This window comes from Saccostrea echinata, unplaced genomic scaffold (assembly GCF_033153115.1).
Source record: "Saccostrea echinata isolate AGI-Se365-2 ecotype Australia unplaced genomic scaffold, CSIRO_AGI_Sech_v1 ptg000010l, whole genome shotgun sequence".
NCBI classification, from domain to species: Eukaryota; Metazoa; Mollusca; class Bivalvia; order Ostreida; family Ostreidae; genus Saccostrea; species Saccostrea echinata.
In genome coordinates, this window is record NW_026889759.1 from 1,736,366 (window position 1) to 2,024,723 (window position 288,358).

At 34.1% G+C, this 288,358-nt stretch overlaps 11 protein-coding genes, 1 long non-coding RNA gene and 1 other non-coding gene across 18 annotated transcripts; 4 read left to right on the forward strand and 9 right to left on the reverse strand.

The window, feature by feature from the left end:
* Positions 1-1,560: 1,560 nt before the first annotated feature.
* LOC133184119 (uncharacterized) lies at positions 1,561-11,677 on the reverse strand. The gene is made up of 11 exons (XM_061318982.1): positions 9,981-11,677; positions 9,409-9,582; positions 5,536-5,657; positions 5,012-5,189; positions 4,610-4,717; positions 4,346-4,510; positions 4,141-4,260; positions 3,593-3,874; positions 2,645-2,698; positions 2,312-2,399; positions 1,561-2,198 (listed from the first exon to the last, which is right to left on the reverse strand). Exons 1-11 carry the CDS (start codon positions 10,054-10,056, stop codon positions 1,715-1,717), a joined length of 1,851 nt encoding a protein of 616 aa, XP_061174966.1. The 5' UTR covers positions 10,057-11,677; the 3' UTR covers positions 1,561-1,714.
* An 88-nt stretch (positions 11,678-11,765) lies between these two features.
* Positions 11,766-29,310, reverse strand: LOC133184120 (uncharacterized). Its single transcript, XM_061318983.1, has 10 exons — positions 29,112-29,310; positions 26,026-26,193; positions 25,631-25,755; positions 25,364-25,472; positions 23,790-23,885; positions 20,775-20,936; positions 20,572-20,682; positions 15,014-15,055; positions 13,143-13,230; positions 11,766-12,338 (listed from the first exon to the last, which is right to left on the reverse strand). Exons 1-10 carry the CDS (start codon positions 29,194-29,196, stop codon positions 12,050-12,052), a joined length of 1,275 nt encoding a protein of 424 aa, XP_061174967.1. The 5' UTR covers positions 29,197-29,310; the 3' UTR covers positions 11,766-12,049.
* Positions 29,311-55,670: 26,360 nt separating this feature from the next.
* Positions 55,671-136,629, reverse strand: LOC133184122 (uncharacterized). 2 transcript variants are annotated; one of them, XM_061318986.1, is made up of 10 exons: positions 136,490-136,629; positions 115,530-115,691; positions 113,159-113,259; positions 86,860-87,013; positions 72,173-72,268; positions 64,950-65,138; positions 63,669-63,788; positions 59,141-59,245; positions 58,615-58,699; positions 55,671-56,843 (listed from the first exon to the last, which is right to left on the reverse strand). In XM_061318986.1, the coding sequence occupies exons 1-10, from the start codon at positions 136,551-136,553 to the stop codon at positions 56,435-56,437; spliced, it is 1,485 nt and encodes a 494-aa protein (XP_061174970.1). In that variant the 5' UTR covers positions 136,554-136,629; the 3' UTR covers positions 55,671-56,434. The 2 variants fall into 2 exon arrangements, with proteins under 2 accessions (XP_061174970.1, XP_061174969.1); XM_061318985.1 differs by having other exon boundaries at positions 59,141-59,323.
* Positions 81,760-81,832, reverse strand: Trnas-gga (transfer RNA serine (anticodon GGA)). Its single transcript has one exon. It is a non-coding gene; the product is annotated as a tRNA-Ser (tRNA).
* Positions 136,630-147,653: 11,024 nt separating the features above from the next.
* On the reverse strand, positions 147,654-166,668 carry LOC133184583 (uncharacterized). 4 transcript variants are annotated; one of them, XM_061319667.1, is made up of 8 exons: positions 166,584-166,668; positions 163,380-163,490; positions 158,631-158,738; positions 157,492-157,678; positions 154,484-154,545; positions 150,815-150,917; positions 149,996-150,059; positions 147,654-149,545 (listed from the first exon to the last, which is right to left on the reverse strand). In XM_061319667.1, the coding sequence occupies exons 3-8, from the start codon at positions 158,686-158,688 to the stop codon at positions 149,474-149,476; spliced, it is 546 nt and encodes a 181-aa protein (XP_061175651.1). In that variant the 5' UTR covers positions 158,689-158,738; positions 163,380-163,490; positions 166,584-166,668; the 3' UTR covers positions 147,654-149,473. The 4 variants fall into 4 exon arrangements, with proteins under 4 accessions (XP_061175651.1, XP_061175649.1, XP_061175652.1 ...); XM_061319665.1 differs by lacking the exon at positions 166,584-166,668 and adding an exon at positions 166,315-166,545; XM_061319668.1 differs by lacking the exon at positions 166,584-166,668 and adding an exon at positions 166,315-166,545 and having other exon boundaries at positions 149,983-150,059.
* A 6,952-nt stretch (positions 166,669-173,620) lies between these two features.
* LOC133184584 (uncharacterized) lies at positions 173,621-181,181 on the reverse strand. The gene is made up of 4 exons (XM_061319669.1): positions 181,041-181,181; positions 180,568-180,639; positions 175,295-175,375; positions 173,621-173,742 (listed from the first exon to the last, which is right to left on the reverse strand). Exons 1-4 carry the CDS (start codon positions 181,138-181,140, stop codon positions 173,687-173,689), a joined length of 309 nt encoding a protein of 102 aa, XP_061175653.1. The 5' UTR covers positions 181,141-181,181; the 3' UTR covers positions 173,621-173,686.
* Positions 181,182-181,379: 198 nt separating this feature from the next.
* Positions 181,380-186,792, forward strand: LOC133184585 (FAD-linked sulfhydryl oxidase ALR-like). Its single transcript, XM_061319670.1, has 3 exons — positions 181,380-181,507; positions 186,074-186,282; positions 186,469-186,792. Exons 1-3 carry the CDS (start codon positions 181,388-181,390, stop codon positions 186,629-186,631), a joined length of 492 nt encoding a protein of 163 aa, XP_061175654.1. The 5' UTR covers positions 181,380-181,387; the 3' UTR covers positions 186,632-186,792.
* On the reverse strand, positions 183,376-184,447 carry LOC133184467 (uncharacterized). Its single transcript, XM_061319559.1, has 4 exons — positions 184,388-184,447; positions 184,235-184,280; positions 184,071-184,130; positions 183,376-183,941 (listed from the first exon to the last, which is right to left on the reverse strand). Exons 1-4 carry the CDS (start codon positions 184,445-184,447, stop codon positions 183,556-183,558), a joined length of 552 nt encoding a protein of 183 aa, XP_061175543.1. The 3' UTR covers positions 183,376-183,555.
* A 1,718-nt stretch (positions 186,793-188,510) lies between the features above and the next one.
* LOC133184586 (uncharacterized) lies at positions 188,511-191,496 on the reverse strand. Its single transcript, XM_061319671.1, has 5 exons — positions 191,409-191,496; positions 190,781-190,962; positions 190,407-190,527; positions 189,268-189,314; positions 188,511-189,058 (listed from the first exon to the last, which is right to left on the reverse strand). The coding sequence occupies exons 2-5, from the start codon at positions 190,901-190,903 to the stop codon at positions 188,972-188,974; spliced, it is 378 nt and encodes a 125-aa protein (XP_061175655.1). The 5' UTR covers positions 190,904-190,962; positions 191,409-191,496; the 3' UTR covers positions 188,511-188,971.
* Positions 191,497-198,754: 7,258 nt separating this feature from the next.
* On the forward strand, positions 198,755-210,179 carry LOC133184121 (uncharacterized). The gene is made up of 3 exons (XM_061318984.1): positions 198,755-198,803; positions 202,791-202,870; positions 208,277-210,179. The coding sequence occupies exons 2-3, from the start codon at positions 202,847-202,849 to the stop codon at positions 210,056-210,058; spliced, it is 1,806 nt and encodes a 601-aa protein (XP_061174968.1). The 5' UTR covers positions 198,755-198,803; positions 202,791-202,846; the 3' UTR covers positions 210,059-210,179.
* An 11,632-nt stretch (positions 210,180-221,811) lies between these two features.
* LOC133184587 (uncharacterized) lies at positions 221,812-244,165 on the forward strand. The gene is made up of 5 exons (XR_009720823.1): positions 221,812-221,869; positions 229,393-229,548; positions 242,213-242,340; positions 242,446-242,549; positions 243,230-244,165. It is a non-coding gene; the product is annotated as an uncharacterized LOC133184587 (long non-coding RNA).
* A 7,474-nt stretch (positions 244,166-251,639) lies between these two features.
* On the forward strand, positions 251,640-268,961 carry LOC133184123 (MICAL-like protein 2). 2 transcript variants are annotated; one of them, XM_061318988.1, is made up of 13 exons: positions 251,640-251,785; positions 252,012-252,223; positions 253,556-253,604; positions 253,719-253,860; positions 254,768-254,871; positions 255,367-257,316; positions 258,012-258,126; positions 262,608-262,707; positions 262,959-263,032; positions 263,465-263,579; positions 264,330-264,376; positions 264,622-264,643; positions 267,190-267,212. In XM_061318988.1, coding segments are annotated over exons 2-13 (2,865 nt in total). In that variant the 5' UTR covers positions 251,640-251,785; positions 252,012-252,077; the 3' UTR covers positions 267,191-267,212. The 2 variants fall into 2 exon arrangements, with proteins under 2 accessions (XP_061174972.1, XP_061174971.1); XM_061318987.1 differs by lacking the exon at positions 264,622-264,643 and having other exon boundaries at positions 267,190-268,961.
* A 1,872-nt stretch (positions 268,962-270,833) lies between these two features.
* LOC133184588 (uncharacterized) lies at positions 270,834-274,057 on the reverse strand. The gene is made up of 5 exons (XM_061319673.1): positions 273,932-274,057; positions 273,306-273,341; positions 272,969-273,115; positions 272,181-272,335; positions 270,834-271,302 (listed from the first exon to the last, which is right to left on the reverse strand). The coding sequence occupies exons 1-5, from the start codon at positions 274,020-274,022 to the stop codon at positions 271,195-271,197; spliced, it is 537 nt and encodes a 178-aa protein (XP_061175657.1). The 5' UTR covers positions 274,023-274,057; the 3' UTR covers positions 270,834-271,194.
* Positions 274,058-288,358: the final 14,301 nt, after the last annotated feature.

The following is a 288,358-nucleotide window of genomic DNA, read 5'->3' on the forward strand; positions in this document are numbered from 1 at the left end:
AAGAGGCATCCTTGATTATCATAACTATGTATTTAATGTGTTTCAATAATACCCAGGAGTAGAGAAGAAGATTTTCAAAAAATTAATGCATTTTCACTATATAATCAATAGAGCCCCACCCTAACACCAGAACCCCTGCCCCTGGGGCCATGAAATTCACAATTTTGGAAGAGGCACTCTTGCTCATCATAACTATGTACTTAGTTAGTTTATTTAATACCCAGGAGCAGAGGAGAAGATTTTCAATGAATTAATGCATTTTCACTATATAATCAATAGAGCCCCACCCTAACACCAGAACCCCTGCCCCTGGGGCCATGAAATTCACAGTTTTGAAAGAGGCACTCTTGCTCATCATAACTATCTTCTTAGTTACTGAATTTAATACCCAGGAGCAGAGAAGAAGATTTTCAAAGAATTAATGCATTTTCACTATATACATGTAATCAATAGAGCCCCGCCCTAACACTAGAACCCCTGACCCAGGGGCCATGAAATTCACAATTTTGGAAGAGGCACTCTTGTTCATCCTAACTATGTACTTAGTTACTGAATTTAATACCCAGGAGCAGAGAAGAAGATTCTCAATGAATTAATGCATTTTCACTATATAATCAATAGAGCCCCGCCCTAACACCAGAACCCCTGCCCCTGGGGCCATGAATTTCACAATTTTGGAAGAGGCACTCTTACTCATCATAACTATATACTTAGTTAGTTTATTTAATACCCAGGAGCAGAGAAGAAGATTTTCAAAGAATTAATGCATTTTTACTATATAATCAATAGAGCCCCGCCCTAACACCAGAATCCCAGACCCTGGGCCATGAATTTCACAATTTTGGAAGAGGCACTCTTACTCATTATAACTATATACTTAGTTAGTTTATTTAATACCCAGGAGCAGATAAGAAGATTTTCAAAGAAATAATGCACTTTCACTTTATGATCTATATAGCCCCGCCCTAGCACCAGAACCCCTGACCCTGGGGCCATGAATTTCACAATTTTGGTAGAGGACTCAATGCTCATTTCAATGATGCCAACAGTTTGACTGCTTGATGTCCAGGAGTAAAGAAGAAGATTTTTAAAGATTGCATTAATTTTGGTGGTTTTAGCCCCACCCCTAAGGCCCCAGGGGGGCAGGGACCATGAAATTAACAATTTTTGTTCTCCTTCACCCATAGATGCTATATGCCAAATTTGGTTGAAATTGGTTGAGCGGTTTCAGAGAAGAAGCTAAAAATGTTCAAATGTTAACGCACATCGCACGACGACGGACAAAAACGGATAGCAATAGGTCACCTGAGGGACTCAGGTGACCTAAAAAGTTGACAGACAGACAGACGCACGGACTACAGACAAAATGTGATCAGAAAAGCTCACTTGAGCCTTCGGCTCAGGTGAGCTAAAAAGCATGCATAAAGTTGTCATCAGAACACTTGCATCACTAATCGTTCAATTTATTTATGATATAATCTCAAGGTTAAGGCATTTCACGTTTTCTATTGCTTGAATGGTAATAAAAAGAGAAACAAAAGAATTTTGATGAAGGGTTTATTAAATATAAATATATAGAGTTAAAGCATTTATTTTTAATGCTGTACATTTCAATCGACTTCCTATATACATAAAATGCAAAATGGTAAAATAAAAGCATAGGAATTAAAATGGAATGAGAATGGTGTGTGCATCGCTATCGTCTGTTATGTAGCTAGGGTCTCCATGATTTGAGGTCCTCCAATGATGAGTAACCTCCATCAGAGGTGGCGTGTCTTTGAGTGTTGCCGAAGTCGCCTCCCAGAGGATCAAAATCTCCGTCGTGTACATTTCTGATGATGTGATTGTAGAGGTCATCTCCCGTCTCTAGGCCCGTAGACGGTTCCAAGTCAGTGATGGCCAGTGAGTGTGTCTGTCCGTCTGGGACCACTTGTATCAACAGACTAGAGCGGTACCAGTGAGAGGGGTCATCGGGCATTTCCTCATCAGATGGACTGTAACAGTTGTTTACAAAGAAATCTGACGGAAGTTTCTCCGTCATTTGCATTTCGTACCTGGGGTCGTCAGACTTTTCTGAAAAGGAGTCCAAAATGTCGCGTAGTTCTTTCGTATGGCACTTCTTTCTCTTGACGACACTGTAGATAAGGTCTGCATTTTGTTTCTTTTCGGCAGGCGTAAACAAATGCCTTGTCCTTTCTCTAAAAGAACAAAAACAGTTTTATGGCAGAAATGCAAAGGCAGAAGTGTACAGAAAAAAATGAATTAGCGTTTTCCGTTCCCATTTTAAAGAGACAACATAAAGATACTTTACCTTTTGTAGATCAGACATAGAACAACTATAACTACCATAAGTACTATCCCTGCTAAAATGGCAGCCAACATTAGCAGGTATCCACTATCTAAAAGTTACAAATAGTTCCTTAAAGTTTATATGAATATAAAGAGTTAAAAATATTTTGTACTTCTCACAAAAAGTTCTTTGAATTCAAGTAACCTTTTAAGAGAAATAGATCCGTGTGGCATTTTTGGATTAATCCTCTAATACTTTACGCAGTTCAGCAATGGTTCCGTAAATTTTTGTATGTCCAAATAAATAAGCAGTAATATATTCTGCAAAGTTATGTTTTACAACAATGATACTAACCACTTTGATAAGGCAAGTCTTCTGTGGTAGAATTTGTAGTGTTGTAAGTCGTATCTGCAAGATTAGAAAAACAAAATTCGATTTAAGGATAAGACTATCAGAAGGTAAAAGAATCCCACTGATTGCAATGAAAAACAACCTGTTATGCATTGTAAACCTATGATTGTGGTGTATATTTTCACTTTCAAATAAGAAAGTCAATGAGCCACTTTTCATGCTAGAGGCCTCGGAGTATTTCGCGAAAAATCACCATTGATATGCTTAAAAATTTTCACCCTAGTAAAGAGTTTCATTCTCAGCAATATATATATCAAGTAATGGAACGCGTTGGATAATGAAATATAATGAAGTAAAGGGTAGTGCTACTAAATAAAATAAAAATGCTAGTAAATAAATAAAATAAGCAATTAGAGTTTGGAAATGTACTTGTTAAAATATTCTAAATTATACCCATTTTTAATGTAATATTACAAAAAACTGAATGATGAGAACTAAACGGTAAACACTATTTATAGCCTCAGTTCTATGTTCTATTCTGAATTATGAATTTTTTATCATATTTCAGATTTTCTCCTCTGCAAGCTTTCCAATTATTTATAATAATGCATGAGCTTTAACAAACATAATATATGCAAAACGATACAGAAACACCCCCCCCCCCCCCCCAGAAAATTGATTTTTAGGATAACATTCTTAGAAAAAAAAATATCTAAAAAAATTAAAATTAATACAAATTTAGTCCGAATTTCCCCTGCATTACCAAAAAATCTACATTTATGGTTGCATATTGTTGTCAAATTTTAAACTATCAATTTGATATTGACATTCATTTATCACTTGGTTTCTTTGTTTACAACAATTTTTGATTTTTAAAATTTTGTAATTTATATCAATTCGTTTTTATCAACTAAAATCACTACATAAATACATCACTATGTAAATTGATACCCATGGTTGTTATTTGCCAGTCGCTGGTGCTATGATCTGATGTTTGTGACGTAAATATTGACGAGTATTGATCTGTAGTTGATTCAGATGTAGTGTCAGGTTGTGGGGAAATCGTCGTCTTCGAAGTTAATTTTTCAGTTTGTGTTGTCAATGATACGGTTGTCCTTGTTTCATCAGCAGTGGTTGTCTGCACAGTTGTAGAAGTTGCAGAATCGGTTCTAATTACCATAGAAGTTGTCTCCCCTAGAGTTGTTGATTTCAAAGTTGTTGTTTTTAATGTGCCTGTTATGAGATGAATATTGTCCTCGATGGATACGCATAAAAACTTCTAAACCATGTCCATGTTCAAAACATGATAAAACATTGATCCCAATTAAACAAGAAAATTAAACAAAAGTTCATTTTTGACATTATACTCAAACATGGACTTTTCGGTCCTCAGAACAAACTACCTCACCCGTACATTGTATATATATGCTGATATTTAATATATTTTCAACGATAAATCAACAAAAAATATACAACATGGATTTAACTGTTTCCATTACCTTTTTTGCAGAGAAATGGTAACTCTTCTTTGCAGTCTTTCTTGGAGATGGTCGCTTCACCGTTTGCACTCATGCTTATAGCCAAACAGTTGAAAAGAGAATTTTCATTTAACGTAACATCTACAAAATGAAATGTGCATATCATTTTTCTATGAATAAAATGAAATTTTGATTTCTTATATGACAGTTTTAAGAGTGTCCTAACCACTCGTCCAGTGGAGGTCACTGCGGCGTGAAATCCCGGTCCATGCTACAGTTGTTCTCTGCACCTCCATGGAGTAGAGTCCTTGGTGGACAGAACTCAGTACAACGTCACACTGAAGGACTGCGTCAGCCCAGTCAACAGGTCCAGGCATAAGCTGGCCATTACCTGTTAATTAGTTCATTATACACATATTATAAAAACATGTATCTGAGTAGATTTTAAAATATTATTATGTATATCAAACAATTCAATAAAAAGGCTTACAAATGTATGGTAGCTGTGTATCACAAGGCAGTAGTTTGTGGGAAGATCTAGAATATAAAGATTCTCCCGGAACAAGAATGGCTGCTACACAATCCCCAGTCCCTGTGCCTAAAAATCACAAAATTTTAGAGGCGTTTCATTTAATACACTCGATAGCATGTTAATATAACCTTACTGAAATACACGAAATTTAGCCCTCTACAATACTTTGATTAATGCTAGTCAAGCTTTGTGTTGTCAATATACATCTTGGTGAAAATGTTGACCTGAATCTGAACTTTTTACAGAGAGACATGATTGCTAATACATGTTTATTCTCAACATCTGAGTCTTTTTTCAGATAAATATTGAGCCTTATTATTTATCTTTTTAAAGTTTATCCCTGTCTGAAAAAGAGCATACCATTATACGGAATGGGTCTCGGGTTCAGCGAGTTTGTGTCATACTGTAATACGGCAGCCTGGTCAATCCCCGTACTGGCGGACTCTCCATAAATATCGAAAGAGGAGGTTGACACTCTTACGTTTTGGCAAAGGTCCCCAGAGATTTGTAGATTGTTGAAACAATAGCATGTACTTTTCTACAAGATCAATGCTGAGCTTAACCATATCGAATTTGACAGAAAGTAGTAAAATTTCTATCTTTAAATTTTTATCAATTCTGTTGAATATGCTTTATAATTTGTGCACATGTTGAAGTCATTTGCAAAAGCTTTAGTTAATCTTGACAATAGAAACTGAAAATAATTCAAGTTAAATATTGAATAAATTCCAATTTTCTTTTATTTTCGAATTCTTCATCTGCCTGTCATTATGTGATGTTTGTTCTACATGTAGTCTAAGAATTGGTTTGGGTTTTTTTCTTTGACTTTTAAAATGTTAAGTGTTAAATGTTAAGTTCACTTAAAATTTCATTAAAGAACTCACAGACAAACCAAAGACTCTGTACTGTTCACATTCTTTAAAGCAATGGTGGACAGGTCGGTTGTTGTCATTCACTTGAACGCTAACTTTTTTGATGAAATCCTTCTCAGTTACTACCTTACATGCTGTAAAAATATAAATGAACAATTTTAAAATGTACTTCATTTATATCTAGGTACATACCTAAGCGATGCAAATACCATGCAGAATAATGACACTTTTTAAAAATATTCTTCACAAACATCTCAACTTATCATCATTCTGTTAAAAAAAAATATAAATAATTGTATGCTATCCCTTTATAATAAAATTGTTATAAACCACCACCTTAATTTCGCTAAGATAAATTAAAAAAGTCAACCAGTCGGTAGAGCGTTCGCTCTGTGATCGGAAGGTCGTGTGTTCGAATCACGGCCGCGAGTGACCTACGTCGATAAAAAATAGGAAGCAACTGTTTCTTCCCCAAGCGCTCGGCACTTTGGAGTGAAAGTAGCGGATCTTTTGGATGAGACCTTAAAACCGAGGCCCCGTTTCACGGTAGGTTTTGGCACGATAAAGAACCTCACTGCTCAATGGCCCCGAGTGCCGAGTAAAGGTCAAAACTTGAAGTCCTTCACCGGTGTATGGTGACGTCTCTATATGAGTGAAAAATTCTGTAACGGGACGTAAAACAACACAAATCAATCAATCAATCAAAACGTTTCATACAGGCCTAAAGGTGTGATTAGATGAAACAAAGAAGATGGCGAACAAGGCGAGCGAAGCGCACCTTCCGAGAAATACTTGAAGTCCGTTTAGTCAAAGGTCACATCACAAACATGATTTGAATGTCACTTTGGTTTTTTTATTGTAGGGTTTGAACCCCACGAACATCACATTATTTTTTGATAACAGAATAATATTTGCCGGGAAAATTTTCTTCAGAAAGGTTTTGTTTATCACAATTTCATAAATTTCAATAAATTACATATCTGAAGCTATAGGCATTCTGCACGCCTTCTTCACCCATCTTTCAAATACACCTATTAATAACTGAATATCGTATTTTTAAAGGAATTGTTTAGAATTAAATTTAACAATATTATAACTGTATTATAGGATTATGATATGATTACTGGCGGATCACACAATTCAAACTTCACAGTGTAGAGAACTGCAAATCTTCAATCAGTCAAAGGATATGTATCAAACAGTTATTCATAAAAATCGATCCTTACTCACACCACCTAGTTTTAACAGATAGCCGACGCTGCTACATACATTTAGTATCTTGTGGACCAGAAAAATCAGAACTACCTAATGAAATGAACAAAGGTTTGATTGATGTGTACGACCACAATTAAAGTTTGACTTCTTGACCTTAAGTTAGATCACTATGCGGTTAAAATGTTTACTTATTTGTTCGTCGATTTTCATAGTATGTTTTCCGGACATTTCTAATGTCAATCCTCGGATATCGTAAAATCTTAATGCTGTTTTACTTCGGGCTTATAACACACCTATTACACATGCGTATACGTCATACAGGGTGTTTCAGAAAACATGCAACCGTTTGGATTGACTATATTTTATTCGTGTTTCATCCAATACCATTCACCAACATATGAAATCAAAAGGCACAATTTCAAAATTTATTCTTGTAAGAATGAAATTATTCCGGCAAATAGATAATGAGGTACGAAAGAATAAAGGAAAGCTTTAAAATTTCACCTATTTACAAATTTGTTCTAAATGACGTCATTTTTGCCGAATGAATAAATGTAATCGCGATGCAAGAAATTTTTCATAATCATAACTAGTACACAAAATTTCTTTGTTATGAATCTTAACTCATTTTTTTTCTCTCACTATTTTGAGTTCATGTGTTGTGATAGGGTGCATTTTATAAACTGTGACCTTTAAATGCCCCAAAAGATAAAAGTCTTGGCGGGTTAAGTAAGGTGAATTTGGAGGCCAAATAATTTTGGGATTTGGAAGAGAAGAATAGTTCTCCAAATATTTGTTTCAACCAGTCTAATGTGTAAGATTCAAATCATATTTCAGCATCCGATAAACACTTGACTTCTCATTTTTGAGTCGCATTCGTTTACAAGGTCAGTTATTTTACTTAAGGATTTCATGCGAATCCCTGAATCAACGTCTCTAACATTCTCAATGTTTTCATGTCTTTTATTGTCTTCGTTCTTTCAATTTTTCCTTTTCTTTTATCATTTACGTTCCATTATATTCAATTTTTTTAACAATTTTGTACAACTTCAACTTTTTATTAAGTTCTTTGCATTCTGAATACCTATCTACTTGTATATTGCCCTAAAGTAATCACAGGAATTAGCAACATGCTTTGATAAAACAGGGTCAAAACTTCTGATGATTGCTCTTTATAATTAGTAAATTCCACATTCAAAATGAAATGACCTGTTTTTCAATGATGTCAAATATGACGTCATAATTCATTTAAATGATAATTATTTCCCAAATTTTTGTTAACAATAAAATCTTGAGCCTATTTACTATAATATTAAATAAAACTTTTATATATTTCTGTTTGCATATCAATAAAGTGAGGAATGCAAATGGTTGCATGTTTTCTGAAACACCCTGTATGTAGGAATAATGTAATCCTCTTTTCTGAAAAGTTTAATTTTCGTTTTAAAGCATGTTTATTGCAATTTTAAAATTAAGCCTATTGTTGATATCATTCAATGTGGTCTATTATTGACCAATATGCACAATTGTATTTGTTTACAATTAAATTTGATATTGATTTTGTATCAACTTTTAAAATTTTGATACATGAATTAAAATGTACTCCTGAAATACCAGTAATATTGTTAACTCAAAATAAATTTGTTAGAATTGATAACAAAAAATAAAGTTATAGATAAATTGTGTTTAGACTATACTGATATTTAGTTGGTTCAAAATTGTCGTATTTACAAGTTTTAAAATTTACCAGACTTTAAAATATTAGAAGTCACTGTGTCATATTTACAAGTTTTGCAATTCACCAGAATCTAAAACACTAGAAGTCACTATAATGAAGACATTTGTTATTTATCTTGTTTTGTTTTCGTTAATGCTATGGTGCTCAGATAACAAGGATAATTACCAGGTATATTCGAAGTTTATTACAAATTTAAGTTTTTTTTTTAAATTTTAAGAAATTTTAATCTAATTTAATTTTTTAAATATTATTCTAAACAAATTTTACTCCCATACAAACTCAAAAAAATATCTTTACTCTACCTTAGTGTATACCTTCCCTTATTTATAAATTCTTTCTTAGCCAATGATTTTCTAACTAACTGCATAATATGAATTCATATACATAACCTCTTTGATTCTTTAAGTCTCTCTACGGTTTCAAAAGAAAGAAATTAAAGTGAAACTTGATGGCAAGAATCTATACGTTCGATCATGCAAAGGTATGATTTTAAGGTTATACATGTGTACACAGGTACTTTACAAAGTACCTATCCCACTGATAATTTTCCAAGATATTCTTAATTTAAAAGCATAGTATTAGCAGATGTTCTTAGACATAAAATCAGCATACATTACAAGGAGTTTCAAACAGACAAATCCTGTTGTTGTTTTTTTTAAGAAAAAAAAGAACAGAAATATAGTTTTAGCTGTTATTTCCTCAAAATTTTTATTCTGAGGAGGTGTACAGCATTACCAAACATTAAATCGCACAAAGGTCTTTCAATTATTGAAAATCTTATATTGTATAGGGAATAAGGGAAAAAAGTTCAAAACTACGTTGTGTATGCCCATGATAAAAAATATGCTATTGTATCACTAGTAATAGTTCTACCCTTTATAATCAGTTTATTTTTTAAAATAATATATAAGATGAAGTTTATTATTTCTTACTGAAAACATCAAACCAAGGAGTATGCTGTGACACAGCTCCAATCCAGCATGCCTGTCCTTCCGTTGTGATGTCAGTGATGTCTATTTTATTTGCTGTTACTTCTCCTGTCAGTCGGGAACCTGCCAACTCACAAAGGGAATTAGCGACAGTCCACGAAGAGTTCCAATTCACCACTAATGATTAAAGCAAAGTGCTTGTAAGTGACCTTTGATTACAATTTTGAGGATGTACTGATTATAAATTCATTTGATATTAGATATATAAAATATTAATATTTTGCACAGGAGTTTTTGGAATCAATGTCTGCATTTCACAATGAATTAATAATGTATTACAGGAGAAATCAAATATCTTTTATTAAATAAGGCATAAAATTTTTTGAACGCCAAACCAGAATATAATTTCAGGAATTTCACGTGAAAAAAGCTTTCTCAAAATTTACAGAACATTAATAATGCTCTTAAAAATATTAAAAATGTAAAGATTTCAATAATCAAGAGGTAATAATAATTTTGTAAAATTCAAATATTTAAATCTCATGCTATTAACTTCAATACACACAAAGCCTTACCTTCATTCTGCGAAAAAACTAGGAATACCCGTATAAAGATAACGGCACAGGACAATGCTTTTCTCTTAGCGACCATCTTCAATCCACCATGAGCAGTTTGAGGTCAACGGCTCGTTAAAAACTAATATAAACTAAGGATGGACCAATCTTTTAAGAGGATATTTTATTACTTTTTCTATTTGCATTTTAATGTTTTTAAATTCTTAAAAGACAAATGACATTTATAAATGAAGTCAAGCAAATCCAAACCATTTTAGGAAAAGTACACTCATGAATTGTAAATTTGTCTTTCTATTTAAGACATAAAAAACAAAAGGATACAATTTAGGTAAGCTACATATATGATTAAGGCTTTTAACATGCAATTTTATCGGAACATCTACATAGGAACATCTGGTTTCTTCGCACACATTTACATATGATAAGAAAAATAGGAAATCCCACCCAAAAATGCCAGAACAATTTTGGTCCTTATTACTGATGTTTTAATTTACAGAGTTTTTTTTAAATTATTTTTGTTTAGGTACGATAAAAAAGGTGAAAACAACGAACAGGAATCGATCTAAAAAAATCTTTAAATAATACAAATCTGTGAAAAGGATATAAAACACGGACCCCTGGAAATTCCAGAGGTGGGATCAGGTGCCCAGTAGGAGTAAGCATTCCCTGATGACCGGTCACAACCACCGTGGGTCCAATGTATTGATCAATTAGACGAAACATTTCGTAGTCAAATTTAGTATAAAAACAAAGGCCTAACAATTAGTATGAAACATGTCAGTCAAAATACGACCCAATGGTAGGTTATATTTGCTAAAAAGGTCATTATAACGACCATAGAATTTGCAAAATGCTGACTTTAAACTAGGTTTTTGAAATCCCTGTAACATCAACTTATCTGTCAGTAGTCCTCTTCGGTTTAAAAACTGATCGTACTTGGAGCTTGGTGTTGAGTATCGAATAAGTTGGGAAACATAAATCCCTTATGCAGGTGATAGCGGAATGTTACTACATAAATAAGGAAAGTTGACGATGGAAAAGCTTGTCATACAATTTTACCTTTTAGTTGGCTTTTATGGTCTAAAGTCAGCAAAACATCCTTTCTTTAATATATTTCTAAACCACTTAATCCATTCTGGCAAAGTGTTTAATTATTCCTTTTCATATTTAGCCAAACGTCTGGCAAAATCTTTCACAGAATTCAAAGTAGAAAAGAAGTTCTGTCGCCAATTGAAAGATCGGGGCTCCCTGTATTTAGGACCTTTTAATATGATTGCTTTTAGGTCTTGGTTTTCAATTACATTGACATCAACAGTAATGACGTGTACAGCTGGACTGTAGTTGAAAAAAAAAAACAAGAGCAAGAACACGTAGGAGGATTTTGTTTTAGATGGTCAAATATATGCGCCCTGTAAGGTTCGTTTATAATTGAAAAGTTTGGATGCAACTTTTTGGGAATACACATGTATCTGTAGGAAAAGCAGGGTGCACACTTCAACTGAAATATGGTGGATTGAAAGACTTAACTTTTTATGATCAAGAATGTTAATGTTCACAGCATCTATTCCTTTGTTGGCAAGTTTAAGTTTAAGGACCCGGTGGGTTGAGTCAGAATTATTTTCCCACACACCTGGTGACTTAAATAGCCTGTACTGGGCAACATCCACAATCATAAACTCTAGTTTGTATTCTGTAGTTGAAAAGTCTAAGAATGAACTTGCTTAAGCTTCATCAAATAGTCCATTCAAATATTTCAAGGGAACCGAGTAGAGTTCAGTGCGAAAGTAATGAAGGCCTAATTGTTTATTGACGTAGACCAAAATTGAATTAAAAAAGACATCAATGTATATTTTTTATATTGTATACTCAATGTCCTACGTCTAGGTGTATTGTTAAAAAGTTCCACCACATTCACATTCGCACACTGTCAGGGCTTGAGAGATTCCCTACATTATTACAAATATACCATTACTGTAAAACAAACTGTAAAATTAAATTAAACATTGGTGTAAAACACGTGTATTACTTTATGAACTTTCTTTCTGTTTGTAGAATCAGTATTGAGTCTACTATGTAGTATGTAAATAATCATAATCTTTGTCACTAGTAACATTGTTGACTGAATCGTAGAGATCAGCAGGAACAACTAGAGTGCGGCCCATACTCTGGATTTTGCAGTGGTCGTAAGTGTCGTCTGCCGAGTTGTTCTGATTACTAGACGATACCCCACTGTAAATATTATTCCTCTCAACCTCAGCATACAGGTGTGGGATAATAGCACCTTCCATTTCACCTTCATAATTCTGGTTATGTACCGAAGGCATGCGGGCAATTTTGGAATTTGTTTTGTTATGTTTTCTACAAAAAAATAAATAAATAAATAAATAAATAAATAAAACGCATGACATATTTTACTTTTGATAAACTATAATCGTAAATTTAGTAAATTTCATTAAGATATGTCACTCGTGACATGAGTTACATGAAGAATTTGAGAAGTATATTTTAGATAACTACTCATATAGCATGACTTAAATGAAAATTGGGGTTAGTGTATATCTTACTGAGCTACTGTTCAAATAACTTGATCTTTTGCACTTAAATTGTAACTTTTAGGTTTACCAAATGTAATCACGACAATAAATATAATCTTATTTCATGTAAAATAATTTGAATAATATTTTTTTATTGAAAAAATCCTGCAAATTAACGCGCGTAAAATATTGTGTGAAATATTTGCACTAAAAATATCATATGGGGGTATTAAAAAGCTGAATATGCAAAAAATGCTTTCTTCTATAAAGCTTTTTATGACTTAAGTGCTGATCGGTTGAAAGTATTGTGTAATTTAAAATAATGAAAGAAAAAGTTTTGGCCTTTGATGTACATTTTGAGATATTGGTCAAATATGCGATTTTCAGGCGAAAAACAATGTAATTTTTATCTTGACTTCTTGGTTATATCTTCATTTTTTGGCAAAAAACGAAAGAAAAGGGTTAGGATTTAATTAATCGGAAAATAAAAAAAGGGAAAGTCCCAACAAAATTATCTTCCAAAGTTTTTTTTTATCGTGTGCCTGATGTATACTTAAATATTATTTATTCCGAAACTCTGAATGGATTGGACCGCAGGCAATGTCTCTGAAATTTCTTGAAAACTTACATTTTCCAAAAAGCGACACCGACGAATATTAAAAGCACAAGAAATACGCATGTAGCAGTCACACTAATTGCTATAGTCATGGTCATCTCTGCGAAAAAATGATAATAATAACGATTATATATATATATATATATATATATATATATATATATATATATATATATATATATATATATATATATATATATATATATATATATATAAAGATACTCTGAAAGGAAAAAGAAACACATTTTTTTTATCGATATACTAAAATTTCGTCTAATCAAAGTTAAAATAATTTTGAATTTATTTCGGCTTTAAATAATGTCCACATTCGGGGGGAAAGCCATGTAGCTGGAATTTTGATTTAAGTTGAACCTTTTTTTTCAATCTCCAGTGATTTTTCCAGTGTGTGTTTTTTTTTTTTTTTTTTTTTTTTTTTTATATCTGGTGATAATTTTGAACAGATTTTAGCCCTAAAAGATGCCACGCCTTAATTTTTGTTTATTGCCTTCCTAATGAAAAAAAAAAAAAAACACCATCAGAATTGAAATTGCTGAGAAATTTAATGTGTTCCAGTTCTCTACATAACGGCTAGAGCGAAGACTCATGTTAGCAGGAAACGTCAAATATCACCCAAGAAGCGGACGTCTTCAGGGAGCTACAGCACTTCCGGTCAGAGAGATCCGTTTAATCCACCGACGGACCAGATTTTCAAACGAAGTGAAATTGCTAGTACCATTCATAGACGCCACAATGCCAGAATTAAAGAGAAAACAGTACGCAATAGTCTCATGGAGGCATTCCTCTAAGCACGCAGGCCTTCCCTTTACAACCACATGAATAGGACGCAAGCTGTTAGGTTATCCCGAGATTTCCATGTGACCAACAACTTAGGGACACAGATTGGTCACTATTAAAGCCCGAATTGTCTCCAGTTGAGCAATTACTGGACAAAATGTTTTGTGCTCAAAATACCAGCTGCTGTTTATCTGAGATTAGGATACAAGGGATATTGTCTTATGAAATTTTTTATTTCAAAATATTAACCCTTACTCCCTATTAATAAAAGTCATTTAATGTGATGTTAAAATGTCCTTTGATTCGATATTATGCCTTGAGCAATGACAATTATGAATGAAATATTACATACAATTGTATTTGGCTATCATTGTGTCACATACGTGTAATAATAAATGCTAACCTTCCTATATCTGGGCATGCGTTTCTTTTTCCTTTCAGCACATATACATTCAGTGTAATTTTCTTTATAAAATCCATTAGAAATCTACAACATTCAACTCTCTATTAACACATACGAAACCTTGTCTCGGAGCGGTAGAATATATATAAATACTACAATACACTTAAAAAACCAAAATATTTATTGTTTCAGCTCAATTTAATAAAAACAATGACCCTCAAAAGTTATTGTAAAACTATAACATTTGTTCGTTTAAAATTAAGTTGACATTATTTCTTTCCCTCGCAATATTCATTTGCGTTATTTTTAAACTTTCAACACCAAAACGGCTCTTACGTATATAAACCACAGTGGTTCTGAAAATTTAATAATTTTAAATTCATATAGGCCTAAAAAAGAAAGACGCAGCACCTGTCCGTGCCAAGTTATCAATTTGAATTCAATTTGTCGGCACGGGCTTTTCCATGTAATAAAACCGACGACATCCAAAAATAAGAATTCAATTGCTTATTCTATATAATAATTGTATCACTTTTAAAATTCATATTTCAATGTATTATTTTGTACTTAATATTGTAATATTTAAGAAGAACCAGTAAGTGCTGAGAACTTTTTCCCAATCTCTTTGATTTATGAAATAAAATATGTTCAAAACAGAAACTTTTCCCCCTTTTTATTACATTACCATCATTTGAATCTTTTGTTTCTGATTTTCCCTCAACTGTTCCTGAAAACAAGAAAAACAAGACGTGTTTGTGAAACACTGATGCCCCCGTATGGTAACTCATATCAAAGGTTCAACTTTCTAAAATGCAAATCAAATATGTTGGTACCCAAAGTAAGGTCTTGTCTCGAGGACAATACCTGTGAAATATGAAAGCCCTAGCAGCATCCATCTATACTTATAAATTAATAAATTTTGCAAATAAACTCCGAAACGGGTGCACCATAGTTCTTACTAACTCCTCTTTGAATACACTAGATACAAGATGATGTCCGTAAACTATATTCAGATTTCACTCGCGTAGTAAGCATCGCACAATAAATTAAAGTCTACTTTCATTTTCTATATTTCGCCGAAATATGGCTGAAATATTGCCGACTCGGCGTTAAACAATAACAAGCTTATCTTTTAAAAAGATTGGTGAGCTAGCGCTGTAGCATAATAAAATACAGAAGAAGATATCTGAACCATTTGTTAAATTTGCTGAATCGATTAATTATTAATAGGAAGGCAGATTGGTGCACTGGGGGTTGAGTTTGGGGGGGGGGGGATGTCACAATTCAGAATGGTGAATCTAAGAGTATGCTTCACGTCGGCAATGGCATAACTCCTTACTGTGCTTTAAGCATTCTGTATTTTACTGTAATTTCAATTTCGAGGTGAAAAATAAAAGGTCAGTAGAACCAATGAGCACCTTCGGGCTTTTCCGGCAAGCTCGGAAAACATATCCGAGGTTGCCGCGGTTTTCCGAGCTTGTCGGAAAAATCCATGAAGGTAGATTAGAAAAGCTATGTATTCATTATAACTTTAGAAATTACAGTCTTGGTTTTATAAGACCTGAGTTACTGTTACTTTTTGTTCATTTACGTGCAGGTTAGACAACAAAACACGAAACTTCAGATCATACATGTATGTATTTTCAGATGATAAACACTAAATTGACATGTCTTTCCGACATACTCTGAAAAAGATTTTTGTTGTTGTTGTTGTTTTTTCCGAGCTTGCTGGAATTATCCACTAAGGTGGTAAAACTGTAAGGAAAGCTAGATGTCTAGAATCTTGGCATTATATGGCCAAATTTTTTCTTGTACTTTTATCTGTAGGTAAGACAATAAATTTAAAAAAAAATCAGAATCCGGATCTAGACTGGTATTGACTGTCTCTAACCTACGAAATGTATATCGTGCATATCAGACAGGGAAGGTCAGTGTAAATTCGGATCATTTCTATTTTTGTATGACAAAACGAAATTGTTATCGTACAGTCTATCTACAGTAGTTTTCCCAGAATCCCCGACCGTGAAGTCGAGCATGCGTATTTCAGAAATATAGACTAAGGTAGTTGCTAGCGCTCGAGAGCGCTAGCAATAATTAATCATTCATTTTCTATAAACAGCCATGAAATAGCAAAAAACGTGAGTACGGTGGCGGTTCCGGTTGGCGGATCTAAGTTACTGGTAATTTTTAATGAAACTGACAACAAGCAATCGTTTATTTATTTCATAAAATGTCATCACTGAATTATTCAATCAAAACTTTAAATTTAAATGATATAAAAGAAATAAGATGTGATAACCGATTAAAAAGGGAAATGTGCAAATTATTTTCGTAATTTACCGATCTTAACATTCACGGAAACTTCTAGAACATCATATAGCATCGAGCCCGGTGTTAATATAGGATTGACTATATAAATGATTTTGTTCATCGAGAAATGAATCTAAAAAACGAATCGCACACTTTATGAAAGCCGAAGGCTTTCATAAAAAAGTGTGCGATTCGTTTTTTAGATTCATTTCTCGATGAACAAAATAATTTATATAGTCAATGCTTATAATTCAATGTCAGCGAAAAAGTCTTACTTTTCATGTACATACTCATTATTAGCTAACTCAAAAAAATTGTGCACGAAATTTACATGCCGACAGATGCGTAGAAATATATCGATTGGAAAATTACACGATTCGATTTTGGGGGCGGATCCAAAAGCCTCTAATACACAAGGCGGGCACAATTTTCTTTTATATGTTATAAAAATAAAGAATTCCCCGTTATGTTTTATTGTCTTTATAATGATTTACTTACTTATTGATTACGTAAGTTATGAAAATCTGCACGTGCAATTTTTAAAAGCGACTACACATAAAGCAGGCAGAAACTTGCTTTGTTGTCAGTAAGCAAACGGTCAACGGTAGCACGTCGAGTGGAGTGCAATGGAATATTAGACATCTTCAGGTTAAAAAAAATCTAGAGATAAACTTGCTTGTCGATACACCTTAATACACGTACAACTTGATTGACAATAATGAATTAACATGGTTAATTGCCTGTATAAAGTTGACGTGCAGACGAAATTCATGAGAATGTGATAATAAAACTCACATCAGGAAAACTTAGTCTAAGGTCCTTCTATCATTTAATTTTTATAACCTACATAATATTTTTTTTCTAGTTTGGTTTTCATTTGTACTTATTAAAAGAGGCAAAACACGTGCTTCTTTACAGAGTTATATCCCTTGCCATCCCCGGCATTACCCATTGACAACAATTACCTCGCTTAATAATTTATTTGAATATTTTTCTTCTTTCTACTCAACAAGAATTTTTATTGTTTAATTTAAAAATAAAAACATATGATTAAAATGTTTCCTTTAAAGCACACGGAGAGAAACAGAAGATTGACAGAAGCTGAATTTAAATCATGAAAAGAACATTGTCATACGTTTTAGAGAGTATTAGTTCATAACACAGTCGCGATCCCCTACGTGTATATATTGGATTGACAAACACTAACAATAATTGTATCAAAAGGAATGAGGAAAAGTAGTTCGGTTACGAAAATTAGACATTACATTCATCGGAAAATGAACTGAAAAAATTCTCCGTAGAAATACATTAGTTCAAAGTGATGAGAGTAAGGAAAATTGAATTATAGAGAAAAACGAGGCGATTATAGCTGCATGAACATAAAAAAAAACTTTTGTGTGAATGGTTATTGAAATAATGGTATAACTATGGTGTCCGGATAGGGCCATTTGCAAAAGCTCAACAGCGCGTTCAGAAAAACACGCCGTCGCGCTAACACGCAACACGCTACCGCACTAACACACCATTGAACAACACGCCGTCACGCTAACACAAGTTCGCACAACACGCCGTCGCGCTAACACACAACACGCCGTCGCACTAACACACAACTCGCCGTCGCGCTATCAAAAAGTTGTGTTAGTGAGTTGTGTGACAGCGCGACGGCGTGTTGTGTAAAGTTATGTTAGCGCAACAGCGTGTTGTTTGAAAGCGTGTTAGCGCGACGGCGTGTTGTGTATAAGCGCAATGACGTGTTTTGTATAATTGTGTTAGCGTGATGGCGTGTTGTGTGTTAGCGCGATGGCGTGATTTTTTCTGAATGCGTTGTTGAGCTTTTGCAAATGGCCCTATCCGGACACCATAGATAACGCTATAAGTTGTGAATATATTTATATATCGAAAGACCATTAGTAGGTTTTCCTAATAAATTTATCCGTAAAATTTGTGTATTCCTCACTGAGAGCATAGTGACAACGAACCCGAAGTACAATTTGTACTTCGTAATAAATTTACTTACATGAAAAGAGAAAATAAATGAATAAGGTATTGTTCAAATACAATTAAAGCTGTTAAAATTTTGTACTTTAATCAATACATTTCAGTTTTTTTCAAAATACATTCTTTGGTATCAAATACTCGGCCTATTCATAGGGCGTTAAAAGCTAATGTTTAAAAAAAAAAATTATCATTCAAATGTGCATATTCGCTGCTTTTATCCTTGACAGAAATAAAATAATAGCACCTGAAGTACAATATCCATAACATAGTATAACAGGTTTCACAATAAACGTCAATAAATAAAATTGTTATTTTTCAAGTTTTTACAAAGGGGGTGGGGGGGGGGTGTGTGACGTACATCTACTTCTGCTCCAAAGCTAAATGCGGGATTTTGAACAAAGTATTTCTTCCTGCTATAAGCCTGTAGGCTGTCGGTAGAAACTACAATATATATTGCTGGAATTTTTCTGTCGGTAGTGGTATAAATTCAATTCCTCGCGCTTGCATGGGATTTCATCTAGTTGAATAGAAATGGAAAAGGTTAAAGTTTTTCAAAAGTAAGTCAAACATAAAGGTCAAGTTCAAATGATCAAAATTAATGGTGTCCAAGGAAAGGCCTTCTCACAAGAAATACACATGTGAAATATGAAAGCCCTAGCACCAACCGTTCAAAAGTCATGGCCAAGGTTAAAGTCTCTCAAAAGAAGGTCAAATTCCAAGGTCAAAGGGTCAAAGTTTTTGGTATCCAAAGGAAGGTCTTGTCACGAGAATTACATATGTGAAGTATGAAAGCTCTAGCACCAAACGTTCAAAAGTTATGGCCAAGGTTAAAGTTTTACAAAAGCAGGTAAAACTCCTAGGTCAAGGTCAAAGTTGTTGAAATCAAAAGGAAGGTCTTGTCACAAGGATAACATATGTTAAATATGAAAGCCCTAGCACCAACTGTTCAAAAGTTATGGCCAAGGTAAAAGTTGGGTAAAATTTTGCAAAACTGGGTCAAAGTCCAAGGTCCAAGTCAAAAGGTCAAATATGATGGTACCCAAAGAAAGGTCTTGTCACAAGGGATACACATGTGAAATATGAAAGCCATAGCTCCAACCAATTAAAAGTTATGAGCAATGTTAAAGTTTTTGCGGAAAAACAGACAGACAGACAGCTAGACAGACGGAAGGACAAGGAAATATCTATATACCCCCGAATCTTTGATACGGGGGCATAAAAAATTTCAAGAAATGGGAGATTTCCTTCTATCTAATTTTTAGCATTTTTATTCAAATGAAGGGCAACTCCTTCTTCCAAGGGAAAATAATTACGAATAAGGGGAAAAAAATTCATGGCACCTTGTAAAAATCTTCTCAAGAACCATTTGGTCAGAAAATATGTAACTTAAGTGGAAGCATCCTCAATTAGTGTAGATTCAAATTTGTTCAAATCATGACTCCCAGGGGTAGTGTGGGGCCACAATGGGCGATCAAAGTTTTGCATTTGAATACATGTACACAGGAAAAAACTTTAACAATATTGGAATACATAGGAAAAATCTTTAACAACATTGGAATACATAGGAAAAATCTTTAACAATCTTCTTTTCAAGAACAGCAAAGCCATAATTGGTCATATTTATATGGAAGCATCCTCAGGTAGTGGAGATTCAAGTTGGTTCAAATCATGTCCACGGGGGTAGAGCAAGGCCACAATAGAAGATCAAACGTTTAAAAAAAATCTCGAAAAATCTACTAAAACCATAACAAGTCAAAGAAATATGGAAGAATCCTCAGGTTGTATAGATTCTTCAAGTCTGTTCATATTATGTCCCCCCTCTTCCCGACCACTTTTAAACTTTTCAATGCTGATTTTTTTTTCCTAGTCTAAGTGTTCAGGTGAGCGATGTGACCCTTGGACCTCTTGTTTCCTTTTATTTTTAAAATTTTTTACCTTTTATGCAGAGCGATGGCAGTTTATTATCACAAAGGACCTCCTGCAAGGGAATCTCACTTGCTGGTATTTTTACAGCAAGACATCCAAACAAAGACGTGTCTTTTGAACCTAGTATAAGAAATAAACATATTTATTGCACAAATCCGTCGTTTTATACAGCTTCAACATGAGAGCAGCTTTCATGTAGACTTTATAGTTACCATCATCCCATTCCTTGATGCTTCTTCGTGTAATTCCGGTCCACCAAGGTCCTCCTACAGCAACATTCAGATATTGCACAGAAAAGCTTGACTGAACCACGCCAGAGCAATTATTTACGGCTGACAACCAGGGAGAATTAGACTTACCAATCTCAGACTGACCTAAAGATGTTTTTAAATGTTTTCAATTAATGAAATGTGCTACATATTCACATGGAATTTTACTGTTTATGGTAATGTTTGATGTCGGGGATCGTTTTCATTCTTAATTAGTAATATATTCTCCTTATTCTAAAACAAATTAATAGCTTTGACACGTAAATTCTTTTATATTTTTCAAAACAAAACGCAATGGACCTAAAAAAAAACTTTCCGATTTCTTTTCTTAATGAAACGCACCTTGAATATTCATACAAGAGGCCCATGGGCCACTTCGCTCACCTGAGCACTTTGGCTAGGAAAAAGGAAAAATAATTTCAGTATTATAAAGTATTATAAAGTTTAAATATAAAAGTGGTCGGGGGGGGGGGGGTAATATGAACACACTTGATTCACTATCTGAGGATGTTTCCATATAAACATGATTAATCATGGCTTTGCTGTTCTTGAGAAGAAGAATTTTAAAGATTTTCCTATGTATTTATATGTAAAACTTAGATCGCCCATTGTCACCCCACCCTACCCCCGGGAGTAATGATTTGAGTAAAACTTGAATATAAACTGCCTGATGATATTTCTACTTAAGTTTCATAAATTCTGACCCAGTAGTTCATGAGAAGAAGATTTTTAAAAGGTGCCATTAATTTTTCAATAATTTGTAATTATCTCCCCTTAGAAGAAGGTGTGGCCTTTATTTGAACAAACTTAAATCCCCTTTACCAAGAATACTTTGTGGCAAGTTTGGTTGAATTGGCCCATGATTCTTGAGAAGAAATCGAAAATGTGAAAAGTTCACAGACAGACAGACGTACGCCGGAAAAAAATGATCAGAAAAGTTCACTTAAGCCTTCGGCTCAGGTGAGCTTAAAAGTGTATTTTGTTGTAAGAACTGTAAATCTTTGAACATAACTGCATTAATTTTAGACATTATCCTCGCATCTTGTAAACCATGTAAGATGATATCAGCATGATTTTAAAGATTTTAAAAATATCAAAAAGAACAATTTACAAGATTAAAAGTTTATGAATCCTGGCAAGGAAGCAGATAAAATCATTTTCAGCATGTACTTTTTTAGGTCACCTTAGTTACTCAGGTGACCTATTGCTATCGTTTTTGTTCGTTCGTTCGTCGTCCGTTAACATTTAAACATTTGGAACCACAGAATCAATTTCATCCAATTTGACATATAGCATCTATAAGTGAAGTTGAACTAAATTGTGACTTTCATGGTTCTTGCCCCCCCCCCCCCCCTCCACCGGGGCCTGAGGGGTGGGGCTAAAACTATCAAAATTAATGCAATCTTTTAAAATCTTCATCTTTACTCCTGGACATCAAACAGTTGAACTGTCGTCATGGTTGTAATAGCATTGAACCCTCTTTCAAAATTATGATATTCATGGTCCCTTGATCGGGGGATTTTTGGGACGGGGGGGGGGGGCTCTACTGATCATATAACAATCTTCGCTTCTAAACCTATAAAGTAAGCATATAAACTAAGTGCATAATAATGATGAGCAAGTGTGCCTCTTCTAAAATTGTGGCCCCAGGGTCAGGTGTTCTTGGGGGGGGGGGGGGGTCTATTGATATTTTTGAAAAAAGGCATTATTTCTTTTAAAATCTCCTTCTCTGCTCCTGGATGGTAAGGAAACAATTTAAGTATATAATAATGATGAGCAAAGGTGTTTCATCCAAAATTGTGAATTTTATGGCCCCTCGGTAAGGGGTTCTGGTGTTAGGGTGGGCTGTGTTGAATCTATGGTGAAATGCATTGTTCTCTTGAAAATCTTCTTCTCTGCTCCTGAGTATATAGCAGATACACTAAGCACTTGGTTTTGATAAGCAAGTGTGCCTTTTCTAAGATTTGTGGCCCTAGGGTCAGGAGTTTATATGTTGGGGTTGGGATATTGATTATATAGTGCAAATGTATTATTTCTGTGAAGATCTTCTCTGCTCCTGGGTATTATGCAAACAAACTAAGTGTAAGGTTATGTTGAGAAAGGGTGCCTTTTCCAAAAGTGTGAGTTTCATGGCCCCTGGTTTAGGGGTTCTGGTGTTAGGATGGGACTCTATTGATATTCGATTATACAGTGGAAATGCATTATTTCAATGAAAAGCTTCTCTACTCCTGGGTATTTTAGCAGATAAACTAAGTTCATGGTTATGATGGTCAAGCGTGCCTCTTCCAAATTGTGAATTTCATGGCCCCTTGGTCAGGGGTTCTGGTGTTAGGGCAGTGCTCTATATATCAGATGGTGAAAATGCATTATTTCATTGAAAATATTCTTCTCTGCGCCTGGGTATTAATCAGACAAACTAATTGCATGCCTATTTTGAACAAGGATGCCTCTTCCAAAATTATTAAATTCATAGCCCCTGGGTTCTGTTGAATATATAGTGAAAATGCATTATTTCTTTGAAAATCTTCTTCACTGCCGCTGAGTATTTAGCATATGTACTAATCATAACGATAAGCAATGGCGTTTCTTCCAAAATTGTGAATTTCAATGCCCCTGAGTCAGGAATTCTGGTGTTATGGTGAAGCTTTGTTGAATCTATAGTGAAAGCGTAATATTTCCTTGAAATTCTTCTGCTCTGATCTTGGGCATCTAAGAGGCATATAGAGTACAAAACTTTAATAAGCAAGAGTTCTGGTGCTAGGTAGGTCTGTATTAATTTGTAAGTTATTCCCCTCTGCTATTCACCTATCAACATAGGTCCATGTTTTAGTTTATCTCATTTTATTATCTATACTTATATGGATGTTTACAATGTTTTATAATACCCAGGTGACCGTTTAGGTCCTTGGACCTCTTGTTTAACTTTATATAACAAAACGATTCTGAAGTATTACTTACAAAGTGGGGGGAGGCGTGTTTCACAATCTAATACTTCATGAAATCCTTCTGTTCCGTTTGGTTTAGAGAAGGCCACACAATCACCTCTTAAACTTCCTTGAAAAAAATTACAATATTCCCAATACCACAATCCAAGTACATGTTGCTAATCTTTTCCCAAGCACCACGAGATTTGGTGCCAAGCGAAGCGAGGGACCAAATCGAATGGCGAGGGAAAAGTTTAATAACATACATAGTACATGTTGTACACGAGAAATTAAACCCTCTCTGACTCTACCTATTTAGTGTGTTTCTTGTTATTTAATCAAGATGATGATGATTTAATCCTTACAGGTACCATTTTGTACAGGCCCAGATGTGATAATTATATCCTCATGAGTATATTTACCTGTCTGCAACAGGTCAGGTGACAGTCCACAATAAGTAGTTTTCAAACATAATAAGATTCATTTCTGCATATTCAAAATCTCTGTATGAAGATACATGTAGTCTTGTTTTCAATGCAATCAAGTCCGTTTTTTACATTAGTTATAGTAAAGATGTTAAATGGTCATATTGCTCCGAAAAAGCAAAGTATTCCACAGAAAACGTGACCAAAAAATCTGTACATTTGGAATGTCTCAGTTTACTATACAGACAGGAAAGTTTACACATTTCTTGAGCAATATAGGGCTGCATGTCCCTGTGTATTTGAAATTTGTAACAAGTCATATTTTGACTTCTTGCTTGTACTTTTGGAATCGAAAACAAGATGGTGGTGAGTAAACTTTTATTCGATGAGAGATATAAATTCTGACTGAAGTATCAGTGACACAGCGTAAATTCCAAATATTCAATTAATTGAACCTTGCTTAAATTTCTGTTTTTATTTTGGCTAAAGTTGATTATTAAGTCAGAATGAAAGAGAGAGGGTAATAGAAAAAGATTTTTTTTTCTTTACCAATTCTGCAGAATTTATTGACTATTTAGCACTTCATACCCGACATTCATTGTTAAGTAACCTTCCGCTGTGTCCATGATTATAATCTAAATTTGATAATGATAGGTTTTAGTATTCAGTATTTTTCTCCTACAGATAAAAACCTTTGACAGCTTCCCTTTATATTTTAGTGAAATGATTTCAGACTTATTCATTTTGATAAGATTTGTTTCTTCACTCCGAATTCATGACAATTTAAATCGATTTAATCAATTTGATTTGAGAGGCATTTTGTTTTCTTATAAGAATCTTTAATTCATTAACTGACTATTTTATTAAGGACTGAACGTTTTTCATTGGACTGTTAACATACTTGTAACAAGATTTCGTGTCAGATGATTGTTACACTATGAAGTTGACACTCGGAATTCAAATAATTAGAATTTTAAACTTCTTTTCAAATGTTTGTATGATCCGTACAGGTAACAGGTCATACTACTTACTACTTTCGATTCTCAGTTTGATGGAAAATACATTTTACATATGTAGTAATTAGAAGAGAGAGAGAGAGAGAGAGAGAGAGAGAGAAGAAAATCGCCAATGAGTAGTTTTTGACACAACTGTAGCACTAACCCTTCTCGGCGATAATGCCTACCCATTATTTTTGATGGATTTCTGTTATTCACAAGGTAATGGTAAACCTTTGGTAAATTACTTCTCTGGGAATCACTGGGAAGTGAGGAAAAGCAATAGCACTTCTTTTTCTGAAAATTTTGATGTATACAGAATAGATAATATTCTGTACTAAAATTTAACAAATTACATAATTATATATATATATATATATATATATATATATATATATATATATATATATATATATATATATATATATATATATATAACCATATACATTACTCACCATTAGCGCAAAAAATAAGTTTTCAGATTCTCTGCATTTAAAGTAACAATCGTAGATAGGATCATTAAAATTATTCATCGAGGTTCCATCGACTCCGACTCTCCCAACGTCCGGAGAATAGTTACCTGTGAAATAATATGTAGATAAATTGGTAATTTTAAAATCATTTAACAAAAGTGTAGCAAAAACCTTTTTCCATTTTAACAGATAAAGTAAAAGATATCAATTTAAGTTTTAAGATGAAATCAAAGACTATTGCTCATACTTCTATCTAATGATCAGAAATTTAATTGTAACAGAATTGTCAACAGCTGAAGACTTTAAAACCTTTAATTTTTTTTTAAAGTTTATAAAACACTATAAGAAATTTGTCTGGATATGCAAATAAACAATACCCAAAAATTCAAACCAGGCTGATTTGACTGTTGCTCCTATCCAATACAAACCGTCTGACAATGTACTGGGAATATTGATCTTATTTATCTGAACATCTCCTGTGTTGTTTGATCCAAAGAGAAGACAACGACGTGAAGCTTCAGACCATGTCCTGTTGACCGAGGACACTGCAGCACAAATTTAAAAGATAAACATTGATACTGTAACGTGATTAAAAAAAGTAAACAAACAAACAATCAATCAACACGCACACACACACAAAAACAAAAAAAAAATCAAACAAAAATACCAAATTTCTCAAATACAAACAAGATACAGATTTTAACATATATCAATGCGTCTGCATTTGATAATGACATTATCCCTCATTTACTGCCACTAGTATCTTTATACTTAATTTTAACTGATTATAACGAGATAAATAACTCGTTATGACAAAATAACTAACTAGATAACTATTTTAAACCAGATAATTTTTCGTTGAAACGAGATAACTTTAACGAGATAACAATTTAAAACGAGATAACTAATTTGTTGTATTACGAGTTACTAACTCGTTATAACGAGATAACAATATAATTTTAACTATTTAAAACGAGATCAATTATCTCGTGATGAAACGAGATAGCTAAGTCGTTATAACGATTCTAATTTGAACTCAATATAACGAGATACCAACTAGTTGTTACGACTGTCGAGATACTAACTTGTTATAACGACTTACTTTTTTATTGTCTCAAAAAATGAATCTATTCACTTTTCGTAATTGAATAAAATTTTAAGTACCGTATAACAGGCTACAATTCAAGAAAGATGATTTTTCAAAGACAATTACAATGAGATAATTACGAAATAGCAAAAAATTAATGGCATTATTGAAAAATCTTCTTCTCAAGAACCAATGGACCAGGAAAGATGAAACTCATGTGGAATTATTGTCAGGTAGTGTAGATTCAAATTTGTTCAAATCATGGCCCCCGGGGGTAGGGTGGGGCCACAATCGATGATCAAAGTTTTACATATGTGTATATAGGAAAAATCTTCTTCTCAAGAACAGCAAAGCAGTGATTGGTAATATTTATGTGGAAGCATCCTCAGGTGGTGTGGGTTCAACTTTGTTCAGATCATGACCCCCGGGGGTAGGGTGGGGCCACAATGGAAAATGAAAGTTTAACATAGGACTATATATGGAAAAATCTTCAAAAATCTTCTTCTCAAGAACAGCAAAATCATGATTGGTCATATTTATGTGGAAGCATCCTCAGATAATGTAGATTAAAGTTTGTTCAAATCATAACCCCCGGTGGTAGGGTGGGGCCACAATGGACGATCAAAGTTTTACATAGGAATATATAGGAAAAATCTTCAAAAATCTTCTTCTCAAGAACAGCAGAGTCATGATTGGTCATATTTATGTGGAAGCATCCTCAGATAGTGTAGATTCAAGCTTGTTCAAATCATGACCCCCGGGGGTAGGGTGGGGCCACAATGGACAATGAAAGTTTAACATAGGACTATTTAGGAAAAATCTTCAAAAATCTTCTTCTCAAGAACAGTAAAGCCATGATTGGTCATATTTATTTGGAAGCATCCTCAGGTGGTGTAGATTCAGTTTGTTCAAATCATAACCCCCGGTGGTAGGGTGGGGCCACAATGGACGATCAAAGTTTTACATAGGAATATATGGGAAAAATCTTCAAAAATCTTCTCAAGAACAGCAAAGCAATGATTGGTCATATTTATATGGAAGCATCCTAAGGTGGTGTAGATTCAAGTTTGTTCAAATCAAGACCCCCGGGGCAGAGTGTGGCCAAAATGGACGATCAAAGTGTAACATAGGTGTACATAGGAAAAATCTTCAAAAATCTTCTCACGAACAGCAAAGCTATGATTGGTCATATTTATGTGGAAGTATCCTCTGGTGGTGTAGATTCAAGTTTGTTCAAATCATGACCCCCAGGGGTAGTGTGGGGGCCACAATGAACGATCAAAATTTTACATAGGTGTACATAGGAAATATCTTCAAAAATTTTCTTCTCACGAACAGCAAAGCTATGATTGGTCATATTTATGTGGAAGTATCCTCTGGTGGTGTAGATTCAAGTTTGTTCAAATCATGACCCCCAGGGGTAGTGTGGGGGCCACAATGAACGATCAAAATTTTACATAGGTGTACATAGGAAATATCTTCAAAAATTTTCTTCTCACGAACAGCAAAGCTATGATTGGTCATATTTATGTGGAAGCATCCTCAGGTGGTGTAGATTCAAGTTTGTTCAAATCATGTCCCCCGGGGGTAGGGTGGGGCCACATTGAACGATCAAAGTTTTACATGGGAATATATAGGAAAAATCTTTAAAAATCTTCTCAAGAACAGCAAAGCTATGATTGGTCATATTTATACGGAAGCATCCTCGGATAGTGTAGATTCAAGTTTGTTCAAATCATGACCTCCAGGGGTAGGGTGGGGCCACAATGAAAGTTCAAACTTGTAGAGAAAAAAGTCACAGTTAGTCAAAAAATTATGTAAGCATCCTTAGTGTAGATTCAAGTTTGTTCAAATCATGACCCCCCCCCCCCTCACTTTTAGGGGTAGGTAAGGACCACTTATGCATTTAAGCTTTTCAATACTAAACTGAATTTTCCTTTTTTCCTAGCCATAGTGCTCAGGTGAGCGATGTGGCCCCTGGGCTTCTTGTTTTTAAATCTTCCGATCCTGATATCTTATAATCAATCCCTTTATACATGTTTGGATGTATTGTCGTTGTCATACTTCCTGTTTTAGACACTTATCATCATCCGATCGTGTCTCACTTAGTGTTACTAATAAATTTTAAGTACAAAGAGAATGCTAGTACTTTGTTGCATAAAAGAAAAAGCTAAGTCTAATCATTTAAATTACTACGCGATTTTTTTTCAATGCTATCACCCAGAAACCCCCCCCCCCCCCCAAAAAAATTGTTTTCATAACAGGACCTACTGAACCAAATTATTCTCATTAAACCTTTTTTTTAAAAATCAAATTGATGTAGCATTGTTTAAGTAGTAAAAGGTAAATTTGTGAAAAGAAATATAAAAAGCATACCTTCTATTGTAGCTTGTGTTAATTCATATAAATTCCCCAGAAGAAGAATTATTATTTTGATGCAACCGGAAGAACGGCAAAACATATTTCCTCTAGGAATACTGAGCTTGCAAAGGAGATAAACGGTTCCCTAGGGAATTTTTTGTCAAAGGTTTCATCATAAAAATCTCATCACTTTTTTTTACTTTGACGAAGCGCATTTATGCTACAGAGATGTGATTTTGATAAAGGTTTTGTCAGTAGCTTCCGCATAGGAAAACCCCCACTTTAAAAGATACATCGTGATGCATGGAAGTAGACAAAGAATGACTGTTGACGTCTCAAATCTTCTAGGTTAGTAACCCCCCCCCCCCTCCCCACCGAAAACTAAAAAAACTGCTTCATATTTCTTTTTCAAACAGCCTTTGGGAATCTAGAGCCTGCAAATTTGATTGAAAGTTTTAATCATAAGACCTACAAAGGGTATAAAAACTGGCGCTGCTAATTTGTTGACTGAGGTGTTCACTTGTCTTAAAAAGAAAAAAAAGACAAAGGAGAAAAAGAAGGAAATATCAAGCATGGGTTAATTGGGTGGATGACTTAGCATTGAGGCTTACCATACTTATTCTAGCAATACTAGGTGGTTTGTTTGACGCTCTAGGCTTGCCACACTAAGTAAGTAGTGTTGTGTTAGGTGGCAGTGACCCAACCGATTGTCAATTACCCAAACCCCACATTCTTTGTTTTACTTCAAAAAGGACCCATTCATACAATCGAAAAGAGACTTTTTCGCATCAATACAGTGCTTAATGACGACAAAGATCAATTTTTAATGCAGTAACATATAAAAAGGTTGAATAAGAATTACATATCTAGATGAATTGTACTGACACGTAACACATACTCCCCTAGTTTTCATGTTTTGAGAAATCCCATTTTACCTCTTCATTGCTTGAATTTATACATTTATTGTGGAATGCAAAAAAAAAAAAAACAAACAAAGCAAAAAAAAAAAAAACAAACAAACAAAAAAAAACCTTCTGCATCACATGTTGAAGAAGAAGTGCCCTGGAAATCAGAGTTATCCACCTTACCCTTCGAGCTATTACACCATTCTAATGAAAATTTATTGTGAAAATCTGATTTCTTGAATGTCCATTTTCTGAGTGTTATTGTGAAAATCTGATTTCTTGAATGTCCATTTTCTGAGTGTCATTTGATTCCCTTGAATATCAAAATGGTCATTCTGTCCTTCCGAGGCATCTGTGGACAGTGTACAAATTCAAAGCAGCATTCAATTATTACATAAACAAGATGTGTTTGTGAAACACTGATGCCTCCGTATGGCAGCATCTGGCGAAGGTTAAAGTTTCTCAAATGCAAGTCAAACTCCAGGTCAAGAGAACAAAAATGTAGGTACCCAAAGAAAGGTCTTACCTGTGAAATATGAAAGCATTAGCACCAACCGTGGAAAAAGTTATGGCGAAGGTTAAAGCATTTTCAAAGTAAAATGGCAAGGTCAAGGGAAAGTGGTGCCCACAAGTAGGTCAAACTCCAAGGTCTAGGTCACACTGTCAAAATTGTTGGTATCTAAAGTAAGGTCTTGTCACAAGGAATGCATATGTGAAGTATGAAAGCCCAAACACCAACTGTTCAAAAGTTATGGCCAAAGTTAAAGTTTTTTCAAAAGTAGGTCAAACTCCAAGGTCAAAGGGTCAAAGTTGTTGGTATCTTATGGAAGGTCTTGTCACAAATAATGCATATGTGAAGTATGAAAACCCTAGCACCAACTGTTTAAAAGTTATGGCCAAGGTTGAAGTTTTTTGAACAGTAGGTCAAACTCCAAGGTCAAAGGGTCAAAGTTTCTAGTGTTCAAAGGAGGGTCTTGTCACAGGAAATACACATGTGAAGTATGAAAATCCTGGCACTAACTGTTCAAAAGTTATGGCCAAGGTTAAAGTTTTTCAAAAGTAAAGTAGGTCAATCTCCAAGGTCAAGGTCAAAGGGTCAAAGTTGTTGGTATCGTAAGAAAGGGCTTGTCACAAGGAATAGACATGTGCAATATAAAAGCAGTAGCACAAGCTGTTAAAAAGTTATGGCCAAGGTTAAAGTTTTTTCAACAGCAGGTGAAACCCCAAGGTCAAGGTCAAAGGGTCAAAGTTGTTGGTGTCCAAAGGAAGATCTTGTCACGAGAAATACACATGTGAAGTTTGAAAGCCCAAGTACTAACGGTTCAAAAGTTATGGCCAAGGTTAAAGTCTCCTAAAATTTTGCGAAAGTGGAGCAAACTTCAAGTTCAAGGTCAAATATGATGGTACCCAAAGAAAGGTCTTGTCACAAGGAATAGTCATGTGAAATATGAAAGTCATAGCTTTAACCAATCAAAAGTTATGGGCAAGGTTAAAATTTTTGCGGACAGACAGACAGACAGACAGACGGACATGGCAAAAACTGTATGCCCCCGAATCTTTGATTATATATATGTACATATTATAAATATTTTTTTTATCCCCTGACACTAATATTAGTGACTTTCAAGTGTGATTTTCCCCTACGTAGGGAAAGGACATTTATGTATATATTTGCAGGACAATCATTTCGTACAATCATATTAAGAGGAAAATTTTTATGCCCCCGTAACGAAGATTCGGGGTATATAGTTTTTGCCCTGTCCGTCCGTCTGTCTGTCTGTCTGTTTGTCCGCAAAAAATTTAACCTTGCCAAGAATTTTTGGAGCTATGGCTTTCATATTTCACATGTGTATTCCTTGTGACAAGACCTTTCTTTGGGCACCACATTTGACCCTTTGACATTGACATTGGAGTTTGACCCAGTTTTGCAAAATTTTACCAAACTTTAACCTTGGCTATAACTTTTGAACAATTGGTGCTAGGGCTTTCATACTTCACATGTGCAATCCTTATGACAAGACCAACAACTTTGACCTTTTGACCTAGGAGTTTGACCTAATTTTGAAAAACTTAAACCTTGGCCATAACTTTTGAACAGTTGGTGCTAGGGCTTTCATACTTAAGATATTTAATCTTTGTGACAAGACCTTCCTAAATATACCAAAAACTTTGACCTTTTGACCTTGGAGTTTGACCTACTTTTAAACAAACTTTAAAACCTTGGCCATAACTTTTGAACGGTTAGGGTTTGGGCTTTCATACTTCAGATATTTAATCCTTGTGACAAGACCTTCCTTTAGATACCAACGACTTTGACCCTTTGAGCTTGACCTTGGAGTTTGACCTTCTTTTAAAAAACTTTAACCATGGCTATAACTTTTGAACGGTTAGGACTTGGGCTTTCATACTTCACATATTTAATTCTTGTGAGAAGACCTTCCTTTAGATACCAACAAGTTTGACCATTTGACCTTGGAGTTTGGCCTACTTTTAAAAAACTTTTACATTGGCCATAACTTTTGAACGGTTAGGGCTTGGGCTTTCATACTTCATATATTTAATCCTTGTGACAAGGCCTTCCTTTAGATACCAACGACTTTGACCCTTTGACCTTGGAGTTTGACCTACTTTAAAAAACATTAACTTTGGTCATAACATTCAAACGGTTAGGGCTTGGGCTTTCAAACTTCACATATGTAATCCTTGTAACAAAACCTTTCATTAGATATCAACGACTTTGACCTTGACCTTGGAGTTTGACCTACTTTAAAAAACATTAACTTTGGTCATAACATTCAAACGGTTAGGGTTTGGGCTTTCATACTTTACATACTTAATCCTTGTGACAAGACCTTTCTTTAGATACCAACGACTTTGACCTTTTTACCTTGGAGATTGACCTACTTTTAAAAACTTTAGCATTGGCTTTAACTTTTGAACGGTTAGGGCTTGGGCTTTCATACTTCACATACCCGGTATTTAATCCTTGTGACAAGACCTTTCTTTAGATACCAACGACTTTGACCCTTTGACCTTGACTTTGGAGTTTGACCTACTTTTAAAAAACTTTTACCTTGGCTTTGACTTTTGTATGGTTAGGGCTTGGGCTTTCAATCTTCACATATTTAATCCTTGTGACAAGCCCTTCCTTTAGATACTGTAGCGTGAAACCTTATAATGTAATTATAACTAGTATTAATTGTAACGGGGACCGTTACAGATGTTCCCCAAACGCTCCCCAACTTCCTTTTGGTGTCTTATTCCCTGTAAGCTTCATTAAATAAGGCAATCAAGTATATTGGTTTTTTCACGCATAACACGCGCGCGCACGGGCACGGGTATGCATGTACAAAATGACCATGTCAACTTGTCTACACTTTTAATACACCTTTATATTCAAATTTCATCAAAAGATAAAAAAAATCGGCTATATTAAGTATATCTGTCATTTTACGCATTGCAAGCGCTCGCACGTGCATGCATGTCCATGATGACCATGTCATCTTGTCAACACTTTTAATATATCTACATATTTTGAGTATCAAAGCATTTCATAAAAAGTATAAAAGTTACAGCTATATCAAATATATTGGTCATTTTAGCATTGCATGCGCGCGCATGTGCATGCATGTGCATGTTGACAATGTCGTCTTGTCTACATTTATAATATATATTTATATTCTGAGTTTCAATGCAATTCAACAAAAAATGTGCAAGTTAAATCTATATCAATTGTATTAGTTATTTCAATCATTGCACACACGCGCACGTGCATGCATGTGCATGCTGACCATGTCATCTTGTCTACACTATTAATATATCCTTTTATTCTGAGTATTAAAGTATTTCATCAAAAGATATGAAAGATTTGGCTATATTAAGTATATTGGTCATTCTACTCATTGCACGCGCACGCACGTGCTTGCAAGTGCATGCATGTGTGCGCTGATCATGTCATCTTGTGTACACTTCAAATATGTATTTATATTCTGAGTTTCAAAGCAATTCATAAAAAATGTACAAGTTAATTCTATATCATTTGTATTGGTTATTTCAATCATTGCGCATGCGCACACGTGCATACATGTGCATTCTGACCATGTCATCTTGTCTATACTTTTAATATATTCTGATATCCTGAGTATCAACGCATTTCATCAAAAGATACGAAAGTTATAGCTATATCAAGTATATCTGTCATTTTACTCATTGCACGCGCGCGCACGTGCACGCACGTGCATGCATGTATGCGCTGATCAAGTCTTTTTGTGTACACTTCTAATATATAATTATATTCTGAGCTTCAATGCAATTCATCAAAAAATGTACAAGTTAAGTCTATATCAATTGTATTGTTATTTCAATCAATGCGCATGCGCGCACGGGCATGCATGCGCATTCTGACCATGACATCTTGTCTACACTATTAATATATCCTTATATTCTGAGTTTCAAAGCATTTCATCAAAAAATATAAAAGCTACAGCTATATCAAGTATATTGGTCATTTTACACATTGCACGCGCACGCACGTGCATGCGCGTGCGCGCAAAATGACCTTCGTTCCGCAAATCTACATAACATTCCTATTAACCCTAAAAAGGTTTCACCTCAATCTGATGTGTATTTTCGGAGATCAGTCACGGACAAAAAAGTACCCAGGAAGAAAAATAATAATAATAATAATAACTAGAAACTCATTGCGAGCAATGAGAGGTCTTCCGTCCGATTTTGAAAATAAAAACTTAAATTCAAGCTGAAAAGGTGATAAAAGAAATTCAGACACTCTGGAGATTTAACCCTGGTTGCATCACTTCCTGTCACGACCGTAAGTAACGGCGATATAAGATTTCCTCGTGATTCAAATAAACTGATGACTGACTATCAGTTCTGAAAGTTTTAGACTTCAGTCGTTTACTGTTGCAGAGCAATATTGTGAGAACAAATTATAATTCTGAGGACAGGTAAAAACACGACCGGAAGTGAATTTTATAAAAATGCATAAAAACTTATCAAGTACTTCATCGATAAGCAATATTTATGAGAAGGTTAAATATCGAAGTAACGTAGTTTATCACCTAAAACCGGAAGTTGGCGTTTTTGTTTCCGGTGGAATCTAACATGTTTCAAAACAGCGAATGAGATGCAATAAAGTGATGCAAACTTTGATTTAAAAAATAAAAATTAAATTTTTTTGATTTCTTTGATCACTTCCTGTGACGACCGGATGTTACGACGGACGCGTTTAACCAAAATGGTTTTGCCTTTCGTCAATGTCTGCTACTCATAAGAATTTGGTGTTTTAATCTTTTACCTGTTTTTGAGATCTCGCTCAGACATTTTTCATTTTGAGGACAGAAAAACACGCGACCGGAAGTGAATTTTTGAAAGATATTTAAGATTACTCTAGACATTTGCAGTCTGAATAACATATTTAAAATTCATTTCAAATACGTTATCTATAAAGAATATTTATAGGAAAGTAAAATACTCAAATTATGTAGTTTTTCTCTTATAACCGGAAGTTGTCGTTTTTCTTTCCGGTGGGACCAACATCTTTCGAATCTGCGAAAAAGATGCAATAAAGTGATGCAATTTTTAAATAAAAAAAGAAAAGAAATTTTCGATTTCTTTGATCAGTTCCTGTGACGACCGAAAGTGCCGGCTGACGCTCTGAACCCAAGTGGTTTTGGCTACATCTTAAGGTCTGTTGCTCATATAAGTCTGGTGTCTTAATCTCTTACCGTTTCCGAGATCTTGCTCAGACAACTTCTCATTTTTAGGACAGAAAAACACGCGACCGAAAGTGAATTTTTGAAAGATATTTGAGGTTACTCTAGACATTTGCTGTCTAAATAACATATTTTAAAATCATTTCAAATACTTTATCTACAAAAGATATTAATGGGAAAGAAAAATACTCAAATTATGTAGTTTTTCTCTTATAACCGGAAGTTGACGTTTCTGTTTCCGGTGGGACCAACATATTTCAAAACTACAAAAGAGATGCAATAATGTGATGTAAGAATTGATTTAAAAAAGGAAAGTTGAAATTTAACGATTTCTTTGATCACTTCCGTAAGCGACCGGAAGTGCCGACAACGAACGAAAAGGCGCCCTCTCCAATCTAGAAATCATGTTCTATCATCTCTAACAAGTCTCCAGTTAATATGTTAAGCCATTCTTGAGAACACTCGCGGACAAAATTTCATTTTAAAATCAGAAAATTGTCCATAACTTGGCACTGGAACCGAATTTACCAAAAAACGGAATTTTATATAAAATTCATATAAAGACCTTTTATCCCTGAAAATTTCAAGGAAATTCATTGAATAGTTTTCGAGAAATCGCGTGTACAAAATTTTGTCTAAAAAAAAAAAGAATAATAATAATAATAACTAGAAACTCATTGCGAGCAATGAGAGGTCTTCCGTCCGATTCTGAAAATAAAAGCAAAAATTCACTCTGAAAAAGTGATAAAAGAAATTCAGCGTGAAAATCCAAGAAAGCTAACCATTAACCATTCAATTTTTTGCATCACTTCCTGTCACGACCGGAAGTAACGGCGATACAAGATTTTCTCACGATTCAAATAAAATGATGACTGACTATCAGACCTGAAAGTTTTAGACTTCAGTCGTTTACTGTTGCCAAGCAATATTGTGAGAATAAATTCTAATTTTGAGGACAGGTAATCACTCGACCGGAAGTGAATTTTATAAAAAATCTCTGCAAACTTTTTCAATCAAAAAGATGAAAACATACATAAAACTCCTAAAAGACTCTCTATTAACCCTGTAAATCCCAAAGAAAAATATTGAAAAACAAAAAAGTTGCAAATTTAACATTTTTTAATTCACTTTCGTTCGCGACCGGAAGTTAGAACGACGAAAATTAATTGTCGATCAATATATCTACATTTGATGCTCTATCACCTCAGCAAGTTTCATATTCATATCTTTAGCCATTCTCTGTTGATACTGTTTACTTTCTTTTATTCTTTATGTATTCAACTTTTTATTTCATGTAATTCCATATACAGGCATGTCCATGTAATCTTTTTCTGCACTTCTATATACTTCTGCATCAGACCATTTGTCTACTACGAAAGGTTGATCACGATACATTATTTCGCGCGAATTGTCACGGGTAAATATTCGCGCATATCCTTCGGAATGTATTTTCTATTGAATGGTGATGGTTTCAATGAAATTTCAAAATGTATGTTCTTATAACCTGAATATCGAGCTTGAGAAAGTATATTTATCATATTGTACTTATTATATATCGTATGGATAAGTAACACTGAAGCAGTGATTTAGGTAAGATTTTCTACAAGTTTTATTTTTCTGTTTACCCCCAAAGTGGACTATCCCGATTAGTTACACATTCATGGGAAGACTAGAATGTTTCGCCCAAAAACACGTCTCATCCTGCGACGGTCAAGGAATCTGATACCATTTATGTTCAATAACAACATCTTTTAGAAAAAAATATTTAAATCATTTTCATTAAACAATCTTTAAAAAAATGATTTTCTTATTTCTGTCTTTTCTGTTCATTTAATATGACACAAGCCTGCATGGGGAAAAAACAATGGCCACGTAATAATTACTATATATTGATTGCTTTAGTCAGGCAAGTTTCTTGAAAAGCTTTTACTTATAACCATGGTTTAGGATCAGTTTTTCCGTGGTGTAAAACAAAAGGTTGTATTTATCGTATTTCCACTTGTAGTCATGTCGTTTTTCTACTTTGAGATACAGACAAGAAAAATTGTAGTAGACGTTTGAGGAAACCCCGGATTAAAACTCTATTGCGAAACAGAATTGCAACGTAATTGTGATGTTACAATCCAACATTTCCTTCACATTTCTTTGATCCTTATGGTACTTTCATTCAAACAAACGCTTGGCTGACTCCGTAAATTCTGTCCTACTTATCGGAGTTTACAGAGACAGCCGCCATTTTGGACCCGCTTCAAATTTAGAAATGCGAATATCTAGAGTTTGGATTGATCAATTCTAAAATAAATTATATATAAAGCATTTTCAGAAGAGTCTCTATTAACCTTATCAAAATAAAAGAAAAATATAGAAAAACAAAAAAGTTTAAAAATACGACTTTTTAAAATTCGCATCCGGTAACGACCGGAAGTATTGACGATGCACAAAAAGGTGATTCCCCTCATCTAGAAGACATAACCTATCATCTCTAACAAGTCTCCAGTTCATATCTTAAACCATTTTTGAAAAAAAGGGGGGACAAAATTTCATTTTAAAATCAGAAAACTGTCAATAACTTGGCACCAGAAGCGAGTTTTCCAAATTTTCCTTCTGATGAACAAAGTTCATTTGACGACGCATAATTCCTGAAAGTTTCATTTAAAACCACTGAATAATTTTTGAGAAATCGCTTGCACAAAATTTTGGGGAAAATAATAATAATAATAATAATAATAATAATAAGAAACAGTAGAGTCACTATAAGGTCTTCCGTGAAGACGGAAGACCTTAACTAGAAACTCATTGCGAGCAATGAGAGGTCTTCCGTCCGATTCTGAAAAAAAAGAAAACTCAAGCTGAAAAAGTGATAAAAGAAATTCAGACACTCTCGAGATTTAACCCTGGTTGTCAGCCTGAAAATCCAACGTGCTAACCATTAACCATTCCCTTTTTTGCATCTCTTCCTGTCACGATCGGAAGTAACGGCGATACAAGATTTTGTCACGATTCATATAAACTGATGACTGACTATCAGTCATGAAAGTTTTAGACTTCAGTCGTTTACTGTTGTCTAGCAATAGACCGGAAGTTGACGATTATTTCCGGTGGAATCTAACATATTTTAAAACAGCGAAAGAGATGCAATAAAGTGATGCAAGTTTTAGTTTAAAAAAGAAAGAAGAGAAATAACATGAGCGCATCCTCTGATCTAAAACGATAAAACAGGTTTTGTAATCCTCAGAAATAGTTCTATCATTTGATAGTTGCATATTTAAGATCAGAGGTTACGTCCTATATTGGGGAAAATATATTGTTAAATATCGATATCGAAAAATAGCTTTAAAAATTGCTGTTTTGTAGAAATTTTCAGGATACGAGGAAAATGACGCATTTCATGACGTCTTAATGCATAGGCTAGCCAGAAAATTACGTCATTTTTGATAGATACGCAGTCATCAAAGGTCTAAATGATATTTAATGCATTGTCAACTAAAGCCAAGCAGTTTCAGTTTTTCTGAAATTCACAGGGCCAAAAAAGGCCCTAAGTGAACCTTGTTCTTTAATATTGAAACCACTACACTAGCACAATGTACCAGCCATCACCGATGTTTACCTTGCACTCATTCCCTGAAGTAACGAGTGTCAGACAGGTTATAGTGCGGAATTATAGGATGAAAACTAGCCAGCTAAATTTTGTGCAAGTGCTAGTAGATTTACATCGGATTTGTTACTTGAGTTTTAACAATAACTGATAGCAGAGAAAATAATCTGTTTCTGATAAAAACTATAAAAAAAAAAACTATTGTGTTTACTTCCTTTATTCTTTATGCATTCAGCTTTCTATTCTATGCAATTCCAAATACAGACATGTCCGTGTAATCTTTTTCTGTACTCCTACACTACTGCATCAGACCATTTGTGAAAGGCGGGTCAAGATACATTATTTCGCGCCAAACGTCACGAGTAAATCTTCGCACCTTTTCTTTGAAATGTGTCTTCAATTGAATGAGTGTACGTGATAGCTTCAATGAAATTTAAAAAAAAAATATGTTGCTATAGCCTGATTTTGGAGCCTAAGAATGTTTATTTATCACACTGTACATATAACATATCGTATACGGTTAAGTAACATAAAGGCAGCGCTAAGTTTTCTGACAAATTTTATATTCCTCTTAACCCCCAAAGTGGACTATTCCAATCAGTAACACATTAATGAAAAGTCTTGAATGTTTTGCAACAAAACACGTCTCGCCATATGACACTCAAGGATTCGGATACCTATTATGTTCCGTAACTTGCATCTACAAAGGAATATAACCCTACTAAAATCAAAGAAAAATATTGAAAAACGTAAAACGTAAAAGTTGAAAAAATGGACTTTTTTAATTCGCTTCCGGTAGCGACCGGAAGTACTCACGACGCACGAAAAGGCAAACCCGCACATCTAGAAGTCATGTTCCATGCTCTCCAACATTTCTCCAATTCATAGCCGTTCTTCAGATCTCGCGCGGATAAAATTTCATTTCAAAATCAGAAAATGTCCATAACTTGGAACCGGAAACGAATTTTTCCAAAATTCTTTCAAATGTAACAATGGCATTTTATAGCGCATTATCCCTGAAAGTTTGATGGAAAACCATTGAAGAGTTCTCGAGATATTGCGTGCACAAGATTTGTCTAAAAAAATCTATTTTTAAAATGTATTCTAGTAGACAATTTTAAGAACAAATTATATATTAAGCATTACAATAAGTCTCTATTAACCCTATTAAAATCAAAGAAAAATATTGAAAAACGTAAAAGTTGAAAAAATTGACTTTTTAAATTCGCTTCCGGTAGCGACCGGAAGTACTCACGACGCACGAAAAGGCAAACCCGCATATCTAGAAGTCATGTTCTATGCTCTCCAACAAGTCTCCAGTTCATATCTTTAGCCGTTCTTTAGATCTCGCGCGGATAAAATGTCATTTCAAAATCAGAAAAGTGTCCATAACTTGGAACCGGAAGCGAATTTCTCCAAAGGTCTTTCAAATGTAACAATGGCATTTTTAAGCGCATTATCCCTGAAAGATTGATGAAAAACCATTGAATAGTTCTCGAGATATTGCGTGCACAAAATTTGTCTAAAAAATGATAATAATAATAATAATAATAACTAGATGCGTTTCTTGTTGCTAGGGCAACAAGTGGTCTTCCGACCGAACTTTTCTCCAAAACGCTATGCTATCTCACTTCATTTAATACTTTATTGAAGGTATTTTTCGTTTGCGTTCATGTAACACAGTTTTTCAACATAGATCATAATTATTAAAGGATTTCTGTGGAATCTCTGTTAACAAAGCTTTAAAAAATAAGCCAAAACTATCATACATGTCTTCACGGAAAAAAATGTTATTTACAACTGAAAAAAAGAGAGAAACAATCTCCCGCCCCAGCAGGATTTGAACCCACAATATACGAGAAAGTTAGGTTCGGTCATATCTTTGCAATAAATGCATCAATCAAAATGAAGAAAACATACATAGAATTCTTAGAAGACTCTCTATAAACCCTGTAAATTTGAAAGAAAAGTATTGAAAAACAAAAAAGTTAAAAATTTAACATTTTTGAATTCACTTCCGTTCGCGACCGGAAGTACGAACGACGAAAAATAAAGGTCGATCAGCATATCTACATGTGATGTTTTATCATGTCCATGAGTTTCACTTTCATATCTTTAACCGTTCTTTAGAAAATTATGGGACAAAACGCCATTTAAAAAATACAAATTTCCCCAAAAAATGCGAACGGAAGTGAATTTCGAAAAAATGAAAAACACGTCTGGAGATATTCTCATGATGCATCTTCCCTGAAAAAATCTTTGAAATCCGTCTACTCACAGCTGAGATATCGGCCGTTCTATGAAAAAAGAATAATAATAATAATAATAATAGAAAACAGACGGAAAACAATAAGGTCTGCCGAAGGAAGTCGGCAGACCTTAATAACTAGAAACTCATTGCGAGCAATGAGAGGTCTTCTGTCCGATTCTGAAAAAAAAGAAGAAAACTCAAGCTGAAAAAGTGATAAAAGAAATTCAGACACTCTCGAGATTTAACCCTGGTCGTCAGCCTGAAAATCCAACGTGCTATTTATTAACTATTCCCTTTTTTGCATCACTTCCTGTCACGATCAGAAGTAACGGCGATACAAGATTTTGTCACGATTCAAATAAACTGATGACTGACTATCAGTCCTGAAAGTTTTAGACTTCAGTCGTATACTGTTGTCGAGCAATAGACCGGAAGTTGACGATTATTTCCGGTGGAATCTAACATATTTTAAAACAGCGAAAGAGATGCAATAAAGTGATGCAAGTTTTAGTTTAAAAAAGAAAGAAGAGAAATAACATGAGCGCATCCTCTGATCTAAAACAATAAAACAGGTTTTGTAATCCTCAGAAATAGTTCTATCATTTAATAGTTGCATATTTAAGATCAGAGGTTACGTCCTATATTAAATATCGATATCGAAAAATAGCTTTAAAAATTGCTGTTTTGTAGAAATTTTCAGGATACGAGGAAAATGACGCATTTCATGACGTCTTAATGCATAGGCTAGCCAGAAAATTACGTCATTTTTGATAGATACGCAGTCATCAAAGGTCTAAATGATATTTAATGCATTGTCAACTAAAGCCAAGCACTTTCAGATTTTCTGAAATTCACAGGGCCAAAAAAGGCCCTAAGTGAACCTTGTTCTTTAATATTGAAACCACTACACAAGCGCAGTGTACCAGCCATTATCGATGTTTACCTTGCACTCATTCTCTGAAGTAACGAGTGTCAGGCAGGTTAATTTTTTTTTCTTATAGTGCGGAATTATAGGATGAAAACTAGCCAGCTAAATTTTGTGCAAGTGCTAGTAGATTTACATCGGATTTGTTACTTGAGTTTTAACAATAACTGATAGCAGAGAAAATAATCTGTTACTGATGAAAAAAAAACTATTGTGTTTACTTCCTTTATTCTTTATGCATTCAGCTTTCTATTCTATGCAATTCCAAATACAGACATGTCCGTGTAATCTTTTTCTGTACTCCTACACTACTGCATCAGACCATTTGTGAAAGGCGGGTCAAGATACATTATTTCGCGCCAAACGTCACGAGTAAATCTTCGCACCTTTTCTTTGAAATATGTCTTCAATTGAGTGAGTGTACGTGATAGCTTCAATGAAATTTAAAAAAAAAAATATGTTGCTATAGCCTGATTTTGGAGCCTAAGAATGTTTATTTATCACACTGTACATATAAAATATCGTATACGGTCAAGTAACATAAAGGCAGCGCTAAGTTTTCTGACACATTTTATATTCCTCTTTACCCCCAAAGTGGACTATTCCAATCAGTAACACATTAATGAAAAATCTTGAATGTTTTGCAACAAAACACGTCTCGCCATATGACGCTCAAGGAATCTGATACCTATTATGTTCCGTAACTTGCATCTATAAAGGGATATAACCATACTAAAATCAAAGAAAAATATTGAAAAACGTAAAAGTTGAAAAAATGGACTTTTTTAATTCGCTTCCGGTAGCGACCGGAAATACTCACGACGCACGAAAAGGCAAACCCGCACATCTAGAAGTCATGTTCTATGGTCTCCAACAATTCTCCAAATCATATCTTTAGCCGTTCTTTAGATCTCGCGAGGATAAAATTACATTTCAAAATCAGAAAATGTCCATAACTTGGAACCGGAAACGAATTTCTTCGAAATTCTTTCAAACGTAACAATGGAGATTTATAGCGCATTATCCCTGAAAGTTTGATGAAAAACCATTGAATAGTTATCTAAAAAATCTATTTTTAAAATGTATTCTAGTAGACAATTTTAAAAACAAATTATATATTAAGCATTACAATAAGAGTCTCTATTAACCCTATTAAAATCAAAGAAAAATATTGAAAAACGTAAAAGTTGAAAAAATTGACTTTTTAAATTCGCTTCCGGTAGCGACCGGAGGATAAAATGTCATTTCAAAATCAGAAAAGTGTCCATAACTTGGAACCAGAAGCGAATTTCTCCAAAATTCTTTCAAATGTAACAATGGCATTTTAAAGCGCATTATCCCTGAAAGTTTGATGGAAAACCATTGAATATCTCGAGATATTGCGTGCACAAAATTTGTCTAAAAAATAATAATAATTATAATAATAATAATAATAAGAAGAAACAGTAGAATCACTATTAGGTCTTCCGTGAAGACGGAAGACCTTAATAATAATAAGAAACAGTAGAATCACTATAAGGTCTTCCGTGAAGACGGAAGACTTTAATAATAAGAAACAATAGAATCACTATAAGGTCTTCCGTGGAGACGGAAGACCTTAATAAGAAACAGAGTAAAAACAATATGTTCCCAAACTTTGTTTGGGGAACATAAATAGCAGAGGCGGCTGAATTCCCCCAGTTAACTTTATGAGGACCTGGCAGGTTCAAAATATACAAATATATGATCAAGCAATATATACAGATAAATGTTGAGACTACCTGTCTTTAATCAATTATATACAATAAATTAAAGTTATGCTGGCTCTTGAGCGATCGGCTCTTACAGCCCGGCTCTTATGGTTACCGGCTCTTACAGCTCGGCTCTTTGAATACCGGCTCCTACAGCTCTTTTCTTTAATACTGGCTCTTACAGCGCAGTTCGGCTCTTTACAGCTCTTGCTGGCTCCCACAGTCACTTTCTTAATAACAAACAATATCTAAAGCCGGGAAAAACTTGTTCAGTCACCTCTAAAGCTTTAAATATTTATTTATTATCATTAACTAAAAGTTACCTCTGGTCATTAATGGCCCGCTTGTCTTGCCGCTTCAGCATCAACTTCGCAATTACTCAACTCTGCCGCTTCACTTGTATTTATACCCTATATGACCAACAACGCCATCTAGCGGAAACATGACTTAAATACCGCTTGTACCGGAATAACTTTCCCCGGATTGTCTCATTACCCACGCCTCAAAATCCATGCGACCTCGAATGCTCTTTTTTTTCATTTGTAAATATTTAAATATTTTATAATACAATTCAGCTATCTGCTCTATTGATCGTTTCAAAGTAATGATTAATCAGGTATAGATACATTCATTTTTATGGAAATACACGCATAATGTGTATACATAGATGTCAAAAGATAATAGTAGTAATAAACTAAAATATACAAAATAACTCTTTCTAACAAACGCATATAAAAGGAGTTATATATCAACAACATAATCAGAGAGATATTTTGGTCTTCGTCTCTCTCTGCGGTTTTCGGGTTCAATGCTTCTATTGCTCTCTAACAACAAAGTTTCCTCCTCCTGAATATCATCAGTGCCTAAATCTTGAGTATCAGAAGAAGCTACTTCTCCTCTCAACACTTGGGGATTCTTTGGCCTCATACGATTGACATGTATGACCTGAGATTTTCCGTTTGCACCACAATTAACTTTGTATGTGACATCAGAAAATCTTCCCTCTACTATGAATGGACCTCGCCAAAACTGTGTAAGCTTAGGAGATTTCCCAACAGCATATCGTGGAAAATACACGTAAACCTCAGCTCCTTTCTCAAATGTCTGCCAACTTAACTGTGTCATGTAGACTCTTTTGTCTGAGCATGGAGCCTATTGAATTGTTCCTCACAAATGAATGTGCTAACTCCATTTTTTCTTGAAGCTCCCAAACCCACTTCTGAGCAGGGATCTCCTTCATATTAAATGGCATCTCAAAAAGAATATCAAGAGGTGTACCAACCTCTCTTCCCAATATCAAATAATTGGGGCTAAATCCAGTGGTCTCATTTTCCACTGATCTATAAGCCATCAACACATAAGGTAACAGATCATCCCAGTTTGACTGATTCTCATCTACAAGAGTCCTTAACATCGTGAGTAAAGTTTTGTTAATCCTTTCGACAAGTCCATCACATTCTGGGTGATAAGGACTTGTACGTGTTTTCTTGATATTCAATATTTTACACATTTCAGTGAAAATTTTCCTTTCAAACTTCTTGCCTTGGTCTGAATGCACAGATCCCGGCACCCCAAATCGTGATATCACCTGTTCAACCAACAGTTTGGCAAAAGTGACTGATTCCGTGTTTGGCATCGCGAATGCCTCAACCCACTTCGTGAAATAGTCCCAGATAACAACTATGTACCGACTGCCTACCTCTGTTCGAGGCAATTCTCCCACAATATCAATACCAATCCTTTCCATTGGCATACCAGCTCCCAATGTTTTCATTGGAGCTCTTTTTGTTTTCGTCAGACCTATAGATCTGGTGCATACTTCACATCCTTTTACATAATGTCTCGCGTCTCTTTGCAAACCAGGCCAATAAAATATTTGTCTAACCTTACTTAATTTCTTTCTGACTCCTAAGTGTCCTGCTGTTTTGTGATTATGACAGTATGCCAGAACTTTGCGTCTGTCTTGGAATGGAATGATCGCTTGGAGAGTAGTTCCTTTGTCATCTTTCCATTTCCTATAAAGCAAGTCACCTTTTATCTCCAGCATATTTCTTTGTGCCCAAAGAGACTTTGACATGACTCCACTATAACTAAGATCAGTTTGCGTTGGTTTGTCGTCATTGCTCACGAGCCAATGTTTCACTAGACTAATCTCCTTGTCTTTACTCTGCAGATCAGCAAGAGAAAATTTTTCATCTTCATTGTTATTACTTGAACCATCTTCGCTTCCACTGCAAACACCAAGGACTTTATTGGGCTCCTTTTCTATTTTTTCCTGAAGATGAGCCTCCCAGTCTGGATCGTATTTACATCTGCCACATGGACGTCGACTGAGGGCATCAGCATTCCTGTGTTGAGTGCCTGGGCGATGTTCGACAGTCATCTCATACATGCCCAAAATCTCGATCCAACGCGCTAGTTGGCCTTCTGGTTGTTTGAAATTGAGGAGCCATCGTAGCGAGCCATAGTCGGTACGAACCACAAATCTCCGTCCATACAGATAGTGTCTAAAATATTGTACAAAATAGACGACAGCTAATAGCTCTTTCTTGGTGACACAGTCTTTTCGCTCTGCCTTGCTGAGTGTTCGACTAGCATACGCCATGGCTCTCTCTGATCCGTTCTGGCTCTGTGACAAGACGGCTCCTATGGCCATGTCGCTCGCATCTGTGTCAAGAACGAAAGGTTTACTGAAGTCAGGGAAAGCTAGTATAGGTGCATTGACTAAGAAACCTTTCAATTGATCAAATGCGGACTGACATTCCTCAGTCCATTTAAATATGGCATCTTTGTTTGGTAACTTATGCAAAGGTTTTGCAATCTTACCAAAATCTTTAACAAACCGCCGATAGTAGCTGCATAAACCAATGAATGATCTTACTTCTTTAACAGATGTCGGCTCCGTCCAGTGTTTGATAGCTTCTACCTTTTTAGGCTCTGTTGCTACTCCGGCCTTGGAGATACCGTATGTCCAAGGTATTCAACTTGCTGTCCAAAAAGAGTTCATTTCTTTACATTTCTTTGCTTTCAATTTGAGCCCGGCTGACTGTAATCTATCAAAGACCCTCTGCAGATTCTCTGTCATTTCCTCAAAGGTTTTGCTAAACACAATAATATCATCGAGAGATATAAGACATATATTCCATTGGAGACCAAACAGGACTGTCTCCATGAGCCGTTCGAAGATCGCCGGAGCATTGCACAGTCCGAAAGTCATCACCTTGAACTGATATAAACCCTTTTTGTAATAAACGCTGTCTTTGGTCTATCAACGGGATCTACTTCAACTTGTCAATATCTCGATGATAGATCAAGGGTTGAGAATCAGCAGGATCCTGCAAGATGATCCAAGGACTCATCTATCCTCGGAAGAAGATAGGCGTCTTTGATAGTAGCATCGTTCAATTTTCTATAATCTACGCAAAATCGAAGGCTCCCATCTTTCTTCCGAACAAGAACTACTCCGGGCGCCCAAGGACTTGTTGATTTTTCTATGACATCTGACTTGAGCATCTCTTCAATCTGTTTGTCTATATTGTCCTTCCAGTAAACAGGAGTTCTTCTAAGAGGCTGTCTTATCGGTACTTTTGACCCTGTATTTATAGAATGTTTTACAATATCTGTCCTTCCAAAATCCCTGTCATCCTTAGAAAACAAATTCACATTCCGCAAGAGTAATGATTTCAGTTCTTTGGTCTGTTGCAGACTCAGTCCCTTGCTTGATCTATCAAGTAATTCTCTGAGAGCTTTTGGTAATTCCTTCAACTGTTTTGTTGGCGCTTGATGTGATTCTTCTACTATGCCATCAACTGGTGTCAAAATGGCAACAACAGGTCCACTATGAATGACTTGTACATCTGGACTAGGATTCATCAGTCGACAAGGAACGGAGTTTTGGTTCGTGACAAGCACCTTGCCAATTATCCCTCTTTCAGATTTCAGAGTCTTTATCGCCTTCTAGTATCCCTAAACCTCTTGGCAATGGCTCCTTATCAGGTATACACACGTTGCAATTCGTGACAATTTCAGACCTAGGTGGTATATGAATGGTTTCTGCCGCAGCAACACGGTAACATCCAATATGACCCGCTTTATTCAAAGATGAGGGTTTCCCATTTACTTCCAAAATCTGCGTTGTTAAATCGACAACACATTTGTTTCCGATCAAAAAGTCTAACCCCAAAATTGCATCGACAGTCAACTCTGTAACAACAACTCCGGTGCTATACAAACTGTTATTTATAAGGATTGGGACATTGAGTTTCCCATAAATCGTAAGAGGGTCATTCTTTGCTGATAGCACTGGCTGGCTGACTTTCTTTAAAGTTTCAAGTGAGCTGTTGCTTTCGAGATGTTTATCATATACATGTTTGGCCAAAAGAGACAGTGTAGCTCCTGTGTCAACCAATATGTTTAAATCAAAACCATCAATAGATGCTTTAACAAAAATACCAGCATCCCCACTTTTTCAGAAGACCCCGTTTTGCATGACTCTTTTGTTTGTTTTGTTCCTCTCTGCATTGCATGGTTTGCATTGTCATTCTGGGGATTCTGTTTTGAGCGACATTCCTTTTTGAGATGTCCCTCTTGCCACAGTTATAACAAGTAGCGTTTTTCTTCCATTCAGGTTTCTTTGTCCATTTGTCTTTTTGTAGATCACCATGTTTTTGTTTAAGCTCTTTGAGCTCCTCAACAATGGACGTCATCGACTTCTGAAGATTCAATATGGTATTCTTCACCTCTTTCAACTCTAATGTTAATTCATTCCTAGATGTGTCCTGCCCAACAGCTCTCAAAGATGAATTCACGCCTCCTAATCTTTGTTCAGTTTTCAGGAAAGCCTCTAGTTCGATTGCATTTCTTACAGCCTCATTAAAATTCTTTGGTCTGGCTTGTTTGATTCTCAGCCGAATATCAGATATAGCTAAAGCATCAATGAAATGGTTTTTCGCTAGAATTTCCTTTACATCTGCAGGTACTGTAGGATATGCCAAGTTCACAAGACGCCTGATTTGTTGACCAAGCTCTGGCAACGATTCTGACGCTCTCTCAGTTGAACTCTATAAAAATCTACTTGATCTGGTGGAGCAAATCTATCACTTAATGCAGATGTCAGCTCTTTGTAGCTCATTTCTTAACCATCCGATAAATTTCCAAGAACACCTTGGGCACTGCCTCTTAGAGAAACGGACAAGTACAACCCCTTCTCTGTTTCGTCCCAATTACCTAACTTTGCACATGCTTCAAAATGTGATTTATAATCAAGCCATGACGTGGAACCATCGTACGTTGCCGGCTTTATGTTTTGAGAATGTTGACGGCTCCTAGATTGTAGAATTGGACTTGTATCACGCGTACTGGTAGCGTACTGGACTCCTGTGCTGGGAGACGAGGCTCTTGGCTTCCTCCTAACGGTTACATTTGACACTGGATCTTCACGTCTTCTTCCGGGCGTCTCCTGCTTATTCTTTTTCAAATAAGGGCTAAGGTCGAATTCATCTTCCAGTGATTCCTTTGCAGTACCGACACGATCCCCGAATCTTACAGATTTTCTCCTGGCTCCAGTTTGTTCTTCTAATTCAATATCATCCACAGCATGTGAGGTTGCAAACCCTGAGTCTGTAACCTGACTATTTTTATCTAGCGTTCTTACAGGTGTGGAGTGGCTCCTTTGTGAAAGCTCCAGCTCATATGAGGCAATCTGACTCTCGAGCTCTCGTATTGTACAAAGAAAATAAATTCAATAAAAATACTACCGGGTAGTATCCCACCGCTGCCACCAAAAACTTGTAGCGTGAAACCTTATAATGTAATTATAAATAGCAGAGGCGGCTGAATTCCCCCAGTTAACTTTATGAGGACCTGGCAGGTTCAAAATATACAAATATATGATCAAGCAATATATACAGATAAATGTTGAGACTACCTGTCTTTAATCAATTATATACAATAAATTAAAGTTATGCTGGCTCTTGAGCGATCGGCTCTTACAGCCCGGCTCTTATGGTTACCGGCTCTTACAGCTCGGCTCTTTGAATACCGGCTCCTACAGCTCTTTTCTTTAATACTGGCTCTTACAGCGCAGTTCGGCTCTTTACAGCTCTTGCTGGCTCCCACAGTCACTTTCTTAATAACAAACAATATCTAAAGCCGGGAAAAACTTGTTCAGTCACCTCTAAAGCTTTAAATATTTATTATTATCATTAACTAAAAGTTACCTCTGGTCATTAATGGCCCGCTTTTGTCTTGCCGCTTCAGCATCAACTTCGCAATTACTCAACTCTGCCGCTTCACTTGTATTTATACCCTACATGACCAACAACGCCATCTAGCGGAAACATGACTAAAATACCGCTTGTACCGAAATAACTTTTCCCGGATTGTTTCAATACAAACGACTTTGACCCTTTGACCTTGGAGTTTGACCTACTTTTAAAAAACATTAACTTTGGTCATAACATTCAAACGGTTAGGGCTTGGGCTTTCATACTTCACATATATAATCCTTGTAACAAGACCATCCATTAGATACCAACACTTTCACCCTTTGACCTTGACCTTGGAGTTTGATTTACTTTTAAAGAACTTTTAACTTTGGCCATAACTTTTGAACAGGTGGTGCTAGGGCTTTCATATTTCACAAGTGTATTTCTTGTGAGAAGACCTTACTTTGGATATACCAACATATTTGATTTGCATTTGAGAAAGTTTAACATTTGCTATAAGTTGCCATACGGGGGAATTGGTGTTTCACAAACACATCTTGTTTATAATTTACTTTCTTCAAAGTCCCCAGATTTTGCCTCTCAAAACGTTACAAAATGTATATTACTCTCTCTCTCTCTCTCTCTGTTTTTTTTAATGCATTAATATGGTATCAAGTCGACATCCACATGAACTCATTAATATTACCTTGCTTCAAAATCCAAAAAAATGCACATTTAGAAAACTTGTTCTATACACCAAGCAGCGTACCATAAGGTAAATGTACTGAAAATAATTCCATGTGTTAAGTAGTGAAATAACCAAAAAAAAAAAAAAAAACAAAACAAAAAAAACAAAACAAAAAAACAAAAGCAAAACAGAAAGCTGCATAACATTTCATTCAGATGTATTTGCATAATGATTGTGGAATCAACAGTTTTGATGAGACAGCAGCCTATTACATTGAAAGCAACAATACCAAAACAAAACACAGGGTGGGGCACAATGAATCCTACTTATCTGTCGGTGTTCTTCCAAGGTCGTTTATCATACTGTAACGTATTTTGTGGTTTGACCACGAATGAAGTACATGTAGATATACCTGTATATGATTTTCCTTCATTACTTGACGTATTCGAGTGATTGATATTAAATAAAATAACAGAACGCAATCAAAAATAATTAACAACTCAATGATTCACACTGATCTGCTATATTTATGTATTTTTCTTATTTTTTAATCTCCCTGTGTTTCGATTCTGGTCTGAAACTATGTTTGAGCCTTAGCTCCCAGACCTGCTTCTAAACACTGGGTTTCAAACAACCTTTTGTAATACCGGTATATTCCTTTATAAACAGAGGAATTTATTACACCTAAATGGTCTCTGCAGTTATTTGAGACACTGCAAACGAATAATGACAAATACCTTACTGTGAGACACCTCTTCCCTCTAGGACTGCCTCTCATCAACAGAATTCAGGGCCTTGAATGAGATTGCTTTACATGTATATTTGTTTTCCTAAATCTGCTAAGTCAAATTTAGATCTTATTAGCGTTTGGAACATTGTCCGAACACAGAAGATAACATATGATTGACAAGACTAGTTTAAGCTTGAATATATAATTAACTTTAACTTTCACTACAACTACCCATGCCTAAAACATGCATCCCTCATATAGATAAGTTAAATTTATGATCATGTAATTGCTTGCTTATACAATCATGTAATTCATTAATTCAACACAAAAGAATAGGTTTCAGACACATTATCTACCTTTTTTTTCTTGTGTTATTATTTTTTTAAAGTGTTATCGGCCACTCTTCTTTTAAGCATCTTTATCAGTGATTTATTCTTCTTCGACGACCTCCTCAATCTTATTGTCACCCCTGCGAAATTTCTTTTTCTTGACAGGGTTTCGCAAACTGCTGCCTGCTACTTCAAATTCGAGTGCTATTGGACGAATATGTCTGAAGCTAAAATCGGTTCACTGACATATCCTTCTCAGGCATGGTGACAGATGTCTTTCTCTGTGGAGGGAATACAGGGATCGCTGCTGTGGGTATCTTCACTATTCTACCTCCCTCCAAAATACTGTTATGTTTTCCTCCTCCTTTTTTCTTTCATTTACTCAATTTTAGTCAATTTATGATGCTGGAGGTCGTCCACTTTCTCCAGATGGGCTTCCTTGACCCAATACTTCATCCTCCCCACTGTTACTAGTACTTTCAACCAGTCTAAGTGTCACATAGTAAATTTTACAAAATTAATTTACAATGTTACACAATTTGATTTTATAAAAAGAATCATTTTAATTACTTACTTTTTCACATATGCTTAAAATTATCTATCTAACAATTAATGTTTAGACAGTAAAAAGGAAATTGTCACTCAATATCTATTTAAGGAACTAGTGTCAATCCTTTGCCTCAGAGTGTCCGACTCGTATGTGTGATAATTGCGTAAATGTGTTAATTGAAGTTTGAGTGAATGCCGTATGTTGTGTGAGAGGGCCAGTTTTTAGAACCGCCGTGGACTATCCCGGACGTGAATATTAGATGTACTGGACATTCCGTCATCAAGAAAATACAATTTTACTCTGGACTATTCCGAGTTACCAAAAACGTTTGTGTGTGTGTCCGTGTGTGAGCATTTCAAATCGTCTTTGTTTTATGTAACTTTACTTGATTTATTTTCGGATATACAAACTTCTACATTTATATTTCGTAAATTATCTTTTAAATAAATTTTCATCACAAGTTCACTTGTGTTAATAGACTGTTATACATAAGTTTAACTTGATAAAGTCTAAACTTTTAATGTAACATAAACATTGATCCCTCTACCAAAATCGTACTTAATGCATGGTTATGATGAGCAAAGGTGCTTCTTCTAAAATTGTGAAATTAATGGTCCCAGGGTCAGTGGTTTTGTTGGGCTCTATTCATTATTGTATAGTGAAAATGCATTAATTCTATAAAATCTTTAACTATGTGCATAATTATGATGAGCAATTGTACCTCTTACCAAATTTTGATTTTCATGGCCCCTCGCTCATGGGGTCTAGTGTTAGGGTGGGACTGCATTGAATCTATAGTAAAAATGCATTATTTCTTTGCAAACCTTCTTCTCTGCTCCAGGGTATCTAGGAGAAAACATAGTTCAAAGCTGTAATAATCAAGGGTATTTTTGCAGGTTTTTGAAACTCTGGACCACTTGCTCAAGTGTTCTGGTGCTGGACAGGGCTCTATTAATTTGTATTCTACTGAGAGATGTTATTCCCCTTTTCTATGCACCTTTGATAGTTAATCACTGTAACTGAAGATCAATTGAATAAGAGAGTTATACAAGATTTGTTATGATATATGATGCTAATAATATATCTATGGATCCTTTAACAGTGTTGTGTTATACTCCGGTGACCATTTAGGCCCTTGGTCGCTTTTCTTTAATACCCTGTGTGTTCCGAGTCCTGATCTGAAACTTTGTTTGAGCCTTCGCGCCCAGACCCGATTCTAAACACTGGATTTCAGACACCCGTTTATAATTTGCTCCTTTATCAATAATAGGAATGACACCCAAATGGTAATCACTGCAAATGAGTAATCACAAATACCTTATCTCGAGACGTGTCTTCCATCTTGGACTCTCGTCGACAGTATCCCCTTTAAAACCTTTTAATAAGCTTCTCGGGATCAGCTGAACCAATTTCAACCAATTTTGGTATAAAACATCTGTTATTTATAGGGAACGAAAATTGTGAATTTCAGTGGGTCTGAGGTGTAAGGCAACACTATAAAATCCAAGGCATCCTTCTAAAATATTCTATATTCTCTACATTTAGCTGAAAAATTGTTAGCCTGATTATAATAAGCCAGGAGTCAAGTACTAAATTTGTGAAATTCGTGAGTCCTAGGTTTAGGCTCCAGTGTGGGGATACATTGCATACGTAATGTTAAAGGCAATATATCTTCTCTTTACTTTTAGACATCTAGCAAGCAATCTGTTTACCATAAGTTTTACCAAAGTTATGAAATTTATGGCCCTGGTTTCTGACTTCAGAGTGGAGCTAATTTGGTCATACATCTTTATTGGGAAAAAAACATTACATTTTATTAAATCGTCTTTACTCATGGACATCTAGCATGAAAACTGAACATGATAGTAATGAATACTTAATCATTTACTTAAATTGTGAAATTCATAGCCCCTGGGTCCATGGATGGCCTAAGGACGGGGCTTACATGTAGTTTAAAATATTTCACATCTTTGAAAGTTTTCTTGGGCATTTAGCAAGCAGTATATTTTAGGATATTAAATACTTAGCCTTATATCAAATCGTGAAATTTATGTCCCCTCCATGGGTTCAGGTGTAAGGGGTGGACAAAAATGGTCATATATTGATACATATTAATACATCTTTGAAAAATCTTCTTCCTTATTACTGGACAAATACATGTAGTAAGCCAAAAGTCCAAATGATTATAGTGAGCAATAATTCTTTTATAAAAATTTCTGTGTTCCCAGAATCCAATGTTCAGGCCCTAAAGCGGGATTTAGTTGTCATGCATTGAAAATACATTTCATGTACATCCTCGAGAATCTTTTCTTCTTCTTCTTCTTTTTTTTTTTTTGAGAGAGAATAAAAAGTAGGCAAACCGCTTATATAATTACAATGAATACAAATTCATGACCACACAGTGGGAATAAATCGGTCATATACTAGTAAGATATTTTAGAAAATCTATTTTTTTTTTCTCATGGACATCTAGCAGACAAGTTTTTTGAATGAATATGAATGAACAGCTAGCCCTATTAAAAATTATAGAATTGTCATATTGTAAATTTTGTAAATTTACCGGGTAGCAGTAAATACAAAATTTACAACATGACAAGTTCGTCATGTTTTAAATTTTGTATTTAATGCCACCCGGTAAATTCAAAATTTACAACATGACAGAATTCAAGTCCCCATAGGTCCTTATTGTACTAAGTATCTTACCATTTTTACACCAGACCATCTAGAGACAAAGTGCATGAATATGGTAATGATTAAATAGTTCTCACTAAACTTTTAAATTTTTGGTACATGAGGCTAGAGTTTAAATGATACTCAGGTGACCATTAAGACTCATTATTTCTTGTTCATGATATGAGAAAGTTCGACATTCCTTTGGTGCAGACAATAAGAAAAATCAGACAAGAAATTAATTTATTTTTATTTAGCTGGTATCTGAAACTTAAGATCTTTGGAAGCATATTTGTAAAACGTATTAAAAAAATATCATTTGAAATACAGTAAAACAATGAAATGACATTCTTTTTCATGAGAACATATCCAAATATTTGCTTTTTAAACTGTATAATGTGTCATTCCACAACTTAAACTTGCAACACGACAAAATTGACGACAAATAATTTTCTACATGTCTAAGGAAGAAATAATTTTCCATATAAGTTGAAAATGTACGGTAGCTATAAACATCCTATAATATTCTTAAAATGTCTCCACAACATTCACAGTCTGTTCCTACTCAGATCTATCCCAAACTCTATTAACTCAAGCAAGTATGAATTATTAAAAAAAAAGTCTCATGAAAAAGCAAGCACTATTTGAAGATCAATACATGAACAGTACAACATAGATGTAGAATTAAATATCACATTCTGTTAGACACTTAAAATATCTATGTACATAAGGTCCCAAATTGTGAAACGTGGGCGAAAAAAATCTAACCCGTCCCCATTGTGGCTATAGTTCTCGCCAAGAAAACTAGAGAATTTTCATAAGCCAATCGTTGTGGCTGTAGTGCATTTATTTAATCTTTGTCATCCCAATTTTCTACAGAATTTTACCCTTAATGCATTTGAATATGGAGAAATTTTGAAATAACCTAAATTTCTGTGATTTGAACGGTTATCGTGCATTTGAGATAGCTGTTTTCGCTTTAAGTAAACATCTTTCTAGAAAATATTTCAGTATATTTTTATTTGCTTTATTTGAGATTTTTCATGCTATCATAATTTTCAACGTCTGTATCACCAGAACTGAAGACTTGATTAGTGTGGCTGTACACGTCATTTCCTGTTGCTGGATTCACAGAGCCATATTCATTGTCGTTAATAATCGTTTCTTTTTGAGAATTTCTATATGTTGAATCGTAGAAATTATCCTCCGATTTTTCTTTCTGAGGAGCAGTTGTGTGATCGTACATATTTTCCTGTTCGTTGTGTACACTCTGACGTGACGTACTGTTTACTGTATGGTCGTAGGTGTCGTCAGTACCGGTTTGAACTAGTGCTCCGTTCAGACCAGTAGCACTTTCTTGGCGGGACTTGTCGACAATACTATACGCAACACCGGAACTATGACGGTTTACTTTATTGATATTTTTTTGTTGAAATCTGTCAAATATAAGCAAGTAGATATATATATAGCTATAGTAAAATACTTGCCAAACTAATAGAGTCAAAATACTTTATAATAACGATAAAATACATTACCAGTAAAAAGAACATGTGAACAAATCATCTTTAGATGTAAACATTATAACATTGGTGAACATTCAACGCATGAGCATATTGCTTTCTCTCTACATATGAAATATTTAACAATGATTGATAGATAGATAGATTAATAGATGATAGATAGATATGGAACAAGAAGCCCCCCGTGTATTCAATATTATATAAATATTGCATGTAGCTGAGTGTAACAGAAATTTTTCACCCCAAGAAAACCATTGTCAACCGAGGCGCAACCGAGGTTAACACTGGTTTTCGAGGGGTGAAAATTTTCAATGTCACACTCAACTACATGCAATATTTATTATATTATACTGAATGTTTTATACAAATACATATTAAATTGAACCTTGCGCACATAAATTCTGTCAGTATTTTTTGGAATAACACCTGTCGTCAAGCAATGTTGACTGTTGCTGCGCTGGAGGGCGTTGCTTCATTATTCAGCGGATAGTAGTGTTTTTATGCCCCCGGATCGAAAGATCCCGGGGGTATATTGTTTTTGTCCTGTCTGTCTGTTTGTCTGTTTGTTTATCTGTTGTCTGTCTGTCTGTTGTCAACTTTAACCTTGCCCATAACTTTTGATTGGTTGGAGCTATGACTTTCATATTTCACATGTGTATTCCTTGTGACAAGACCTTTCTTTGGGTACCATCATATTTGACCTTTTGACCTTGACCTTGGAGTTTGACCCACTTTTGCAAAATTTTATGAGACTTTAACCTTGGCCATAACTTTTGAACAGTTGGTGCTTAGGGTTTCAAACTTCACATGTATGTCCTTGTGACAAGACCTTCCTCTGGATATCAACCACTTTGACCCTTTGACCTTGACCTAGGAGTTTGACCTACTTTTGAAAAACTTTAACCTTGGCCATAACTTTTGAATGGTTGATCTAGGGCTTTCATACTTTACATATGTAATCCTTGTGACAAGACCTTCCTCTGGATATCAACCACTTTGACCCTTTGACCTTGACCTAGGAGTTTGACCTACTTTTGAAAAACTTTAACCTTGGTCATAACTTTTGAATGGTTGATCTAGGGCTTTCATACTTTACATATGTAATCCTTGTGACAAGACCTTCCTTTGGATACTAACCACTTTGACCCTTTGACCTTGACTTAGGAGTTTGACCTACTTTTGAAAAACTTTAACCTTGGCCATAACTTTTGAATGGTTGGTGCTAGGGCTTTCATACTTCACACATGTAATCCTTGTGACAAGATCTTCCTTTGGATACCAACCACTTTGACCTTGACCTTGACTTTTATTTAAAAAACTTTAACCTTCGCCATAACTTTTGAACAGTTGTATCTAGGTCTTTCAAATTTCACAGGTGTATTCCTCGAGACAAGACCTTTCTTTGGGTATCAACATTTTTTATCTTTTGGCCTGGATTTTGACTTGCATTTGAAGAAACTTTAACCTTCGCCATAAGCTGCCATACGGGGGCATCAGTGTTTCACAAACACATCTTGTTTAACAAATGTTTCTCGAAGAATCAGATTCAACTTATTTACATGAAAGTATAATATAAATGCTTATTATTTTTGGCAGTAGTTGGAGAAATGATATCCCCGTAGCTGGTATTCCATAGGACAGAACATTTTATGCAAATTAAACACGGAAGAACAAATACTGTACCAACCTTCTATAAACTACAATTAAGACTATCAATAAAATGATAATTACTCCAGCCGCTGCACCCCCTACAATAGGCGGTATGAGATTATCTGAAAAATAATTACAAATCATGATTGTATTGTAACTGCCATAGTTGTATATTTCAAGTGAAAATCAATAATTATCTCCACCTTTAAACTGGAAAGGGCTAAGACACATATGCCCCTCAAAGTAAATAAACACTTATATTGTGTTTTATTACAAGAAAATAAAAGAAAAATGTCATAAATAAAAGCAATCAAAATCCTTTTTTTTTCTAAATCAGTCTATTGTATATAGAAATTCACTGGATTGGATTCGCATTTAAAGAAGATTCGTGATTAAATTCTTTCTCTGATAGATTACTCTTCGCTATATTTGGTGTTCAAGATACTAGTTTAAAAATATAGAATTAAGACTCATTAATTCAGATTCTTAAAATCATCGGAATTTTAAGATTCATGCCAATTTTGAATTATGGTATTTTTTTCTATTGAATCAACTGTACCCACCATTAGGCGTGGTATCCTGTTCAGCAGGCAATACAGGGGATGTCTGAGGATAAGGGACGGGGGTACTCTGGGGTATTAGTTTCGTAGTAACTATGGTAGTAAAATCTGAAAAATTTGTGACTTCAATTGAGGTTGTCTCACCTTCAGTTGTAGTGAGTGGAGTAGAAGACACGTGAGTAGGATCTAGAAAGAGCACAAAGAAATTCTGTGTCTGTTTCTAGACAATCTAATGCGTAGAGTCTAGAAAAGACACCAATAAAACAGAGATTTATGGGGAAAAAAAGCAGTTCATAGTATGAGATATTTTTGAAAAGATAATAAATATCATAATTAAAAAATCGAATCTGTTCAAATTCAATTGCATGCATTGGGAAATGTTTTAAGTGTAGAATCTTTGCAAGCAATGTAGGAAAACGTGAATGAAAACTTGTGGTACATGTATTGTTTTGACATTCTAGGTACATGAAAGAAATAGAATAATTTTAAACAGAAACATACTAAATAAATGATTAATTTTATTCAACAATAACACTCAAATGTCCTAAATGAATTTTGTAATTGTTATGACATTCTAGGAAGTAAAAGTGATTAAATTAAATTATAGAGAGAACTAGATGCTGTCATAAGACAGTCATACCCGCACATAAATTGCTCCCTTGTACCTGAGTAGCGAAGAAGCTACAGATTATTCTATAATTTATACTAGAGTGTTCCAAGAACGCATGTGTCGCCTGCTTTATAGCTTCATTAAAGATATAAATATATCTAAGTGGTCAGCTATTTATTTACTATTAACACAATAGGTCATATATTTGTCTGCAAAGAAAAAAAGTATGACTGCGATAAAATCTAACAATCAAAGAAATTATGGGTCCCAAACCCTTAAATAGATAATTGAAATAATTAAAAATAATTATTTATCATTTTATTAAGGACCCTCTATACACTGATGAAAAATGTGTTTTAGACTTTGAAAATTTTATATAGCATAAAGGAGGATGTTTTAAAATTAACTTATTCATTCTTAATAGGGAGCGTGCATTTTTTATCCAGAAAAATCTTCAACGACAATAAAATAACAAAAAAGTAAAATGCTTTTGCTTACTCAGATGGAGAAAATACATGCAAATGAAGATTTCAAATACTCTGTCTTGGTCTAATATAATGTTTAGAATACTTGGATTTATTTTAAGTTATGTCATACAGTGCAGATTAGAATTTATGTCAAATGGTGGTTCAGTCTAACTACACAAAAGTACCCTGAAATTAGAATAAAGTATAGAGAGGGTCCTAAATACGTGTTACCAACAATCCTCCAAAAGAGATTTACTGCATTTGTCAGTTTACACAATCCATTGTGGGATACCGATCACGATGTATTTTCATAGTATTTTAAAAATGTAAGTTTTGTGGTAACTGAATATTAAACATTTTCAAAGTACAGTATAATGAGCTCATAACATGTGTAAATGCTATCAAGACACTGCCTTTCAAAATTCAAAAGTCATAAGTTAGATTAAACTGCCCAGGGTATTTTTTGCAAAGTAGGTCAAAGGTCAAGGTCAAGTGGATTGTAACGCTGGTATTTTTCTTATTTTACGACCAACAGTGCACATGCTAAACAGCATTAACTTACCCCTTAAATGTCAAAAATATGCTGTATATCGACAGTGTGAACGATTTTTAAAAGTAGGTCAAAGGTCAAGGGTCAGGAGGTTGATAACTTTGGTAACCCATAGTATCAAGCAATGAATGTGCAAAATATCAAATCCAAATATCCTACAGTTCTCGAGATAAAAGGTGTGACAGACAGACAGACGCCGGATAAGTGATCCCTAATATAAGTGTCACTCTGCTCTGCAAGCGACACAATAAAATATGTAAACATTAATTAAATTGAGCATAAAATGCACAGGTGAGTATATGATTATGGGCCTTATGTTAGTTTTTCAAATAAATATTTATTACCGGTCTGAAATTAAAGATTTTCTTGAAAACATCATTTTTGACCCCCATTTGACCCCTAGGGTGAAAATGAAAATTGAGATGGCTCCTGCGTAAAATCTAAGAGGAATACTGGAAATCAGATTTTTGTAAAATGAACAAGAGGCTTATGGGCCAAAATGCTCAACTGAGTCAATATGGACTTACTGTTCTTCATCAGTAGATTTTTTCCAAATAATTCCTATATAAAACTTTGATTGCCTATTTTGGCCCTACCATACCCCCGGGAGTCATAATTTAAACAAATGAATGAACACTACATGAAGATGCTTCTATATTAATATGAGTAATCATGCTTTTGCCATCTTCATTAGAAGATTTTTAAAGATTTTTTCCTTTGTTAAATTTTTTTCACCTAATGTGGCCCGACCGTACTCCCGGGGATCATGTTTTAAAAAGAAACTTCAATCTACATTACCTGAGAATGCTTCCAGATATCAATATGACTACAATTGTTTTCATGCCTCTGCTTTATATTCTTATGTTAAACTCTGATTCCCACTTTGACCCAAATCTCCATCGGGGGCAATATTCGAACAAACTCGAAACTACACTATGTAATAAAGCTTTTATATAGGATTCAACTCTTCTGTCTCAGTGTTTCTTAGGGAGATGGTTTTTAAAGATTTTTAGGTTACCAGAGTCACTCAGGTGACCTATTGCTATCTGTTTTTATCTGTCGTCGTGCGTTAACATTTAAACATTTTCAACTTCTTCTCTGGAACCGCTAAACCAATTTCAACCAATTTTAACTTTAGATCTCCATATGAGTGAAAAATTCTCGAGAGGGACGTTAAACAACATACAAACAAAAATTTTAGAATCAAAGGGGGGAAGGGGAACAAAAATTTTGAATTTCATGGTCCCTGTCCCCCAGGGTCCTGAGGGGTTGGGCCAAAACCACCAAAATTAATGCAACATTCTTATTTACCCCTGGACATCAAGTAGTTAAACTGTTGTCATAATTGTAATAAGCATTGAGCCCTCTACCAAAATTGTGAAATTCATGGCCCCTGGGTCAGGGGTTCTGGTGTTAGGGCGAGGTTCTATTGATTATGTAGTAGAAATGCATTAATTCTTTGAAAATTTTCTTCTCTGCTCCTGGGTGTTAAACAAACTAACTAAGTACATATGATGAGCAAGGGTGCATCTTCAAAATTTGTGAATTTCATGGCCCATGGATCAGGGGTTCTAGTGTTAGGGCGGGGCTCTATTGATTGCATTCTTTGAATGTCTTCTTTTCTGCTCCTGGCTATTAAACTAACTAAGCCCCACCTTAAAATATTTTTGTTTGCAGTTGCCAACCTATAACTTTTTAGAAGCAAAGAAGAAAATTGTCAAAGAATAAATGAATTTTCACTATATAATCAATAGAGCCCCGTCCTAACACCAGAACCCCTGACCCAGGGACCATGAAATTCACAATTTTAGAAGAGGCACCCTTGCTCATCATAACTACGTCTATATACTTAGTTCATGTGGCAAGTTTGGTTGAAATTGACCCAGTGCTTCATGAGAAGAAGTCGAAAATGTAAAAAGTTTACAGACTGACAGACAAACGGACGCCAGACAAAATGTGATCAGGAAAGTTCAATTGCGCCTTCGGCTCAAGTACCGTTCACGGTAGCTCAGTCGGTAGTGCGCTCGCTCTGTGATCGGGAGGTCGTGAGTTCGAATCTCGGCCGCGACAGACCTAAGTCGATAAAAAATGGGTAGCAACTGTTCCTACGCCATGCGCTCGGCACTTTGAAGTGAACGTTGCGGGTCCTTCGGATAAGACCTTAAAAACCGAGGCCCCGTGTCACGGCAGGCGTTGGCACGATAAAGATCCCTCACTGCTCAATGGCCCTGAGTGCCGAGTAAAGGTCAAAATTTGAAGCCCTTCACCGGTATATGGTGACGTCTATATATGAGTGAAAAATTCTCGAGTGGGACGTAATAACAACATACAATCAATCGGCTCAGGTGAGCTAAAACGTCATTTTTGGACACCCATTTGGCCCCGAGGGTTAGAATGAAACCTTATTGCACATATACAGTACACCCATCGTCGCAAACCACGGTTTTGAGTCCATGTGGTGATAGAGAGAATCTATGTGAAGCACCCGTGGGTTGCCGACGATGCAGTACACCCCAAATCATCTTGCAAAAGATGAAGTGATTACTGGGTAAAATGTATGAGTTCTGGGAACCAGATTCATGTTAAAAGATTTTTTTTCGACTCTTATTTGACCCCCAGAGTGAAAAACAAAATTCCGAAACCTTATTGCACATCTACAGGACACCATCATTCATCTTTCAAAAGATGAATCGGTTACTTCGTATACCGTAAGATGAATTACAGGAAGAAGACAGACGGACTGACCAGGATAACAACAATATACCCGAACTATCTTTAGAAAATGCGGATATAATAAACATTTAACAGAACGATACTAATGTCTGCTTTTATTAAACAATAACACTCAAATGTCCTAAATGAATTTGAACATCTCTAAAAACTTAAAACCAGTTAATTTCATACCTGATCCTTCACACAGAGAAGGGAGTGAATCATTGCAGTTTTTGACATGGATTTGTACACCGCTCTTTGCCAAGTTGTTTTTGCTAATAGCTAAACACTCATACGGATCTGTGATAAAATCTGTAAAATTGTATAGATTATTATATATTTCAAATATCTATTTCATACAAATTAAATGGCTATAATACATTTTTGTTGACAATACCAAGGTGTTAATTTAAAAAATAAATACATATATGTTTTTTTTTAAATGTACTCGTATATAGTCCAGCAGGTGTGTAGTATGAACAAAGTACTTTTCTTATTTGGTTCCGACAAGTGCAAAGTTCGTGTTGTTGTGATGGGTTACCTGTTCAAAATCTAATAGAAGGCGAGCATAATTAAGGTACTTTATTCGCAATTGGATTCATTATGGCAATAGGGTGTATCTAACTCTACTAAGTCTCTATAAACTCCAGTGAATATTAATGACTTTTTTCATTCATAAACAAAGAAGAAAACAGGAATAATCGTTCTAAGGTGCGAGTATATAAAATCTATATCGAAGTTTGGGTGTTTTTAAAGCAACTAGGTTTTTAAATTCATATCCCTGATACCGGTGTAAAACTTTTAGACCATTAAATCCACCCCATCAACGTTTCAGGAATCGTAACTTGAACATACGTGTACTTAATAAACACTGCATGAAGCTTCTTCTGGCAAATTGCAGTCTTGCTGTTCTTTGAAAGCTTTTAAGATAAACTTTAGCATTTTTTCAAGGATATTTTTTTTTGGCAAGTGTGATTGAAATTATTTCAGTGGCTCCTGATTTTAAGTTCCAAAAATGCGAATACCAGTCTAGTAGTTTAAGACAATAGACGAACGATGAACAATATTTGGTAAGAAAAGCAAACTCTAAGATTTCTAATCAGTATGCTAAATCTGATATGCTTAAAAATACAATATTATCATGTCTTCAAAGTACCTAAAGGAAATTCTTATTCAAATTTTATTTCAATACGTACAGCGTTTATCAGTCTTTTTTTTTTTTTGGGGGGGGGGGGGCATTTGGATCATTGGATTTTGCCAAAGCTCACTGTTAATTACGTTTTTATTTATCTTTGCTAATATAGTACTATCGAAGGCAATGTCATTGTCTATTTTATTACAGGCCAATTAGAAATTAAAATTGTATGGATTTAAAATAATATCTATGTAGATACAATAGATCTGCAAGACTCAACAACTCCACTTATAGATGACTATAAAAGTTGTAGTAAAAACTAGTGAATGTCGATATACCAATTATACCATTGCTCCATTGTTTTATACTTCGCCTTGATATTCCTGTCCATGCCTTTGTATTATTTGACGGAGGATTTGACAGAGGGTAAAAGCCATCAAAGGATCCTTTCAAAATACCTTTACAGTTTAACACAGCGTCGGTCCAGTTTTTACTTTCTGTCTTTAAGGTGTCTTGTTGCCCAGTACCTACAAAACTCAGTGGGTTTTTATTCTAAACAGTAACTTTTTAACCCAAAATGCCTCCCCTTATCATCTTTATCATCTACATGTTTAATTATTTTTTGTCAAATGATATACAAGTTGTCAAAAAGTCGTGTAGACATTTGCACTCTGCCATTTAGATTGATTGATTGATTGTATGTTGTTTTACGTCCCATTCGAGAATTTTTCACTCATATAGAGAGGTCACCATATACCGGTGAAGGGCTTCAAATGATGACCTTTACTCGGCACTCAGGGCCATTGAGCAGTGAGGGATCTTTATCGTGCCAACGCCTGCCGTGACACGGGGCCTCGGTTTTTAAGGTCTCATCCGAAGGATCCGCAACTTTCACTTCAAAGTGCCGAGCGCATGGCAAAGGAACAGTTGCTACCCATTTTTTATCGACTTAGGTCTGTCGCGGCCGAGATTCGAACTCACGACCTCCCGATCACGGAGCGAGCGCTCCACCGACTGAGCTACCGTGAACGGTCTGCCATTTAGAAGATCAGACTCTTAGAAAACTTGCCCTGGGTAAAAATTTAAATAATTTGCATAGGTCTGGACGATTTCTATGGAAGTCAAGAGCGGTATCTGAAAGGTGTTATAGATATACTTTATATTTTTCTGCCCAATCAGAAAACAGCATCTTCAACATAGGCGCTTGGTTTCAGGATGGTGTATTGTGTGTTTTTCTATGTCTGTATAAATACACTCATTAAATTACAGATTAAAATCGCTGAAATTAGCATTTTTATAAAATATATATATTTCTGTATATAAAGCATGTAAAGGGCACAAAGTTCGCAACTCGCCGTGGCGATGCCTTGGTTCACACTTGATTTTATCTATCGTCTGCCGATTTGCACTTGCCGTATAAAACATGCAGTAAACCAAACGTCCTCGATTACTAGCACTGATACTGAAAGCAACGGAAGTGATGATTTCTAACTAGGCCTACTGGTATGTAAAGTCTAACTACTGGTATGTAAGTGTAGAGACGTCCCGGAATTTCAGGGAAAGTCCAAATGGAATAAGTTAGGCGAGGTTTCTTTCCTTGAAATTCCGGGACGCCTCTACTATTTTTTTTTATTTTACACAAGATTTTTAGAAGTAAGATGAAAAGTTTGAAAGAATAACGAATGGCCCACATATTTTCCGAGAACAAAATGAGCCTTTAAAACCATTTCCAAAACAAATTTATTTTTTGAATTTTGTTGAAAAATAAAAAGTTATGATTATTATTTTTGTTTTCATTTTTTCACATCTTGAAACAAAAAGCGTTGCCATTTATTAAAAAATCAAAGAGACAAATCTACTGAGCTGCGATGCTTTATTTAATGCAAAGTACTTTAAGACATTTATATAAACAAAAAATATGTACTTAAATTGTTTTTTAGTGTAAAATCACTTGAAAAGGGTGAATCCAAAATAATAATGATGATGACTAGACACATAATTTTAACCTGCACTAAAAATTCAGACTGCGTGAATAAATTACTATACATGTAGCTCAGCATGTATCGTTTGATACCTGGTAAATGCCTGTCAAATATTTCATTTACGATACTGATAATTTTAGAAAAAACACACTTGCTCATCATAATCCTGCGCTAAGTTTATCTGCTAAATACATGTACCCGGGAGCAGAAAAGATTTCCAAAGAATAAATGCATTTTTACTATATAATCAAAAGAACCCAACCCTAACACAGAAGATCTGACCCTGGGACCATGAAATTCACATTTTAGAAGAGGCGTCCTTGATCATCATAACCATATATCTAATTTATCTGCTACATGTAAATCCCCAGAAGCAGAGAAGTAGTAATGCATTTTTACTATATAATCAATAGAGCCCGGCCCTAACATCGAACCCCTGACCCAGGGGCCATGGAATTCAAAAGTTTGGATGAGGCATCCTTGATCATCATAACCATGTATTTAGTTTATCTGATAAATACCCATAGGAGCAGAGAAGAAGATTTTCAAAGAATAAATGCATTTTTCACTATATAATAGGGATGGCAACGAATATTCGAACATTCGAATATTCATTCGATGAGTTGATATTCGAATATGAATTTAAGATTCGAATATTCGGTGTTTTTCAGATTTCATAAAAAGAAGTACTGTGATTTATAAATTTTGATTAGAACATTGATGGAATCATCCGCGTTTAATTTACTAGCGATCAATTTCGATCGCCTGATTTCCTTCACTACTTTCTGATCTTATAGATCGAATAAATTATTTTGTTCTGAGTAAGGTGTTAAAGAATTATAAATTAATGCTTTATATATAATACAAAACGTACTTTCATATTTTTTATTAGTTAAATACCATCGGATCTAAAATCGAGGACAACAAAATGAAAACCTTCTTAGAATGTCTAAAAGACGTGAAGAGTATATTTATCAAAATAAATTTAATTGATCATTGAATGAATGACCGATAGAATTAGTCTGTAATTACATGTAATATTATAAAGGGCTCAATTTCAGAATAAATGTGTAAATTACTTGATTATCTTGGGTTGTACATAATCTTCAATTTTATATTCATTATCGAGAAATTAGTTAACCTGTTAATTACCTAGGAATATTGTCGATGGAAATGTTTGTTTATACTTTAAAAACATTGTATCACAGATTATAAACATATCTCTTATTAGGCTGATAATTGTAATTAATTATACCTATTGAAATCTGAAAAGTATACGACTATCCTGCCTCTGATAAGACGACTGGTTCCTAAGTTGGGGCTACTATTTAAAAACAAGTGTACCATTTGTTACAATTATACTTTTCTACATTTAAATCAAATATTTATTTCAAACATTGACAAATATCAAATGGAATTCCTTATTGTACATCTACAAAAATCTTTATACAATTTTACTTCCAATATAGTATACCTACGCTAAACCTTTCATGAAAGTAGGATGATGCATAGTTAAAATAAACCAGATATTATTCATTTTATCGAATATATTAGAATACTTTTATTGAATATTCGAATATTAATTATTGACAAAATTGACATCAATACTATATAATCAATAAAGCCCGCCCTACCTCCAGAACCCCTGACCCAGGGGCCATGAAATTAACAATTCTGGAAGAGTCATCCGCCGTTTGCTCTATAGAGTCGCGGTGTAAGGAGTAGATCCTTACGTCGCAGGTTCGGATCCACTGCGGGACGTGGAGACCGGTCCTTCGGATGAGACCGCATAAACCGAGGTCCCGTGTCGCAGTAAGTGTTGGCACGAAAAAGATCCCTCCATGCTCAATAGACCTGAGTCCCGAGTATAGGTCAAAATTTGCAGACCTCCACCGGCAAGTGGTGGCGTCTGCATATGAGTGAAAAATTCTCGAGAGGGACGTTAAACATCAAATAAATAAACAAACAAAAATAACTGTGCAGTAGTTTGTTTCCTAATACGCGGGAGCGGAGAAATGATTTTCAAAGAAATAATGCATTTCCACTATATATTCAATTCCCCCACACCACCAACGCCAGAACCCCTGACCCTGGGGCCATAAATTCACAATATTGAAAGAGGCACCCTTGCTCATCATAACAATGAACCTAGTTTATCTGTTACATATAGGAAGAGAAGATTTTATAACCATTTATGCATTTTCATTATATGATCATTAGGGCCCAACCCTAACTTCAGAACCCCTGAATTTGGGGCCAAGATTTTCACAATCTTTGGTAGAGGGCTCAATGCTCATTATAATCATGGCAACAGTTCAATTTTTTATTTCCAAGAGCAAAGAAGAAGATTTTTAAAGATCGTAATAATTTTGATGGTTTAAGTCCCACCCTTCAGGCGTCAGGAGAGCGGAGACCATGAAAGAACTGCGAACGATAGTATTGTTCTCCCGCATACCTCCAAGTCAATTTTCAAAATGTAACACATTTGAACTATTTTTTATATTTATAATAGACATTTTTATGAATTTTCATAAAACATTACTTATTTGGGAAAACAAAGAAAGATAACTCTATAATTTTGGTAAAACTTGTGTTTTTCACTATAGAAATCAACTGAAAACGGAAAATATTTTTAAAACATCCCCCCCCCCCCCGTGAAACAAAAATTTTTTTTTTCAGATAATATGGAGGGGGGGGCATATGTTTACAGATAAAAAAAAACAGTAAAAATGGTCATTTTACAACCAATTCTGAACGAGATAGCAAGTTAAAAAATGAACTTTATCAATCTTATACTTTGAATTTTACATAATTTTAACAAACGGAAAGATTTAAGGGTCATTTATCCATTTCCGTGCATATTTGAAACTTTGGTGATGTTTTATAGCCTGATTTCAATGCATAAAATTTTCTAACCCCCTTATGAAAACAGTTGTAAAAAAAAAAAAGGATTTAACTTTTTGACGCTGGTTTTAAAGTTATTAATCAGTTACTAATGAACTATTCTTTGCATTCAAACAAAAAAGTTTTAATGGCCAAAATGCCATTTATACTGATTTAGATGGGTATAAAATGTAGGCGGGAATCGATTTAGCGTGCGTAGTTCTTCATAAAATTTGTTCCCCTTTACTCATAGATGCTATATGCCAAAATTGGTTGAAATTTGTTCAGCGGTTCCAGAGAAGAAGCTAAAAATGTTCAAATGTTAACGGACGACGCCAGACTAAAACAGATACATGTAGCAACAGGTCAACTGTGTGACTCAGGTGACCTACATACATGTATTATTTTTATCTTAAGGAATAAAGATGTGATAAATCTTTAAAAATGCCGTTACAAGATGAAGGATAAAATGTACAGTTAGTAAGGAAACGTCTTTGATTAAACTTGATCAGTTGATATATGTTACTTTGATTGTCCCCCGCTTTCACTGAAAGTGGGGGATATTAATTTGGGTCTGTCTGTCCGTCCGTCCGTCTGTCCGTCCGCCTGTATTTCTGACTGTCTGTAACACTTTCGTTTCCGCGCGATATCTCGAGAAGCCTTTGGGCTTTTGAATTGTTGCTTAGCAACTCCCTATGGCCTAAGGAAGAACCCTATTTATTTTGAGGTCAAAAGGTTAAAGGTCAAGGTCATAAATTAAAAAAATTCTGTCTGTTTTAACACTTTCGTTTCCGCGCGAAATCTCGCAAATTCTTTGAGCTTTTGCAATGAAATTTTACGTAGCAACTCCCTGTGGCCTAAGTAAGACTCCTATTGATTTTGAGGTCAAAAGGTCAAAGTTCAAAGTCGTAAATTCATAAATTCCGTCTGTGTGTAACACTTTCGTTTCCGGGCGATATCTCAAGAAGCTTTTGAGCCTTTGCAATAAAAGTTTATACCATAACTCCCTATGGCCCCTCTTGCCCCTCTGAAAGTGTCATGCCCCGTTTTTTTTTAATTTATTAATTTATTTATTGTATTAAAAGTCGCTTGGCACTATTTTTAGCACAGGGACATGTGGAGAGTTATTACGTACATGTATAATACAGGTTGTCGGCGTACTTTATACTCTAATTACATCTATTAGATCTGTTTAGTAAAGGCTAAATTAGACAACATTTATTGTGTAAAATTTTGACAATATCAAACGTGAATATAAACATTATATGTGACTTTATCAAGTGCCTCCGTGGTCTAGTGGTATGTTGCTCGATTAGCAAGCGAGAGGCCCGGGTTCAATCCCCGAACGATTCTCTCTTTTTTGTCCCCCGCTTTCACTGTATTTCTGTCTGTCTGTAACGCTTTCGTTTCCGCGCGATACCTCGAGAACCCTTTGAGCTTTCGCAATAAATTTTGCATAGCAACTTTCTATGGCCCAAAGAAGAACCCTATTGATTTTGAGGTCAAAAGGTCAAAAGTCAAGGTCATAAATTCATAAATTCTGTCTGTTTTAACACTTTGGGGGATATTAATTTGGGTCTGTCTGTCCGTCCGTCCGTCCGCCTGTATTTCTGACTGTCTGTAACACTTTCGTTTCCGCGCGATATCTCGAGAAGCCTTTGGGCTTTTGAATTTTTGCTTAGCAACTCCCTATGGCCTAAGGAAGAACCCTATTTATTTTGAGGTCAAAAGGTTAAAGGTCAAGGTCATAAATTAAAAAATTCTGTCTGTTTTAACACTTTCGTTTCCGCGCGATATCTCGAGAATCCTTTGAGCTTTTGCAATGAAATTTTACAAAACAACTCCCTGTGGCTTAAGGAAGACCCCTATTGATTTTGAGGTCAAAAGGTCAAAGTTCAAGGTCGTAAATTCAATTCCGTCTGTGTGTGTAACACTTTCGTTTCCATGCGGTATCTCAGGAAGCTTTTGCAATGAAATGTTATACCATAATCCCTAGAGCCTCTCTCGCCCCTTCTCAAAGTGTCCGTTCTTTTTTAATTATTTATTGTATTAAAAGTCGCTTGGCACTATTTTTAGCACAGGGGCATGTCGAGAGTTATTACGTATAATACAGGTTGTCAGCGGATTTTATATTCTAATTACATCTATTAGAACTGTTTAGTAAAAACTAAATTAGACAACATTTATTGTGTAAAATTTTGACAATATCAAACGTGAATATAAACATTATGTCTTAATGTTTGCATTTAATTTGCTCTATACTCAAGTGCCTCCGTGGTCTAGTGGAATGTTGCTCGCTTAGCAAGCGAGAGACCCGGGTTCAATCACCAGACGATTCTCTTTTTTTTAATGGATTTACTAAATGATATTCAACATGTGAAATGAAAAAGATATGATGTCTAGCGTGTACAAATTCATAAAATCATTATTACAGTGTGATAAATATTCTGTATATAGTATATTAAAAAGAATCTTCTATACACATATTAAAGAATAAGCAATCAAATCTTTATATCCATATTGGCTTTTTTTTTAAATTTTCCTTCAATATAACAAATACAGGGGACAGTATGACCCCCCCCCCCCCCGAACTGCGCATGCTCTTCTTCTTTCCCTAAGCGGGGGACACAAATTCTCTGAATAAGCTTGTTAAATTTGATTTGCTGTACGTTGTCTTTTTTTCTTATTTTACTCACATATAGAAGGAAGCTCTGTATTGCAGGGAAGAAATTCGTGCGTCAGCCCTGGACCTCCTCCATTTTTCAAGATTACGGCCGCGCAGTCACCTTCCCCTGTTCCATTAATCAAAAGGATTTTTTTTTACATTAATATTCTTAATTATATCTTAAGTTTGTTTATGCAGTATCTGTCAATAATAGTGCCTTTAATTGAAGGGGCCTGGACACAGTTGCATTGTTTACAATTTTAAATGTCTATTTTTTAATCAAAAAATAACTTTTTTTTTAATGATTTGAACTTACATGAATATTCTAAAAATTCAGTGATAACGAAATTCTCCTTAACATCATGTCAAACTCCTGTGTTTGTAAACGGCACGAGTTCTGTTATTGTTAGTGTTCATGTTTTACCAGGTGTGTTCAATTTGTTTAGTCTGCACACATCACTGAGCACGGACTGACAATACTGGTGAGTTGGTTTTGCTTTCTTGCATTTCTACTCTGAACTTTCTGGATTATAGTTTTCATATTTTTCATTAATACATAACAAAATTTCTACTTTTCTCAGGTATTATGGATAAAGTTTACTTTGTGAAAGGGCAAGTATATGTGTCAATCAAATGCGTCCCGAAAATCGTAGTTTTTATCATTTCCAGATAAAAAAATTTTCTTAACACTCTTTTAATACATTTCGGTTTGAAATGCTCTAGCAACATGTACAAAAAGAAGAACATAAGAAGAATGTCCTTATTGTATTCTTAGAATATTCATGTTCAAATCATTAAACTGAAGTTATATTTTGAATAAAAAGACATTTAAAATTGTAAACAATGCAAATTTATGGAACGCCATAGCTGTCTTAAGGTATGGTACATAATATTACATGGTGTGTTCTGTATAATAAAGGGTTGATTCAATATATTAAATGGTCACCACTCCTTGTTAAAGGGTGAAGAGCACATAATACATGGTGCGTTCAATATAATAAACGGTCGATTCATTATGTTAAATGGTCACCACTACTTGTTATAGGGTGAAACGTACATAATAAATGGTGTGTTCAATATAATAAAGGGTCGGTTTATTATGTTAAATGGTTACTGCTACTCATTATAGGGTGAAACGTACATAATACATGGTGCATTCAATATAATAAAGGGTTGGTTCATTGTGTTAAATGGTCACCACTACTTATTTTAGGGTGAAATGTACATAATACATGGTGCATTCAATATAATAAAGGGTTGGTTCATTGTGTTAAATGGTCACCACTACTTATTTTAGGGTGAAATGTACATAATACATGGTGCATTCAATATAATAAAGGGTTGGTTCATTGTGTTAAATGGTCACCACTACTTATTTTAGGGTGAAACGTACATAATAAATGGTGCGTTCAATATAATAAAGGGTCGGTTCATTGTGTTAAATGGTCACCACTACTTATTATAGGGTGAAACGTACATAATAAATGGTGCATTCAATATAATAAAGGGTCGGCTCATTGTGTTAAATGGTCATCACTACTTATTATAGGGTGAAACGTACATAATAAATGGTGTGTTCAATATAATAAAGGGTCGGTTTATTCTGTTAAATGGTTACTGCTACTCGTTATAGGGTGAAAAATACAACATAAATGCTGCGTTCAATATAATAAAGGGTCGGTTTATTCTGTTAAATGGTCACCGCTACTTGTTATAGGGTGAAAAATACAACATAAATGCTGCGTTTAATATAATAAAGGGTCGGTTTACTATGTTAAATGGTCACCGCTACTTGTTATAGAGTGGAACATACAAAATAAATGGTAAGTATTGCATTACAAAAGATACGTCAAGTACATTACTTTGTGTGCAGCTAATTTCACATCGTTTCAAAAAAAAATATGATGACTTAAATGGTGTCTTTGGAAGGTTTAAAATGCCACACTCTTCTTTTGATATTCTTATTTTAATTTTGTGTGTCTGTATGTGTGTGTGTGTGGAGGGGGGGTACCCAAACTTAAAGAATAAGGGGGGATACGCAAACTCGGAAAATCTAGTTTAGTAAGGGTGTTAGGTATGGTCTAGGTCAGATTATTTATTTTCTCCCAAGTGGGAGACAGGTTATTTATTTTCAACATTTTCATGGACAGATTATTTATTTCCAAAATCTTCCAGGCCTCCCCTACCTCAGAATCAGTCATGTTGATCTGACACAATAAAATAAAACATCAATTAAGTATCGATGTAGGCCTGTGGTTCGAGGGGGAAGGGTGCACCGATTTGATTTAATATAAAAATTTTCATTCAAAGGCTGCTTGCTCCCCCCCCCCAATATTTTTGTAGCAGCATGGTTGAAATGTGTCCCACTTTAATGCATTGATTTAAGAAAATGTCGAAAAGTTATAGAAAGATACTACCCCCCCCCCCCCCCCAATAGGTTTTCGACTACCCTATAATTTTTTTAATGCTTGTCAATTTTTTTATCCCCCCTTTAAAAATGTTGCTATGGGCCTATGTGGCAAATTAAAAGCGTTGTATCCTGTATAGACACGACCCCTCCTCCAATTTCCACACATAATGCAAATGACAAAAAGGGGGAGGATAATTTTTATACGAAAGGTTGGAGAGGTGTGGTCTTTCCATAAACAATTTTTTTAACATAGAAAAATGATATTTTTACAGAGGAGGAAATATATTGTAATAAGTGACTGTGATGTTCCTTAGAAGACTACACATTACGTACGGCAAAAAGAAGATAACACTAAACTCTCCCTCCCCTTCCATCAGCCGTTCTTTTTTTTTCAATTGTACTTGATAACGATATACATTTAAAGATACGTGACATTTGTGTACTATGGACAAGTACTACAAAGAGTACTGATTCACATCACATTTCTTATAGAATTAAACGAAAACACAGAAGAATATTATGGAAAGTAAGGGGACGTCCATTTGATTTTGTGTTGTTAGGGCTGGGAGATTCTAGATATAAATTATACTAGTATTCCCCCACTGCGAAGAAAATAAATAAATGGACCTTGTTGGGTGGTACCACCCTGAAAATATAGAGTTTGGGTACCTCCCCGCAATGAAATATTTTTTGGCTTGTCAATCTTAATGAACATGAAGAGGAAAATTAAATCTGACCCAGATCACCTTTGAAATAAATTATCCGTCCTATACCAACATAAAAATAAATAATCTGACACTGAAAAATTTGCCAACGTCCCCCTTTCAGAATGAAATGGCCAACTCCTAAAATGTTCCGGGAAATATAGTTTTACGGTACGTTTCATTGATAGTTCGCACAAGACCTCAATGTATATTCAACATTTGCATAAGAGGTCGCAGCGCCCTCTTTCGTCCTAATTTCCTTAGAAAATTTCACCCGGATTACTCATTCTAACTTTCTTATTTTAACATTTTTACTATTACTTACTCTTACTTTCTAACTCCGCCTTACACGTTTTTTTACTGAAATAAAGGAAGGTGTATAAAATAAAATTTTGAAAGTTTCTTAAAGAATCAAGTGTCTTTGGAATATAATCTTTCAATTTCAGCCTCATAAAGTAAAAAAGAAGCTGTACGGTTTTTCCGGTGACCAAGTAAATATTGAAATGTAGAAAGTCTGTACAAAAGGTCAAAATGAAATGAAAAATTGAATTGGAAAAACAAGATGTTAGAACTAAGATAATAAATAAATGAAATATTAAAATAAAATTGGAAAATCAATAAATTAAAGTAAGAATACTAAAAGAGAACTGTGCCACGGAAATCCCTCCATAAACACCAGTTAATTGAATCATCATAGCTAACTTTTAATGTGTGTTTTTTGAAACCATGTGAAATTAGCTGCACACTGATTATATGTACTTAACGCATTTTTTTAAACGTGTTAATTTCTATTTATTACATGCATGTGCCTTTCACCCTATAATAAGTAGAGGTGACCTTTTAATACAGTAAACCTACCCTTTATTATATTGAACACATCATGTATGTACCTTTCACTCTATAACAAGGAGTGGTGACAATTTAACATACTAAACCGACCCTTTATTATATAGAACACACTATTTCTTATACTCCCTTAACCGTATGACAAGGGGCTGTGATCATTTAACATAATGAACCAACCCTTTATTAAATTGAACGCGCCATGTATTATGTACGTTTCACCCTATAACAGGTAGCGGTGACCATTTAACATAGTAAACCGACCCTTTATTATATTGAACGCACCATTTATTTGGTACATTTCACCCTTTAACAAGTAGCGCTGACCATTTAACATAATGAACCGACCCTTTATTATATTGAACGCACCATTTATTATGTACGTTTCACTCTTTAACAAGTAGCGGTGAACATTTAACATAATGAACCGACCCTTTATTATATTGAACGCACCATGTGTTAAGTACATTTCACCCTATAACAAGTGGCGGTGACCATTTAACATGGTTAAATGATCCTTTATTATATTGAACGCACCATTTATACACCCTTCACCCTATAACAAAGAGTGATGACCATTTAACATACTAAACTGACCCTTTATTATATTGAACACACCATGTATAATGTATTTTTCACCGAATAACAAGTAGTGGTGACCATTTAACATAATGAATCGACCGTTTATTATAGGAGTGGTGACCATTTAATATATTGAATCAACCCTTTATTATACAGAACACACCATGTAATATCATGTACCATACCTTAAGACAGCTATGGCGTTCCATACAAATTTGTCCAGGCCCCTTAAGGACATTGGCAAGGTCCCTGGTTATTGTATAGTATTTTTCAAGAACTTTTGAGTAGGTTTAAATGTACTAAACAGGTTATATTCTGGATCGTTTTACCTACCAATCCAACATTCTTTTTTAGATTTTGTCAAATTAGTGTTTTTACAATTCTTAATGCATTTCCTATATAAAATGTTGATTAAAGGGATTTACATAATTTTTTTTACCATAATATTTCTTCAAAAGCCATTTATTTCGTACAGTTTTTGTATTATATACATTATTGTATCTTCATTTCCTATGACTTCTAGATATTTCGGCTGAAAATGTATATACAGAGACAAGACATGGATATATTGGCACCGACAATCATTTTTGAGTTGCGTCCCTTAACAGCTAAAATTGGTCTCGAGACTGGTTGATTGTTATACCCCCGTATCGAAGATTCGGGGGTATATAGTTTTTGCCCTGTCCGTCCGACTGTCTATCTATCTGTCTGTCTGTTTGTCTGTTTGTCCGCAAAAACTTTAACATTGCCCATAACTTTTGATTAGTTGGAGCTATGGCTTTCATATTTCACATGTGTATTCCTTGTGACAAGACCTTTCTTTGGGTACCACCATATTTGACCTTTTAACCTTGACCTTTGAGTTTGACCCAGTTTTGCAAAATTTTACCCAACTTTAACCTTGGCCATAACTTTTGAACAATTGGTGCTAGGGCTTTCATACTTCAGATGTGTAATCCTTGTGACAAGACCTTCCTTTGGATACCAACAACTTTGACCATTTGACCTTGACCTTGGAGTTTGACCTACTTTTGAAAAACTTTAACCTTGGTCATAACTATTGAACCGTTGGTGCTAGGGCTTTCATACTTCACATATGTAATCCTTGTGACCAGACCTTCTTTTGGATACCAACAATTGTAATCCATTGACCTTGACCGTGGAGTTTGATCTACTTTTGAAAAACTTAAACCTTGGTCATAACTTTTGAACGATTGGTGCTTCGGCTTTCATATTTCACCAGTATTTTTCTTGTGAGAAGGCCTTTCCTTAGACACCATTAATTTTGACCATTTGACCTTGATGTTTGACTTACTTTTGAAAAATTTAAACCTTTTCCATATCTATTCATTGGTTGCTGCTAGGGCTTTCATATTTCACAGGTATATTCCTCTAGACAAGACCTTACTTTGGGTACCAACATATTAGATTTGCATTTCAGAAAGTTTAACCTTTGCTATAAGTTCCCATACGGGGGCATCAGTGTTTCACAAACACATCTTGTTTTTATCATGTAATTGACTGAATTGATTGAAACACATTGTCATAAAAATATTGGCATGGATTTATTTTTAACTTTTATTCATAGGTAATAAATGCTGATTCCTTCACACAACCTAAGAACTGTTCTCAGTCAGCATGGTCTTTCAGCATATGTCACATCTTTTACCTTCCCAGCATACTGAGCATAATTATGGTAAATGACGACCTGTTGGCTGTTTGTCCCTGAATACAATGTACAACAAAGCCATTACTAGTTTTCTTTCTTGCTGTATAGATGATTCTACCCGTTGAAAGAAGTACACGTGCTTTTGTTTACCTCTGTAACATACATGTGTAAGGGAAATGAGCTACATCACCCAATATGAACTCTACTAATCAACACTCTAGAGTTGAACTTAAAATAATAATGCTAAATCTGGACTCTAAAAATATCTACCCAGAAAATAAACAACACCAAAAATAAATAAATAGTAAATAGTGGTTCTAGGAATTATACCTGTTATCTACAAATCCCTAGACCAGGCTGGACTTGGAAAGGGGAAACTAAGTAAACTCTATAAATCCTACATCCTAACTGTTTCCTAACAAAAACCTAGAACTTGTGAAAAACGTGAAACTAAAGCTAGCTAAGACCTAGAGTACTGTTAAACCATGAGGTTTTTCTTAGCACTCTAAGGTACTTATCAAATAGTGCTCATAAACCATTAGGTTTTCTTAGCACAGTAAAGAGGAACTATACATGAGGTTGTGTTCCCCAACCCAAGTGAAGAAAACTACACGAACACGGCTTTAAACACCCTAGCTATAGGCTCAAAAAATAAAAGCCAATAAACATCAAAGATCCTACAACTTACTTAACCAATCAGAACACAGCTACCAAAAGTACTATGGAAAGACTCCCAACATGGATGACACTTCCTGTTTAAAAAGTAAAACATGTGGAATGTCAACACATGTCCTAACTTGTAAAAGACAAATAATAAAGGGGTTTTACCTAAGTAACAACTGAAAACATAAGGTAAATAGAATTATCAGACTGAAATACCAGCAAATACTTGCAAAATATAATTTAGTCATGTTTGGCCATGAAATTATGAGCCCAGTTGATCTTATGTTAGGGAATCCTCCTTCTTCACCTATTCCTACTTGCCCTGTAGAATATGTAGAGTGGTTAAGAATAGTTTTATCTGATTCCTACAATTTTGTGTCTGAAAATCTTAGACAGGCAGCATCAAAACAGAAGAAATACTATGATAGGGGATTAAAACCTAGAGAGTTTTCAGAAAATGACTTTGTCTGGAGGTGGTACCCACCCTCAGCTGGTGTTAAGTTAGGATAAGGATGGACAGGGCCATATAAAGTTATTAAGAAGATCACTGATGTGACTTATCAAATTCAAAAAGACCCTAAGAGCCCTCTCATTGTGGTACATGTAGATCAGTTAAAACCCTATGAAGGCATTTTACCTCTCAGAAACTGGACACCAGTAGTTAATTCCCTTGACGAGTCATTAGAACCCCCTGTAGATAATACTCCTGTAGATTTTAATGATCAAGAGGAAGTTGAGGAGACTGTTCCTCCGGTTTTTAATTTACCTAGTCCTGAACCCCTTAGACAGTCAAGGTGGGGTAGAACAATCAAACCCCCTGTTATCTACTCTCCTTGAGACCAGGCATCTAGGCATTTTATTTTATTTTTTTTAAATGCCTATGTAAATAGTTATTTTTATTTTTGAATTCTATATAATATGATATATAAAAGGTTTGGGTTGACCTTTTGTATTGATGACAAGTGATATTTAATTTTTGAAATATCTCAGTCTAGTTAAAGTAAATCTTGATTACTTATTGATGATTTAGTTTTTGGTAGTCATTTATTTTCTTGAGAATAATAATCAAGTTAGCACTGTGTTTGACTTTAGTAGATACAAGGTCAATGATAGATGTTTTATTTATTTAATAAGACAAGGTAGTTGGCAATAATTTATAGTTATCTAGAAGTCAAAACAGTATATTTCACATCTTTTGGTGTATTCAGTTACAGTAATAATAGATATGAATCATTGAGACCTTGGTATTCTTAGTTTAATACTGACCGTAGATGGAAATCAACACATAAGTTTTTCATATAGTTAATCTATGGAAGGTGATGCATAGTCATCCCTTGTTTAGCGTATGTTATAAGTATGTGTACTACTTGATAACATTTTAGTTTTAATTCAGTGGATTCTGAATTTGTTAGATAACTATATTGATTAACTTTCCATATATTCAGATATTATTTAAAGTCTTATAATTTAAGATTTTAATTTTGAAAAGTTATTTTCTTAGAGATATGACTCCAGAACTTGCATTGATGGTGATTAATTTGATTTGATGCTTTTCTAATCCTTGTTACACAATTTCTCGCACAAGTTGACAGCTGATGTTCTTGAGGAGTAGACGATCCAGAAGAGACTGTGCAGATGAGCCGCAGTACTATTTACACGCCAGGACCATGTGTTATGCCTGAGCCATCCATATATTGCGAGACAAAGACTAGACCACAGCAGTTGTGTGATTGTTAGATTTCTCACTGTGAGACCATTCCTGGAACCTCCAAAGGACTTTGATTAATGACAATGACATTAACATTTGTCTATTGTTTTGAAAACAAAATTTTATTGTAAATTTTTGTGTTTTTTTTTTAAGGGGGGAGGAATATAGTGGTTTAGAATTCTATTTCATAGCCCTCATTTCGTAAATTATATTTTGCAAGTATTTGCTGGTATTTCAGTCTGATAATTATATTAACCTTATGTTTTCAGTTGTTACTTAGCTAAAACCCCTTTATTATTTGTCTTTTACAAGTTAGGACATGTGTTGACATTCCACATGTTTTTACTTTTTAAACAGGAAGTGTCATCCATGTTGGGAGTCTTTCCATAGTACTTTTGGTAGCTGTGTTCTGATTGGTTAAGTAAGTTGTAGGATCTTTGATGTTTATTGGCTTTTATTTTTGGGCCTATAGCTAGGGTATTTAAAGCCGTGTTCGTTTAGTTTTCTTCACTTGGATTGGGGAACACAACCTCATGGGTAGTTCCTCTTTACTGTGCTAAGAAAATCTAATGGTTTATGAGCACTATTTGATAAGTACCTTAGAGTGCTAAGAAAAACCTCATGGTTTAACAGTACTCTAGGTCTTAGCTAGCTTTAGTTTCACGTTTTTCACAAGTTCTAGGTTTTTGTTAGGAAACAGGATGTAGGATTTATAGAGTTTACTTAGTTTCCCCTTTCCAAGTCCAGCCTGGTCTAGGGATTTGTAGATAACAGGTATAATTCCTAGAACCACTATTTACTATTTATTTATTTTTGGTGTTGTTTATTTTCTGGGTAGATATTTTTAGAGTCCAGATTTAGCATTATTATTTTAAGTTCAACTCTAGAGTGTTGATTAGTAGAGTTCATATTGGGTGATGTAGCTCATTTCCCTTACATAATTTTTGGTGCCGCGTGACCAGGATATCTGAATAGAAACCATGACTTCGCTAAATTCAGGTTCTGATCAAATGTAACGGGGGAGGAGAAAAAATGCAGCGGACCAGACCGGGATTCGAACCCGGGCCACCTGAATCTCCAGTCAGGTGCTCTACCAACTGAGCTATCTGGCCACCGGCGATCGATACCGTCCGACCGCCACACAGGTATGCTTTATTGGTTTTCACCGCTTAGAGAATTCTACACGGGAGATCACTCTCAATCACTATTTTATAAGTAAAAAACTTGAAACTTGAAACATGTATTAAACCTTTTTGTCTCCGGAAAACCCTGACTTGCCAATGTCCTTAAAAGCTGTATTAAATTAATATTACAGAGACTTTTGAATAATTTTCTTTCTGAAAGAAATTTCTGTCACCAAGACGCATGAATATTACAGTTAATGGGATGGAACAATGATTTTTCATTAAGCCTTTTCTTTAAAGCATATTCCAATAATAATATCGACCAGCCAATTTGATTTATTGCATCAGCAACAGAAGAGGGCGCTTGATTCGATACTGAACTAGGAAAATATGGGGTGTTGTAATTGACATCTCTGTGCCAGTACCATTCATATTTTAGGAATTTTGGTCTGTAGAAATTCAGATTAAACAATAACCAAGAATGTTTGGAACTCTGACCTTGTAGTTGATTGGACTTCCCAACAACAGTTGTCAACAAACCAGTTCGCTACTGCATAAACTTGTGTATCGCTACGCATAACATACAAAATACGGCATAATATTCAATTTGACCCACAGGCCCTTAGATCGCTTTAACCCAACTTACAATTTGAGGTTTTAAAAAAGGTTAAGGTAAGGAACTCCTTACATAGGGTACCCACGTTCGCCAATGAAATACGTTTAAATCAAATGATCTAAAAGTTTACTTTCTGTTTATATCTATTCACATATAAACAATCTACAGTACTACCGAAGTTCATTCCGAAATTTCGTATTCTTCCCAAGATATGCTGAAATCAATTCCAAAATTGACCTTTTTTCTTTTACTCGAAATTATCTTGAGCCTTTGATCATTTACGCTAATTATAAAGCGGGAACAACGGGACAAATTTTTCCCGGAATTTATTCTATACTCGCTTATTAGCACTCAGCTGTCGCTACAAAATTTTATGTGATTTGATCATATGGTCTTACTTATATAATTACCAACAACACAGGTACTTGAGTCTTGGTTTATAAATATGTATGATACCTGTTGATATTTTAAAAAAGTAAAGGTATGCAGGATTCGTAATGGCGTCTGCTCAACTCGCTTGTTTACATGGCTTGTTCTTTGAAAATAACACTGCACCTACCGATCTTTGTGCACCGGACTTCTCGGAACATTGATTACTTATTGTAAAACCCTCACATCTTGCAAATAATTCCTAAAACATGATTTTTAACACTTTTACAGATTTTTCGTAAACTGCAATTATCTCAGAACATTTTCTCGGAATGCCTCTAGAATTTACAACTGTCTGAATGGATAGAATGTGTCATTTTCAATCGGGTTTTAGTATTTGCATTTAATTCCGGGTATATTAACGAACAGTTTGAAAAAGTGCCCCCTCCCCCAATAATTTTGCCGATATACAGAAAACTACAGAAAACATAGCTACTATATGCTTGTGCTCCCTCAATAATAACGTCTGATGACCTTTTTTTTGCTTGTCAAGGAATTTTATTTGATAGTGCCCCCCTCAAATGAAAATGTATGGTTGTGCCCCCCCCCCCCAAAAAAAAAGTGAAATGGCTTCCTACGGGCCTGAATATAAGGCATAGACATACTTGGAAAGGGTTACATTGCATTTCCGGAATTTTAAAAAAATTGCAACTTTTCATTTCTGACATTTTATAGTTTTCATTTCCGACATTTTATAGTTTTTCCGACATTTATCATAAATAACTTTTCCGGCAATGAAAACAGAATTCAAGCTTTTCTTGTAAAAAAAATTTAAAAGAATAAGATATTGATTTCGAACATAAATTCGGTGCAGTCAGCGACATAAAATTCAGTGGACATTATATCTGGTGAACAAAAATTGCATGCTCTTTCAACTCATGCAAAACTTTTAACTAGACGCTACATTTATATACATGTACAGTGTATTTTAATATTTACATTCGGAAAATGTGGTTTGAAATAAATGTAATATTTATATCCTGTTTAAATTTTATTTCCACCAACTTGGTTAACATTATATTGCTGGAAATGTACCCTCAAAAAATTCCGGAAATGTAAAAAAAAAAAAATGTCGAAAATGAAAATAAAAACTGTCGGAAATGAAAAAACCTGTCGGAAATGCAATGCAAAATTCCGGAAATGAAATGCAGCGCTTGGAAAGAACTTACCTGGGACGCCGATGCCGACACCGACGTTATTACATAAGATCCCAACCGTTGAGGTGAGCTAAATCTGGTCGTTAACATTGTATGCCGACACTGGATTTAGTATCCAAATGAAGGTAGGATACGTTATAGCTTTTATTGCTAACGTTTTCGAAAATCTTTTAATTGAAAAAAAAATGCTTTTTTTGGCTAACTGATTTGAACATTGAGTCAGATCAAGTCTCCAGGTGCTTCTAATTTTAGATATGCAAATTTTGTGCATTTTTGTTGTGAAGTTCACACGCGACACTCATGATATTTTAAAGTATTAGTATACAATGTATATAGTAACTGTAAAATTTGATAAATGTCCCTCATGCACTTCATATTCAAATTTGTCGATTTCTGAATGCCACCTTAGACAAAGGAATTGGATAAAAAGATGTGTTTGAAACACTGATGCCCCCGTATGGCAACTTATAGCAAAGGTTAAACTTTCTCAAATGCAAATAAAATAGTTGGTACCCAAAGTAAGGTCTTGTGTCGAGGAATATACCTGTGAAATATGAGAGCCCTAGCAGCAACCATTGAATAGATATGGAAAAGGTTTAAGTTTTTTCAAAAGTAAGTCAAACATCCAGGTCAAGGTCAAATGGTCAAAATTAATGGAGCCTAAGGAAAGGCCTTCTCACAAGAAATATACTGGTGAAATATGAAAGCTGAAGCACCAATCGTTCAAAGGTTATGACCAAGGTTTAAGGTTTTTCAAAAGAAGGTCTTGTCACAAGGATTATATATGTGAAGTATGAAAGCCCTAGCGCGAACGGTTCAATAGATATGGCCAAGGATAAAGTTTTCCAAAAGTAGGTCAAACTACAAGGTAAAGGTAAGGGTCAAAGTTGTTGGTATCCAAAGGAAGGTCTTGTAACAAGGATTACATATGTGAAGTATGAAAGCCCTACCATCAACCGTTCTCAAGTTATGGCCAAGGTCAGAGTTTTTCAAAAGTAGATCAAACTCCAAGGTCAAGGTCAAAGGGTCAAAGTTGTTGATATCCAAAGAAAGGTCTTGTCACAAGGATAACATATGTGAAGTATGAAAGTCCTAGCTGCAACGGTTCAAAAGTTATGGCCAAGGTCAAAGTTTTACAAAAAAGGTCAATCTCTAAGGTCAATGTCAAAGGGTCAAAGTTGTTGGTATCCGAAGGAAGGTCTTGTCTCAAGGATTACATCTGTGAAGTATGAAAGCCGTAGCACCAAAAGTTCAAAAGTTATGGTCAATGTTAAAGTTTTTCAAAAGTAGGTCAAACTCCAAGGTAAAGGTCAAAGGGTCAAAGTTGTTGGTATCTTAAGAAAGGTCTTGTCACAAGGATTATATCTGTGAAGTATGAAAGCCCTAGCTGCAAGGGTTCAAAAGTTATGGCCAAGGTCAAAGTTTTTCAAAGGTAGGTCAATCTCAAAGGTCAAGGTCAAAGGGTGAAAGTTATTAGTATCCAAAGGAAGGTCTTGTCACAAGCATTACATATGTGAAGTATGAAAGCCTTAGCCCTAAACGTTCAAAAGTTATGGCCAATGTTAAAGTCTTTTCAAAAGTAGGTCAAACTCCAAGGTCAAGGTCAAATGGTCAAAGTTGTTGGTATCCAAAGGAAGGTCTTGTCACAAGAATTACACATCTGAAGTATGAAAGCCCTAGCACCAATTGTTCAAAAGTTATGACCAAGGTTAAAGTTGGGTAAAATTTTGCAAAACTGGGTCAAACTCAAAGGTCAAGGTTAAAAGGTCAAATATGGTGTTACCCAAAGAAAGGTCTTGTCACAAGAAATACACATGTGAAATATGAAAGCCATAGCTCCAACCAATCAAAAGTTATGGGCAATGTTAAAGTTTTTGCGGACAAACAGACAAACAGACAGACAGATAGACAGACAGTCGGACGGACAGGGCAAAAACTATATACCCCCGAATCTTCGATAGGGGGGCATAAAAAAATTAGAAGTGTTTGTGTGTTGTGAGGGTGTGTGAGAGGGTGTGTTTGAATGTGTGTCGAGGGGTGGGAGTTAACTTTAATGAATGAACATTTGGCGATAAAAAGTGGGAAAGGGGCTAAGTAAGTTTTCGGAATAAAGAGGGGGATGGACTAGGCCCCATTCCATCCCTCTACCCGTTCCGATACCTATTTAAATTGGTCGTAGTACGTGTTTAAAATATACTTTTATTGATAATATTACTTATTAAGTTTGTTACCGACTGTCTACAGTAATTTATGGAGTTGATCAACCGATATATTTCTGAGAAAGTCGGTAACAAACCATAATAAGTGATTTATTTTCTCAAGAATCATAGTGTGAGAGACATGAACACAAGACATGCCCTTAGCAACGTCAAATGAAGAGGGGGGGGGGGGGTAAAAAGACAAGCAAGAAAAAAAAATGCTAAAATTCGGAAAGGGTTAGAATCTTTCTCTAAATTTTTGGCAATTTCGTAATGCGAAAAATGGCTTATTTCAACCCTACTGCCTCAAATAATTAGCAGACATCTTTTTTTCGTTTTATTCCGTTTGTTCTTTTCTTTGTTTTCTTTTCTTTCGTTTCTTTATTAATTTTGTTTTGTTTTCGTTTCCTTTTGGGCTCTTTCCCGTAGTTTACAAGTACCCCCAGCACCCCCTTTTCCTCAGCAGGCATCACTTTTAAAGTATCAACACGTTATGTTTATGTTTAGATCATATTATCCTGGTAACAAAAATGGTTTCTATGTTTGCTCTGAAATAAAGGATGAAGTGGGTAATTATCCACATATAGATGCATTCTGTACATGTGTATTTCCTACCTTGTATACTGTCTGTATCTATTTTACTGTATTCCAAAAAACCTCTGTCGATGTATAAGTCCATTTGTGTTTCTTTTTTCCTTAATATTTGGTCAGTACATCCTAAAGGATTTCGTGCGTTACTTTCAGAAGTTGTACAAACGCATTGACTTGACTGAAATCGTAAAATTATAATTATACCATATTTGACGCTAATGAATTTTTTAAAATTGGATTTGAAAGCAGTAAAAAAGGATTCTAGACTGTATTTAATTTAAGCAAGATGTGGAATTTTCTCACATTTAGAACTAAACTGATTCAATAGCAGTAAACCAATCCATTTTTGGTATTAAAAAAAAAGAAAAAAAAAGGTTTCTGCAAATTTCAACCAAAACGATACCGTTTTAAACTTTATCATTTCCTCAAGTAACTGTTGGCTGCATAAAATTTTAATTAGAATCAGACACATGTATCACATTTCATCAAAATATATTTTGACTTAATGAATATAAAACACAAACTGTGTGACGTATGTTTTTATGCGATAAGTAAAATTTAATGTTCTAAAAAAGGGGACCTGTCGTTTTGTCAATAGTAAATGATAAGCAACATTTAACATATGAAAAAAAAATATTTTTAAAGATGTACTTGATGGAAGTAAATTTATTATGTATCTCGTAATTTATAAAGGGAAAGAACATTCTGATGTATAATCTTTTTAATGTATAGTTATTAACCTTTAATTCTGAATTAACTTCTCCCACCTCAATCCTATACACCAAAACTTAAAGTTATATGTATAGACCAGCCCGGTCCGCTGCAATAATAATATGATTCATTACCAGAAACAACGATTTATAAGAAAGGTCAAGGAATGAAGCTGAAGATCCTAACGTCACATTTAATCAGCCTATTCGTGTACGCATCAATGAATTTCAATGTATTTCCGTTTATTTGAGTTTTGATGTCGAAATAGAAAGAGCAAATTAGACAAGTTCAAGTTCAATTATTACACTCACGGAAACTTCTTTTAAAATTTACTTAAGCACAATGAGTAATTATAAAAGGTACTCATATTTTGCTATTGGATGACTAAACATTATCCACTGAAATTAATCTTTACTTTTTCTCAAATATGCAAAGATTACACATCTTCATGAATCAGAGGGATTTTGAAAATGTCTTAAGTTGTTGTACAATATTGATGAATACGTATTGCATGCATTTTGTAGCATTATAACATTTTATATCTATATGGCAACTATACAATATACTTGAATTATCAGGGACGTATTATACGTCCCTGATAATACGAAAAATATATCATATACATCTATTCAAACCAAACCATCTTTGATGTATAAATTTGAATTTTATACTTTCAACTTGAACTTGAACATTTTAATGTTTTTAAATTTATACATGTAGTCTAGTAGTCTAGAAGTTTGGTTTTCTTAGAAAACTGGGGGTAAAGAGTTCTACTTTTGATTCAGTTATTAATTATTCATATTGCTTAAGATTGTGAGATATTTTAAAATAGTTTTTTTTTTTAATTTTGAGTTTTTTCTTTACCTTTTTATTTTTTTATTTATTTTCTATTATTAGGGTCTTCCGTCTCCAACGGAAGACCCTTCTATTATTGTATTGTTTCTTTTTCACTTTTATAATGTCGCCCCGAACGAAGTCGGGCGACATATTGCTATTGTACGCCTAAAAACCTTGTCCGGGAATTTTCTCGCAGATGGCTGGGACAATCTTCCTGAAACTTTCCACAAAAGACGATCACTAGTTGTACTTGTGCAGTGCAGACTTTCAGTTTCAAAATGGCTACCGATGCCATGGAAACGTGCGAAAAGTGACGAATTTTGTCTGGGGGTGTTCTCTCTGGTCCCTTGAACATTCATCATGAAACTTTATAGAAATGATGATCAGTAATTGTAGTTGTGCGATTCGCATTTAAAATTTTCAGATTGTCAATTGTTGCCATGGAAACAGACGGAAAGTGAAAATTCTTTATCTTTGATTTTCTCATTAACTGCTTAAGCAGTCATTTTGAAACTTTAATGGATGGTTCCTTGCATTGTTTCAAAGTGATTTCTATTTTTGAAAAAACCTGGAATTGGCCGCACACAGTTACCATAGAAACAGAACGAAAAAAAAGGTATTATGCCCACATATGTTCTCAGAGGTGGCTTGGGCAATCTTGATGAAACTTTACATAAATTATAATTAGAAACTCAGCAAATTGAATGTTGCAGTCAACATTCAATTTTTTCTAAATTCCTAACGTTGCCATGGAAACGGACGAAAAGTGAAAATTCTTTAATTTCTATTTTTCTCAGCAAGTACGCAAGCAATCTTTTGGAAACTTTTATTCCTTCTACTGGATCAAATTGTTTTCCACAAAAAAATTGGAGCAGGCCCATCGCTTCAGCCACCGGAACGAAGTCGTATTTTGGTTCACCTTAGTTTTGTACTCGAGCGTTCTCGTAGATTGCTTCCAAAATATTCATAAAACTTTACAGAAATAATAATCACCAACCCTAGTTGTGCATGGGATATTTTATTTTTTCCAAGTTTGTCGCTGACGCCAGGTGAAAAACAAATGATTAAGTCGCGGTCACATGACCATTGTATGCTATCAGAAGTTTCTTTTAATCAAAGTACTGAAAGGACTGATACCAGTTGATGGTTGTCAAAGCTCAGCTAATGGGTATTGCTTTAGTGATGAAAAAAAGAAATGTCTATTTAGAGACAGAAATTTAAATTTCCATTTGATTTCTGATGTCAATTTCATGACATGATGTAATGTATTTTAAAATCCAATTAACAGATAATACTTTATGAAATTATAAGAAAAGGATATTTCTTTCTTTTTACAGTATAAATATACAAGTTATACATTTATTGAGCATTGCTACCTTATTTTAAGGAATTGAAATGAACTTGCACAACTATCATAAAATATATTAAAACCACAATTTTTCACATTCCTTATAGTGTATGCAGCAAGTATGTTTTTGAAAAGTGTCGTTTTTCTCTGATAATTTTTTTCTTGAGTAATGCTTTATTTTCACATGCAGTTTTCAAATAAAATCCTGTTAACTATTAAATGTAAAGTCAAAAAAGTTATTGTACATTTTTACTACCCTCCACCTTACACACACACCCTCACACACACACACACACACACACACACACACACACACACACACACACACACACACACTCACACACACACACACCCTCACACACACACGCACGCACGCACGCACGCACGCACGCACGTCTCACCCAGAATAACAACAACATAAAATATTTCTCTTAACCCGAAATCAAACTCTGATCGACTTTAATTCTACTAAAGACCTAAAATAAATTTCCATGAAAACGTGCTTGCTTTTGACTCAACTAGTTAATCGCCGAATTTCTGTACTGATGAACAGAGATGTAAAATTTACTTTTTGTAAATCAAGTTTCCCTAATATACGAGTTTATATTCCGCTGCCGTGATGCTTTTTCTGTTGCGTGTGTGTAAATCATCTTATTTACGATTACTTCATCTTAATATAAACCACTTGTTTTAGTTAAATTATTTCTGGTATCAGTTGTGACTAAAAACTAGCGATATTATTCCTTCAATACAATTTAATTCTCCGTATATACTAGTGTTAGTTACATGTATAAACATCTGTGTTCTGATGCATTTCATGTTCATCAATCAGAAAAAGAAGTTTTTGAGGAAATCAAAATTATTATGAATAGAACAGAATAATACACTTTTAGACCATTTCTAATAAAGCCAGATCGGAGTGACATATGCTATTGCTTGCAATAGCAGACTTTCTAGTTATTATTCCACTTTTTACTTACAATTTTTGTGCAGAAGATATCTCCCAAACGGTTCAATCGATTTTCATGAAATTTTCAGGGGTAATGCTTTCTGATCTGAAGATGATCCATTTTTGTTCAAATCTTCTAAATTCACTTCCGGTCGGAAGTTATCGCCCTTTAATCGATTTTCAGATGGCCATTTTGTCGGCACAAAAACGTAAAAACGGCAAAAGCTAGAGCGTTGAAATTTTTGGCGATTATAGAAAACATGTTGAAGATTTGCACCTGGGTTTTCAATTTTTCCGAAAGTGCCTAGTATGGAAGCTCGGTAGGGGGTCGAAATTTAGGACATGAATCAGAAGTGAATTTTTGAGACATTTTTTAAATTATCTCAAAAACTATGAATATTTTCTTAAAACATATTGAATAGAAATTGTGTAGAATTACAAGATCTTTTATATGATACCAAGGAAAAAGCGCTGACTCATCACATTAGGGGCCAAGAGGGGCCAAAAGTCTTTAATAAATAACTCTTTAACGATTAATATTTTGTAAAACATTACTGATGCAAAAATGTTTATCATAACAATCTACAGTTATACATTATGATACTTACATCATATTTTACATAATTAGGGCCATAAAGGGCCAGAATACTAAATCTTTGACGCTTTATATCTCAAAGGTGGGAAATATTTTGATAAGCAATATTGAACAAAAGATGTCCAAAATCATGTTCTAAACAATATGCAACCTTCTGATTTTTGATAAAAGTCCCCATTAAGGAGTTTAAGGGCTGGCCCCTAAATATATCTTTCGCATATATCTCGAACACGAAATAGAATTTTTGAGTAGTTGTTGAACAAAAAGTGTTCAAAATCATGAAAGCTTTAAGGTGATATCAAGGAAAAGGGTCTGACCCCTTAAAATAGGGGCCGAGAGGGGCCAAAAGTATACAATCAATAAATGATCAATATTTTGTAATATATTACTGAAGCGAAATAGTTCATCTTCACACTCTTTATCTAAGTAACATGATGTTGACATCATACGTTACGCAATAAGGGGTCATTAGGGGCCAGATTGCATAATCTTTGGCGCAATATATCTCGAAAAGGAAGAATATTTTGATAAACAGTATTGAACAAAAGACGTTCAAAATAATATTCTGAACAATATGCAATCTTTCAATTTTTGCTAGACGTCCCCATTTAGGACTTGAAGGGCCGGCTCTTAATATTTCTTTTGCATATATTCCGAAAACAAAAAAGAATTTCTGAATAGTTGTTGAACAAAAAGTGTTCAAAATCATAAGAGCTTTAAGATGATATCAAGAACAAGAGGCCCAAGGGCCTTAACGGTCACCTGAGTACAATACAACAAATTAGAGGATCCATAAACTGATAAATGAAGCTTTGTTGCCCAAAAGCAAGAAAAACAGTATGATTAGCACCAACAAAATAATTGGTCTAGTATCTATCTGTCCCCCATTTATCACTACATGTATTACCATGCAGTCTCTTAACAAAATGTCTATTTTTTAACCCCATATTATTACTTCTCACATTGGCCTCTCTTGGCCTTTGAAGAACATTTAAAAAGATGTTATTTTTGTCTTGTTTTATTCATCTATTATTTCCAAGTCTACCTGATCATTAAAACTATGAAAGTACTTTTTGTATTATACAATAAATATTCTTGCATAGTTCTCTTACTCTATTAACCTTTCAAATACATTGTTTACAGTGATTAATTATCAAAGGTGAATGGCAAAGGGGAATAACTTTGCTCAGCAGAATAAAAGTTAATTAAGCCCTGGCCAGGACCAGAACACTTGACTAAATGGTACAGGCCCCAGGATCATGAAACAAACTTAGACTTAAGTCAAATTTTCAATCGCCTGTAAAATGTTTCATAATTGTCGACTTAATTTCTAAATTTGCAGATAACAACACTTTTGTAAAGCAAAATTGAAAATTATTTAATTTTGGTCTGCTTGACTTCCGTAACATTTTAGAACAACATGAAGATTTTGACTTAAGCCTAAGATGTTTCATGATCCCAGGGCCAGGTGTTCAAAATTCTCGTAAAAATACATGTACCTTTGCATATAAAATCTTTTACTCTGTTTGCCTTGAATATGCCCAGAAGCATAGAAGATTTTCAAAGAAATGCATTTTCACTATATTATTAAATAAATAAAGCCCCACCCGTACACCAGAACATCTGACCCAGGGGCCATAAACTCACAATTCTGGAAGAAGCACCCTTGCTCATCATAACTATACACTTGTTTCTTTGCTTTATAACCGTGGCAGAAAAAAATATTTTGAAAGAAATTATGCATTCTCACTATATAATCAATAGAGTCACCCCTCTTCACCAGAACCCCTGACCCAGTGGCCATGAATGTCACAATTTTGGAAATGGCATTCTTCCTTATCATAGCCATGCACTTCCTTTGTTTGAATAATACCCAGGAGCAGAGAAGAAGATTTTTAAAGAATTTATGCATTTTCACTATATAATCAATAGAGCCCCGCCCTAAAACCAGAACCCTTGACCCAGGGGCCATGAAATTCACAATTTTGGAAGAGGCAACCATGCTCATCATAACTATGAACTTAGTTTATTTAATATCCAGGAGCAGAAAAGAAGATTTTCAAAGAATTAATGCAATTTTACTATATAATCAATAGAGCCCCGCCCTAACACCTGAACCCGTGACCCTTGCGCCTTAAAATTCACAAATTCTGAAAGGCAGTCATGCTCATCATAACTATGTTCTTAGTTAGTTTATTTAATACCCAGGAGCAGAGAAGAACATTTTCAAAGAATTAATGCATTTTCACTATATAATCAATAGAGCCCCGCCCTAACACCGGAACCCCTGACCCTGGGGCCATGAAATTCACAATTTTGGAAGAGGCACTCTTGCTCATCATAACTATGTACAGGGTGTTTCATAATATATGTTACATTTTGAATCTATAATTAGACAAAGACAGAAAATAAATAAAGGAAAAAGTTTTTAACATTTTAATATCCGTAACTATCCATAAGATTTAATGTTAATAATGATGAACATGAGTGTTAAATCTTAAAGGACATATGAATCATAAATGCAGATTTATCAAATTTCTAAATTGCGTCATTTTTTAGAGTAAAATTTCACAACGTCAAATTTTACATTAAATGTTCTAAATGACCACCGTCCCTTTCAACAACAAGGGAAAGTCGCTTTCTGAAATTTTTTACACAATTGCAACACATGTCTACTGATACGTTCCTCATGTGAAGTTTAATACTCCTTTTGAGTTCATCAAGTGTCTGTGGTTTTGGGCTGTATACCCTGTCTTTCAGAAATCCCCACAGGAAAAAGTCCAAAGGGTTCAGATCTGGTGAATGCGGAGGCCATACTCTTTCTGTTCTGTAGGATATCAGCCTGTCACCAAATGTTTCCTCCAACCAGTTTAAAACAGCAGATGAAGTGTGAGGTGTTGCTCCATCCTGTTGAAACCAAACAGTTTGTAGGTTGTCATATTTCCTACACAAGGAAGGTAGAAATTTGGTTCTTAATAAGAGGAGGTAAGTAAACTGTACTCGTTTCACCATTTTCTTCAAAAAAGAAGGGTCCAATAACTCCTTTACTACTTAATGCAGCCCATACTGTCACCTTTTGTGGATGAAGAGGTCTTTCTTGGTGAAAATCTGGCTTTTCTGTTGACCAATATCGCACATTTTGCTTATTTACTTCACACTCTAAGTAAAAATGTGCCTCATCCGAGAACCAAATGTTCTGGAAAACGTCATTTCCATGCTGAAGCATCCATCTTGCGAATTCAAGTCGGTGTTGGATGTCTGATTCCTTAAGGTGTTGCATTATTGAAAGCTTGTAAGGTGTCAACTTCATGTCATATTTCAATGTCCTGTACACACTGGAAATACTGGTGTTTTCAGCATTAATGTCCGTAAACATCCATCTAACACTTTTCTGAGGAGTTTCTGTAACTAAAGTTTCCACTTTACTGATGAAATCATCAGTTCTTGAAGTCCTTGGTCTTCCCGGATTGTTGTGTCTTTTATCACATACTGTCCATGTCTTCTCAAACTTTGTTATTAACCTCCTGATAAACATTCTAGAGAGCTTCTTTTCCTTTGGTATATTTTCTTTCATTATTTTTTGAATGATTTTTGGTGATTTATATTGGTAATAGAGTTTTACAATTTCAGCTTTTTGTCGATCAGTTAAATCCATTTTTAAAGGTAATGAAGTTTATGTCACAATTAACCATGATGACGCTATGATTTCCCGAACTTTTTCACAAGTATAAAAATTTAAGAATTGACGTTTAAATTCATATATGATTTGTGTAAAAAGAATGATAAGTAACAAAGATATTTAGATTTAAAAATGTAACATATATTATGAAACACCCTGTACTTAGTTACTTTATTTAATACCCAGGAGCAGAGAAGAACATTTTCAAAGAATTAATGCATTTTCACTACAAGATCTATATAGCCCCACCCTAACACCAGAACCCCTGACCCAGGGGCCATGAAATTCACAATTTTGGAAGAGGCACTCTTGCTTTTTATAACTATGTACTTAGTTACTTTATTTAGTACCCAGAAGCAGAGAAGAAGATTTTCAATGAATTAATGCATTTTCACTATAAGATCTATATAGCCCCACCCTAGCATCAAGAACCCCTGACCCAGGGGCATGAAATTCACAATTTTGGAAGAGGCACTCTTGCTCATCATAACTATGTACTTAGTTACTTTATTTAATACCCAGGAGCAGAGAAGAACATTTTCAAAGAATTAATGCATTTTCACTATATAATCAATAGAGCCCCGCCCACCAGAACCCCTGACCCAGGGGCCATGAAATTCATAATTTTGGAAGAGGCACTCTTGCTCATCATAACTATGTACTTAATTACTTTATTTAATACCCAGGAGCAGAGAAGAACATTTTCAAAGAATTAATGCATTTTCACTATAAGACCTATATAGCCCCACCCTAGCACCAGAACCCCTGACCCAGGGGCCATGAATTTCACAATTTTGGTAGAGGGCTCAATGCAATCATGCCAACAGTTTGACTGCTTGATGTCCAGGAGTAATGAAAAAGATTTTAAAAATGGCATTAATTTTGGTGGTATTAGCCCCACCCCTCAGGCCCCAGGGGGGCAGGGACCATGAAATTCATAATTTTTGTTCCCCTTCACGCATAAATGCTATATGCCAAATTTGGTTGAAATTGGTTGAGCGGTTTCAGAGAAGAAGCTGAAAATGTTCAAATGCTAACGCACATCGCACAACACACGTCGCACGACGACGGACAAAAACGGATAGCAATAGGTCACCAAGAAGGGCCAAAAGTCTTTAATCTATAACCCTTTAATGATCAATATTTTGTTAAACATTACTGAAGCAAAATTGTTCGTCTTAACAATTTATTTATATCATTATATTTGAACGAAAATCTCAGTCAAATTCTTATCTCATCTTATCAAAAATCAGACGGAAGACCCACTCGTTGCTCGCAACAAGATTGGATCTAGTTATTATTATTATTATTTGTTTTTTTTTTTTTTTTTTGTTTTTTTTTTTTTTTTTGTTTTTTTTTTTTTGAGATGTATGCTAGCAACTAAACAAAAAATACATAATGTAAGAGATCATAAAGCGTGATAGATATATGTGCATCATCATTTTTTGCGTTGTCAGTACTTCCGGTCGCCACCAGAAATGAAAATGCATTATCGCATTTTTTGTCTATCAAAGGAAATAACAACTTGATAAGTTTTTTGAACATGTATTTACGACTTAAATTGATGTCTTGGTGTTAATAAGAGGGGATTTTATTATACCCGCACTATCTAAAGAAAGTTCGGGTATATTGTTGTTACTCATGTCTGTCTGTCCGTCCATCTGTCCGTCCGTCTGTCACACTCTTCTTTCTCAAACTCCTCTTACATTTTACACAGTAGCCTAATCATCTTTTTGGAGATGATTGGTGGTGTCCTGTAGATGTGCAGTAAGGTTTCGGAATTTTCATTTTCTCCCTGGGGGTCAAATGAGGGTCGAAAAATGACGATTTTTATGCAAAAAGCCCCTGGTTCCCTGAACTACTCTTACATTTTACACAGTAGCCTAATCATCTTTTGGTAGATGGTTGGTGGTGTCCTGTAGATGTGCAGTAAGGTTTCGGAATTTTCATTTTCTCCCTGGGGGTCAAATGGGGGTTGAAAAATGACGTTTTTTATGCAAAAAGCCCCTGGTTCCCTGAACTACTCTTACATTTTACACAGTAGCCTAATCATCTTTTGGGAGATGGTTGGTGGTGTTCTATAGATGTGCAGTAAGGTTTCGGAATTTTTATTTTCACCCTGGGGGTCAAATGGGGGTCGAAAAATGACGTTTTTTATGCAAAAAGCCCTGGTTCCCTGAACTACTCTTACATTTTACACAGTAGCCTAATCATCTTTTGGGAGATGATTGGTGGTGTTCTATAGATGTGCAGTAAGGTTTCGGATTTTCATTTTCACCCTGGGGGTCAAAAAATGACGTTTTTTATGCAAAAAGTCCCTGGTTCCCTGAACTACTCTTACATTTTACACAGTAGCCTAATCATCTTACAGCCTAATCATCTTTTAGACTGATTATGATTGATTTTTATTGTTTAACGCTGAGTCGGCAATATTTCAGCCATATTTCAGCGATCAAATAAAGTGTATATTCCCATTTATGAATTTTGACACAAATTTTAAGAAAAGTGAGGTCAAGTTTGATTTAAATATCTTGAATGATTTCATTAAAACTGAGCTAAACACTAATTTAAGAAAATTGAGGTCAAGGTCAAAGGAAAGGTTAAGGTCAAAAAATGTTGATTCAGTTGAATAGCTAACATCAGTATGTATCAACATATGAAGTTTGATTACACTTTCTTGAATGGTATCTATAAAACTGAGCTAAACACTAATTTAAGAAAAGTGAGGTCAAGGTCAAAGGAAATGTCAATGTCAAAAAATATTTATGCAGCTGAATAGCTCTCATTAGTATGTATCAGCATATGAAGTTTGATAAAAATATCTTGAATGATTTCATTAAAACTGAGCTAAAAACTAATTTAAGAAAAGTGAGGTCAAGGTCAAAGGAAAGGTCAAGGTCAAAAAATGTTGATGCAGTTACATAGCTCTCATCAATATCTATCAGCATATGAAGTTTGATGAAAATATCTTCGATAGTTTCTTTGAAACTGAGCTTTGAACAGAGCTAAACGCAAAGCGTGACGGAAAGACAGAAGGAAGGATGAAAGGACGGAAGACGGACATGAAAAACACTATATGCACCGGTCATATTCATGGCGGGGCATAAAAACAAGGTAAAAAATTTTGTTTGCATGCACCCTTTCTCCACACCACCTCTCCATGTTCTAAGATTGAAGTTTTAATGTGAAAATGTTCTTAAGTTATGGTTTGGAGGTGTTTTTCTCAATTTGACCTTGAATGAAAATAGGAGTCAAGGTCAAAATTTTAGTGCAGTGCATCTTTTGTAAATGTCTTTTTTCTATTTTACAAATTTGAAATCCTAATGTGAAAGGGTTCTCAGGTTATAGCCTGGACTATATTTTTATGTAAAGATTGACCTTGACCTTATCGAAAGGTCAAGGTAAAAAAAGTTTGGTGGCCTCAACCCCAATTCCATACCACCTCTCCATGTTTCAAGTTTGAAGTCTTAATGTCAAAGGGTTGTCAAGTTAAGGCTCGGACAAAATTTGATTGAAGAAGAAAACTGACAAAAACAATATGTAGACTAGTATAGTCTACTTGTTGCATCAAACCTGTAGGAGGAGTAGATTTGAAAGAACAAATTTGTTTCTACATTATGTAATGAAACTTTCACATAAGATTCAACTTTTCTTGCCAGTGGTTCTTGAGAAGGAATTTTTTTCTTATACAGTAAAGCATGCTTATAGCGAAACAAGCCTATAATGAATTGACACTTACAGCAAAGCGATTTTCATTCCCCGTGACTTTAAAATATATTGTAAACTTAATGGATATAAGCAATTGCTTATAACAAAGCAAAATCGTCCGTCCCAGGCACTTTGTTATAAGCGTGTTTTACTGTACATTCCCATGTTTACATAACTTTGATCCCGTTGTGGCCGCACCCTACCCCTGAAGTTCATGATTTGGACAAAGTTGAATCTACACTAAGTAATGAAGTTTCACATAATTTTAAACTTTTCTGGCCCAGTGGTTCTTCATCAGAAGATTTTTGAAATAACATTAAATTATCACTCATTCTTATCTCCCCTTAAAAGAAGGTTTGGCCCTTCATTTGAACAATTGTTTTACACAAGAAAGAATATTTTGTATGAGAAATAAAACTCTTTGTGTTTCTAAATATTTCATCACACCTCTAGTGTGTTTCTTCTTATTTTAACTAAGATAATGATGATTTAATCCTGACTGTTCAATTTTGTACAGCCTATATATGATAATTATACCCTGAGGGGTATGTTTACCTGTCTTCAACAAGTCAGGTGATTGTTCACAGTGAGTACTTTTCAAGCATAATTGATCAAGTTCATTTCTGCCTACTGAAAATACTGATCTTGAGCAAATTAATAGGAGTTCCAAGTGAAATTTGTAACAAACCACGTTAAAAGACTTCTGGCTGTGTCCTTTTGTAATTATAGATATAGATCAAAGACAAGATAGTGAGTAAACTTATTTTTTTTTCTGGGAGGGATATCATTCTTGCTGCAGTATGAATTAGTGTAAAGTCCTAAAAAGTCATCAATTAAAAAAATAATTGTCTTATAATTCCACATTAATTTTGACTCAAGTAGATGTTAGAGAGAGAGATATTACTCCAGGTATATAGCCCCATGCAAAATATATATATCTGTGATAGCAAATTCTACAGGAGACAATTTTTGAAAAGCAATTTTCCTTCATGCATTGTTTTCAGAAAACTCAAAGCTGAAAATAATTAAAATTTATACCCATGTCAACATAGTGCAACTTTTATCTATATTGATAAAAATATACATTAAAAAAAGTATGATTAAATAGCTAAGTCAAAGTGTTTTGAATAGCAAAACCAAGCTATACCAGTGTAGCTTATTCAACTACAGAGCTTAATCAATTTTAAGAGATTGTGCAAGACCTGTTTTAATTCTTAAATCATTCTTAAAATATTTATATCACCATCCTGATTCAAGGGAGAGCTAGGCATATGACCAAAAAAGTCCATGATCTATTGATTTAATAAAGACACATGTATGTTTTGAGAAGATTAGTAAATAATGATGACAAATGGGAAACGGCCAGGTCAATAATCAAAAATTTTAGGAGATTTCAACATTTAAGACCATGCAGACATAACTCCTTCCCCTTTTCCCCCTTCCCAGCCCCAGGCTCGTTTATTTATACTAGGGATGTCAAATCGGTCAATTTTTGATAATCGGTTACTCGGACGTTTTTCCGATCGAGTAACCGGGTACTCGGTAAAAAATGTAAATACAAGTGTGTTAATTTTGTTTGAGCCCCGTTAAGCTCTGTTAAACCCCAAAGCTGTTTTTATCACGTTTATAAATGTATATACACATCGATTCCAACGGAAATGATCTTTTGGTACTAAATTTATTTATCAAGCACAAAAAACACAATTAATACATCAAAAATTACAAATGGTTTTCACTTCTTGTTTAGGATCTATTTCATCAAAAGGAGGACAATCTGTTACGCATGTTTATGATGATTAGATTAGCGAAAAAGAAGGAATGCTCGATGTTGGGATCGCTAGTCTAATATTATTTCATATGTTGACTGTTTCCCCCGTATACACTAAACTTACTACGCAGATTGATTTTCAACATTTGTTGGAATCTTTAGTTAGTTCTAAACATTTCTTCACTTTTGAAGTGGGTAGCGGCATTTCTATGCATGTCCGATTTCACTGCATGTAAATAATTTTAAAATGATTTGAAGATAATAGACCATCGACGTTCACTGACAAACAATCATTGAAGCCATCCAAAAATTAGGGACCACAATAGCTGAGAACAGCGGGGTGATTGGTCACTAATTACTGTATATATACAGCCACAGACGATAACGGGTGTTTTACAGGTGTAGATGACGACACGCAAATTATCGTATGCATATTTATGTTATTTTTTGATAAGTTTTTGATAAAAATATGTACTTTGAAATAAGAAAAAATATACATCCGAGTAACCGAGTACCATTTTTAGTATTCGATACTCGGACGTTCAATCGAGTACCCGGTTAACCGGGTACTCGTTGACATCCCTAATTTATACAAATTATTTATAACTTGTTCTGGTATAAAATACTAAGTAAATCGTGAATAATACAAAAATGTACAGGTACACAAAGTATAATGGCGGGTCTCTGAATGATTTTCATTTTCTAATTCTAGGAGGGTGGACTGACCCTAAGGGGTCCTGAATAAAATGTCAAGCAGATTATCACTAACACACTTGACGCAGGTCATATTGTGATCATTTCCAGTTTCAGGGTGAGGATGACTTCAAGGGTCATAAACTATATACCATTTAATGCATAATGACTCGAGGGACAATAAGTGGAGAGTTTTCAACCATTTTCAAGCTACAATGTATATGATCATTTGAAGTTTTAGGGGTTGGGAATGACCTCTGGGGGGTCATGACCCCATATATCCTATTTAGTGTGTTATAATACAAAGATGACTTAGGGGCTTCTGCTCTAATGAAAGCTATTTTATTGTTTCCGGTTCCAAAGATCGAGTGGAATGACCCCAGGGACTTGCCTCATTGTATAATTTGTTTAATTGTGGCATTCCAATGATCTTTGACCCTTTTCCACCTAAAGGCCCCTAACCATTTTCATTTCCGATTATTTTAACCCGTTCTAGTCGCCCGTGTGGCGCAGTAGTTAGAACGTCTGCTCTAGAGTCGTGGAGTAAGGAGTTGATCTTTAAGTCGCGGGTTCGAATCCACTGCGGGACGTGGAGACCAGTTCTTCGGATGAGACTGTATAAACCGAGGTCCCGTGTTGCAGAAGTTGTTGGCACAAAAAAAAGATCCCTCACTGCTCAATGGCCCTAAGTGTCGACCATAGGTTAAAATTTGCAGCCCTCCACCCAACAGTGGCTGTCAGCTATCATCCGCAACTGTACTCAGCAATGCTGGTACCGGACATCCATGCATGGCTGTACCTGCTCACTAATATCAAAAACGCATACTTGCCAACCTCCAACATGTAAAAATCTGGTCATGACCAGATTTGGAAAGTAAAAAATCTGGTCATAATGCGTAACGACATTCACGACACATTTACCATGATTAAATTAAATATATATATAAGCATTTGTGTATTGAGAATTATTTTATTAAAATGAGGCTTTAATGACAATGACAAAAAATTAATATATATTGATTAAATTTAACTGCTAAAAGAGCATTGAAGGTTTCATTTTTCAGTATTGACCTGAATTAAGAGTGCATTTTTTTTTAAAGGAAAGTTCTTTTAGAATCTGCATTGCTGATTTGAAGCACATGGGAAGTTTGTGTTAAATTTGAAAGTATTCCAATCTTGGTTTTGAAGTTATTTTTCATCTCCCGAATTCATTTAATTAACAAGTGCTATTAAATTTACAGTAATGCCTACACTATCTTCAAACACTTTATTTTATGTAATGAAAGTTGTTTTCCAAGATTCCTTGATATGTACATAAATATCGTTTCTCTTTTTCTTGGTTCAATTTGTTCCTGTTGGCCCTGATAACGATCTCGTTCTATCGGAAGCCATTTTAAATTGACTTCAAACTCTGATTTGTCAAAACAACTCTCAGGTAATTGTTTACACCAGTGCACTGATAAATTATTGGTACACGGCCTACTGAACATAGCCATCGGCATTGTTTACGTATATCCAAGCTTGGGTTGTAACTGGAAGTTAAAAGTGCAACCTAATTTACGAACCAAATCCGAAAAATCGGGAGATTTTCGGGTTGTTTGGCAAAAATCGGGTGAAAAGCATGACCCGCCGTGTCATAAAAAATAATCGGGTGAACACTGGCGGATTTAAGGGGGGGCGTGGGGGGCGCACGCCCCCCCCTAAAATTTTCAAACTATGATATGACTAATATTAATAATGCCATACTTTAGTATATAACTAACCAATACCACTATTTTTGTGCCTGGTTTTACTCTTAAAATACACGAAAACCCAGGAGCTTCCGGGGGCTTCGCCCCCTGGGCCCCCTCTATTCAAAGTATGATATGATTAGTATTAATAATGCCAAACTTTGGTACACATAAACTAACCAATACCACTATTATTGTGCCTGGTTTTACTCTTAAAATACACGAAAACCCAGGAGCTTTCGGGGGCTTCGCCCCCTGGGCCCCCACCAGGGCTTCGCCCTGGACCCACTTGGGGCCTTAAGGCGGCCCCCAGACCCCCTGCATGAACGAAGTTATCCACGCCCCCCCCCCCAATAACAAATCCTGTATCCGCCCATGGTGAAGGGTCGAAAAATCGGGTGTAACCCGACGAAATCGGGTGAGTTGGCAACTATGAAAACGGAATGTCAGAGCAAGATTTTCTGGATTGTTCAACGTATTAAACTATATGTTGACAACTTGTTAATTAAGTATGGATTGTTTTTTAATGAAAAATACGAAATGTGTTAATATGGAGGAAAGAAAATATCTGATTTTAAATAAATCTACTTTATGGAAGGCTGTAATCGCCAAAACGGTAACGATAACTAGCATAGTGAATATATCGCGGAAAATACATGTATATGTAAGCTTGACTATGCCTAAATCCATTGCATAGATCGCTATAATCTCTAAAAAGTAACATTTACTACAGCGTACCTTTTGTATATCTATGACTGTATACCTGTGCCTGATATACAACATCTGCGACTGTACCTGTGCCGTACAGACTCAACCCGCGCTTGATTAATAACATCCACAACAAAAAATTCTGTGGATTTTCTCCGATTTAGATTTAGACTTAATTCAATCAAAGCGTAATTAACGCTAATCTTTATATTACCCATGACAGTGATACCGAGACAAACGATGTCAGCAGTGATTAGGGAAGGATCCAAAACTTTTACAGATTTAAATTTAAAGCTTTATGTTCAGAGTACAATATGATCCAGGTCTTTAATTTTTTTTGGGGGGGGGGGATGATTTCAATATCCTACGTGCTCAATAATAATGTTGAATTTAAAATGAAACATTGCTAGTATAATTATAGAAAAAATACGAGTAAACAATAAGCAAAGTAAAATAAAAAAGGAAATAAAAATAAATATTGGAATTAATTTGTAACCCTAAATTTTATGTTAGAAAGTATAAGTACGTCACAATTTTATTAATCTCACCCATTTCATTGATCACGCAAGAGGTGTCAATGAAAAACACAGGTTTTTTCCCATAAATATATGTCTTATGATATATACGGGTTAAATGGGCTGATTCACGCGTTTTCAATGTGTTATATATAAACATCTCAAGTGCACCCCAGGAAGTAGCCTCCTATGCCCTGAAAAAGAAAAGTTCCTAACAAAAAAACCTTGATTTATTTACAAAGTACATAAAATTTACTAGACACAGGTATCAAAGTTGTAAAAATAGGCTGGAAGAACCCCCCCCCCCCCAAAAAAAAAATCTCCAAAAAAAAAAAAAAAATAGAAATTAATTTTATATGCATGAAACAATTAACATCTTGACTGGTCGATAACCTTGGTGTGATACCTGAAATATGTAGGGTATGGTATTAAAATAATTGATTTATTGTAATTCCTAGCGGCAGCGACTGGAATCAAGGGCAGAGAACCAGTGCTATGGATGTCCGGTACCAGCACTGCCGATTACAGTTGCGGATGTTAGCTGACAGACCCCACTCCCTCCACCGGCAAGTGGTGGCGTCTCCATATGAGTGAAAAGGACGTTAAACAACAAACAAACCCCATTCTATACTAAACGTTTAAAATAATATATTCATAATGTACTTACCGCCTGTTATAGGTACTGTTAACTTGATATAATAATTAATCTATTTAAAACACAAACTAAATATTAATAATCCCAGTGGTAATAATGATGTACATACACCATGTGCAAAACAATAATGATAACGTTAAAAGTAGTGCTCGCAGTGTGACGTAATTCCATGCACGAGTCTACAAATTTTCCAAAAAGGTGTACATTTGTAAAATTTATATTATAATTACGTACAATTTTTTTTTCATAAGTTTGTGTTATCTATTCTAAATATGACAGGAAAACGGGTGAATCGTGGGTGGGGGTTGATTTTTTACAAAGTTGATTGGGTCAAGATTTGGAAAGGGGTTCTCCGAGTCCTACCCAAATACCGATAAAAATTGCACAAGCTGTCATTTTGGCATCTAATTTTTTTTTAAGTTCATCAAAAAAGCTATGCACTAAAATAATAATATTTGTTGTTTTGACAATAAATTCAAGAAGTTCCAGTTATGGGTAGAAAATTAACCACCCCCTTTATTTTTTTACACAAATCTTTAGAATTTACATTATTAGGTAATATCACACTGGTAATGAAATATTTACATGCGCGGATCTGGGGGGGGGGGGGAGGGGGGTCCGGAACCTAAATACGAAATCTGTATACGAAAGCACCTAAAATTGACCTTGGAACCCCCCCCCCCCCCCGAAAACACAGACTCCTGTTAAGTTAGTATGGAAAGTTACACATATGAAGCTTAAAAAGTGAACGGCCAAACCCCCCCTCTACCCTCCCCCCCCCACCACCACCACCACCACGAAATAGTGAAATAGGTTTTCACAGTTTGGGAGAGGATTTTTTTTTTGCCAGTCAAGAAATTTCTGGGTTGGATCCCCCTGGAAAAAATTCCTGGATCCGCACCCGATTTACATAAGAGGCCCATATGGGCTGCATGTTCACCTGAGCATTTTATGCTTGATTTAAATGTGTGCTTCTTCCCTGGTTACCAGGATTTGAAGGAGAGCAGTCAGAGCACATTTCAGGGACGTAGCAACGTTTTTGAAAGGGGGGGGGGGAGGGGAGGGGAGGAGGCAGCCATGCAGAGAAAAAAAAAATTCAACTTTCCTGAAAAAACTTGACAAGCCAAAAAAAATTTTTTTTTTTTCAAAACTCAAAAATCCTATTTCGTGGGGTGGGGTGGGGGTGGGTTCCAACTTTTTTCAGTACCCCAATTTTATATATACACTACTACATTATCTTTATTTGACTATAATGCAACAAAAAGTGGGGGGAGGGGGCAATCACCCTTTCATGAACATATTCAATAGTAAAAAGTTATGTTTCGAAAAAAAGTGGGGGGGGGCATGCCCTCTGCCCCCCCCCCCCCCGATGCTACGTGCCTGTATTTAGAGGCAAACACATTAGTGCGGGTATTACTGTCTTATGACAGCATCTAGTTGGCTTTGTTATTTATTAAAATACTGTAAAGTTCAGTATTTCTATACAGTACCTTGATATCATTATTTCATCCGAAGAATTTTGTTGTGAATACAGATGAATGCATGCTCACAGCTTTTCAGTACTTTTTAAAAGAACTTTGATTTATTCATTTGAAGAACGTAGCTAACATTTACTTTTTATCATGAAGTACATGGAATACTGGTGCATTTTCTAACATTGTTTCTTAAAGTTTACTTTTTTAAATTTAAAATTTAATATTATAAATATTAATAACCCGTTAAGGTTTCATAAAATACATTCTCATAGCGTCAGGGGTCCTGAGTCAACGTGCCGTTGGGACCCCTAACTTCATTCAATATTTTACGGGCTGACTGCTGCGACGTTTTCCGAGAAAATTACAAATCTTGATTGTTTTTCTCATCTCTCAACCAATCACATTCAGCCTTTGGATGATAACAAATTGTAGCAAGTGCATTTTTCTGTTTACATTATCTGTCTACTTATGAAAGTTTTTGATTCGATTGGTGTTTCTCATTAAGAGAATCAAGCCCAAAAAATGAATGGAGTTGGGTCAGGATTCCCACGGCAACGTGTTGATAAGGACCCCTGACGTTGTGAGGATGATCATAATGTTAATCTAAAGACAGCAAAGTGAAGTTTTGGAAAATCAAACAACCTTATGAGAAAGGGATAGATTACCCTGTAAATATTTTTTCCGTTGTTCGTCGGTCCTACAAGTACTCTGAAGTTGATATGGAAAGGATATGGAGTTCCTCATTGAAAACATTTATGTATAGTTTTTGGAGACCAGGTCTTCCAACAAACAGTTGGAATTTCTAATGGGCACTAATTGCGCTCCTTTATTAGCCTACTAGTTGTTATATTCCTATGAAGCAGAATTTATTAATAAATATCTAAATGAGAACAAGGAAACACTTGCTGTGGCCTTCAGATATACTGAAAGCGTTTTATCAATTAACAATAGTTATTTCCATTCATATGTCGACGCCATACATCCAAAACTCGAAATAAAAGACACCGCAGAGTCTGCCAGATCTGTTTCATATTTGGATGTTTTACTGACTATAAACGATAAGGGCTAACTAACAATTAAATTGTTTGAGAAACGTGATGACTTCATCTTTTCCATCATCAATTTTCCTTACTTATGTAGCAATATACCCTTATCACCTGCATATAGGGTTTATATCTCCCAGTTGATTCGATACGCAAGAGCATGCTCCACGTACGAGCAATTTCTAAAGCTATTGACAAAGAAGTTGATGAAACAAGGACAGTCCCGTTTAAAGTCATCATAACTTTCCTTATTTATGTAGTAATATTCCGCTATCACCAGCCAATGGGGTTTACGTCCCCCAACTTATTCGATACTCAAGAGCATGCTCTGAGTACGATCAATTTTTAAAGCGAGGCAGGCTACTGACAGATAAGTTGATGTTACAGGGATTTCAACAACCTCATTCGTAAATTCTGTGGTCGTTATAATGACCTTGTTAGCAAATATAAACTATCATTGGGTCGTATTTTGGCTGACCTTTTGTTTTTTTTTTTTGTTTCATACCAATTGTTAGGTCTTTGATTTTATACTGAATTTGACTACGTCATATTCTGTCTACCTGATCAGTACTTGGCACTCACAGCGGGTGTTACCGGTCGACAGGGGATTAGATGCTTACTGTATCCGAGCAGAACAACTTTAGGTTCTGTATTTTCAATATTCAATATTGTGACTTATCTGGTTGCTTGATTTCAATTTTATTTAAATTAGAAATACTTGATAGTTATTATTTATTACAAGATTTTCACTGTTATTTAAGGAATTTGTTCATTGAATAATAAGTGTGCAAAATACATTAAATTGAAAATCTGCGCCAGAAGCATTTTGATAGGAATTAGCATATAGAGCATATTGCGTCAAATTAAATTTGGGACAAGATTATAAATTGTAATTATTTGATAGAAACAATGCCGAAAGTGAGATTTACTTGAAACGATTTTGTGTAAAGAACTCCGAATTTCCAGGTGAAGTACTAAAAACTGCACAGAAACATGAACATACAGTAAATGGAGAAGGAATCAGGAAGACAGTGTTCTGGCAATGAAATAAGATTGTCCAAAACTATTTTTTAAAAATCTTACTTTAAAATTACATCGTTTCATTTCAGCTCAGATTTCTGCTTATTCTTTTTTAATATAAAAAAATAAAAGTTAAAATTGTTGTTATATATGATCTTGCAATTATTTTGTCAATGTAAGTAAAAACAAGGGAAAAGGATATTATAAGAACCTTCATCATTAAATGATTTCAGGATGTCTGCATTAAAAACAAGGTCTGACAAGGAAGATATATACTTTTGAAAGGAACGGATTACTTGGAAGAGTCTCCCTATGCCTACATTGGACTTTGAGGGAGTCGTACAATGCCTGCATTGGCTCTTCTGTGAGTCGCCCAGTGCCTGCATTGGACTTTGAGAGAGTCGTACAATGCCTGCATTGGCTCTCCTGAGAGTCGAAAAATGCCTGCATTGGACTTTGAGAGAGTCGTACAATGCCAGCATTGGCTCTTATGAGAGTCGCCAAATGCCTGCATTGAACCTGCCTAATGCCTGCATTGGCTCTTATGAGAGAGTCTCCCAATGCCTGCGTTGGACCTTGAGAGACTCTTCCAGTGCCTGGATTGGACCTTGAGGGACTCTTCCAATGCCTGCATTTGACCTTGAGAAGTCACCTAATGCCTGCATTGGCTCTTATGAGAGAGTCGCCCAATGCCTGCATTGGACTTTGAGAGAGTCTCTCAATGCCTGCATTGGCTCTCATAAGAGTCGCCCAAAGCCTACATTGGATTTTGAGATAGTCGAACAATGCCCGCGTGGACCCTTTAGAGGGTCAGGCAATGCCTGCATTGCTCATTGAGTGAAAGAGAGTCTCAATGCCTGCATTGTATTCGTGCAATGTCTGCATAGGCCAACCACGAACACATTCCCTTGACAGATTGTCATGAAATTCTTGCATTGGCTTTACTATAAAAAGATTTTCAAAATATTTTAGACATTGGTGATTCTTAGCGGTAATTTACAAATAATATTTCATTTTCGTAATTATCGTCACTGCATTGCAGGTTTATTTATTTTCCAAGTGTTCAAACAGATTTTGTATTCCTTTAACGCTAAATTGCATTAGTCTATTACATTTAGAACAACTTCAACTGCATATGTGATTAAGATAAAATTCAAATCAGAATGAGAAGAAAATTGTAAAAAAATTAAATGAACACATAGTCAATATTTCCGTAAAGACTTTATCACATGAATTTGGAAATGGGCAATTTAAACCATAAAATGTATTTCGGGATACTTTTGTAATCATAAACAACTTCCTTCATAAATTCGTTAAGTTACATTCACTCTGGTAGTAGAAGCCCAGATTTCTTTCCACATTACCTAAAAAATTGATCTTAAATTTAAAAAAAATAATTAAGAGAAATAGAATTTAGTTGAGACACCATTGCATCTAGGTTTACGTTGATTTCTTTATTTGAAACTGCAAACGAATAACGACAATGACATGTTTGTGTCTAGAAAGAACAAAATAATACATATTATTCTACCTAAAGTATTTTTTAAAAAATACCTAAATGGATAGCACGACCACGAGGTGCTGTGACCTTGAATTTGGCTGGCGGGGCCAGTGGTTCTGATCAAACCTGTATATTTATTTATACCCAGATTTACTGCGCAAGTGGACTGGGTTGATTTAAAGAATACATAATAAGATTACAAAAAGAGTGTTCGACAAAATCCTTTACAATGTGTTAGAATTACTGACTTGATTCAAATAATCGAATAAGAAATAAGTTTACAAAAGTGTGTTCGATACACGCCTAAATAGAATATATGAAATTACTTTGCCACACACTCCCCCGCCAAAGAAATTGGGTTGCCCTTGATGAGATATATGGAGAAAATGTTACACGCCGGCGCCAAAGGAAGACTGAACACGAGACCGTCCGCTCTGGAGTAAAAACAAAGATGATGGCAGTAAATCTTCGAAAGATTTTAAATCTCATTTTGAAATACATGTATGTGCTACCCTGAATAAATGATCAGTAGCCGAAATGGTTATGCATCTGGTGGTATCACTGAAAGGACAAGCCAAGCCTGTTCTAGGTAATTTACCTGGGGAAGAAAAGTGTAACTACAGACTGTTGTGTAAGGTACTGGAGGAGAGGGTTTTTTTATACTTTTTTCAGACCGAACTCCACAGAGCGCAGCTCAGAGAGACACGACAGAAAGCCACAGAGACTTCACCGGAACTGGGACAAGAAATTCGGCGGTTAACGAATCTGGCTTACCCCACAGCTTTAGTAGATGTATGGGAAACCAATGCAAAGGAACAGTTTATAGATACTATAAACATCCGTCTGAGAGTGAAACAAGTGAGACCAGCCGACTTGAATGACGCTGTCAGACACGCAGTTGAGTTGGATGCATTCAAGGCAGCTTACCAGCGTATACATGAAAACCCAATCTATGCTAGATCCACATATAATGAAGAAGAAAAATTGGAGTCCATCTCCATATTGATCAGAGCAGTGATTGATCTCCAGAAGGAAAGGAAATTAAGGTCCTTATAAATGAGAAAAGATATATTGGAAGCCATCAGGCTGTACAGAGGAGTGGCCAAAAACCTTAAGTTGTATGTCACTTTTGTAAGAAAAAAGGCATGTTAAGCAAACTTTTTAAAGTACTTAACTTAGACAAAGCTGCAAACGAATACGATCTTCCAAGCAAAGAGGGTTATCCTGCTCTCACGTGATAAAACAAATACAGACAATAAGGAAGCAGGTAAATCAGGGGTTACCAATAAGGTCGGTGAGGCTGAAATGTTTATACATGTTTATCCTGAGATAAAGCGTAAAGTCGTTAAGTTTTTGATAGATTTGGGTCCACCATTGTTTGATAAGGTCCCGTAAGTTGGTCTTATAGAGCCTTCTTGTCGATTTGTCGAGTCTGAACGTGCTTTAGTGACTAGAACCGTGGTATGTTGAGGCAAAGTAGCACCAGTTAGAATGATGAACATGTCAGGTGAAGCTCATATGATCAATAAGTGGAAGTGGCTAACTTGTTACCAGCTGACAGTGTCTGTGCTGGGGTACAAGAGAATAAGAATTTTGTCCAACAAAGGTTGCCCGATCATATTAAATATATGTATGAAAGAACTGCAGAAGGAATGGACTCCAAGAATGCCAAAATGGTTTACAAATTGTTATTGCAGTATTCAAATTTGTTCGCCGAAACTGATGCAGACCTAGGCCAGACAATTGTTACTGAGCACAAAATAGGTACTGGAACTGCATCTCCCATCAAGCAGCACGCAAGATATCTTCTTGTCCATATGCAAACAGAAGTTGATCAGCATGTGGATGACATGCTTAAAAGAAATTTCATAAAAGAATCAACAAGTTCGTGTTCTTCGCCGTCGTTCTCGCTAAAAAGGAAGATGACACAACTAGATTTTGCGTTGACTTTCGTAAGTTAATGAGGTGATTTTTAACACTTTAAACAACCATTCCACATGATAAAATAAAGTCTAGATTTTTGACATCACAGACAGCTTTTTCAATAAAATAGGAAGTCGTATATATAACATGCCGTGTCATTGGTCATCTGCAAAACTTTTTTTGTTAAAAAACATTCTGATTGTACACACCAGTACTCCAAAGATGATATTAAAAAGATGCCTGAGTTTCTGATTGATAATATTCATGTAGTTTTTGGAGATCAAATCTTCCAACAATCTGTAGGAATTTCAAAGTGTACTTATTTCGCCCTGTTATTAGCAGATTTATTTTTGTATGGTACTTATTGCGCCCCGTTTTTAGCAGATCTATTTTCATATGAAGTAGAATTTATTAAAAATTTCTACATGAAAAAAAGAAGTCTCTTACTGAGGCCCTCAATTCGACATTTAGAGATATTGGCGACGTCTTATCATTTAACAATTTTCATTTCATTCTTATTTTGATTCGATATATGCCTTTGAACTCGAAATAAAAGACACATCTGATCATATTTGGATATTGTACTAGAAAAAGACATTATTGGCAACTTAACATCAAAACTTTATGATAAATGCGATGACTTCAGTTTTTCTATTGTCAACTTCTCTTATTTATGTAGCAATATACCATTATCACCTGCATAGAGAGTTTATGTCTCCAAGTTCATTTAATATGCAAGGACATGCTCTACGTACGAACAATCTCTAAAACGAGATATGCTATTGACAAATAATTGATGAACCAAGGATATCAACAATTTTGTTTAAAGTAGATATTCCGCAAATTGTATGGTAGATACATTGACCTTGTTAGCAAAAACAAATAAACAATCTATCGTTAAATTGGATGTTGATTTTGTTCATATATAAAACGATATCTGTGTTTAGGTGTCACCTAATCAACATTCATGAAATAAGAAAATAACCAACAGTATCAAATCTCGAAAGTCCAATGAAACGATACAGATTTGGAGCAGAGCAAACACGGACCTCAAAATTTAGAGATGGGCTCAGTGAGCATCCTCTGCCGACCGGTCACACCCGCAATCATACTGTGTAGAGAAATTCAATGAGAAATCTCCCGCCTACATACAAAGTTTTTCATACAAATTGTTAGGCCATTATTTCAAAAATATTTATTTTTTATTTAAAAAAATGGTTGAAGAGGAAGATGTGTGAGGGACAGACGAATCAGGATAACAATATACACAAACTTTCATTACAGCGGGTATAATAAATTTTTTTAGATTTATTTACTACTGAGTTTACAGATATGCTGTGCTTCAATAATAATATAACAAAATATATCACAAAAGATTTTTTTTAAATACCTCTTATCAGCTAACTTAAATCAGTTCTGGAGGAAAGCGAGTTTCCATCATCGTTAGAGTACTTAAAGTACTTACCGATATTGCAAAAAGAAGCCCGGTACAAAACTCATAGCAGCCATATGTATCTTGAAGTGGTTTTCGATTGAAGTCATCAAAGTTGTCAATAGATACACATTCTGCAATAACGATTAAAGATATGACTGTTGAAAATGCATCAACAGATGTTGATCGAGGAATTGAATTGAGAGGGGGGGGGGGGCGCAAAAAGTAGGCAGGGGGTCTGGGGGCCGCCTTGAGGCCCCCAGTGGGTCTTCGACCTGTTGGGGGCCCAGGGTGCAAACCCCCTGGAAGCTCCTGGATTTTAGAGAGATTTTAGAGTAATGCGAGAAAATAAGTCGTAATAACGAGATAGTAAGTCGTTATATTACGACATATTATCTCGTAATTACGACTTATTATCTCGTTCGTACAAACAGTATCTCTTCGTACGACTTGGTATCTTGTACGTCCAGCATAGCAAAAATATTTTCAACTGGCAGAAATACGCTCCCGTAATACTACTTTGTCATAACAAAAAACGTCAGAACTATTTTCAGATCATTTATTGACTTGAATTCTATGTTCTGTAAAGCATCGGCATCCTTACGTTCAAATATGTCTTAAATATATAATAACTCTACTTTTACTAGAGTATCTGGACAATAGCCTGCATATTATACAACTTATTCAGTCTTTCCATGGTATAAAAACACATATTTTAAAATTCATTATATTTATATTACTACATCGTTCAAGTACAAACCATTGAAGTACAAGATGTATTTGCATCTGTGTCTTCCAAATTTTAGACACGTGCTGCATGTTTAGATTAGGAAGTCATCTTAATATCTATGAACAATTTTCTGTATTGCGCTCTAAAAACAATATAGCCCTCTTAACAAAAATTTACAATTACAATAGTCAAATATAGTTCGCTATAGTTAACAATATAGTAAATACTTTGATTTACTATGAAACTATACTTTAAGGCAGAGATTTTTTTTACCAGGTGGTAAATTCCAGGTGAGGGAGGGGCTTATTTTGTACAGGTGTGAATGCCTTGAGGGTTAGCAGTCTACCTGTGGTCGTTTGTCTCCAAATCCCTATACACAGGAAGTGATTTAATACACAGTAGAGTACCCAAGAAGTGAAACTTTACCTGTGTTGGGATTCTGAGATGATTTTAAATTAGAAATAAAAAGTTGTAAATAAAGTTTAATCTCAATAACTTTTATTAATTTATAGTTGAATGTGTGTCAAAGCATCCCCATCCATTAAAAAATATAATTATTTAAAGTGTTAGTTGAGTTTTGAAAAAAAAAGGTTATAACTTTGATATATATTATCATAAAAATTTAACTAGGTATTTCAATGTTATGTAACATTTTTCTATATGCACTTTCGTAAAGACTGTCCAGTTGGTGTCAGCCAAACTGGCATTTAAACATAGGCAGGCCCGTAGGAAGCAATTTCAGTTGGGGGGGGGGGGGGCACAGCCATACATTTTCAGTTGAGGGGGCATTGTTAACTATCAAAAATTTCTTGACAAGCAAAAAAAAAAAAAAGGTCATGAGACGTATTATTGAGGGGGCACAGGCATATAGTAGCTATTTTTTTTTTATAGTAATCTATATATCGGCAAAATTATTTGGGGGCACGCCCCCCCCCCCGGTTCCTACGGCCATGATAGGCACTTGTTTCTAAAATAATTTTTTTAAGCCACGGTATAATAACACAAGATATCTAAAACCGTACTACATGGAGTACCTCCATCCCAAGAATCGCAGTCATTACACTTTCAAAGAATTTATCTACAAGACCATGTCATCTAGCGTCAAAACTCTTCTCGTCGACTAGGAAATTTGTCTCACACCATGATGTAGTTTACTAATCTTGGGCAGAGAGCAAAATTTTTTTTAAAAATGTGGGTTTAAAAATTTAATTCAAACGATTAAATATTGCAGTAAATAAATCAATCTTTTCCCATAAATTTTCCGATGTAATTTTAGAAACAGATTTCTAACAGATTTCAAAATCCAAGAACATATTCCGCCAGTGATTAGTACAAGTGCCTGAGCATTTAAACCTCAAATAATCACATTCACCACCTGCAGATTACTTGCCACATAAGCCCATTTATAAAAATGCAAATTAACATTGATGCGAGTTTTTGAAATCGTATCAAATTGATTTTTTTATTTAAATGAAAAAGGCAACAGTCTATTCATTGTAGTAGCTACATGTAATTTGCAAAATGTTCATTTATTTGATGTGTCTAAACTATTTCCAATTTAATTTCAACAGTTGATGTGATAATTTTTTAAGTGAAATCATCAAAATTGTATTTAATATTAATAACTAGTCAGAGATACAACACTTCAGAATACATTATTTTCTCCATACTCACGGTCAAATTTAAAAGGTTTTGTTGTCTTTTTAATTGCAGCTATCCAATACATGTTTCCATCTGAGGGTACTAGAGCTGCATATTCATCTGATAATTCAAACAACCCACTTTCGTTTGATCCGAGAAGTCTGCAGCTCAAGTTGGCATCACTCCAGGTTCCTTCTTCATTATTTAAAAGAAAGAAAAAAAGTAACAACAAAACATTACGTAGCCTTAAGATTTCATCATCGTTCTATCAGAATTTTAAAGATTTTCTGAAAACTCTGGATACATGCACTGTAATGAATTTATTTATTTGGAAGCCATCTAATAAACTTTTTTTACTTGTATGGTTACTTCTAATATTGTATACAGGTCGTAGTTGGTACTATACATGAGAAGAATAAAACATTTGCTGTGGCCTTCAACTCAACATTTAGATATATCGATTATTATCAATTATCGTATTATCAATTAACGATACGTGTACTTTCTTCTATTCATATGTCGACTCGATATATCTCAGGGAGCTTGAAATATAAGATAAAACAGAGTCTGACACATCTGTTTCATCTTTGGATATTTTACTAGGAAAAGATGTTAATGGTAACCTAATAACAAAGCTTTATGATAAACGTGATGACTTCAACTTTTCAATGGTCAAGTCCCATACTTATGTAGCCGTTTACCCTTATCACCTGCATATGGGATTTATGTCTCTCAGTTGATTCGATGCGTAAGAGCATGTTCTACCTACGAACAATTTCTTAAATGAGGCAAGCAATTGACAAACAGGTTGGTGAAACAAGAATAACAACAGTCTTGTTTAAAGTCATCATTTCGCAAGTTCTATGGTCGATACAATGACCTTGTCAGCAATCTATCATTAAGTCAAATACTGACTGAAGTTTTTTCATACTAACTGTTAGGCCGTTATTTTCACACTAATTGTCTACGGATTATTCAGTTTTTCGGGACAAGGAGCACACGGCGGGTGTCCCGTCGGTAGGAAATGCTCACTCCTCCGTGGCACCTGATCCCACCTCTGATGTTTAAGAGGTCCATGTTTGCTCTGCTCCTAATATGTATTGCTTGAATAGACTATTGAGCTTAAATACTGTTCGTTATCTCCCTATTTCATTGATGCAGTTATTGCAGTAGTGACACATAAGAAAGCACAAGATTACTTGATCAAGGTCAATGTTTGAATCTTGCCAAAACTCTTGATATAGGGCGTCAGTATGAATTGGCTCAGTCACAATTGAAATTAAAATCTGAGGAAATATCAATTTCCAAACTTGGCGTGAAACAGCAGAAGTCTTAAACAAGAAAACGGGACAGTAAGATAAAGCTGAAGACAAACAAGCTAATTCAGAGAATTTGTGTCCCCCGCTTAGGGAAAAAAGAAGAGCATGCGCAGTTCGGGGGGGGGGGGGGGCACACTGCTCCCCTGTATTTGTAGAATTATTAAATGTATACATGTATATTGAAGCAAATTTAAAAAAAGCCAATATGGTTATAAGATTTGATTGCTTATTCTTTAATATGTGTACACCATGTACATAGAAGATTCTTTTTAATATATACAGAATATTTATCACACTGTAATAATGATTTTATGAGTTTGTACACGCCAGACATCATAACTTTTTCATTTCACATGTTGAATAGTATCATTTAGTAAATCCAAAAAAAGAAAAAAAACATTTTAAAAAAAAAAGAGAATCGTCCGGAGATTGAACCCGGGCCTCTCGCTTGCTAAGCGAGCATCAGACCACTAGACCACAGGGGCACTTGAATATACTCCACATTAAATGCAAACATTAAGTCACATATAATGTTTTTTTTCACGTTCGATATTGTCAAAATTTTAATCAATACATGGTGTCTAATTTAGCCTTTACTAAACAGTTCTAATATATGTAATTAGAATATAAAGTCCGCCGACAACCTGTATTATACGTAATAACACTCCACATGCCCCTGTGCTAAAAATAGTGCCAAGCGACTTTTAATACAATAAATAAATAAAATAAAAAACGGGGTGCATAGTTAGAATAATCTAACTGTGTCTCGGGATGACCCTCACCACAGTTAGAATGCCCCCCATATACCCGTAATGTAGCAGAAAATTGCAGAATCGCTCCGAAACGATTTTGGAGAAAATTAATAAAGTTGCATTGAAAATAACAGTCAAATTAATCATAACAAACCTTTTTGAGACTGTAAATACCTTTCATCTAAAAATTTAATCCATATTATGGAAGAATTCAACACTTTTTCACCAACGTTTTTTACTCGTTTCAAATTTACACACCATGTTGACATTCGGAACTCTCGGGATTTTTCATAGTAAATGAACTGAGTTAGAGTTATCTCCCGTATTTTCTTCTGCTACATTGACAATACACGAAACGCATTCTATCGTTAAACCGGGTCCGTAGGACATTTATCATTTTCTGTCTAGGGGTGGGACACTTCGAGAGGGGCGAGAGAGGCTATAGGGAGTTATGGTATAAAATTTCATTGCAAAAGCTCAAAAGCTTCTTGAGATATTGCCCGGAAACAAAAGTGTTACACACAGACGGAATTTTTGAATTTATGACCTTGAACTTTGACGTTTTGACCTCAAAATCTATAGAGGTCTTCCTTAGGCCACAGGGAGTTGTCATGTAAAATTTCATGACAAAAGCTCAAAGAATTCGCGAGATATCGTGCGGAAACGAAAGTGTTAAAACAGACAGAATTTATGAAGTTATGACCTCAAAATCAATACAGTTCTTCTTTAGGCGATAGGGAGTTGCTATGCAAAATTTCATTGCGAAAGCTCAAAGGGTTCTCGAGATATCGCGCGGAAACGAAAGTGTTACAGACAGACAGAAATACAGACGGACGGACGGACGGACAGACAGACCCAAATTAATATCCCCCACTTTTAGTGAAAGCGGGGGACAAAAAAGAAACATCTGTACACGTTGTGGATTGGATGCTAACCACAACAAATGTTCAGCAGTTGGTACTTCTTGCAAATATTGTAAGAAAGCAGACCATTGGCGATCAAACTGTAGGAAGCGCAACCGAGCTGAGATGTACTTATTAGCGCCATAGGCTCATCTGATTCGGATGGTTATATTGTTCCAGTTGAAGAATCCAGCGAACGGATAAGCTCGATATGAACCCCTGGAACAATAAAGTCAGAATCTGTATTGGCCCTAAAGATGTTAAGATCAGTAAGAGAACATCACCCCATGAAGAGGAAGTGTAATCCTCCATTCATGGTGCTAAATTTTCAGTTCTTGACGCCAAATCTGGTTACTTACAGATTAAACTTGACAATGACTCATCATACTTAAGCACTTTCAACACCCCTATTGGTCGTTTCCCCTGATTTAAACTCCCCTTAGGGGAGTCTAAGTCAGCAGAAACGACCAATCGGCCTTTGGCATAAAGTCAGCCCCAGAGATTTATCAACGCATTATAGATCAAATTCTAAAAGGAATTAAGGGAGCATTCGCAATCATGGATGACATTTTGATCGCAAGTCTTGACTGTGAGCACCATGACCGTATCCTTCAAGCTGTTATGAGGAGAGCAACTTAGTACAATTTGCGCCTTAACGGTGATAAGTGTAGAGTTCGCAAGTCATCACTACCATACGTAGGACACATTATTAGTGCTGAAGGCATCAGACCTGATCCGGAAAAGAGTCTTGCTGTGTGCAACATGCCAGCACCAACTAATAAGTAAGCTGTGCGGAGATTCTTAGGATTAGTGCAGTACCTTTGTAATTTTATTCCGAACATGAACCAAATGGATGCACCTCTCAGACAACTTCTCAAAGCTAATGGGATAAAACACACCAGGAGTTTTGACAAACTCAAACTCAAAACTACTTATACAACCACTAAAGTCCTTGGGCTCTTTGATGTAAGCAAGCATACAGAAATACAGTGTGATGCCTGAAAAGATGGAATGGGGATAATCTTCATGCAGGAAGGCAGTGCCATTGCGGTCTCATCTCGAGCTCTTACAGATATAGAAAAACGATTCGCCCAAATTGAAAAAGAGATGCCTTCAGTTGTACATGGAGCGTCTAAACTTCATTGTTACATCGATAAGCTATACACTGTCAACAATGACCACAAACCGCTGGAGCAGATTTTCAAAAAGCACATATTGTCCGTGTTTATGAGACTTCAGAAAATGCTACTTAAGCTACAGTTGTATGATCTTACTTTTAGATATCGGAAAGGCAAGGATCTGGTAACAGCCTACGCATTATCCCGAACTTACTTACCCCAACAATCAACTGGACCTTGATGTGGCTGACATGAGAGCTTTTGACTTATTATCTGTCAGCAGGGAGAGGCAAGAAGACATCAGAAAGCACACCCTTACTGAGCTACAAGGACTAAACAGTTATAAATGGTGGGCCTGACAAAAAGAATGAAACTCCATTCATAATACATGATTACTGGACATCCCGAAATGAACTATCTGTAATAGATGGTGTTATATTTAATGGCATGCGTATTGTGATTCCACCTACTCTTCGGTCACACATGCTCTGTCTTTTACTTCAGTCTCACCTTGGAATTGTAAAATGTAAGCAGCTTGTCCATAAGGTGATATACTGGCCTGATATGAACTCCTAGATCGAGCAGCCTGTGAAAGACTGCGAGAAGTGTGCCACATTCCAAAACAAACAACCACTTTAAAACTAACACAAGTTCCAGACTTACTGTATGCTGTGATGGGGTGTGCGTAAAACAGAATAACTATCATCTTACGAAAAAAAAATGGTGAAAAATAGAATATTCACGGTCATGAGGAATAGTGCTTTCAATGAATAATTACTCAGATGAATAATTTTCACCTTTGTAAACCTGGAATTACTTTCTCAGACACCAACGAGGGACTAATGTCAGGGTTATTGACGTTACGGGGGAAAATATTATTCCAAGGATCCTTTAAGGTTTTGACAAAGGTCAAAAACTATGTGAGGTATAAAGTTAAAACTTTTACAGTTTATAAATATATCATTGATTAACAGATAGAAAGTATCACTTGAAAACAAATATTTCAAAAAAATATTTTTTGAGAAAAAAAATTTCAAAATATTTGCATATTTAAAAAAAATGCACCTGCTTAATTCTGTACTTTTAGTGAAAACCATCATATGTTTATCAATTAAGGGCAAGTTGGACGTGAATGGTCTTTGAAAGGCTGTTATTGAAAGCATGACAGGTAAGACAAGACCCCTATAAAAGCCGCCATTTGCAATGTTCTTTCGGTTTAAAATCTTAACATTTGAACAATATAAACAGGGAAAACAACTTTCCAGAGACTATCGAAGTCCAATTTGCCCTTCATTGATAAACATATATTGTTTCTGCAATGATGGCTTTCACTAAAAGTACGAAATTAATTAGGTGTATTTTTAAAAATGTATGCATTTTTTAAACAAATTTTCTCAATAAATATATTTTTTTAAGTATTTGTTATCGAGTGATACTTTCTATCTGTTAACCAATGATATATTTATAAACCGTAAAAGTTTTAACTTTATAAACCACATATTGTAAAAATAAATTTTTGGACATGTTGACCTTTGGCAAAACCTTAAATTTAAGTTATAGTTCTAGATATACTCGCCAATTACTGAATAATCTAGAACTATTACTATAATTTTAACGAATCCTTGGAATTCTTTTGTGAAATTATTTCTAGAAACATGGAATTAGTAAAGTTTATTCATGGTACTCCATTTCACATGTAACAAAAGCAAAATGTAACAAAAGCACTGTTGCTGTGTCTAAATAATTGTTATCACATTCACCAACTAACAATTTTAATTTGAAATACAAATTATACCCTGTCCAGCTCTTTTGAGAAGAAATAATGTTTGAAGCACCGGGTCTTGTAGAGTAGCTTTTCCCACTCTAAAATCTTTCTCCCCGGAAAACTGGCTCTACAGAAGGATCCCCTCCCAGAAATGAAGCTTTAGAGTAAGATTTTCCCCCATGGAAAAATGACTCTAGAGTAAGATTTCCCCTACAGAATCAATTTTTCGGGGGAGGGATGTTCTACTATGTGTAATATTTATAGAGTGTAATTTCCTCCAGAACCGATTTTCCTCCCAATAAAATATGCCTGTACGTATGTATAAGGGAGAGGAGGCGGCAAATTGTTACAATTCATCCTTCTAAAAAATTTCCCACATGTGCTCTCGCAAAAAGTATAGTTGTGCATTCATTCAACATTTCAAAATTAAAAAAAAAAATAAATAAATAAAAGGAAACTAGTTCCATTGAAACATACAAAGAAAGAAAATTGAAAATTTTAAGTCTATTTTTTTTCCAGTAACTGCCCAACTGATTATTTTGAAGCATTTAAGTCTTATTCTTTTCATCTGGTCAAAGTGGCTTCTGTAAGAAAAAATGGAACAATGTAATCAGTTGGACAACTGTTGCCATGGAAACAAAAAGGAAGAATTTTATTTTAAATGATTTTTTTCTCCAATTGCATTTCAAACTACATGTACATAATAATGGTGTGCAAGTGTCTCTCCAAGGTTCTGGGGTTTAAATTTTTAAAATAGATGCCGTTGACATGGGTATAAAAATGAGTCAATTTCTAAAAAATTGAAATTTTTCAAAACTTTAAGAGAGTATTTGCGCTCTGCTTCAAAATCCAATAATAAACCGTTGGGGTCGAGAGAAATTACTTGGTACTTACGCTACGGCTTGCAAGAACAGTGTTTCTTTTTTCTCAGAGCCACGAATCATTGAAAAGTTGAGAAAATTTGAATCATTGAAAAGCGTGAGAATTGGAATCGGATGGTTATATTGTTCACGTTGAGGAACCCACTGACTGGATAAGCTCGATGTAAGCTCCTGGAACAATAAAGTTAGAATCTGTATTGACCCTAAAGATGTTTAGGAGATCATTAAGAGAACATCACCCCCATGAAGACTGTAGAGAAAGTGTCATCCTCTTTTCCTGGTGCACCTTTTGTTGCCGGCGACAATATGTACTTTCCCTAGCTCTTTATATTGTCGTCCATTGGTACATGTCGCATGACAATTCCTGATGATGCTTCCATATAAATTTGAAAAATCATGGATTTGCTGTTCTAAAGAAGAAGATTTTTAAAGAATTTTCGTATATATTTCTATGTATAAATTTGATCGCTCATTGTGGCCCATCCTATCCCCGGGAGTCATGATTTGAACAAATTTGGATCTACTTTACTTGAACATGAATCCATATAGATATGACAAATCATTGGCTTGCCGTTCTTGAGATTTTTAAAGGTCATTCCTAGATATTTCTATATAAAACTTTGATCGCCCACTGTGGCCCTACCCTACCCCCTGAGAGTCATGATTTGAAGAAACCTAAATGTACAATATGTAAAGAAGCTTTCCCATAAGTATTTTAAACTCTTCTGGTCCAGTTATTCTTGAGAAGAAGATTTTAAAGGATTTTCAATCCTATATTTTCCTATGTAAAACTTTGATCATCTTTTTACCCACATCCTACCCCCGGGGGTCATGATTTTCAACAAAATTGAATTTACACCTAATAATGAAACTTTCACATAAGTTCCAAGTTTTCTGGCACAGTGGTTCTTGTGAAGAAGATTTTTGATATATATATATACCGCTATGTCACTAAATTTTACTTATTCCTAATTATCTCCTTGAAAGAGAGCGTGGCCCTACATTGAACAAACCTGAATCCCCTTTAAACTAGGATGCTTTGTGGCAAGTTTGGTTGAAATTAACTCAGTAGATTTTGAGAAGTGGAAAATGTGAAAAGATTAAAGACGGACGATAGACAAAATGTGATCAGAAAAGCTTTAAGTTCAGATGAGCTAAAAATTAACATTCAATCTCCAAGTGTGTATTACGGGATATATAAGATAAATCAAGAAACCCGAAATCAAAGGCTTCTTTTTTGCTTGCATGGCTACAGTTCAAAATTTGCTCAACCGATTATTTTGTACCATATATATATATATATATATATATATATATATATATATAGATAGATAGATAGATAGATAGATAGATAGATAGATAGATAGATATAGATATAGATATATATATTGACAGAAACCATTTTGAACAGTCGAAAAGAACAAGACTTTATTGCTGAAAAAGAATTGACTAGGCAGTTACTTCGAAACATTTTCAAATTCCATACTTCATATGTTTCTATGGAAATTTTAAATGTTTAATGCACAACTAGACTTTCTAATTAATTGGGTTTTTTTTTAAATTTCAATAAGCTTGTCTATTGCGAAAGCACCCATTTGAAAATTATAGAAGAGACACTTGTAACACTGTGCCCCCCCCCCCATTCAACACACACACAAGTTATGCATATTTTATTGTGGGATTGTCTATGGAGGAAATGGCACTCTATAACTATTACACAGAGTAGATCCCCCCGGGAAAATTGAATCTGGTGTTGGGATTTCTTGAGGGGAAATCCTACTCTAAAGTCTTTTTTTTGGTGGGGGGAATCCTATTCTAGAGCCCATTTTCTTGTGGGGGTCCTACTCTAGAGCTAATTTTCCGAGGGAAAAGATTTTAGAGGGAAAATCCTCCTCTACAAGACCGGTATCTTGGCATATCATAGTGGTGTACACCAATCCTGGACACAATATTATAACCAAAACCTTTCCTCCCTTCAGTATTGCGAGTAATGCTAAATAAATAAATACAACTTGTTTACTTATCTATCTGCATGGACTATGGACTTCTTCTATCCTTCTGTCTGGCTCTCTCTCTCTCTCCAACTGTGTATGTGTGTGCGTGATAGTGTGTGAGATAGGGGTGACAATCTCTCTCTCTCTCTCTCTTCACAACCTTTGTAAAATACCGACCGACCGACAGGTATACCAAATACTGATTCAGTCTCAATGGGTGGGTGTTTCCAATGTCACTAGGTCTTACCTTATAAATGCATGAGTATTCGCCCGCGTGGCGCAGTGGTTAGAGCGTCTGCTCTAGAGTCGCGAGGTAAGGAGTTGATCCTTGCGTCGCGGGTTCGAATCCCACTGTGGGTCCTGGAGACCGGTCCTTCGGATGAGACCGTATAAACCGAGGTCCCGTGTCGCAGTAGGTATTGGCACGAAAAAGACCCCTCACTGCTCAATGGCCGTAAGTGCCGAGCATAGGACAAAATTTGCAGCTCTCCACCGGCAAGTGGTGGCGTCTCCATATGAGTGAAAAATTCTCGAGAGGGACGTTAAACAACAAACAAACAAAGCAAACAAATAAATGCATGAGTAATGCCAACCGTTTAAAACAGGTTCTGCCAGCAAATCATATGTGATACTTCCACGTTTGGTATCCGGAGCCTTTAAAATACCTAGAATACGAGGCTAAGGGAAGGAACTCAGCAACAAAAACACTGGCCCTCTGAGTCCAGGAGGTTTCTGCTAGGCTAATCACCAGGCAGAGTAAAAAAATAAATATTACGAAAATTTAAGATACACTAACACACTGTGAGAAGCCAGTCCTCTAACTGTGCAAAATATTGAAGCTGAGGACATGACACAGGTGGATGAAAGCCAATTGGAAGTCCAAAGAACGAAGTCCCTATCCACACCAATAAACAACATGTAAATAAAAGTTGGAATGTAAGATCTATTTTTACATTTCGGTGAGTCGCCTGCGCAGGGGTTAGAGCGTTTGCTCTAGAGTCGCGGAATAGGGAGTTGATCCTTACGTCGCGGTTTCGAATCCCACTGCGGGACGTGGAGACCGATCATTCGGATGATACCGTATAAACCGAGGTCCCGTGTCGCAGTATGTGCTGCCACTAAAAGATCCCTCACTGCTCAATGTCCCTGAGTGCCGAGTAAAGGTCTAAATTTGCAGCCCTCCACCGGCAAGTGGTGGCGTCTCCATATAAGTGAAAAATTCTCGAGAGGAACGTTAAACAACAAAAAGGTTTCGGTGAAAACAGCCCACATATAATGAGAAATCGATAGATTTACTGGACATAATCAGAATACGTGAAGTTAGACGGCCCATGAATGGAATAACTACAATTCATAACTACAATTCAAAGTAGGAAGCTAGTGCTTTACTCAAGAAGAGAGGGTGGCTTACATGTCAAAAAGAGCTAAGAAGTCCCTGATGGACTAGAAACCAATAAATGAGAAATTGATGTATGCAAGATTCTATACAATTACTCTAAAAACAAGTTAACTTGATGCAAAGCATCAATTCGGCAGCAAACAAAATTGAGCATTTTATAAAAGAACCTTCACAAGTAAGCATTCAAGGAAAGTGCAAGATTAAAACTAAGAGAGTGAACAATTTTATTTCAGACTGTCAGACTGTTCAAAGAAAAAAGAGCACAAATTACAAGAAAGCTGCATTTCTTCATCAAATTGATTCATCGAGATGAAAACCAGTGATAAATGATAAAAATGTTTTGTCATCACAATGAAGATGTCGGCCTCTCTAAGAAGGACGTTCCAAAAATAATGATACCTGGCTGTTTTCGCCCACAGTTATTAATCTTTGATCCTTAGTAGCTAAGTTCTTCGGTACTAGTTTGAAAATACGGATATATATTTAATTGCTGTTGTAAAATTTAGAAATTTATTTCAAAATTAAGGATTATCTCCCTCATGCATAGCCCTGATCCTTCGACGTATTTGGCTACAGTCTTTGGCACTTTTTTCAGCTCTTCAAAGTCTTTTTTATTTAAATATTTTGGATTTCTAACCTTTTGGCATGAGCATCACTGGAGAGACGTAATTTGTTGAAATGCGCATATCTGGTGCTTCAAAATTGGTACCGTATGATTTACATTATGACCCCTGGGTCGAGGCCTCTGTTTGTGGACTGTTAGTCCCCGAGGGTCTCTACAGCTCAGTAGCTAAATGCTTTGGTATTAGTTTAAAAATACGGATATCTATTTAATTGCTGTGGTAAAATTTAGAAATTTATTTCAAAATTAAGGATTATCTCCCTCATGTCTAGCTCTGATCCTTCGACGTTTTTGGCTCCAGTTTTTAATACTTTTTTTTCTTTTTTATTTAAATATTTTGGATTTCCAACCTTTCGGCATGAGCATCACTGAAGAGACATAATTTTTCGAAATGCGCATCAGGTGCTTCAAAATTGGTACCGTATATGTTTTACATTTATTCGTCTCTGCCCTTCAAAGTACTCACTCTTGGCCTGGATACTCTTTTTTTAGACGATCAATCCACTTATGGCGAAATTTTTCATACTCCTCAATACTGATAAATTGCAGACCCAAGGGCATTTGTATCTTTTTCCAGATAGGTGGAATTTAAGTTTGGGGAATAGAAAGGGGTCTCACGAGGCTAAATCTGGAGTAAACGGGGGGGGGGAGGGGGAGGGGGGAGGACAGTAACCTTTGCCGCCTCTAAATACCAGGTCACAATGCGTCCTTTGTGTGAAGGCGCATTGTCATGCAAAAGTCGGAGACACTTCGTACCCCTTTTGAGGGGACGATTTTCGTAATATTTCTTCAGTTTTTTAATAACAACATTTTTATAGAAGTTACTTGTGGCTTTTTGCCCTTTGGTACAGGAATTTGCATGACAGGGCATTTATTATCAAAGAAAATAACATATAAAACCTTCTTCACGGTTCGTAATCTCTTAACAATACTAAGACGTTTTGCATTTTTCGATGCCCAGATTTTGTTAGAACTCTTACGTTTTGGCTCAAAATAGTATACCCAGGTCTCATCACCAGTAACTAAATTATCAAAAGTCTTTTGGGTATATTTCATGGCCGTAGGAACCGGGGGGGGGGGGGGTGCCCCCCCCCCCAATAATTTTGCCGATATATAGATTACTATAAAAAAAAAATAGCTACTATATGCCTGTGCCCCCTCAATAATACGTCTGATGACCTTTTTTTTTTTTTTTTTTTTTTTGCTTGTCAAGAAATTTTTGATAGTTAACAATGCCCCCTCAACTGAAAATGTATGGCTGTGCCCCCCCCCCCCCCCCAACTGAAATTGCTTCCTACGGGCCTGTATTTGGGATACAATTTTAATAATTTCTTTGCATTTGCAACACGGACTCTCTTTGTTCCTCGCTTAACAAATGAGGTATCACCTAGCGTTCACCTTTCTAAGTTTTAGATTTTTTTTTTCAAAGTACCATGAACACGTGCTAATGACAAGTTTGTTATCCGAACCAATTGCCTCACGGTATATATTGCGTCTTTCTGTAAGATTTGGTAGATTTTTACGATGTTATTATTGGTTGTAACTGTTGCAAGGCGACCTTGGCGAGCAGCATCTTTGAGGTGTTAGTGAGCAACCCGCCTACAAACAGACCTATGAGACATTTGACCATTCTCATTTATATCACAGACCTCACGATAAATATCTAGGGGTATACTGCCAACTAAGGACCTACCTTTTATAAAGGCCCTAACTTCACTTACATTGTTTGCTCTTTTTCAGTCATTTTGGGTATAGTGTAATAAATACGCTATAAAGCAATGTACACTGTAGCTAAGTCAGTGAAATTATGAACATGAAATTTTCTTTTGCTACTGTTCAGTGATCAATCTAACGTGTCAATGTGGTTTTTAGTAATATATTCACACGATTTTCACGCGAAGGTGAAATGACATTATTTTTGGAACACACTCCTTATATTCAGATCTCCAGATCAACCACTGCTGATGCCGATGGTTTCTGCAGACTATGCTGCACAGAACGGTGATTAACAACATAATAAATGCAAAATGTAGAAAAATTATCCTTGTATCATTCGCAGCTGTAGTATATTCAAAACAATTTTTACTACTTTTACCATCTTTTCAAATTTTATTACCACTTTAACCACTGTAATAATTATGCGGTAAATCATAACGATTAGTGTTCATTTCCTACATACTCCCAGTTTGGTAAGTGTCTATTGTTAACCCTTTTTATGTAGTCATAAATTAACAATTAACTGATGAGAAATAAAAATTAAATTGAAACTTTATAATAACCATTAAAACTTAGTTGAAAGCAAGTTTTTGAAATTTCTTACTCATATAATTTTTATGCATGTTATCATTAACGAATTATTTCACTGAACCAATAAAGATTTCCCCATGTGCACTTTCTAACACAACCACAAATAGATCGACCGCTCCTGCGGCCGATAATAAGCCTGATCAAAGTGTATTCTCCTACAAATGAAAGTCCTGAAGAGACAAAGGTGGCATTTTTGAGCAATTACATGAAGTCAATTACAGCATTCCAATACACGATATTTCACTGGCCATAATTGGAGATTGGCAGCAACAACAAAGATCATAAAAGTCATGCTATGGGGAAACATGGGGTAGGTGAACAAATTGAAGGGAAATTAATGGATATATTTGAGATCAACTATTTAATGATCACAGGAATAATATTCCCTCATAAACCAAGACACAAGATCTCTTGGATTTCACCTGATGGAAAGACTGAAAACCAAATTGATCATGTACTTCTATCAAAACAACCGATAACATCAGCTTTGGACACTAGAGCAGTGAGAGGAGCTGATGCAGGCAAAGATCATGAATTGATAAAGGAAGTAAGAAATAATAAAAGTGAGGAAACAAAGAGAAAAGACTGATAAAATTGGAAAGAAATATGATGTCGCAAAACTCCAGCAGCCAGAGAACAGAAGAGCATTTACATTGGAAATTAAAAAATAGATTCCAAGCACTAGATGTATTTGAAAGTATGGGGGACATCTGTGAAATCAAGGAAAAAGCGATACTGACACATCATACTTGGAGTGAACAAGATTCGTGGATGCTAGTAAAGGGAATAGCGATGAAGACAGAAACGTAAAATGAAGCATAAAGAATGACAGGAGAAAGTGGACACTAGACATGATAACAGAAGCAGAAAGAGTAACCAGCAGGGACCATGTGATAACAACGTATGAGATAACCAGAGTGCTAAGTAATGGGAAGAAAGAAACAACAACAACAATAAAGAAAAAGAGGTAAGAATCCTGAGCAGCCAAGTGAAAGTCAGAAAAGGTGGAAAGAACACTTTTAAGAAATATTAAACTGTCCACAACCCGATCACCCTCAAGAATTTGAAAGCAAAAAAAGGTTCAGGGTCCCATACGCAAGGAAAAATCATTAGGGCTTTAAAGTATTAAAAAAAAATTAAGAATGAAAAATTTGGCGGAGTTGATGGGATAACAGGTAAGATATTTTAAAAAAGCAAATACAAAAACATCAGCACCATATTTGGAAAAGCTTTTTACATCTACAGTGTTTACCGCCAACATTTGTACCTCGGCAATTTGGTGTTATAACGGGGGGAATACATTTAGGCACTTGAAAGCAGAAGAAAATCTTCAAATAGCCCTCAGTTATTATTAAATCTTTAATATTTTTTTAAATCAAGAAGCTGTACCATTTGTGTGGAATAAAGGCCTGACTGTGAGGATTCTAAAGAAAGGTGGTAAATATGTATGTGACAATAACAAAGGCATCACACTTTTATATGCACCAAGCAAAGTGTTTTCTAGAAGATGATACAAATGATTCAAGATGGGGTGGAAAGACTAGTGCGTTAAGAACAAGAACATTTACATACTTTGGAGGAGTGGTAACAAACAAAGAAAGGATCTGACGAGGACATTACCAACAGACTGGGAAAAGCAAAAGCTCAATCCAAAAGGCTCAGAAAAATCTGGATCTCATCAAAATATACCCTCCAAACTAAAGTGAAATTATTTAAGAGCTTGGTTGTATACGGAAGTGAGAGATGGAAAACAACAAAACATGATAAAAAGAAGTTTGACACCTTCCAAAAAAGAAGTCTGGGACAACTTTTCAGAGTTAGAGGGTAGGACAAAAGATACAAGATTTTATTAGTCTAGTTTGGGCCCCCATAGGAGCAAAAAGATTTACAAACAAACAAAAACAAAAGAAGGAGGAGGATCCAAATGATAGAACAAATATGATCTTATATGATAATCAGAGCAATGCTTCATTATACTATCACTGATAAATGCATATTGTTATAATAATATATAGTGAAGTAACTGGAGTATTACATATAAGTATGTCAAGGAACAAAATATATTATATTGGCAAACATATATATATACATCCCCAAATATATTTAATTTCTTCAATTAAGGAAGGTTATCAAAGAATCTAGCAAGGGATATTTGGATGACAGGGTCTTCATAATTATGTCATGAGCCAAAGAAATTGATTATCATTAGATAAAAACTTTCAATTTTGACTGGTACGAAGGTTGATCCTAAAGTAATGTCACAACTGCTATAAAATTTTAATAAACAATTTTTTTATTAATAAAATTAGACATACTAATACCCCTATTTATTTTGATTTTTGCCCTAAAAATTCATATGATTTTATAAAGTACTTTGTGAAATATCAAGATAAACACAATGTTAGGTTTTGTCTATGGCCGCTCGGTAAAAATGTTACCGACGTCGTTATGACGTTACCATTCGGCACTCACTTTCAGTTCAACCGCATATATTTTAAACCTCTCAAATGCTTCTTTTTAATAATCGTTACTGCAATTTTTATTTATTTTTATAGTTTTGATTTTAAAAGCCTTGTTTCGAGTTCTAGTATTAAATTATTTGAACTATTTCCAAAGAGTTACCTCAGATCTTACAGAAAGTTGCTGCTTAACCGTGAACCAACAGCAAATGCTTGTAAATTTTAGATGCAGAATTTTGGCATATTTTGTCTAATGTCATATTGGGATTTTTCTTAAATTTGTATTGATGTTGTAAATTGATGGATAAAAAACCCATAGCTCTGAATCATACAGAATAATGGTTTAAGAGTGTGGTCAAATACATTTAAAACATTTTTAACCGAAGAATTAAATGTGAGAAAGTATTTTTGATGTTTGAAATCAGCTTTTTTGGCTTTGTGAAAACAATCAATTTTAGCGCTAGTTAGTGTTCCAAATGCATTAATTGTCGGACCCAAATACTTGTACAGTTTAAGACATTCGATATTGTTATTATCTAGATGGAAGGGGATTTTGAGGTGTTTACCAGATACATTGAATCTATAAGCATTAACTTTGAGGCAGCACAGTATGTATTTAGTATATTGCGTTTTTCTTATAGACTTTGGGCAGTGGGGGAGAGAAGTACCATGTCATCAAAATACAAGAAAAGACGTAGATGAATCACTGTTTAATTTTACAAAACTTTCAGTTTTTGAGAGATAATCTGATAGATCGTTAAGGTAAATCTTGAATATATTTGGACTCATGTTATCTCCTTGTCTAACCCCACTGCAATTGTGAAAGTGACCAATAAATTTGTTACCCAGTTTAGTAGATTGATTGATTGATTGATTGATAACATGTTGTTTTGCGTCCCTGAATTTTTCAATTATATAAAGACGTCACCATATACGCGGTGAAGGGTTTCAAATTTAGACCTTTACTCGGCACTCAGTGCCATTAGGGTCACCCCATTGGGCAGTGAGAGATGTGACGCTACATATTGTCGTTAGAGATACATATTGTCGCCGGCGAAAATATGTACCTATCCTCACTGTACATATTGTCTATAAAAAAAATCCTCTAACAACCCTAAATGTGGGGCGACAATACGTTCAGTGAGATTAGGCATATTCGCCAGCGACAATATGTACATGTATCATTTTTCAGCCGGCGACAATATATGCTGATGGACAATAATATGTGCAGTGAAATAGGTGCATATTGTCGCCGACAATATGTACAAAACCACAAAATGTACCGTCACAAGGGACTTTATCCTGCCAACGCCTGCCGTAACATCGGGCCACGGTTTTTAAGAACTCATCCGAAAGTCCTGTGACTTTCACTTCAAAGTGCCGAATGCTTAGCGAAGGAAGTTGCTACCTATTTTTTTATCGACTTAGATTAGTCGCGGCCGAAGTTCGAACCCACAACCTTCCGATCACAATTTAATATATGACTACCTTTTAGAATACATTTCTTTAACAATTGAATAAAATTATTACCAACGCCTGCTTTTAAAAGTTAAAGTTATAAACCAGCATGGTTTATAGTAATCAAAGGCCTTATGAAAGTCAACAAAGTGTATATATAGTTTCCCTTAACCTGATTTGCAATATTTATCAATAAGTATTTTCGAGACAAAAACATGACCTAAGATTCTAGGTTGTTTTGTAAATCCTATTTGACATGGATTGATTTTATTTTTGCATTGTAAATATTGATCGAGGTTTGGGTTAAGAATATAATTGAAAAGTCTTCCATTTGAGCTGGTAATTGTGATTCCTCTATAATTGTTTGGACCATTAGTATTGTAAGCTTTAATACCAGTGATGTTAACCTTCACACCATGAAGAAGGATAATAACCATGAGGTAGGCAAACATTAAATATTTTCAATAAAACTGGTATCAGAAACATTTGACCATGTGTAAGCATTTCATTACAGATTCTGTCAGGACCGGCCGCCTTGCCATTTTTAGACGGGGTAACGTGACCCCCTTTATTAGTTTACTGTCAGTTGAGGCTCAAAACGGAAGCCGTGCGGAGAACACATGAATTAAATCTACGCTAAATGAAAGAGTGCAGAAATTGTTTTGATGAAAATATAAACACGCTGGATCAAACTAAAGAGTGTGATATGCATATTTTCTTGCTCAAATCAAAGAAGCATTTTTGAAAATGTTACACTTGAAAAACATAATACAGAACCACTCTAGTATACAACTTATTCGGCTGCGTAATACAAGACTGCGTACGCGTCATCTATTGTTTACTTCCGGAAATGTCATATTAATTCGGACACGGTGAAATTCGGAAAATTCAGAAAAAGTTTCTTGACTAGTTACTGATAAATCTATTACAGTGTAAATGAAAAACGTAAAGATATATATTTCACAGTGTTTTTTTAAATATTATGTCAATAGTAAGTTATAAAAAAAAATTTAGTTGGTATCAAAGCCCTACCAAAAAAAATTTCAATATGCAGTCATGAAATTTGTAAAATAATGAAATTTCTTAATTGACCCTGTCTTTCAGTACTGTATCAGTACTTTGATTAGTTTGCTGATTGCTTTACTTATTTCATCCTTTTAAATATCATATTTCAATATATCCAATGAAGAATTACATCAAAGAACAAAAACACCAACAGTAAGTGAAACAGTACTACTCAGGAAATAGACTGACCATGGAAAACACTAGGATATGCACCACTGCACTGAATTGGCGTCCAAAGGGAAAGAGGAAATTGGGCTGGCCAAAAACAACATGAAGGAGGGCAACATAACAGGAACGATCACAGCTGGGGTGGTATAGCTGGGCGACGGCAAGGGCAGCAACCAGAGACAGGGCAAGGTAGAGGCAGTATATTGAGGCCTTATGTGTGAAAGCCGAAAGGGTACGAGATAGAAAGGTATTATATTATTAAAAAAATATTTTTTAAAATGTACAATGTGTGAAATAAATTCCATGTCCAACTACACAATATTGAATAACATCTTTTAATCAAAATTATGAGCTATCTGTTTAGGTAACTGACATCACTATTCTTACACCTACATTCGTACTACTCAAGGATTACAAGATTTTAAAGTACAACCCGGATACACTTCCGACATCCTGCTACCTGGTGGTTAATTATAAGTGCGTATATTTTACGCCAGACAATCAAGATTTCCAAATATGTGTCCCAAACACTCAGACAAATATGGCCAAAAATAGATGTGTGTCCACCCGTTTGGAGATACTAAATACACAATCTCCTTCATTTTGTTAGTTCTACTGGTCAGAGACCAGAAGAGCTTATGCGATAGTAAGTTGTCCGTCGTCCGTCTGTCTTTCTGTAAACAACTTTTCAAAATGCTACTCCTCCTACAGTTTTGGTCTGATTTCAATATAACTTGGCACACAAGTACACTACACTAAGATACATAATTCTGTGTATCGGTTTTTGATTTTGGTGAACGATGTTGCCATGGTTACTAAAAATATAAATTTCTGTGAAATACTTTTCAAAATGCTACTCCTCCTACAGTTTTGGTCTGATTTCAATATAACTAGGCACACAAGTACACTACACTAAGATACATAATTCTTTGTATCGGTTTTTTGATTTCGATTCATGGTGTTGCCATGGTTACTAAAAATAGAATTTCTGTGAAATACTTTCAAAACTCTACTCCTCCTACAGTTTTGGTCTGATTTCAATATAACTTGGCACACAGGTAGATTACACTGAGATACATAATTCTGTATATCCATTTTTTGATTTTGGTGAAGTGTTGCCGTGGTTACAAAAAGCTGAAATTTCTTTGAAATACTTTAAAAACATTACTTGTCACCCGCATGGCGCAGTGGTAGAACGTTTGCTCTAGAGTCGCAGAGTAAGGAGTTGATCCTTACGTCGCAGGTTCAAATCCCACTGTGGGACATAGAGACTGGTCCTTCGGATGAGACCGTAAAAACCAAGGTCCCATGTCGCAGTAGGTGCTGGCACGAAAAAGATCTTTTACTGCTCAATGGCACTGAGTGCCGAGCATAGGTCAAAATTTGCAGCTCTCCACCGGCAAGTGGTGGCGTCTCCATATGAGTGAAAAATTCTAGAGAGGGACATTAAACAACAAACAAACAAAATAGTACTCCGTCTACAGTTTGGTCTGATTTTAATATAACATGGCATGCAAGTAGACTACACTGAGATACATAATAGTCTCTTTTTTTATTTTGATGAATGATGTTGCCATGGTAACTAGAATAAAAAATTCTCTAAAATTCTTTTAAAAGGCTACTCTTTCTACAGTTTTAGTCTGATTGCAATTCATCTTGCGACAAAAAGAGAGTAAAACAAGGATTATTATTTATTTATTTCTATTGCAAGTGCTACTTTCCTCTTCCTTTGTTATAAGTACAAACCAGTAGAGCTACAGTCTCGACAGAGACTTCTGGTTTGTTGTTTGACGTCTCTCTCGAGAATTTTTCACTCATATGGAGACGCCACCACTTGCCGGTGGAGAGCTGCAAATTTTGACCTATACTTGGCACTTAGGGCCATTGAGCAGTGAGGGATCTTTTTCATGCCAGCACCTACTGCGACACGGGTCCTCGATTTATACGGTCTCATCCGAAGGACCGGTCTCCACGTCCCATAGTGGGATTCGAACCCGCGACGTAAGGATCAATTCCTTACTCTGCGCTCTACCACTGCGCCACGCGGTCGACCAATCTCCTTCATGAACATAAACATATTCACTTTAATAAATGGGGGTGGTGTGGGGCAAAATGGCTTGTATCTGTTGGTCGGTCGGTAGACCAAGTGTTGTCCGATCAATACATGTATCTTATAAACCTTTTGCTTGACAAACGTCAAACTTGGTACACTGGTTCCTCTAAGGAGTGGCTTACTTTTATTGATTTGAGGTCACAAGGTCAATGGTCAAACTATTCTGGATATAGGAAGACATTGTCCGTGCAATATATTGAGAACCCTGTCACTGACAGACATCAAATTTGATACACTGGAACAATAAGGGGTAGATGACCCCTACTGATATTGAAGTCAGAGATATTCTGAATTTAAGATTTTTCGATATAGCCACCTGGGGAGGGGGCGTATGTTTTTAAAGTATTTCTTGTTTTTATTATCACACTCTTTGGTATTTTCTTATTTTTATTTCTTACTAAAAATCAATTGTACAGCAAAAATTGTAAGTAAAAGGGTAAAAACTATCAATGCAATTAAATTCAATTAGGTGACGGAGTTCTATCTCTCCAAAATGCAATTCATACAGTTTTCTACAACTTTCTAACATGAGTGAGAATATTATGAACATGAATGGAAAATCAAGAGTAAAGCACTGCCACAATGAAGGAGATCAAATTAATGTGAGCAAATCAGCATAAAACAATAAAATTTTCTCTCTACATTAAGCACGATCCCCGTTGTACACTTACCTGTATTTATTGATATTTGTGCCCATGTTTCTGTAAATAATAGAAATAATCCAATTGTTATCATCTCAGAACTCTAAAACTTCCTGGTCAACAGTGTTGTATACTCTATTTCGTCGAAAAACCGTAACTTCCGAATGTTTACTGAAAAATTTATAGACACATATAGCTTCATATCTTTCAATTTCCTTTTATGTAAATCTTCATCGGGCGTAAAACAGCCTAAACGGAAAAAAATGTGTCACACATCACTTCATATACTTTAAAATTTGAGTGTTTTCAGAATGCGTTTACAAACAGTATGATAATCATAATTGCTTTATAATCCCTCTATTGACAATATCTTAAATTAAAATTTCCTTAAACAGATGCTCTAGCAAACAATTATGCCGATTTGTGTATATATGCACTCTGAATATTTTACTGTACAGCTCATGAAATACAGAGCTGGCATTACATGTATAAGTATCCTACCATTAGTCATAAAAGAAAATATTCAATTTTGAACAAAAACTCGTCACCTGAGATAAGTACGAATATTTTAAAGTCAAATGAACCATCTTATAAAACATTGAAAATCTTTATTAATAGAGAAATAGATTAGATTTCTTTGACCCATGTGCTAAAGACAAAAAATCAAATATATTTGTTCTTTATGATTGATCAGGTAACTCCTAGCTCTCTGATTGGTTCAGATCCCGCAACATTTAAAAATCATACCGAGTTACGAAACTTTCTAGGTGAGCATATATATATATATATATATATATTTATTACATTTTCAACAGTGAAATACTGTGATTTATTTATTGAATAAAAGTGATATTCTCTCACAGTGTGAAAGGATACCAAAATGATATTCTCTCACAGTGTGAAAGGATATCAAAGTAAGTAAAAAATAATTTCTGGCCTGTCATAAGATAGAGATAGTAACTAAACATATTGATAGAGCTAAAACTGCAAATTTCTTCCCAAGTATGTTGCTAAAATCTATGCTATGTAATGTTTCAATCTCACAACTGCTAAGCTATGACGTCTCAACCGCTCAACTATGACGTCAAGCCTATGACACTGTGTTAAGAAAAGACAGAGGCAAAGGGAAAATCAAAGAAAATGTAATAAACAGAAAATTCAATGTTTTGTAGATGAATATGTAATTTATTTCACTCATGAGACAAGAATTTTTTATATTTTCACTCGTGCTTCGCACTCGTGAAAATATCAAAAAATCCTGTCCCACTCGTGAAATAAATTCCATATTCATCTACAAAACATTGAATATCCTCTATATATATATATATATATATATATATATATATATATATATATATATATATATATATATATATATATATATATATATATATATATATATATTCAAATAAAAATAGATAGATAACTTCCAAATTGATCGAGATATTGCAACCGACCTTCTATAAGTGAACATAACATTTTTTTTCTACTGTCATGTTGTAAATTTTGAATTTACAGCAGTAAAAAATCCCAATCTCAGACATGCCCGAGTAAAGCTGATACCCTTGGTCGCGATCGAAATTGTATACCACAACGGTCAACAGTCGTTAACTGAATTGACGCTAGATGGCTCGAGAGTAAGCCAAAAGGTTCAATTAAGTAACTTCTTCAACACATGTAAAGCTTAATTGGGATGTTATAAACTTTTAAATTCACAATTCTATAAACAACGACCAATGAGGTGTAACGTTAAAATAGATGTCATTTCTTTTGGGCAAAATGGGAAAATAGACTTCTTTGTTACATTTTCAACAGTGAAAGACTGTGATTTATTTATTGAATAAAAGTGATATTCTCTAACAGTGTGAAAGGATACCAAAGTAATATTCTGTCACAGTGTGAAAGGATATCAAAATAAGTAAAAATTATTTCTGGCCTGTCATAAGATACAGTAACTAAACCATCTTCATAGACACTTAAACTGTCAATTCCTTCCCAAATATGTTGCTAAAATCCATGTTACAATGTTTTCAATCTCACAACTGCTAAGCTATGACGTCTCAACCACTCAGTTATGACGTCACAGGCTATGACACTGTGTTAAGAAAAGACAGAGGCAAAGAGAAACCAAAGAAAATGCAATGAAAAGAAAATTCAATGTTTTGTATTTGGATATGGAATTTATTTCACTCGTGAGACAGGCTTTTTTTTTTATATTTTCACTCGTGCTTCGCACTCGTGAAAAATCAAAAAATCCTGTCCCATTCGTGAAATAAATTCCATATCCACATACAATACATTGAATATCCTGTGTATCAATTTCTAAGTATTTGAATAAAATTTATTAGAGCGTGCATGAGTAAAGTCATTTAATTTTTAAAAGCATTTAAGGATATGATCTCATACTTTTCTCACTAAATGTGTAGTTATACCTTTATGAACTTGCAAAATTAAAAATAAAAACAAGATGTGTTTGTGAAACACTGATGCCCCCGTATGGCAACTTATAGCAAAGGTTAAACTTTCTCAAATGCAAATCAAATATGTTGGTACCCAAAGTAAGGTCTTGTCTTGAGGAATAAACCTGTGAAATATGAAAGCACTAGCAGCAACCATTGAATAGATATGGAAAAGGTTAAAGTTTTTTCAAAAGTATGTCAAACATCAAGGTCAAGGTCAAATGGTCAAAATTAATGGTGCCCAAGGAAAGGCCTTCTCCCAAGAAATACACAGATGAAATATGAAAGCCGAAGCACCAATCATTCAAAAGTTATGACCAAGGTTAAAGTTTTCCAAAAGTAGGTCAAACTCCAAGGTCAAGGTCAAAGGGTCAAAGTTGTTGGTATCCAAAGAAAGGTCTTGTCACAATGATTACATGTGTGAAGTATGAAAGCCCTAGCACCAACCATTCAAAAGTTATGGCCAAGGTTAAAGTTTTGAAAAAGTAGGTCAAACTTCAAGGTCAAGGTCAAAGGGTCAAAGTTGTTGGTATCCAAAGGAAGGTCTTGTCACAAGAATAACACATGTGAAATATAAAAGCTCTAGCACCAATTGTTCAAAAGTTATGGTCAAGGTTAAAGTTTTCCAAAAGTAGGTCAAACTTCAAGGTCAAAGGGTCAAAGTTGTTGGTCTTGTCACAAGAATAACACATGTGAAATATAAAAGCTCTAGCACCAATTGTTCAAAAGTTATGGTCAAGGTTGATGTTTTCCGAAAGAAGGTCAAACTCCAAGGTCAAGGTCAAATGGTCAAAATTGTTGGTATCCAAAGGAAGGTCTTATCACAAGAATTACACATTTGAAGTATGAAAGCCCTAGCACCAACCGTTCAAAAGTTATGGCCAAGGTTAAAGTTTTTCAAAAGTAGGCCAAACTCCTAGGTCAAGGTCAAAAGGTCAAAGTTGTTGGTATCTAAAGGAAGGTCTTGTCACAAGAATTACACATGTGAAGTATGAAAGCCCTAGCACCAGTTGTTCAAAAGTTATGTCCAAGGTTAAAGTTTGGTAAAAACTTTGCAAAATTGGGTCAAATTCCAAGGTCAATAGTCAAATATGGTGGTCTTGTCACAAGGAATACACATGTGAAATATGAAAGCCGTAGCTCCAACCAATCAAAAGTTGTGGGCAAGGTTAAAGTTTTTGTGGACAAACAGACAGACAGACGGACGGACAGGGCAAAAATTATATACCCCCGAATCTTCGATACGGGGGCATAAAAAAGACTTGTATGTTTTATTACACATATATAGAATTATGATAAATGGAAATTATTTAATTAATAAAAAAATACATTAGAATTAAAACTTTTAAAATACCTGAAATTTAGATGAAATATCTGGATGCAAAGATCTACAATTTACCAAGGAAGCGCTTTAAACCAAGATTTTAACACTGGCTAAATGGGAGAGGCTAATAAGGAGAAAAGTTTAAACAATATAAAAACTTTTAAGTGTCTGTGACATTCTACTTCCGATCAAACTATTTTGACTATGTGTTTTCTTCCTTTAAATTATCTAGAAGTTACAATTTTAGAATAACCTGGGATGAACTTGAGTACTTGTTACAGAACAACCAGCCTCGAGGTCAGGCTTCCTGTTGGTGACAATGTTGTGTACACTTATCATGTTATCCAGATATTGTGTGAGAGGATATATTCAATCTCAAACACGCCAGTTGGGATTATCTTTTTTTTAATTCATACTTTCATATCTGTTCTGTATTCTTCATACTAGGGTAAATTCTATAAACCATTTAATGAAATCGTTTCACATCTCTTTAGAATATTGAGAGGATAAGCTGAATGTTTTAACCTCAAAAAGTTTCTTGTCAGCCCTTGTAATGATATTTTGGCATCATAAATCGTCTCATAAGTTAGCTAATAATGTTGGAGAAGACATTTTTAGTTATTAAAATTTCATACGCATTTATATATACTTTTACAATTTCTTTGAATGATTTTTTTATATTTGAAGTAGCAATAGTATGAGTACTCTTTTTAGCACTGGAGACGGTATATTAAACATAAACTTTGGATACTTTTGCAGAAACGCTCATAATCCCTCTGTTCTTCCAAGTATATTTTCACTTAATGATTATGATTTTCCAAAAGAAATTTAAATCATAATTGGAAGAGGAATAATTTCAACATACCCGAGGGGGGGGGCGTAAAATTTGGCAGAAAACGCCTTTTAACGTGACTTTTTGAAGAAAAAAAGTCATTAATTTCAATGAGAGTTATCTCTCTAATCAGAGGGTCATTGATTCTTAAAAGTTAAAATGGCATTATTCAATGGACTAATTATTAAGCTCTTAATTTTAACTATTTTCATCGGCTAGCTGCCATGTCATGCTCTACATTTTGTATTTACTACCATCCAGTAAATTTTAAACTTAAACATGACATTACATTTAATTTAATAAACAGTCATTCTTTAAAACGCATTTAGTGCTTTCTTCTACGCTGTGTATTTAAATAGTTTTACAGTTGTGGTTAATTATCCTTCTACTGAAGCAGTGGTGTGATAAAAAGCAGCTGTCAATGATGTCAAAAAGCCTGGACTTTATTTATTGTGGGGAATGGTTGAATTTTATCATGGGGAATGGTTGTATACAGAGTTAAAAAGTTTTATTATTGATTTTGGTAAAATTTTGTGATTTCAAATTTTCCAAAAGTTCCTTGGAATTTTTTAGTATCCACATCTGATTTACACCGCTTCTCGAACATATTGTTGCACAGAACTCCTGAAGTTTCTCCTTCACTGCTGTTAATATTTTAGTGAGGAGTGAAGAAAGAGGCTTGGTAGAACATTTACTGGAACCCGCTATGTATCTTTGTGTGTATGGATTTTTATGAAGCTTCGGAATCCAATATAAATATGGTAATTCAAATTTATTTTGGTAGTTGGGAAAATTAAAAAAAAAAATTCAGAACTGACCGATGATTTTGAAGAATTTCCTACTTAGAAAGGGAGCAATGGGTACAAGTTGGATTGCCACTTGTCAAATTAAATCCCAGTTCTTCTAAAATATAATAAAGAGCCATACAAACAAAGACAATGTTGTTACCTGCTTTGTAAGCTGGTACCAGTACATACTGATCGTGTAGTCTAATTCTTTTTTCACTTCTGAATTATTGAGAAGGATAGATGGTTTTCATATTGCTCCTCAATTGTTAATGCGATATTCTAACATACATCTGATACATTTAATCCATTCTGAAAATGTGTAAAGGTCTTCTTTTTCATGTCTGGCCTATCGCCTGGCGTAATCTTCCACAGAACTCATATTTATGACATTATGATTCCAGTTAAAAGATCGGGTTTTGGCCCTTTTAAAATAAGCGATTTAAGGTCCTCATTACAAACTATATTTACGTCACCAGTAATAACGTATCCAGCAGGACTATAGTTGTAGGGTGAAGAAGAACATGAACACGATGGAGGATTATGTTTCTGATGCTCAATATCCAGGCTCTGTAAAGTTTTCTTGTGATTAAAAAGTTTGGAAGCAATAGTCCATGTATATTTATAGGAAATACAATGTACAGGGTGTAGTCTTCAATTGAAAATACAATGTAGTCCTCAATTGAAAAATGGTGGAATACGAGACTGGATCCTTTTCTGATTAAGAATATAACTTATATTAACCGCGTCAATTCCTTTGTTGGCATATTGAAGTTTAAGGAAAAAACGGGTAGATTTAGCTGTATTTTCTTCCGTTAAACATGATTTGCAATATCCATTACCACAGATCCGAGCCTGTATTCTGGTATCGAGGAATCCAAATATGGACTTTCCTTGACTTTTACAAAAAGACTATTCAAAACTTTCAAAGGGACAGAGTAAAGTTTAATGTGATGAAGGTCTAATTGTTTATTTACATAAGGTAGTAGTGAATCAAAGGAGACATCGATGTCCATGACTACGCTTACGTCTCTTTGTCCTGTTAAAAAGTCCCATCACATTCACATTGCTACACTGTGGGCTTGAAAGATTTCCAACACCATCGACATTGCCACTGCTACCATATGGAAAGGCCGTGCCTAGTTTTCTAATCCAGTATTCTTCTCGTTGTCTACGGAAAGGTGTACTCAGTGATGGGCTATTAGTATGATGGTAAATCTTTTCTGTATTTCTAACTTTCATTGATAAAATAGCATGATCTGGTAAATTAAAATGCTTGTATAGAAGCTGCTGGCCCCCGTTGTTATTCTGAAATCTATGCCCCGATATTCTTTTATTAAGTTAACCCTTGGTTTCACCAACATAAATTAGCCCACAAAGGGTACATCCTATTCTGTAGACAACATTAGAAGATTTGCAATTCAGATTTATACATTAATTAACTGTCTTGTGGAGTTGTTAAACGATCAACGTTTTAAACCAGTAGAATCACAATGTAACGATCCTATTAAGCATCTTAGGGTTGTTCTAAAGACAAGTCTAAGTACATATCGATGCTTTAGTGGTATGTGTATGTCCACTGATATCTAATTGTGACTCTGTCCCAAGTAACATTCCACTCTCGGAAGAACTACAAAATGTTTACAGTTAATCAGATAGATTTGTGAAGTTGATTCGTTACTCAAGAGCATGTTCTACGTACCAACGATTTCTAAAACAATGAAGGCTATTGACAAATAAGTTGAAGATACAAAGATATCAACATTTCGCAAAGCATATGGTTGATACAATGACATAATCTGTCATTAGGTCGAATTATTGACTGAGTCTTTCATATAAATTGTTAGGCCATTATTTTTAATCTGAATCGTCTACGGGTTTTTCCGTTTACTCGATCATCTCAAGGGGTAAAGGACAGCAGATGTGACTGGTCGATAAAAGATGATTGCTCATCCATGGCACTTGATCTCATCTCTGTTTTCAGGGGTCCGTGTTGAACCAACTCAGAATTTGTTTAAATGGACTTCACATTTCATTCTTCTTTATGCTTAACCTGGATGAAAAAATAACCGTGGGTCTTAAATTGTTACCTTTCTAAATCTTTGATGCCTAAAAGCAGTAAATGAAGTGGTTATTTCATGATTTTTTAAAGGACTACATAAGAATATTCTAAGGTTAATTTCATCGCTTAAAATCTCCATAATTGTATATATCTTCATCAATTTCGGTATTTTCTTGTGAGTATTAAACCCAAATTAACCACCCAAAGAATTCCATAACAATATAAAACAATAGGCCCATAAGCCACATTGCTCAGTTCACCTGAGCACGTTGGCTAAGAAGAAGCAGAAATCAGTTCAGTATTGAACAGGGGGGAGGGGGGCTTTAATTTACACTACCTAAGGATGATTCCATATCAATATTACTAATCATGGGTTTGCTATTTTAAAACAGAAGAATTTCAAAGATTTTCCCCCTATGTTTTCCTATGTAAAACTCTGATCTCTCTTTGTGGCCCCACCCTACCCACTCTAAAGAGGGTGTTGCAGTTCTTTTGTAATTTTCCCTAAGTTGTATAGCAGTTGAAAAGAAAAAATTTAAGTAACAGAAAACCGTCTTAAATTTTTTCAGATACAACGGTATATACAGCACAATGTAGAACTATATTTAGAAACTGCATATCGGCTTCCAATTTGCCATTAAATGAAGTGTAAATTAGTTAAATAGCAAAATTAGTCAAGTTTTCTGTTTTTTCAAATAGGGAATCCCCATATTTCTGAAAAATTGTCTCCTTGAAACAGAATGAATTTGATATAATCATAAAGAGAGAGGATTTTTCTTCAAAGCTGCCATTTTCGATTTTTGTTTCAAAAGAGGCATATTTTTGAAAATCACAAAAATCGAATAAAAATTATTATCCATCCGAAATGCAAAATGTGCACATAAAATAGCACATGATGCTTCAGTGTCGGAGCTGGTCTAGTGGTAAAGTGTGTGGACTCTGTGCAAAGATTCTTTTACCAGAGAATGGGGGTTCGAATCTTGGAATGGCTGGTACATATATATATATATATATATATATATATATATATATATATACACATATTTTTTCTTTTATAATGGAAGTACAATGTAACATCTCTCTTGAGAGAGAAAGAGAGAGGGAGAGAATGTCAGAAAGTTAATGGATAATATTTTAAATGCATGCAGAATTAAATTGCTTTCCTTGATATTGTGATCTAAAACTAATAAGACATACATTTAATGTTATTATTTAGTGGCGATGTCTTAAAAAATAAAGTAATATCATTTTAAATAATTTAATTTTTTCATACGCATTTCTTTTCATTATTGTTCTGTTAAATAGTGGCTCAGCTTTGACTTGAAGCAACAAAATTGAAATGACTCAATGGGATTTCTTGGATATTGCATCAACAGCGTGATTATTGGACACATTTATATATATTGAAAAATATTAACGCACGCTGTCTACAGCATATCTTTCAAAATGATGTGCGAGGTGCACTTGCCATTGATTGTGCTTTTTATCGTTCTAACTTTTCTCTTGCAATATGGCGACAGTGACCATAGATGTGAAAAAAAAAGTTTAATTACAGGTCGCCAGTCTATGTTAGCAAAAAAACTACTCATGAAATAAACGTAAAATGTGAAATGTTTTGTTATAACATTATAAACATGGCACTGAAGGAGTTGCCTATCCCGTTAGTATATAGGTCCCTGGCTGGACATACCCGCCGTATAAATAAAGTCATCAGCATTACATGTATCTATATGTAGAGATAACTCTTCATGCGTCGTGTCCTTCTCGATTTAGGAAATAATCGCGAGTTTCTGCAACACCCTCTTTGAACAAATTTGGATCTCCTACCTGAGGATGCTTCTATATTAATATGACTAATCATGCCTTTGTTGTTCTTGAGCAGAAGATTTTTTCAAGATGATTCTTATATAATCTTATGCAAAACTTTGACCCTCTGTTGTGCCCCCAACCCCTGGGGGTCATAATCTGAACAAACTTGATTCTACAATACCTAAGGTTGCTTCTGTATAAATATGACTAATAATGACTTGGTTGTTCTTGAGAACAAGATTTTAAAGATATTTCCTATGTAACGTGTATGATCAGGTTCTTACAATGGATATATAGGTTTTCCTTTTACTCTGTCTGAGTTAATGATTGGAATGATTATTAAGACATCTCTGTCTGAGCTAGGGTATATCACACAGTACTGAAATTTTCTCTTATCTAGAGATGGGGACTGGGTAAGGTACTACTCGTACCATGTTTCTCCCCTAAGTTGACATTGATAGATAAGAACCGGGTGTCTCAATCTTCTTCAGATTTACTACACCCAGAACTTAACATCAATTCCTTAGGATACTTGCCACTGGTGTTTATAACTTTTATTTTGCTCATACCATTAAGGTTTTCCATCCTATATAAGACCAAATTCTCTATCCTTAAATGTCCATCAAGTACACAATACTCTGATATTAATTTAAAGCATTTTACAGTAGAAAAGGATTTACCAAGAGAAAGTTTAAAAAAAAATGTAAGTAACTAAGTAGTGGTCTACTGTTTTGGCCCCGCCCTACCCCAGGGGTCATGATTTGTACAAACTTGAATCTAAACTACCTGAGGATAATTCCATATTAATACGACTAATAATGGCTAAGCTGTTCTTGAGAAGAAGATTTTTTAAGATATTTCCTATATATTCCTATGGTAAATTTTGACCCCCTGTTGTGGTCCTGCCCTACCCCCAGGGGCCATGATTTAATGGAACAAACTTGAATCTACACTACCTGAAGATACTTCTCTCATAATATGACTAATCATGGCTTTTTCTGTTCTCAAGAAGATTTTTAAAGACATTTCCTAAATATTCCTATATAAAACTTCGACCCCTCTTGTGGTCCCGTCCTAACCCCAGGGTTTATAATATGAACAAACTTGAATCTAGAGTATGTAATGAAGCTTTCACATAAGTTTCATCTTTTCTTGTCCAGTGCTTCTTGAGAAGATTTTTAAAAGATGCCACCAAATTTTCATGAATTTTTGATTAATTATCTCCCCTTATCTCCACTTCCTGTGAATAAACATAAACCCTCTTTACCCAAGGATGTTTTGTGGCAAGTTTAATTGAAATTGGCCCAGGGTTCTAGAGAAAAAGTCGAGAATGTGAAAAGTTTACATACTACAGACGAACATTGGACACTCTTTGATCAGAAAAGCTCACTTGAGCCTTCGGCTTAGGTTAGCTAATAAAACTGGTGACTTAAAAAAGACCCCTATTTATTTTAGATCAAAAGGTTAAAGGTGAAGGACAGAAATTCATACAATGCAAAAAAAAAATGGTTTCCAGGTGATAACTTTAGTTTTCCTTGAGCTTTTTCTATGAAATTTTATATCATAAATCCTAATGACTTAAAGAAAACCCCTTTTGATTTTCTAAGTCAAAAGGTCAAGGTCAAAAATTCACATCTTGCATATAAAGGTTTCCTGGTAACTCTAGGTCTCTGAGGTATTATATCTTTAGTAAATATGACATAAGAGAGACTGTTTTCTTATCTGTTTTCATTCTCAGTTATTGAACTTGTGGCCTGACAATTACCCTTCAAAGAAACCTTAAAAATTATACTCTTTACCTTTGTGGGTGTAACACTATTGAGCTGAATTAAAATAGAGACTATGAAATTACTGATTTACAATATAGTTCTTTAATTATCCTCTCTCTCTCTCTCTCTCTCTCTCAAAAACAAAGATAACTGGTTATAAGTAAATATTTATTTCCTTGTGAAACAAACAGACAGGAAATGAAATGCCTGCAAAGGATAAAGTACATGTATTGATAAAGTTACTACTGATTATGAAAACTTTTTCTACAATTTTTTTTGAGAATTCAAGTCAAGGCTTTTGAGATTTTGGATGTTTTTTTCTCCCTTCTGACACAACCTTTGTGTTTCAATGGTATACATAATGTTGAATGAGAATATAGACTCTGCATTTATCAGAGCTATAATGTGACATACAGTGCAGATTCTAAAATCAATTATATTTGACAAATAATTTAATGTTATAACCAATGGTAAACTGTTGTAAACAGGCAATTATGGTAATTAGACAAGTATGCTTATAATTTATATCAAAACCTCACATATGTCAACATATTGCACAATAAAAGATGTATAAATGCAATTTCAATACAACATAGACCTCAATTCATTGTGCAGTATAATGAGCTGAGTGCAATTTGTTAAGAGATCTATCTATATGCTGTGATCAAATTGATACAAAATAATAAGATTTCCGGCTTGATGATATGCAACAATAATAACGAATCCTTCATAAGTTCAATTGATAATTAAATAAATAAAACAATATGTACAAAATATTTGTTCAAACACACAATACAAAACATGTATGAAAAAAGGTAATGTCTTCAAAATAATAAAGCCCTCTAGTTAAAAGCAGATTCTTAGTTGCTAGAATGAATATTCTTCAACATATAGACATTGCAAAATAAGTACATTGTATATAATTTTGATTGTCTACAATTTAAGCTAAAGTATTGATATGCACTAAAATACCAAACCTGAAGATCTACATGCATTAGTATTGCATTTAAAAATTTCATTTCAAAAAATCAAAATTTCTTTATTAAACATCATACTTTACCTATAAATATTCACTGTGTATATATTCCGTAAATATTATAGATTGTGGTGACAATTATTAAATTCACTAGATGGTCATTCAAATTTTGACCAGTGACATGTTTTTTTTTTCAAGTTTAATTTGAATAAAATTATCTTATTTGCGAATCAATTGTTATCAAGCATTATTATTATGCATGTGAGAGCATTGCTGCTTCTTACCTATGCCAATAAATCATGTGTCACAAAAAAAAACAATATATCAGAAAAATAGTTTCAAAAAGTGAACAACCATCAAAAAAGCACAATCAATTTAAAAATATAAAGAAAAAACATATCATATGCCCTAGCAAAAGGAGTTGTGGAAACACCTTAATTTAAAAAAAAAAAGTGAATACCTGATTCATTAACCATTTTCAATCATATTTAAAAATTAATTTTAGCCATTGTTAAATATTTTGAAGTCATTTTTAATCTATTGATGCTTTCACTTAATGTTCACTCAGACCTTTGTGAATTCATGCATAACAGGCTTTGATTTTTTGATGAAGGAATGTGTGATCTTTTGGCTACTCTGTCTGCTGGATTTCATTAAAATGAGAATATAAATAAACTCTGCCATACACAATAATGTAGAGAAATAGCAGTGATGCTCTCACTGTATCACTGGGTTCACAAAAGTTTTGTAATCTTTCACAATCATGGCACACTGTCTTGCTTCCATTTTTTTTCAGTTTGTTTTTCACAACATTTTGCGTCTGAGTTAAATGCAAAAATAGGAAAGACACTTTCTAAAGTCACAAAATCTCATACTGCAGGGGTTTTCATGTGTCACTTTCACAATAAAATGCAGTTGCTTTCTTTATTTCACTGAGAAGTTAAATTTTCCATGCATTAGAGGTCCTTTTGAGTGATATATGTCAGTCAGTTCTCATGCTATACAGAACTGACTTGATGGCCACCATTCACCAGAGTTGATTCCTCACTGTTTCCCCCAGTCACTGTTTCCTGCAACCAAAGTTTAAAATAATATCTTTTAACTGTGACAATTTACATTCTTGAATTACACACATATATACTGTAAATCACTCTCTGTTCACAACAACTTTACCTTTTCTTAATTATGCAAGACTGCTACCTAATGAAAATTTCATTCTTATATTCATGTTCATAATCATTATATTCATTTCATGCTTATATTTGTATTATTAAAGTTAATTAATATACAGCAAAATTTGTGAAAATTTTATTTTGCTCATGAAAATCAGATAACTTACTTGTCAAAATAAGGTGTCACAAAAATTTAATGATCTATAGTTAATTCACATGACCACTGCATCTCAGATGCATTCAATGAGAGTGTCTAAGGCGGCAGCAAATTTGGATCAAACCATCTGGTTATAACCTTACATACTAAGCAGGTAAATAATAATGATTTTACTTGCCTTTGTAGCATACCTGATCATGTAAAGGCTGTTTCTCCTTCTCCTCTCTCTTCTCCATTTCCTTCCTCCTGAGGTATCTATAATTAAAATTTATATAAATGTTAATTATCTTGTTCAATGTTCATGACTTCTTTCATTGAGTTTTGTTCTAAATAAAACTGACTGTGAAATAATCATGAAAAGTTGTGTTTTTCTATTCTTTTATGAAGTCACAATCAAAAGCTATCACTCTCGCTAATGGTCGTTTAACTCCTAAAACATCAGTACATTAGCCAATCAAAATGCAAATTATAAAACAGTTGCATTTGAATTTCATTTCATTTCCCTGAATTCTATGTAAAACTGTCACTCATGACTATATTTTTCTGTATAAATAATAAAGCACCTTATTTAAACTTTGATTCAGTTCTTGTCGCAAAAGCTCATTGTAAGAATTTAATGTGATGTAAGCCATGTACATTTTATTACACATGTAATAAAATATCCTACCTCTTGGTAGCAACATTTGTTTCTAAGACTAAAAAAAGTCTCTGATATATATATATATATATAAACAGATTTGTTTCGTAGATACAAGATAAAGTGGTTAAAGCAGACTTAATTGAGATAATCTCTCATAATTACATGAAAGTACAGTTCTTGCAAATAAAAAGTGCTTATTACAATTACACTACTGTATATTTTCAATTTCAAGACTGTGTATTCTTCAATTTATTTTATAAAAATCAGAGACTTTCAAAGCTGTGCAGTACTCTGTAAGCACAAATTTCGCCTGGAAGCTAGTGAACAATTTTATAGTAAAATACTGAAAAAAAAAACATACGAGACCTACCTTTTACGTAGAACTAAGACACACACAATGGCAGTAACAAAGAGAACAATGCCCACAACACTGGCTGCTATGGCTGCTGCCTTAACTCTGTCATCTCTCTCCCCTGTAAAGTAAGAACACTGAGTGAGTGAACTAAAACACCAGTAACTCAAACATGTCAAAATATCCATTAAGTATGCAAACAAGGCAGCACTTTTAATGAGTACAAAGTGCTTTGTAAAAGATGAATAAGTAGAAAAGCTAGGCTAGTATAACTGGTGTGATATATTTTCACAACTCAGTATCTAAGAAAGTTTAGTATTCATATGACAAAACTATGTTTTGAATGGAAATTTTGAATTCATGACTTGGACACAGACAATGTATATGGTAAGACTATCGAGCAAGACAGGAGAAGTGTAACAACAGTGCCTTGTGAATTAAACAGGTTATGATAAATTACATTCAGTGTTTAAACATATTTTACCCAGATAAATTACAATTTGCATTTAAAAAAAAAATGCCTTTTAATTTGCAAATTTTCTAAATACTGTAGGGAAATTTTTGTCCCTATCAGCTAAGTGCATTGGCAAATTCAAAAAAGAATTATCTCTCTTTTAACACAGTTTTAACTGTGTCTGCATGGGTGAATTTAAAGTTTGCAAATGTGAAAGGGCAAAAATAGAATGATCATGACAAAAACAACGCTGTATACAGTAAATTTAAGATATATTAGCTAACTTTGCATTCCAAGCTTGCATTTGTATATGTCACAATGAAACTTAATGTCCCCAAATTCCAGTGGTTGTGTTTAGTACACCAATCACCATAACACATAATAGTTAAATTCAAGAGTAACCCAGTTGATGTGTTAATAAACTCAATAATTGCCCTCTGGACTGGGATCATAGGCCAAAGGTGAGAGTTTGTCCTGATAGTCCAAAAAATAAAGATATTTCTCCATTTAACCTACATATTATACATAATTGTAACAAAATAAATGAATTACAATATCATTTTCATCAATTTCTTGATTTAATTCAGATTTAAAAAAATGTAAGAAAGTATTAACAATTATTTCTTTAAATCTCAGCTTTATAAAATATTTAAAGTCAGTTTTTGGCTCAAGTTAACATGTACATAGCACACTAATCAATACAATTCATGCATAGAGAAACATGTATAAATGACTATTAATTGATTTAAAAGTGAAACTTTTAGATACATGTATACCTATATGAAAGAAATATTATGCATTTAGAAAAATATTCAATGATGCTAGATGACATCTTCTAGGTATATTAGAAAGACAATTTGTTGTAATAATGCACGCATAGATGCATGGTGAACAGGAGTTTTTTGTGACAAAATCTGAATATTTTGCAGCTTCATAATAATTAAGTGTACAATAAAACTTGTCTAAAGTGATTGATCTCATAAACATTTGGTGATTAATTTTTTTTCTTAGTTTTACACAGAACTTTTAACATTTATATAATTTAATTCTGGTTGTAACAAGCTATTTGATTGGTAAAAAAAATAGTTTTTATAATCATATAACCTGAATAGCTATGTTGCTTATGTCACAATTTGACTTGTGTTAAAAACGTATCAATCCAAATGACATTATATTTAAATTTTGTACAATGTAATGTAATTTTTGAGGATAGATCTTTTTATTTTCTTCACTTAATGGAAGAAAATGATATTATAAGATATGAATTTCAAAGTTACCCAATTATTCTCATATAGCCTGGATTGGAATAGTTTATGCTTTTTAAACAAACCACTTCATGGTTTATAAATCATAAACTGCCTACCCTGGAGATGATACTCATATAACTTTGGTAACAGAATTTTTATCTTTAAATATTAACCTAGAATATACAATATTTTATTTAATCAGGCAAGTTAAAGTGTGTTAATCAACAATATTATAATAGTTAATGAGTAAAGCAATTACATATTTCATGTACAATTTTCACTTCTCATGCTTACTCTCTCTTTTATATTTTCTTAAGGGAGAAAATAATAGACAGTAAAAATTATTAACTACTACACTGTAGTATGCATGAAAAGTGATTTTTTTTTTTTAGTTAAAGCATCAGATAAATAAGATTGAGAAGAATTAAAGGCATGTATTTGTGAACTTACACAGTGAGCCTAGAATTCAATAAATTACAAAAATGTAAGATCATTTGAAGTAATTGAATTGTTTCAAGAAAATTACTGATTCATTCATCTTTTACATTGCAAAAGTTCTTTACATAATTAACAATGTAACTTTTATAAATAAAATGGTCCTTTATACCTAATTTATATACATCTGATAAAAAATATTTATTTACTTGCAGAATATTGTTTAATATTATAGATTAAGAAGAAAATATGTTTAACTCTTTTTAATTTGCAGTGCCAATTTTTTTCTGTCTCTTAATTTCATATTTTAAAGTGCAATAAATATTTTATGAAAAGGCATACATGCAAAACATTTATTATCAATTTTATCAAAGATTTCCCAAAAAAACTAGCCATGCAGTCATCTGTGTGACTAGATTGATTGAGTGCTCAAGGCACCTGGAAATATGTTGATCACATCAAGAAACTATCTTCTAATTTTCATTTCAAAACTTAGAAACATCTAGACTCTCATAGGCTATTGTGACTTTCTAAACTTCTTGTCAAAGGATTTCAAATACGGTACAAATATCCATCCTAATAAGCAGCAAATACATGTAGAAATCGGAAGAGACCCCTTATTACATCTACAATACCTTTAAGTAACTTTGATGCATCTAAATGGTTGGTTTACATTCCAATATAGCTTTATAATCAGAAAGTGTATTAAATTTCTTAGTTATATGCATATAATTTACCTAGCTGCAAGCTTATAAATTTGAAAGTCACTTTGTTCTGATTTTTTTCAATCTTAGAAGAGGGTGCCTTTTCTTTTTTCTTTTGTATGCATATTTTTCAGCTTTTTCAATTTCACTGTGTGTGTGTGTGTTGGGGGGGGGGGGGGGGATACAGAGGCATGGCATCTTAATGGAGCAATGAAGATATAATGTATTGTTTACACAGTATAATTTAAACAGAGAAAAAAATAAAATAATGAGTCTAGAGTCACTTGAGATTTATAAATTATTGAAACCCTAATCTATAGGCTGTCAAAGCAGTGACCAACAATACTGCAGTGCAGACTACAAAATAATTTTCTTTCAAAATGCACCTGGTGTTAGTGTTGAAAATGAAAATTTAAAAGGCCATTTACAACAGATGACAGTGGCAAACAGATTAAATTCCCCTATCCTATAAATAATTAACAGAAAAATCTTAGGCAAAGTTTTTCATGTGGTTGAATTGAATAAAAGTTCTATCAAAGCTAGTGTTACAGTGTTGATGGCTACTGAACATTTCTAGGACAAAAATACATCTTTTGTTAATTGAGTCAATGCTATGTTGAATAATGCATAATGGGATATGCAATAAGTCATTTTACGTATGACAAAATGTCCCAGAGTAAAAGTTATTTAAATTTCTAGGTTGATATCAACACAAAGGAATTCTATATTAAGCAGCAAATTATTATGCACGTAGTAGAAGAGTAAACTTTGTATTGTGTAAGTTAATTAAGCAACATTAATATTTCTATAAATATTTCAAATTCAATTTGCAAAAAATTGGACTTACGTTGAAATATCAATGTTGGATCAATGTAGAAACAGGTTTTTCCAATATAATTTTCTTGGCATCTACAAAAGAGTTTTTATCTTGATTAAAAGTCAAGTTGTCAACCAAGGAGAGTTTTTAATCTGATTATCATTATTTATAAATTTATACTGATCTATACCAATACATCCAACATTCAAACACAAGTCTGATAATATCGCTAATAGGTTTGTTACAGACTGCATGTTTATAAAAAATATATCAGGTTGAATAATCTCATAGATGACTAGTAGAAGCCAGGCCATCTTTGAGACAAGATTAACCAGATATATTTTCATAGATGGTCAGTAAAAAACCTAACAAGTGGTTTATTTCCTTGAGGACTCTATAGTGTGAGAGACATTTACACTGGAGCATTAAGCATTGGAGTTATTCTGCTTCACTATTGAAACATAGTAGTTCTCCCTATCACAATATTTACTGACAATGGGTAGTTCTCCCTACCACAACATTTACTGACAATGGGTAGTTCTCCCTACCACAATATTTACTGATAATGGGTAGTTCTCCCTACCACAACATTTACTGACAATGTGCAGTTCTCCCTACCACAACATTTACTGACAATGGGTAGTTCTCCCTACCACAATATTTACTGATAATGGGTAGTTCTCCCTACCACAACATTTACTGACAATGTGCAGTTCTCCCTACCACAATATTTACTGATAATGGGTAGTTCTCCCTACCACAATATTTACTGATAATGGGTAGTTCTCCCTACCACAACATTTACTGACAATGGGTAGTTCTCCCAACCACAATATGTACTGACAATAGTTAGTTCTTCCTACCACAATATTTACTGACAATAGTTAGTTCTCCCTACCACAATATTTACTGACAGAGGATAGTTCTCCCTACCACAATATTTACTGATAATGGGTAGTTCTCCCTACCACAATATTTACTGACAATGGATAGTTCTCCCTACCACAATATTTAAGGACAATGGTTAGTTCTCCCTACCACAATACTTAAGGACAATGGTTAGTTCTCCCTACCACAATACTTAAGGACAATGGTAAGTTCTCCCTACCACAACATTTACTGACAATGGGTAGTTCTCCCTACTACAACATTTACTAACAATGGGTAGTTCTCCCTACCACAACATTTACTGGCAATGTGCAGTTCTCCCTACCACAATATTTACTGACAATGGTTAGTTCTCCCTACCACAATATTTACTGACAATGGTTAGTTCTCCCTACCACAACACTTACTGTCAATGTGCAGTTCTCCCTACCACAATATTTACTGACAATGGGTAGTTCTCCCTACCACAATTTTTACTGACAATGGGTAATTCTTCCTACCACAACACTTACTGTCAATGTGCAGTTCTCACTATCACAATATTAACTGACAATGGTTAGTTCTCCCAACCACAACATTTACTGACAATAGTTAGTTCTCCCTACCACAATATTTAAGGACAATGGTTAGTTCTCCCTACCACAATATTTACTGACAATGGGAAGTTCTCCCTACCACAACATTTACTGACAATGGTTAGTTCTCACTATTACAATATTTATTGACAATGGGTAATTCTTCCTACCACAACACTTACTGTCAATGTACAGTTCTCACTATCACAATATTTACTGACAATGGGTAGTTCTCCCTACCACAATATTTATTGATAATGTGCAGTTCTCCCTACCACAATATTTACTGATAATGGGTAGTTCTCCCTACCACAACATTTACTGACAATGTGCAGTTCTCCCTACCACAATATTTACTGACAATGGGTAGTTCTCCCTACCACAACATTTACTGACAATGTGCAGTTCTCCCTACCACAACACTTACTGTCAATGTGCAGTTCTCCCTACCACAACATTTACTGACAATGGGTAGTTCTCCCTACCACAACACTTACTGTCAATGTACAGTTCTCACTATCACAATATTTATTGACAATGTGCAGTTCTCCCTACCACAATATTTACTGACAATGGGTAGTTCTCCCTACCACAACATTTACTGACAATGTGCAGTTCTCCCTACCACAATATTTACTGACAATAGTTAGTTCTCCCTACCACAATATTTAAGGACAATGGTTAGTTCTTCCTACCACAATACTTAAGGACAATGGTTCTCCCTACCACAACATTTACTGACAATGGGAAGTTCCCCTTACCACAATATTTACTGAAAATGGGTAGTTCTCCCTACCACAATATTTACTAACAATGCGCATTTCTCACTATCACAATATTTACTAATAATGGGTAGTTCTTCCTACTGCAGTATTTACTGACAATGGGTATTTCTTCCTACCACAACACTTACTGACAGGAAGATTGATTGGTTGATATTGTTTAATGCCGAGTCAGCAATATTTCAGCCATATTTCATCAGTGAAAAGTTTTGTTCAGATTTAAAAGATATTTTGGGTTTCTCTGGCAGCCCCCAGTGAGGCTACTCTTTTTCAAAAACCAGAAAAATGATCTTTTACATGCCGAGGGGGTCTGACAGGTAGAAGTTCCCCTTACCACAATATTTACTGACAATGGGTAGTTCTCCCTACCACAATATTTACTGACAATGGATAGTTCTCCCTACCACAATATTTACTGACATGTAGTAGTTCCCCTTACTACAATATTTACTGACAATGGATAGTTCTCCCTACCACAATATTTACTGACAATGGGTAGTTCTCCCCTATCACAATATTTACTGACAATGGGTACTTCTCCCCTATCACAATATTTACTGACAATGGGTAGTTCTCCCTTCTCCCTACCACCACATTTACTGACACAAAGTAGTTCTCCCTACTACAACATTTATTGACAATGGATAGTTCTCCCTACCACAACATTTACTGACAATCGGTAGTTCTCCAAACCACAACACTTACCGATAGTTGGTAGTTCTCCCAACAACAACACTTACTGACAATGGGTAACACTTACTGGCAATGGATTATTATCTCACACTACACTTACTGACAATGTGTAGTTCTCTCTTCCCCTTCTTCAATCTCCAACACAAAGCAGGTCCCTCCATTCAGACAACCCTGTGCCTGTGTTTCATTAGCTGTGCATGGTTTGCGGTGACTTACAAATGTTGTGGTTACTGTCACTGGTGCCACAGTGGTGGGACGGGGGGTAGCTGGTGTTCTTCCACAACCATCTACAACAGGCCAATCAAATAAAAAATTGTTTGTTAAGTTAAGAATATCTATTTCAATAAATTTGTGAAAGCTTTAAACTTTTCCATGTCATATCAATTTTTATTTTGTTCTAGAGCACAATAGAATTCCAGAAAAAAGAGTAATGGGGATATTGTAGGCAATCTCCTGATTCCACCCTCTTCCACAAAGTTTTCTTAAAAAAAAACCCTTTTTATTACCAAAATATCTCTAATTGCAAATTAACATATAAAACTTCTAACTAGCACAGTACCTTGATTATTACATAGTTCCTCTAAACCTACTGATGATGAACATAGTAAAATAACAAGTAACAGCAAATATTCAAAGCACATGTTGGACATACTAAGAAAAGATGATGTAGTCAATTTGCAATGGATTTCTTTACACCTACTCAATGGAAAACTAGAACATTTTATTTTTTTCTAATTGCAATAAGTTAACTCTGTTGCCTTTGATCTGTGATCCAGGTGATTGACTGCGTAGGTATCTGTTTGTTAATAAATTTATAAGGTATGCAAACAGGTTAAAGAATTTTAATCCCCACTTTGAATGAATGGTTGCATACTTATTGCACACTTAAAATATACTTTCTGTTTATATATTGGGACAAAATTGGATATATACTTAGCAGTCAGGAAGTATTTTTGAAACATGCTTTTAATTCCTTGAATGGAATTTGTAGTGAAATATTACACAATTATGACTCTGTATATTCAAAAGGGATATCACTGAATTACACTATTTAGTTTTTCTACTTGTAAGTATGATTTAGTTTAAACCATTACTGCAAACAGGTCCATTTTATTACTTAAGTCATGCACAAATAAGAGCACTTCTATTTTTATCCTTTTTTTTATTTGCCCTTTAAAAGATCTTTTGATAAATAATGTTGTAGAGGTGCTGGCTTTTCTTGTTAATACATGTACTTACGTGTAGTGGTTAAGAGTGAGGATAATAGAACCAGTATCAGGTGTAACAACTGATGCATTTCTTTACCTCTCTCTGTTCAGATGTACAGTCATCTGGAAATGCTGGGCTCTGAAAGACAAAAGATGATATATTATAACATATATTCACCTTCATACATGTTTAAAGAATACCTGCACTACATGTTTAAAGAATACCTGCACTGGTGCACAAACAAATAAGTAAAGCATGGAGAGAGAATTTCTTTCTTACAACTTTTTCATGTCTGAGTCATATTTAACGATTTACCATTCTCTCTGCAAACATTCAAATATTGAAAATGCCAAACTGTAAGGGTTCCAAATGGCTGACTGGTGTATGAGACGAAATGCATGTTATATACATGCAGTATTCATATTCAAAAGAATTCAAAGGGAATATCCACACAGTTTTTTGTTGAACATATGACACAAGACATGCACACTTGACCTCGCATTAATTCTTCAGTTTAGCAAAATCGAACATCAATATTTCACAGAAATAAAATATTATGCTGTTTACCGTTTGAATTATTGATAATATTTAATAATTCAAAGGTAAACAGCATGATTGAATACTTCAGGTGTGATATTTAACCTTTCATTTAGCCAATATACCATATGGTAAATGATCAAAATTTCTTGAACAAAAGTTTTACCAAAATATATACACGTTATATCCCCTATTCGGTAAATACCTGGTAATTATAATGAGCCAGTGCAGAAGCACTTTAAGTTCATCTTTATCAGAAGTATAGATTCCTATATTGATGATTGTTAAGTATTTAGACCTTAGGTTTTAAGTCAATACAATCAGTGAATGACTATAACAAGTGCTGTACTTATCAAAGATTTGGTCAGGATAATGCTATTATTGACATCAATTGTTGCCAATTAAGTGTCTACTGATTTTTTTCTGTTTAATTTTAGCTTCTACACTTTCCAAGAATGACAAGTTCATTTTTAAGTTACACAGTCTCATTTATTTTAAATACTAGTGAGAGTGGTATATCCATTTGGATACAATATTTTGCAAAAAATTAATATACAAAATAATTTTGATATCAAACTGCAATTCATGTATTTTTTCAGAATCAATATAAATCAGACTTATAGTATTGCAAATATTACACTTTTTTTCTTGAGTTAATAAATTGCATTTGTACATGTAACAAAAACAGTAAGATCAAGGTGTTCGTGTTACAATCAGCAAATGGTTAGTTTTTCTCCTCCCTGCCCCTGGGACTACTATGGCTGAATCACACATAGAATTATCACCTAACACACTCCATAATATAAATTATTCTGCCTACACAAAATCATTCTTTATGATTCACAAGCTAAAGAGGAATCCTGATTTAGAGTTGAAAGGCACATAACTTGAATTCTATCAGATTTCAATTCAATTACACAAATATCTTTAAATTCCCAATGACTGATCCACTTGAATTCCCAGCATACATGTCTACCTACTAAAATCTCAGATTTGCTTATTCATATTTTTTGTTTACACTGAGTTGCAAAGAATCCAGAAATTTTATAGATCCAATGAAAAATCCACAGCTCACAAGTGCCAAAAATAGGCACAGTTTACCTTATATATCTCAAACAAGTAAATGTTAGGCCATAGCAAAATAACTTGATGGGCTTGATCTTAACATTATAATTTTGCATTTGAATCTCAAACAATATATGACTACTTTTTTTGTGTTGGACTGTACAACCAAAGTAATTAATATTCCAACATTTTAAAATATCAATATATAATGGTGGTGTTTTCATATGAGTGAAAAATTCTCGAGAGGGACGTTAAACAACATACAAACAAACAAATCAATATATAATACACTGAGTAAATATTCAGTGTTAAATCCAAATAAGCACCTATTTAAATTACAGTCAAACCTCATTATCCCGAACTCGATGGGACTGAGAAAAAAATTCGAGATATCCGAGGATTTGAGATATAGAATGTAAAATACTTAAAAAATAAATGGTTGGGACTTCCAAATCACTTTGACATATTCATGGTATTTGAGATATCAGTGTTTGAGATGCCAAAGTTCAACTGTATATCAAATGTAAGCTAATTCAAAGTACCGGTATACTCTATAAAAAATTATATCAGGAAAAAACTTCTGTGAGTGTCAACAATTTAATTCTATCAAATAAAACCAGCATCTGCAGAGCTAATGTATCAATATTCATGAAGTACCAATTAAAGGAAGATTGCTTCAGAATTATGGCAAGTCCTAACAAGTGAACAATAGTCCTCAACATCCTACGCCCTCTGCATTGTCTGGACCTTTGATTCTAAACTCACTACAAACGGAGTAGGAACCGAGAAATAGAGAAATTGATTTGATCCATCAATACTTAATGAACTAAGGGTAACAGAACAAAACTTCCTTATTCGAGAAATATGAAGAAAAAAACAGTATAACCTTAAAAGAGAGAAAAGGAAACAGAATTCCATCCTAAAGATTTGATATGCAAATTAAAAAGTTATTGTCTGAATCTAATTACTAAATAAATTTTCCTTATTCTCTGGTTTTCCATTCAAATGCAAGTGTTTAAACTGATCAACTGCAAGAAATTATATACTTGCATAAACTTTATCCACCATTGCTTAAGCCTTTACAGTTTGAATCATTCTATAATTTCTACACACTCCATATAAAATAGCATAAAGCAACCTGATAGTTTTTAGTATCTTTTGGAACAAATATATCTAATCCATGCTAAAACAATTTGATATACATGTACTTTTACTGGCAATCTGATTCAAATTATGATCAACTTGAGGATAACATAATAAATTAAGTTTACTGCACAAAGTAAGGCTCTCTAAGTCTCCGTAAAGTCTATCTTACCTGAGGCTAATCCATCCGCGACTTTTCTACTGTACTAATGTACTATGGGTTTACGATCACCCTGCCTTTCTGATTCACAATGACCCAATCAATATATGGATGATATGATCTACTATAGACTCCCTGTCAGCAGAATTCACACAAATCCATAGTTACTCAACTATTTCCTATCCATTGCCAACTAATAAATATTTTGCTTTCTGTCTAAATAGTGCTCTAATTAACAAAAGGTTGCTTACTGTTTCACAAAGGCTCTGCTTGTATCAATTAGTATGCTATGTATGTCCGACATGATAAAGATGCACCTTAATTCTTCTTCAAATAACATTTACAGGTGCCAGTGAGTATATAGGAAATGTTTCTGTATTGCTTGATCATAATCAAAGCTGTTAACTTTCCATTTACACTAGCTTGCAGTTATTGGTAAATGGTATAAAAGAAAAGTACCATATCAGAATATTTCTTTTGTTCTTCTCTATTTAATAATTCTAACAATTGTGTTTGTCTGCTATACAAGAATAAAATGTGTTGCCATGAAAATTGTGACCACTTATCACATATATACTTATATGTATATTTGTATTTTAAAATATACATGAATCAAATGAAATTCTAAATTCTTGTTGCAATAACTTGTAGTATAGAAGGGGGGAAGTAAAAAAAATCTTGCTGTTAAAATTTGTAAGGTGTAGCTTAAATTAATTAAACTGACAACTCAAGTGCACTAACTTTCAGTTACGGTATATGGCATAAATGCACACTAGTGCTAAAATAAGCCAGTAATTTTACCCATACAGACAATTAATTCATGACCTCACTCTCTCTGAAATAATTAAGTTCTATGAAAGTTTGTTTTATGTGAAACATGTACTTTTATACTGTGCCACAATTGGTGGTCTAGCCCTCATATATGTTTCATGTGGATTATTCATGTAGACTATAAGTTCAAATCACTATCTTCAATAACTCATATATTGTAAAAAAAAAAAAATAAATAAATAAAAATAAAAAAATTTAAAAAAAATTCCAATCACATGCTTAGGGGGTAGGATCTAAAATTTCTAATGCACATTCTTCAAATTCACCAAAAATTAACTATATGAGTGAATGATGAATCTCCATCAAACAAAGTATTGTAAATCAGAATAACTTAGATCTGATGATGAGATTATGCATGGAAATTAATGGCTGAGTGACATAATGTCATAGAACTTGAAATAAATCTAAATAAAATTCATTGATACATTAAGACTGAACACACATTGTTGACATATATTTTATAAGATTAAATAAATCAACAACTAACTGATCCCCAAGATTTATCATAAAAATAGATCTTTAGTTTCATGACAATTACAAATGCTCCACTGAATTGTTGAAATTTTGTTTGAATAGAATAGACGGTCATTATAGCTTAAGGTTAAAAAGAAATCACGCAATTAGAGAAATTTATGGACATTTTCTTATAGACATGAGATCAACCCATGATCTTTAAGATTCTAAGTTGATATTCTGCATGATTGAACCTTGTATGTTTAAAATTTTCTTGTATAGTTTAGTTTTTTGCACTGTGTAGTTAAATTTCATGTAATACATGTATTTGATGCAAAAAATAAAATCTATTCCTTTAATCTGGATGAAGGTTATCACACAAATTTTTGATACTTTATTGATTTCTGTTATTTCTGTTCATTTACTTGTATACATATAATCATTTTAGAACTTCTTTGGGTTTTTTTTTTAGAACTTCTCTTTCTCTCTCTCTCTCTCTCTGTGCTTTTATGCCTGTTGGTCTCAAAATTGGAATAAAACTTATTTATAACTCAGACATTGTCTTTGAGCTTATAAATCCTAAATCTTACCTTGAACTATTTGCAAAAAATCCTGGAATTCTGCTATTGTTTGCCAGAAAAAAAATCAATATACATCAAAGGAATTCTTCAACTACTCCAATTAGTCAATGTCAGCAAATCCTAAAAAAATAAAACAGTATAACATGTAACACAGTAGAAACTCCAGCTACTAAAGCACAGAAGTATATAAAGCACAGTGGGTCAATTATAGACAATTGATCTGGCAGTTCAACAGATATAGCTGTCATATATCACTCAGTCTTAATCACTTACAGCAATTAGGCTTAATTACTGGACCCAAAGAGGTCAACTTAATAAGGCAATGTGCATCCTTACATTAAATTGCTTTATAAAATACACTGAGATAAAAAAAAAATATGCAACAAAATTTAATGATATAAAACTGTAATATAATACAGACATTCTCTGATTACATAATGTTATCATAAAGTATGTACAGTTGACTTAAATAAGACAAAAGTATGAAAGGAATTCCAAGAAAAAATAGGAATGGCACTTTGATTAAACACATTGCAGAATTCATTTTAAAAGATATTGGATACTGCCCAAAGGCATTAAAAGAGATAGAAATGCAAGATTGTAGAAGTGACTCAATGCCCTCTGTTTTCATTAAAATTTTAAATTGAAAATTCAGAATCAAATAATTACTATAAATCTAAAATAAGCAAATCAATATGAGAGACTTCTACACAGGTAATTGGAAAATCCTTTTCAATTGATAGACATACCCAAGTTATATTGTGTCAATTTTACACTCTTCACTTCGGAATCACAATCATAATCCAGGAAAAATATACAAACTTGTAAATTAAGGCAAAATCTGCCTGTTAGCAAAACTATCAACTGTCAAGAAATTTGTAGTAAAGAACATAAAGTGAAGATGCTCCATTAATCCCATCAATTATTAACCCCCACACATTAACTCGAGAATAACATGTGCTTGGCATCACTCCATCACAAAGTGAGTTGCAGCTAGCTACCTGTTCCTTGCCATGTGCAGATCATGCTGTTTTTATTTACACTCTTTAGTTATGTTAACTGGCAGGTGAAAAATGAGGGAAGAAGAAAAACTTACATACATACAGCAAATTAACAGTGTCATTAAAATGGTAGTCTTTGTCTAAAGACATATATCTTATACTAATTGAGTCACATAATAACTTAATTAGCAGATGTATATTTTATCCAGCAAGTTTATTTAAGGAAGCACTTTTAATTTTGATTTTAAAGAAAATCTTAGCTGCATATGTCAAAACGCATTTTAAAGCTTTGGTACTGTCAGTAATGCATTTTGAACTTTGGTTTCATGCAGGGGAAAAAAAAGAATGGAAGATTCTAATCATACTTGTGAGTGACAAAATCAGAGTTTTTTGACTCTATCATGAACCCATAGAAGAATAAAGTCATAATACATGCATGCTACCCCTAGACTATTTTATCATACTTTACAGCCTATAGATATAATCTCCTCATCTTCATGCAGAATAGTCTCTGTTTAACGATACTAATAAGGAAGTAGACAACATACAGAAAAATACCCGATGTAGTCCAAAAATCACAGGCATGCAAGTGTTTCCTTAAATGCTCTGATAAATGGATAGCTTCAACATCAATAACTCAGGTGTGTTGTTATTTCACAGTACAGTGGAACTTGTCTAATCTGGATGTTGTGTAATCCAAAATCTTGTCAGAGTATTACAATGAAAACATCATGTCTCTTTGAGTAAATTCGATCATTTAAAATGTTGTCTAGTCCAGAATATTGTCTAATCCAGCCAATTTCTATGGAACCTGAGTGAGGTCTGGATTAGACAAGTTTTACTGTATCTGTGTACAAACAATAATTTCACAGGTTACTATCTTTGATTTCTTCAGAATTCTTGCTTTGGTCTTTCAATATATTGTACAAATTTATACATTTTTTTAAATTGCAGATCAATGCTGTCCAGAGTCTGGCCCAACACAAGGAAAGTTAAAAGGTCTGAATGAATATGGTTATTCTGAAGAATTTGTAAAACAAAAAACAGTGTCAGTAAAAATACCTATTCTGATATCAAATGAATATTTTATTATCTAAGTCTGAAAATAATTACACTTGAAAAAGAATGTTTGTCAGATGTTATTGTTTGCTGTGTTACATACTTAAAAATAGAATGTTCCTACACAGAATTTCATTGATAACCGTCATAGAAAAACATTTTTTTTTATAAAATGACCTATTCATTTTTTATCTATCATAGATTTGGCCATTTTACTTTACAAACATTCTGAAATATGTTCTGCTTTGAGGGGTTTTGACCATGTTGCCCCCCTCCCCCCTTCCCCTTTTGAGGGCTCCCAGAACCCATGACAAAAATTGCCTTACAATCATTGGAAAAACTAATTGCTACTTTAGCTCTAACAGCTTGCATTCAGGTGCAATTCACTTTCTCTTTTGTCCATTCATTCTTCAATCCTTCAATATTATGTCATTGAATATGTACAAAACTAAATAATACTATTGATGTAAACAAATAGAACTGTATAAATATACATGTATGTACTATGTACAAGCCAGTAAAGCTTTAAAGATTAGTTTGTGTTTATTTAGCTTTGTAATAATATGTTAAGGGCTTTATTATAATCATCCAGAGGTAAGATCTGTGGAACTTGTTTTAACTACTATATCTCAAATAATAGGATGGACGAAATATCAAACAAATGTACACTTTGTGTAAAAATTTAATGAACAATCAGTCCTTATTTATAACGGTTACCCTACTATACGGCCATTATATCAGACCACATTCTTCACATAGTTGAGATAGAATTTCATAATGCGAACACGAACATAAACAATGTTAATTTTACAGTTTTCAGAAAGGTCGGGGTTTTCATTTCTCATGTGAAGTATGATTTGTTCCATCTGAATAAGGTGAATTACCTGAGAGGCCAGAAATTAGTCCACATGGTTCGACTATTAACGTAAATTTCACCTCGTTATCTAGGTCAGAACTAAAACATTAATGTTATCCACTGAATACACACAGACAGACAGATAATCCTAGAGAAAGGTCACAAGAAGAATAAGGTCACAGTTTTCAGTTGGCCAGATATACTCCTTACTTATATTTCATCTGGTGGACAAAGGCAGCCATGCATGGTGTACTACACCATAGACCTTATCTTGTAATCCTGTGGGCCAAACCTTACCTTTAACCGATTGTCTTGTTTGTATTTCCACTGCTCAATGAATCTACAGTGTCCTTGTCACCTGTGATATTTGGAGATTTAAAGTTGTTGGCTGAAATACATGAATGATAAACGTGTTAAAAATTTTAGTTCAATCAGACTTATTTCACATACCATAAGAAACTTTAAAAAATGTAAGATTTTGTGTTTAACAGTCATTCTAACACCATTTTTCTTTCAATCATAATACATAAAGATTTATTTAGTAATTAGAAGAATTTTTGTGAATATAAAAAAGTTAAATCTCAACTGTTTACTCCACTTTTGATATATTGTTTTACTTCTTGTTTTAACCTAATCAAGTAAAATTATCAAACTCAATACATAACACCATTGATAAAATTTTCATAATTCAATATTTTTCCAAGCTTTTTAAATAAAGTGTAAAACAAATTATTTCTCTTTCACACACAAAAAAAAAATACTTCTGCATTGAAGGATATTCAGTAAATGTGTAAAAATTAAATGAAATTAATGCACTATTTTTACCTTATATTACAAAAAAACTATAATCTAGGCAGTGGTCAATTAAAATTAACCTTAGCAAAGGAGAAATGGTTCGGATAATAGTATGTATAGCCAATGACAAACAGGAAAAAATAAAGCTGGAGAAGTGCTCAGGATTAGTGGACCCAGCTCGAATGACCGCAGTCATCTTAAGAGACACACGTACAACATCATCTCGAGACCACACCATTAAATTCCTCAGTGATGAGTCCTTACATGTAACTTAAAACCTTTGATGAGACTTCAAATTCAGTAAGATGGCTCCTGAACAGTTCAAACCACAAATATTTCATGATCTTATTTAACCAATGATCATCAAAGGATTAGTGTTTTTTTTTTTTTAATACCAGGTGTGTGTGCATGCTTGTGTGGTTTTTTTCTTTCTTTGGCTGAAGATGGCATCAAATCTTGTTCCCAACACTTCTTGTTACAATAATGCTATTATATCCACTCTCAGACCTTGTATTCATAAAAATACTTACACAAAGAGTTCATAGATTTAAAGGTCAAAAACACTTTAACATCCAATGATTTTCATATTTGTCATTTCCAGCATATACATGTATATGATTCAGTTGACCAAATGGCTAAACATGCAAAAGACATCTGTTACGAAACCCAAAATATCAAGCCTACAGAGTTAAAGAATACTTGTGAGATACTATTTCTTCTAATCAAAGGAAATTAGAAAATTATGAAACCTTTTTTTTTTTTACAATGTCTGAAAGAACAATGCAAACCTGCTCAAATGAATATATATTTTGGTCCAAAAGATGTTTCATAATTATATCCATGCATGTACATTACAAGTATAAAGAAAGAATTTCAAAGTTCAGGACAGAATTATATTACAACTTTTGTGATATTTTCTTCATGTTACATAAAGAGTAAAAAACTACATTTTTTGTTCCGGTAATTTTGGGATTTTTTGTCTTGCATTCTTTTACTGTATCTCATTTTTGTTTCTTTTCACTAAGACACAAAAATAAATGTTAGATTTTCTTGTGAATTATTAGCTGCCTACCTGGAAATTTGCCTATACCTTAAACTGGTGCAGCAAAATTGTAGTATTTTTTATTTTGTACATCATTTTCATTTTTCAATTTTTGAAGAAATGGATAGAGTATTACCTTTTAGAAAATGTCGTTTGAAGTGCGATCACATTCGTTGATTGAGGTGAGCTTTGTAATTTTTATGAACTGTGTTCTTTTATTATGAAGTTCTATATTTATATAGACGTAGCTCCACCTATGACTGCATGACTTCATGCCTCGAGACGTATATTTCTGGGCTTTTTGTGCTCTGACATCATATAAGAGGTTTCCTCCTTATATAACCAAACAAATTTGATCCAAACAAAAACGGGTCGTTTTCAAGAGTCTGGTACCATTCACTTCCTACTTCAGGAAGCGTACTACAACCCTGAGTAATTGAACTTCAGTTTCATCAACAATTGCCAATTTGGGAACATGGTCCAAATAATTAAAATAATTGGGAATTAACATGATATGATTATCAATCATTGAAAAGTGTAAATTCTTTTTGTAAACATAAATGTATTACAACATTCTATAATTATAATGATCATTTGAATTACCACGCAATTTTCACAGGAACAAACTTGGAACTTGGAAATCTTCACTTCTGTCTATGTTAAATGTTCAATTTATATTGGCTGTTTTTATTTTTTTACTGAACACCCTAACTAAATCATTTCCTTTGAAAACTTGCAAGATAATTCATGAGCTGTTAAAAATCACAAAATTGTTTACCAAACATGTCAATTAATCTATAACACAAGCTTTTCTAAACTGAGAAAGTATATGTTAAAAATATACACAGCAATGTCCCATAGGGTGTAGAATTTCTTAATAAACTAGGTCTGTATTGAAATTGATGCACTATTCACACGAATGCTCATTAATTTTAACTTTGCAATATATTGATGCAAAGTTATAAATAATGATATTAATTAAATTAATATGAATGAGTGTTCACACGACAGTTAATGTGAAGTAAAGTAATGCAGATGAAAATATGATAATATTTATTAAGCCTATTTTGAGTATATTTGCAAATTTTTTGGCCCCTAGCTTATGCAGAGCAGATACTTGTAAACTGCTTTTTATTTGAGAGACTTTCTGCTCTTGAAAATTAATTTTTTTTCTCACTCAAATTTGTTTTATAATTGATGATATATAACAGAAGTCAACATTTGTAAATACCAATTAACTGTCCTGTGAAAATAAGATGTCACAAAAATTTGGTGATCTGTATAATAGTATACATCTGTCAAAATGTCATAGTACTGGTGTCTGTAAACATAATTTTTCTTTGTTTTTCACTCAAAAAAAGCATGAGTACATATATATGACCACCAATATTATGTTATTTTGCATGCATCAAAATTGATGTAAATTGAAGATCCTAGTATTTTCAAAGGTTCTATGTTAAGGTCAAGATCTAGTAAATGAAAAGAGCCTACAGATTTCTCAAACTTCAGAAATAAATTCCTTTTATGATGCTTTATAACTATAGCTCGGTCAAATAAGGTGTATCGGGGCATAATTTGCAAGAAAACAAGACGAAAAACCATCTTGTAAACTGTCATTTTCAATGAAAAATTAAGAAAGCCAGTCACGAATATGGGAGTTTTTTCCATATCAGACGAAGGAAATGTATTCAGATTGCCTACAGTCTCTCAGAAAACGGTAATTTGTATGTTCTTAGCCTCTTCTTTAAAATAATGTAAAATTGAATATAGGTATCGGGATTACTTTTCACATGATTTCAAATTGAATGCCATGAAAGCACTTTATTTTCTACATAATTCTATTGGAGCTGTAAAGTACGGGAAAAGGAAAGTTTAAATTGATTATGACGTCATAATGAATCTAGCACCAAAAAGACGGTCTAAAGTCATTTACTAGATCTTGACCTTAATTCTATTTAGCTTCACTTAGCATTCACACTGAGTTAATGCAAATTTATTGGCATTTTTTTTTTTCTTCATTAACTGAAAGACTTGATTGAGTGATGGAAGTGCCCATATGAATTAAGCTGTAACAAAAGACTAGATTGGGTGAATGGCAGTGCCCATATCAATAAAGCTGTAATAAAACACTTGATTGGGTGAATTGCAGTGCCCATATCAATTAAGCTGTAACAAAAGACTTAATTCAGTGAATGACAGTGCCCATATGAATTAAGTTATAACAAAAGACTTGATTGAGTGAATGGCAGTGTCCATACCACTTAAGCTGTAACAAAAGACTTAATTCAGTGAATGACAGTGCCCATATGAACTAAGTTATAACAAAAGACTTGATTGAGAGAATGGCAGTGCCCATATCAATAAAGCTGTAATAAAACACTTGATTGGGTGAATTGCAGTGCCCATATCAATTAAGCTGTAACAAAAGATTTAATTCAGTGAATGACAGTGCCCATATGAATTAAGTTACAACAAAAGACTTAATTCAGTGAATGACATTGCCCATATGAATTAAGTTATAACAAAAAGACTTGACTGAGTGAATGGCAGTGCCCATATGACTTAATTAAGCTGTAACAAAAGACTTAATTCAGTGAATGACAGCACCCATATGAATTAAGTTATAACAAAAGACTTAATTTAGTGAATGACAGTGCCCATATGAAGCTGCAACACAATGTTCAATACAAAGTATCTAATATCCTCAAACCCCTCTGTTTTCTTTTGATTTCCAATATTTGCTGCACATCAAGGCTGTTTGAAGGGAATCAAACAGATGAACAAATTATCCTTCAAGATTATATCTTTACTCTGCATCCAGTTATTTCTTTCAGACCAAATTATCATACTTATACTGGTATTCCAAATTAAATCTACTGATTTCCATAAAATAAATTACATCTATCAAAAATATTGAGAATGACATGCTTGTCTGATGTTCATAATTGCACATTCATTTATCAAATAAAAAAAAAATATACAATATGGCTATAACATAAAATGATTAGAATGTTTTCCCAAAATAAATATTGATCTCCGTGAATTTTATAGCATTTTCCCAAAGTCTCCTACCTCCATAAACAGAAGATTGCACTTTCATCACTGAATGGTCGTAATGTAGCTGGGTCATCAAAGTCCCTAGGTGTACCATCTGTATCTAGTCATGAATTAATCACCATCTTCACTTCATTTCATTCCATGCAGAAAGTCCTGAATTATTGCTGACCAACAGATTTAAATCATATAGAATACTCAGTTTATAAATTGTAAAATTGCCTCATAATTCGGATCTCTTTTTTTCCACACTACTATTTATATTTCAGCTTGCTTGAGGTATGTCTGGGTAGATCTTTTACTGTTATACCCCCAGAAAGAGTTACATACATTTAATCAACAACAAAAGTATTTCATGTCAAAATACAATTACTGACTTTTAAAACCTTGATTTTAACCTTGGGAAAGGTTACTGTAAACCACTTTTTATATGCAATATATTTTTCATTCACAAATCACCAATTGAAAACCGGTCCAAGACAAATTATATTCGCAATTATATTAGCAATTATAGAAGGTTTGCTGTTTCATTAACCTTTAAAAGTCTTTAACTGTTATGAGACCATAAATATCCACAACCAAAGCTACAGTAGCTCACCAATCTAGCAGCTATTTCTCAGACAAATGCCTAATAAGTTAGTTTACAGTATCAATCCCATATTGTCATGCTGTTCTGATGCAAAACCATGCCCATCACAATGACTTTTTAACAAGCTTAACTTAAAATTCTTCATTGTGCTCTTCAAAAATAAAATAAGTCCTTCATAGAATAAGTTTGAGAAGTAACATCCAAGCCCTTTAGTTTGACCTTTGACCATATAGGATCAAGATTAGTATATAATATATGGAAAGGAAAAAGAAAAAAAGGGTGAACAATTGAGGTGATTTACCCGGTAATGTTATTTATTTGAATGTTTTTTTTTTTTAAATATTGTTTTACAGCACTTTAATACATTTTTTATCAACAAGTTACCAAGATCTAATTAGATTTTGACAGGTAATTCCTGAGTAATTGAAGTTTATTTGACAGTAACCCGCCTGCCCCCAAATGTGAAATAGACCGATTCATCAGTATCTGATACGCCTCCTTCATGCACCATCACTAATTCTAATGTGTAGTGAGTTCATCATTTCATTTATCCTTCTCATGGGTGTATTATTCCATTCATCGAACAAGGCAGCCTTTAGTTTGTTGACAGTAGGCTAGCAGAGGCATAACACCCTCTTATGTCAGATTGGGAACAAATGTGGACCAGACGGAGGCCAATCAAGTGGGTAAATGTAATTGTTTGCAAGAAAATCTTTACAAATTTTGGCTTCATGGGGAGGAGGGTTATCTAATCTCAGCGAGATCATGTAAAGCCAACAAGCTCGCAGAACAAACTGGGCAATCTGTTTCTTACATTTTTTGGGTGAAAGTGATGCATATGATTGCCTCTTGTAATAATTGGAGTGGGAATTACCAAAGTGGCAAGATGAATATCCCCCTCTTGAGGTCGCTTTGTTATGTGCGGATATCCCCATTGTGATCAGTTGGCAACCCTTCCAGCTCCTCTCAGACAATGGACAAGACGTTCTATGGTAGAAATGTTCACAATGAACTGAACTGCAAAACTGTTGTTGCCTTTGACCTTCCATTAGCAATGCAACAGCCTGACACCTCTGAACTTCATCAGTGATACTCTGATTGCAAGAAATCCAAACTGACTGTAAATAGCTCAAAACAATGTGTATACCTCTGGAGTATCAAGTGGTATGATTTGATGTTGACAAACTAGAACTGCTTCACAATTCTATTTATAACTTTTTACCACTTAACGTCATCAATTTCACCATTTAGTAATTCTGAGCAGATTTTGTTCCTCAGTGACTAGTAATCCTACATTTTTTTCCATAATTTTGGGCTTAAATGATTAGCGCATATCATGTTACCCCGTGTTTCTTTTTCTTTCAGTGTATATGTACGATCATTTCACAATTTATCAAGATCCCGATTCCCCCATCTTTTCTAGCCAAGGGAATTCATCATTGCATTTATTCTTCTCTTGAAAAGAGAACAGGTGCAGATCATCACCCTTGGCTAGCAAAGATGTAATTCCCAAGAATCTAATCTATTTATGAAAGTGTTTCTAACAATTTATACCAGCAATAAAGGTCTTTGAAATAAAATTCTGTTTTTCCCTTCATAGCAATAATGTATGTTAGAACACACTAAATGAAAAAACAAATTACCGTATGCTTGAAACTAGCCAAACAGAGTTGCCTCTCTTCATAAGTTAACAAATACAGGTAATACCTGGTTAAACAAATTCGAAGTTAGTAGAATTTTCTTAAGCAAATTAATTTTGTATCTCTCTAATGTGTGTTGATTGACTCAACACATTGGTTAATCTTATATAGTTCTGTAACATTAAAAGAGTTGATTTCAAACAAAGATGTATCATAATGTTGTGACTATATTTATTTAAAAGTTTTAACACTATACACAAAGTTTTTGTTTAATTTAAGATTAGTTATAATATCCAAGTTCTTTCAGTTTTGGATCTGCGTCTTCTCTCCTTAACACTGTAATTAAAAAAAAAGTTCATTTTATGACTATATCTTTTTTACTTACTATGGATAATTATACATTACATGTAGCAATTTATACCCAATATTGTTTATTTTTGTTTTATTTTGATATATGGCTTTAGAACCACTTAGAGATGAGCTCTTTTTTTTTTATCTATAAGTCTCACTTTTCCTGTCATAAAAAAAGACTGAGATCAAAAGGTGAGCTTGTCTTAGTATTATGGCTCCCAAACCTGATGCCATGGTTCTCATGTGACTCAAGAATCTGCACAATGGATGCATCAAAATTATTTGGGATGCAACATTGTTAACAAGAGGTCCATGGGCCACAGTATTCACCTAAGTCACTATGGCCTATCTGTTCATTCCTATGTAAAATTTTGATCACATACTGTGATCCCACCCTACCACCAGGGGCCATGATTTGAAAAAAATTGAATCTAACTGATTATATTAACTACATTTGAATCAGATATATATAAATATGATTAATTGTGGCCTTGCTGTTCTTGAAAAGATTTTTTAAAGATTTTTCCTGTATATTTCAATCTCAAGGTAAAACTTTGATCCTTTATTGTGGCCTCACCCTAATCTGGGGGATCATGATTTGAAAAACTTAGAATTTTCACTTCCTCAGGAAACTTCCATATAAGTTTCACTTTTTGTGACCCAGTGGTTCTTGAAAAGAAGACGTTTTTAAGACCCCACCCTATTTTTGTCTTTTCTTGATTATCTCCCCTTGAAAGTGGGCTTGACCCTTCATCTGGCCAATTTAGAATCACCTTTACCCAAGAATGTTTTGTGCCAACTTTGGTTAAATTTGGCCCGGTGGTTCTTAAGAAGAAATTGAAAATTTGAAAAGTTTACAGACGGACGGAAAGTCTAACAGATGGATGCAGGACAAGGGAGTGATCAGAATAGCTCACTTGAGCTTTCAGCTCAGGTGAGCTAAAAAAACTATTCCTTTTAAAGATGTAGACAGGCACAGTTTACATTTACTTGATTTATCTGAAAACTCGGTATTCAGCTCCTTAAATTTAACTGGGACTCAAGCTTTTTGAAAACCATGCATCCAGAGATTCAAAAAAATCCAAAATGAAATGAGAAATCTAGATGCTCCTGATAGAAATTGATTTGAAATTACAGAAGTTCAATCAAACTTGCTTTTTTCACTGAGTTACTGGATATGCACAAAGAATGAGTTATTGCCCTTTTACACACTCTTTCTATCAATTTCTTGTTACAACAATATTTTACCAAGATGAATAAACTTCCAACAAAAACAGCATGCACATTTGCTTTTGAAGAAGAAAATTATGTCATTTTAATTATATATGCAGTCACCAAGGGTCAAAGTGAAATTTGATGTATTTTCAACAAAAACTGAGCAGTTTTGATTTTCAGAAATTCACAGGGCCAAAAAAGGTCCTAAGTGAACCTTGTTCTCTGTTTTATTTAATGAATGAATACAATTAAATTTGGTATGCGAATTTCAATGCAATTCTACAAAAGCAAATACCTTTGTTATTCTAAATAAATTTCTTACCTCTGTAATGACAGTGATAGGCCTTTGAGGTGAAATCAATTCTCCTTTGCTGAGCCATCAATGGAAAAAAGCTAATTACCACTGTAAATAAAATGACAAAAAAATCATGACCTAAATAAACTAAAAAGACTGATATTCATACAAAGCCAACAGTATTCTCACATCATATTAAAGAATGTGTTTGCTGACAGAGACAGATGGACCAGGCTATAATTACATGTATATAAGGTACATGCAACCTGTTGTGTATACAGACAGAGAGACAAACAGACTAGGTGATTACCAAAAGTATAAGGTACATATAATCTGTTGTGTTCACAGACAGAGAGACAGATGGACCAGCGATAACTACATATATATAAGGTACATGCAACCTGTTGTGTATACAGACAGAGAGACAGACAGACTAGGTGATTACCACAGGTATAAGGTACATACTCGTATAATCTGTTGTGTTCACAGACAGAGACAGATGGACCAGGAGATTACTACATGTATAAGGTACATGTATGCAACCTGTTGTGTATACAGACAGAGAGACAGACAGACTAGGTGATTACCACAGGTATAAGGTACATATAATCTGTTGTGTTCACAGACAGAGAGACAGGTGATTACTACACCCGTATAAGGTACATAATTCCTATTGTGCCACCCTAATACTTGTAATTACATACAGTGAACATTAATAACTCTAATCATGTTTATTATACATATAACTTAATATAAGATTATAATAAGATTAAGAAAATAAGTTAAAAAATGTCAACAATTGCTATATTTGAATTTGTTTTAAAAAATTATATTAACCAAAAAATGCTGGGATTCATTCTTCTGAGATAATCTTCATATCAATCCTTACAACATCAGACCCTCCTTAAACTCACCTTAAAACTAATCTATTCATATGCTATGCTCATGATATACATATTGTGTGTATAATCATGATAATATCTGATTTTGCTAATATATATGGAACGCCATAGCTGCCTGAAGGTCATTTTCATTTTATATGAGGTGGTATAACCTTTATGTGAAGTGGTGAAGTCATTATATATAGTGGTAAAATCATTATATTCAATGAAAACTTTATTATATGCAGTGGTTTTATCTTTATATACAGTGATAAAATCATTATATACAGTGATAAAATCATTATATTCATTGATAACTTTATTATATGCAGTGGTTTTATCATTATATTCAGTGGCAATGTCATTATATGTAGTGGTTAAATAATGTAATGAATTGATAGTACCGTTACATTATGCTGTAAAATCCTTATATCCAGTGGTTTTTCCATTATATACATTACTGATATCTTTCTGTGATGTGATGAATTGAATATATACAGTACAAACATAATTTGTGTGATAAAGCAATCATTACATTGTATGAAACCCGCTGCATGTGGAGTGCCAAGTTAATTTCATTCAGTGCGACACCTTTACATGAAGTGAAAAATCTATTATGTGCAGTACTAAGATCATTATATTATATTGTAAAATTATTATATATATTCCTAAAATCATGCTTTGCAGTGGTAACATCTTTATATGAGGTGGTTAATTAATTATATGATGTTGTTAATTTGTTATATGATGTGGTCAATTCTTTTTATGCATTAGTCGTTTCATGTTATGCAGTGGTAACTTCTTTATCATCATCTAAACTGGTCCTCTTGCAAAAACATTTTTAAAAAATGCGCGGAGTTCCAGTTTAAAGAGTGTTTGAAAATAGGAAACCCGGGCCGTGGCAAATTAAAAGTCGGGACTATTCGAGATTTTTCAAATTTCTGATTTAAAATTTTCAGACTCTTTTTTTAGGCTAATGTGTTTTCGCTGTAAAAATTGTATTTAAATACTTGGTATTTTAGATTTTCTTTACGATTTTTGGTTTCAAGTAAAATTGGTAGGCAGTTTCAATTTTCTGATTTAATATTTTATCCATTGTGCTATAAGTACTTAGTATTTTAGATTTTTTTTTTTGGCGATTGTTGATTTCCATGTTGGTAAAATGTGTAGACTGGGTTGGCGATATTTTATGTGTGTGTTTTTGTTGTTGACATATTTGATAAAAATCTAATAAACTTAAAAATTATTCCGATGTTAAACACTGTATTTTAACTAAAAAAACTTTTTCTTTTTGATAGTTATTTCTTTATTTGAAAATGCTATTTTTATGCAAAATACACATTTTCATTAAAAAAAAAAAAGGATTATTTAACCAGATCCGATCATCCGGGAAGAACCTGGTGCAAAACACCATAATTCATTTCTAATTTCATAATATGCAAATGTGCACTTGTATCTATTTGTTAGTAGATGGAAGGAAACTGGATTACGTTAAATATGTAATTTGTTTAATAATTTTTTCGGGGGGGGGGGGGGGGGGGGGATGTTAAATTACTAATATCAACTATTTATAAGACTGTTTCTAAGACTTCAGAAAACCTTAAATCACATTGAAATGCTTAAAATAAAAATTGCTGCATGAAAACATTTCATTTTCAAGTTTCATCTTTGCCGTCGCCAACGTGGCACGGTGATTAGAGTGTCTGCTCTAAGAGACGCGGAATAAGGAGTCAATCCTTACGTCACGGGTTCGAATCCGACAGTGGGACGTTGAGACCGGTCCTTCGTAAGAGACCGCATAAAGCCATAAACCGAGGTCCCGTTCCACAGTAGGTGTTGGCACGAAAAAAATCCCTCACTGCTCAATGGCCGTAAGTGTCGAGTATAGGACAAAATTTGCAGCTCTCCACTGGCAAATTGTGGCGTCTCCATATGAGTGAAAAATTCTCGAGAGGAACGTTAAACAGCAAACAAACAACCAAATTAAAATCATTTTAGCCTTTTTGAATAAAATGATAAAATTAAGAGTTATCCTTCAAGGCTGAGGATCGGATATCCTTAAACCAAGCAACTTACGCGTGATTAAAGTTTGACACAAGGCTTTGCATTAATAGTCCTATAATTACATGTATATGTGATAATTCTTTAATTAATTTATATTTTATCAAATGGCATGTAGATAATGAATAAGTATTTCGGATTTTTTATGTTTAACTTCCGGGAGATCAAATCCAATTTTAATGAACCATTGGCATCGGAAGGAAATTGATAGTGGGTGGCTAATTGAAATAGAAAAAAAATCAAACCTGAAAAAAAACTTGACAAGCAAAAAAAAAAAAAAAGGAAAATTGTTCTTTCTCCAAACCCGAAAATCCTATTTCGGGGGTGTGGGTGGGTGGGTGGGTGGGTGGGGGGGGTTGGTCGAACATCTCTCAGTACCAAATTCTTTTAAACACTACCAATTACCCTTCTTTCACTACAATGAATCGTGCCTGTAGAAAGTGGGGAGGGGGGGGGGCTAGACCTACGCCCGAATTTTCAATGCCTACATTACGTCTACCTTTGTAAAAAAAAAAAAGGGGGGGAAATAGCCCCCCCGGTTCCGACGCCTATGTGAACCAGTTTTTCTTAAACGTGTCATTTCACTCAAAAAATGCCTTTCAAAGAATGAATAATTTTTAACATCAGAATAATTTAAAAGTTTATTAGCTTTCTGTCAAATATGGCAAAAAAACAAACAAACAAACGAACAAAAAACAACAAACAAAACACGTAAAATGTCTACTTGATTGCCTACCCGATTTACCAACCTCACGGGCGGATTCAGAAAGGGCCTATGGCCCCCCCCCCCCCTTGTGTCCAAAATATACATAAGATTTAATAAATCAATTGTTTTTTGGTTTGGCTGTGGGCTACCTACCCCGACCAAAAACTTGTCGGGCCCCCCTTTTCAAGATTCCTGGATCCACCACTGAACTTGGAAATCAACAATCGCCAAGAAAATCTAAATTACTAAGTATTTTAAAATTAAATGCAATTTTTACAGCGAATACACATTAACCTATAAAAATGAGTCTTAAAATTTCAGCACAGTTGATAAAATCAGGAAGCTGTATAATAGAATCAGAAATTAGAAAAATCTCGAATAGTCCCGGCTTTTATTTGCCACGGCCCGGGTTTCCTATTTTCAAACACTCTTTAAACTGGAACTCCGCGCATTTTTTTAAATAAAAGGACCAGTTTAGATGATGATAAAGAAGTTACCACTGCATAACATGAAACGTCTAATGCATATAAAGATTTGAGCACATCATATAACAAATTAACATCATCATATAATTAATTAACCACCTCATATAAAGATGTTACTACTGCAAAGCATGATTTAAGGAATATCTATAATAATTTTACTATATAATATAATGATCTTAGTACTGCACATAATAGATTTTTCACTTCATGTAAAGGTGTCGCACTGAATAAAATTAACTTGGCACTCCACATGCAGCGGGTTTCATACAATGTAATGATTGCTTTATCACACAAATTATGTTCGTACTGTATATATTGAATTCATCACATCACAGAAAGATATCAGTAATGTATAAAATGGAAAAACCACTGCATATAATGATTTTACAACATAATGTATCGATATTATCAATTCATTACATTATTTAACCACTACATATAATGACATTGCCACTGAATATAATGATAAAACCACTGCATATAATAAAGTTATCAATGAATATAATGATTTTATCACTGTATATAATGATAAAACCACTGCATATAATAAAGTTTTCATTGAATATAATGATTTTACCACTATATATAATGACTTCACCACTTCACATAAAGGTTATTCCACCTCATATAATATGAAATGACCTTCAGGCAGCTATGGCGTTCCATAAATATACATTGATTTTATTTACATATTAGCAATAAAAAAAATAACTATAATGCTTCTATACCCATTTGTAGGTCAGAAACTATTTAATAAAATGTATAATCATGATAATATCTGAGTTTGCTAAAATACATTGATATAATTATTATACATATCAATGGCAATAAAAAAATTACTATAATGCTTTTATACCCACTTGAAGGTCAGAAACTTTTTAATAAAATTCATGCATCCAAATTATTGAATTCACAAATATTTTTTTACCAAAGGATTTTTTTTTCAATAGGAGTTTATACTTATGGAGAAAAGAAAATCATCTTAATGCACAATTACAAGACAACTGCAAGATACTGTGAGGGGCTTCCTAAGTCTTTACGAAATGGACAGATCAAATTGTGCAAAGGTCAACATGGTAAATACAGACGGCAGCATACAGATAACTTCACATACTTTTTTATGGTCACCACTGGGTGACACATAATACTTTTGACAGTAAAACTTACACAATGTACTGGTTATCATCATGAAAGTCGGCCCAGGGTTGTTACTGATATGAAATTTCAATTCCACTCTTCCTGTAAATCAATGGGAAAAAAGTGTATTAGGAAAGGAGAAATGAATAAAGAAAATATATGGCTGGACCTGAGCTACCTGTAGGCTGATATCCACAGTTTGTGTAACCAAAACTACCACAAAAAGTAACATTTTAATTAAGACTTAATCATTTAATTAACTTCTAACCCTCAAAATGAAATTTTGAGACATTTTATGAAGACTGTATAAATTACATTCAAAACCATTCATTACTTCTTGTCACACAAGAAACACTCCTCTACATGACATCGCCTCTTAAGGGCTCCATATCACTTATCGTTTCTACAATATCTTTGGCATACATTGGACTTGTATGGAGGAAACTCGAACTACAATAATAATTGAACTTATTTTCATTCTTAGATACAGAAGCAGATCTTACTTTCAGGTTTGAGATATGCAAGTATATTCCGCATAGTGCGGTAATACGGATTGTTAACGGGACCATAGCGTTTCCCGGTGGCTCCTTTTCCTTCTGACATTTTATTTGGCCTAAAGTCCTCAAAATGTCGGAACCGTGTAAAAGTAGAGCCTATGCAAATATAAAATATTGTTTGCATTGCTACGAGATGAGAAAATATAAATAAAACAAAGTAGAAACATTGTCTAAAATGTGTCGTGCAACAGCTTTAAAATTTTTGTGAAGCTAGATAATGGAAAAAAAAAGAATTTCTTAAATCCGGATTAGTAATGTCTGCTGTTCCTGTTTTAGAAATTTCAATTTCTAAAATGGCTGCGCCTAGAGAAGACACGGAGCAGACCGACTATGGGTCTGCAACTAAGCCGTGTACGGCCAGGACGTGTTTTGATTTCGCCACTTTCATGAAAATGCAAGGAAAGACCATTGAAGTAAGTGCAGCTATAATTATTTCCTTGTTGTGATTGACTGACCATGAGAATATATCTGTGTAACATATTATATTACAGTGATCATGTGTGTGCAATACACTGATTGACCAGGTTCTTTTCACAAAATTTTCTTTTGAAACATTTTGTCAACTATATTTTGGACAATAAAATTGTGTTCTGGTCTTAATCTCTCTCTCTCTCTCTCTTTGGAGGGGGGTTAAACTTCTCAGTACAAATCCTTGTGAATGAACTTGCATGCAGTAACTAAAATACGACCGAATGTATTTGTTTAATTACGTTTATACGATATCTAACTTTTGGGTAAAAAATAATTGTGAATTATGTATTTTACATTCAACATTCAAATTAAATCTCTATACTAGCAATGTTAAATAAAATGACGCAATAATTTATCAAAATTTCAAAGAACATTATATGTCATTGTATTTATGTATTCTATGATTCTGCTGCAATCCTATTATTTCATATTGATATTTATGATAATTAAACCTTCGGGCAAGCAGATTTTTTCTTTGTTATTTTTATGTTAATTAATAAAATTTTACTCTTCTCCAATGGTAGACCTGCTAGGATAATGATGCCACAATTTTAATTCAACATTTGTAGCCTGTTGTTATTGCATCTCATAACATCATTTTTTTTTTTTACAATATTTTTATATTAACCAAGAGATATTTGAAAGTTATGCTTTCTTAACTTGATTTGGAATACCAGAAATGTTTTATTACAGGGATTTTCCACTACATTTTGGGAAAGGGGCCTGGGCCCTTGGAATTGGAAATTTAAAAACATTTGGGAAATTATATTATCAAGACAATTTAAAAAAAAATGCACATTGATGATGAATAAATTTGAGCTTTTATTTAATTATTCAGAACTTTCAGTCAGAAAAAGTTAAATAAACATGTTGTCAGTCATCAACAGAATAAGGCTTCCCTTAACTTTTGTCATTCTATTGATTTTCAGCTCTGACCATTATTAACACACAATTCATTTTTTGGGGGGAAAAGGGGGGGGGGGGGGTTTGCAATTAGAAATGAGGCTGAAATGGGGCAGTGGAAAATCGTCATATTAATGTACTACAAAATGATGATATGAAGTACAAAGATATATTTAATGAGATTGAATATGCCAGTTTTGTGGCAAAGAGATTCCAAAACACTTATTTTGTATATATTTTCAGGTAAATGGTTGCTATGCTTTAGCCTTCTTGTTGTTAAGCATGGAAAGAGGATTATTTTTTTTATTTAATGGACTTGTTAAAAAAAGATATTCCTTGAACTTTGTTTATCTATCAGTATGAATTTCCTCCATTGGTACATATTGTCATGGAAGCTTGCTACATGAATGGTGCTTCACATGCTGCTTGGAAGGGGGGGGGGGGGCAAAGATCTTTAAGGAGGGAGGAATGTGGCAGTCAGATGGGTTCAATTGCAGGTGGCCAGATAGTTCAGTTGGTAGAGTACCTGACTGGAGATTCTGCAGGCATGGGTTCGAATCCCAGTCTGGTTTGTCACATTTTCTCCTCCCTTTACAGATAAAAATAACTCTGACTATACACCTTCTTCAATCTGAAATGTCCATCACCTTTAGTTGCTGATAGAAAAAAAATCAATGCTTAAAAAATAACATTTATTATCACATTGAATATGATCAAACATTAAAAGAAAATATGCTGCCTCATACCACTATGAAAGACATAATTCATTTTTTATACTGCAGCATGAATGCAGTCTATTAAACACAAAATTAGACATTTCCATTTTGAATGAAAATAACAAAAAACAACATTCATTCTCTCCCTCCCATTCATAAATTACGATTGTACAAATTTGTCAACTAATAATAAATATAACCGTAATAATTTTGTATGAGATTCGAAAAATGTACAAATAATAATTGCATATTGTTGCAAAAGTAAAACAAAAAAATATCTTAAAATAAGGTTTGGACAATTTACTCCATGCAGTGAGTTTTACGTAGATTCAAAACTTAACTAATTAACATGAATGTAACTTCTCAAGTTCTCAGTCTGACCATTTCCTGATACCAAACATGTTGTGTTTACTAGGATTAATATACCTATGATTATTCATAACGACGTATACCACACTGCCTTTTGACAAGAAGAACATGGCTGGACCTAGCTGTTTTCCAAACATCTGTTTGTACCCAAGAATAAACTTTTCCTCCATCAATGTTCTAACATTGCCATTTGGATCCATTACGTTAATAGCTAGTCGTATTAGCATCTCTTTTGATGATGGCATGTCTACGGTGTAGGTATCCATTTGAATTCTCGTCTGCACATCATAATAACCGCTAGAGGGCAGCACAAGGTATTTATCCTCGGAAAAGTCCATCCCGCCATGCACATACGAATTCTTGTCTGTTTGCGACCATTTTATAATTCCTTTGAAAGAAAAAGTATTTAAATGTCATTAGTAAATGGATATATAAAACCAATAATATATACAGCCTACGGTACTAGCAAGCCTTGTAGATAATGTTATACGGAAATAATATTATGGTGAATAATTACCATGTTTGGCATTTGTATGTCTGTACTGCAAAAGGGCTATTGGATCTTCTTTCAGTCGTTCTATGAAAAATTAGATGATAATTAGTGAAAGTGATTTTGAAAATTTGATAATGTAAAAAAAAAAAAATTGTAATAGATATGACAGGTAAATTATGCATTCTTACTTGTATCATTGTTTTCTACACTGGATCGAGTTGGAGAAGCTGAAATCTGGAGATTAAAAAGAATAATTATATGTAGAGAAAAAATTGTGTTATTTATACAGCCCATTTCTAGTTGTGTAGTTGATAGAGCAAGATAAAAAAATCTGAACAAACCTTGGATACTGTGAGGAGGCTCACAACCAAACATATAAAGACTGATTGAAAGTAAAGCATTGTGAAGATTAATTAGTTACTTCTTTAAAGACGAGCGTAGATGTCATTTATATATATATAGTCCGGTAGGCATTTCTGAAATTCCGTTACTAGTATCTCTATATTTGTATTGCAATCCATTTATATTTTTAGTCCTTACCTTTAAGAACGTTGACTAATGCTAGTAGTTGGGGAATTCAGAATTCCGATTTCTTAATACATTTTACACCAGTCTAAGCATGCATCCTTAGTTTAAAAATAAAATAAGAAAGGATTGTAGCTTCCGCAGCAATTAGACAAAGATTCACTGTATATGTTCATCCAGGCACAGGATTGGTGTGTGGGCCACGTCAAAACTCCCCAGGCCGAGTAAAATCAGAGGACTATAACGTGTGACACAATATCAGTTCCGTATTTGAATCGTTTCACTTAAAAAAAGTAATTCTCAATGATCAAAAGAAACTAAGTGATCCTAGAGGTGTTTGATGAAAAATATTGCCTTAAAAAGTGGGGGGGGGGGACGCTTTTATTGACTTATTTCATTTATTTTCAACATGAAAACGACAAAATCATCGACACGGATTTGACACAAAGTCGTAAAAAAACAGAGGAAAATAATTACATAAAAAATTTGGGTAAGTAATAGTATAAGAGGGACAGACCAACGATAACGACGCACGACTTGTTTTATTTATTGCAGACGTTTAGTTTGATCAATGTGCAGTAAGACATGCAAGCAATATTTTTTGCTAACAACAGAAAAGAATTGTGTGGGAGTTCTGTAATTTCCAGAAGTTAATATTTAAAGAATTTAATAAACGTACACACAAGGCCAATGACCGTCACAGGGCTAAGCAATTCTGACACTGCAGAGAATATTTATAGGGATTATTGGAGGCAAATAATTGTCCAGATTTATAGATTTGATATAGATACATATATGACGAATTCAAATTTAGACTTTGCTAGTTCGGATACACTAAATAAAAATATGAATATTTGAAATATGTCAGTAATAATCTTTTTATGTCCGCTCAATTATTTCTAAATAAATGAGAACTTTAAAGAGGTACTTATATACGCTTTGAAAAAATCATTTTGTTTTCAGTTTGCAATTGTTGAATATATCTTTCTCGCTTCTAGAAATATTTAGCGTAAAAGTGCTGAATTGAATCAATAATGTCCTTTCTTTAACCCACATGCAGGATATGCCCTGCAATAGAAATGTGTGTTATCACCTTCAGACTTTGAAATGCTAATCAGCCTTGTTTTGTGGTTTTCGTTGATGTTTTTTCTTTACGTTAGAAATTATTACAAAATTCAAATGCGTAAACCAATCTTCCGCCCGTCAGTTAAATGTGTCTCACCCATCCCTACCCCTCCCCATTCATTTTGCAATATTTTCAGAACTAGACTTTTACTTTTTAGATGAGATATATTGTAAATTTTGTATTTACTGCCACCTGGTTAATTAAAGATTTACAATGTGTCATGTTCAGCGACATATTTAAAATCCTTCTTCATGTTATATATATATATATATATATATATATATATATATATATATATATATATATATATATATATATATATATATATATATATATATATATATGACATGATGCATCACTGTTAATTTACTTACAGAAGAAAATGGAAAAGAACAAGACTAAGCAGAAAGAATGTCCACTAGATAAAGACAGTTTGGGGCGAAACACGTGGTCATTCCTTCACACAATGGCCGCTTACTATCCGGAAAAACCCACTGAAACACAACAGAAAGATATGTCCAATTTCATCCATCTTTTCTCCAAGTTTTTTCCATGCGACTACTGTGCAGAAGACCTTCGCAAGGAGTAAGATTTTTTAACGCTATAAAATGATATATATATATATATATATATATATATATATATATATATATATATATATATATATATATATATATATATATATATATATAAGGTATCTGAGTCATATGACTTGTTGAAGCTGTTACGCACTACTTATGTTACATGAGGATGTACGTCTATCTTTTTAAGACTGAAGACAAACAAACCAGAAACAGCATCACGTGAAGAGCTCTCGCAGTGGATGTGTAGATTACATAACAAAGTGAACAAAAGAATCGGGAAGCCTGAGTTTGACTGTAGTCTCGTGGACGAGAGGTGGCGAGATGGATGGAAAGACGGAAGTTGCGGATAACTACCTCAGTATTTAGGGATCTTCTAACTGTGATATTTGAACGGCATTTTTGCTTTATTTTACTTAAACTGGGCTCAAAATGCAGAGAGAGAGAGAAACTGTATGTATCTGTTTATTATACACATTTGTTGCATCATGAATAAATCAACATTAATGTACAAGATTATCATTTTCTGAATTGTCACTGTTTGGTGGCCTTTGTGAAACACAACTGTAAAATACAAACTTTTGCACAAAAAAGTCCCAAAAATTTGACATGTTAATTAAGATACACAATATATTTTATGAAAATTTTCAGCAGGAATGGGCGCTTAAAAAATATCGATGTCTGCTCCTAGTTTTTCATATTCCGATGATAGGCAGGATTCTTATTTTAAATATGCATGTACGCTAATTCAATGAAATATGAAGATAATGGACAATAATTAAGCTCAAAGAGCAAACACGGACCTCTAAAATATCAGAGGTCGGATCAGGTGCCATGGAGGAGTAAGCGTCCTCTGTCGACCGGTCACACCCGCCGTGTGCTCCTTGTCATGATCGGGCAAACGGAAAAATTAGATAATTTAGTTTGAAAAAATGGCCTAACAATTTATATGAAAAACGATAGTCAACATTGGACAAAATGATAGATAGTATTTGCTGACTAGGTCATTGTAAACTGTCAATTGCTTGCCTCGTTTTAGAAATTGACCGTACGTAGAGTGTGCTCTGACGTATCGAATCAACTGGAAGACATAAACTCTTCATGCAGGTGATATGGGTTTTTTGCTGTAAAAATGAGGAAAATTGACGATAGAAAAGTTGAAGTCATCACCTTTATCATAAAGTTTTGTGTTAGGTTACCATTCACGTCTTTTTCTAGTAAAATATCCAAACATGAAACAGATGTGTCTGTGGTATTTTTATTTCGAGTTCAAAGGGATATATCAAATCAACATAGGAATGAAAATAAATATCTGGTATTGTTGATTGATAAAACGTCGTTGATATATATCTAAATGTTGAATTGAAGGCCATAACAAGGGACTTCTTTTCATGTAGAAAGTTTTGAATAAAATCTGCTGCATGTGAATACAAAGATAGGTATGCTAATAACGGGGCGCAATTAGTACCCATGAGAATTCCGACAGATTGTTGGAAGAGTTGATCTCCAAACACTACACATATATTGTCAATCAGAAATTCAAGTACTAGTGTACTAGTACTGGTGTGCATAATCAGATTTTTATCAGTTTGTATGTACGCTTGTGTGTACAATCTGTTTTTTTTTTCTTCTTCTTTTTTTTAAACATAATTTCGAAGAATAGGGTATTTTTTAAAATAATTTTGTCCAATCACAAAAGCTACCATCAATTCAATTATTTGAAGCTATCATTAATTTACAAAAATTTCTAATAATAAATTTTGATATCAATTAATTCATTTGAAGAGAGCAACAATTCAACTATTGAATGCACTCATTCAGAAAATTATGTTATCAACAATTGAATTGATGCGCGCAATAGTTCAGAAATGAAAACATCATTAATTATTTGAAGAGATCATCAATTTATTTGTTGCGTACATCAGATGAATTGATGATTTCTTCCAATAAATAAAGATATCTTCAATTATTTAAATTCATTTTAATTTGGTGTCCCATACTATAAACGATGATCTTTTTAATGTAAAGTTGTGAACATGATCAATATGGATCTTTATATAATAAACAGATTAAAGACAACAAAAAAGATACCTTAGCTGAGCATTTTTTTTCTTAAATGCCCTCTTTCTCTCACCATATCACTAAGTAAAAATATTTATGATCCATATTTTTTAGGTGCTTTGAAGAATTTAAAGCAATACTTAATGATTCTTGTTTTATTGGATTGCATGAAATGGACATTTTTGAAGTTAAATCTTTGCGACACATTTATATATTGTATCGGTGAATTTACAAAGCTTGTAAATATTTGTTTTCCTTTCAGAGCGTTTAATTCAATGGCATCGCAAAAAAAAAAAACAAACAAACAAACAAACAATTAAAAACATGGGACTGCTACCTTTGAAATTTCAAATCACAGGAATTATTTGTTTAATATGTGGTACATTCATCAGGAAAATTTGTGGACACAAGATGATGCAATGGAATTAACTCACTTCTTATAACGTGTAGAATCAGACTTGAATCCTGCATGGGTCGCAAACAAATACCCTGGCTTTTAGAAGTTATACAATAACTTAATTCTCAAAGATTTCAGGAGAAACACGTGTCTTTTTTTTTCGCATTGTGCACGCCAATGTATTTGAAAAAATGTAGAAATGAGACTAGCTTAACATTTTCTAAAAACATCGTCATTAAATCCGGATAGGGACGTAGGTTACGTGCGCAGAGGAAAACTGTGCTTTGTTTAAAAATCTTTGGCGTGGACCATGGCGAGACACCTGTAATATCAACGAAAATTCTTGTGAAAAATCGAGACTCCGGCAAATGTGTAATAATTCAATAAATCACACCTAAATATTCAAAATGACTATGTATATTTTATCGGAATAAAATTTAATTAAAAAAGGGGTTATGTAAGAAAGATGCTACATAGTTTCGTAAATTATGCTACTAAAGAGAGTTATTGCTGAATAATGAACCATTTTACCAGTGTCATCTGTCTCAGCGCCTGGTTGTTACATGCCCAAGGGTTTCCTGAAATATTAATTGTCAGTTAATTTTGTTTTCTCTCTCTCTCTCTCTCTCTCTCTCTCTGGTCATGAAAACTTTAAATGGTTTCATCCTGGATATAGACCGTACTTAAAAGAATGTTACCAGAAAAATAGCATATGTCGCTTATACTTCCTGAGATATCAATGACTGGTAATCTTACAGCTGATGCCCATAAATAAATGATATAAATGTATATCTTATCATAAATAGAGGTGTCACGGGTAAGTTTCACAAAATTGTATTTATTTCATTGATAACCAGTATCAACACAGTTTCTCCAGCTTTCAATAAATGCTTTGTTATGTAAATTGTTATGTTGTTTATGCCCACAATTAAGGGATTTCAATGTTCAAAAAATTACTGCTGGTCTTTACTGAAATGGACATTCAATCACACCACCACACCCCCATTCCTGCCTTCAATTTTTTGTAGAATTTCTTTCATTCTTTTTCTTTCTTACAACTGAAAAACCTGACACTATCAAACAATGAATATTTTACGTGGCCTAACTCTATACTTGTACACCAATAAAAACGTTTTTTGAACTTCAAGAAAAATATCATTTAAAGGTTGAAATATTGAGTTAATATATTTTATTTTCAGCATAAGGATACCTGCAATTTTGCCACAGCAAAAATGTTTCAACACAACGAAGTATTGATGAACAGAATTCACTGTTGCTTATACTTAAATGGGAAAAAATCTTACAAATGAAGAATTTAATTTCTTCATCTTGGTCTACTAGTAATATAATGTTAAGAATACTTGATTCAATTACAAACTGTTTATAGTTTATTCAATTTTTAAATTAAAGGGGAGATTAATCCAACTGCATAATATTACCATGAAATTAGAACTCTTCAGTGTGCAGGGTCCTTAAAATTATTAGCTATATTGATATACCGTATACTGTTCAATTGATATTTCAACAGCTTGTTCCGTATAATACATATTGAGGTACTTGTAGGTTAAACTTTACACTTGAAATAGGATGAAGAGAAAAAATAAATTTTAAACATCTTTTGAAATCCCCCCCCCCCCCCATTTCAAGTCTCATAGTAGTTCCAAACTTACTGTTTTGAATGGTACCTGCAGTTTTCGGTCTACCTAATTTGAGATCTAGGGGATAATCCAGACTTATACTGGACCTGGGGCGTTCCGGTCTTCTATATAGGATATCTGGGTGCCAGTCAAACTGAAACGAAAGGTTGCAACATCCGAAAATATAAATATGGTCAGTATTCACGAAGATCCGCATGTATATACTTGAATTGTTACCAAAATATAACATTTTACATTTCAATCTCACAAAAAAGAGTAACTATAAATGCGGGGGAAACAAAAGAAAAGAGCGAAACATTTCAAAACACTGCAGGACTGAACATAGATAAAAATGTCTGCATTTCTTATAGGTATCATTGATACAAATAGAAAATAAACCTCGCTACCTCCTCCTCCTTTGCTCCTATTTTGATAAGAAATTCGTTTTCTGCTTTCTGTTTTAAATCCTCAGATTCAAACTCCATATTCCGCGGCGGTTGCATCCGGCAATTACCTGCCATTATGTCCATAGAATCTCATCACAAACAAATATAAGTTCTTAAATCTTATATCTCTCTGATCAACTGGTCTGTAGAAAAAAAAAACAACTTCTAGATTTAATTCGTTCACTTCAGAACTGATCAGCAAACATGATAGGAATCTCTATAAGAGGCATATTACTATCGATATGGTAATCCCAGGATATCTTTTATCTCTTCACTTATATTTGTATTTTCTTTGAACTTGAGTCAATGCTAATTCGAATATACCTCTGTTCTTAAAGAAACACGGGCACTCGAAACTAGATTTGGTGTCAGTTAAAGCTGCTTTTGGGTCACACGATATTAGCCATATAATTTCATTACATCATTTAAATACTTGAATTATGCAATACATAAAGACATCAAAAAACTATATCTGGATTATTGAGCCCTGGTCAAACGTCCAGTTTAGAATTAAACACTTAAAAGGTCTCTCAGGTTTATTAACTTAATATACTTATTTTTAACACCTTAAAAAGAATTTGGTGTTTACCTTTTTAACAAGAAACTCTAATGTACCAAAATCACTAAAGGTTCAAAATGATATCGCTTCACATGTTCCCTGTTTTTGTTTATTCTAACGATTAGCCGAAAGGGAATCATAAAGCATTGCCAAATAAATTGCAAACAAACTGTACATGTTATTTGCATAAAGATTTGAGAAGCAGATACCGATTCTACCTGTAACTTGCATTGCGAACATTGGTCGCATTGAGCTGTGGTGCTCGCCATATGTGACAAATTGTCTTGAAATTAAACCTTGTGGTGAAAATTAAAATTGACTTATTAATTAATTAACTCAAAATTAAAACATTGAAGTGAAATATTTATTTATTTATTTATTTATTTATTTATTTCCATTTAACCCTCCTCCTCCCCCCTTATTTATTTATCTTGTCGGGGGAGGGGGGAGGAGGAGGGTTAAATGGTACTGAAAACTAATTGCAGGAGTAAGGGTGTTAAAGTTTTTATCTTTTTGTTCCCCGCTTTCGCGAAAGCGATAAGACATTAAATCTCATTTATCTGTCAGTATGTCCGTCTGTCAGTCTATCTGTCACAGAAACTTTTAACCTTGATTATAACTTTTGAATAAGAAGAGGTAGAGCTTTCATATTTCGCATGTACATTACCTGAGACAAGAACTTTCCAGATACATGTATATTATGATTTTTTACTCAGTGACCTTGACCTTGAAGTTTGACCTACTTTTCAAAAAATGTAACAAACTTTAACCTTGGTCATAATATTTGAATGAGAAAAGATAGGGCTGTCATTTTTCACATGTACATTACCTGTGACAAGACCTTTCCAAACATACTATGATTTTTGACCCCGTGACCTTGAGTTTGACTCACTTTTCAAAAATTTTAACAAACTATAATCTTGGTCATAATTTTTGAATGAGAAACGATTGGGCTTTCATATTTCACATATACATTATTTTGTGACATGACCTTTCCAAATATACTATGATTTTTGACCCCGTGGTCTTGACTTTGAAATCTGGCCTACTTTTCAAAAACTTTAACGTTGGTTATAACTTTTGAATGAGAAAAAGATAGAGCTTTCATTTTTCACATGTGCAATTACCTGTGACAAGACATTTCTAAATATGCTATGATTTTTGACACCGTGACCTTGATTTTCAAGTTTGACCTAATTTTCAAAAGTTTTAACATTGGTGATAACTCTTGACTGATATTCAAAAATTCAAAAAAAAATTCACATTGATAATTTATAGCTTTTGATCGAGAGAAGATAGGACATATACAATTGACATGTGCATTACTGATTCAAGATCTTTCCGCATGCACTCTGGTTTTTGACCTTGTGACCTTGACCTTGATATTAAACTTACAGTCTTTTTTCAAAGTTAATTTTACATTGGTAATAATTTTTGAATGAAAGAAAATAGGGCATCAAGATGTATATTAACTATGAAAACACCTTTCAGAAAGATATATCATTTTTGACTTCATGACCTTGACCTAGAATTTTGACCTACTTATCAAAAAATTATAACTTTGGTCATAACTTTTGCTCCAGAGGAGAAAAGGCTTTCATATTTTTTTCACAGATGCATTACTTGTGACAAGATCTTTTGGATTGTATTCTGATATTTTCCTTCATGACCTTGATCTTGAAGTTTGACGCAGTTTTGAGAACCTTTTATCTTTGCCATTACTGTTATTAATTCAAAAATATATGTCTTTTTCGTATGATGCACAGACAAGACGGGATACACAAACAAGACAGCTATAATATGCCATAAATAAATGCATCCTAACCATTAAGACACCGAAAGCGGGTGACCACAATTGTTCGTTTACTGGCTAGTGTCTGCGCGCATTAGCATATTTAGATATGACGCAATAAATCGGATAGTTGTTACAAAAAATACACATTTCATTTGTTCTTCCCTCCGAATAAGGGTCATGAGAATTCACTCGAGCACTTTGCAGAAAGATTAAATATTTTTTAGGATTTATTCTAAGACAACTTTTAATCACTTCAGAAAATTACGACAATCTACCAGATTGCCACAATTTGTTGTAACTGAAAATGTTGCTTCCACGATTTTAACAGATAGGTTGTTCTGTCTTCACATTTCATAAGAAAGTGAACGATTTTTAGCAGCTACTTTTAATGTCATCGACTAAAAACTTATGGTGCTTTGAAAACCAATTTTGCTTAGCCTACAATAATTCAAAGGTGACTGCCTTGTCGAGAAAACCACACCCAGGAGTATATCTGATAACTATATTATATGATACCACAACATTACTCCAGATAACAAGGATGTATGGTGATACATATATATAGGATATCGCAACATTCCCTTGTTTCCATACTAACAAATCTCAGAGTTTCTTGGAACATTTTCGCTTCCTGATATTCTAATCATGTAAATTAAACACACAAACAACACAAAAATTGTCTGTATATTATCGATGGGCATAGTTAGGACTTTTTAAAAATCAGATTAGAATACTACCTTACCTTTATATATCAGGTACCAACAACGTGCGACTAATGCCATGAATATGTCGACGTTGTACTTATGTAAAACATTTATTTGTCCTAGACTTTTATCAATGCATAGCCCTACAACCACAACAAGCCAAGACCATTTCAATTTGCATACAATCGTTGATAAAATGGATCTATGCGGGGTACAGGCAACTTTAAATGGACTTTCAAAGGAAAATCAATTTAAAGAAAACGTACCCATGGTACATATATACATCTTTTATTCCTTTAAAATAACTCTCTTCTCCTATCTATCGATATCTAGAATCGTCTCTTTGATAAACATTATATTGTCCAATAGAAAGCAAATTCTCCTAAAAAAAACAACAACAACATAGATTTAATTTAAATATCTATTTCAGACAATGGTGTTTTGAAAGTATATTTTGTCGCAATTTTCGCATGTCCTTAAGTACAGTCATCCTTTATAAATAATGAAATGATATTTTCATTTCAACGAAAGCTCGAATCGCCTCATTTCGTTGCAATATTCGATCTTTTCCATTTGTGTTGTATAATTTTGCATTTGTATTTTATAATTTTTATTTGTATTCTTTAATTTTCCATTTGAATTAATTGTATAATTTTTCATTTGTATTGTATAGTTTTTCATTTGTATTATATAATTTTTATTTGGATTGTATAAGTTCCATTTGGGTTGTATAACATTTATTTGTATTCAATATTTTCCATTTTTTATTGTCAAAAACTTCATTTGTATTGTAGTTTTTTTTTTATTTATATTCGTTATTTTCCATTTGCATTGCATAATTTCTTATTTGTAATGTAAAATTTCTTATTTGTATGCGTGTATGCGATAATTTTTCATTTGTATTTTTATCCGAGGGATTGTTTATTTTTTTTTCGTTTCGAAGGAATTCATTGGTCAAGATTTAGTCTGTATCGTGTTGATGTTCCAGGTGCAATACAAATGAAAAATTATACAATACAAATGAAAAATTATACAATACAAATGGAAAATTATAGAATACAAATAAAAAATATACAATACAAATAGAAAATTATACAATACAAATGGAAAAAATCGAATATTGCAACGTTTGACTTGCCATAATACTGCATTCCATTGCAATCGATACACAAAAAAAAAAAAACAACAAATTGACCCTCTGGTGTTAAATGGAACAGCCTAATCGCGAAATGGTGACTAGTAAAAGACGTTAATGGTAATCTAACAAACAAGCATTATGATGAACGTGATGACCTTAACTTTTCAATCGTAAACTTCCCTTACTTATGCATCAATATATCACATGCATATGGGTGTATATTTCTCTCGGTTGATTCGATACGCAAGAGCATGCTCTACGTATGAACAATTTCTAGAACGAGGTAAGTTATTGACAAACAAGTTGATGAAACAAGGACATCAACAGTCTCGTTTAAAATCATCATTTCGTATGTTCTATGGTCGATACAATGACCTTGTCAGCAAATACAATCTATCATTAAGTCATATGCATACTGACTGACGTTTTTCATACTAATTGTTCGTAGGCCATTATTTACACACTGAATTGTCAACGGATATTTCCGTTATTTACCGATCATGACAAGGAGCACACGGCGGGTGTGACTGGTCGGCAGGGGATGCTTACTCCTCCATGACAGCTGGTCCCTCCTCTGATGTTTTTTGAGGTCCGTGTTTGCTCTGCTCCCGATTTGTATTCTTTTATTGGACTTTGAGCTTGAATACTGTTCGTTATCTCCATATTTCATGGTGACCTAATTCGTTTCTCTATAGATGAAATGATCAAGGTATTTTAGAGCTGTTAGTAGAATAGAAATAAAGTTCGCGCTTTAGTGAGTGTTGCAGAATAGCTTCCGAGGTCAAGAAATGTTGTTTGAAATAGAAAAGCCTCTGCTAACGCCTCGGCTTTTCTATTTCAAACAACATTTCTTGACCTCGGAAGCTATTCTGCAACACTCACTAAAACGCGAACTTTTTTCTTAACCTAACAACAAAACTTTATGATAAGAGTGATGACTTCACCTTTTCTATCGTCAACTTTCTTTACTTATGTAGCAATGTACTAGTGCCCTTATAACCTGCATATGGGGTATATATCTCCCAGTTGATTCGACACGCAAGAGCATGCTCCACGTACGAACCATTTCTAAAAGGATTAAATCGAATGCTGAATGACGTTTTTATACTAATAACTAACTGTTAGGCTATATTTTTTACACACTGAATTGTCTACTTTTTTCCCGTTTGTCCGATCATCACAATGAGCACACGGTGGGTGTGACCGGTCGACAGGGGATGCTAATAATTCATCAATGGCACCTGATCCCATCTCTGATGCTTTTTTAGAGGTCCGTGTTTACTCTGCTCCCGATCTGTATTGTTTCAATGAACTTTTGAGCTTGAATACCATTCGATATCTCCATATTCCATGCAGAGAAACTCTGTCACCAACAGCGCAAAACACCCCGCGTTACTCTCCGAATTATTGCTTCGTTTGTTTTTTGTTTGCTACACTTAGTATAATGCACTTAAACATTGTTTTAGTACTAGTAACAAAAAAGTGCAGTTGTTAGGCTTATATAACACCACTAAATAGAACGGGTATCACATTCACACATTACGTCTTGTACATGACTGAAATGTGAAAACGAGCACGTTGACACACATGTCAGAAATATCGATGGGACAGCGCATGTTCAGGAAAAGGTGCTTATACTGATTTCACATCAAACATGATAGACACAATAGATTACAGTGGCGGATTTAAGTTTTTTTTGGGGGGGGGGGGGGCCTCCCCCCTTAAAATTGTCAAAGTTAGCGTAAATCATAGTTTCGTCGAGAAAATGTAAAAATGTCTACTCTTTAGACCTCATTTTTACCCTACAAAATCTGTAGAATCCAGGACCCCCTGCTTACTTTTTGCGCCCCCCCCATCTTCAATTCCTGGATTCGCGCCTGGATTAAGTGTAATTTGACACATTCTTGAACTTGGCTGTTATAATATCACAGCATTTGATAATAAATTTTCAACATGGAAAAATAAATGACGCCACATTCTCATTCGTTTAAAATCAGCGCGGATTTTCCCGAAAGTGACGGAGTTAGGGGGTTTGGCAATTTAATATATTAGTATTCAGTAACTCTGTGAGTAAATCCATGTATACATGTCGAAAAAAAAATGTGGTAAATTATTTTTTGTTTTTATGCCCGTGTAATAGAAGATTCGGGGGGCACATAGTTTTTCCTGTGTCTGTCTGGGTTAACGAGAGCTGCATTAATTGTTGGTATAAATACATGTACAAGTTTACATGCTCTGTGGGGAAAATAAGAATTGTGGGGATATCCCCACATGGCTGAGTGTCTGTAAATGAATTGTGTGGATGTTCCCAAAGACATCCTTCGGAGTGACCATATTCTATTTAATTAAGAAAAGTGTTTGCAAGGGTAACTTCCCCCTTGAACATAAATTTTGTTGTTTTTTTGGATGTTTAATATGTTGAATTAGCATTGTCACCTGCCCAAAAGCGGTCTAGTACTGTGTTTTAAATGTAGAAACCGAAAACGGACATCGATACGAAGAACTGAGATTTTTGTCATGATTTTTATAAGTCCTAAGATAAAGTTCAACAAATTCAAATTTAAAATATAATGAAATAAATATGAAAAATTATAAGATTACCAATAAATATGCATGCATAAAAAATATTTCGTCGTAGAACTCGTAGCCACATCAAGTGTGTGTTACAGTTACGTGGATGGTTCTACTTCTTTTTACAATAAAAGTGAATTACTTGTTAGGATTTGATCTACACGGATTACGTTTTTAATTTTATAAAAGAAAGAAATATGTTAATTATTTGTATAATTGAATATAGCAGGATATAACGTACGTACTTTACACCGGAAGACATATTAATTTACATGTTATCTAGCATGTCTAGAGCCTGTTGATTCAAGATATATTGCTATTAATCATAATATCACAATAAAAAAAAAACGAATGTTTTTGATTTTAGTAACTTTGCTTTGTAATTGCGCTCAGTTTGCTCTTTGATTTACTTTTGAAGATTTAACATTATATGTTTAATACATGCCGTTTCCCTGACAAAGCCGTCTAGTGGAGGGAGGGGGGGGGATAAACAGTGATGAAGCGGGATTTGCTGCATCTAAATAAAAAAAGAATATGACATAACCAAATATATAATCTAATAACTACTATATAAAAGCACTTCATCTATGCACAAATGCATTGCAATCTTGATTAAAGACATCATAAATATCTGTTCACACATTCCCAAACGACAATCTATGAAAACATTCCGACAGATGTTTAATACATGTACATCTATTTTATTTATCATAAGTACAATTGATTAACATTAATCTATTTTATTGAGAAGAATAAGTTTTCCTTTCCTTATTTCATTATTTTTCTTGTCTATTTCTTTAAATAATACAATTACATGCTTATTTAATGTAGTTCTTTGCTTTGTATGGATGTCCGTTTTGGTTTTTGTTTTTATAACACAGTACTAGATTTACCGCTTTTGGGCAGGTGACAATGCTAATTCAACATATTAAACGTAATATTGTCGAAACTTTTATGTATTTGGGAATTAATATTAACCTAGAAAATGAGCCTGAAAAATTTGAAGAAATTCTGTTCATCGATAATAAAGATACCAATAAAAACCCGAAATCCGGGACAGTCGGGAGTCGGGAAGACTAGATTTACCGCTTACCCAAATGGCGGCAAAATTTTACGAAAGATGAGTGTTAAAGTGAAAAAAAGAGCAAATTTTAAGGCCGTTCATTTGAATAACATTAGTGAAACTTTTTGTTACATTGTTTTATGGATAAAACCCGGTAAGTTACGAGTGTGATTATAAGGTAATAGAGTTGAATGACTATATTCAGAGAAAATTGTAATTTTACGACTGACATTTATCAGTCAGGTTGGGCACACACCACCAAATGCAAATGGTCATTTAACCCCCGTTTGGTGGTGAATCGCCCATATCGGAGTCGGTTTTACTGACCAAATGATGGTTTTTTTTTTAATTCAAATCCAATTTTTATTATAATAACACAAAGGCGCACTGGCATAGGCATCGGGGAAATTGAGAAGGGGGGGGGGGGGCTCAAATCCAAGAAAGATCTAAAACGTGTAATATAAAAATATTAACAGGCCTGTAGGAAGCAATTTCACTTTGAGTGGGGGCACAACCATATATTTTCAGTTGGGGGCACTATCAATTACCAAACTTCCTTGACAAGCAAAAAAAAAAAAAAAAAAATCAGACATTTTTTTTGAGGGGGCACAATGATAAAGTAGCTATGAAGTTTACTATAATTTCAACATACAGTAGCTGTGATTTTGTTCTACATTAAGTGGGGGGGGGGCACAGACATACTCTTGCCCCCCCATATCTGAAAGTGGGGGGGCTAGTGCCCCCGCTACCCCCCTGTGACTATGCCTATGGGGGTCGATTTTCCATGTGTACTTTCTGTGGAACTTCGTAAAAAAAAATATGTATTGCTGTCTGCCGAACTTCTTGCTTAATCAATCCAAAAAAATATTTTTGTGTCTATTGGATAAAATTTCTATTTAGACCGGTTGTTTAACTCTTTAAAAGTTAACTTTCAATCGATCTTTGGATCTTCGTCTAGATAAATCTCTATAAAATCCCGTTAAACATGAGTTCTTCATATATTATTGGTATGGTGGGCACTTCCTGCTATAATATATATTCATTTTTACTACATTTGAATTTAACATTTATTCTTTAATTTCTTTTAGGATGAAATTGGGATTTCTATGCGACCTATTGTGGTTTAGTATGCATATTTATGATAAAAAAAAAAACTCCGCGTTGAATTTCCGATTTTTTTCGTTTATAACACCGATAAATGTCTATATTTTATTCCCCACGAGTTAAAATTATGCACCATTTCATGCCATTCCACGGAATTGAACAAAACGATTTTTCTCTCCCAAATGGTATGTAAATACTGCCTCTAATGTGGGCGATTGATCACCAAACCGGGGTTAAATGACCATTTGGTGGTGTGTGCCCAACCTGTTAGTAGTATTCCTAGCAGTAAAATGAGTGAATGCACAGTATAGACAACAAATCAGGAAAATCTGCCTCCCCCCTCACCTAAGCAGAAGAGGCAACCCAAGCCCCTTGGAAAATTGTAGGCCTAGAGAGTCCGAGCTAGTCTTTTTTTTTCATTTTTTTTAAAAATAGGTTTCATTTTATTTCTCAAACTTAATTGGACTAGTATTTACTGTAAGCATTTTTGGGGGGTAGCATGTTCATTGTGAATATATATATTCTTATTGAATACAGTTTGATGAGATAACGGGTTCAACTGTAACTGTAACACACGCAAAAAAGTAGGACTAATGGAGAAATACTCTAGACAGAGGAATACTATTGTATCAGTATGCTTTGAGAAAATATGAAGTAGGTAGGTTATTTGTTCACAAAAACTTCATGACGTACCTGACTCAAGAAAGTAGAATTTTTGATGATGCATCTTGAGGCCCCAGAATTTGTTAATTTAAAAGTAGGTCAAAGTGATATACAGTTGAACTTAGATATCTTGACAAGAATATCTCGAATATCATGGATATGTCACAATGATTTTGATTTTGGAAGTCCCAGCCACTTTTACCCTGGATATCTCGATTTCTCAGATATCTTGAAGTTTTTTCACAGGCCCCACTGAGTTCGAGATAACAAGATTTGACTGTAGCTTTTAAATTTTGTCATTATTTATTGTAAAATCTTTTCAGTTTTATTACAAGAGGTTTAGGACCATGTCAATAGTAGCATCTTAGGGTCTTTGAATATATTTATGAAAAAGTATACACCTGAAAGTATATATCAAATTGCTGCAGAACACCTAATTGGACTTTGAGAGCTCAAATTCTCTGTGTAAATGTTTCTATGGATCATTACATTACAATATTGATTGTGAGACATCACAATAGATCAGAGTACATGTACAATAAGCTCTAGATGGAAATTAGAAAGCATACCTTTTGAGATTACAATGAAAAGACAAAACTTTACAGGTACAACGAAAAACTCTTGATTGTTGAGGCACAGATAATTATCACTCACTTGGACAGATTATATTAAACCTAATTGTATTAGATGTTTAGATTTTCTATCAGTTTTGTCGGTAGGACCGATGATTTTCAGAAACTCTGTTAAAATGCATATTTTGGACACTGTGTAGCCTATAATCATCAAAGCTTTGTTCATTTAGTGTATCTTAAGGCATTGGAGTATGTCAGTCAAGAAATACTAAGGCGACTACTTTTGGAATTTTATGACTACCAGCATATACAAATACTTCTGATGCTAAGAGGCTTAAAATCATCACACTTTGTCAAATGATAAATCTTGGGTTCTGTGGAGTATATCAATTAAAAAGGAGGTCACTGTGAGTTACTTTTCAAATTTCATGGCTACATCTAAATATTTCGGATAATAAGAGGCTTAGAATCTTCAAACTGTCAGTTGATGCATGTTGGGTTCTTATAGAGTTCTTAAAGTGTGTTAATAAAAAGTAGGTCTCAGTGACCTACTAGTACATTTGGAATTTTATGGTTATATGTTATAATTCCAAACTTCCAATAATAATTAAAAAGCTTAGAATCATCAAACTTTGTCATTGATAAATTGGTTCTTTGGAGCTTTTCAACTAAAATGTAGGTCATGCTGACCTTCTTTTGGAATTTCATGGCTATAAATAATTCTTATAATAAAAGGCCTACGATCATCCCACTTAGTTGATGAATTGGGTCCTCGGAGTTTGTCCAGTATAAAGTGGGTCACAATGACCTATTTTTGGAATTTCACAGTTTTGTCTCAATATATAGGATATTAAGAGGCTTAAAATCATCAAACTTTTGTCAGTTGATGCATCTTGGGTTCTTTAGGTGTGTCAAGTGAAAAAGAAAAGGTCACGGTTAGCTACTTTCTGAATTTGATAGCTTATCACTATAAAATATTGTAACCTAAATAATATGACCACTATGACATATTAGGTCACCAACGTTAAATAATGGATGTAATCTGTTCCTGGGATGTTTCAATTCAAAAGTAGGTCACAGTGACCTAATTTTTTAATTTTATCATTTCATTTTCAAATCTTATTAACATCATTACATGGATACTAAGATGCCTAGGATTATCAAACCTTTTATTTGTCTTGGGATACATTGACCCAAAAGTAGGTCACAGTGTCAGTGTTTTACAATTCACCGTATAGTGAGAAATTATAGTGGGGTGCTAACTTTGGCTTATTTTAGCAGTTTTGTAGAAGGTCAATAATATTTTAATCGCCAAATTTGCAACCTTGTGTATAAGTAGAATTAAGTACTGTATACAAGAAAAATAACTTTGATCAGTCTGTTGTTAAACAATATACCTTTCATCTGGTATTGGTTTTTACTCAAACTCTTGCCTAAATCTGTATTTAAACATATATATTAAATGTACTGGAAACTCATTAAGAAGATAAAGTTCCTCTCTTTTGCAACATCATGGTACTCTGTGTCCGCCAAAAAGAGTTCCACCAAAATTACTGGCATACCTTTGAACAAGCAAAATGCCAAATTTTACACCCACTAAAAAAAACCCTATTCTGTATTAAAAGAATGATTCTAGATGAAAATTTTGGCTTATGGGCCATCAAATATTCTTTTTTTTTAATTATGGACCCAGGGGTTAGGGTGGTGTTAAAATAGGGGATCAAAGTTCACATAATGTTTAGTTGATTACACACTAAATAACATTTTTAATGCAAATTAGATACTTTTTTTTTTTATTACAGAATGTTCATTTTCTATTGATTTACATTGATGTTTTACCATTGGTTCATCACACAAAATGGCAGAACCTGCAAGCCAAAGTGTAAGTTTATATTTGGGTCATCCTTAAAAAATTGTTTGTTTGGAATTGCCGCCTTGGAGGTTTCAGACCCAGAAGGGAGGGAGGGAAATTATTTTTTTTTTTTTTTTCAAAATTAAATTAAAAATTTTGATAAAAATCTCAATAAGGAATGAACACATTATTTTCTGCCTTTTTTTAAAGGGTATCTCCCATCAACCAGGAACCCAGTTTTGCTTAGATCCTACACTTATTAAGTGATTGGGTGGCACATGTGGTAACACACCAAGAATTGATTGAATAAAAAATAATCTTATTTTTGGTCAGTAAAATTTTTCCAGGAGGGGCCATTTCAATGAGGCGGGAGGCAATTACAAACAAACAATAATTTTATTTTGGCCTTACAGAATAAAAGCCAAAGAGGATTATAGTATTTGTTGGACTTATGCTAAATAGTTGAAATGTGTTTGTAGCATTTTCATAGTACACTTTTCATAAAAAAGTCTTTTTTAGCTCACCGAGACAGAGTTGCAGGGGGAGTTTATGCTATACCCCTAACATCTCTGCATCCAGTTGTCTGTTGAAGCATTTTTTTGTGGGTCCCTTAGGCCAACATTTTTTAATAAAATAATTTACAGGAGCGCCGACTGCAATTTTTGCTAAAACCAAATAAAAATAAAAGTCCCTGTTGTTGATTTTATTCTTAAATTTCCCGCCGATCGTCAATGCAAGTGCACTAAGAAAATAAAATAATGTGCAAATAAGTCGGCATTTCTCATTGGCTGCTTTATTGAAAGCCATTATTATCATCCAATCAATTTACATTTGTTATCAACTGTTTCGTGCCAACATGGATGCAGAAATGTAAAATTTTACGAAAGTTGAAAAAACTGTCCTTATACACGATAGCTTTTCCAAGTCAACCATAGCTAACAGGAAAATCAATTAAAGTATATCCGATGACGAAGTTAAGTTGGAGTTAAAAAAAAAATTAAAGAAATCATCAGAATGATTTTACTTGAGGATATGTTGACAGGACTGTCACTTTCGCTGTGGGTACCATATACATTAGTTCTCTTTTACAATTTTAATACCTTTGATGAAAGTGATAAAAGAACTGAATGGAAATCAAAAATAGACATTTGAATTTTGTGAAGAATAAAATGAGACGTATATCCAAGAAACATTTTCAAACTTGTAACATTTTAAAAATATATCATATGCAGCACTGGGAAATTCATAACTATCTTGTTGTGTGTTAAATATCTTTAGAATAGATATAAACAGACACTGCAAATGAAACGGTATTTAATGTGTGAATACTTTGAAGATTTCAGAAGTTTGTTAATATGCATAAACATGCTGTATTGTAAAATACAGGTTTAAATCATGATTCTGGGTTTTATTTTATCATATATATTCAGATTCTCTTTATAACAATATTTTCCATTTTTGATTTGTTGGTTCATGATTTTTTTCAGTATTTTGAGCATAGAGAGGTTCTCATTATTAGGGGTGAAACGATACACCTCCTTCACGGTTCGATACGTATTGTATAATTTTGTCTCGGTTTGGTTATTTTCGATACGATACATTTTGATAGAAGGAAACAAATTCTACGTTGTTTTATGCTTTCTTTTTCTAAATCTAGTCACATATTTTACGAATTTTATTTGCAAATTGACTAGAAGAAATTGATTAAAATTATTTGACTGTCAAAAATTATTTTACAAGCTATCAGTCATCAAAATTTACGTTTTCTATACTTATTTATTCTGAGTAACGTGTTAAACCTTATGCCAAACCCGACTGAATAACGATCCCGACCGAAAAATGAACCGAACCGAAAATTAGAGATTTTGCACCGTGTATCAAACCGAGAAAAAATACCGCGGTGCATCGATACCGCGGTGAACCGTTTCACTCCTACTCATTATAAACTTTTTTTCTTTGGTCATCTTGTGGTTATGATGAATATTTTGATAAGAAATTCCTTAGATTTCCCCCATTTCTCATAAGGGTATAATAGTTTACTTTAATTTTTGTGTTGTGGTTATCATATTTCAAGCTCCACACCGTATATGTAGCAATTTTATCGAATAATTGAAATTTTAAAAAATCAGACACTTTTTCCATTTTTATTTTTTTTAGTCGACTGTGTAAAATTTGGAATTTTATTTTTATTTTATTTATTTTATTAGCTCACCTGAGCCAAAGGCTCAAGTGAGCTTTTCTGATCAAAATTTGTCCGTTGTCTGTCGTTGTCATCGGCGTTGTTGTAAACTTTTCACAATTTCATCTTCTTCTCCAGAACTACTGGGCCAATTTCAACCAAACTTGCCGCAAAGTATCCTTGGGTGAAGGGGATTCAAGTTTGTTCAAATGAAGGGCCATGCCCTCTTTCAAGGGGAGATAATAAAGAATTAGTGAAAAATTAATAGCATCTTTTAAAAATCTTCTTCTCAAGAACCACAGGGCCAGGAAAGATGAAACTCATGTGGAAGCATCCTCAGGTAATGTAGATTCAAGTTTGTTCAAATCGTGACCCCCGGCGGTAGGGCGGGGCCACAATGGAGGATCAAAGCTTTACATAGAAATATATAGGAAAAATCTTTAAAAATCTTCTTCTCAAGAACAGCAAAGCCATGAAGAGTCATATTTATATGGAAGCATCCTCAGGTAGTGTAGATTCAAGTTTGTTCATATCATGACCCCCGGGGGTAGGGCGGGGCCACAATGGACTATCAAAGTTTTACATAGAAGTATATAGGAAAAACCTTTAAAAATCTTCTTCTCAGAAACAGCAAAACCCTGATTGGTCATATTTATATGGAAGCATCCTCAGGTAGTGTAGATTCAAATTTATTCAAATCTTGACCTCCAAGATAGGGTGGGGCTACAATGGTGGATCAAAGTTTTACATTGAAATATATAGGGAAAACATTTAAAAATCTTCTTCTCAGGAACAGCAAAGCCATGATGAGTCATATTAATATGGAAGCATCATCAGGTAGTGTAGATTCTATTTTGTTCATATCTTGACCCCTGGGGGTAGGGTGGGGCCACAGTGGAGGATCAAAGTCTTAAATAGAAATATATAGGAAAATATCTTCTTCTGAAGTACTGCAAAGCCATGATTAGTCATTTTGATATGGAAGCATCCTCAGGTAGTGTAGATTCAAATTTGTTAAAATGATGACCCCTAGGGATAGGGACAGGCCACAATGCAGGATCAAAAATTTTACATAAGAACATATAGGAAAAATATTTCTTCTCAAGAGCAGAAAAGCTATGTTTAGTCATATTGATATGGAAGCATCCTCAGGTAGTGTAGATTCAAGTTTGTTCAAATGATGACCCCTGGGATAGGGAGGAGCCACAATGGAGGATCAAATTTTTACAAAGGAATATATGGGAAATTTTTTTTAAAATCTTCTCAAGTACAACAAAGCCATGTTATATTGACATGGAAGCATCATCAGGTAGTTTAAATTTCAAGCCCCCCCCCCCCCCCCCCCAGTAATCTTTTCAAAACTGATCTGAATTGTGCTTTGGCCAAGCCAATGTGCTCAGGTGAGCGATGTGGCCCATGGGTCTCTTGTTTTATTTTATTTATCCCTCCCCCCTCCCCCGACCTGATTTTTCAAAAAAAAATTCCCGTAAATCATTTAATAAAAAAAATGTTGGCCTTGTCTAAGTTATTTAGTTATTATGGCTTATGGGCCATCTAGTACTCAGAAAGTTTGTTACAGCAAAGATTGTACTATTTCTACAAGTCAATGTGCACAGGGAAAAGATAGTTCTTGAATTTTGCAATAGTCTACATGTAGTTTAAACCGAAAATCTTCATGTATTTACATGTTTATTAACTTTTTGATTATTAAAATATTTTTACCCCCAAATTGTACAAGCTGGACAAATTATAGATGTGTACTTAATAAAACTCCAAAATAAAACATTAACAAGGAATATTTATGTGAACAGCACCACATTCAGCAAACTTCTCAGATTTTAATACCCATCATCTAATTCAATTGATGAAATCGGCCAAGGTATTCGAAATGAACTGTGCCACTCTGAATGAAAGACAGACAACTCTTATGGATTACATGATTATGAATTGCCATTCAGTGTTGTATAATACTCTGGTGACCATTAAGGCCCTTGGGCCTCTTGTATGTTGATATAATCATCATCAATGCAAAAATCAACCAAACTGACTACTGTACAGCAGGTTAAAATCGCGGTCGGAAAAGATCGCAATTTGTTCAACTTGCAGCAAATCGCGGTCTTTTGAATTCGCGGAAAGGAAAAATTATACAAAAAAACCTTTTCAGCACTGCAAATATTTTCCTTGCGTATTGTGTCGATTCTTAAGTCGAACAGAACACCGTACCGATCCCAGTTAGAAGACAAACTGTTGTACGATTTACAATGTTACGTATTCAGATAAATTTTCTTTCTTTCTCGTTTTCTTGCTTTCTTTCTTTTTATTAAATATTTTTGAAATACATATGAGTCTATACTCGAGTGATTTATTCAAGTGATTTCAAGTCGTATCCAAAACATTCATGTAAAAAAAAAAAAAAAAGAAGCCCTTTGGCAGGTGTTCGTTCATATGTATGTTTTGAGTAGAGTACAGAGTAGTATTTACTGCAGTATACTGAAATCTCCCTGAATCTAAATAAGTTGTCAGTACCGGTAGTCAAAATGTTGAACTGTTAATAAAATTGAATTAATGTGTTGTGTTGTCTTTACTCCGTAAGTGCCTTGATTAAAGATAATAGGACTGAGTGATACGCATGGGTGAAATCTAACAATACATGTTTTATAATTACATCGCACCTCTACTGGGTGGCAGAATTAAATGTTAGTTATAGATCTACGTCTTGGTAGTTGATCAGTACACCCGCATAATTAGGAAGACAGTCTACATCTCTGCTATATTAGTTACTGCTTTTATGTTTGCAAGGAAAAACAAATAGAGTTAACAATTCTAATAACAGATATCGGTAATATTTCAATTTATCCTTGTCAATTTTTGAGGAATTATTCACTGTATGTTGAATTCGTTGAATTTTTTTCCGCGAATACAGCGAATATTAACTCCGAGAGTTAATTTCCTGCTGTACAGTATTTGAAAAATTTGTCCATATGGAAGTTGTTTCCTGCATTTTATAGGGAATATGTCAATTGTCCTGTACAACATTTTCATTTTAAACATCATTGAATATCTATTTATATCTATTCAAATTTGAACATCAATCTAAATTTTAGTGGTACATGTATTACTGTTGAATCTGAGAAAGTGAGAATTACATACGAGAAATTAAATTATATATAGCCTGATTAGAGACACTGTTTTAAGAGAATAGAAAAACTGAAAAAAAAGGTCTTATTAAATCACTATTAACTTGATTCTTTTGACAGGTTCAAAGAAGTTCAGAATTTTTTGAGGAAAACATTCTTCAGAGAGCAACAGATAATGAAGAATTAAAACTTTTCGCAAATGCCATTGATTTTGAAGAGAAGAGATTCTTTCTGAAAACCAAGTTTCATGAAACATTTGTCAAGGTAATTAATGGTCACAGAAAAAGGTCATGGACATATGAAGCTGGACTAAATGGATTAGGAAAAACATCATCAATTCTATACTATGTTCTTGATTGCCAAAGGAAGAATGACTTGAAGATTCATTACTTTGACCTGCAGGAAATTACAAAGAAAGATAAACAACTTAAACAATTTACCACACATTCTGAGACTTTGAAGAATGATGACTGTTTGATTATAGATCATATTACACTTTACAATTCCCATTACCTTGATAAAATTAGAGAAATTGTGCAAAGTAAACATCTAAGATTCATTCTTATAGAGACAGGGTGTACGGCTAGTGCTCATAGAATTCTTACTTTTGGACGAAAATTTCAGCTTGATGAGGAGAGCTTCTTGAAAATCTGGGATGTTACCAAAACAGACCCTGAAATTGGAAAGAAAGGGAAAGAGGTGTATAAAAAATTCTCTGAGCGATTTATAATGACCCCAAGGTTACTTCGTGATGTTTTAGAGTTCTTAGAAAACTATAAATGTCTTGAATATGGTATTGATCAGGCTTTAGCACAATACACTATAGAAAGACGGTTAGAAATATCTGAATTCAGAATATGTGATGCTACTTCTAATCTAGAGTTTGCCCAATTTCAGCGTCATACCAGATTCCTTCTTCATTATATCCCAAAGGATAAAGATTACATCTTGACTGAACAGCAAGCATTGGAGTTCAAGATAGCAATTAACCTTTTTGAAATGGAGTACTGTCATGTCAAAGATGATGATTTGGAATCAAATGTTGAAATAATAGAGTGTGGACTTAGTGAGGGTGACTCTTATGTAAGGATACGACATCTTGTACCCTTTCTTGTACCAGTATGGCGAGCTAAACTTCCCTACAACCTAGAAATGGTTCTAGACGATGCAGACAAAGATGACATTTTATGTATGGTATTCCAAGATGGTGGAGCTAGAAAGCAGTTTGTAAAGTTATTAGTAGAAGTCCAAAAGAAAACAGCAGGTGTTTTGTTGCCTGTCGAATTGATTTCCGAGACTTATTACACACCTTCCCAGAGAAAAATGGATGTGCCCTCGACTTCTTCGTGCAAACTGGAAACTGTTTCCAGGGAGAGGTTTTATGAAGGCAATGAATTTCTTGAAAACAGGTACTTGGATGACACACCAAAGGATCTGAAATCTCATGAAAAAACTGTTGCTCTCTGTGCTGCATTCATTAAAAGGAATGTAGCATGGGGCACATTTTTGGTCTATCCACAAATTGACACTTTCATGGGATTTGATTACTTTGTATACACAGACAGAAGAAAAGGAAGCCCCCCTCCCCCAAAAGTTGCAAAAGACAAAAGTAATTCAAAATTATATCTTATTAAAGTTGCAACTGGTGTCAGCCACTCTGGTGATGCTATGGGTAGAAGCTTGGATATTATGAAGAGGATTTTTGCAGATGAAAATGTCACACTTCATGCTGTTGTGATCACTGCGAGAAATGATATCAAACAATTCACACTTTTAAGGTGCAGTTTTGAGAACATAACAGTTCTTAACTTGTATTCTAAGAACAGTACAAATTTTGTACAAAGCCTGTTGCAATCAAACAATTGTTTAAACAAACTTTATTTGCAATTGATAAAGATGTAAAACCACACATGGATGTATAGATCAGTTCTTAATACCATAAAATGGATGATTTTTATACAAGATGAAAGTTCTACCCATTTCATTTTATCCATCATTTTTTTGTCATTAAATTATAGAGGCTCTGTAACATGTAATTTTTAGCTCTACTGGTCAGAGACCAGAAGAGCTTATGCGATAGTAAGGTGTCCGTCGTCCGTCCGTCTGTCTGTCTGTCTGTCCGTCTGTCTGTAAACAATTTTTCAAAACGCTACTCCTCCTACAGTTTTGGTCCGATTTCAATATAACTTGGCACACAAGTAGACTACACTAAGATACATAATTTAGTGCATGGGTTTTTGATTTCGATGGACGGTGTTGCCATGGTTACTAAAAATAGAAATTTCTGTGAAATTCCTTTAAAACGCTACTCCTCCTACAGTTTTGGTCCGATTTCAATATAACTTGGCACACAAGTAGACTACACTAAGATACATAATTTAGTGCATCGGTTTTTGATTTCGATGGACGGTGTTGCCATGGTTACTAAAAATAGAAATTTCTGTGAAATTCCTTTAAAACGCTACTCCTCCTACAGTTTTGGTCCGATTTCAATATAACTTGGCACACAAGTAGACTACACTAAGATACATAATTTAGAGCATCGGTTTTTGATTTCGATGGACGGTGTTGCCATGGTTACTAAAAATAGAAATTTCTGTGAAATTCCTTTAAAACGCTACTCCTCCTACAGTTTTGGTCCGATTTCAATATAACTTGGAACACAAGTAGACTACACTAAGATACATAATTTAGTGCATCGGTTTTTGATTTCGATGGACGGTGTTGCCATGGTTACTAAAAATAGAAATTTCTGTGAAATTCCTTTAAAACGCTACTCCTCCTACAGTTTTGGTCCGCTTTCAATATAACTTGGCACACAAGTAGACTACACTAAGATACATAATTTAGTGCATCGGTTTTTGATTTCGATGGACGGTGTTGCCATGGTCACTAAAAATAGAAATTTCTGTGAAATTCCTTTAAAACGCTACTCCTCCTACAGTTTTGGTCCGATTTCAATATAACTTGGCACGCAAGTAGACTACACTAAGATACATAATTTAGTGCATCGGTTTTTGATTTCGATGGACGGTGTTGCCATGGTTACTAAAAATAGAAATTTCTGTGAAATTACTTTAAAACGCTACTCCTGCTACAGTTTTGGTCTGATTTTAGTATAATTTACAAAACAATAAGTGTTGGTGATCTGTTTTATATCTTCTAGTTTAGTATAATTTGGCAAACAAGTAGACTGCACTAAGATACACAATTTAGTGCATCAGTTTTTGATGAATGGTGTTGCCATGGTTACTAAAAATTTCTGTCAAATTCCTTTAAAATGCTACTCCTCCGCCAGTTTTGGTCTGATTTCATAATAACTTGGATCACAAGTAGACTACAATAAGATACATAATTTAGTGCATTGGTTTTTGATTTTGATGAATGGTGTTGCCATGGTTACTAAAAATAGAAATTTCTGTAAAATTCCTTTAAAACGCTATTCCTGCTGCAGTTTTGGTCTGATTTCAGTATAAATTGGCACACAAGTAGACTACACTAAGATACATAATTCCCTTTATCAGGTTTTGATGAATGGTGTTGCCATGGTTACTAAAAATAGAAATTTTCTTGAAATACTTTCAAAACGCTACTCCTCCTACAGTTTTCATTTGATTTCAATATAACTTGGCACAAAAGTAGACTACATTAAGATACATAATTCTATTTATTGCTGCATATTGCAAAGTTTCAAATCCAAGTGCTACTTTTCTTTTGTTATACATACAGACCAGTAGAGCTACAGTCTCTTCAGAGACTTTCTTACCTCTACTGGTCAGAGACTAGGCCCCAAGACCATAAACTGAGAGTAGACTTAAGTCAAAATTTTGATTCTCAGTATCTTGAGTTTTATTTTACATTTATGTTTCGAAATTTGCATGTTTTTTAGCTTTACTGGTCAGAGACCAGAAGAGCTTATGCGATAGTAAGGTGTCCGTCGTCCGTCCGTCTGTCTGTCTGTCTGTCTGTCCGTCTGTCTGTAAACAATTTTTCAAAACGCTACTCCTCCTACAGTTTTGGTCCGATTTCAATACAACTTGGCACACAAGTAGACTACACTAAGATACATAATTTAGTGCATCGGTTTTTGATTTCGATGGACGGTGTTGCCATGGTTACTAAAAATAGAAATTTCTGTGAAATTCCTTTAAAACGCTACTCCTCCTACAGTTTTGGTCCGATTTCAATATAACTTGGCACACAAGTAGACTACACTAAGATACATAATTTAGTGCATCGGTTTATGATTTTGATGGACGGTGTTGCCATGGTTACTAAAAATAGAAATTTCTGTGAAATTCCTTTAAAACGCTACTCCTCCTACAGTTTTGATCCGATTTCAATATAACTTGGCACACAAGTAGACTACACTAAGATACATAATTTAGTGCATCGGTTTTTGATTTTGATGGACGGTGTTGCCATGGTTACTAAAAATAGAAATTTCTGTGAAATTCCTTTAAAACGCTACTTCTCCTACAGTTTTTGTCCAATTTCAATATAACTTGGCTTACAAGTAGACAACACTAAGATACATAATTTAGTGCATAGGTTTTTGATTTCCATGGACGGTGTTGCCATGGTTACTAAAAATAGAAATTTCTGTGTAATTCCTTTAAAATGCTACTCCTCCTACAGTTTTGGTCCGATTTCAATATAACTTGGCACACAGGTAGACTACACTAAGATACATAATTTAGTGCATCGGTTTTTAATTTCGATGGACGGTGTTGCCATGGTTACTAAAAATAGAAATTTCTGTTACAGTTTTAGTCTGCTTTTAATATAATTAGGCATACAAGGAGACTATACTAAGATACATAATTTATTGGATTGGTTTTTGAATTCGATGAACAGTGTTGCCATGGTTACTTAAAGTAGAAATTTTTGTGAAATTCCCATTAAACGTTACTCCTCCTACAATTTTGGTCTGATTTCAATCTAATTTGGCACACAGTTAGAATACACTACGATACATAATATGTATTTCTGTTTTTTTTTATTTGGGTGAATGGTGTTGTCATGGTTACTAAAAATAGAAATTTCCGTGAAATACTTTCAAAACGCTACTCCTCCTACAGTTTCATTTGATTTCAATATAACTTGGCACAGAAGTAGACTACTTTAAGATACATAATTCTATTTATTGTTGCATGTTGCAATGTTTCAAATCCAAGTGCTACTTTTCTTTTGTTATACAAACAGACCAGTAGAGCTACAGTCTCATCAGAGACTTCTGGTTTACTATCTTAATACAAACAAATGATGAAAATTTTGTTAGATTATCAAAATTATTCCAGAAGTTATATTCATTTGAAATTCTGACTTAAGTCTGTTCTCAGTTTATGGTCCTGAGGCCAGAAGAGCTTATGCAATAGTAAGGTGTCTGTCTAGCTGTCCGTCTGTCTGTAAACAATTTTTGAAAACGCTACTCCTCCTACAGTTTTTGTCTGATTTTAATATAACTTGGCACACATGTAGACTACACTAAGATACATAATTTAGTGCATCAGTTTTTGATTTCGATGAATGGTGTTGCCATGGTTACTATAAATAGAAATTTCTGTGAAATTTCTTTAAAACGCTACTCCTCCTATAGTTTTGGTTTGATTTCAATATAACTTGGCACACAAGTAGACGGTACAATGTTAATAATTTAGTGCAATGGTTTTTTATTTCAATGAACGGCGTTGCCATGGTTACTAAAAATAGAAATTTCTGTGAAATTCCTTTAAAACGCTACTCCTCCTACAGTTTTGGTCCGATTTCAATCTAATTTGGCACACAATTAGAATACACTACGATGCATAATATGTTTATCGGTTTTTGATTTCAGTGAATGGTGTTGTCATCATTCATGGTAACTAAAAATATAAATTTCTGTGAAATACTTTTAAAACAATACTCCTCCAACAGTTTTCGTTTGATTTCAATGTAGCTTGGTACAGAAGTAGATTACATTAAGATACATAATTCTATTTGCATGTTTTTTTTTTAAAGATAAGATTTTGTTTCTACAAGCTCGTAGCAATGGTTTCAAAAGTTGGGGTGGGAACTTCCAAAAAAATCTGACAAGCAAAAAAAAAAAAGAAAAACTGACCAAATTTGGGGAAGGGGGGGGCAACTTCCCCAAATTATCTGACAAACAAACAAGAGGCCCATGGGCCACATCGTTCACCTGAGTAACTTTGGTCATGCTGTTCTTTACCAGATCCCCCCCCCCCTTGTAATACCTATTGTGGCCCTGCTCTACCCCCGGGGTCATGATTTGAACAATTTACAATCTACTCTATCCCAGGATGCTTCCCCATAAGTTTCAGCTTTTCTGGTCCAGTGATTCTTGAAAAAAAAAGTTTTTTAAAGATTTTTCCTATATATTTCAATGTAAAACTTGGATTCCCTATTGTGGCTCCGCCCTACCCCCGGGGTCATGATTTGAACAATTTAGAATCTACACTATCCCAGGATGCTTCCACATAAGTTTCAGATTTTTTGGCCCAGTGGTTCTTGAGAAGAAGATTTTTTAATGACCCCACCCTATTTTTGTTCTTTCTTGATTATCTCCCCTTGTAAGGGGACTTGGCCCTTTATTTTAACAATTTAAACTCCCCTTCGCCCAAGGATACTTTGTGTCAAGTTTGGTTAAAATTGGCCCAGTGGTTCTTGAGAAGTTGAAAATGTGAAAAGTGTACAGACGAACGGACGGACAACGGGTGATTAGAAAAGCTCACTTGAGCTTTCCGCTCAGGTGAGCATTAAACAAAAAACAAAAATAATTTACTGTCCAAATCCTGGAATTTGCCGGTGCTCGACCTTACAAAAAGTGTGTGGGGGTGGGGAATCAGCAACTAAAGGAAAATTTACTATAGTGAAATACTATACTTCGGAAAAAATCTGACGGGCAAAAAAAAAAAATTAAACTCACCAAACTTGGGGGGGGGGGGGGGCAACTTCGCAAAATTATCTGACAAACCAAAAAAAAAAAACTAATTTACTGTCCAAAATGTGTCGGTTCTCGACCTTACAAAAATTGGGGGGGGGGGGGGCAATCAGCATCTAAAGGAAAATTTACTATAGTAGAATATTATACTTAGAAAAAAGTGGGGGGTCAGCCCCCCCCCCCCCCATTCTACGGGCTTGTTTAGTTTTTTTACATACCATAAAGAATCAATCTCTAAAACTTATCGAAAACAAAATGATATCAGATTTTTTTAGCTATAGTAGATGTGATTCAGTTTAAAACAGCAGATCTTACGAGGGTTATTCGGAAAGTTCGTGGACTATACCAATCTTCGTTATACTATCTTCAAGAAATTTAAAAATGAGCACATAATCATATGTAAAAATATTTATTTTGTTAAAGTGTGAAGTTTCATTCTATGTGTTTTTATAGAATTCATGTTATTTAATTTCAATATCAACACGGAGCAAACTCAACAACACTGTACATAACGCCGGTCAAAAACATACCGACATGAGGTTCTCAATAATACCATCCCTATACATTTCACACAGTATTGCCCAATACCAGTGCACTCATTATAAACGTTTCTCTATCACTTGAAATCTATTTGGTAACAATTGTTCTAGTAGCATCATTTTGTATGTCAATGTTATATTTTTTTTCACTGCATAAGTGTGCTTTCACAAGATCAGCGTCTGAGAAGCGCCAAACTCTTAGCATCACGTTACTTACTTTTCAATGCTTTTGATAAGATTTTTACAGATAATCCGTTTTCTCACAGATCACCATCGTTTAAGCAGAGTGTTCTCATGGGCGGATACAGGATTTGTGATTAGGGGGGGGGGGGGCTGGATAACTTTGTTCAGGCAGGGGGTCTGGGGGCCGCCTTAAGGCCCCCAGTGGGTCCAGGGCGAAGCCCTGGTGGGGGCCCAGGGGGCGAAGCCCCGGAAGCTCCTGGTTTTTCGTGTATTTTAAGAGTAAAACCAGGCACAATAATAGGGGTATTGCTTAGTTTATATGAACCAAAGTTTGGCATTATTAATACTAGTCATATCATACTTTGAATAGAGGGGGCCCAGGGGGCGAAGCCCCCGGAAGCTCCTGGGTTTTTGTGTATTTTAAGAGTAAAACCAGGCGCAAAAATAGCGGTATTGGTTTGTTATATACCAAAGTATGGCATTATTGATATTAGTCATATCATACTTTGAAAATTTTAGGGGGGGGGGGGCGTGCGCCCCCCACGCCCCCCTTTAAATCCGCCAGTGTGTTCTATCATTCAAATTCCGCTTGTACTATGCACACACACACTTGCATGGCTCGCTTTTGACGTATTTCCTACTTCCTTTCAGATTTTTTTCTGGAGTTTTCCAGAGTACAACACAAAATTGTATGTTTACTGCTGCTCCGTGACGTTCTACGACGTCATCTTTTTTGGCCTTTTTCAATGAGGACTACCTATCTTCTGAAACTGATTTCTTTTTAACGAAGCAAAATATTAAGTCATAATTTGGAATCAGAAACAATGAAACAATTCTTAATTTGAACATGTAGAATTTTTCCGTTTTTTGTGTCATTTTACAGAAGATATGACTTCAGACATTATTTAGTGTCTTGATTGTAAATTACACAATTTTGACCTGCTCCGTGATCCGATTTTCGCATTTTTAAAGTCTAAATAAGTTTGAAATAAACCAAGATATTTTTAAAATTTTTAATACACATCATTTGAATTTATTGTTGAAATATTTCTTCCAAATTTTCTTCCAAATGTTTGATCCTTGACCTTGGAGTTTGGCCTACCGGTACTTTTGGAAAACTTTAACCTTGGCCATAACCTTTGAACGGTTGGTGCTAGGGCTTTCATATTTCACATGTGTAATCCTTGTGACAAGACCTTCCTTTGGATACCAATAACTTTGACCCTATGACCTTGACCTTGGAGTTTGGCCTACTTTTGAAAAACTTTAACCTTGGCCATAACTTTTGAAGGGTTGGTTCTATGGCTTTCATATTTCACCTGTGTATTTCTTGGGAGAAGGCCTTTCCTTGGGCACCACCAATTTTGACCTTTACCTTGATGTTTGAAATACTTTTGAAAAAATGTTAACCTTTTCCATATCTATTCAATGGTTGCTGCTGGGGCTTTCATTTTTCACAGGTATATTCATCGTTGGGTACCAACATATTTGATTTGCATTTGAGAAAGTTTAACCTTTGCTATAAGTTGCCATACGGGGGCATCAGTGTCTCACAAACACATCTTGTTTTTTTTGTTTTTGTTTTTTGTTTTTTTTTTGGCTTGTCAAGGAATTTTTGGTAGTTGATAGTGCCCCCTCAACTGAAAATGTATGGCTGTCCCCCCCCCCCCCCAAACTGAAACTGCTTCCTACGGACCTGAGACGTATACGTACCACACCTATACATGTATACATAAAGTTAACTCTATATACATATAGGTGTGGTACGTCTTTTTAAACGTGGTTTTTCTTGACTGAAAGTGTCAGAATCTTTATTTTAACAACTTTTAAGTGTATTTAACTACTTTAAAAAATTTTGTTAATTTATTTCACATTTAACAATCCGGAAGACAAGCCCCTATGCTTTTAAGTGTATTTAAAGTAGATTCAAATTTTTATTAATTTATTTTACATTTAACAATCCGGAAGACAAGCCCCTATACTAGTACTAGATTTACCACATGCCTAGCATTACCCAATATTGGGCCCGCGCTGGTTCCTGACTTTAGTTTAGATTATCATCATCACGATACTCTTGATCATTGATGATATTATCACAAGAAAGTCCAGAAATTTGTAAGTATCTTTACGTTTATAAAGAATTGATAAGCAAGATTATATACACTAATATTTTTAGTTTTAGATACACAATAATGTCTGTTTCCCTTATGAATCTTGTGGACAAAGGAAATTCGAACTGTAAACAAATGTGAACATAGATCTGAATTTCCTCGGACGTCTACGTTTGCTGTTTCCTTAATGTTAGCAAGCGTGGATTCAGAAAGTACGAGAGGGTATTGCGGCAAATATTTAGCTGACAAATATTTCCAATCAGTTCGGATAATACAGAGACATATATATATATATATATATATATATATATATATATATATATATATATATATATTTTGCTTGATTGTCATCAAATATTCTAGCCACATTTTTTTAATATTAAGGGAGGCGACTAAGGTTTTATTGTATAAAAACTCTTTATATCATGTGTAGCATACACTGACTTAAGTGTACGTACAAAGAAGATGGGCGTGTTTGGCGTGTGATCTGCAGGAATAAGACGTACGAAACATTTATAGTTTAAATGTCTACGATTTGGTCGGTTGACCACAGCTGGACATACTTTACAAAGTTACGCACATGGGAAAATTTTACATTTAGTTTGAAATACTTTGCCAAATTTAATATATCAGTCCGCTTATCTTAATAATTACTACATCTAAAACTTAGTAATGCTTCACATAAATAATAAACATATATATAGGGTATAGTTAAACAGTTAGGGTGAGTTAACCATGCATTGGACACATACCTTGCTTCGGACAACTTTAAGCTATAAACTTTCATTGAACTTGAGTCTTCTCGTGTTTTTACTTGTTTCTGTCTTAGAGGTGAAGATTTAAACTTCTTACTGATGCCGATTTTTATTTTCATGTTGTAATAAAAATACCACAAGAATGGCCTTGAAATTACATCATATTTTGCATCATCAAAGGGGAGTAAGCAGAATTTTACGATTTTGCAATTTTTAGAGTTGTCGCTCTTTTAAATAGACTTCAGCGGAACGAGTCGGACATGGGTAAAATTTGTCAATGATTGATAATTTTACAGAAATTTTTCGAAAATTTTAGTTCAATGTTTGTATAATAATTTTTAGAGTTGTTTTTTACTAGTATGTTTACTTCACCGTACATCGGACACAAATTAACCATGCATTGGACACTTTCCAATGCATGGGTAATCACTTCCATTTTCATATAAAACCCAAATTAAAGCTGTTTTTTACGGAAATAGAAAATAAAAACTCTAAATTTTAAGTGAAAATACAAGATGTCGATATATGACAACTAGAAGTGGACTCAATTTATTTCTTTAAACTAGATGATGATAACCCACGAGACAAAGGCGCGAGTTGCCATATTGCTAGCATTGTAAAGCCTTTCTAAGGCGATGTGATGCACCTCAAATCTCTTCACATTTGTGGATCAAAATAGTCATCCAAATTTAACTAGAAGTTTAATTTTTTAATAAAAGATAAAAATGTTTCGATATCACTAATTTTAAAGCTCCGAGATCAAGGTATGATATTTTTCTGGTTTAAACAGCTGTTAAATACCGTATGTCCGATGCATAGTGAATATTGTCCGATCCATGGTGAATTCTGACTTATTTCGAAAAAATCGGTTTTTATAGATATTTTCTCAATAAATAGTACATGATTTGTAAAAATTTTATATCTTAACCAGATACTACATGTTAAGTTCCATTTTGATAATATTCGGTCGGAAAAAAATTCTTTTTCTTTGCACTGGACATGTAACGCTTACCACTGAGCTATCACCGCTACACACACTTCAAGGTTTTAAAAGCTACAATGAAGCACCGCATTTACACATTGGAATTTTTTTGGAAAAACTTCATTTTTTATCGTCTCTGGGTCTTCTCTCCATTTTTTACATATGTTTGTTAGTTTCTTTGAATTAAAATGCACACAAATAAAGTTTCAAAATCGTGGAGAGATGACCCAGAGATAGCAAATTTTTAGATAAAAGTGTTTAAAAATGTAACATTTTTTACCAAATGACGCATCTAGCCAACTTTCAAGTTCTTTTTTAGCAAATCAAAATGCAATATTGGGAAAATATTTCCCTCTCCTATTTCACAGAAACCCGATACATCAAAAGAATGCTAAAATTTCATGTGACAGATCAATGAAATTTTCACTTTCATGTGCGCCCAAATTCCTGCCGAATGCCAGTCAAAAGCGCCCCCGTCCTTTTCAGGAAATCTATCTGCTTTAGGTATTTTTAGGGACCATCTCATAACACAGTTACTATACTCAAATTCCTGTGTTTAAAATTTCAAGAAGCATATATTTATACTTTTTCTTTTATAACACTTTTTATGACCTAGTCTTGAAATAATTGCTTTAAAAGTGTAAATATGCTCCCCCCCCCCCCCCCCCCCCATTCAGTGTGAAAGTATTGCACAATGAAAACCCCAGTCAGCTCCCTTTATACCATCATGATGAATGGAGCATTCAGGATATCAGTGCAGCGGTTACATAAGCAAACAATTTTAGATATCACATTATAATTTACATATAGTGCACTATGGCCCCTGCATATCTAGTAATTCTAGTTAAACAGTTATGTTCAAAAGAGCTACGGTATGTAAATTGCACTGAGGGTCATAGAATTGTAAACGGTGAGGTGAATTGCGACTGACCAGACCAGGATTTGAACCTTTGCCCGTTATGCAAATTATCCCAAGTTTCCAACTGTCGTTAATGCCCTGGCATACCCATCAAACTAGACAGTGATTTCTTAAATAATAAAAGTTGAATTAACTGCACTAGCTAGTATATTCAGATTCTAGGGTACATTCTAGATCAGGGCTTCAAAGCCTCTTTAGCTGCTACATAGGGAAAGGTAGTGAAAATTTCTGCTTAAAATATAGTATCAACCAAGCACAATTATATATCGATTTGTTTGGATTAACTAAATTAATGAAAGGGTTACATTTGTTTTCTGCAAAATGTATTCTGTACTACATGTATATCATGATATCAAATATCACATTTTCACCATTTTATATTTATTCTGGAGGAATTTAGAAACAAAAGTCATAGCCTCACATGTTTCATGCTGCATGTATTTATAAAGATGATCGTAATATTGGGTTGTGAGACTCTCTGATTGCTGTTTATGAAGATGGTAAATAAATATGAGTACATCAAATTATTTCTTTTAAGTTTATTTATTTACTTGTGTTATCGTTACTGCTTATTAGTTTGTTTCAGAGTTTATGAAATGTTTTAAAGTACTAGAAGAAATAATCCATATCTTTTACACATTAAGATAGATTCCCCCTTCAGAACAGATACACACAATATGAAAGATGATATATATATATATATATATATATATATATATATATATATATATATATATATATATATAATTCGGACTTCTTGGTTAGGGAACCCAGTTAAGCATTTATATATCGGTCTGGGACCCCAATGGATTAAGCAGACTTTTTCCGGTCACCCTAATATTTTAACTGATCCTTAAGGCAGTGTACTTTGTGGTAAGATGACTGATGTCCTGAAATAAGACTCTTTCGTAATTATTTTTTTCAATGCAATTATAATTTCTGCATTTTTTATTCGCATAGCGAGAAATAATTAAATTATTTATAACCCGGCATATATTTTCATAGGAATATATATATCTATTAAGTCGCCCAGAGAAAATGTGTAATATTAATCAAAATCCGCTATATATGAATAGTTTTAATTAATATCCCATTTAGTTTAATCATTTCCTATATTTTCTTACCCTTCATTCATTCGTGAGTTCAGTATTTAAAATTTCGAAAATTCATGGTCTACAAATGACTCATGTTTGTCTGGCAATAAGTTGCCTGGTTTCCGGTCGACCTGGAGAACCAGAAAAGAAGACGATGGCAGACGCCTCGAAGTGCTTTGGATCCTTTTTCGTAAGTATAAATCTGTTACTTACTATCATTTGCAGCTGTTTTTTTTTTATGTTTTATACGTCTTTTGTATATTATTTTCCCCTTTTTTATACGACGCGCTTGCATAGCGTCAATATTGACTAACAGCGAACGTCGAGGAAATTCTGAATACACATTTTTAATTTCTTTTCATTCATAATGATACATCTTTTTAAAAATCATCAAATATTTATTTTAATTAATTATTAAGTTTGTGGATGCTCATGGTTTGACGTTCGAAACATGGATATGATTGACGCATTATTTAAAGAAGCTGATAGTAAGCGCGGGGAGGTGGGGGGGTGGGGGGGGTGGGTTTCTTGTGTACGAGAATCTGAGATTTGTGTTTTGAGATACAATAACAAACGATTCTACAAAAATTAATGCAACACAAACCACTTCCTTCCTTTTATGACACTCTTTAGTTTTTGAACAATGAGTAAAATTTGGTTTAAGATTTGAACAAGACTTACAATGTCATATATTGTCAAAGACTACTTCTACAATTACATGTTCAAGAATTTAAGGTATTGCAGAGGTTTTTACTCTATTCTGCAGTTTTCAATGATGTAAACAGTTTCTGTCTATAATTTTAGATATTATAAGTAAAGATATGTTATTTTGTAGTAACAATAATTTGGCTATTAATTCATGTAATTTTCTAAGGTACTACATTTGTTAATTTTTTATGTATAAATATTATTTTTTAATATTATGTCATTATCTGTTTTATCAGCATATATCATAATTATATTAATAACAACTCAAATATGAATCTGAGTCTTCAAGGTCTTTAAGTGTATAATTCCTTTTCACTGCCTATAAAGCATTAAAATAAAATTTGTTATGTTCCCCAGAAACATAATTTTAGGAGGTAAATCTATTATTCGTATTTTAGATTTAAAATCCTGGATGAATATGAAATTTCTATTACCGTAAAAAACTGTTCTTAAAACAGTTTCTATATACCCCTTCCCCCTCATGTGTGCCAAAATTTAGTAAAGGTGAAATAATCATTTTTTTTGGTTAGATATTGCTTTTATTATACATAAAATATACATAACACAACTCACAAAACTGATTTAAAAAGGACCCAAATCCTCGGAGCTTAAAGGGGCTTTTGTCCTTTACCCACTGGGGCCACAAGGTGGCCCTCACTGGCTCACACCCCATTATTAGCCTGTTGAACCCCCCTTTAAAAAATCCTGGGTCTACCAAAGATAATTTTGAAGTCTTTATATGAAATGATAAAATGTATTTATTAGCAAAAGAAAAAGGATATAAAACGGGGGTAGTGTACCACAACTACCCAATTTAAAAAAAAAAAAAATCAATAAAATTCTAAATAGAAGATTTAAATGTCAAAAAAGCTTCAAGATAAGTATACATACATATTTTTGTTGTATGATACATGTACTTACATGTATGATAACTCTGCTAATTGGTGTATTAATAAAATTGGGTTTACTTGTACTTTTTCTTACTTATATGCCTCTTTGGGGCACACTGTACCAATTAGTGTGTTATGAAGTACTTTTATTAGTATTTTTAATTACTACTTACTTATCACAGGCACTTGTTTCAGTAATAAATTTTTTAACCCATAGTATAGTAATAACGCAATATTATTATACTATGGGTTAATTTTTTTTATCGAATCAAGTGCCTGTGTTACTTATACCTTTTTTTTGGGGGGGGGGGGGGGGGCATATGCCAACCACAAGATTTTTCCAGGACTCAATCCTGTGCAATCCTTAAATTAAAATCATTAATAAATGAATATACATTTTGGTGGGTTCTGGTGCATCCTTGAAGTCATTTTTCACATATAAAATAAAGAAAATCTAGCAGTGTTACTTTAAACAAATGAATTATGATCTACTCTGTTTCAAAAATGATATTTTTGAGTGTTTCTTCAGGGGAGGGGGGGGGGCTTGTGTCCAACATTCCCCACCATTACCACTTCTCTGTTCCTACGGCCCTCTATTCTACTGTACTGCTACCCTAAGAGGGGATAATAGTCTGCTCTTGGGATAGTCAGGTTGAACTGAATTCCAGCAACACAAAGTAAAACAAAGATAAATATTTGATGTGAAATTTTATTTACAAGGAATAAATGAGAATAAATGAGAAACATGTACTTTCAGTTGTACTCAAAATAATTGGAAAAATGTGATTTATATGATTAATGAAAATTTGAAGGAGTTTAAAATTTTATTAAAAATTACTTAGAAGATATGGATTTTAGAGAAATCCGTTGAATTTAGATCGGGTTCGAAATTCTTAATGTTCTCAATATGGCGCCTAAGTAAATGCAAAGCTTTGGAGAGAACCAAAAAAAAAAAAGGTAAGTTAATAGGAATTCATTGCTCTCATAATTTGTACCGAAGTCAATATGGAGTGGTCAGAAACGGGAAGATGGGCTAAGTTGCCAAGAACAGTGGACGTAAGAACTCACACAGCAGGGGTGTGCAATTACAAAAATTAGTTACTAGCCCGTCGGGCTAGTGGCAGTAACAAAGTTACTAGCCCGAGGTTGCCAGTCACTAGCCCATTAACTACCGAAAACAATACATGTATAAGTATAACAAAAAGGTTAAAAAAAAAACATTTAAGTTGAAATAAATAAAACAAATAATGGTTTGCGCTTTTTTCTCCCTATTTTTATCGACTATGATAATCAGGGACCTATATACTAGGTCCCTGCTATAATTATTATGTCACTGAAACGACTGGCGATAGCAACACACAAAACATATAGGTTAAAACGAATTAAAGATTATGATTTTACAACAAGGTTAATTCGTACATCAATTCAGTCGCCGTAAATATATGTATACTTTCGTTTTAGATTTACCAGTGTTTACTAGCCCGACGGGCTAACGCAGTATAGATTTATGATAGCCCGATCTCTAAAATTGGTAGCCCCGGGCGTCGGGCGATGGTAATTGCACACCCCTGCACACAAGACAATCGAAACAAACAAGTATGGTTAGAATAATGTCCGTCGAACTCAGTAACATGTATACATGTAACAGGAATGATGCTAAAAAAAATTTAAAAGGCATGCTCCATAAACTGATTAACTGAATGTAAAATAAATCAATTAATACCTTGCAAATGAAGAAAAACTCGAATTCATTTAGAAAAAAAAGTGTTAAATATGATATTTTCTCTAATCTGCTAACAGGGACCTATATACTAACAATATATAGGTCCCTGCTGCTAATTACAACCAAATTTTGCTATTTTTTCCAAATAGAAAAGCCCAGGCTCTTGATTTAAAGACCTAGAAAAACCCCTGTATGTTAACAGTACATGTATCACCGTTGGGTGAGCGCAGATGGTGAAATATTGGATACATATTCAGTTTTAACTTTAACCCCTTTGAAATATGTTTTGGGATGTGTAAAAATGCTGTGTTCTGATTGGGCAGAAAAATATTTACGTGTATATGATGTATACTTATGGCAACTTTCAGTTATCGTTCTTGACTTCCATTTTTGGAAATCGTCCAGACCTGATAATGTGCCAAATAAATAATAAATATGTTGTCAGTAGTCAAGTAAAGAGGTGATATTTCTTTTTTATTAGCTAAATTATGTAACAATGTCATTATTTTGAAATCAATTTCACAGGTATCATTTGCAATGAAGCATAACTAACTAATCCCATTGTCTTTCTGCACGAGATAATCATGCCACATTGTGTACACAAACTGTAATTAGTATTTTTACGTGGAATCCAATTTCAGTGTGTTAAAAACTGCAGGTTTTAACTTTTTCTGTAATGATATTAGAAAATGTTCGGTAATACATTACAGCCATAAAAAGTGCTTACCACATGTTTATAGCTATGTATTGGTAGGCAGGTGTATGTTCATGATCATCGGAAAGAATTTTTATTTTTCTCACTCTTGAAATTTTTTGGATTTTTCTTTGAGGCATGGTGATGAAAGTAATGGTAAAACAACCAGTTTTGGAAAAGAAATTAGCAGTATTATAACAGCTGGCTTTGCATATAACATTTAGAATTAGGGATCCCAAAGGGGGGGGGGGGGAAGTAGGATAGTTATTCAATTCGTTTCGCCAAGCTGTCGGGGAACCACACCTGGATGCCTTAGGGCTCTCGATTGTCTATAATTAGGGCCATTCAAGGGCCCCATTCCTAATTCAAAAGAGGTACCTTTCTTCCCATTTGAATGTGTTAATTTTCCCAATAGTCATTTATCCCCAAAATTAATGAAAATATGGTTGGATCTGTAATAACTAAACTTGCTATTCATATTCCTCTGTATTACAAAACAAAAATTTAGTTCATAACAAAGACCAGAAACCCAGTACAGTGGACTCCGGATATAACGAGATGCACGGGACTTATTCAGGACCCTACTTTCGTTTTGTGTACATGACTTGCATTTCGAATTTATACTTTTCTCTTTGTTGCCAGCTTACAACGACAGATTATGGTCCAATATTCATTATAACATGTGAAATTAATTAACACACACACTAATATTGAAATTGTCTAATTAAAAATTATTTTTTTTAAAAAAAAATTGTTAAAGTGCAAACCAGCAGAGCTACAGTCTCATCAGAGACTTCTGGTTTTGACACAAGTCATCAACATATTGACTTCATTTTCATACCATGATGTCATAAACATGCAGCAAAATGTGAAGATTTAAAGAGGCTGGGGGGTTGTGGCCATTTTTAGACTATATTGATCTCCATTAGAAGAAGAGCTCCATATGACAGTCAGGGGTGAGACTGAAATCCGTCATTTTTGAAAAATGATGGATAATCGTCATATTTACTAAGTACGTATTTTCGTCATTTTTGTCAATATGACTTACTATCGTCATATTTTCTTTTCAACTTAATTCTTCTATCCTGGTTACATAAAAGCAAAATTTGAATTCACCGCTGAAAGAAGAGTGTTTACACAAGTTTCATTTCATCCGGGTTACTAATTACTGCCGACCACCTGCGTTAGAACATCAACATGGAAGGTGAAAGTTATTATTTAGCGGTAAAATGTCGAATTTTGGTAGAACTAATTCGCCATTTTTACATGGCTTTTAGCCCTATAAAAACATATAGTACACCGTCTGGAAGAATACGTACTTGTAGAGAAAAGTCTCGACAAAAAGTTAAAGCCATAAAAAAGTAGTGCGCCCCGTAAAACAAGCGAGATATTTCAGTGCGCCCAGACCCTCCATTTTGAAAAAAGACGGAATATCGTCATTTTCGTCTTCTTTCCTATTTAATGCAAATAAATTGACAAATAACTCTTCCACTCTTATTTTTGCTTGGGAAATTTATACTGTCAACATAACCAGTATTGTAGTCAACTGTATTAGAGAAATGAAGTTCGTTTACAATGTTTTTTGTCCTTTTTTCAGTTGGTGGATCTAACATTTTTCAAAGAGAGGTAACTCGGTATTCTAGAAACACTCTAAATTTTTATGACTGTTTTTCGTCATTTTCTTAAAAATGACGAGTTTAAGTCATAATAAAAATTTTATTTTATGGCTTAAAATCGTCATTTTAAAAATGACGGATTTCAGTCTCACCCCTGACTGTATGAAGATATAGAAAATGATCAAATTTTAAAACTAAAATTTTTGAAATTTTTCTTTGCCAAATGATAGTTCACAGCTTAAGATACCATATCTAAAAAATTAAGTTAAATCTGGTGGTTAATTAATTATTTGTTGACCCTCCAGCCTCCTTAAATGTAATATGTATGCCAAATTCTATTATGATCTGAATTGTGGTTATGTTACTCCTTGTATTAGACACAAAATCCTTTAACAAATATGACTGACCTCATTGCAAAAATGGTGAGAAAAAAGGGAAATTTAAATGAATTTTGAACGAAACAAAGAAGAAAGCAAAATGGTAGTTAATTAACAGGGAAATTCCAATCTTTCAGGTGATGAAAAGGTGACTACAAAGATATTTTTACTTATATAACTAAGCAAATTTACGTTTGATCTCTTGAACTCTCAGTCTCTTGATTCAGAAATCCATGATCCCTCCAAGTCAAAATGCAGTCTTGATATGAATAATCTGTTGTTATTTACTCTCAATACCTCGAAGTGTCTATGTTTTAATGTTTACATGTTTTCAAAAACCCCAGTCAAATTTTCAAGAAAGACCAACGGTTGACAGTTTTTGAGGCAAAAATACCTTCTTCAGGCAACAGTCAGCTGTTCATCTGCCATTGTCTTGCCCGAATTTGACCTCTTTTTTTGACAGCCTACCAATTTTGTGTCTGTTGGGCCATGTTATAATTTTCTCTGCATCGGTGGTCGATTCCTTCAATTAAAGCAGTCGTACAATAGTCTGTCGACCAACCTTCAATCATCATCCGAACATTGGTAGACAGTTCTTAAAGTCGGTCGTCGATGGGTCAACATTATTGGAATTGGGTTTTTGTAAATCTTGGCTGATGGTGAAAATCAAACTGTGGCTTAGTGAACGATGATTGGGCGACTATTGGCCAACTTAGAATTATCTAAATTTTGAAAATTACCAGTGTTCTTAGGAATTAATGTGACTGCTCCACGTTGCTCGATACTACTGTCGGCTGATCATGTTTTTAAGCTGACGATACGACAAAAATTTGATTTGCTTGACCATAAGCTTAAATGTGCCCTAGGCATAACTCTGCACACTTTACTGAACACAAACCCACAACACATGATTGCAGTCCTGCATACTTTGAGGTATTGAGAGATACCTATACTAAATGTAGAACTCTTCAGTGAGCAGTGTTTAAAGCTTCCTTTAATTCAAACAAAGGTGTGATGGGGGGGTGGGGGTGGGGGCTTGTGATTAATTCCAGATAGGTGAACTTGTTACGTGTCTTTGAGATCAAAGACTGTTGAAGGAGTGAACAAAATAGTAGTTTAGACTATATGAATCAGCCTTGATAGTTCAATGGTTAGAACATTTGACTAGTGAAACAAGTGTCCTTAGTTCGATTCCAACCTTTTATTTTCTTTATACATTCCTTTTCTACTACAGTAGGTTACAGATTAAAAAAAATGTATATTTATATTTTAAAAATGTGTTTGTTATGACTTATTCACAAACAAAGGTGTGATGGGGGTGGGGGTGGGGGCTTGTGATTAATTCCAGATAGGTGAACTTGTTACGTGTCCTTGAGATGAAAGACTGTTGAAGGAGTGAACAAAATAGTAGTTTAGACTATATGAATCAGCCTTGATAGTTCAGTGGTTAGAACATTTGACTAGTGAAACAGGTGTCCTTAGTTCGATTCCAACCTTTTATTTTCTTTATACATTCCTTTTCTACTACAGTAGGTTACAGATTAAAAAAAAAATGTATATTTATATTTTAAAAATGTGTTTGTTATGACTTATTTACATGTTAAGGAAAACATTTAGATTTTAGAGTGATTAATAATCTCTTAAGAGAGGTACTTTTGAGTTTGATTAAAATACCTGTAATTATGAAGCTTTTATTTCCCTACAGATGTCAACAATGAAAATGAAACAAACCAATCAGTGGATCAAATTAAAAGTTTTGGTAAAAGAAAACAGTTGCATATACATGCTAACAAGAAAGGACTTACATGAAGAAGTGTTGTACAACTATGAGAATGGAAGGAGGATTTGGTGTTTAATTGAGGTAATTTAAAGTGTTGATTCCTAGGGCTGTTTGTTTGATGAAATTTAACCATTAGAATATTTAGTTTTGAAGAAATTTAAAATAAAATTATGCATGCAATTCCATTCAGGTGAGTTTTGTGACCAAAAGTCATCTTTTTCCTGATATTTTATCACAAAATTTTGTAAGAATTACAGTAAAACATGCTTATAACAAAGTGCCAGGGATGGAAAATTTTGCTTCATTATAAGTGTAATTCGTTTATATATCCATTAAGTTTACAATATATTTTAAAGTCACAGGGAATAAAAATCACTTTGCTCTAAGAGTCAATTCATTATAAGTGTGTTAGCTATAAGCGTGTTTTACTGCATGTAGAAAGAATGATATATAATTTCAGAATCTGGTCACCTTAAAGATTTTTTAGTTAAACTGTAAAGAAATATATTCTAAAGGTGAAGGTAAAGTTGTTAATTATGTAATGCTGTACACATATCCACTTTGAGGTATCAGTGGTAAAATACAATAGATTATGCACAGCGGGTCTGCATTTTAACTTTGAGGGTTTTGAGAGATTGAGAGTTAAGAGATCAAGAGAAAATTTGCTAAGTTATATAGAGAAAAAATCTGTGGATCTTTTCACAAAAAATCTTACAACATATTTTTATCTTAAGTGAAAACTTATGATAAAAATCGTTTTTACAAAAATTCTTAAGAAAGTCGTAAGTGCAAAATCTGTCATAACTTTACGAGAGCCCCAACCCTCTCTTAAGTATTTTAAAAATGATTTTATTGTAAAAATATAACCGCAAAAACCAAAATACATGTTAAATTGAACTTTGTAAAGCAACTTACAATAATATTTTATATTTTTTTCACAATCATTGTCAAAAATTTAAGTGAATTACACTACAAAATATTTATGATGTAAGTTTCACTTGTGACCTTCTTTTACGTCAGACTTTTGATTGTGACATAGATTTTAAACTTCCTTGCTTCACAAACGATTGCATTCGATATTTGTTGTCAATAATGTTTGTTATGCTGACAAATGTTAAAAACTAATTAAGTTTTATTTTTATTTTCACCCACTTATTTAAGGATTATAAAGCATATTGAAGTCGTTGCTAGGGATGAAGTCTGTCGTAAATAAAATCTTAACTTCAATCTGCTACGAATGTGTTCTTGTCGTAAGAAATTCTTAAGTTAAAATCTTACGCAAAAACTTAAGTTTTTTTGTGAAAAGGGCTACTAGACCCAAGGCTAATATTTCAAGCAATCAAGAACGTCGAAAGATCGAAGTTTGAGCCATTTGGAGTTGCCTGTAGTAAGGAAATGTGTTGCTTAACTTTATAATATCTGAGAATTTTCATACCTGTAATGACATAATCCCCCAGTTATTCTGGCATTCTCCCCTCAACCCCTTTAGCATAGCTAGAGGAATCCAAGACACCCTTCTACTTTTAAAATGTCCCATTTCTATTTCATTTCTTATGGATAACCCTGAATACCTGGTCACCTCAATAATTATTTTAAATTTCAAGGATCATACATATATCTCTGGTCCCCTTAAAGCTGACATGAACTCTTAAATATGCGATATTTTCATCCTGGTACAACTTATTTCATTCTCGTACTCCCTTTTTCCGCCATATTTCTTTCAGATTCGCTCTCTTATTTTACCGGCTATATAAACCCTGATGACCCTGATGCCTTTGTTACACTTGAGTGATTTTCTAGCCTGGCTGTCGACATGTACACATCTCTGATAGCAAAGTCTTGGAACACGCCATGAACTGACATAAAAACATGTAGACCTGTACACATCTCTGATAAAGCAGTTTTGGAACATACCATAAATCTGAAAAACTAGGAATTTTACTGAAAACCATAAAGAAGTATTTAAATTTTGAATAATTTAGATGCAATGCATTAAAATCAAAATAGCACATGCATGTTTGATTCACACATATATTTGAACAATAAACAAGAAAAGGCTACCACATGCTACCTCATTTTTCAAATAACACTGTACTATTGAGCATTATGCCTGCTACACGGTATATGCACATACTATGCAACTTATGCATTCAAGTATAACAAATTCAGATGTACATGCATGCATGCCGAGAAAACGCATCGAATGCTTTAAAATCTACCTGAAATACTGCTATCGGTACAGGGATGTGCACATGTCGAGAGAATAACTTCCTTTTTAATGAAATATGCATCATGGAAGAAATAAATCCATTTGTAACTCAACGGTAAACACATAGTCACTAGCACTTAAACACATGTGGTCCCTGTTGATCAGTATTTTTGGTCAGGGAAAATATCAAAGGTGAAAGTGACACTGGTATTTTGCCTGATTACACAAAATAGTCACGCAAATAAAACGTTTCAGAAATCAAAATAACTGTTTCGATATATGTATTAATAGTTCATGAATGTGGCTTCATTACATCAAATTTAATACATAAACATACATTCTTGTTACAGATCTTACATCTTTTAAAGAAAATAAAAGGAGGGGGTGGGGGTGGAATATGTATAATACATCCTTCAATATATTTTAAACAAACGTCGGAAAAAAGTCGGATTTTCCTTGATCAAATATATGTAAATACAGGTGACTCTCGATGGCTCGAACTCCGATCTCTCGATCTCTCAAAGTGAACCTCTGGTCCCATTTTTTCCCTCTATATAACTAAGCAAATTTACTTCCGATCTCTCGAAACTTCCAATCTCTCGAAGTTCTCTATCTCTGGAACCAAGACCTGGGTCCCGTTACACATATTTCATTGTTTTTTACTCTCTATCTCTCGAAGTTTTGAGATATACTTGTTCGTGTGTACAATCAAGCGTAAAATTAATGCAGCTTGGACTTACCTGGATAACGGTGAACGCCTGGGGTTGGCATGGAGGTGTTAATTGGGTGTTTACATAGATGACACTATATCTGTGAGCATCCGAGTGTTGATATAAATGATTAATTGGTTATAATTGGTAAATTAGAAAGGAATTGCTTCACAACTTATTTTGACTTGACAGCGAGACGAAAATATTTAGAAAATAATTTAAGAGGCGTGTCAATAATTTTCCATAGATTATGAAGTTTTATTAGAGTGTACATAATCCCAATATGACAAACATTGCACAAGAAATCCTATCTGAAGAATTAAATACTGATTTAATACGAGAAATCTGGTAAAGGACCCCATCAAGCCCGGGGGATAGCCACACCGACGATTGCTATTCAGGTTTTATGCAATCATGAAATGAGAACAAATAAATATTGAAACTTAAAGAGATCGTTTTATTTATTCAAAATACGATCATTGTTGTTGAAATCAAGTGAATTACCTGTAAAATGCGCATGAAAACGTGCAATGATATTATCAACATATACTTCCGGTATTTATAATGGTAGAACAATGATGATCGGAACTGAAAATTCCGGATTTTATTCACTTTCTATCTCTCGAAACCCTGGATGTCTCGAACTTTTCTTGCGGTCCCTTGAACTTCGAGAGATCGAGAGTCACCTGTACGTACAATGAACTGGCTTCAACTGTTTTAGATATAAAACTAAAACTAATATATCGTAAATTTAAGCAACACTGAACAATTTGTTTCTGTACATAGATTATTTTCAAATTGGGGCCCTTTCAGGCATCACAAATTACAAGCATGATTGATACAATTACCGACAAGAACAGACATAATTATGTGTATATAAAATAATCTACAGTACATGTTTTGGTTTAAATTGAAGTTAAGTAAGTACATGTATTACACTATTAGTATATATTAGGGATGTCAGAGCCGTTCAAGAATTGTTTGGTTTTGTAGATTCAAATTATAAAGCTTCAACCTGCAATTCCATAAGATCTGACGTGATGCAACTATTCATAAAGAATATTAAACAGCTGTTACAAAATTGTAAATACATGTAAACTGGGGGACAGTTATAAGTGTAATTAAATGGATATTAATATCATGCAGTCTTTTTAGCTCACCTGAGCCGAAGGCTCAAGTGAGCTTTTCTGATCGAAATTTGTCCGTTGTCTGTCGTCGTTGTCGTCGTCGTTGGCGTTGTCGTAAACTTTTCACATTTTCATCTTCTTCTCTAGATCTACAGGGCCAATTTCAATCAAACTTAGCACAAAGTATCATTGGGTGAAGGGGATTCAAGTTTGTTCAAATGAAGGGCCACGCCCCCCTCCAAGGGGAGATAATTACGAAATAGCAAAAAATTAATGGCATTATTGAAAAATCTTCTTCTCAAGAACCAATGGGCCAGGAAAGATGAAACTCATGTGGAATTATTGTCAGGTAGTGTAGACTCAAATTTGTTCAAATCATGACCCCCGGGGGTAGGGTGGGGCCACAATGGACGATCAAAGTTTTACATAGGGATATAGAGGAAAAATCTTCAAAAATCCTCTTCTCAAGAACAGCAAAGCTATGATTGGTCATATTTATATGGAAGCATCCTCAGGTGGTGTAGATTCAAGTTTGTACAAATCGTGACCCCCGGGGCTAGGGTGGGGCCACAATGGACGATCAAAGTTTTACGTAGGAATATATAGGAAAAATCTTCAAAAATCTTCTTCTCAAGAACAGCAAAGCAGTGATTGGTAATATTTATGTGGAAGCATCCTCAGGGGGTGTAGATTCAAGTTTGTTCAAATCATGACCCCCAGGGGTAGGGTGGGGTCACAATGGAAGATTTAAGTTTTAATTAACATAAAAGTATATAGGAAAAATCTTCAAAAATCTTCTTCTCAAAAACAGCAAAGCTATGATTAGTAATATTTATATGGAAGCATCTGTAGGTGGTGTAGATTCAAATTTGTTCAAATCATGACCCCCGGGGGTTGGGTGGGGCCACAATGGATGATCAAAGTTTTAAATAGGAGTATATAGGAAAAATATTCAAAAATCTTCTTCTCGAGAACAGCCAACTTTTGATTGGTCATATTTATTTGGAAGCATAATCAGGTGGTGTAGATTCAAGTTTGTTCAAATCATGACCCCTGGGGGTAGGGTGGGGCCACAATGGGTTATCAAAGTTTTACATAGGAATACATAGGAAAAATGTGTAAAAATCTTCTACTCAAGAACAGCAAAGCCATGATTGGTCATATTTAATTGGAAGCATCCTCAGGTAATGTACATTCAAATTTGTTCAATTCTTCCCCCCCCCCCCCCCCAAACCACTTTTATATTTAAACTTTTCAACCTTTCAAGACTGAACTGATTTCTGCTTTTTCCTCGCCATAGTGCTCAGGTGAGCGATGTGGCCCCTGGGCCTCTTGTTAAGATTGTATTGATAATTTGCACAAAATCTCATAATTAAAAGTTCTCTCTGTTTTTATAAGAGGCACGCTTTAATTGTTTACCAGTCAAAGGTCACTGACACGACACGTAGAAATGGCTTCAATTAACGGGTACATGTAGTCTCGTTATGACAAGAAAGGACAAATGCAAGCATTTGATATCCTGCATTTAGGTAAAATGTGCAGTAAATATTATATTAATTTTGAAATCAAATGCATTGGATAAATATAGATGTATAGTATTTATTGTACTACGTAAATGTTTACAAATCAGAAATTCATTGTATAATGGTGATAGCGTAGGTTAAATATTGTACAACTAGTCTATAAAAGACAAATAGTGAAAATGACATGAAAAATTGATTTAAATTTCAACGAATATTCGACTATCATTCGACTAAAGCCTCCAACTATTCGACTAAGCTGTTCGAATAAAATTGACATCCCTAGTATAGATGAAAGTAACATTGGTAATTGAAATAGTTCTAACCGTGTACCCAAATGTAAAGTGAGGAGATTCTTGAAACCACTCATGTATGCTTACATGAGAGGGAGAGAGAGAGAGAGAATGTGTGTGTGTATACTTGTATGAAAATGCAAAAAAATATTTATCCACAATCTTGCGGGTAGGGTTTCAAGTAATCCTTACAGATTCTCTTAAAATACAAGAAATTGTATAGGTATCAAATTTTATACTACCTAGGGAAAATTTTCAAACTGGATGGGCTTCCTATACATACATATAAAACAGGCACGTAGCACTGTTTCTCAAAATGTGTATATGCGATGGGGAGCAGGGGGCAGTAAAATGATTGATAAGCCAAAAAAACAAAAACAAAAACAAAACTTTCGGCACTTAAAAATTTGGAGGGGTTCAGAAAAATGCCGAAATACTTGGGGGAAAAATGAAAAAGGAAAAAAGGGATTGAAAAAAATCCGTAGTCAGGGGGAGGACAGATTCCATCCATACTATCATTTTCAGAAGAAAAATATTTGAGTATTCAATACAGTATCGTTGGATGAGAGTGGGGAGAACCAGCCATTCTTTAGAAAAAATATCCTTACAAAATTAACCATTAAAGACAGGCCTGTAGAACGCGGGGATTGGGGATGCCCCCTCCCATTTTTCCAGAGCATTTTTTTAGCTTGTCAAAGATTTTTCAGTAAAGTGTCAATTATTTCTTACGGCTGTCCCCTTTCAAAAACAATGCTACGTGTCTGAAAGACACTCTCAAAAAAGAGAGTATCTCCCCCCCCCCCCCCCACTCCCCACGTGTGTGTATATTTGTTAATTTGTGTTTTGGTTAGATGCTTTGATGTTGTATTCTAAATAATTTTCTCACACCAAACTACTCAGTTTAGTTTTTAGATAATTACGAAAATCTGGCTTACATGCATGAAGCTATCATTAAAGCTGACATGAATTCTTAAAAGCGCAACATTTGCATCAATGTAGGACTTGTTTCATAATTAAAAAATTATATATGAAGCCTGTAATGCAATATATAACACACAAAGAATGTTTGTATGTTTATTAGATCTAGACAATTTTCAGTTTCACTTCATGAACAGCAATCAGACTTTTTTTTAATGATTTCTTATTTTTTATCCAGTCGCGTAAATACTAATTCCCCTTCTCACTTTTGATATTTTCCCTAGCTGACCAAAATCTGATCAGCACGGACTAAGTGTATTTGAGTGCTAGGCTGTATGATGACATGACAACGTCTTCCGGTTGAGTATTTATAGAGTTTATTACTTTTCTGCGATGCATATTTCAATGAAATACAAGGTGTAAATCACTCGGCATGTGCACATCTTCGAACGGGTACAGTGGTCTATTTTCCAGGTATGAATAAGTTTACAGCGTTCGACGCGTTCTCTCGGTATGCACCATTATATTTGCATATGGACATGCATATCAAATATGCTGGTTGTTTGTTCCATTCTTACAATAGATAATTGCAAATTGTTTGTACAATTTTTACTGTGAATTATTCCAAGTTAATTATGCTATATATCTGTATATTGGCATGCTTTTAAAAAACATGCACAACTATGTTTTTTTCTTCCAAACTTGCATTTATATTATTCAAAACGATACTTATAATTAAAACATTGCTGTGACGTCATGCCTTTGTTCTTGCAGTCTAAAAATTTACCTGTAGTCGTCCGATAATAATGATTAGCAGTCCAATAATATATTATCGGACGGCAGTGATAACAAAATCGGACAGTAGTTAAAAAACAACAAGAAGATTGAAATCAAGGTTTAATTTGTCCAGAAACCAAAAAAAAGTTAGGGAGAAAAAATTCAAGGAAAGCGAACGCGAGGAAATTAAGTTGTTAAAAATAGCAAATCCAAGAAGAAACTGGAGTCTTAAACTTCCTCAAAAGTAACACTTTCCATTCAGTTTTTTTGCAAAGCGTTTTCGATACATCACTGGGAATAAGCCAATTTAAATCCATTTCTGATAGAGAACCAGTCTGCGAATCTCTTCATTTAACGGGGTTTGTTCGCCAATGACCATGATGACCGCACTTTTAAAACCCAAGATTTTCATTATATCATTCAATCAAAATTTAGATAAAAATCCGCATTATTACTTTAAATGCATTTCGAAGATATCATCCAACACTGTATCTGTATCAATGTCAAACGCACTTAATAAAAAAAAAAATATTCCAAATCATAAAAAAATCCCTCATCACCTGACCACTGTCCATAGTTCCTGCTAAGCCAAACGACTGCCACTGAATGAATGAAACAAAAGAGTTCACTCACTGATTTTACTGTCTTAAAAAAAAAACTTTCTCTTTTCTTTTGTCTATTTATTAGATGGTTTCAGATAGAAAACTATTGATGCCTGAACTCCTATTGTGTAATTGTATTTGAATTATCGGACTCCTCAAGGTAACTTTTGGACATTTCAATAGCAATGTTTTAAGTAAGATATATGCCTCATACAATTTTATATGTAAAATTATCAGACTGTTTTCGGCCCTAACGGGCCTCAAACAGTCTGATAATTTTACATATAGAACAGTATTCAGCATATATCCATTACATATCTTTATGACTGTTTTTATATCTGCTGTGGTTTTGAAATGTTTTCATCAATTCATGTGTTCCCAGATACTTTACTGTCGGAGATGTGCACGCGTCGATAGCCAAACCAAAAACTCACTCAAGTGTAACGAGGGCATTGGGGTATATATTGTTACAATAAGACAAGGTATCTGAAAGAAATATGGCAGAATACGGCTAGTTGGTATGAAACAAGTCATACATTGATGCAAATGTTGCGCTTTTAAGAATTCATGTCAGCTTTAATGATAGTTTCATGCATGTAAGCTAGATTTTTGATTTATAGGATTAGTTTATTCATCAGTTTTAAGAAAAAGTGAGGAATCATTGCTTAAATGTAATTGATTAATGTTTTACATGCTTAAATATAGAATATATAAGGTTGTGCTCAAGATGTGGGGGCCAGGGAAATTCCCCCATCTGTAATTACTTATTCCCCCTGTCATTCTGGCATTGCTTCCTCAAACCCCACTAGAGGAGGAATCCAAGACACCCTTCCACTTTTGAAATGTCCCCTTTCTATTTCAGTTCTTATGGACAAACCTGAATACCTGGTCACCTTAATAAAGATTTTAAAGTTCAAGAATCATGCATATATCTCTGGTCCCCTTAATGATGGGTTAATGCATGTAAGCTAGATTTTTGATTTTTAAGGATGTTTTATTCTTCAATGTTAAGGAATAGTGAGGAATCATGTTGCTTAAATGCAGAATACCCAAGGTTGTTCTCAAGATTCAGGGGCCAGGTAAATTCACCGCCTGTAATGACATAATCCCCCAGTTATTCTTGCATTGCCCCCTCAACCCTCACTAGCAGAGGAATCCAAGACAGCCTTCCACTTTTAAAATGTCCTCTTTCTATTTCAGTTCTTATGGACAACCCTGAATACCTGGTCACCTTAATAAAGATTTTAAATTTCAAGGATCATATATATCTCTCTGGTCACCTTAATAATGGGTTTTATGCTAGATTTTTGTTTGATACATTTTCATTCACCAAATTGTACCACCAATTTTTTTCCCTTTGAGTTTTGCAGATCATTGTGACATTCTAGATGAAAATTGGGTATTTCATGACCTTAATAAAGATTTTTGAGTTAAACGAGTACTTGTATGAGGGTTGTCCAGAAAGTTCTTAGACAAATGCCATAATTTTCTTGATATTGACCACTCTGCCAAATGTTTACAACATAATTTTAATATAGACCATGATTTAGTAAATATATAAAAATTAAACAATATACACTATTTCACAAAAATTATAGGTGTGAATAGATTGTATATACAAGCTGCACAGCCCAGTATGACATTAAGTTAGTTTCATGATAACGTCAAGAATATGGATTTTGAATTTTTAACTCACCTCAACGAAGTTGGGGAGCTTATGTAATACCGTCAGTGCAGGCGTCCGCATCCCAGGTTAAAGTTTTTGGAGCAGATTTCTTTTCAAGTACAGTCAAACCTCGTTATCTCGAACTCAAAGGGACAAAAAAAATACTTTGAGATAACCAAGGATTTAAGATATTCAGGGTAAAATACTTAAGGAATAAGCAGATGGGACTTCAAAATATAACTTCGACATATCCATGGTATTTGAGATATATCCGTGTTCAAAAAACAGAAGGTCAGCTGTACTTCTATGCCCTATATTAATCAGAGATGCATGAAGGATGCTTCTAGTATGTTTCATTATACCAGTCAAGATTTCAGATGCTGCAAATTCAGCTAAAAGGAGCATTTCCAAGTAACTATAAGCCCTATATTGACCAGACTTGCATGGATAATACATATAAGGATGCACACTACCGGACTTGCTTCAATTGCTGGATCTGACCTACATTTTCCAGATGAGTGACCAGATTAAAGTTTTTTTAAGCAGGTTTCATTTCCAAGTAACTATAAGCCCTAGGTTGAACAAACTTGTACAAATGATACATATTAGGATGCACACTATACTTGACTTCCTTCAGATGCTGAATATGACCTACATTTTCCTTCCGGATGAGTGACCAGGATAAAGTTTTTGGAGCAGATTTCATTTCATAGTAGCTATAAGCCTGGTGTTAACCAAACTTGCATGGATGATACATCTAAGGATGCACATTACTGGACTTGCTTCAGATGTTGGATCTGACCTACATTTTCCAGATAAGTGACCAGGTTTAAAGATTTTTAACAGGTCCATTACCAAGAAATTATAAGGGCAATCTGGACCAAACTTGCATGATGATGCGTTATGGGATAAACACTCTCAAACTTGCTTCAGATGGTGGATTTGACTTACATTTTCTGGATGAGTGACTAGTTTAAATTTTTTAGGTAAGTCCATTCCCAAGTAACTGCAAGCCCTATTAGACTAAAATTGCATAAATGTTACATGTAGGGATGCAGACTACTAGATTATTAGTTTAGTGTGGGACTTTGCCTTACTTAAAGACAACATTCGTTGAGGTGAGCTCTGTTATCTCTTATTACCTATGATTATCAAGTATTTGTGGTGCACATACAATTTTTTCTTGATTTAGCCACATGCACTGCTAGTGTGTGTGTGATATTTACATATAGACCATAATGGAGTAAATTTTTAAAATTCAATAAACGATAATTTAAGAGTATCATCAGTATGCACACTTCCTGTATATAGCTGCAGAGCCCAATCCGATGTTGCGTTTTATTTATTACACATTATTATGCTTCCTGTCAGTTTGTCTCTATATAATCAATACCCAACTATTTTCGCATAGTGTTCTAAGGATTTATATATCGTAAACATACTATGCCGAAATAGCTAGTGCGTGGCTTCTTTTTCTGAAAAAAATCCAACAGCTCCCACGCCATGGATCGAACTCACGACCCCGACATCATCAGTCTGACTCGCTACCGATTACGCCACAGATGACATTGTCTAAAGCACTGTATTATAATATATATAAACTTAGTTTCAAATATTTTACACTTAAAGAGAAAAAAATAAACAAATTAATTTTCTAAAATAGTTTCTTGCAATTTTTTCCCCTTCACTCAACTAAAATTCTCTGAAACTACATGTATCTGTACATGGATCATTCAAAATTAAAGAAAAAAGATAATGTACATGTAGCACAATGTGACGTCATGATAGGGGTGTACTAACATGAATGTAAGAAGTGATGAAACATTGGAAATGGAGAAGATGTTGTCGTTTTGATACAACAGTCAGCATAATAATAACAATAGTGTTGTACTTTGCATGCACTATGCCTAAATAGTAGTCAGGGTTTGACACATAGTGCACTCACCTCCGGCTCGTGAAAAATCATATATACCAATTTCAAATCAATGACCTAAATATATTCTAATAATTTTTAGATGTTTGTCAATGAATAATTAGTTTGTCTCTGACATTGTTTCAACCATATTTTAGATAATACATAATTTTATGATTGGACGCTGTTCCATACGGATGGCCGACATCGCTTTTTCTGTCAATTTGTGAAACATATTTGTTGCAGTTTTTTCTTAAGGTCAAGAATTAGTAAATGAAAGGAGCCTACAATTTCTTTAATTTGAGAAATAGATTCCTTTAATGACTATAACTTGGTCAAATAAGGTGTATTGAGGCATAACTTTTAGGTAAACAAGATTTTAAAAAATCATATTTTAAGCTGTTATTTTCAGTGAAAAATTAAGAAAACCTGTCATGAATATGGGAGTTTTTTTCCATGTCAGACAAAGGAAATGTATCCAGATTGCCTAGTATACTGTCTCTAAGAAAACTGTAATTTGTATGTTCTTAGCCTTTGAGGTAAAAAGTTTAATTTAACATGTACCATATAGCTGAACTCAGACAATTAGTCACCAAAATATTTGTCTATTGATGACAGGAAAGTTGAATTTCTCTGCCATTGACATTAGGTGTGTAACAGGAAAATGCTGCATAAGCAAGAACAGGATTTGAACCCAGCCCTCTGTATCACTAATCAGGTGCTTTAGCATGTTTATTAACTGAGTGATCTGGCGATGGGGATCAAGCCTGTCTGATCGCCAAATTCCTCCCTCCTTAAATTGTATTTGCCCTTGAAGACACAACTCAAGTTCTTTTTACCCCTGGCAAGCCTTTTACCTGCAAGTCGAGGGGTGATCAATGGCACCAAATAAATATGGGATGGACCAAACCAGGATTTGAACCTAGGTCCCCTGAATCACTAGTGTAAGTTTCTTTTTAAAAGGAATAACATTTTAATACACATAGTAAATTAGAATTTCATTTTTTTCAGGAAATGGATAAAAAATTGGTATGTGTCGAGCAACTATAGCCACCTGATAGAAGGGTAAATTAGAAAGTTCAGATTACATTATGCCAACAGAGATGATAACAATGCCAACCAAGCTAAAAGTTGTCAAGGTTAGAATTATTTTTTTCATTAAATTACAATGTATGTACATTTAATATTTTCATATCAACTTACATGTATGAAGGTTGTTATTTTTTTATAAACCTGTTGTGTAGGAAAACTTTTGTATTGGAGACAAGACAAGTTAATGACTTAATGATAGACTCACTGCAGAGAGAGATGTTGGAAAAGTGGATTTTGTTAACAAAAGGAAGATAAGGTAAAATATGAGAGGAGTTGTGAGTTTTGTATGACACAGTACTATTTGTTAACCAAAAAATTAATCTGAAAAATCTTGAGAAATTTAACTAAAGAAAACTTCATGAAAAGGAAGCACATGCACATATAAGGGGAAGCAACCTATTGAAAATTATCTTGCAGCTGTTCTCGGGTCAAAAAGTGATTTAGGATTAATAACTTGTATGCATATACATGTATATAAGGAAAATCTACATAAGAGAAGAAAGGGGGTGCATCTAGATAAACAATTTTATTTCTCTATGTTAAATAGCTGACATTGACTGTGTTCTTGATTTAAAAAAATACGTACATATGTTGGGGTAACTTCAACTGAATGTTAACATCTACTTTAGTTCATCGAAACTTGTGGACAGGATCATATGATCCTGCATGTACTATTTAAGCCTTGATTTTTTTTTTTAACTTAGATGCTTAATTCACCTTTGACAACTGAGTGTGTTGAACATCATTATCAAAGATTCCATTCATTTAAGATTTTATGTTGGTTAAGAAATGTGTCATTTAGGGAGATTTGTTTTTTATACATGTGCGTAAGTTATTTTGTAATTATTTTATAGCAAAGTAAATTTTTCAATTATGATTGTTCTAAGTTTTAGAGATTAATAGAGATTTTTCTTTTCTTTTTTTTTTTTTTTACAGATCAAGGCTGCCAACCTTTGAGAGATACACTTCAAAAAGAGTGTTTAAATTCAAGACATTCAGTCACAGTACTCTGTAAATATTATAAAGTAAAAGTTATTTATTTAATTTGGAAAAGCATTTGAGAAACAGAGGATGTGAAAAAGACTTTGTCCATTTCAAGCTATCTGTTGTCAAGTACCAGGAATATGTGGATTTTATTCAACAACTTTATTATGAATTTGAATAGCAACTTTCAATGTCTGGAAGCTTTTTTATCAGTAGGGATGTAGATGTGAAATTATATAAAAATTATTTTCAAAAGATATTAATCAAGAAAATTTTTGTAGATTAATAACAGGTAAAATTTGTAATGAGAGATCTTTTATTGATCATTTGCAGTAGTAAGCGACAGTTGTTATAATTGTACCCCCACTCTGAAGTAGGGGGGTATTCTCATTTACCCTTGTGTGTCTGTCTGTAACAATTTTTTGTCGCAGTTTTCTCAGCAACTACTCATCAAAGATGCTTGAAATTTTGACTCTCTCTTTGACTAGTCATGCCATATTGTGGGATTCATGAGAGTGTATATTCACATCAGAGTGGGGGTATTACTAGTGAGCATTGGCTCACAGACTTCCTGTTTGCTGAAGTTTGTGTTTGACCTTCATGTCTTTAACATGATATGGCTTAAGGATATGCACAGTATAGTTTGAACTATATTTTCTTATTCTCTCTATAATTTAAGAAATCCAGTAATTGAAAGATCTTTGTGCAATTTTATGATACCTGGTAATGCTTGCACACCTTATCTGAATCAAATTTTGAAGAAAATACCACATAAATCATTTTTTTTTGGGGGGGGGATTTTTCTTTTAAAAAATGCAAGGGTTTTCATCATTTGATATTTTTTCAAAACTCCTGATACATGTAATGTATGCTGATTTTTTTGTCAAAGAACACGTAATGGTATCATGATTTTCAATTATATTTTCTCTGAAAATTATCAGTTGGAAGGTTCACTGTAAAGTGCATGTACATTGCATATGACCTTAAAAATACTGTGGTGGCAAAAGACAAGAAATTTTTTTTTTTTCAGTTTTGGTACATGTACTATATTATTATTTCGTTAACCTGTCAATTTTAGATCAAATGAATAAAGGTTAAAAACTATTATTTGACTCTTTGTTTTCGTGAGTTATCTAGAGCAGGCTCGTAGCAACAGTTTCAAAAGAAAAAAAAAACCAAACTGACTAAAAGTGGGGGGGGGGGGGGACTTCCCGAAATTATCTGACAAGCAAAAAGAAAAGGTGATTTACTGTCCAAATCCTGGAATTTGCCAGTGCTGGACCTTACAATATCAAAAAGTGGGGGGGGGGGGGGGGGCATCCAGCATCTAAAGGGAAACTTACTATAGCAAAATACTATAACCCCCACCCCCCACCCCCCGCATTCTACGGGCCTGCTAGAGACATCTAATAGTCTATTTTAATCAACATGTGAATGCAAATTTCAAATGGTTTGTCAAGTAATATAGATAGATGTATGTTGGAAAGGACCAAGAGAATTTTGTAATTATATACATGTACATTATACAGCTGACCATATGGTCTGAAGTTGACATTAAAAATTGCAAAGTTGTAGAGTAAAATCAAAATTTGTGCCCCAAATTTTGTGATGACAGTGGCATTTTTCTTTTTAAAAAAAATTTATGAGTTTAAGTGAGCTTTAATGATTTTTATCTCACATGAGCTGAAAGCTCAAGTGAGCTTTTATGATCACCTGTTGTCCAGTGTCTGCCCATCTGACTATCCACTTGTCTGTAAACTTTTCACATTCGACTTCTCAGGAACTGCTAGGCCATTTTTAACTTAGTTTACTTATGGGGGGCCCATAAGTAAACTAGCGCATGTGAAACTACTATTTGCAACTGTCAAATAATTGTGTACCTCTAAAAATACCCATTATTATATATTATACATTTCAAAATTATAAAGACCAATAGCGCTTTTGAATTAGATTCAGCACGTACTGTTGAATTGGGTTCTTTGGATATAGGAAAGGGAATTTTTTTTCCCAGATATTGTGTGTTGTTCTACTAAAATTTACCTTGAATTTGTTACAAAATTTTATTTACACACGTTTTTCTATACATTTGCTATCTCCAGGTCATCGCTCCACGATTTTAAAAAGTTATTTGTGTGTATCAAACTATTGACATTAAAATTTTAGATCCCTAAAAGCCTTTTCTCGACATATTCAGCCATATTTGTTTTTAAAAACTAGAAATAAAATTGCAGTTTTGCTAAAAAATTTATTTGAAACATTTTTGCGTATCGGACAATTCCCTAGTGTTTGGAAACATACTCATGTAATTTCTGTCTTTAAAACAAATTCATCAAGTTAATTACATACCGGTATCCTTATTATGCTGCATAGGAAAAATCTTTGAAAGAATATAATGTTCAAATACTTTGTAAATTGTTATACAAACTACATTATGGCAGGTGCGTAGCCAAATAAAAGTGAAGTATACGAAGAGGACGACGGGGGTGGGGTGGGGGTTAATTTCCAATTTTCACAAAAAACTATATTAAAAATATTATCAAATTAGCATGGTTTAACTATGCTACAACAAAAAGTGGATGGGGGCAACCACCCTTTCAGTGAACATTTTCAATAGTCAAAAGTTAGGTTTTGAAAAGAATAGGCAAGGAACCCTGCCCCCCCCCCCCCCCATACTACATGCCTGCTGGTGAGGGCCCAGAAGTTTCTGAGTTTTACCAAATACATGTATATCATTCATTTTCTTGCAAAATAAAAATTATGTCATTTATCTTTTGTTTAGAAATAGAAGACATAATATTTATTGTTTTAACGCAAAGTTAATACTTCTACGGAAACTTAGTGTACATGTAGTTTAGGCTAAATATCTAATCGATATTTGGTATCATACTCTTTTCTATCGTTCAACAACTTGTATACTTAATGTTAATTATTAACAAAAAATATCGTATTTTAAATCATAAACTACATGTAGTAGATCATGACATTCAAGGATGTGTCTGAAATTTTATTTCTCAAAGATCTTTAAAAAATATCAAAAATTATCAATGTATCAAAGAACGAATACAAGTTCATGAATGCTTTATTTAAATTTGGCAATGATTTAATAAAGGACTTCAAATTTTATTATATAGTCATGATTATATAAAATTCAAAGCGCTCTTCAGCAGTATGACACAAAATAATTCGAAATCCGAATATTTGTTGGATGGTACTGAGATTTTTTCTTCGAATAACTCTCTCTCTCTCCCATAGATTTTATTTATTTATTCATCTATTATATTTATTTGTTTATTTTTTACAATTATGTGTATGCACTTGCATATTTGCGTATAGGCAGCTACGCGCCTATGTGGGTTTTTAAGAAATCATTAAACAGTCACCCAGTTAAAAGAAATTTATCATAATAAATGGTTTGTGTTAAACAATAAAGAATTCGAATTAACTTGTTTTGCATTTTGTGATAACAGCAAGACATTCAATACGGTTTGTTTAAAAGAACAAGAGACAGCATAGATTTGCGGGTGAAGTTCTTACCCTGGTACCTTGTTGACTAATTATCTTTTCAATCAATCGCAACAGATCGAAAATAAATTTTCAGTATATTTAGTGAGAAGGACGGAAGCTGGAGTTCCCCGGGGCTCTATTCTTGGACTTCAACTTTTCTTACTTGATATACAAGACCTACCAGGTGGTCTATTGGGTACCTCTAGGATATTGTCATATGATGCATATTCGTGTCAAACACCTTTCAAAACGTGCAGAACTTAGAAAGGCTGAGCAATCACGACTTATAAATGAAGAATGGCTAAAAACGAATTGTGAAATTTAATCCCAATTACCAAGCTAAAATTATTAATATTTTTCAGCAATGAAGATAAAATATATAATTGCACTTAGTGTTGAATAATCAGCAAATGGATCCTTCTCTTGGTCACTATCATCTTAGACTTACATTCTCAAACCCTGGGGAGTGGACAAACCACACTGACAGTATTATACAAAAGGCTTCCAAAGAAATTGCAGTTTTTCGTAAATTAAAAGGGTTACGTATCGTGACTTCTTAGCTTAAATGTATTCTAGTATTACGTTTAAATACATGTAAGACCGATACCACTTTTGGAATATGCATTAGAAGCATGGAACAGCATCTCCGCAGCTGCTCTGAAAGGCCTGATAAACTTCAGCAAGAAGCTGTACATATTGTAACTGGCGTTCCTGTTTATCGTGCCTTGCAAGATTTTAAGTATTTTGTGCTGCCACGGTATATTATTCTTAAATTGAATCATTTAACTATTCTCTGTTAAATTTTAGTTCACTATAACCTTACAACTGTAAGAAAAAAAAAATGTCCACCTAAGCCAGATTTAGTACTTACGAAAATATACACTGGTCACCTTAACTCACGTGAAAGGGTTACAAAATATTAGGGAGACCAATTTTTTTGTATATTTTTACCTACAAGTTTTCTGTAAAATTTAGCGTTAAAATGGTAATTAATAAGCCCAAGTACCAACAAAAATGCATTTGGTTTTTATTTCAAAGCATAGGGGAAAAAGATAAATTTTGTCTACTTAAGCCAGATTTCATGGCTTTGGTCCCCTAACCCAGAAATCAGGATTATATATATATATATATATATATATATATATAGTCATACAGTGTATATACAAGAACGAATTTATTTATGATTGTTGACACTGGTGAATTGGATTAAGTATTAGATCCAATAAAAGTACAATAGTAAAAACACCATGTTATCACCATGCTGTCTAGTTATCTATAGAACAAAAGGGGGAATCACTGAGGTTATTCTCACTTTACACGTAGTGTAAATACCCTCCAGAAAGGATAAATATTCGGGCTTGTGTTGTAAAAGTATTGATAGGGCCTTTATAGGCATTGTAAACTTATGCATCATTTCTTAAGCAATTACTTCCTGTGTCTACATTTTTATCATTCACTTCAGTGACTTGTGAAATTCAAATGCAGGTGGGCCAAGTTATCTAATATAGAGGGGGGATCATCATAAACATAAATGTATTAAGTTTTTTCTCCTCTTTTTAGTTCTGAGTATATGGATATCAAAGGCATATAATATGTACATGAAAGTTTTTCATTTCATATTTTGGCTTTATATTCTTTATGTACTTATTTCAGAATATATTGTAAACTTTTTTTGTTGTTGCTTGTTTGCAGGCATTTGGTGAAATTTCACAACAGTTACTTATAATACAAAGTACATTAGAATTTATTAAGTAGATTTTTCTCTATATTAGGTCAAGTGTCTACTCTAATTCAAATATTTCCTATTGCCAGTAATTAGCTATGATATATAACTTGTATATATAACCTCAATTTTATATATGTATATATATGTGATATATATTAACTTCGATTCATTGAGCTGTAACAATACTGTTTTGCATTTGTAGGGAGCCATTGATTTTTAAACCACGTAACATCTGCTGAATCGCAGATGTATTACAATAAATGTCTACTGGTCAACAGAGAATGTGCACATGAATTTTCTAAGTTGAAGGTAAGCTTCTGCTAAGTATTACAACAATGATAAAATAGCTGATGGTGTTTTCAGTTGCTTGTTGGATAGCTCTGTGGGGTGCACTGTTTGGTCTGACACCTAGTATCACATGAGTTATGAATCTAGGACATAAGGTTACTTCAGGGTGCATTCAAGATCGTAGCAGCTATAAATGTCTAGTTAGAGCTGTGATCTAGTGAGATATGCTAGCCTAATTGCTATGTAGAGATAGCAAACATATAGTGTGTATATCTCTAGATATCTAGCCTAGCAACTAAACCAGCTGCCTCAATCTCATGTGCCATTAAATTTTACTGGAAAATCTGAGTTAATTTCAATGTTGTTTGAATTAAGCTATATTTTACACTGTAAATAAATGCAGTAATTTTCTCCTATCTGGAAAAATTTTTATTGTAAAATTAAATCCTCTTTCAGCAATACATATATATATATCTACTGCATAACAATTTTTGCTATTTTTTCTGGTGCTATGAATGTCTTTCACTTCAGAAATAGGAACATTGGAGGTCATTCAGTCCATGTTTACAAACATTTTAACATGAGGAAATCTAGTTTCCAGAGAAATCACTACATGACACACTATGAAAATAGTGAATGACATTGGAAGACTGTTCTACCTGCATAGAATTAGCTGTAGATGCTTCCATATGTTTGTCAAAGGATACATGATAGATGGAATGTATTACAGTCAGTTTGCTCTTGTCTAAATTTCACACTGTCTTTTCAGTTATTTTATTAACCAGTAGGTTGAGGAGAGGGCTTTAAAAGTGCAGTGTTGATATATAGAAAATGTTTTTGAATCTTGTGGAACTTTCCTTCAGATCTCCATCTTGTTGTAAATTTGGTTGCATGGATGCAGTCTCATTTAATTCCAAAGTGAAGACATGCAGATTGCAAAAAACAAAATCATTAATAAAACTCCATGATTTTGTTATAGTTTTTGTCACTATAAGTCTCGAGTTTGATATAAATTGCAAACATCAAATAGGCAATTTTTTTTTTTAATTTATTATTTTGTCCATACTTATATTCATTTGTAAATTATTTTCGGTTGCTTCTGGGGCAATTCAAACTTAGACAAGGGGATAAAAATCTGCTATGTTAATTGCAATGAAAACTAGGAATCCCAGACCAGCAGATAAAGTTTCAGTTGAATGCACTTGTCAATCAGTCCTAACTTTGTTATTTCTATGATTGAGTGAGAAGGGGCATTATTTGAAGTCTACAAGGTAATTTTTTAGGCATTGCATAAAATCTCTGGCTTTAAGGCTTGTCTTGTCTGAAATTGATGACCATTATGTGTGTAACATACATAAACTGGTAATCAGAATTCTGCAGATCTGACATAGTTATGTCAGTGATCAAATATATCATATACATAGTCAGCTTTAACAGAAAGTTAAATGCAGGATTTTGTCTGACAAAACTGGAATAGGCATGTAGCATTATTTTTTAAAGTGAAGGAGCCAGTCAGAAAATAATTTACAAGATACCTGAAAAAAATTTTCCCAGAAAAAAAAAACGCAAATTACAAAATTGGGAGGGGGGGGTTCCAACTTTCTTTTTAACAAGAATAATTGGAGAGGATTTGACCATACTGCAAATAAAAGTGGAGGGTGCAACTGATTACTAAGTGCCTGATGTTTAATACATGTAAAGGATATTTCTCACATGTGTCGGACTTTGGAAGTTGCTTAACAATTTGGATTTTTTCGCATTCATTCTCTCCAAATAGTCTTTCAACAATTAACATGGGCAACTCTAACCTGTGAGTGCCTTAATTTTAAGAATACAGTCACTTGTATTAGAATTTGTAATCATTTCCATTTAATTGGTACACATCTTTTGTGATTTAAAAGTTGTGCATTAAAAAAAATCTCATGGAGTGTATAAAAATATAAACCAGAGACAAGCTGTTTTGATATACATTTGCTACATGTAAAGTTAAAATATACCCAGTGAATCATGAATTTAATTGATTACTAGGAATTCATTCTATTTCAGTGGGTGGATTACCCCCTTGCATGTGTAATTCTCAATGGTGGGAATTTAACAGAAACATATTAGTTTTTTAAATAGACACAGTATAGATCTGGTTACTGACTTGTAAATCTTAATGATTGTAAAGACAGACAGACCCAATTAGAACCTATTAAACAATAAAAATGATTTTAACATGCCATAAAAAGAGTACACTAATGGATTGGAGGAGAGTTATTACTATACATTTGATTGCATTATTTATGAAGTATACTCTAGAAACATGAAGGCCTGAGGAAATAAAATGTCTAATGTTTTTGTGAAGTCAGACATGAAAGTTACACATATTTATGATGTACGTGAATGTACAAGCCAGCCTAAATCAATAATCTGACAATCTTGGGTTCAATGAGAGTACATAGATTGTATTGAACACTTCATCATGCTATTCAGGTACAGTTTGTTAAGGAAACTCAATAGATTAAGCAACATTTATGGCACATGTATATATATATGTAATTTATTAGAGTTCACGGGTACTCCATTAGCCTTGCAAATTTCCGTGTTTTAATCTATATACAGAGATTCAGGTTGCTTCTCTGTATATACAGGTACACTTTATGTACCGGTGTACTATTGTTTGTTTTGGTGACATCACAAAGGCAACAGATGAATGTATGAGGCACGTGATAAGAAATAATTTGGCAGACGTGTTTGACCATTTAAAAATGTGGTGGGTTGGACTCACGTATTTAATAAAGTTGAGAGTATGACGTGTCATGTTTGAATGGAGTCAGTTTCCTGTGCACACGACTTTACTAAAAATTGTGACTGTTCACTAGGATGTTAATAAAAATATGTTAGTGATGTAATTGGCGTGAAAACACCTGTCCTAAACTACCTGTAGCAGTTACCTGAGATGAACTCTTCAGCTAATTTTTGGAATTACTTACAAAGCATTTCTAGAGGTTTGTTATGATCATTCATACAATTTGAGTGCAAGTAATTGTGTAAAAAATGACTAGGCAAATTTAAAATTCCTTTCATGTAATTATTTTGATATTGAAAATATGGGAATGTCTGTGGGTTACACTTTCATTTTGAGACTTGTTTATATTGAACTTTAAGTGGAATTTCCAGTAATATCCTTACTGGGTGTTTGTTAAGATAGTTCATACTGCTTTATCTTTGTAGGAAAAGATTGTCACCACAGAAGGAAGTAGAGTGAGATAACAGTGTTTTTAATGAAGTTCTCCCAACATGGGAACAAAGGTGCAAGCCCTGCAACTCTGGTGTAAGAAACAGACTGACGGGTACCGCGACGTGGAAGTCATCAACATGACATCCTCATGGAAGAGTGGCCTGGCTTTCTGTGCAATCATCCATCGGTACCGCCCGGACCTCATGTAAGTTAAAACAGCAGCAAAAAATTCAGACGTGTCATTCGAAATGAGTTTAGCTACAGTCATTAAAAACTGCCTAAGGCTTTAATCAAATTAATAATAGCTTAAAGTAATGTATAACTTTTTTTAATTTTCTCCAGACTGTATATTAAATAGGAGTAATTCTTACCAGCTAATGCTAATATTACATTGACTAAATGATTATGTGATGATGTTACAAGAGGACCCTAAGTATATATAAATATTTTTTTTAAGATAAGTGTCTTTCTCACAATATATTGCTGCTGAAATAGTTTATATATGTATTTTGCTTCAACATGTTTTTAAAAACACCAAATAATCTCTTAAGTGTATTATGCAGTTGTTAGTTGCTCAGTTATTTAATTTGCATAGCATGCATTTTTGTGGGGAGCCGTGAACACTGGTTTATACAGTGTTCACCAAGGCCAGAAAATCTTTTTGTACAATACTGCACAGATGATTGACAAATAGGATATTTTTCAGCTTTTCTATATATAGATAAGATTTCGGCCTTGAATCTGCATTACATTCATTGCAGTATATGTTTTGGTTTTTTTTTTTTTTTTTTTTTTTTTTTTTTTTTGTTGCTTTTTGCAATCATCTTTTTTTTGAAGGGGGGGAGGGGCAAAAAGAGAATTAATTATAAATGTTAATATATATTTTGATTATAGTGATTAACTTTGTAATTATCAAAATTAAGCTAAAACACAGAACTTAGGTAGGTATATGATATCTAAATATCGGTGAACTGTTAATTGACAGAAGCAGACAATGGCAGTACATTGAATCCAATACAAGTAGTATGCCATATGTGGGATGTCCAAAAGAACAAAACATTCATTGTCTGCATTGATAATGCAGTTTGTTTAAAACCCACACACATTCCTCATCAAATGTTTTAATTAGTATAATTAACTGCATGCCAGACATGCCAAAAGATTTTCTGAAAGTTGGCACAGAATTTCTGGCTGTGTTTTTGGTGTTTTATTCCATGATTATTTTTTTAAGCGTATGGCTTGACTTTGGGTCAATAATGAATTGTTATGTTATTTGCACTCTTGATTAACATATCTTTATGCAGACATGTATATATAGAATACCATTCAATAAAAGTAAATTAAGCTACAGAGAAAATATAGTCTTTATTTGGGTGTAAAATAGATCATTTAATATTGACAGTTAATGTTAACATGATTATACATGTGAAATAGCATGTAAAATTAAACTGATATTGTTGACAGCCTACCATTGATACAAGAGGAAAGATAATACAGCCATTGTCAGTTTGTTAACTTCATTCATTGCTTATTTCAGTGATTATGATGCTCTTGCCAAAGAAAATGTCCTGGAAAACAATAGCTTGGTTTGTACATATACATTTCCTGTTTTATTAATTGATTATTTGACTAATTAGATAGAGTTCATGTGGAATTTCATAGTCTGGCTTTTGGTTTATTTACTGGTTTTATTGTATCAGGCATTTGATGTGGCAGATAGAGAGCTAGGTATTCCAGCCTTGCTGGATGCTCCAGATATGGTGGCCATTAAAGTTCCAGACAAACTGAGTGTGGTGACCTATGTGTCGCAGTATTACAATTACTTTCACAACAAGCCACAATGTAAGTTTATATGTGTGTTGAAGCATTACAGTTTCTTTCACAACATGCCACAATTTAATTTTATTTAATTTGTGTCACAGCATTGCAATTCCATTCACATAAATAAATTGATATGCTATGTCTAAGTATACACAATATTTAAAGCCACAATGTACGTATGATAAGTATGTGTTAGTATTACAACAATCCACAGCATAATTAATATGGGTGTTACAGGAACTACAATATTGTTCATCATGCTTATATAAGCAGATTTCTACAGCGTTGAAGTTGCATTTATGGCAAGTGGGTTGTAACAATTATGTTTGCTACATGCACATAATAAATTATGCATATCAGTATTTTCCATTTCCTTACCACCTTTGATTCAGGTTTTACTTTTCATAAATTAGTGCCTTCTAAACAATCAGACATGAGCAATGTTCTGAGATTCCAAATAAATATGACTTTTTGGATTAAGATGGGTGGAATTTTAAGGAGTACAAATTCGTCAATAGGATAAACTTCCAGTATGAGATGACATGCTCATACACAAGTGGTACCTAAATGTTAAATATTCATATTTTTTGCATCAGAACCAGCTTAGCATAGGAAATTTTGGTCATTTTCACTAAGATTAATTGATATGTGGTGGTCATGCAAGGTTGATTACTGTTGCTTAAATAGCTCAGTTGGTAGAGCACCTGACAAGTGTTGACTAGAGTACAGGTGGCCCAGGTTCCAATCCTGGGTCCGCTGTCATAAATCATGCTGAAGTCTGAGAATGTCTGGTCTGTCACATATATATCCAAATATCTAAACTGTTGAAAAAATTTCCTACATTAGTGATTTTGTGCAATCTTTGAGTTTCAAGTTTAGGGAATTTTATGATTACATCAATGATTGTTTGCAATCTTATAATTTGTAGTAGGTGGACCTGGAGTGAAGAAGTCCGTAAAGAGGCATCAGGAAATAGACAAATCAGGTCCGGAAGCTAAGCGACAAACACTGGTCTCTGTCAATGACTCCCCGGTAAGACTCCATTAATCCCAGGGACTTCTGATATATTTACAGTGCTGTTGCTTTCTGTTTTCTTTAAATTTTGTTTTGACACTGAAGTTCATTTCAAGGACAAAATTCTTTTTGGAATATGATTTTTTTAAAGAAATACATCATTTCAAAAATTTATCAGACTAAAATACATAGAAAGACTTGCAATTATTTTGGGATAAAAATTCAAATCATTTTAATGTAAAATGTAAGTTATGTTTTTTAGATTGAAAAAAAAAGTATATAAATAAAACCATTACCTATGCACATAGGAAGTCTTAGTTTACATCTCTGCAAACATTCTTAAGCTGAATCACATTAATTGTGTTGAAATTTAGTCTGCCATGGTACCTTGGGTGGTCTTTATTGCCAACATCTAAGAATTTCAATTATGATGTTCTTATTACCTATCTTTTTTATAAGCCCTGATTTATAATACTATTGTTTATTTAACACTTTACACAATTCTTTTTACAGGCCAAAGAGAAACAAGTGTCTATGGGGGATAAGTGTGGAATTTGTAAGAACAAAGTGTTTTTACTGGAGAGACATATTGAAAATGGGAAGCTTTATCATAGATCTTGTTTTCGTAAGAGTGAACTGTCTCCTACTGCAAAAATTCTCAAAAAACCGGACTCTGAGAAATCAGATCAAAGTCGTTCACACGATTCAGAGAAGCCGGACTTCTGGAGAAGGCGCGCTGATGCTAAGAAAAATGAGCAAATCAAGAAAGAGGAGCCAAAAAAAGAACTGAAAGAAAAACATGATACAAGAACAAATAAAGCTAAATCCCTAAATTTCTCCCTTCATAACAGTGATGAACACAAATCAAGTCCTAGTGGAGTTACACACAGACAAGAAGAAAAAATGGATACTTCTGACTTAAGTGGCGATCATGAGGTGAAATCGAGAGTCGAAGCCAACTCCAATAGACCTGTACCTAAAGCTCGAAATGTGATATCATCAACAGGAAAAATTGATTCATCAGATAAAAATCAAAATGAAGTAGAAAAACGTACCTCTGTTCCAAAATTTGAGTTCAGATCCAAAATTGTGTCCGCTGCCCCAAAGGCATGCGTTGTATCTAAAATTGACACAGACAATTCCAAGCCAGAACCCTCAACAAGACACTCTGCTCCATCCAAGCCTTCGTCTCTCTCTGAATCTCCTCGAAGTTCTAAGTCTCATCAAGATGGTTCACCCCCTCCCTTACCTAAAAATCATCCACCTCACTTGCCAGTTACCTCCAAAAAAGAATCTCCAGTATCTGAGAAGAAATCTTTGTCACCGCCTTCTGTGAAATCTCCATTATCCAGTGCTGAAGTCTCTCCCAAACAAGATAGATTGTCTGAACTGTTAGCGAAAGACAACCAGAGTAGTCAGGGTAAATGGGAAGGGTTATCTTCCACAAATCAGGAATCCACACCTTTCTCTAGTAGTAATACAAAACAGGAATCTCATGCAGTTAGAAAACCTAAAGACATTAATATAAGTGATGTAAGGACAGGTAGCAGCTCTGAGCCAGTAGCTGTGTTAATGAGCCCAGTGAGTCCTGAACCACATGATCCTCAGGTCTTGGGTGGCTTATTGAAAAACTTAGCAAATGTTCGTCGTAGGAAGGATTCCAGTGAAGATGTGACATCTCCAAAGGCTAAAGATGAGCAAAGTAAAAATATAGATTGGAGAAGTAATAAAGCAAGCAGTGATACAAGAAAGGAAGTCAAAAGCCATGTATCCAGAGAGGTGAATGGAAAGACAGAGACCAGAGCTGATAAGGCCAAATCTGTGGATATTCTGTCAGAGAAAAAGTCATTCTTCAGCAACAAAAAAGAATCTGATAAGCCTGTGAAGAAGGACTTAACTGTCAGTGATGAAGAACCAGCATGGAAGAAAGCTTTGGAAGAACGTAAGAAAAAGAAACAAAGACCAAAATCTGCAGATTTGCTATCAAACAAAAAAGAGGAAAAAAGTTCAAGAAGTGTAGTGTCTATGGATGTGACGCAAGTTAAAGATGAAAGACCAGCATGGCAGATAGAAGCGGAGAAGAGAAAGGCAGCGCGACAAGGGGGATATGTGGACCCAGAAAAGGCAAAAGATAGCACTACTGAAACTTCAGTCAAAACAGAGGTTAGCGAAGTTACAAAACGTCTCATTACTCCAGGATTGATACCCAAGGATGAACCAAAAGTATCTGAGCCAGAGAAAAAGATAATATCTGTCGGGAAAAAGTTTGAATTTAAATTGCATGACCATGAAAAGGAGAAGAAAGTCACAGAGAAACCCCCTCGTCCACCCCCAATGAGCCCCACATCACTACACAAGTCTCATCATGGACTCTCTCCTGCTGTCTCCCATAAACTAGCCTCCACCAAGAAAACACCAGCCCCATTGAGGCCAACCATGCCCAGAACAGAGATCAAAACATTTGTAAGTTTTCTTCATACATACCTTTCCTTAAAATTTTCCCTCAAGTTTGAATAGTTTAAAACATGAAAGGAAAATATGTTTATTTTTAAAATTGTTCAATGAAAGCAAAAATAATGTAAAGATTCAAATCTTGAAAAAATATGGATCTTTTGGATAGATGTAAATGGAGGTTCTGAAATCAGTTGTGCTGGTAAGAACACTTAATTAGTTGTAGTTTTTTTTGTGGATTATTTGTTAACTCTATTAACCCTCAACATGCTTTTCATATGACCCTGTTTTTAATTTTTTTTTTATTGTATGAACAATATGTGTCAGTAACAAAAATATCTATGTATTTTTTACTAGAAATAGAATACCTGTATAATGTTATATGCAAGGGAACTCTTGGTATTTTATACTTTCTGAGATATTCCATTAAGATTTATACATAGTCAATACCTTCTTCAAGAGAATTATTTTTTCAAACTTGACCACATTATTTCAATTTACCATCTTCTATTTGAGATTAGATTTGCAAAAATCAACTGGAATTATGTCATGTAAAACTTCCACAGCTACTATAAATTGATTTTAAGTTGTTTTAATAATTATCTAATTTATATAGATTGTAGTATTAGAATTGTAATATTCTAATAATTTGTGCCTTTGTTTGAACTTAGAGAATGCTTGGATGACTGGTTTTTGAAATATTGTAGGGAGATATGAAGAGATTGTCACCCAAAGAAATTCAACATCAGCTGGCTGAAATTGACAGTCGCCTTACTGACCTAGAGATCAGAGGCAGAAGTCTGGAGGAGTCCATTAGAAAGGGTTACTATTTCTTATTGCTGTCTATCACAGCTGTGTTAGGGGTATTTCCAGTAAATATCCTCTGCTCTAGAAACCTGTATATCTACATATTTTATAATTGCACAAGTACCCAAGAGGTTGGACATGATAAACACATCTGTATCTATTATTACACATGCATGTGTTGGTTTTACCACTGGTGACAGTATTTAGCTTCTGAAATACACCTTCATTCCGAGGGCTATTCCTACATGTAACATGTTCTTGCCTTTTTATTTCAGTGCAATTGGCCATAGTGCTTTTCTGCTTGGTCACATTCATATTTTATTAACCCTCATCCTTTGCTTTCCCATCTAACAATTTCAGATCCATGCGGTCCCAAATCCAGAATCCAGCCACTATGGATAGAAAATTTCTAGGGTAAAGTGATTCAATGACACAACACATTTGGATACAAGTGCATGTTTTTTGTCCTTTGGTTTTGAGAAATGTCACTTACACTGTAATGTAAACTATGTGACTAACCCTGGTGTGAAAAATGACATTTAATCAATTTGAATTGCACTATTTAGGTGTGCTGTTTAACAAAGTTACCTTATTTAGGTACTGGTAGTTTAAGACTTTATCATCCATTATGGATCATATGTTCAATTTTATGGTAATATAAATTGGTCAAGTTCACATTTGCATGCAATATATGGTACAAAAACTGAATTTTTAATGAGTGACATCTTTCAAAATCAAATGATTTTTTGTGGCAAAATCTGTCAGTGAGGATGTTATTTTTGCTTTTCGGGTCACTATAGGTTATTGAACATACTATATAGGTCCATTGAGTTATAGAGAAAGGATATTGCATCTACTAGCACATGTACTGAGTTACTTCCCTTGGTAAGGAATTGCACATTATCCCATAGGCCACCAGTAGAGATTTTTTTTTTAATCCCTGTTCTTTCTTCCTGTTTAAGTTGAGACATTTTCTTGCTTTTTTTTTTTCAATGGACCAATTATTTGTAAATAATGAAATATATAATACATTATTTCTTTTACAGTGTAATAATACTTTAAATAAAGAAAGATACTTGTATTAAAAAAGCAAGATTATTTTCAATGTCAGAAAATATCTATATGTGAGAAAGTTATTTTCAAGGGGGGGGGGGGGGGGGAGCAATGGAGCTGACTGAATGACCATAATGTAAAAATAAAACATTATATATTGGACTGGGTGTGTGCATATAGGTGTATTGCAGAAGTTTCAATGGTACATTCAAAAATTGGAATATTGTCTCAGTATTAATCATGTTCGCATTCAGCACTAGTTTCAAGTATACATTTGTATTTTAATGGACTTTGTGTATCATTTTATGTCATTACTTTTTCTATATCCTTATGACAGAGAAATTTTCTCTGTTTGGAATAGTGGCTTTGGATGGTTGAATGTGGTAAATATCATTTCAGTATATTAACATTTACTGTAGACGTTACAGTACCAACCAGACCCAACCTGACACAAAGCAGTCCCAGAGCAGTCCTGGGGACTGCTTTCTGGGACTGCTCTGGGACTGCTAAAGCAGTCCCAGAGCAGTCCCAGAGCGGTCCCAGCAGTCCCAGCGGTCCCAGAAAGCAGTCCCAGCGGTCCCAGAAAGCAGTCCCAGCAGTCCCAGTGGGCGGGGTTAATTAATTTAATGGGCGGAGCTTACGGTCCCAGAAAGCAGTCCCAGCGGTCCCAGAAAGCAGTCCCAGCAGTCCCAGTGGGCGGGGTTAATTAATTTAATGGGCGGAGCTTACTCAGAAATGAGATTACCAATAAACAATGTAACTATAAAAGGCAGTTGAAATTGATGATGCATTTCTTTCTGAGCAGTGTCAACAAATGTTTACAATTCTCATGCAACAGTTATTTCTGAACTGTTAAAAAATAACACTAGGCGTATAGAAACAAATAATATTGAACAAAGAAGGCATTCACACCTACTAATAACCCAAATATTTAAAATCAGTTATGTGGTATATTAATTTTTCACCCAAATAAATCAATTTCTTAATTTACTGTGATTGATATTGGTTTCCATATTTATTTATTTTTTTATAGAAAGTTAAACTTGAGTTATTTATTTTCTATCAGAACTAGCTTTAAATAAATCTTATAATAATAGAATAAGACCGATTCCCGTACTATACTCTGAATGCATTTTTCTTAAGTACTGGAGCTTTTGAAAAATTCTTTGTTAAATTTTGCTGAGTATTATATTTCAGTTATGATTATTTTCACTGACTTGCCAATTTTATTATGATCGTTAGATTCTCTATGTAACAGAAAACAATAACACTCTTATTATATATAAACGTTCGAGTGTACATCTGTAAATCACGGGAATGGAACCCTCAGATTATGTTCAAAATAAATTAATCCCGAAATAAATTTATACACATTTATTGAAACAAAGATTTTTTGCAGTGCATAGATTAAAATTAGTGTCATTGTTGACCAGCGTGTTCAGTGATGTGTAACACTGATACCCAAAATAACATGCATTGACTTTCTGCTAATCTTGCCCAAAGGCGATTGAAACCTCAGGTGTTGACACCATTTTATACATCTGTATTGCTTTTTATTATTTGGCCAGGAAAACACAAACAAAACAAATAAGAAATAAGTCACAATTCCCAATATTTTCAAGTGTTTATTTATTTTTTTTTTTTTTTAAATAAATTTACTCTTTTAATTACTTGTTTATAAATCAAAAACAAATTCATAAATAAATCCCCCAATAATTGTTCACATTGTTTAAATGACTAAAGAATGGTAGAATAATTTTACTTCATTGTCATTTAAAAAATTATTAGGTTTTATTTGAGGGCGGTAAAAAAAATAGCCTGCTCTTTTTTAGCATGGTTTTAGCCTTTTCAATTTAAAAAAAATCCAGTACAGTATGTCCCTCTGAATATCTTACTGTAATGACAAGTTTGTTTGTTTTCTAAATAGTGCTAATGCAAAAATTGAGTACATAATTTGACAGCATTAATTAATTAAATAGGCCTAAATTTTAAAAAAAAAAAACACCTGTATTGAAGTTTTAATTAGCATTAATTAATTAAATAGGCCTAGATATATTTTTTTTCAGACACCTGTATTAAAGTTTAATTTAAGGAATAAAAGTCATCTCCTGACTTCCCTTTTTAACTACTTTCTTCCCTTTTTAACTACTTTCATTTTTTAAAATTAATTCTACACTACAATTGTGTAACTTTACAGCCCCTGAAGACATTTAGTAATTACATGTAAATCTATCTCTACTTATTAAAAAATTTCTAAGAAATCCTTGGGTTTTTTTTTAATTCTTTATCTTAAACACCTCTCTGCTGAAAGTAAACAAAACAACAACAGGGAGCCTGCAAATTCAGAATACACAAGGGGCGGAGCTATCATGTCACTCAGAACCTTTTTCATGCATGAGTGAACAAAGCAGTCCCAGAAAGCAGTCCCAGGGACTGCTGGGACTGCTGGGTCTGCTTTCTAGAGCAGTCCCAGAGCAGTCCCACAGCAGTCCCACAGCAGTCCCAGAGCAGTCCCAAAGCAGTCCCGGGGACTGCTTTCTGGGACTGCTTAGGTGTCAGGTTGGGTCTGGTTGGTACTGTATCTCTGTTCACTAATTATTTAAGGAAGGATACATTTCATTTGCACTAGCTTTTGATATACATTTTCAGTGGAAGATTTCAAATTATGGTAAAAAACTACTGTATCACCAACTTTGTGTTATGTCAAAAAACTACTGTAAACCAACTTTTATTTGTATGATAGTTTGGTGACCGTCTTTTAAATCGTGAATGTTTCTAGTTGCAAACCATTTAATATCATAGTAAATGTATTTATTTACCAGGTAGAATGTTTCTGCAGTTGCAAAAAAAAATAATAGTCATGAAAAGCTTTCAAAATGATGAATTGCAAATAATAGTTGGTCTACTGTATATTGACTATGTATTTTTATTGTTCATTAATTCAATATGTATCAGTATATGCATCTACAGTCATTAACTAGGAAGTTTATGGTACATGTGCTCTTAATAATGTTAATCCATAGAAAATCCTAAGCTTATGGGATTATGTTTTATTGATAATTCATTGATGATTCTCCATCAATCAATATGATTTGGACACTTCTATGAAGAAAAGAATATTTGGAAAGAAATTCAGTATTTCAGGTATACATTTGGCAGACATCATATACACATCCAAGCGATCCTTGACTAATCTAAATCATGGTGATTTTTATCAAATATATTTGCCACAATTGTAACATTATACTGCTATGAAGACTAGCCAATCACTCTATATAATAGCATAATTATAAGTAGCACGAGTGTGTTACAAAAGCAAGTTAATCACATATTTTGTATTTTTTTTAATCACATATATACACTGGAGGAGATTCTAACTGCGTTAAGTCCTGTTGTTTTGGGCCCTCTTTCATACTGTTCACATGTATCATTTATACTTGTAGATCACAGTGAGGAAGAGGATGAAGGGCTGATGATAGAATGGTTCAATCTCGTCAACGACAAGAACGAACTCGTCCGAACAGAGGCTGATCTTATTTATGTGTAAGTAGACCATTGTGGTGAATGGTAATAACTATGATTAATTAACTGATTTCTGTAATTGTATGCTAATGAGGCTATAAGAATATTCTGGGGTTAAGTTATTTTGTTTTACTCACCATGCACCTACAGACTAATGATTTGATCCTCCATAAGAAAGCAAAATAATTGTAGTTTGGACACAATTTCTGTGTAACATAGTGTGATACACAGTGAAGTACATGAAATAAATGTCTGATATTGTGTTATTGTAGATCTAGAGCACAAGAACTTGAGGATCAACAGCATAGAATTGACAGGGAGCTTCGAGAACTCCTCACTAAAGAAGGTAAGAGTTTCTGTCATTGTGCCTCTGCTGTTGAAAATGCTATCCATGTTCACCTACACATGTATCCTGATTAATTCAGGGTTTCTGAATCACGAAGTTATAATGCTTTATCAGAATTTCCAGTGAATATAATTTTGAGAGCAAAAATGACATTCTGTGATTAGACCAACATCTGTTTATTTATTACTCTCTGAATTAAAAGAAAAAAAAACAAAAATTTCAATTTATTTTTGTCATGGCAGGATGGCATGTATTGATAAATGTTTGCTACATATTTATATTAAATTATAATATCATTGCTTAGCTGCACTTCCTCCTTTTCAATTGATAAGCTCATGACAGTTTAATGATCAATATGTTTAACTTCCTTTACTTGAGAAGTTTTGGAGTGATCTTTGATAGTTAGTAAGTAGTGTGTTATTGTTTTAACAGAGGACAGAAAAACGGAGGAGGACAAAGAGCAGGAGGAGTTACTCCTCCAGCAACTGGTGGACGTGGTCAACCAGAGAAGTCTGATAGTGGACTGTCAGGACGAGGACCGCATCAGGTACTGCTCAGATTGGCTGGTCAGGGAGCTGGGTAACGACTGGACAAGATCACTTATCACTGTGCAATGTTCATCGGGTGTTGTTTGATACTGAATCAAGTTCATGCTAAGCTACTCTATAAACAAAATGATTTTATTTTTATGCACATGACTGTAGGTCAGTGTTAATATATTTTATATTTGTTTGTTTATATACAACTGTTACTTTGGTCACCAAAAATGGCAAGGTTTGTTACCGATTGTCTACAAATATTAGTTGGGTTAAGGACCAAAACTCTAAGTATGGAAATACACTGTACAGTCAAACCTTGTTATCTTGAACCCAATGGGATAGAGAAAAAACTTACATAGATATCGGACGATTCAAGACTGAGGTTAGAATACATAAAAGTGATTAGGACTTAGATAGCAAATATGTGTGATTTCTCAGAGTGTTATTTTGGTCCAAGGCAAAAAAATTACATGTATAATATATACCAGTAGATCTCCAGTATGTTCAAGATTAATGTTACTGCTTCAGGACAATGGCAGATGTACTCAAAGTTCTAGGAAAAAAAGACTTTACCAACATACTGTATCTATGTATTTTTTAGTGATGACAATCCCAATGCAGAATAGATTACAGTTTTTGTATCTGATTACCATCGTTCTGACTGAGTAACCAGTTAACCGGCCACAAATTGCCATTCCTAGTATTTTTCAATTTTAGCTGAAGGATAATGTTTGACAATTAGATCTGTTTAATTACAGATATGAGGAAGAGGACCGTGATATTGCAGAAATTTTAGCCAAAAAAGGTGAGTTCTTCAAAAAATGCTCAGCTTGATAGATGAAAAGTTTGGATTTCATTTGCTTCTAATACTAAAACTTCAGTGCTGATAGCGTACTACATTTGAAATTTCTAGTTTTGCACTTGCTTTTACTCATAACTTAAATTTTCTTTTTAGTAGAAGAAAAATTGCAAAGATTTTCATGAACTTACCATGGGCTTTTATGCATATATTCATTAAGTCATGCAGTAACTGTGTACACATTGTTTTAGGATTTTTGAAAGCAAAGAATTGGTAAATTTTGTTTACCCCTGTTTATCCAGTATATCTGCATTAATTAATACAGTACTATTTATTATGTTTACAAACCAACTCACTAAAAATAACTTTGCACCAGCTAGTTTTGTGTTCACCTACCCTCAATGTTAAGTTGGGAGGAGGACGGTGCCCAGAAAGTGCATCCAATTTTTTAAAATAAAATATATTAAAGGGGGAAAATCTTGAGAAAAATAAAATATAGTTTGAAGTTCACCTGAGGTCAGGATGGGGTCAACTGTGGGGTTCCATAGTTTAGCGTAGGAATATAAGACTCACTCAAGAACAAAACTTTCAGGTTCGTCATCCCTTTGAACACTCATATAAAATCTTTCTTTAATGATCATGATTTTCCAAATGAGATCCGAATCATAATTCAGATGCAAACAATTTCAGCATACCTTGAAGTGCGAAATTTGACAGAAATTGTCTTTTAACTTAGCATTTTTTATTGAATCATTGTCATGAATCCCAGTGAGAGTTATCTTTCTTATCAGAGGGTCAGTGAACCTTAAGTTGTTAAGTGCATGCAAGCATCATTATATACTGCAAAAAGAATTTTAGAGGTTAAAAGGATTTTTCACAAGAAAGGTTGATTAACAGTGAAGCTTTGTTTTTTTGGTGACATTGCATTTGTTTGGTGGTGACAAGTTGCATTTGTTTGTTTGATGAATGTTACTTTCAATAGTATAGTGACGTGTGCTTATTGTAGGGTTTGGTGTATGTGAAGCAGGCTTGGGGTAATGCTAAATGTAATGGTAATGCATTGCAATGCATTACTTGAACTCAAAGTAATGCTAGTAATGTGTAATGCCCAAAAAATTGCATTACATGTAATTGTAATGCATTACTTTCTCAAATCCAGAGTAATGCTGGCATTACATAGCATTACAAAGCATTATTTTGTATATGCCTATTTTGAAAAAATAAGAATTGACATGACAACTATTGTTTAGATTAAATGATTTTTTAAATGATAGAAATGAATGAAAAAAGGTTAACCTATCTAAATAAACTCTCTGTATCTATTTAAATACACTTTATATTCTGTTGAAAGTACAATTACCATACATTAAATTTTCATATCTATTTTAGATAACATTTAATTTCAAAGAATATTTAAAAGAGTTTTAAAAAATTCCTTTAACAAAATAATTCTGGGATGAGATACACTAATTAATGTACATTGTAAACTGATAATTGCCACCTTTTGAATAGTGTCATCAAAACACACAATGCCACTAGGGTTGGGTAACAATTAAAACAAAGTATTGTTTTGAGAACCCAAAACCAGTCCCTTTCCCTGGCTGTGTTTATGAAACATTAATTAATTGAGCTGGTTTACTTTGAGCTGACCATGACAAATCCATTGTACCAAAAGGAATAGAAGACAGGCATTCTACTTTTAGCAGAGCAAAATGTACATACTGTCCAACCCTTTTTAAAAGTTTGTCTATGCATTAATTTTTTTTCATAAAATACCAGATCGAAACGATCTATTTCTTATTAATTTAGATAGTTTTTGGGAGGGGTCAAAGTGCCCCAGAACTAAATTGCTTTATGACATCAATATAGTTGCACAAAAAAGTGCATACTTTACGTTTTTATCTTATTGGCAATTGAAAAGTTCGAACTTCTTATGAATAATAAAAAAAATATGTAAGTTATTTACAGTGTAATAAAAACAAGTACTTGAAATCAAATTTGAATTAACATTCAAGTTAAGTTTTGAATGGGTGCATGTTAATGAAAATAGTTGCACGTTTTGTATTTCTATTTTTGAAAAACCCCAAAGGTAATGGTAATTGTAATGCATTACTTTGCTAAAGTAATGGTAATGTAATGCATTACTTAAGAAATTAGAGTAATGGTAATGGTAATTAAATGCCCAAATTCTTGAAGTAATGGTAATGTAATGCATTACTTTATAATGTAATTCGCCCCAAGCCTGATGTGAAGTCATCAATTTATACAAGTAGTGACATATGTGCTGAAAATGTATTGTAATGAGAAAAAAAAAAATCAGTCTTCCTTTAATTTACATCCATTGGTTAATATGCAAATTTCAATTTAAATTTATTTAATAAAATTACTTTTAGGTTAAATATTCTAAATTTAAATTAATTACTTGCCATCTGCAAGTATAGTTTAATAATTTTTGTTCAATAAAAAGTTATGTAATCATATTTAAGTTTACATTAGAAATTAGTATTGGACTTATATAATAAGGATTGTAAAAAGGGTTTACCTCATGAATTTGTATAGCTTAGTATTGTGTCTGCCTGCAGTATATCATATATCAAACTTCATGTGCATTTCTTATGTAAAAGACAGTGGTTATTATGTATCACAAATTTATGAACTGAAGAAAACAGCTAGTGGTCTTTAATTGTAACATAAAATGATTTCAATAAGCATTTTATTTTATCATTCTGATGAAGATATCAACTGATAGTTAAGATAACAGATTTTAGGGGGTAAGGATGTGTTATCAAATGTCTTTAACTGTTCTTGATATACTTCAGAGTTCTGTAAGAAAACACCACCAGAAAATTCCACAGAGGAGGTCAGGGAAAAAACTAAGGAAGAAAAGAAAGCAGAAAAGAAAAAGAAGAAGAAACACAAAAAAGAGAAGAAAAATAAGAAAGAAGTGGAATAACTCATTGACCATGTAGACAGTTGTATAAGATCAGTCCTTAGGTAACAGCTGACGGGCATCGTTGTTGTATGTTAACTTATTTTGACTTTTGATAGAATTAATACCCGGTAACTGAATGTGAAAAAAATTGAGAATAACACTTTATTCTTTTACCATCAGAGGATTTGTAAGGTCAGACAGTGAGTGCGAGCTGGTGAAGTCATGGATTTTTGAGAAAGAAATCAGAACAGTTTTTACATCATATCTTTGAGTGAATGTGATATCATAGATTTATATATAAATTTCTGTTAGTTATCTCTCAGTCGTATGGTGATGTGATGAAACTAACATTAGCATTCCATGTTTCTGTTACATCTTAGTAAACATTGTATATTTAGATGGATGTTGATACAAGTATTTTAAATATGAGATTTATTGTTTTAAAAAAATATAACAAAGATTTCTCTTTATAAAAACAAATCCAAGCACAATTATGCACACATTCCATGTTTAAATGTTTTTAAACTGCAAGCCAAATTCTACTTGAGTCACCAGATAAAAATCCCTTCCTTGTTTTAATTTTTATGATGTAGTTTAGCTTCCTTAGAACATATACATGTATCTACTGCGTGATTATTAACAAATTATTGCCAGGCTAGAGCCAGTACAAATTATAAATCTGTTTTTGACATAGTTAAGTTTATTAGACAATACATTCCACTTAAAGTCATTTTATTTTCCTATAAATTGCAAACAACATGTTTATTGTGAAATAATATATGTTGAAAATTTATATATATTATTCAAATTAAGTATGTATTTGAAATGTAGATCATTCTCTGAAACTTTTATACTGTTAAACATGCTATAGCCTAAAGGCTGTGAAATGTGTTGAGGGTGAAAAAATGTTTTGATATATATGTACATTTAAATATTTCAGTATATTTTATTTGAAACTATTCTATAAGAAACTGTTTATATTCTAACATTCCATTTCTACATTGCCCAAAATTATTTGCATTGACAATATTTTCTCATCAAAATAGATTTATGAAAGAAAAAGTATTTGAATGTTGCAAGTGAATATTTTTTGAATCTGAGCATTATTATACTTCCCAAGGATTTTCACAGCCATTCATATTTTGTGTACATAGTAGACAGTAACTTGATATGATGTGTGCTAGTAGGATAACGTAGGTGCTAAATTGTTAAACTAGTCAACAAATAAACTTGATAAAAATATGTTCCTGTCAGCACAACATTCATTGAGAGAAGAAACTGCTGGTCAGTTTCAACTCACATTTCGACCACATTATATGAATCATGCAGATATCTATGTATGCAAGTTGTTTCCAGTTGTTCTGTGCAGTGAAGCAGATGTTATCTCAAAGAGACTGGGAATCTTTTTTTTTTTTGATTTTCTGTTTTTTAACATGCAGATACATGTAGATATTTTAACAGAGATATTGTTTTCCTTCGAGTCTGAGTATTATATAACCAGTTACTTCATGTAGTGGTTCAAGTGTAGCTGTACTAATGTTTGATGACTGTTTTATTGTAAAAATATCCACACGCTAGCCAGCAAAGAACAAATTTTATATGCTATGCAATGTTTTGTATTTTATCCTGAGCTTTAAGTTTCAATAAAAAAAGACTGTTTTTGGTGCCATTATTATATATATATATATATATATATATATATATATATATATATATACATGTACCTGTATATACATGTCATTTGTGGCCTCAAGGACTGATGTTCAAATCATGAAATTATATCCCCCTTTGAGGGGTAGGGTATAGTACACTGTATGCTAGTACCTCAATTATTATGTGCAGCTCTCTTCATGCCTATTCATCTATTTATTTCTGTAGATCCAATTTTAATAAAAGCAGTTAGCTTTGTACATGTACCCAGCTAGTCAGAAGTGGAACATGTATCCAAACCAAACTTGCAAATACCGGTACAGTATTTATGGAAGCTCTTCTGATACTGATATATTAATAATCTGATGCTGCATTGGACTTACAGTTCAAGCTTTATTAGCTCACCTGATCTGAAAGCTCAAATGAGCTCTTATGATCACCCATCCATCATCTGTCCGTCTATCTTTCCGTCCGTCTGTAAACTTTTCACATTTTCAACTTCTTCTCAAGAACCACTGGGCCAATTTTAAGCAAAGTTGGTACAAAGCACCCTTGGGTGAGGAGGAGTTTAAATTGTTAAATTGAAGGACCAAGCCCCCTTACAAGGGGAGATAATCTAGAGAAGACAAAACTAGGGTGGGGTCATTAAAAAATCTTCTCAAGAACCAGTTGGCCAGAAAAGCTGAAACTTTTGTGGAAGCATCCTTTGGTAGTGTAGATTCTAAATTGTTCAAATCATGACCCGCGGGGGTATGGCGGGGCCACAAAAGGGAATCAAATTTTTACATTGAAATATATAGGAAAAATCTTTAAAAATCTTTTTCTCAAGAACCAGTGGGCCAGAAAAGCTGAAACTTATGTGGAAGCATCCTGGGATAGTGTAGATTCTAATTTGTTCAAGTCATGTCCCCCGGGCTTTGTTGGAGCCACAATAGGTATTACATGGGGGAAAATCTGGTGAAGAACAGCAGGGCCAAAGTTACTAAGGTGAGCGTTGTAGCCCATGGGCCTCTGGTTGACCTTAGTTAACGATAGTTGTTTTTGCCTGCTATAACCTTTATTGCATCAAATTTCAAAGATTACATAGCTCATCTCAATGAATGTTATCTATAAGCAAATCCAAGGTCTCGCACTTAATCTGTGTTCTTGTAGTGTGCATCCCTAGATGCAAAATTTAAGCAAGTTTCACCTGGGAATGGACTTGCCCCAAAAATATTTCTGTTTAGTCATCTGGTAAATGTTAGCAAGATTCAGCATCTGAACCAAGTCTGGTAGGCCTTGTTAAGCACCATAATTCTAATACAACTATTTTGTAAAACGCATTTTGATTGGCTAAGCTCTAATTGAGCATGAGTTAAATGAGCATTAATGAGGGGGAAAGGTTTGGAATAGAACAACACCAAAATGCAACACTTTGCTACATATTTCATGTTTAAAAAACTCAACAAAGTGATATATAAACAAAGAAAATGAATAAATTGCATTCGAACGGAAATAACTTAGTTTTACATTTGTTATTTGTGACCATTAATGCTGATCTAATCCATTTTACTGGTAAAACTCGTTTTCCAACCTTTAAATTGGCATTAAATGGTTGCAGATAACAATTAAATGAGAAGACAATTATTCCTAATTGCTTGCCAACATGAAAAAATGTTAAATCTAGACCCTCTTAACATAAGCAAGTATCTTTCACACATTTAAAATGAAGAATAATAAAGAGAAATACGAGTATGAAAACTTCTATATCCACATGGAAGTATTGGTGATCAGTTTTCCATTTTAGAACATACACATGTTCATCCATTCACATTTTATCATAAATAACAAATAATCCTTTGTAGACTTCTATTTAATTTATTCTACGAAAATTGTAAACAAAAATCAAAAAATATATTGCAGAATTGTGTATCACAGAAGAGATGATATGCAACAGTAAAACATGATTACAGCAAAGCCCTGTGAACAGGGTTAATTGGTGTTTTCATAATGAACATGGTCACTACTACATAGATATCATAAAATATGAAGAAAAATAAAGAGTAGAAAATTAAAACACACATGAAAAGGATATTATGCAAACTAATAGGAATTTATATTGTAAAATATGTCTAATTAAATGCATGTTACAAAAAGGATTTAATGTATTGCTACAATGTATATATTCTTTTACGTCATGTTTTATATAGTATCACAGATAGAAGTATTATCACACTTAGGAATGTGTTTGGCCGCTGGAATTCTACAGTTCCTCGTGTGTTGTCTGTTTGGTGGGCTTTATCATCTTAACATTACTTCCTGGTATGATATCAAAATCATCTGTCTCTCTGTTATATACAATTCCTCCTTGCTACAAATCAGATAATTGATTAAATTATAGCTACGTTACTCCTTTGCTACAAAATTCCCATTTTGCCTAAGTACTTATTTTACCTTTTCTTACCTGTATTTCACATTTAAGGCAAAATGGGAACACACCTTTTAATCTAGCGAGCCTTGATTACCTCTAAATCAGCTTAAACAGATATGTGAAAACAGAAACTTGTCAGCATTCAGAGGCCTTTCTTTTCTTTTTATATTGGATTTTAGGGAAATTCCATTCAAATTTACATGTAAGCTTATTTTAATTTTTTCAATTAACTGATTACAAATTTTCTAAAAGTTTGCCATTGTTCCGACCGACTGTCAGGTTAGCCAATTAGAAACTGCCATCCCTAGTATTTTTACAGGCTTAATGGAAAATATTAACTTAGCTTGACCTACATTTACCTTACTTGCCCAAAATAAGAGATAAACTGCAAGAATGAATACAAAATTTGTCACCATATATTGCTTTTTGGTACATGTATCTTGAAAATCTAAAAGGAGGGTTTTTTCACGTAAACACACTAAACGTAAACTACTAAACCAGTTCACCAACCAAAACTGATGGAGTTTTTTTTTTTGCCAAAATTTAGGGAAATTTCTAAATTTATGCCTTAGAAATGTTGTTTTGGTAATTACAGCACAGCTAGTATCTCCAATAAAAAAAAGACTCTTCTGTAAAATATGGAAAGGAATTTTCAAAAGTAATATGCATTCAAAATCTTCTTTACTTCAAATTGATTAAACAACCTCAAGTCATAAATAATTTCATCATGAGAAGGTGCATCTTCTCTCCTTAGATTCCAGTAGACACTTACAGGTATTTCTTGGGTAAGTAAGAATTTTTAAAGGGGAAATACTCACTTTAGGGACCTCCTCAGTGTTGACTGCTCCGCCAGGACAGGAGTTGGTCACCTCGTTACAGATTGTTTGAACTATATCTAGGTAAGAGTGGTCTTTGCGACTTTTGGCATTGTAGTAGTTAATTAAGGTAGACTCTATAGCTGTTCCATTGTTTTCTACAAAACAACCATACTTTCTGTTTCAAATTCTAAAGAAATTTTTTAATTTATAAATAGTCATAGGATATCGTATGGTTCACTTAAAAATTAAAGATTTCTTAGGGCTATCTTTTAAGCTTAAGATGTACAAATCCTGGATTTTGTCTTGAAAAAATTCTTCTGTTCATATACTGCTACGTAAAACACACTTTTTACGAATGTTTTCTAAAATGAAAATCTATTTCATGCAGAGTAACTATGGAGAGGGTCATTTGGAGATTATAATTCTAAATCTAGACAAACAAATTACGAAGTCTCAATTAAAAAAAAATGTTTTTAATATCTCACTTATGTTGGCCAGTTTTACACAGGAAAATGATCTATATATATATATATATATATATATATATATATATATATATATATATATATATATATATATATATAAAAGCCTTTTGAAGTGACATTTTTTGAAGCAAAAATGTACATTATAATGGTGCAATGCAAGACCATTTCCACACAGTTTCACCTGATATAGAATATTTTAGTCTGGCTACATGTACCACATTTTTAATAACGTACACTACATGGTGATATCAGACATCACTTGTCAATTAAGTTATGTACCACCTTCCTAAAACATGTACATACTCATTATTAATTTGCAGGCTTCCTCGATGACTGATGGTGTAATATCATAGTGCTTAAAGTTTTCCTTCTGACAGACAGTTGACATCAATACTGGAACTCGTTTGTTGATTGGGTCATTTGTTGTATGCTTCAAAGTCCTGGACAATTCTATAAGTCAATCATAAAGCTCACATTTTAATCTTAATATCAGCATTCAGTATTATAGTATGGTAACTTTAAAAAAGCTCATTTAAGATATTCAATTTTGTGCAAACAAAAATTTTTAACCCGAAGTTAAATTAAAGAATATATTTGTTGAAGATCTACGCAGTAATTGTAATACATAGTCAACATGTACCTTTCACGGTGGCCTGACATCCCGCACAAAGACCAGCTACAAAAAAAGAAAAATCTTATAATTGATCATGCTGTGTGACTTTAATTTTCTTGTTGAAATGAATCAAAATACAGAAACTAATATTGAACATGCAGGTTCGGACCAATACCCCAAGTGGGATATAATAGCCCCATTCGGGATATGATATCCCAAATGGGATATATATAAATTTACAGTGCCAAAAAAGAAAAATTTTCATTTTGGTTATAAATATAAATCCGTATCAATTAAGATACTTATAATTAAAGGAATAACTTTTGGTTAACAAGTTTTTCTGTATGCCCACTGTTTAGGAGAATGATCCCTTGGAAGTTCCTAAACTTCTTGGGGATCAACTTAAAGAACTGTAGGGTTGCAGAAAAAAGTTATTCCTATTTTATGTAAATTTGATGCAGATTTATGATATTTAAAGCCAAAATTTAATTTTTTGCACAGTAAATTTATATCCCATTTGAGATATTATATCCCAGACAGGTTATTATATCCCATTTGGACGATTGATCTCAACCTGTTGAATAACTTTTGGGTTCTTGTGTTATTAAATCCTGCATGTTAAGCATTTTCAAGTTACGAGGTTTCTTACTTACCCGGTGTAAGCTTTGAATCTTTGGAATTCTTTCCTGTCTTTGCTGCCACCAAACTGACAAAAAACAGAGATAAAAAGACTTTTTTAAGCATGGTACTTGTTGTAATGCCTGGCTTATTCAAGTTATTGTTGTTGTTTACTATACCACCGGAAATACACGTGTACAAACTAGAGTGTGCGCGGTAGGCAATGTGTACACAGGTCACGTGCTACCCATTTGGGAATTTGGAATTTCGAAATTGAAAACTATGGAATCCGAATAGGGCCATGTAATCGGAAAACCGGGGTTTTGCTAATTACACAAAAAATACCACAGGCACCTGACGAATGGATGATGCCCCCTACCCCAGTCCTTCTGAGAATTTTCATTAGACACGATAATTAAGCAATTTTTGCTTCAAGGACTTCTCTATTAAATATTACAGGCATTTTATTAATATTGTTTATTACCAAGAAAAATACATTTTATAGGTTTAAGGAATATGTATACATGATTCAATTTGTACAAAAGTATATAACACACCGTAATTTTGAATATTACAGACAAGAGGCCCAAGGGCCTTAACGCACATGAGTCAGTAAAACAATAATGAACGATCCATAAATTAAAACAAAATAAGCAGACAAATAAAGCTATGTTGCCCAAAAGCAAGAGAAATATGATCGGGGATCAGCAAAATATTAATTTAGTACTCAATAACAAATCTTAAAGTTGATTTATATATTTGTCTGTACTTAATTTTAAAATTACCCCCACTTGTCACTATCCTCATGCAAACTATTCAAAACAATAGTTCCAGAGCACTATTAGTTAACACATTTCATTCCCCCTCACATTGGCCTCTCTTAGTCATTGAAGATTATTTATTGTACAAAGATACGGTATTTTTGTCCCATTTTCATTTATCTATTATTTAAAAGTTTACCTGACCATTCAAAACTATTGTATTAAATATATATTTTTTAAAAAATTCTGTTATAAAATGACCTTTTAAGTTATATTGCTTACAGTGATTAACTATTATAGGTGAATAACAAGGGGGGGAATAACTTCTTTCAGTAGAAATTAATAAATTGACCAAAGGGTACAGAATTTTCAAAATCTGAAAAAAAACACTCTTGCTTATTACAACTTTTTAAACTCTTTTTGTCTCCTAGATGCTCAGGAGCAGAGAAGATTTTCAAGCAATATAGCCCCACCCTTATACTAAAGCCCCTGACCCAGGGGCCAAGATATTTGCCATTTGGAAGAGGCACTCTTGCTCATTATAACCATGCACTTAGTTTGTTTCCTTAAAAACAATGGACATAGAAAAAAGTTTTCAAAACAAGAGGCCCATGGGCCACATCTCTTACCTGAGCACTGAGGCTAGGAAAAAAGCAAAAATCAGCTCAGTATTGAAAAGTTTAAATACATAAGTGGTCCCGGCCTACCCCTAAAATGGGGGGGGGGGGGTGTTGTATGATTTGAGCAAAATTGAATCTACACTAACTAAGGATGCTTACATATTTCTTTGACTAACTGTGCCTTTTTTCCTACACGTTTGAACTTTTATTGTGGTCCCACCCTGTCCTGGGGGGGGGGGGGAGCTTCATGATTTGAACAAATCTGATTCTACACTATCTGAGGATGCTTCTACATAAATATGACCAATCATGGCTTTGCTGCTCTTGAGAAGAAGATTTTTTCAAACAAAAAAAAATCCTATGTATTCCTGTGTATAACTTTGATCATCAATTGTGGCCCCACCCTATCCCCAGGAGGTCATGATTTGCAAACATGAATCTACACTACCTTAGGATAATTCCAAATAGTTAATAACTAATCATGTCTTTGCTGCTCTTGAGAAGAATATTTTTCTTATATACTCCTGTATAAAACATTGATCGTCCATCGTGGCCCTGCCCTACCCCCGGGGGACATGATTCTTACAAACTCGAATCTACACTACCTGAGGATACTTCCATATAAATATAACCACTCAAGGCTTTGCTGTTCTTCAGAAGACGATTTTTAAAAGATTTTTCCTATACATATTCCTATGTAAAATTGTGGCCCCACCCTACCCCTGGGGGTCATGATTTGAACAAATTTGAATCTAAACTACCTGAGGATGATTCCACATGAGTTTCATCTCTCCTGGCCCAGTGGTTCTTGAGAAGAAGATTTTTAACAGATGTCATTAATTTTTCACTAATTTGTAATTATCTCCCCTTGTAAGAGGGCATCCCCCCCCCAATTGAACAAACTTGAATTCCCTTCACCCAAGCATACTCTGTAACAAGTTTGGTTGAAATTGGCCCAGTGGTTCTGGAGAAGAAGATGAAATTGTGATAAGTTAACGACAGACAACAGACAAATTTCGATCAGAAAAGCTCACTTGAACCTTTGGCTCAGGTGAGCTAAAAATAATGCATTTCTACTATATACTCAAAAGAGCATCACCCAAACACCAACATCCCTGACTCCGGGGTTAAGAATTTCAAAATTTCAAACTTTTTAAAAGGATTTCCTCGCTCGTCATAACCATGCAATTAGTTATCAGGGGCTAAAATGATTTTCCAAATAAATGCATTTCCACTATATATTAAATATCCCCCCAAACATGAACCCCTGACTCTGGGGCCACAAATTTCATAATTTTGGCAGAGGCATCCTAGATCATCATAACCATGCACTTAGTTTATCTGCTAAATACCTAGGAGCATAGAAGATTTTCAAAGAATTAATGCAATTTCCCTATAAAATCAATAGAGCCCCGTCCTTACACCAGAACCCCTAACACAGGGACCAAGATATAAACAATTTTGGAAGAGTTATACTTGGTTCTTGCTCATCATAACAACATACTTGGTTTACCTGCTAAATACCCAGGGGCAGAGAAGAAGATTTTCAAAGAATGCACTTTTACTATGTAGTCAATATAGCCCCACCCTAACTCCAGAACCCCTGACCCCGAGGCCAAGATATAAACAATTTTAGAAGAGGCACCCTTGCTCATCATAACTATATACTTGGTTTATTTGCTATATACCTAGAAGCAGAAAAGAAGATTTTCAAAGAAATAATGAACTTTCACTATATAATAGAGCCCCCCCCCCCTACGCAGAACCCCTCACTATCAGGCCACAAATTTCACAATTTTTTAAGAAGCACCCTTGATAATCATAACTATGCACCTAGTTTATCTGCTTTATATACAGGGGGAGAGAAGAAGATTTTTAAAGAATTTATTCATTTTCACTATATGATCAATAGAGCCCCACTCTAACACCAGAACCCCTGACCCAAGGGCCAAGATATTCACAATTTTGGAAGAGGCGCCCTTGCTCATAATAACTATATACTGGTTTATCTGCTATATACCTAGGAGCAGAGAAGAAGATTTTCGAAGAAATAATGCACTTTCACTATATAATCAATAGAGCCCCACCCTAACACCAGAACCCCTCACCATTGAGCCACAAATTTCACAATTTTGGAAGAGGCACCCTTGTTCATCATAACCTTGCACCTAGTTTATCTGCTTTATATACAGGGGAAGAGAAGAAGATTTTTAAAGAATTTATTCATTAGGTCACGTGAGTCACTCAGGTGACCTATTGCTATCTCTTTTCATCCGTCGTCGTGCGTCGTTAACATTTGTACATTTTCAGCTTCTTCTCTGAAAGGGCTGAACAAATTTCAACCAACTTTATCATATAGCATCTATGGGTGAAGGGGAACAAAAATTGTTAAATTCATGACCCCTGCCCCCCTGGGGCCTGAGGGGAGGGGCTAAAACCATCAAAATAAATGCAATCTTTAAAAATCTTCTTCTTTACTCCTGGACATCAAGCAGTCAAACTGTTAGCATGATTGTAATTAGAATTGAACCCTCTACCGAAATTGTGAAATTCATGACCCCAGGGTCAGGGGTTCTGGTGCTAGGGTGGAGCTCTGTTGAATATATAGTGAAAATACATTATTTCTTTTAAAATCTTCTCCTCTTCTCCTGGGTATTAAGCTGATAAACTAAGTGCATAGTTATGATGATAAAAGGTGCCTTTTCCAAAATTGTGAATTTCGTGGCTCCAGGGTCAGGGGCTCTGGTGTTAGGGCGAGGCTCTATTGATTAAATAGTGAAAATACATTCATTCTTTGAAAATCTTCTTCCCTGTTCCTGGAAATTTTTAAAATAAACTAAGTATAAAGTTATGATGAGCAAGGGTGTCTCTTCCAGAATTGTGAATTTCATGGCCCAGGGGTCAGGGGTTTTGGTGTAATAGGGTGGGGCTCTATTGATTTTAGAGTTAAAATGCATTAATTCTTTGGAAATCTTTTCTTCTCCTGGATATAAAACAAGTGAACTATGTGCATAGTTATAAAGAGGCAGGGTGTCTCTTCCAAAATTTTGAATTTCATGGCCCCTGGGTCGGGGGTTCTGGTGCTAGGGTGGGGCTCTATTGATTATAAAGTGAAAATGCATTAATTATTTGAAAATCTTCTCCTCTGCTCATGGGCATTAAACCAATGTACATGGTTATAATGAGGAAGGATGCCTGATCCAAAATTGTAAATTTTATGGCCCCTGGGCCAGGTGTACTGGTGTTAGGGCGGGGCTCTATTGATTATATCGTGAAAATGCATTAAATATTTGAAAATCTTCTCCTCTGCTCCAGGGTATAACACCGATGATCTAAGTACAAAGTTATGATGAGCATGGGTGCTTCTTCCAGAATTTTGAATTTCAAGGTCCTTGGGTCAGGGGTACGGGGGGGGGGGGGGGGGCTCAACTGATTATATACTGAAAATGAATTAATGCTTTGAAATCTACTCTTTGGTATTAATCAAACATTTATGATAAGCAAGTGCCTTTTTTAAAATTGTGCTATAAATCCTAGGGTCAGGGGTTCCTGTGGGGTGGGGCACTACTGATTATATAGTGGAAATGCATTTTTTTCTTTGTTCCTCTGCTCTGCAAATGGGTATTAAGTAATCAAACTAAGCATGGTAAGTGTATAGTTATGATGAGCAATGATGCCTCTTTCAGAAATGTGAATTTCATGCCCTGTAGATTAAAACATGAACCAAATTCAATCGTTGGAAAGTTGTTATATGATACTCAGGTGACCTATAAGGTCCCTGGGCCTCTCGTTTTCACTATATGATCAATAGAGCCCCACCCTAAGACCAGAACTCCTGACACAGGAGCCAAGAAATTCACAATTTTGGAAGAGGCGCCCTTGCTCATCATTATAACTATATACTTGGTTTATCTGCTATATACCTTGGAGCAGAGATGAAGATTTTTGAAGAAATAATGCACTTTCACTATCATATAACCAATAGAGCCTCCAACCCTCCCACAGAACCCCTGACCCTGGGGCCACAAATTTCACAATTTTGGAAGAGGCACCCTTGATCATCATAGCCTTGCACCTAGTTTATCTGCTTTATAAACAGAGGGAGAGACGATTTTTAAAGAATTTATGCATTTTCACTATATGATCAGCAGAGCCCCACAATAACTCCAGAACCCCTGACCCTGGGAAAATGAATTTCACAATTTCGGTAGAGGGCTCAATGTTTATTACAATTATGACAGTAGTTAGACTGCTTGATGTCCAGGAGCAAAGAAGAAGATTTTTAAAGTTTGCATTAATTTTGGTGGTTTTAGCCCCACCCCTCAGGCCCGGGGGGGGGGGGGGGCAGGGACCATGAAATTCACAAATATTGTTCTTCTTCACACATAGATGCCATATACTAAAATTGGCTGAAATTGGTTCAGCGGTTTCAGAGAAGAAGCTGAAAATGTTCAAATATGTTAACACACGACGCACGACGGACGACGACAGACGAAAACAGATAGCAATAGGTCACCTGAGTGACTCAGGTGACCAAAAAAAGGATTGGTTGAACATTTACTGGATCCACAATTTATCTTTCTTTGTAAGATTCTTATGAAGTTTTTAATTCAGTATAGGTACGCTAAATAAAACTAATTAACCCTGCTGTTCCGGGGAAAAAGATTTTTTTCATGATTTGTTCCTTTATTCATGCACTAATTTTGATGGTTTAACCCCACCCCTCAGGCCCCAGGGGGCAGGGAACATGAAATTCACAAATTTTGTTCGCCTTCACCCATAGATGCCATATGCTAAAATTGGCTGAAATTGGTTCAGCAATTTCAGAGAAGAAGCTGAAAATGTTCAAAATGTTCAAATGTTAACACATGAAACAACAGACAATGCACGACGAAAACGGACAAAAACGGATAGCAATAGGTTACCTAAGTGACTCATGTGACCTAATAAAGCAGAAGGTGAAAAGTAAAAGAACAATAGCAGACAAAAACACTAAAAGAAATTTGATAATAGTTATGATTAGGATAATCTCATGATATAAAAGTTCTTCTCTATTCGAGCATTATAAATATATTATCCTGGTTTATGACTTTTTTGTTCTTTTAAATAGTTTTTTCAAATTGATTAAGAGGGCTGGGTGGTCGCGGCCATTTTTAGACTATATTGATCTCCTTTAGAAGAAGAGCTCCATATAAAGATATACAAAAATGATCAAATTTTAAAACTAAAATGTATGAATTTTTTCTTTGCCAAATGATAGTTGACAGCTTAAGATATCAAATCTAAAAAAATAAGTTATATCTGATGGTTAATTTGTTGACCCCCCAGCCTCCTTAAGTTTCATGCATGGTAACTTGATGTAGGGTTCTCAAATTTAGGCAAAAAGTTGCTCTATAATGAAATAATGCCCATCTTTTGATCTCAACTTTATTACAAAATTACAATGAAAACATATTCGCACCTTTTATGAAGGGCACTACATCAAATTGTTGAACAAAAATGCTTTAAAAAAACAAAACAAAAAAAAACAAAAAACAAAAAACAAAAAAAAAAAAAAAACAGAAGTCTCTGACGAGACTGTAGCTCTACTGTTTGTACTTACAACAAAATAAGAGAAATTTAGTGCTTGAAACTTTGCAACAGCAATAAATAGACAAATGATCCTTGGTTTTGTAATAATGATCCTTGGTTTACTCTCTTATTGTGACAAGATTTATTGTTATCAGAGTAAAACTGCAAGAGGAATAGCCTTTTGAAAGAAAAGGAATTTTACAGAAATTTCTAGTTATAGTTACCATGGCAACATCATTCATCAAAATAAAAAAAATGATAAAGACAGTTATGTATCTAAGTGTAGTCTACTTCCATCCCAAGTAATATAAAAATCAAACCAAGTAGATTACACTAGCGTTTTGAATGTATTTCACAGAATTTTCTATTTTTAGTAACCATAGCAACACCGTTCATCAAAATCAGAAACTGATAAAAAAGAACTATGTATTTTTGTGTAGTCTACTTGTGTGCCAAGTTACATTGAAATCAGACCAAAACTGTAGGAGGAGTAGCATTTTGAAAGTATATCATAACAAGAGGCCCAAGGGACTTAATTAACAGTCACCTGAGTATAATACAATACTGTAAAGGATCCACAGAAGTATAAAACAAAATTAACTGAAAGATGAAGCTATTTTGCCCAAGAATTTCAAAAATCTGGTAAAAATACCTTGATCTCCTTGGGATTGTACTTGGTTTTCCCAAGTCTTACAGGAATGATAATGAATTCATAATATACAAATACAATGGACACTTTGCTAGTGTGTGAGATATTCAATATATGCAGATATGTGTTTGTTACTTGCTTAGTGCTACAATTAAGTACACAAAGAGAGACTTGGCTTTACAATGTAGCTATTTGCTACTATTCATTAACTACATGTCCCTTAGTCACCCTGTCTCTCTGATTACTTGTTCACTCCTGCCAATTAAACTCTGATCTCCATGAAGTAACCTGACAATAACACATCAGTAGAATAACAAGATAAAACAGTATATGCATTCTAATTACAATTGTCCCTTTGCTACATAAATAATCTTTTTGTCAATCTTTTATATTGCTTTCCAAGCAAGAATCCGACTTTGAGCTTGCTTTGCTCGTTTAAACCAAACATTCACTTTAATTTTGTTTCTTTATATATAACATTATATCTTGTATTTTCATTCAATCAAATAACCTGCTAATTAAATTAAATACAAAGATTTCTTGATTTAACACAATTTAGCAAAGGGGAGTAACTCTTATTTGCTTCACTTATTACAATTTTGTACTCTGTTTGCCTCCTTGATACCCAGGAAGTGAGAAAAGGCACATTTACATATATTTATATTTAAAAATTTACATTTATATTATTGCATTTAGTCTGTTTGCTTAAAACTTAATTGGTTCAGAGGAGAAGATTTTCAAAGTATTACTGCACTTTTGCTATATACTCAACAGAACCCCCCCCCCCCCAATACCAGAACCCCTGATCCAGGGGCCATGATATTCACAATTTTGAAAGTGGCACAGTGCCTCAGGGCTCTAATTGGCGACTAATTTAGTCAAATTCTGGAACTATAAACATTTTTTTTTCTAAAGAGGAGAAAGGAAGTTAAAAAGTTTGCAATTGGCATGTCTTGTGCTTTCTTTGTCACCTTGTTTGTTTTCTTAGTCACGCATGTGCGAGTGAAATTTCGCATCGCGTCCGTGCACACATAGCTCAGGTAGACCAGCTGCCCCAAGTAATTAATCGACAATTGATAAAAGCAGTGAATGGGTGATATGGTCAATTGTTTTCAATTAAATTCTCACTCGTTGGGGATATCGTAGTGACATTCATGTTAGGTAATTGTATACGGAGGAGCATAAAATGTGTAAACAATCCTTGATATTATGTGTTAAAAGAATATTTCATGAGATCCAAGTTTCTGAAAAAATGATCGATTAAAACTTTTTGAATGTGAGTATTACAATTGTTGCAAACCACGATCAAAATGTACGATCCTTTCCAATTCTGGTCGGTAGGAGAGAGCTACATATGGGGACTTCGGACAGTGGTTGAGACGATGAAGTTTTAAATGCATGCTTAATTTAAAATCTTTTGTTATTTAACGGTTTATATTTGTTGTTGATTTTTTTCTTAACGACTGCAATAAACCCCCTTTCCTTGACTACCCCAAATGGGTCTGTATATTGATCAATATCAGATTTTAAAATTGGCGCCTAAGAAAAACTTGCCCGGCGACAAAAATTTTGCATTGGCGACTAAATTTTTTTCATAAGGCGCCAGCTGGCGCCTAAATTTTAGAGGTCACTTACAGGCCTGCCGGCACCTTCCTCATCATAAGTATGCATTTACTTTGTTTGATTAATACCAAAGAGCAGAGGAGAAAGCATTAATTTATTTTCAGTATGTATTAAATACCCCCAACCCCGGGGCCACATCTTTCACAATTTTGGAAGAGACACCCTTCTTCATCATTACTATGTACTTAATTCATCAGCTTAATACCCAGAAGCAGAGAAGATTTTAAAAGAATTAATGCGTTTTCATTATATATTCATTAGAGCCCTGCCCTTACACCAGAACCCCTGACCCAGGGGTTATGAAATTCACAATTTTGGAAGAGGCACGTTTCCTCATCATAACTATGCATTTAGATTGTAATACCCAGGAGCAGAGGAGAAGATTTTCAAAGAATTAATGCATTTTCACTAATCATGAGAGCCCCGCCCTAAAACCAGAAGCTCTGACCCAGGGGTCATGAAATTCACAATTTTGGAAGAAACACCCTTCCTCATCATAACTATGCATTTAGTTTGTTTCTTAATACTTAGGAGCAGAGGAGAAGATTTTCGAAGAATTAAGGAGGAATGCCACAACAAAATTTTATTTCATAGATCTTTAAGACATCCCTGTTAAGTTATGGTTTCAGCATTGAAAGGCCGATATTAACTCTTCATTATTTTATAAGAAATTTTTTCCAGTTTTTCATAGAAAATGAAAAAAAAATGTTTTATTTGCAGATAAGATGCTTTAGAGTTATAAATTTTACTGTTAATAAATGCATAATATGAATATCTAAAATATGTAAAGAAAGGCCAGATTTTTTTTACTAAAAAATTATTTATGAAAATAAAACACATTATTTGTGAATATTTTCAAAATCTATGGATAATATATTCAACAAGAGGCCCAAGGGCCTTAACGGTCACCTGAGTACAATACAACAATTTACAGGATCCATAAACTGATAATGGAGCTTTGTTGCCCAAAAGCAAGAAAAATAGTATGATTAGCATCAACAAAATAATTGGTCTAGTATCTATCTGTCCCCATTGATCACTATTACCATGCAGACAAAATGTCTTTTTTTTTAACCCTATATTATTACTTCTCACATTTGCCTCTCTTGGCCTTTGAAGAACATTTAAAAAGATATGTCATTTTTGTTTCATTTTTATTCATCTATTATTTCCAAGTCTACCTGATCATTAAAACTATGAGAGTACTTTTTGTATTATACAATAAATATTCTTGCACAGGGGAATAACTTTGCTCAGCAGAATACAAGTTAAAAAAAGCCCTGGCCAGGACCAGAACACTTGACTAAATGGTCCAGGTGTACAAAATTCTGGTAAAAATACCCTTGCGTATTAAAACTTTTACTCTGTTTGCCTCGAATATGCCCAGAAGCATAGAAGATTTTCAAAGAAATGCATGTTCACTTTATTATTAAATAAATAAAGCCCCTCCTTACACTAGAAAATCTTACCCATTGGCCATGAGCTCACAATTCTGGAAGAAGCACTCTTGCTCAATATAACTATACACTTGTTTCTTTGCTTTATAACCAGTAGTAGAAAAAAATATTTTAAAAGAAATTATGCATTTTCACTATATAATCAATAGAGCCTCCCTCCCCCCTTCACCAGAACCCCTGATCCTGGGACAGTGAATTTCACAATTTTGGAAGAGGCATTCTTCCTTATCATAACCATGCACTTCCTTAGTTTGAAAAATACCCAGGAGCAGAGAAGAAGATTTTGAAATAATTTATGCATTTTCCCTATATAATCAATAGAGCCCCGCCCTAACACCAGAACCCCTGACCCAGGGGCCATGAAATTCATGATTTATGATGAGGCAGCCAAGCTAATCATAACTATGTATTTAGTTTATTTAATATCCAGGAGCAGAAAAGAAGATTTCCAAAGAATTAATGCATTTTCACTATATATATCAATAGAGCCCCGCGCTAACACCAGAACCCTCTAACCCAGGGGCCATGAAATTCACAATTTTGGAAGAGGCAACCATGCTCGTCATAACTATGCACTAAGTTAGTTTATTTAATACCCAGGAGCAGAGAAGAAGATTTTCAAAAAATTAATGCAATTTTACTATAAAATCAATAGAGCCCAGCCTTACATCAGAACCCGTGAACCAGGTGCCATGAAATTCACAATTTCTGAAAAGTCAGCCATGCTCACCATAACTATAATCTTAGTTAGTTTATTTAATGCCCAAGAGCAGAGAAGATTTTCAATGAATTAATGTATTTTCACTATATATATCAATAGAGCCCCGCCCTAACACCAGAATCCCTGACCCAGGGGCCATAAAATTCACAATTTTGGAAGAGGCAACCAGGCTCATCATAACTAAGCACCAAGTTAGTTACCAGGGGTAATCATTTGAACAAACTTTAATCTACACTACCCGAGGATGCTTCCATATCAATATGACTAAACATGGCTTTGCTGTTCTTCAGACAAAGATTTTTTCCTTTATATTCCTATGTAAAACTTTGATCCCCCATTTTGACCCCAACCTACCTCCGGAGGTCATGATTTGAACAAACGTGAATCTACACTACTTGAGGATGCTTACATATCAGTATGACAAATCATGGCTTTGCTGTTCTTGAGAAGAGGATTTTTAAAGATATTTTCCTATATATTCCTATGTAAAACTTTGATCCCCCATTGTGGCCCCACCCTACCCCCAGGGGTCATGATTTGAACAAACTTGAATCTCTCTGAAAAATCAAACATCCAATGATTTTTTTTTTTTGTTTGTATGTTGTTTAACGTCCCTCTCGAGTATTTTTCACTCATATGGAGACGCAACCACTTGCCGCTGGAGAGCTGCAAATTTTGTCCTATGCTTGGCACTTACGGCCATTGAGCAGTGAGGGGTCTTTTTCGTGCCAACACCTACTGCGACACGGGACCTCGGTTTATACGGTCTCATCCGAAGGACCGGTCTCCACGTCCCACAGTGGGATTCGAACCCGCGACGTAAAGATCAACTCCTTACCTCGCGACTCTAGAGCAGACGCAAAAAGAATTTGGTCAATATAGTTAGTTTGATTATTTTTAACTTTCAATTATCTGTCTAGGTTAAAATATCCAGTGCAGATCTGATTCTAAGTAGTGAACAGTGTTGAGTCCTGAGTAGTGTTATGAGGAAAGTGGTTGACAATACTCTTCCAGACATTTCACTGATTCTGAATATTTCAAGACATGAATTACTCATAAGAAGAAGAAAAATAGTTTCTTTGTAAGTATTAATATTATATTAATGTTTTTGCTTTTTGTTGTTGTTGTTGTTGTTTTTTTTTTTTTGGTTGTTTTTTGTTTTTGTTTTGCATGTGAAATGTATTGTAACAGTGAGAGAGACGTGCTAGTGAGTTTAACCGTAAAGTTAAACGAACAATCATCGGATCATACTAGCGGTCAGTGGATTTACAAAGAATGCAAGTAGAGGGAACTGATTATTTTTCCTATTAGTCACCCCTAATTTTTTTTTTTGGGGGGGGGGGGCGGATTGTTACATGTGGATTTGGCGAAGTGAGCTTTTGTACTTTCGGTAAGATTGTGTGCTAATACTACATGTACATGCATTTAGTTTTATAAATTCGTTTATGATACTCTGAGCAATACAGATAGGAAATAAGGTTTAAGACCTAATACATGTATCTGTAGGAGTTCAACAGCTGCCTATTTATATGGGATACGTGTATGTAAAGCATAATCCATTGAACATTGTCCAAACAAAAAGGAATGCAAAAATACCGGGTATATTATCGTAATATGCCGCATATGTATTAGCATTGTGGGGTCTAGTAACTGAGTAAAGTAGTTTATTATCGAAGTACGTATTCTTTTCTTGAGTATTGATGACTGCATGTTTTGAAGACGAAAGATGAGTTTTCAGGCAGATTATTTCTTTCACGCTTACCCCCGCCTCCGAAACATCACGAAATCGGAAAGAAGTTTTTAAAAATTGGATTAACATGTAATTTTAGTTACAATTTAATAATCAGTTTAAAAATATTCTTTACAGACCTGATCTTATTTGTTGACCCGAGAGTTAAAAAAAACAAACAAACAAAAACAAAAAAAACCCGCGCATTTGTCTATACATGTACTTCCGGTAGCACATGAGCAGCGTGCCATGAACAGTCAGTACAATGGCGGGCAATTCTTTTCTAGATATTTCTAAAATTTCAGTTTTCCTTAAGAGTTCCTGAAACGGATGACATATAAAGAGGAGAAACATTGTTTCTTTGTGAGTAATTATGATATAAAACGTTGCTTTTGCATATAATATGTATTGTAACAAGGAGATGAATTTTTTCAGTTTGTGAGTTCAATGGCAAAGTCAAACGAACAATCGTATAATTGCCCAGTGTATGTCTTTGCAATTGTGTGAATGGTTTAACAAAAAAAAAAAAAAAGAGAGAACTGCCTTTTCCCAATTTTTCTTTTCTCTCGTCTTTCGTAGATTTTCGGGTGTATTAAAATTTGGTCTTGTGAGCTAAGTTCATGAAGTTCGATATCTGAGAGTGATTCATTTAATAACCCTGATAATAATGCGAGATACATGAGTTTGAGCCTGTCTATATATGAGGAATATAAAATCTATTGAGTAAGACAGTTTCTATAGGGAGTATATCAATGTTTGTTGTTTAACAATCAACAGCTGATCAATTTTTTTTAAAAATACATATATTCAAGTGTTAAGCTTAACAAAGTTATGTACAGATGTAGCCCCCCCCCCCCAAAAAAAAAAAAAGATCACTATATCCAAAACAAAAAAAAACAATCAATAAAAAATGCAGGACCATCACCAGGTTTCTGAAAAGGAAGTTTCAGGGGACTGGGGGTACATGTATCATTGAGGGGGGAAAGATTTTTTTTTTTTTCTGGTTAAACAGGTACAATATTTGATTGTTCTATTGGATTCTAGAATTCATTATTTTTATGCTCCACCATGAATATGACTGGGGCATATATTGTTTTTATGTCTATCTTCCATCCTTCTGTTCTAACATCCTTCTGTCCTTCCATCACACTTGGCATTTAGCTCAGTTTCAAAGGAACTATTCAAGATATTTCAATCAAACTTGATGAGAGTTATTCAACTGCATCTACATTTTTTATCTTAACTTCCCTTTGACCTTGACCTCATTAAATAATTGTTAAGCTCACTATCTAACTAACTCTTCAAGATATTTTTATCAAACCATATATGCT

What these genes read in the sequence shown, in the direction of transcription:
- LOC133184119 (XM_061318982.1), bottom strand. Translation starts at nt 10,056, where the DNA reads ATGGTCGCTAAGAGAAAAGCATTGTCCTGTGCCGTTATCTTTATACGG. An exon ending in GAGACCCATTCCGTATAATG is followed by an intron (nt 4,718 to 5,011) that starts GTATGCTCTTTT and finishes TGTGATTTTTAG; the next exon opens with GCACAGGGACTGGGGATTGT. An exon ending in TACACAGCTACCATACATTT is followed by an intron (nt 4,511 to 4,609) that starts GTAAGCCTTTTT and finishes ACTAATTAACAG; the next exon opens with GTAATGGCCAGCTTATGCCT.
- LOC133184120 (XM_061318983.1), bottom strand. Translation starts at nt 29,196, where the DNA reads ATGTTTTGCCGTTCTTCCGGTTGCATCAAAATAATAATTCTTCTTCTG. An exon ending in AACACAAGCTACAATAGAAG is followed by an intron (nt 26,194 to 29,111) that starts GTATGCTTTTTA and finishes TTTGTGCTGCAG; the next exon opens with TGTCCTCGGTCAACAGGACA. An exon ending in AACAAAAGATTCAAATGATG is followed by an intron (nt 13,231 to 15,013) that starts GTAATGTAATAA and finishes ATTTTTTCGCAG; the next exon opens with AGATGACCATGACTATAGCA.
- LOC133184122 (XM_061318985.1), bottom strand. Translation starts at nt 136,553, where the DNA reads ATGATAACAATTGGATTATTTCTATTATTTACAGAAACATGGGCACAA. An exon ending in ACAAATATCAATAAATACAG is followed by an intron (nt 115,692 to 136,489) that starts GTAAGTGTACAA and finishes TAAATAATGAAG; the next exon opens with AAGGAACCTGGAGTGATGCC. An exon ending in TTAATTGTAGTTTATAGAAG is followed by an intron (nt 56,844 to 58,614) that starts GTTGGTACAGTA and finishes TATATTTGACAG; the next exon opens with ATTTCAACAAAAAAATATCA.
- LOC133184583 (XM_061319667.1), bottom strand. Translation starts at nt 158,688, where the DNA reads ATGCATCAGTTGTTACACCTGATACTGGTTCTATTATCCTCACTCTTA. An exon ending in GAGAGAACTACACATTGTCA is followed by an intron (nt 154,546 to 157,491) that starts GTAAGTGTAGTG and finishes ACTCTTTTGTAG; the next exon opens with ATGCCAAGAAAATTATATTG. An exon ending in TCCAACATTGATATTTCAAC is followed by an intron (nt 150,918 to 154,483) that starts GTAAGTCCAATT and finishes CTTACTTTACAG; the next exon opens with GGGAGAGAGATGACAGAGTT.
- LOC133184584 (XM_061319669.1), bottom strand. Translation starts at nt 181,140, where the DNA reads ATGTCAGAAGGAAAAGGAGCCACCGGGAAACGCTATGGTCCCGTTAAC. An exon ending in GATGATAACCAGTACATTGT is followed by an intron (nt 175,376 to 180,567) that starts GTAAGTTTTACT and finishes TTTTATTTACAG; the next exon opens with TGGTAATTAGCTTTTTTCCA. An exon ending in CTATCACTGTCATTACAGAG is followed by an intron (nt 173,743 to 175,294) that starts GTAAGAAATTTA and finishes TTTTAATTACAG; the next exon opens with TGTTAAGGAGAGAAGACGCA.
- LOC133184585 (XM_061319670.1), top strand. Translation starts at nt 181,388, where the DNA reads ATGGCTGCGCCTAGAGAAGACACGGAGCAGACCGACTATGGGTCTGCA. An exon ending in TGCAAGGAAAGACCATTGAA is followed by an intron (nt 181,508 to 186,073) that starts GTAAGTGCAGCT and finishes ATTTACTTACAG; the next exon opens with AAGAAAATGGAAAAGAACAA. An exon ending in GCAGAAGACCTTCGCAAGGA is followed by an intron (nt 186,283 to 186,468) that starts GTAAGATTTTTT and finishes TATCTTTTTAAG; the next exon opens with ACTGAAGACAAACAAACCAG.
- LOC133184467 (XM_061319559.1), bottom strand. Translation starts at nt 184,447, where the DNA reads ATGCTTTACTTTCAATCAGTCTTTATATGTTTGGTTGTGAGCCTCCTC. An exon ending in TGTAGAAAACAATGATACAA is followed by an intron (nt 184,131 to 184,234) that starts GTAAGAATGCAT and finishes AATTTTTCATAG; the next exon opens with AACGACTGAAAGAAGATCCA. An exon ending in ACATACAAATGCCAAACATG is followed by an intron (nt 183,942 to 184,070) that starts GTAATTATTCAC and finishes TTTCTTTCAAAG; the next exon opens with GAATTATAAAATGGTCGCAA.
- LOC133184586 (XM_061319671.1), bottom strand. Translation starts at nt 190,903, where the DNA reads ATGGACATAATGGCAGGTAATTGCCGGATGCAACCGCCGCGGAATATG. An exon ending in TAGGAGCAAAGGAGGAGGAG is followed by an intron (nt 190,528 to 190,780) that starts GTAGCGAGGTTT and finishes CTTTCGTTTCAG; the next exon opens with TTTGACTGGCACCCAGATAT. An exon ending in CGCTGAGACAGATGACACTG is followed by an intron (nt 189,059 to 189,267) that starts GTAAAATGGTTC and finishes TTGATATTACAG; the next exon opens with GTGTCTCGCCATGGTCCACG.
- LOC133184121 (XM_061318984.1), top strand. Translation starts at nt 202,847, where the DNA reads ATGGCAGAACCTGCAAGCCAAAGT. An exon ending in CAGAACCTGCAAGCCAAAGT is followed by an intron (nt 202,871 to 208,276) that starts GTAAGTTTATAT and finishes TTCTTTTGACAG; the next exon opens with GTTCAAAGAAGTTCAGAATT.
- LOC133184123 (XM_061318987.1), top strand. Translation starts at nt 252,078, where the DNA reads ATGGGAACAAAGGTGCAAGCCCTGCAACTCTGGTGTAAGAAACAGACT. An exon ending in CTTTCACAACAAGCCACAAT is followed by an intron (nt 253,861 to 254,767) that starts GTAAGTTTATAT and finishes TATAATTTGTAG; the next exon opens with TAGGTGGACCTGGAGTGAAG. An exon ending in AGAACTCCTCACTAAAGAAG is followed by an intron (nt 263,033 to 263,464) that starts GTAAGAGTTTCT and finishes TTGTTTTAACAG; the next exon opens with AGGACAGAAAAACGGAGGAG.
- LOC133184588 (XM_061319673.1), bottom strand. Translation starts at nt 274,022, where the DNA reads ATGCTTAAAAAAGTCTTTTTATCTCTGTTTTTTGTCAGTTTGGTGGCA. An exon ending in ATGTCAGGCCACCGTGAAAG is followed by an intron (nt 273,116 to 273,305) that starts GTACATGTTGAC and finishes ATTGACTTATAG; the next exon opens with AATTGTCCAGGACTTTGAAG. An exon ending in AGCCTGCAAATTAATAATGA is followed by an intron (nt 272,336 to 272,968) that starts GTATGTACATGT and finishes GTTGTTTTGTAG; the next exon opens with AAAACAATGGAACAGCTATA.